Source organism: Erpetoichthys calabaricus, chromosome 1 (genome assembly GCF_900747795.2).
Source record: "Erpetoichthys calabaricus chromosome 1, fErpCal1.3, whole genome shotgun sequence".
NCBI lineage: Eukaryota > Metazoa > Chordata > Cladistia > Polypteriformes > Polypteridae > Erpetoichthys > Erpetoichthys calabaricus.
Window position 1 is genome coordinate 55,054,146 of NC_041394.2, and position 202,325 is coordinate 55,256,470.

The 202,325-nt window shown below is 37.9% G+C and overlaps 1 protein-coding gene across 3 annotated transcripts; it reads left to right on the forward strand.

The window, feature by feature from the left end:
- The first annotated feature begins 27,174 nt into the window (after positions 1 to 27,174).
- grk5l (G protein-coupled receptor kinase 5 like) lies at positions 27,175 to 186,234 on the forward strand. 3 transcript variants are annotated; one of them, XM_028799776.2, is made up of 16 exons: positions 27,175 to 28,121; positions 119,964 to 120,059; positions 123,083 to 123,195; positions 135,791 to 135,868; positions 136,205 to 136,305; positions 144,810 to 144,902; positions 148,366 to 148,429; positions 149,019 to 149,159; positions 149,456 to 149,646; positions 151,830 to 151,867; positions 159,058 to 159,147; positions 160,258 to 160,466; positions 164,272 to 164,409; positions 165,552 to 165,689; positions 170,542 to 170,673; positions 185,270 to 186,234. In XM_028799776.2, the coding sequence occupies exons 1-16, from the start codon at positions 28,070 to 28,072 to the stop codon at positions 185,372 to 185,374; spliced, it is 1,779 nt and encodes a 592-aa protein (XP_028655609.2). In that variant the 5' UTR covers positions 27,175 to 28,069; the 3' UTR covers positions 185,375 to 186,234. The 3 variants fall into 3 exon arrangements, with proteins under 3 accessions (XP_028655609.2, XP_028655625.2, XP_028655617.2); XM_028799792.2 differs by lacking the exons at positions 27,175 to 28,121; positions 119,964 to 120,059; positions 123,083 to 123,195 and adding an exon at positions 134,021 to 134,101; XM_028799784.2 differs by lacking the exons at positions 27,175 to 28,121; positions 119,964 to 120,059; positions 123,083 to 123,195 and adding an exon at positions 135,407 to 135,671.
- The last annotated feature ends 16,091 nt before the right edge of the window (positions 186,235 to 202,325 follow it).

Here is a 202,325-nt window from a genome sequence, read left to right on the forward strand (position 1 = left end):
TGCGTTGTTAATGCTCAGGTAGTACTTTTCAATTGCTGTGTTGAATTTCTGCCTCACCCTTCTGTATTTTTTTTATTTCCATACTTTGAACATTTGTGAGGTGATGCTATGTGTTAATTTCCCATGCAACTGATCATGCACGTTTGTAAATTATCTTGCATTGCACGTCGACTTGGTATTTTGAACTGTAGTCTTGTCGTCTTTGTATAATTCAACTGTGAGATTTGCTACACTGTACCTGTAAAATGTAAAAACTCCATGAGACACGTGCAATTTTATATTCTGAGGGACTGAGTGTGTCCGAGACCCTCTCTCCTATCATGACTGAAATGAACCTCCAGGAGCTTTCAGTTTTCACGTATATTGTAGAATTGGTACATTTAGCGGGAAGAATGTGATGAAGGATCCTTCAAGTGACTACTGTCTCGCTTGTTTCCTTCAGTTGAGGTGTGAGGTCGAGTGTGAGAGACATGTATATAAATGTGTTTAACACATGGGTGTCGAACCACAGTGGCTGCAGGTTTTCATTCTAACCAGCTTCTTCATTAGTGAGCTGTTTTTGCTGCTAATTAACTTCTTTTGCCTGAATTTTAATTAACTTGACTCAGGCCTCTTTGTTGTTTCTTTTTCCTTCATTAGCAGCCAAACAATAACGAGACACAAAACAAGCCACCACATGACCAGCTCACCTGAAAATGAAGAAAAGTGAAGGTCTCAGTACGGTTGATCTCTCTGGTCACAAAAACATTTTGACATTGGTGTTGTGAGGAAAAAAACAGAAAAATCAACAGTTTTGAAAATGTCTGCTGTGGCAGAATGAGGGCAGCAGCAAGTCATGATATTCAATAACGGCTTTAATTAACATCAAGAATTAGCTTCTCATTAAGAAACTGGTGAAACTGGCTTGAGTTTGACCTTCCAATTTAGCTGGTCGTCTGTCTGCTCATTTCACATCTCATTTCTGTTTGGCTGCCATTTAAAGAAGAAAAGAATCAATTCAAGAGGACTGAATCCTTAAAAACAGGGCTATTAAAATGAAGGAAAAGGAGTTAACTAGCAGTGATTAAGAAAAAGGTTAGAGTGAAAACCTGCAGCCACTGCGGCCCACCAGGCCTGGAGTTCAAAACCCCTGATTTAATGTGATAACAGTGTAGTTCCTAGTGGCTCCTCTGCAAATTTCCAATGAATTTTCTTTCACTTCCTATATTTTATTGTTGGTAAATGATTACAATTTAAAAAAAAGAGAAATTGATACTTCTGACATCAGTTTGTATTTCCCGTCTCCAAACATAACCTTTTCAAACCCAATTCAAGATCACGGGTGTAAGGCCATCAGAGAGCCTGCTCACGCCCACACCTTCTATTCTTTTCCTATATTTTGATTATTATTATTTTTATTTCTCTGCTTACGTTATGCCATATGTTACCAGAGAAAATCAAACAGGCCACTAAATCTTTGTGTTCACCAAAAAGTGAAATTAATGTTGACACTAGAGGGCAGCAGCAGTCCTGTAGACCGAGAGTGGACGTTGTGCGTGAGATGTGTGAAGTCGCTAAGAGCATATGAGGTGCAGACGCTGACATAAAGGGATGTGATTGAGTTGTTGTGAACAGTTAACAGTTTCAGTTTTAGTTTTGATTTTTATCATCAGCGTTGCACAAAATTAATAAAAAACAAATGTTGCACTTTTCTGTGGTATGCCTTCAGAGAGGATTTAGAACGTGAGAACAATCTAGATAAGAATAGGCCATTCAGGCCAACAAAGCTCACCAGGCCTACCAACGTATTTCTTCTAAAAGACATCAAGTCGAATTTTCAAAGTCCCAATTCAGACCCCTTCACTTTTTACACGTTACACTGCAGCCTCATTTTAAATAATTTAAACTTATTTCTGCCTCCATCAAACAACACAATACCCCAGAATGACAAAGCAAAAAAAATATTTTAGGAATTTGTGCAAATTTATGAAAAATAAAACACTTAAATCTCACATTGACACAAGTATTCAGATCTTTTGCTGTGACATTTGAAGTTTCACTCAAGTGCATTCCATTCTACTGATCATCACTGAGATGTTTGCAGTCCACCTGTAATTAGGACGTGATTAGGAAAGACACACACGTATCTATGGAAGGTCCCAAGTCACAAGGTCGAAGGACCTACCTGCAGAGCGTAGACACATAGGGAAGGTTACAAGATAGATAGATAGATACTTTATTAATCCCAAGGGGAAATTCACATACTCCAGCAGCACTGATACTGATACTGATAAAGAACAATATTAAATTAAAGAGTGATAACAATGCAGGTATACAGACAGACAATAACTTTGTATAATGTTAACGTTTACCCCCCGGTGGTATTGAAGAGTGTGGGGGAGGAACGATCTCCTCAGTCTGTCAGTGGAGCAGGACATTGACAGCAGTCCGTCGCTGAAGCTGCTCCTCTGTCTGGAGATGATCCTGTTTAGTGGATGCAGTGGATTCTCCATAATTGACAGGAGCCTGCTCAGCGCCCGTCACTCTGCCACAGATGTCAAACTGTCCAGCTCTATGCCAACAATAGAGCCTGCCTTCCTCACCAGTTTGTCCAGGTGTGAGGCGTCCTTCTTCTTTATGCTGCCTCCCCAGCACACCACCACGTAGAAGAGGGTGCTCGCCACAACCGTCTGATAGAACATCTGCAGCATCTTATTGCAGATGTTGAAGGACGCCAGTCTTCTAAGGAAGTATAACCGGCTCTGTCCTCTCTTGCACAGAGAATCAGTATTGGCAGTCCAGTCCAATTTATCATCCAGCTGCACTCCCAGGTATTTATAGGTCTGCACCATCTGCACACAGTCACCTCTGACGATCACGGGGTCCATGAGTGTTCTGGGCCTCCTAAAATTCACCACCAGCTCCTTGGTTTTGCTGGTGTTCAGTTGTAGGTGGTTTGAGTCGCACCATTTAACAAAGCCCTTGATGAGGTTTCTATACTCCTCCTCCTGCCCACTCCTGATACAGCCCACGATAGCAGTGTCATCAGCGAACTTTTGCACGTGGCAGGACTCCGAGTTGTATTGGAAGTCTATAGGCTGAACAGGACCGGAGAAAGTACAGTCCCCTGCGGCTCTCCTGTGTTGCTGACCACAATGTCAGACCTGCAGTTCCCGAGACGCACATACTGAGGTCTGTCTGTAGGATAGTCCACGATCCATGCCACTACGTATGAATCTACTCCCATCTCTGTCAGCTTGTCCCTAAGGAGCAGAGGTTGGATGGTGTTGAAGGCGCTAGAGAAGTCTAGAACCATAAGTCTTACAGTACCACTGCCTCTGTCCAAGTGGGAGAGTGATCGGTGTAGCATATAGATGATGGCATCCTCCGCTCCCACCTTCTCCTGGTATGCGAACTGCAGAGGTAAAGGTTCTGCAGCAGTGAAGGTTCCCGAGAGCAACGGAGGACTCCATAATTCTTAATTGGAAGACGCTTAGAACAACCAAGACTCTTCCTAGAGCTGGTCATCTAGTTAAATTTAGCAATTGGGGGCAAAGGGCTTTGTCAAGAGACCTGACCGAGAACCTGATGGTCACTATGGCTGAGCTCCAGAGAACTTGTGTGCACGTGAGAGAACCTAATCTGGGCTTAATGGCACAGTAGCCAGACGACACATGAAAAGCCCACATGAAGTTTGCAAAAAAAAAATCCCTTAAGGAATTCATTGAGAAAAACAAGACTTCTCTGCTCTGATGAAACTAGAATTGAACTGTTTGTTGCCAAATTCTAAGCATGATTTCTGGAGGACACCAGGCCCTGCTTTTTACCTGTGCAGTACTGTTCCAATGGTGAAGCACGATGGTGGCCTCCTCATGTTGTGGGGTTTTTTTCCAGTGGCACAGACTGGATGACAAATCGGGGTTGAGGGAAGGCTGAATAGAGATTAAAATGCAGAGATATGCTTAAAGAAGACTGGGACCTCAGACTGGGCCGAAGGTTCACCTTCCAACAGGACAATAAGCCTAACCACAAAGGAAAGGCAACACATGAGTGGCTTAGGGACAACTTGGGGGGAAATGTCTTTGAGGTGCTCAGCCAGAGCCCAGACTTGAACTCAACTGAACACAGCTGTCCACCGATGGTCTCCATCAAATGTGACAGAGCTTGAGAGGATCTTCAGAGAAGAATGGCAGAAAATCCCTTAATCCAGATGGGTGAGGTGTGTCGTGTCAGACCCAAGAAGACTCCACGCTGGAATCGCTGCCAGAGGGGCTTCAAATAAGCACTCAGCAAAGGGTCTTAATATTTGTGTCAATTCCATATTTAATATATTTGCAAGAATTCCTAAAATCCTGTTTTTGCTTTGTCCTTGTGGGGTATCGAGTGTTGTTTAATAAATGAGAAAACAAAGTTAAAAGATTTCAACTCAAGGCTCCAACATAATAAAAATGTGAAAAAGTGAAGGGTCTGAATACTTTTGAAAGGCACTTTGTAGAATTACATGATGTCCTAAACTCTAACTATAAGCTATTTATTTAGTTATTATTTATTATTTGTACATGATGTCTTATTGTAAACTCTGTAGCTTTATGCAATTTATTTAGTTATTATTTATTACTAGCTGAAATACCCGGCATTGCCTGGGAGGAAAATAAAGTTTTTTTTATAATATTTTGAGAAAAATATAATTAAAAAAACACAACTTGACAGTTTAATTTTTGTTTTGTGGTGTAGTAAGACATTTTTACATGAAAAATTTTTGACAAAGAAAAAAATATCAATTAACTACAACATTGTTACAATAAGAATAATGCAAGATGAAAATATACTAAACAAAAACAAATATTAAACGACAAATACTACGGATTTTTTATGATAAAACTGTCGGTTAGTTTTACAGAGCACACCAGAAACGTTCAGACCGTAAACTGGATTGTTACAGTCTGCTTTATATATAGATAGATTTCTACATGATGTCCTATTGTAAACTCTCTAATTATAAGCTATTTATTTAGTTAGTAGCTGTCCCCCATGGCTCTGCCCACATATTAGTGAAACAGGACAGTGAGGAGTGCCCCGCACAGCTCCCCACTCCTGACATCACTCTACACTCTCCATTCAGCCCGATGCGTCTCTCTCTGATTCGCGTGAATATATTGCTCCTGCAAGCAAACTATAATACTTAGCGCGATGAGAAAGCCACAAAATCAACGGAATGTTCAAGCAAATTATAGAAAAAAAACCCCAATCTAAATCTGTTAAGTAGTTCTCTTGTGAAAAGCAGACAGACATACAAACGGGTCTACAAAACTATAAGAAATATCACGCTTGAACCACATTCCAAATTTCAAGTCCCAAATCCTTGTGGTTCGGGAGATTTCGTGATGAGTGAGTCGGTGGTATTTGGCTTTTATATATATAGATTATTTATTATTTCTACATGATGTGCTATTGTAAACTCTTAACATTAAATTATTTCTCCATCCATCCATCCATTGTCTCCCGTTTATCCGAGGTCGGGTCGCGGGGGCAGCAGCTTGAGCAGAGATGCCCAGACTTCCCTCTCCCCGGCCACTTCTTCTAGCTCTTCCGGGAGAATCCCAAGGCGTTCCCAGGCCAGTCGAGAGACATAGTCCCTCCAACGTGTCTTGGGTCTTCCCCAGGGCCTCCTCCTGGTTAGACGTGCCCGGAACACCTCACCAGGGAGGCGTCCAGGAGGCATCCTGATCAGATGCCCGAGCCACCTCATCTGACTCCTCTCGATGCGGAGGAGCAGCGGCTCTACTCTGAGCCCCTCCCGGATGACTGAGCTTCTCACCCTGTCTTTAAGGGAAAGCCCAGACACCCTGCGGAGGAAACTCATTTCAGCCGCTTGTATTCGCGATCTCGTTCTTTCGGTCACTACCCATAGCTCATGACCATAGGTGAGGGTAGGAACGTAGATCGACTGGTAAATTGAGAGCTTCGCCTTGCGGCTCAGCTCCTTTTTCACCACGACAGACCGATGCAGCGCCCACATTACTGCAGATGCCGCACCGATCTGCCTGTCGATCTCACGCTCCATTCTTCTCTCACTCGTGAACAAGACCCCGAGATACTTGAACTCCTCCACTTGGGGCAGGATCTCGCTCCCAACCCTGAGAGGGCACTCCACCCTTTTCTGGCTGAGGACCATGGTCTCGGATTTGGAGGTGCTGATTCTCATCCCAGCCGCTTCACACTCGGCTGCGAACCGATCCAGAGAGAGTTGAAGATCACGGCCTGATGAAGCAAACAGGACAACATCATCTGCAAAAAGCAGTGAACCAATCCTGAGCCCACCAAACCGGATCCCCTCAACGCCCTGGCTGCGCCTAGAAATTCTGTCCATAAAAGTTATGAACAGAATTGGTGACAAAGGGCAGCCCTGGCGGAGTCCAACTCTCACTGGAAACGGGTTCGACTTACTGCCGGCAATGCGGACCAGGCTCTGGCAACGATTGTACAGGGATCAAACAGCCCTTATCAGGGGGGCCGGTACCCCATACTCTCGGAGTACCCCCCACAGGATTCCCCGAGGGACACGGTCGAATGCCTTTTCCAAGTCCACAAAACACATGTAGACTGGTTGGGCAAACTCCCATGCACCCTCCAGGACCCTGCTAAGGGTATAGAGCTGGTCCACTGTTCCACGACCAGGACAAAAACCACACTGTTCCTCCTGAATCCGAGGCTCGACTATCCGACGGACCCTCCTCTCCAGAACCCCTGAATAGACTTTTCCAGGGAGGCTGAGGAGTGTGATCCCTCTGTAGTTGGAACACACCCTCCGATCTAAATTATTTGTTTAGTTATTATTAATCACATACTGTACATCTTTATATATAATATGCTACTATGGTTGTTCGTTTGTCCAGGATTTTAAATCACCTGCAGCTCACAAACCGTTTGAGCTATTGACCTGAAATTTGGTACACATATACTACGTGACCTTTACTATCCACTTTCGGGGTGATGATTGACCTCCATGGTTATTCCTGTTTTTATTTTTATTTTATTGTAGAATCAACTCTCGGCAGCGGCCAGCCGTGTGGCACATGTGTACAGGCGCCATTCTCATCCCTACCACCTTCGCCGTCACTTCCTCTACCTCTTCATATCTTAAATCATTCTTGAGGCAGATTGAAGACTTAAGTGGCAGCTTAAATGAAAACATAAAGAAAACGTACTAAGTAATTGCAACACAAACACTGACTTAAATCAGTTTTAACGTGAAAAGATGCCGACGAAAGAAGAGAAGAAGCGGGCCGCCAGGGTAGAGAAAAGAAGAGCTGCTCAGGAAGCAGCAAGCGCATTAACCTCTGAGCAAACGAATGCTAAACGTACAGAGAAAGAGCATGAAAACTAGGAACGCTCAAGTCAAGTGTATTCACTGCACGTTATCGTGCAGCGCACCATTACTGGTTATTTATAATTCTGTTAATGATTTTTAAATATTTTTAAAGTCATGTGTTATTGGTGTTCTCCCTTTATATTCTTTTTAATTTCAGAGGCATTGAGTTGAGTGACTAAGCATTTCATTACATTTTATATTGTGTGTATAATTTGTAGATGACAATAACATTTGATTTGATTTGCATATACAAGGTTGATGGCTAAAAGGAAAACTGATCAAGGTATGGAGTTTTACATTTTTTAACTATTTATGATTGAAGCTCTGCGGTGGGCTGGCGCCCTGCCTGGGATTTGCTCCTGCCTTGTGCCCTGTGTTGGCTGGGATTGGCTCCAGCAGACCCCTGTGACCCTGTGTTCGGATATAGCAGATTGAATACTGGATGGACGGATGATTAAAGCTGCATCGATTGAGCTTGTCAGAATATAAAAGGTTCGTGGGAACGCGGAAGTCCCCTTTTTAGTAAGCCCTTTGCCTTCTCAGAGTTTGGTGGCCACGTCTACTCGGCAGAAGGGCCCGAGTAGATGTCGGTTTCATTCTGTGTGTTCTGTTCATTTTCTAAGTCATAGGAACAAAAACTGAGATACTTGACATTAAAACAGGAAGTGCAAATTTCAGTAGTTATGCCAAAAATTCTGTAGAAATTAATAACACTGCATATGCAGTTTGAGCAAATAACAGAAAATAAAATTAGAAAGCAAATGCTGCCTTAGAAATACCAGCCCATTTACATTTATATAATTCAGGATGGATACATGTGTACTGTATATCTGCTTTTCAATTTTTATTTTATTTTTGATGTCATCACATTGCCAACCAAAACCTAACCAAAGGTAAAAGTGGACTGGACGGTGGTACAGTTTTTGGCTCTAGCTAGCGCCCTGGGCTCAAATCCCAGAGTTTGTATGTTCTCCTCTTGTCTGTGGAGGTCTTTTCTGTTCACTCCACTTTTCATACCACATCCCAAAAACAGGCCTGTGAGGTTAACGGGCAACACTAAAATGCATACGAGTGTGACGTGAGACAGACTGGCGCACTGTTGGTTCCTGCCTTGCACCTCCAGTTAACTGGAACGGCGGTGGCCCTTGCAGCCCTGAGCCCATTTAAGCAGCTTCTTTGATGGATAGATGGAAGGGCTCCTCAGTGAACAAATTGTGCTCTTATGAATTATTTAGTATGCAGTATTCAGTGTGAAACAATAATGAACTCTTGACGCCACCTTCACGAGCAGTAACTACATGCAGACATTAGGAGTAGTCATACCGTAGATGCATATCTCACAACACAGTCGTTACTGTGTGTCTGGATTGTATTGGGTGGGGCGCATCTCAATAGTTGCGTGTTCAAACTGTTATTGCATGCTGGTCAGACATGTAAGTGATAATTTCACTGTAGTCTGGACACATGGCAGCACTACTGACCATTATTATCCCAGTTACTGGGCTGAATTCACTAGAGGAGCAAGGACTGTCTCACACCACGTGATACACATGTGCCCACCTCATACACCACACAAATGGGAGAAGTTGTAAAGGTTGTAAATATTTTTTCCCCAGCTTGGTCTCATCTATGTGTTCTACCACAAGCCACAAAGCCACTGGGAACAATATGAGGACAAATCATTTTAATTTGAGTATATGAGAGACCTGTTCCACACACACGCATATATATATATATATATATATATATATATATATATATATATATATATATATATATATATATATAAATATATAGTGACCACCAGGGGGTGATGCGGCACCCCAAACACTAACACAACGACACGGACACAAGTTCCAGAGTGTTTCAAAGCTTTTAATTCTCTTCCCACCATGTACAAAGTCTTCAAAATACACAATTCAACCATGCAGCAATCCTTTCTTCTCTCCTCCGCTCGTCCGGGTAAGTTTTGTCTTCCTCCTCCCGACTCTAACTCCCTGTACTGAAGCAGGTTGCTCTTTTATAGCGCTTTGAGTACTGAGAAAAGCGCTATATAAATGTAATGAATTATTATTATTATTTTATATAAATCCCAGGAGCACTTCCGGTGTCCCAAGACTATGACTTGGAAGTCTTTCTGGGTACACCTGAAGCCACACAAAGCAGCACTCATTGATCCCATCAGCGCCCCCTAGCGGCACCGAATGGAACCCAACAGGGCTGACCCTAAATTCCCATTATACCCTGTGGAATTCCGTAGTGATACCTTAACCCAGGGGAGCTGCCATCTAGTGTGTTGGGGGAGACAAGGACCTGAATACATTGTCTTCCCCTGCCCTTCCGTCACACTGGCCCCCAAGCTGGGTAAGGATCCCAGTTCAGCTGTGACTGCAATGCCAGTTGCTCACAATATATATATTGTAACCTGTAGGGGGCGCCACTGTGCCCAAAATCCAAGACACAGTAATACCCTGCACACTTTCGAGTTAAAAATAAAGAATATTTATTCCCACAAAGCACTGTTTTACAATCATCTCTCCAGAAATCAGCCAAAATACACAATAATTACACGATTCTTCCTCCTGTCTCCTCTAGTTGGGTGTCGCCCGCTGCCTCCTAACTCTGACTGATCCATATAAGACAGCAGACTCTCTTTTATGCCGGACCCACGAATGCTTCTGGTGCCACACCATGTGTCCCAGGGAGCAGTTCCAGGCCATAAGGAAACTAGGGTGGTCCTCCCCTGACAGTGCCCCCCTATTGGTATGAAAGGGCTGCATTTCCAGACTCCATATCCCAAGCACCCCTGTTGGTTTCCCAACTGAGTTCCTTTGTGAGGACCGCTGCCACCTAGCATATGGGGGATGGAATTGCTCCCAATTCCCAGCTATCACTGCTCCTTCCATTATTTGATGCCAGCCAGACACAAAGTTATTTGTTTGTTCCACCGACCAATCCATCTGTTGTTCCTTTCTGTCCTCCTTCTACAATATACAGTGGTGTGAAAAACTATTTGCCCCCTTCCTGATTTCTTATTCTTTTGCATGTTTGTCACACAAAATGTTTCTGATCATCAAACACATTTAACCATAAGTCAAATATAACACAAGTAAACACAAAATGCAGTTTGTAAATGGTGGTTTTTATTATTTAGGAAGAAAAAAAAATCCAAACCTACATGGCCCTGTGTGAAAAAGTAATTGCCCCCCTGAACCTAATAACTGGTTGGGCCACCCTTAGCAGCAATAACTGCAATCAAGCGTTTGCGATAACTCGCAATGAGTCTATTACAGCGCTCTGGAGGAATTTTGGCCCACTCATCTTTGCAAAATTGTTGTAATTCAGCTTTATTTGAGGGTTTTCTAGCATGAACCGCCTTTTTAAGGTCATGCCATAGCATCTCAATTGGATTCAGGTCAGGACTTTGACTAGGCCACTCCAAAGTCTTCATTTTGTTTTTCTTCAGCCATTCAGAGGTGGATTTGCTGGTGTGTTTTGGGTCATTGTCCTGTTGCAGCACCCAAGATCGCTTCAGCTTGAGTTGACGAACAGATGGCCGGACATTCTCCTTCAGGATTTTTTGGTAGACAGTAGAATTCATGGTTCCATCTATCACAGCAAGTCTTCCAGGTCCTGAAGCAGCAAAACAACCCCAGACCATCACACTACCACCACCATATTTTACTGTTGGTATGATGTTCTTTTTCTGGAATGCTGTGTTCCTTTTACGCCAGATGTAACGGGACATTTGCCTTCCAAAAAGTTCAACTTTTGACTCATCAGTCCACAAGGTATTTTCCCAAAAGTCTTGGCAATCATTGAGATGTTTCTTAGCAAAATTGAGATGAGCCCTAATGTTCTTTTTGCTTAACAGTGGTTTGCGTCTTGGAAATCTGCCATGCAGGCCGTTTTTGCCCAGTCTCTTTCTTATGGTGGAGTCGTGAACACTGACCTTAATTGAGGCAAGTGAGGCCTGCAGTTCTTTAGACGTTGTCCTGGGGTCTTTTGTGACCTCTCGGATGAGTCGTCTCTGCGCTCTTGGGGTAATTTTGGTCGGCCGGCCACTCCTGGGAAGGTTCACCACTGTTCCATGTTTTTGCCATTTGTGGATAATGGCTCTCACTGTGGTTCGCTGGAGTCCCAAAGCTTTAGAAATGGCTTTATAACCTTTACCAGACTGATAGATCTCAATTACTTCTGTTCTCATTTGTTCCTGAATTTCTTTGGATCTTGGCATGATGTCTAGCTTTTGAGGTGCTTTTGGTCTACTTCTCTGTGTCAGGCAGCTCCTATTTAAGTGATTTCTTGATTGAAACAGGTGTGGCAGTAATCAGGCCTGGGGGTGGCTACGGAAATTGAACTCAGGTGTGATACACCACAGTTAGGTTATTTTTTAACAAGGGGGCAATTACTTTTTCACACAGGGCCATGTAGGTTTGGATTTTTTTTCTCCCTAAATAATAAACACCATCATTTAAAAACTGCATTTTGTGTTTACTTGTGCTATATTTGACTAATGGTTAAATGTGTTTGATGATCAGAAACATTTTGTGTGACAAACATGCAAAAAAATAAATCAGGAAGGGGGCAAATAGTTTTTCACACCACTGTACACATATATAATTATCTATTTAAAAATAGTAAATGTATCTTGGCACCTGCAAATGCATGACACTCATGGGAAAGTCCCACTGTGTACACTATCCATTTTCTCAACCTGTTTCCTCCATTGCATTGTTGGAGTGATTTTAAATCATTCTAAATATAGACGGGCTAATCTCCATGACCTACCGCCCTACAATTAACTGATCGAGAACTGCAACCTGTGGCTGACAGAGATTTTTACAACTTGTGGCATTTCGTGCCATCTCTCGCTTGGTTGCTTTACTATGTCAACAGCCTTCTGCATTGTTTCAGGCCACCTTCAGGTGTCTCATCTGTCCCTGTTCATTTTTAGATCTACAGCAGGTTTGATGAGGTTTTTTGATTATTTTTTTACCCTTTCTGTTCTAAAATGTTTTGTCGCTTTCATAACACCATATTCTTTTTTTCTTGTCTTGTTTCATGTTAACTATATACACTGTAAAAAATAACACGTTAAAAGTACTTAAAAAAAATAAGGCAACAAATTACAAGCAATATTTTTGAGTAGATTTAATATACTGCACTACAGTATTGAGTAAACTTAATTTATTAATTTACTCAAATTTACCTAAAAGAAATGAGTTTGATTAAATATAAGTAGTGGCAAAAATGGTTTATTTTACTCCGATTTTCATTTGAATTACAGTACTAAAAAAAAAAGAGTAATAATGCAACGCTGGACAGTAACGACTGTATAACAAATACATGCTAAAATTCCATATATCTTTATTTATTTGAACATACACAGACAGTCACAACAACGGAGTTGTATTTTCAAAGGAAAATTAAATCAAATGTCTGAGGATAATTTTTACTGAATTACTGACATTCAAATGTCAATGAAAATTTTCTTTTCTTTATTTAAACTTTCTTCAAAAAGTATATCTCAATCAAATAATGTCCCAGGAATGAGTGCTAAACGGGAAGGAAACGTAGAGAGTGAAATCCTGACGCAGATGGCGCTCTTCAAACATGTCCTGCTTTTACGCCAACATATCCGCTTAAATCAATGGCCGCCTTTTCCACTGCTTCTCAGTATCCTGAAATAAAATAGGACGTAGGAAATCAAACATCGCTAAATAAATCACAGTATTAAAAATTAACCAGTAAATACGTTACCTATGTAGAACACTAATTAAATAAGAAGTCAAATAATACCGTGACGGTTAGGCAAACGTCTTTTTATGTTGTTTACAGGTCGTACTTTAGGACAAACGCCATAGCGTTCTCAAACTTATCTCAAAGTGTCATTTTCTTTTTCTGTGTAAAATAAAATTTTAAACGATAAAAAAAAAAAATGAACATATGTAACTATCCGAGAAATGTGCCTGCTTTTTAAAGCAAACCAACGAGGTAGGTTGTTAGAAAGACGCTACCTTGCCCGCCATGTTTCCCACATGAAGGGAAAGGTTTCGTGAAAATAACAAATGCTTACATCTGTAACTATACGAAATGAAATACTAGTTATTCATTACGGAATTAATATGCTTTATACTTACACATTCGTAGTAAAATAACTCTTATTATGGATAAGCGTTACAGCGGAATGTGTTGTAAAGACCAAGAAACCGATGTGAGAGGAAGTGCCGTATCATTAAATTTAACTTAACTTAAATGTGTTCAATTCACAGTATAGTTTTTTTACTTAGAATAAGTTATAAAAAATGTTTACATTTTAAGAAAAATAATAAGTTAACATTATTCATAATTTTTTTATTGAATTAGAATTAAATAATCAATAAAAAGGGTAAAACCCATTTTTATTAATTAAAGTAATGATTATTTTGCGTATAGTTAGCTATTTTTTATTATTATTTTTCACACATGCAAGATTTATTTTTTACAGTGTAGGAGTCCAGAAGGTTTCTGACACTGAAAAACGCAGTTGAGGAGCACATCGAGTAAGCGGATCTATGGCACTGGAGAGCGGTGACGAGTTGCACGATGGTTGGACTTACATATGTGACGACACTTTGGCTGCTATTACTACGACTCAGTAAGTTCCTTCTAACTGTTGTGTGTTAAGTGTCACACATACGCGCTTAGGAGGCAGTCAACCAGCCCGGAGGTGAGTGAAATATCGTGAGACAAGGGGTTGATATGCGGTACTAACGCCTCTCTCTCTCTCTCTCTCTCTCATCAGACAAAAAAAAGAAATGTAAAGTACCTTTCTTACTTCCGGGTTCCCAAGATTGCGTCCAACCGTCACTTCCTCCTCTGACTCCCAAGGACCATGTCACTTCTGGTGCCTTCGACATGACGTCACTTCTGGTTCTTTCCTGATGACCTCACTTCTGGCTTCCAAAGATGACGTCACGTCCGTCTGACAGCAATGACGTCATGTCCTGCCAACTCACTTCCGTCCACCATTTTGACTCTGTATAAAAATGCCATTTTTTCTGATGCATGTTGTTGAATGACTGTAATGAAGTCATTTAACCACATTTTTGGCTTTTTTTGCATTCATTTTACTTTGGACATTGTACGGGGACGGTCCCCAACTCTTTTTTTGTTGTTGTGAAGTACTATTTTTTTATCACATAAGCAAATATACTAGACATGGACGAATTTTCAAATTGTCATTCATACGCACACTGAGCAAATTCTTAGGACCACTAGACCAACACAGCTTAGGGCCTCCTTTTGCTCTCAAAACAGCCTCAGTTCCTCATGGCACAGATTCCACAAGATGTTATTCCTTCTGGTCCATGTATCTTTTTTTTATTTTTTATTGATAAAAGAGCTGCTGTCTTGCAGTAAGTAGATCATGGGTTCACATCCCGGGTCCTTCCTGCATGGAGAGTGCTTTGAGTAGTGAGGAGAGCGCTATATAAATGTAAAGAATTATTATTATTACTAAAATCCAAAAGGAGTACAGTAAAAGGAAACCATTCTGGTTCATGCTGACATGATTGCACCTCGCAGTGTGTCAGCTGGACATTCATGCTGCTGCGAGTCTCCCTTTCTACCACATGCCAGAGGTGTTCTGTTGGAGTCGGCTCTGGGGAAAGGGAAGGCCCCTGAAGAACATTGAACTCCTTGTCATGTTCACAAAATCAGTTTGAGGTGACTTATGCTTTGAGCTTTGTGACATGGTACATTATCATGCTGGAAGTAGCCATTAGAAGATGGGGAGATTGTGGACATGAAGGATACACATGGTCAGCATCAATACTCAGAAAGGCCACGGCATTGATTAATATGAACAGGGCCAAAGTCTGGGCGTTGTTTGGGTGCTTGGATTCGTGCTGTTGACTCCACATTTAAACCCCACCATTTGTGTGCCTCAGCAGAATTTCACACTCATCAGACGTCAGGCTACGTGTTTCAGTCTCGGTGAGCCTGTGCCCACTGCAGCCTCCGTGTTCTTTTCTTGGCTGACAGGAGTGGAAGCTGACGTGGTCTTCTGCTGTTTTAGCCCATCCGCCTCAAGGTTTGACATGTTGTGTATTCCGAGATGCTTTTCCACTCACCACAGTTGTTATCTGAATTACTGCGGCCTTTCTGTCAGCTCATACCAGTCTGGCCATTCTCTTCTGACCTCTTTCATCAAAAAGGCATTCCTGTCCACAGAACTGATGCTCACTGGCTCTTTTTTTGTTTCTTGTCCCATTCTGAGTAAACTCTAGAGAAATCTCAGGAGATCAGGAGTTACTGAAATATTCAAACCAGCCCATCTGGTACCGATAATCACACCATGGTCGAAATCACTGAGCCCTTGACTCTATCTGCAGGATTTTATGCAATGCACTGCTGCCACATGATTGGATGACTAGAGAATTGCATGGATAAGCAAGATGTGTCCGGCCGATCCTAATGATTTGATCATTGAGTGTATATCATGTAGCATGGGGTAGATAGCCCCCTTATCACCTCTGAGTATTTGAGATCCACAGAATGCCAGTCAGTCTGTTACTCCATGTTGTGTGTTTTAGCATTTGCATATTTTTGTGTGACCTGTGATGGTCTGACATGGCGTCTTGTGCCAGTTTCTTGTCGGTTCTCCTTTCTTTTAAGCATCAAAATGGGTGTGAAAGTAAACAGCGGGGTCTGCTGGTTTACATACAGTGAACAATGGATGTGTGAATCACACTTGCAGTAACTCCACTGTCCACTACATGTCAAATGACAAACACACTTTTTCACACTCTCTACTCTGAATCAAGGTGAAGACTTAGAAAATGTAAGAAAATACACAAAACTCGAAACTTCAAAAATATAATACAGCCAAAGTATTTACAGTAAACGCGACAGTGCCGAGGAGCACATGAATGCAGTTTATCAGGTACGCGCTCTCGCTCACACATTTTTTACATGCTCCTTAACATTTCCCACTCCACAGTCTAAAAATTGTCCTGCCAACCCACCGGTCTGGTAATACCAGTCTAAAAATAACCAGGATGTTTTCTTTTCTTCTGCGTTGTTCTGTTCTTCACTTGCTTTGACCTCAGCCTGTCAAACCTGAACTTTGACTTTCTAAAGCTTTCATATACAGTACAATAAAATAAATCGGGAAGGAAAAGCTCTGTGTGTGGTAACTTGGTTGAGATTTTTCACTAAGTGATCCAGCCTAGAGTATGTAATTTGCATATTACTACTTTGTAATATTTTTATTCTTAAAATAGAACAGTGCACAGGCCTAGGGTGATATCCCAGATGTCCCAAAGTCCTTTGATTAACACCTCCTTGCCAGAGCAAACAAATAAAACAAATTCGGCTTTTACATCGCTGGAAAAACCTCGCTGTTTCCTTTTGTGGTAACACTCAAACTTGACATTTAGCTGCTGTTTGTGTTTGTGGTGGGCAGCACAGCTGCACAGGGGTTAGTGCTGCTGCCTTCCAGCTCCTGAAGTCTTGGTTTGAACCCTGGCCTAGTCATTCTACTTTATGTGTAGATTTGTCTAGATTTTGCATGCTACCCGTGTCTATATGTGTTTTCCCCTTCACATTATAAATAATTGAAATAAAGATATTGAAACTCAGTGAGGTGTTAAACTACAGCAATATGTACAGAAATAAAATCCCTAAATACAAACAGCATTGATTGCTTAGATTCCACTGCTTTACTGGCGAGACATGGCAGTAAGAATCTCACTGTACTCTGTACATGCGACAGTCACATTATAGCTACTACAATGTGGGTAGCGGCTGATAACTTTAATAGGTCCCTGTGAGGGTGTGTGCCCCTCATTTTAGTTACTGATGTGTGCCTGATGTTGCTGGATAGGTGACGCTAATATTGGATTAACTAAGTTAGGGAAAAGAATTACAAACTACCCATCCAAGGGAGTTGATTGTTTTCATTCATTTTATTAATCTGACACATTTTTTGGATTAAACGCTGGCACATATGTCAAAATCAGTTTTGAGGTCCCCTCCAATCACATCACAAATAAAGAATGTAATAATTTGTACATTATGACAACACATTTAAGATGCATGATTACAATAAGGCATTACGTTACAGAATCACAATTGAATGAGAATCACATGACTCATTCATGGGTAATGTTTTTTGTTCATGAATCAAATGAACGAAAAATCGTGCAACTTGTTTTTGGGTAATGATTTGTTAATGAATCAAATGAACATGAATAATGCAACTTGTTCTCATGTAATGTTTTGTTCATGAACCAAATGAATTAGAATCGTGCGTCTCGTTCTCAGGTAATGCTTCATTCATGAATGAAATGAACAAAAATTATGGATCTCAAATTCAGGTAATGATTCCTTCATGAATCAAATGAATGCAAATTGTGCAACTTGATCTTGCGTATTTCTTAATGAATCAAATGAAAGAGAATCATGTGACTCATTCTCAGGTAATGATTTGTTCATGAATCAAATAAATGATATTTTCTGCAGCTTGTTCTTGGGTAATGTCTCCCTCATGAATCAAATGAATGAAAATGTACAACTCATTCTCCGGTAACGATTTGTTTGTGAATCAAATGAATGAAAATCATGCAACTTGTTCTTGGGTAATGCTTTGTTTGTAAATTAAAAGAACGAGAATCATGTGTCTCATTCTCAGGATCACATATTTGGGTAATGATTTGTTCGTGAATCAAATGAACGCATATCGTGCAATTCATTCTTGCATTAGGATTTGTTAATGAATCAAATGAATGATAATCATGTGACTCATTCTCGAATAATGATTCAGTTATGAATTAAATGGATGGAAACGTGCAACTCATTCTTGGGTAATGATTCACTCATGAATGAAATGAATGAGAATTATGTGTCTCGTTCTCAAGTAATGATTCATTCATGAATGAAATGAACAGTAGTCGTGCAACTCGTTCTCAGGTAATGATTTTCTCATGCATCAAATGAACAAGAACTGTACAATTCATTCTTGGGCAATGATTCACTTTGAACTCAAAAGAATCAGTAAATGATACATGCACAGTGCAGTCAATGAACTGTAATAAAGTGTGCCCCTAAAGCTGAAAGTAATTAATTGTTAGAAATGGGTTATTTTTAGGGAAATAAATGCATAAATAGTTTCAATATTGTTTATATATTCAGTTTAAAACAATACCAATAATGACTTGTACAAAATAAAACAATTAAAACATTCTGATAAAAATATGTTGTTACTGTCTTGTACTTGTATGAGGAATGAGAGAATGAATCCAGTTTTCATTCATACTTGGTATTCAAAAGAATTATAAGTTAAGTGACTCACTACGACAGTTCTTGTGCATGTGCTTTAAACATCTGTCAGCAACAGAGAAATAAAAGACATAATGTAGGATACACATGCACTTTAGCACCCTGTCGAGCTTCAATGAATCAATTTGTTCATGCTCTCGTCCGAGCTCACTTGATTTACTTGATTTGAAATAGTCCTTCAAAAAGAACACCCAAAACTAATAAATATTTTCTAGGTTTGTGTATGGTTTTGAATATGCAGTTCATACAGGGAACTGAACCTTCAGCCAGCCTTTAAGCCTATCGTGTCATGGCGATTACCAAGGTCATGACCTTTGAAGGCAATTTCCTGACAAAGTGGGGTGTTTGTCCTAACGACAGATTCACAAAATGGCAGTAGATGTAATGAACCAAAATGGGGGACAAAATGGTACAAAACTTATACAACCTGCCAACTTTTTGGACTGTTTTCACTGCCATTTTGATTATTTTTGGGCCACACTATTTTGTGTATCTCATTTTAAGGACAGTGAAATATGTTGTAAGGGGCATGTCCTAAGAGTTAATAACCTCCCGGTAAAGATACAACTGGCTAAAAGGTAATCTTTAAGATATCATTATCATCTAAATTTGCAGATAACAAAACAGCTTTTTGAAAATCCTTTTGATAACTTTAAAACTCCTCTTTGTTAGTTGTTTCTGCTTAGTTTTCGACTACGATTTTTTGTCTTTCATGTTGGTATTGTTTGCGCTGTTTATTGATCTCCCAGTTTACACTTTTTGGCTATGTGGCTTATTTCTTGGTCACCATCTTAAAATATTCCTTGCTACTGTGCGTAACATAACACCAGGGAATTGACTGATCAAAAACAAGTGCACAATTGACTATAATGGTGAAAATTAAAACATGAGGGCTAAATGTGTGATAACGTATTAAAACACAACAACTAAAACTTCTATTAAAGCATTATGCATGGGCCATGGATCATTCCTTTGGGGTTGTCCTTGCTGCTTCAGTGGTTGTCCTGATAGCTTTTCTCTTGACTACATCTATGATATCGTGGAGAGCATAAGATTTGCAGAGAGACTGAAATGCCAGACCTATGCAGCACACACTATACTTATTACCCATTTCTTAAATGGTTTTCTTCAAATCCACCATTCTTCATTCCAGGTGACCATCAGCTCCATCATGATCAGTTGTTTTGTCTCAGATACCAGCAGTGTGTCTAGCCTAAGGGTTGTCACTACTGTGAACTTGAAATATCTACCTAGGGTAACCTTCAACTGCCACTGTCACACTCATCTGAGGAGTCCTCTTGATATTCTTGGAAAAGGATAGAACTTCACCACTCTGATAAATACAGTATCCTGTCTTCTTGGATGAAATTGCTTACTTTAATTCATAGCATTACCAAATGGCTCCCACTTATATCTTCAATACTGGTCATTTATGGTGTCAATAATAGTGTGTCTCCAGCACATATTTGGAGCAAGACCGAAGGATGTGCTCAAGCTTTATTCAATGAAGGTATAGGTGGCACAGCGGTTTGTCAGCCTTACCCCAACAAAAATAGTTTGCTGGAATGGAAGGGTACCATAGATATTCTTGAGTTGAAATACAATGATGTTCAGCCTGCAGGGGTTCAGACAATGAAATATTGTGGTCCTCCCACTCTTCCATCTTATCCCCATCATCTAGGTAGCATATTCTTGATGCAACATCCCTCACAATTCATGGCGGTGGTCCTTTATGTAGCTTGAGACCAGTTTTCTCGCTGCACAAAAACCACATTGTGTTACCTATGTTGAATGTACGTATATATTTATGGATATCTCCACTGAGGTCTTTTTTTGAGGCTCCACCAACTGTAATAAATCATGGCCAACAGCCCACTTCTTCACTCCTGTAGTGTACAACTGTTCTCTTTTTGTGATGTCTCTGAAATAAGTTCTTAAGATATGGTTTCTCTTTTAATTTGTTTACAGTTTTGCATTGTTAATGGCATGCCTGGTGCCGTCCTCAGGAGGAGTCCTCATGGTTCTCCATGTTGTAGCTATAATATATTTATCCATGAGGATGTACTTTGTTATGGGCACTGTGTTAAATAAATATTAACTAATTAATATGCAGATGGCATTTCTGTTTTATAATATGTCAAGATACCCACAGACAAGCTTTTGGTAACTTTCTGTAGTGACTGAAGTGCTGCTTGTGGGCCTGTCGGCTCAACTCAAAAAGCTTGACTGCTTCTCACTGAATCATGGGTCATCTGTCAGTGGCCTTGGAGTCACATATCTCCACTGCAGTCAAAACTGCACCCTGAATTCTCTAATGCAGAAATGCTCTGTGACATCTTCATTACTTTACAGTCGGACTGCTGCAATTCTAGTGACTGTCTTGATCAAAGAAATATAACAGATTCAAGCTGCTGCCCCTTGAGCCCTTGAACTGAACAAAGTGCAATAAAAACACATCATCTTCCCACTGGTTTTTCTACACTTAATTTATCTATTACACAGAATGATCATCAACACATGTACTCTTACTACTTAAACATATCTTCAAAATAACTTCATAAGGCACACATTATAAATCAGTACTGTGCTACAATAATAGAACTTTGTCTAACAATTATGTTCAGTTTTCTTTACCCTTACACATCAAAAATGATGATAAGCATTAATACGAGGTAACTGTTCACAAGTACTGACATAACCAGAGTTCTTTGCTTCAGCATGTTCGGTTAGTCAAGTATCCATTGATAAAGGCTCAACACATTCAAACAAAATTTGATTTGTTCCTCTAAAGTGATGTTAATTTTTCTAATTTTAAGTAAAACAGGATTTTCATTTCTCATTGCATTATGTTAGGTGGGTTAGGATTCTTACAACTCAGCAAGATGAGAAAGAACGCTAGCAACGTAGTACAAGATATCACAATGGATTAAGCAATAATGTCCCATTAGGTGTCACCCTAAATAAAGCTTTTAACGCATTAGGGTTACTTGTGATTGTTGGACTGTCAGGTAGATAGACAAAGATTTTATTCAAACAGGTTTAAGCACCACATATCCCCACAACATGTCCTGAGGAAGCAGGTGTTTGCCGACATCACTCGCGAGTTGGATCTTGTTGAGAGTTGAGAAAGATGTGCATGGCGTACGATTATTAGATGAACTAGACCTTGTTTTGTACATATTGAGTAGGTGTGTATTTTATTTAAAGTCAACTTCCATTCATTACCTGGAAGTCTTGTCTCATACTGTCTAAGGGTGCATTATTTTTGCAAGCTAACTGTAGTTCTGAGACACAACATTTTCTGTGGCTTTATTACAGATAAAGATTAAAACCTCTTTAATACTGAATTTCTGTGAACTCACACCACAAAGCATCTTAATTCACAAATATGCACTGTGGTGTACTGTTGATGCTCAGACACGAAACTCCAACATTCGTCTGAGAAACAAACTCCTTGGAGCATGAGCTAACAGGAGAACTCTGTTAGTCAGCCGTGAGGGTCCGCTTTTGAACACTGACCGGCGCGCTTCCTGGTTACATCAGCTGATCTCTCTCTGTGTCAGCCCTCACTTTTTCTGTGCAGCGTCACCACTACACTTCACCCATCCACAGTGCAAATCCCATCCTCATTGCCAAGGGAATTGCCATGGACTCGCAGAATGAAGCATCTCAGTTTGAAAACTTGCATTGTGGTGTACTGTCAGTGGTCAGCTGTGAACCTGCAACATCTGGCTCAGAAGCGAAGTCCTTGCAGCATGAGATAACAGGAGAACTCCATTAGTCAGCCATGCTGAGAATGCTTTAGAACATTGACCAGAGTGTGTCCTGGTGGCATCAACCTGTCTCTCTTTTTGTGTCAGCCCTCACTTTTTCTGTGCAGCGTCACCACTACACTTCACCCATCCACAGTGCAAATCCCATCCTCATCACCAAGGGAATTGCCATGGACATGCACAATGAAGCATCGCAGTTTGAAAACTTGTATATAATTGAAAATATATTTTTAATCAAATATATTTCAGGGAAATTTGTTGCAAGGATGTAAATATATTATCAATAGGCACGTCTCTGAAGCTCTTGATGCCTACTGTATTTTAAATATTACATACTTTAGGAAAGGCAGAAATACAGTATATGATTATCTTTTATGAATGTGATTGACTGTAACATCTCAGCCTTAAAGTGTCTCCTGCTCTGGATTTCTACTTAGTTTATAGCAGTTATTTGTTGAACAAAGTTGTGTTTGCCGTTAGATTTTCTCTTCTTAGATAACCAACAAGTACAAGTGTGTTGCTATCTGATTCCTTTCGTAAATTATGTATATTGGAAAAGCAGAAGCAGCATTGATACTTAGATAATAACATGCATCCCTGAGATTTAGAGCTCTGTAGAGATACTTTTTTTTTTAACTAATTTTCTTTCTAATTGAAATAAATAAGATTAAACTGAATTCATTTAATTAAAAGGACTGGAAAAGGAGAAATTGGAATGTGTCAGGGTTTAGGAAGCGGTGAAGTTATTTTTATTGTTTTTCTTTTGTATCGGTTACATTATGGCCCTGTGCTGATTGCAACGATACTGTGTGGATGGCTGTTAAAGACTGAGCCGCATGTTAAAGAGAGCTAGAAAAAACTAAATACTCAGATTAAACGATCTCAAAAAGTTCAACATGTCTTTACATAATTATTTTCAGGTTTTCACTAAACTCTCTTTATTATTTTTGAGTTTGCTTTGTACTTTGAACAAGTCTAGTGTTTTCGAGCCTTGCTTAGTCTAACTACTCTTTTTTGTTTGTCCTCAAATCTTTGATGCTCAGATTCCACAACCATCTCAATCACTCATTTCAAGAATGCACTGGAAAAGATACAAAAATTTGGTAGAATATTCTAAGCGTCACCTCCCAAGCTGCCAGACTCCCAGTCATCATTGCTTGTTTAACCCCACCTTCCTGATACCAGAAATAATTTGATGTTTAAACATAAAAAATAATTTGATTGAAACAGGCCATTTAGTGGATTTAGAGGATTGCTGGCTATTCACTATTTACTTAGCAGTTCCAAAATAACACCGTGTTGAGATTTGAAGGTCCTCAGGCAATATATCACTTGGTCACTTGTTGCATGTATCAACAGTTCCCTATTTGAAGAAAATAATGCTTCCTAACATTCATACATCATGTACTTTTATCAGTCTTCATCCATTGCTCTGTGTTCCCTTTACACAGTTGATTTGAAAGTGACAGCTAATATCCTAACTACTTACTTATTGCAAAATTTTAAACACTTGTATAGTCTTACCTCTTACTCTCCATTTTCTTAAGATACACATATTCAGCTCCTTCTCTCTTGCTTTCTGCTCAGTCTCTGCAGTATGGTAACTTCTTCTAAGTTTGTTTTCTAAAGTTGTTATCAGACCGCTGCTAAAAAAATTTAGACCTAGACCCAAATATCCATCCATCCATTATCCAACCCGCTATATCCTAACTAAAGGGTCACGGGGGGTCTGCTGGAGCCAATCCCAGTCAACACAGGGTGCAAGGCAGGAAACATACCCCAGGCAGGGCGCCAGCCCACCACAGGGCGCACACACACACACACTAGGGACAATTTAGAATCGCCAATGCACCTAACCTGCATGTCTTTGGACTGTGGGAGGCAACCAGAGTACCCGGAGGAAATCCACACAGACACGAGGAGAACATGCAAACTCCATGCAGGGAGGACCTGGGAATCGAACCCGGGTCTCCTAACTGTGAGGCAGCAGCGCTACCCACTGCGCCACCGTGCCGCCCAGACCCAAATATGCTTAAAAAATTACCATATGCAAGTAAAAATTCTGCAATTCTATTTCTGGTTGGAAACAAAGAATATTGAATGGGCTTGGAGAAAGTAGATGCCGAGAACAGTTCATTCTCCCAAACATGGCAGATGTCAGTGTTCTTCTTGGCTGAACTCAGTTAGGACATCCACAGGATGGCATGGGAATTGGTGTGTAGAAGTGCAGCCCAGTCAGGGTCCTTGGGTGCCACCAGAGGGTGCTGCCTGGGGGGAACTGTCCTTGTTTTCACACAACCCAGAAGTTCTCTGCGTGACCAATGCTTTGACACCAGAAGTAGTCCTGGGCCCAGTTTAAAGAAGCCAGCAGCCTCGCCTTGGGGAGTCAGGTGGCAAAACTAACTAGGAGGGCAGAAGGGGAGGAAGGAGCCTTTGATTTATAATTGTGTATATTGTTGGCTGTGTTAACTGAAGAAGTTATTGGTGACAAATAAAACTTCTTTATTTGAACCTGGAGTTCAAATGCTGGGTGACAGGTTTTCACTCTAACCCTTTTCTTAATTAGTGACCAGATTTTGCTGCTAATTAACTCTTTGCCTTAATTTTAATTGATGCACAACTTAAGACTCAGGCCTCTTAATTATTTCTTTAATTAGCAACCAAACAATATTAAGACACAAAATGAACCAACACATAAACAACAACCTGCATCCATCACACAATAACTGAAAACAAAGAAAGGTGAAAGCCTCAATAACATTGATCTGCTCAGGTCCACAAAACATTTTGACAGTGCTCTTAAAAAAGAAAATCAACAGTTTTCAAAATGTCTGACATGGCAGAATGAGCGCCATGGAATTAAATAACGGGTTTAATTAGCAATGAGAATTGGCTTCAAGTTAAGAAACAATGAAGGTTGGAGTTTGAGGCCCCAACTTAGTTGGTCATCTGTTGGCTCACTTCACATCAAATTAATGTTTAGGTGCCATTTAAGGAAAAAATAATTCAGCGGTCAGAGTCTCAAGAAAAGTCAATTAAAATAAAGGGAAATAGTTAATTAGCAGCAAAAACTGGTCACTAATTAAGAAAAGAGAATGAAAACTTGCAGCCACAGTAGCTCTCCAGGACTGGAGTTGGAGACCCCTGGCCTAGATCTTCTATACCAGGGGTGTCGAACTCTGGGCATGGAGGGCCACAGTGGCTGCAGATCTTCATTCTGACCCTTATCCTAATCAGTTACCAGTTTTCAATGCTAATTAACTTCTTTTCCCTTCATTTTAATTGCCCGGTTTTTAAGGATTAAGTCCCCTGAATTTATTCCTTTCTTCATTAAATGGCAGCCAAACAGAAATGAGATGTGAAACGAGCCAACAGATGACCAGTTAAACTGAGGCTTCAAACTCCAACCAATTTCACTCCAATCACTTTCTTAATGAGAAGCCGATCCTTGCTGTAAATTAAACTCGTTATTTAATTCCATGGCTTGTTGCTGCTCTCATTCTGCCACAGCAGACATTTCCAAAACTGTTGATTTTCTGTTATATTCTAAGAACACCGGCAAGATGTTTTGGTGACCTGAGAGATCACCCTTACCAAGACCATCACCTTTCTTTATTTTCAGATATTGTGTGATGGGCACAGGTGAGCTGGTCATGTGGCGGCTCATTTTGTGTCTCATTATTGTTTGGCTGCTAATTAAGGAAGAAGAGACCAACAAGGGACCTGAATCAAGTTAATTAAAACTAAGGCAAAAAGAAGATAATTAACAGCAAAAACTGGTCACTAATAAAGATGATAGCTAGAATGAAAACCTGCAGCCACTGCGGCCCTCCAGGACTGGAGTTCGACATCCGTGTTCTATACTGTGACTAACATTGTCTATGATTGATAACTGCCCATGGACCCTTTGCCTAGAGTCCTTTTATTCCTCTTCTCCATTGTCAAACAGCTATATCACAAAAATAATACACATACATTGGATTCAGAAAGTATTCAGGCTGCTTCACACTCTGCATACTTTATTGTGCTGTAGAATTAATTTTAAATGAATAAGTTTTCCATTTTTGCCTATCTACACTGAACAACCCATAATGAAGTGAAAACACGTTCGCTGAAAGGTTGGCTCAAATCTCTCATTCCTATAAGCATTCAGACCCTTACTTTAAGGCAAATTAATCCATATAAGTTGAAATCTGCAGCACTGTAAAAAGAGTCTGAAAACTTTCTGAATCGACTGTACAGTATGTAAAAAAAAACGTGCGAATGAGATTACGTTACTGCATTACCTTTAAATTTGTTGTGGCTGATACACTTTGCATTTGTGTTTCTCAATCACTGGTTGGTTACGCGATATTTTCTCCCATTTCTAACTGCATTCGTTATACGAGTGGGTCCCCCACTCTTCCAATCCCACTCGTTTGACTAAGACCCCCCGATCGTCGCACCAAGGTGGAACTTAAAAAAGAAGAGACCATAAAGGTTAAGAAACATTGTGTCATACATCCATCCATTATTTTTCAAGACTCGAGTACCAAGTTCGGGGTCGCGTAGGTTTACCTCACATGCTCTGCATTTTAAGTCGTTGACGTTGTAACAGATTATTAATATGAATCAGTCCAATCGAACCCTGTCAGAAATGGACGGACTGCGTTGAAGTGCTGAAGTTCCCCACAAGACGCAGATAAAGCTGGGCTGTGAACTCGGCTCTACTTGGCAGGGTGGAAAAGGACGAAGTGCATACGCGCGTAAAGTGCTGTTTGTGAAGAAAAAAGCGCCAAGCTTAGCTCTTGACGAAGCCAGACGAGGTGAACGTCTCACCTTCCAAGGCGTATAATGAAGTGAAGAGGGCAGGCTTTGTCACGCACTGAAAAGAACCATAAACACACGCAAATAAGAGAGGATATCAGATATCTCTGACAGCCGGGAATGTCTCTCGGCGTCTGTGCGTCAGGAGGACAGAGGGGTACGCCTCTTCCGACTCTGTTCGTTCCGCTGCAACTTTGCGTGCTCGTCTGGCTTTTAGCAGCCGAGGGCAGGGGCGCTGTTTTGCATCCAGCTGCCGGAAAGAACGACGTCTAATCCCCTCGGTTTCCAAAGAAATTTGGCACCCGGACGCGGCGGAGAGAGTTGCTAAAACTCAACGGAGAGGACAAGCGTTGACGCCAAGCTGGGAGCACAGGATGACAGCCGAGTTCTTTTAGACGCCAAATAGGTGACAAGGCACCACCTGGCGAGGGAGCAGAAGAAGGCACGGCTCTAAAGTTCAAACTTTTATCCTTCTTCCATGTGTTCATTTTGCGGGATGGAGTGAAGCTACACCCGATGTGATTCGTCTTTTTTTTTTCCACTTAAAACACCAGACTACTGGGCCGGGGTAGAAGGAGGTCTGGTACTGCGAGATTCCCGAGCCCGGATCTCAACTCATTCACTCCAGTCTATATTACGACCTGCATGGAACCAATGATGTTTGCGTAACTTGTTCCCTTTTTTCATTTGAATCGGGTGTAAAATCCTCATTTTTTGTACAGACTCCACTGAACTTGGATTTAATAACCAAAGTGACACCTTTTAGCAATTCGGGCAGTTCTCCGGAGCTGCTTTAGTTAAGACTGAGTTGCCAATGGAACTCGAAAATATCGTAGCTAACACAGTGCTGCTGAAAGCCCGAGAAGGTAAGTCGCTGTACTTTGGTTCCCTGTAGATTATTTTTGCGCCGCTTCTAAAGTGATATCGCTTTGTCAGTGTCCTTGGGTGCAAGATTCCCGTTTGGGGAGGGTATGCTGCTCAGCCAGTGTGCGATAGGCAAAGATTCAAGGTAGCCGGCTGCAAGCGCTCTTTTAAAATGCCACCCGGCACACAGCTTGTCTGGTACATTCGGTGTTTCAGGTTTGCCAACAAATTTATTTACACTGAAAAAAAATGTTCTGCAAACAAGCCACATCCGCATGTGGGCTGCCGTTCTTTCACGTTCAACGGGAAATGATTTTCTTTCACGAGTGAAGAACTCGAGGGCTGGAGCTCCTCCAGTGGACATACCGGCAACACTGGAGGTAGCGCGCCTCAACTCCGTAACTCGACAAATGTGTAAGGCAGGGTGGGTGGCTGACCCCACTTCTGCTTAAGGGTTTGTCAGCACGATCTGTCTCCTTTCGTTTTAGATTTAGTTCACTTTGTTACAGTACTAGTACACTTAGCAAAACTGGTTATTTAATTCCGCCATTTCTTGTATTAACATGAACATTTAATTCAATTGGCTGTTTGCCATTTATTCGCACCACTTCATTTTAAAAGGTTCCTGCAGAACAGCACATTTAGGTTAGGATAAATTAACGTGATGCTTTCTTTCTTTCTGTCTCTGTCTTTCTTGCTGTCTTTGTATCTCTCTATTAAATGAAACAGGATTGTTATGTGGTCTGGTAAAGGCCAGAGTTTATCCTGATCATAAATTGGAAAAGTTTTTTTTTTTTTAATCACATTTTACCATCAGGAATGAGTGTATTTATTTGGTTTATTTGTATAGTCACTAAGAAGGAGCATGGTTTTTAATGTACATTTCTGTTTTAGTGTTAGAATTGTCCTTTATTTATAAATATTTGGACTTATCGTTTTTTGTTTGATTGTTATGTTTTGAATGTAAGTTATAATGAGTCTACCTTATATTTCTCAATTTTACTCCCTTTTGAATTGGACATCATCTGAGTAAAAAAAAAACAAAAAACTCCTGTACAGAACTGTACACTTCTGATTTGACGTCATTGTGAAAGATTGCTTTTTCTTTCTCCCTTCTTTTATGGTGAGATTTCTTTAGAAAATTAATTCTGACGCTGAATGCACTTTCCGCAGCCCCTCATGATGCTTGGAGAGACACAGATAAGAGTGGCCTGTTAGCCAGATACACACAATTAGCCGCATGATAAGATAGCAGAGAGCATCACATAGTGTTTATGCCTTGCTCTTGGGTGATGAATTCCTTTCTTCATGTAGTGTGCAGTACTTTGTAGTTTGTGGGAGTGAGCCAGACCTCTAGAGACTATCAAACAGTTCTTTGGATAAGTACATGTTTAGATAACCTAATAAACGTGAATTAAGGCGCAGTGATCCCACACACTAGAATTCCAGCAGTTTGTATATACGACTTCCGTCTTTTTTTTTCCTTTTAATGCACCATTTCCAGTCACACTTGCAACTAAATGAGTTTTACGTATTCTTCACATTGGCTGCAAATGTCCTGTTTACTTTTTCCCAGTAACAGAGTAACCAGATGTTAAACTTTTCCAGTTACGCCTTAAGTAAACTGTGTACAGGTTCCTTAACAACATTATCTTCTTTCCGAGAATAGTCAATACCATGTATACATATGATGTCCCCGTAAGGTGGTACAAGGTAGAATGCACATCATATTCTTTTAATTTATACTTGCAGAGTAACTGAATTATTAAAGAAAACATTGCACACAATGGAGTGCTAGGTGGTCACATTGGTCAGCAGCTCAGTTTTGTCATATTTTGGATAGAACTTTAGACCATGATTGAGGTCCCCAATGGGATAATTTCTGTATATAGTCTGAGCTCTGGTTTCCTTCAGCAGTCCATGGACATACTCTTAGGTTGACTTAAGAGTTTGATTTGACCCAGTGTCAGTAAATGTGACTACAGCTATGTGAGTGGACCTACAATAGAAACTAAATAACTTGATGTTTGGCCGGATGCTGTTTTATTTCATGAAACTGAAATAAAGTTGAATTGTAAATAATGTTTAGATTAAAAATCCCTGAATTTCAGATCCTGAAAAGCAGCGTCTTAGGCCAAAGAACCCCGGCATACTAACTTCAGTCTCACTCAACACCAGTTTAGATTTGAAATGCATTTATGATGCAAGATGTAAATATATTCCTGGCATCTGTTTACATCTGATCACTTATTTGTAAGAGGGCATGTTTTTTCTGATGCAAAATGCCTGAATAAACTTATCAGGAAACGCGTGCTCCATTCACAAAGCAAACCCTGGACACACTGGAAGCTGTTGTGGAGAACAAGATGGTGGCAAAATTGGATGCCATCATGAAAAAATCCCTTCCAGGAGGTGCTATCTTGGACCACTTCAATCACAGGCTCATTCCAGCACTGTGTGCTAAGAAACATTTCAAGGGATCTTTTCTGCCCACTGCTAACAGGTAATTCAGTGCTTCTTACCAACATACTCATCAAGTTCATTTCGAACTTTCTGCACAATATATATTATTCATTTATGTATTTATTTATTGATTAATTGATTGGCTGTATTATTTGTCTTCCAAGTGTTTTTTTATGTTTCTTTTGCTGTTTGCATCTGAATTTCCCCTTGGGATTAATACATTTTTTCTAATCAAATTATACTCCAGTTGTTGGCGACAAGTATTATTCCACATTTTATTACTTATGCAGAGATACACCACCATCCAAAACTCACTGAATTTCAAGAATATTTTAAATAGTAATCTTGAGTAAAACTAAAGAGTGCAGAAAGACAAAGTTATGTCAGTGTTTTCCAAAAAGACAAAAATTGAAGAAAATGGGATACTTAAGAAAGAGTTCTGTTAAATAAGGAAATTGGTTTCAGGTATAATGTAGGGCTTGATTGTGAAATTAGCTGGAATGTAAACTCTACTTGCATCAGTTGTACTGTATTTGAGTGTGTGGTAAATAATGTATTCAATGGAAACAAAGCTCTATGAAGAAGAACACTAGTGTTAGGAAAAATGGTGTTCATGAACAGTGAAGTGACCAATATAATTCACTGACCATTATAACTGTAGTACAGTTATAGACAGGTGACATGAAGGGTGCTGCAGTCTGTTCCATAATAGGCATAGAGCTAATGGAGCACACACTCATAACGATGTTCAGACTCCTCCACAACATACTTCGTTTACAGTCTCCAATTAACCTGACGGCATGCCTTTTAACTCCATGAAGGAAATGAAGATCCAGGATGACACTTGTTTGAACATGGGTATGTGCAAATGTCACACAGGGAGCATCTATTTAGTATATGCAGCTATATTCTCACTGTTTATCCTCATTTTATTTGCTGTTTTGAGTAGTGAATCTGTTTTCACCAGTGAAACTAGTAGATATGTAAGAAACCACTTTTTATGAAATTCAAAAATGTCTGAAAAATGCATAAATAAAAAGATATATGGTTCATGATTTATTGTCCATGCTGTTGGTATTTAATGGATAAAGCCATTTTAGAATATGAGTACTATGATACACTACAGTATATTAATTGGAAGCCCTGAAAGAAATAGTAGAATTTACTAATATTTTGTGATCACATATGTCATCCCTTATCTCCTGGTAACTTAAGACTTTCACACGAGCAGATGACTAATATTTCTTTGCCTAACTGCATTCTGTGGAGGGTTTAACTTTGGTGAAGAGGAGCAATAATTGGTGGAGGTGTGTTTTTTTTTTTTTTTTTTAAGGATTCACTAGCAGTGACTGTCAGAAAGGGGTACTGGGGATAAAATAATGAGAGAGGCAAACATTTGTTCAGTTTCCTCTGTTGCAGTGCTACATGCTGAATTGAAAGCAGTTCATTCTAGTGAGTGTTTTCCAATTATTTGTGAGTTTAGGCTGTTCAAAATGTTTTTCAACATTGACACTCTTACTACAGTTCCACTACTTTTTTAGATTGAGTTAACATTTTAATCAATTTACATTGTACATTACATTAGTCTGGATGTTATTCAGCATTAAATCTTTTTCCCTCATACAGATTAATGAAGTTATAGCTGCCCTCCAGGCATTTATAGCTACTACCATTGTTTTTTTTCACTTCCGCCAGTAAGTACCGGGCTGAACTGTAATGATGATTTTCTTTCAGCTCGATGAGAAAGACACTAACTTTTTGGGAAGAGTTACCACATAGTATAACAAGATCTGTTAAATATATTTTAATACATTCATTGGACCGAACACTTTAGAATTCCTTTTAGGTTAAAAATGAGTGGTGGCTTAATTTAATAAATTTATTTGTTGCTATAGTAGGTTTATCCTGGTATTGATGAAATGAAAATTTGTTTCATTGAATAAAGTTATTGTAATTCCCCTTATAGCTGGAGCAGCTGTGTCTGCTTCAGTCTTTAGCTGTTTTTAAAAATCAGCCTGCAAAGACTGAAGGTTTGACATGGCACATTTTACAATGACAATAAGACCAAACTGTCACTGTACAAAAATAATAAGCAAGCACAAGCCAAAGAAGGGCGGCACGGTGGCACAGTGGTAGCGCTGCTGCCTCGCAGTTAGGAGACCTGGGTTCGCTTCCCGGGTCCTCCCTGCGTGGAGTTTGCATGTTCTCCCCGTGTCTGCGTGGGTTTCCTCCGGGCGCTCCGGTTTCCTCCCACAGTCCAAAGACATGCAGGTTAGGTGGATTGGCAATTCTAAATTGGCCCTAGTGTTTGCTTGGTGTGTGGGTGTGTTTGTGTGTGTCCTGCGGTGGGTTGGCACCCTGCCCAGGATTGGTTCCCTGCCTTGTGCCCTGTGTTGGCTGGGATTGGCTCCAGCAGACCCCCCGTGACCCTGTGTTCGGATTCAGCGGGTTGGAAAATGGATGGATGTATGGATGGAAGCCAAAGAATGAGGTTAAAGGATAGGGCTGGAAACCACAAGATTGCAGGTTCAAATCCCACCACTGGTTTACAGTGTGATAAACACACATACTGGGATGAAGTATGATCTCTGATGCACCCTACTTTACATATGCATTGCTTTATGGTATTCATAATGATAAAAAGATTTGTTGTGGGCTTTTGGTTGTATTTAGAATATGCAGAAAATTTGTAGACACTGGGACCAAAGGCCAATAGGAGTACTTTCTGTCTTCAATTTTCTAGGTTGAAGAATATTACGGAGTTTGTTCCAAAGGCAAATTTGTTGTCTTTAGGAGTACAAAGTGACTATAAAAGTCATATAATTAGAACCAGCTCAGTCAGAATCACTATATCTTTGTGTTAAAGAAGCCTATTCTTTGCTGTTAACATCAAAATATTAACTTCAAATAGACTTTGGGTTACTGCCATGAGCTGGCACCCTGCCTGGGGTTTGTTTCCTGCCTTGCGCCTTGTGTTGGCTGGGATTGGCTCCAGCAGACCCCCCATGACCCTGTAGTTAGGATACAGCGGGTTGGATGATGGATGGATGGATAGACTTTGGGTTATATTTTTATTCTGTCTGTCTAGGCGTAACCCACATTTTCTTATTATTGGGTTAAAGGAGGAGGTTGCTGTCCTGGTAATGCGACGTTAGTAGCCCACACACATGTGATTCTAACGCAGTCACACAGCCAGACTTCCTCTTGGTGTACTAGTTTAGAATGGCCAGTTTGTGTGGCATGCACATTTTTGGAATCTGGTAGGATAATGAAATTCCCAGAAATAATAAACTGTCTTTGGTGTAAATTCTATACAGGTAATGATTAGGCAATTAAAGAGAGCCAGGCCCCTTTAATGCTAATCCTATAGCGAGTTATGGGTGAACATTAAACCAAGATTCTAGTGGTTTGCAAGCTCATTATTTATTAATCAACAGAAAATCTTTTCATTTACAGTGCATACTAGTGTGACATATTAAAAGGAAAGTGGTATACAGCAGGGGTAGGCAACGTCGGTCCTGGAGTGCCACAGTATGTGCAGGTTTTTGTTCCAACCCAGTTCCTTAACGAGAACTCAATTATTGCTGATGAAGCACATATTGCTTAAGTGACATTTTAATGCTTCATTTTAGTGGTCTCGCTTGTTAAGGTTCTCCAACCTTAATTGCTTATTTCAATCTTAAACTGCTGCATTCAGTGTTTTAATTGCTCCTTATTAGCAATAAGATGTAAAAGACAAAGCAGCCAGTAGTTCTCCAGCTAGCTTTTTTCCAATTACATCTGTGTGTGTTCATCATGCACGGTTTGATTTAATAAAACACTTAATAGAAAAATGTGACAGACTGAAAATGATCTGTTTTAGGCTTCAAATCATTTGGATGATATCCTTGGAAAGGAAAAAAATCTACGATATAAAAGCCTTACATTGCACGGACTAACAAGCCATAAAATTAAATAAGGTCTGAGATTGGCAATGATTGGTTTCTAATTAAGCAATTGGGTTGAATGAAAACCTGTAGCCACTGCGGCTCACCAGGACCGACATTGCCTACCCCTGTTTTACATCTTATTGCTAATAAGGAGCAATTAAAACACTGAATGCAGCCGTTTAAGATTGAAATAAGCAATTAAGGTTGGAGAACCTTAACAAGCGAGACCACTAAAATGAAGCATTAAAATGTCACTTAAGCAATATGTGCTTCATCAGCAATAATTGAGTTCTCGTTAAGGAACTGGGTTGGAACAAAAACCTGCACATACTGTGGCACTCCAGGACCGACGTTGCCTACCCCTGGTATACAGTATACCTGTTGAAGCAATGCACGAAGGGTTAACAGGCCTGCCGCCATGTTCATTTAGAGTAATATCAGAGTTACTTGACCCTATGTGTGTTTAGCTTGTTTGCTTTGCTCTTCACCATCCTCTTGGTCATTTTCCTGCATTGTATTCTTAGTGTATATTCAACCTTCCCCAAGAGAGAGTGTGAGAAGCTGGCTGACTTATGTCTATAGGACATTTGTCTTTACGTAAAACCTATGCACATACAATTTTTTGTTTTTAATAATTAAAGCTAGAATTTTTGTTTTGAATTTTGATATGATTTTCTGTCTTTCTGTAAAAAATGTATAACTTTATAAGTTGCATTTGTCATGCTTTTCGAATTTGTGTTGAAATTTCTGTAAGAATTGACAGGTTTTGGTGTTGCCGCTCAAAACTATGAGTCGTATAATAAAATGAAAACCAAAGTAAAATATACATTTGTGTTGTGCTGCGGCTTTGCCGACAGCGGTTCCTGGCTGTGTTATCAGTACTATATTTACAGTAGCTGTTGTGTTAATTGTTTTATACTGAAGATTAAAATTATGCTCTATTTGGAGTTCATTTTGTGTAGTGAAGATTGACTGGTAGTCTACTTATGTGTTAGTCATTGCTGGTTTTCTCCACAATCCTTGGATGTTGAAGAAAAATGAATATGGTAGGGTTTCTTTAATTTTGTATGTTTTTAAGTATTTGCAGTCTGTATGTGGTCTGGTATTTTCCCTCTTTTATAACAGAAAATAGAAATAATTCTTATAAAATGAATAAATATTTCAAGCATTTTATATAGCAAATTTTTGCACCATCGTAATCATTATTTATGTGCAGACATTTACATTTTGTTATAAATGTATGTCAGTTGTTAATTTTTATAAAAGTACAGTCATATGTTTGTGCGCAAGTTTCAATTAGTAAATGCTAATTTATGTATTTCACTTTAGTTTTCTGACATTAGAGAGGAACGATTGTTGTTTATTCTGTGGCTTGTAAGTGCTGTGGCATTTAGGAGCAGTTATGAGCAGAACCCCAAATCCAGAAAGAAGTCAGGGAGGTCAAAGAATAAAAAAAATAAAGTAATTTATTATAAACATAAAGAATAAGCAGATGGGTAAAGGTTTATGGAGATACAATACAACTGAAAACAACAAACGTACAGCCTCCCAGGGCATGATTATCACACTTATTTACAAGATTTTCTTGCTAACTCCGTAATCCCTTTCCCTTTTTTTTTTCTTTGGCCCTCACTCTGCAGGCCAGCCATACATCATCCAACCCTAATACTCTTGTTTCTAAGTATGTTGGGCTGAGGACTGGAAGGAGATCTTAAACATTAGCTAGGTATTACTTCACAGGCAGTCTCTGTGACCGTTTCTGGCATCTGAGGTCAGAAGTAACACTGGGAACTCCTGGCGCCATCCTCCCTAAAGTTCCTCTAGTAGCTAAGTTACCTGTCTATACTGAGATGTAGCAGAGCTATATGTATAAGGTGTTGGGTCTTATAAATGCCACCTGGTATCATTATTTGTATTGGTGCCCAAGAAGTAACACTCTCTGTGGTTCCATTCATAAGGCTTAGGATCCACCTATTGGTGGTGTCCGATGTTTACCTTCAGTGTTACAGTTACCGCGGCATGTGCTACTTGGATGTTTTATGGGCTGAGTCATGTCCTGTATTATGAATTTTGTTTTTGCATATTTGCAGTAATGGTCCTTGCTGTGCTTTCTTTCATAATAAATGTATCGTAGATCATAGTTTAATATAATATACTGTATACAGTAAGAGCGTAAAAAAACTTGATGACAAGAGATCACTCAGCCAAGCATAGGCTGTTGTCTACTAGTATGAGACAACTCAGTGTTGGAAGGCAGAAAGTGGTGGCATGTTTTCATTCCAGCCAATCTGACAACTGGAACATAAATTACATGTGATTTTGCCACTCGATTAACTGAATTTATTGTGAAGATACTGTTAAGGTTTGGCCTATTTTTCTGACTAATGCCGTGACAGATATGTCTCGTTTTTTACATCATTTGTTGACTTTTATTTTGTCTTTTAAATTTTGTGTTGGAGCACTTCCTTCTAAAACATTTTAATAAAGTAGTGAATATCTGATGAAAAGACCATAGTGTAAATGATAAAAAGTGAGTTAGTGCCTGTTATTCATATCAGAATTTGCTTATCAGGAGGCATCTGACTTTAAGCAATGGAGTGATGTGACTAGAATTTTCATCCCCAAAGTTCATGCAAATTTGTGCTGATAGGCCATGTGCTGTTTTCACTAGACTAGGTAATGCTTCACTGTAAAGGAATACACAGTGAATCAAGAACACCTAAAGCCTATGTCACATTAGGCAATTTTTCTTGCAGTTTTTAGTCAAGGCCTAATGTGATATAGTCCGCGACTGACACCAACTAGTCTGCAACTTGTTCCAATAAAATCAAACCGCTTTTTTCTTTAGTCATAGGGGTAGGCTGTGTGTAAATAAGAAATGAAAACCAATGAAAGCTCATTTGGAAGAACAATGCATAGACTGTAGTGATGAGGAATAAGGAACGCTTATTTTTTGATCCTTGAAAACAAAAGAGAGGCTAGCTTTTCTGATGTCTCTTGTTCTACATACGAAAATAGAATGGGGGGAAAAAATGGATAGAGGTTGTGTTTGAACTCGTCATACATGTTAACTTTTTGTACTTCATTGGCTGTCTAAAAAAGGGGTGAGCAAGGCTGTGCTGGAAAGTCAACACTCAGATGGTGAAGTAGACAAACAGTGATTTTCAGTCTTTCAAACTGACCTTGCCAGAAATCAGCAGCTGCAGATGGCAAATCTGACATACCCCACAACTAGAAGTCATGTAGTGTGACATTGGCTAAAGCCAAAAATTTGTGGACAAACACATAAAACATTTTGAAGAAGCATAGAAAGAAAAGCATGCTATCCCCGGATGAATTCACCTTGAGCCCAAAACTTATATGATAGTAACACTTAATTTAATTAAAAAGTGGACCAGTAACAGACATCTGCTCAGTCTATAGCTGATTCTTACCTTGTGCTGAGTGCTGCTGGGATGTTTTGTACTACAATGTGTGCTACCCTGACTTGAATTCAAAGGAGTTGAGAATACAATGTATGTTTATGAAGCACCATTTAAGTAGTGTATACATGCAAAAAAGAGAAACATTAGTTCAGTGCCTCTAATGCCTAGAACAATATGCACAAATATTTTAGTTTGTATCGGTGCTAGATTTCAGCTTTATGCACATACTACGTATATATAACCAGCCAAGGGCCATTGACTTTTCTTTTAAAGTAATTTTATTGCAGATATTTTTTGAGTTTTCTGTTTTTCTCATAAAATGTAAAACTAGAGTATGCCTATATGAAAAGCATAAAATCACACATTGAATAATAAAGTCAATTTAATATGAAAACTGACGTACAAGAAAAATGCCATATATGCTTGTAAAATTTGAAATTCATTTTTTTAAATATATAAACTTAGTTATGGATTTTATTTTGCTGCATAAAGATTTATTCTTTGAAAACATTTTGACTATTTTGAATATGTCGATTGTGAGTGTTTATTCTTACACTAACTGTTGATCCTCTCTAAACCTTCCCAACTTGTGTGTCTATTTTCACATATGTACAGCAGCATAAGTCTTACATGTGCCAATGAAAGGGGAAAAGAAACACTGTAATATTAAAAGCCATTTACTATCGGCTTTTATTTCACAGCTTAGTTGTAAAATGTTAGATTAATATATCGGATTTTAAACAATTACTTGCTTGTCTTTCTTTGTAATGGTGGTCAGTGTGGTAAACCAAAATATACATTATAGAGATTGTGAATTAGGCAGTGGCAGGGGCAATCCTTTTGATACAGGAGAAAAAATGTTTTGTCTACATAATACTTTTGTTTAGTACTCGTGTTACATTAATTTTTCTTTCATTGTGTGTAATTTTATCAAAAATGCTTGTTTTTGTTTTTTTGTTTAAGTATACAGTATGTGCCTTTACAATGTGAGAGGAATCATGGCTGGTTCAACCCATGATCAGAAACCAGCCATTATACAACTCTTATTAACCATTCTGAGGAAATTGTTGTCTATTATCTTCAGACCTTGGGACATCTTCTAGGGTCAGGAATAATTTTCATTTCATTTTTGTTTATTTTATTTATAAAGAGCTTTTCAAGTGAAATGCATAAAGTGCTTTCCAATGACAAAACAAAAAGCCATAAAAAAGAATAGCAAAAATACAGTAAAATAACCATTGCAATATTTACTGTAAAATTGTATAAAAAATAACAAGCCATCACACCTAAATGCAAATAAATAGATACATAATAGAGAGATATAAAAACAAGAAATAAATATTTGTCTAAAATATTGTTTTTAATAGAGTTTTAATTGTTGTTACAGAAATAGATGCTCTAATATCAAGGTGAAGGTAATTCTAGAGTTTGGGGGCCATAACAGAGAATGCTCTTTGTGTTGTTTTTAATCTAGTGCGTAGAATAACAAGTAAGCACTGGTTAGACGATCTAAGAGGTCTACCTGGATGATAAAAGTTCAGCATGTCTTTAACATATACTGAAGCCAGACCATTTCAGAGCCATATAGGTTAGAAGCAGGATCTAAAACTGTATCCTATCACTAACTGGTAGCCAATGTAATGCGGCTAAAATAGGGGTGATATGTGCAGAGGACTTTGACCTGGTGAGACGCCTTGCAGTAGCATTTTGCACCATTTATAGCCTAATCATACTGGTTTTGCTAATAGTTGAGAGCAAGGAGTTACAATAATCCAGCTGAGAGATAATAAAAGCATGAATTAATTTCTCATTGTCCCAGACATTCAAAATGGGTCTGATTTTAGCAATAATCCTTAAATGATAAAAAACGAGCCTGAGCTAGTTTTTTGACATGAAACTCAAAAGTTTAACCTTGAGTTGAATAGAACACTTAAGTTTTTGGCCACAGTTTTTAAAGTTAAGAGCTAGGTTTTCCAAGGAAACTTTAACTAGATTTGCATTTTTGTCGATCACCTATAATTAGCACTTCTGTTCTATCTGAATTTAGTTGAAGAAAATGAAAAGTCATCCAGTTATACAGTTGTGAAGCATTGTAAAACCACTTTAATTATTATGATCCAAAACTAAATAAAGCTGTAGATCTAAATGAATATCATGCTTTCTAATAATAAAGCCTAAGTGTAGCATATACCTGTAAACTGAAAATAAAGGACCTAGGATAGAACCTTGTGGTACACCATAATTTATGATGGTAGTGGAAGATGAAGTGTTGCCACAGCCAACTTTACATTTTGTATTGGACAAATAAGAAGAAAACAATTTTAATGCTGTTTCAGATAAACCAACCCACTGATTCAGTCTGTATACCATAGCGTTATAGATTGATCAGTGGTCTTAAAGGGTGCACTTAGATTGAAGAGAACTAAAACTGAGGTCTTACTTGAGTCCTCTTTTTTAAGAAGGTCATTAGTGACACTAAAGAGTAGTGCTGGGCAGTATATCGGTTCATATCAAAAATGGTTTCTTTTTGTTATAATATGGATTTTTCTTATACTGCAACACGGGTTTAAATATCCTAAACAACGTTCGGATCGTGGTGGAGCGGGAAACTGTTTAAGGGGGGATCTTTTTCACTGCTTCACAGCTAAACAGGCATGCAACGGAGTACATGCATTATTGGAGGTATTGAACGGTGAAAATGCACAGAGAACATTCTGAAACTGAAGCTGCAGCAGATGATAAAGTTGAACATGATGACACAGAAGAACGTTTTCTGAAAAAAGGAGCCGTGTCTGTTGTCTAGAGATACTTTGGTTTTAAAAGGTCAGATGTGGACCATTATGTTCAAATGTGTGAATACTGTTTCTATACTACTGGATAATACTGCAAGCCAAGTTGTACTTGTTTTTTTTTTTTCCAATACTGTGTAATGTACCTGGGTACTGTGTAATAGTGTGACAACATGTTGAATTTATTCTCGACATTTCCACTTTAATCTTGACGTTTATGACAAGAATAAAGTCGACATGTTGACTTTATTCTCGTAATTTGTCATTAAAGTAGAACATTGTAAACTACATCTTAAAATTAAATATTTCATTTACTGTATTTTCTCAAACCCCGTCATAAGTTATGTAGCACATTAAATGCTTTGTGTTAAGTGTTCCCCAAGCCATGTTAATCGTTATGTGCTTCTTAAACTGACTTCCTTTTGCATTAAGAGGAGACGCAGGTAGCGATCACCACACAGAATACATTAATTTCATGATATTCCTGCTCCCTGAATATTTAGAATACTAAGATAAATACTTGATATCATTTTCATGATGAAATGCATTAAAGCATGTATTAATCATGTGGGGGCACAGTGGCGTGGAGGGTGCACTGCTGTGTCCAGAGTGTTCCCTGACTTGAATTTGCATGTTTTTCTGGTGGGTTTACTTGGCGTGTTTCAGTTTTTTTCAAAGTCATGTAGAATGTGGGGTTTTGTTATGCTATATTGACCCTGCTAGTGTATGTATTGTTCATATTCACCCTGCGATGTGCTGGTGCCCTGTTCAGGATTTGCTCCTGCCTCGCACACCATGCCTCCTGGGATGGGTGCAACCCTGAATGGATGGCATAATTAAACATGTATAACGAAGGTTTTTTTAAAGTTCTGAACACTCTGTGGTCTAAGTTTATAACTAGTTTTAATTTCACAAAGACATTTATCGTGTGGTGATTGGTTATGTGGAGAAAGAAAAAGTCGGCCCGATCTGATGACTTCCTTGAGAAATTTTGTTGGAAGACTGGTCTGTCTGGTTCTAAAATGGGCTTAAATGAAGCTAAAAGATTTAAACTGGGACCTGGCATCTCAACATAAGAGACAAGGTGAGTGATAGAGGCCCTTAGCGTGTTAATTTTATCAGTAAAAAAAGGTTAAAAATTGTGGTTCAACACAACATGGTCTGCCTTCTTTGATGTTGGGTTGACAAGAACATATAAAGTTTCAAATGGGAAGCTAGAATTATAACGGTTTACGTAAATGAAGTTAGAAAAGTAAGATGTTCTAGCTGGTTTTAAAGGATTATTACATGTAGACATTGATTCTTTCAAGTGTTCAAAGTGCACATTTAGCTGGGAGTCTTTCTGTGCTCTTTCAGCTTTTCTACTTTTTTTTCCTCATTGCCTGTATATCATCAGTGAGCCACAGAGTAACAGTAAGTTTTCACCTAGCTGTAAATTCTACTGGGGCAACAGAATCCAAAGTGGACTGACATATGTTATTAAAATCATCTAGAAGATTATTTGGCTTGTTTAAATTAAGTAGATGAGAGCATGATCTTGGCACATTGAAGAGAATTTCACAGCAGCCTCATTATTAAACAAATGGGTCAGATAGCCCTGTTTACCCGACATAGGAGTATATTGTATAACAGACATTAAAATGTATACATTTATGATCAGACATCACAAAGTCCATTGATGTAACATTAAAAGGGAATTTACCAACTGTAAAAACTAAATGTAGGGTGTTCTAATGATGTTAGAATAATCAACATTTCTAGCATTTGCTCTCCTGTGAATTCTTTTATTAATAACATGAGGAATTAATGTATAGTTCACATAGTGTACTTTGCAGGAAGCATAACAAACTTTAGTACAACCATTAACATTAATTACCTTGCTTGCTAGTCAAAAGTCATTCAAAACATAATTAAGATTTTCTTGTAGCATGACTAAACCAGTTTCGCTTCGATGCATACCGTCTTTGGCGTAGAATTACTGTTTTTCCCAGAACAAATCCCAGTTTTGCACAAAAGCGCTATTCTGGACCTCACGTAATGATGGCAGAGCCAAAAGTCTGCTAAAGATTTCAGAGCCTCTTGTAAAGGTCGGAACAAGGCCAGACATGATTATCCTTGACTCGGATGCAAAGCATTGAACAGTTTTGACCAGCTCTGATATGTCCTTTTTTTAGAATTTCAGAGTTCCAACAGAAAGTGTTATTTAACCCAACATGGAGTACCACAGACCCTTTGTTGCCAGATTTACAAAGAATGCTCGGTATTTTCTGTGTGATATCAGAAACACAAGCTTTTGGGAAGCACCTTTTATGTGCTTTGCAATGTCTTGTTGCAACTTTCACATTTTTTTATCGTAAAGTCCCCCAATAATTAAGATGTCTTTATTGTTAATAACAGAATACGTTGATGATGGCGAGGAGGAAGTACAATCCACTGTCTGGGTGAGCTTATCACACCGATTACAGGTTTTAAAATTAGGCTGGGGATGGGAGACTTTGATTGATATTTACTGATCGAAATTGTCAAGGACATTCAATGGCCCATGTCTGGTGCTGGAGTAAAAAATACCTCCGCTGGCCTCCTATGAGTGGCAAGCTACTCTGGAAATGGGCTTTTACTCCTCAACAAATTGAGGGCAACGCTGACTCTCAAATTCAATGTTTCATTCAGTAATGGCATGTCTGAGTGCTGTTTTGATTCTAAAAGCTCAGTTTTTCTTTCAAGAAGTGACTCAATTTTCTTTTCGAGTTCCACTAATTCAGCATTTACCAGTTCTCACTCGGTCAGATGTATTACCACTTTAGTTGCTTGTTCATGTTTCGGCAGTGGTAGTTCTGTCAGCACCATAATATTAACAGAAACTTCTTGGACCATTCTATTTGAACTCCTTGTAGTTGCAGGGGAAAAGAATATCCCAGGTAACCAACTATCTATACTGAGATGTAGCAGGAACCCAAATGTAATGTGTTGAACATTACACTATGACACTTTAAAGTATACTAGTTATCCAAACTATTTTTTTGCTTGTGGTCCATCTGTGTAGAATTAATTGTAGTGCTTTGTAAAAGATGCATATGAAAATGGTAACTTCAAATGAATGTGGCACTTGAAAATGTATCCCTTAATAAAAACAGGGCTCACGGTAACTGCAAAGTAAAATGATGAAAGAGAAAGTGGAATATAGCACACTTTTGATTGACTCTTTGTAATGGTAATAAAAAGAAACTCTTACAAAATCCATTGTGATTGTTCTAACACATTAAATAGTCATTAATCAAATTTTCCCTTTTTTCAGCCATTCCAATTATTTTTTTTTTTTTTTTTTTTTGTGACAAGTTCTCAGATAAAATGCAAATAATGCCCCAATTTTACAAATTACTGGTTACATAATGAGGACACATAAAGTCACAGATTTGTTCACACAGAACAATAAAGTAGTTTGAAACTGATTAACATAAATAGAAACCAACAATATCTGTCCATTAATTAGTTATTGAACTATGGCCAGTTGACAGTAGAGGAAAGGAAAGCAAAACTCCAGTCAGCATCATCTCTGAAAAATAAAACTCTTGGGGGTACAAAGTCAAAGTCAGACACAGTGACAATCATAGAGACCTTGGTCAGTTAGTTTCCCAGACATTTTGGATATTCTATAGTAGGATTTTTGCTTGGCTGCCCAATCTGATGTCGGAATGTTTCCATCCAATGACTTGAAGGCTCCGGATGACTTTTCCATGGGTAGGAGAACAGATTGGCAGTAGAGCAGCACCACAGCAAAATACTGAAAAGAGAAAGAGAACAGAGGAGGTTTAATAACCATTTATAATATTGTATTACTTTGTATCTTTGTTTGTTGGGTATTTGTACAAAACTATGTGCACAGCCGATCAGCAGCTCTATACAAGGTAGGATGGAATAATTAATTATGCCTTCTTTGATAGACTAATCATGGAAAGTAACAATTACTGAATTCCGTTTAATTTTTTCATTCTCTCTGAGATCAAGCTTTCCAAGTTACAGACTGAGCTAAAAAAAAATGAGTGTTATAATCACAGACACATTTACTAAGTGCAAGTGCACTGGCAAATTAGAGGTACTCACACCATAGGACTAACTGGGTGTCATATAAAAAACATATTTAGAAGTATGATCCCAAACAACATGTTTTAGAAAGTGTGAATGTATTTCTTTGCTGCAACTTTCAGAAAAATTGAAAAGTATAAGTAATGTTAAACTCCAAAATCAGCCCTTGGAAGTAGGCTAAGCACTGTCCAAAATAAAGAGAATTGCCTGCAAATTAGAAATATTTTGTTTTCAAATTTATGCAGTGCAAACTGTTAAACCACTTTACACAAATGTTTATACAGTGTGACCAGGTGAACACACAGAGGGAAGCCAAAAGGAATGCTGTGGTACTGGGCTGCCCCGTTTAATTGGTATAAAATAAATAAAAAAATAAAGGTAATGCACTTGGCATAAACAAGGCTGACTTTAGATAGCCAGGCAAAAACTTTTGGAATAGTGTTCCAACAGTGGGAGTTCTGTCCTCAATGTAGGCAAGGTCAAAATGGGATGCCAAATCTGGGTTCCATGGATGGGGCTAGGCACCCTCCTTGGCTGTCTTCTTGGAACTACAGGGGAAAGAGAAAGTACTGTTAGCACTAGCGCCCTGCCCCTCTTGTCCTAGAGTGGTATTGCTTACCTTACCAGTAGCTGGAATTTGGTCATTAGACACACATGCATTGCAATATCCTTTAAAATTCAACTACATAGTCCAGTATGAAGAGTGCTTAGCATGCAAACCACATGATGTCCCAGTAACATTAACTCAGTGGTGTAGATAACCATTAACCGTTGTGACAGATAGGGGGCGCTGTCGTCCCCTTGAACCCTCAGACCACTCATCAGACACCAGATAAAAGTCCAAAATATTATTTATTATAATAATAAAGTGCACAAAGCACACTCCACTTCCCAATACTCTATAAACAATCAACAATCAATAATCAATCACAATACACTATCCTCCACTCCCAGCAGCTCAGTCACCCTCCCTCCAAACTCGGCCCAGTCTGCTGGGGTTTCCCAAAGTCCTTTTATAGTCCCTGACCCGGAAGTGCTTCTGCCCTTCACTTCCGGGTCAGATGAAATTCTCTTCTTTTCTTCAACCTGGAAGTACGTCATTTCCTCTGTCCTTGTGACTGGGAGTACTTCCGGGTTATACTGAAAACATAAGTCCCTGAGCCTCCCTGCAGCGTCCCCTGGCGGCCCCCATGGTATCCAGCAGGGCTGTGAATTAAAACTCCAAGGTCCATGATGCCCTGCTGGAATTCAGGGCACCTCCATGTTGCAGGGAGGGCTCCATCTGGCAGCGTGGGGGTATTGGCCGGGATAAACTGCCGGCCCTATACCACAGTTCTTCCCCCTCAGCGAAGCCTAGTGGGGTGAAGCGTCCAGTCCCGCGAGGGTCGTCTTCCTCCAGGAGGAGCCTCTGGCTGTGGTCGGTCCATGGCTTTGTCCTAGAAAATAATCCTGGGAGAACCTAGAACAGTTCCGCCATATGTGGCCCGGTAGGCGACATTCATAACATCGCCGCCTTCCTCCTGCTTGTCTCTCCCTGCGAGACTGAAAGCATCTTGGGAATTCTGGCTCTGCCCCTTTATCCATTGACGAGGGTTCCACAGCCGCACCTGAGCTCTCAGCTTCCTTCTCTACTTCATCAGGAGACCCCCGTTTCTCTCTTGGGATCTCCTTTTTAATCTGGGGCTTGTCCACAGTCTGAGTCTCTCTATGTGCCAGAGAGAGACCCTTTACTGTCTGAACCCCTTTTGATTTTTTAATGACCGGTGTTGGTGTCTTCCGGGTCGCATCGCTGTGGCAGGCAGCACTAATCAGCTGCTCCGGCTCGATTGATCCTTCCACCAAGCACTCGGTCAACGTTCCCATCTCCCTTGTAGGGCTCGCAGCTACTTGGCACTTGCTATTTATTAATCGCGGGGTCGTATCGTTCTGCGTCCCTCTATTGCAGGGCTACTCAAATATAAATTTGAAAGGTCCACTTACTAAATTTCCATTCAGTCTGAGGTCCGGAAAAGTGACGGTCAAATTCCAAATAGAGAACTCCAAAAAAAGGCAATCCCCAAACTTTAGAACTATACACAAAAAAATGAAATGGTAGGCCTTTTAGTGAGAAAGGTGACACCTTCTTTGTGCCACCAGTTGTTTGAACTTGGGCATAAAAGGTGTGAGGGCAAGGCGGAGGCACTGATGTAAATGTTCATTGGTGAGGGTGTTGCGGTATGTGTTTTTCACCATGTTCATAGTGGAAAAGGCAGATTCACAGCAGTACGTTGAGGGAAACATTGTAAGAATTTGAAGGGCCATCTTCTGCAGGAGAGGAACACCTGCCTCAGTAACCATCTTTGTCCAGAAGGTGACAAGGTCACAGTGAGATTCCTGCAGTGCTAGGTTTTCTTGTAGCTCAATTAACTCTGTTTGCAGAGAAGCAGCACTGGCCCATTGGAAGACTTTTGTGGCTTCATTTGAGAATTCTGCAATATTTTTGACAAGAAATGGATTTTCGATGCACAGCAAGACTTGTTTTCCCAAAGGGAAATCTTCAAAGCGAGTTTGGAAATTTTTAATCAGCTTGTCCAGGAATTCAGCATAATTGTGATGGTGATGTTTTCCTGCAGTCTGATCCAAAAGTCTTGGGAAGTGAAGCAGGTCCTGCTGTAAGTCACATTTGAACACCTCCAGCTTCCTCTGGAAAGCACGGACAGCTAACATGAGGTCACACACTGTGCTGTTTTTGCCTTGGAGCTTCATATTAAGGTCATTAAGATGGGAAGTAATGTCCGTTAGAAAAGCAACAATTTCCATTTTCTCATCATTCTTCATGAAATCCACAAACGGTTTGGCTTTTGCACTCTTCTGATCCAACAGAAATGTCTCCAGTTCTTTCCGCAGTGCCCAAAAACGCTCCAGTACCTTGCCTTTACTAAGCCACCGGACATTGTTGTGAAGGAGCAAATCATCAAATGTTGCATTCACCTCTATTAGAAATGAGCGCAGTAAACGATGTTGCAAAGCAGAGGATGCTCTCAGATAATTGACTAGTTTCATGACTGTTGTCATGACTTCTGAGTACCTTTCTCCAAGGCTGGCACACAAAACCATCTGGTGAATTATGCAGTGGTATGCCATGAGGTCAGGGTGGTGAGTTCTCAAGCGTGACACTAATCCCCTCTCTTTCCCAATCATACATGGTGCGCCATCAGTAGCAATGGAAACAACATGCTTCAGGTCTATCACTCTGTCTCTAAGCATGTGTGTCAATGCTTCATAGATATCATCCCCCCTTGTGTGTCCATGGAGGTTTGTGAGACCCAAAACATCTTCATGAAATTCTCCCTTTTCTTCATCAAAAAATCTGACAAAGACCATGAGTTGTGCATTGTCCGTGATATCTGTGGATTCATCCACAGCCAATGAAATGAATTTGGCTTTTTTTTTATAGCAGAACTAAGTTGTTCAAGCAAATCATCAGCGAGTATTTCAGCTCGTCTTGCAGCAGTGGAATCAGAACAGGGTATTTGGTTTATTTTCTGGATTATTTCATCCTTTTGAGTCCCTTCAAACAGAGCAGTCACCACTTCACTCATACACTCTTTGACTACTTCAGCATCAGAGAAGGGTTTCTTGTTTTTTCCCAGGACCCATGCTACTCTAAGTGAGGATTCTGTTGCCCGCTCCTGTTGTGTGGCTGATCTAACTATTACACTGCTTGTAGCTTCATATGATGATTTCAGCTGGTTTATTTTTATGGTCCTTACCTCTGAGTTCTGAGGGTAATTTTGTTCGAAATGTGCATGCTTGGTTTCATAATGGCGTTTCACATTACCACTTTTGATTATTGTTACCGTCTCGTTGCAGATTAAACACATTGGTTTTCTGCTTCCCATGGGGAGCACGAACGCATATTTTTCTGTCCACTCACTCTTAAATTCGCGGTTTTCAAAATCAACTTTTCTTTTCTTATCAATGTACTGTCTTGAGCCAGCCATCTTCACTTCCAGTCAGCAAAAAAAATTCAGTTATCGAAATTTGCACTGCCTGCGAGTGATGATACTGCCTGTTCACCGGCCTGACCCAGAGCACGTGACCGGTACATAAATCTGGCTGCCGTGAATGAGCGAGCGAGCGAGCGAGTATTGGGGGGGGAGGCGGGGAGTAGTGGGAACGATACTGTTACAACTGCTGTGATTGGACATAGATGAAGCAACCAAACCGAGTAGAAACCTCAAAGATATATCGCGCGGAATCACAATTGCGCACTTCATTGAGAACTCATTTGGATTATGATTAAATTTGCATGTTTGTTTTGGCATCGGTCCAGATTTAACCGTATTTGGGTCCGGATGCGGACCGGAGTCCGCCTATTGAGTACCCCGGCTCTATTGTGTATGGTACCGGTAACTCTTACCTGTACCACCGAATCAATCATTATGGGAGGCTCTTGACCAAATCACCGCAGGTACTCGTTCAGCCTTTTAAGAGGCGCTTCGGCCGCTGTTCCCAGCTTTCCGACAATCTTCTGTATTGTCATCGCAATCTGTAAGAAACTATGTACGGGCTCTGTTAATTTCTCTAGCTTCCGCATGTTTACATGTCCGAATCTTTTAGGCTATCGGTAGTTAACTGGAATAATAGTAATTAATTTTATTCTCAAAAGACAATACTCAGATAAAAATCTTATGCAACAAAGGTTTTAAAATCCAATCAAAACTCAAAGCAAGTGAAGTCCTTCACTTTACAATTATTCTTCCAAAGTCATGTTGCCTTTAAGTTATTCCAGATGTCAACCAAAAATAAAAATGGATCTGCAACTAGTAGTGCTTTATGCAACTACAACCAATTTGTGGTTGAGTAGGACTATGAAACATGCCTGAACATAATCATTCATTATACTGATTAGGAATATATTATGAAAAGTAGATGCTTGCAGTGCCACTTCTTTAAATGAGTATGCCTTTCCCACTTTCCTCAAGAATGGGGATTGCACTGCTCAAGGTAGCAGCATGGAACAATGTTTTGTAATCTAAATATTTCTTGAGCTTGCAATATATTCATTTTGTTAGATTTAATGTGTGTTCATACATGTACAACTGAACTCAGGTTGTGGTTACATTAACATCTTAATAAAATCTTAATTGACATTAAGGCAAGATTATCAGTTATGATTTTGTTTTCTTAATGCAGTAGAAGCCTAATTTAACATTTCCATGTTAAACATTTTTTAACATTTTTTGATTAGCAGTTGTACCACTGCTGACTAGTTTTTCAGAAGTAACACTTGTTTTGGGGGGAAAAAAGATGTTTGTGCTATAATTAAGTTTTATTTTATAAATATTTAGATATTAGCAGTTTACTGTATTTACTGTATTAAATAGTGACACCATTTTTTAATGTGTGCTGTATTTTATATTGTAAAAAATAAAAAAAATCACTGCATTTTAAAATTTTTAACTAATCCAGCATTTAACAATTTCATATTAAAAATTTTCTAAGTGGTTTCCTGCAAAAATGGGGGGGCTCTACTATCCCATGTGTATATATAAAAGATATTATATACCGTTAACCTGACAAATTACACATTTCATTCTACTGTTAAATGAAATTAATAACCAGAATTAAAATATCAAAAACAATAATTTTCAATTAGTTATTTAGTCATAAACGTGCACTTCTAGTTCAAGGTATGTTAGGCTAAAATAGTGAGTCTTCAGTCTGGATTTTAAAAGCTGTGACTGAAGTGGCATCTCTTTTGTAAGCAGGCAGACTATTCTGGCTTTGGGGTATTGTAACTGAAAATTTGAGTGACTATCACGAAATTACTAAGCTAATACTACAGAATAACATTTTTAAAGTAAAGTATAAGATGCATAACCTTTAGTTACAAGGGAAAAATAGCTTTTAAAAAAACACACATGGCTGGTATACAACAGAGTGTACACAACCTGAATTTATTATTATTATTTTTTTTTTTTCAAAGGATGTCAAAGTAACATATAGGACTAAACTAAACTCATTCTGTCTTTTTTTTTTTCCCCTTTACAGTAGTAACATAAATGTAACACAGGTTACCTGAGTAATTATTTTCATTACATCTTATTACTTTAGGCAATGTGTGGTTACACAGTAACCAATGGAATGGGTTTACCATCAGGGTGTTCTTGTTGCATGCCCAGGGTCCTGTGATGTCAAGATGCCTTTTCACCTAAATGGAACACCACTTGACAAAACAATTGAGTCTTTGTGCCCGGAACTGACTAAAGGGAACACCCCTTCCCCAAGTGAAATAACCAGCGGGAACCCTCCCAACTTGGTGAAATTATCAAGTCCCTGCATGGCCAATGAAAGAGAGGGAAATACCACACTGCATTAAGCCACAGGTTGTCTGCACGCTGCATTATTAAAAGTATGATCATCTCTCTCTTAAGTTGTTAAGACAACCAGGGGCCTGTAGGTGTCTTAATCCAGTCTTGGCAGACAACTAAGATGTAAGCTGGTGGTAAAACTGCGAGTTGGCTAAGATATATAACGAAAAGGAGCATTGCTGATGTTGAAATGGCGCTTCAAAAATGTGTTTTGTTGCAATAACAACCGGAAAGTAAGCAATCTGTTTTCTGTTTTCCATTGTCTTTAGTTAAAAATGGATCACAGGTTTGGCTTTGATTTAGAAGACAAAAAATAGTTAAACAAAAATTGCTTGTGTATAGTCAAAAAGTTTCAATCAACTATAGTGAAAATACACCTTATCTGGAAGGTACAATTTGTGACATCCTGAAGCTGACTGCAAGAAACCTGACAAGATTTGTTTGCAAGCAAGAAAATGACCTTAAGCATAAAGCCAAAGCTTCTCAGGAATAGCTTAAAATCAAGAATGTAATGTCTAGGAGTATCTCAGTCAAAGTTCAGATCTCAAACCAACTGAGAATTTGTGGTAAGACTTGAAAATGTCTGTTCACTTATGATCCCCATGCATCCTGACATAGCTTGAGCAGTGTTGCAAAGACTAATGGGGAAAATTAAAATGTCCGTGTCCATGAATGTCAGTCAGAGATACCTGTCCACACAGACTCTAGGCTGGAATTGCTGCCAAAGGACCATTTAATAAATATTGACTTGATGGGGTGAATACTTGTGTAATCAAGTATTTTGTGTTGATTTGTAATTAATTTAAACCTCTTTGAAGAGATCCGTTTTTACTTTTTTGACATTAAATGGTCTTACTCCGTTAATCATTGTCAAAAAAGACATTAAATAAACTGTTATTCAATGTTGTATAATAAAATGTGAAAACTTCAAAGGGGGGGTTGAATACTTTTTATACCACTGTTTTCAAAAATACTAGCAGTTAAATTCTGTAAGTGTTGTGAAAAACAGATCTTTCAAGTACTGCAGTACTGTATAATGCTTGTGGAGTGATACGTATAACCAATGTTAGTTTGTGCCTTTTGAGTAGGATTTTTTGTAATAAATTAGAATTGTATTCGAATAGTAATATTGATCTGACAGGCCTAATCTATATATGATTAAATTATTATAAGCTTTGGTAAGGAAAATAAAAATATCACTTGCAAAAAAAATAATTGATTTGATTATTAACTAACTTTGCATCAATGCAGAATCATGATGTGTATGTGGATGAAATATTATGCTTTCTTAAACTTTGCATTTATTTACATTAAACTTGATTTTTCTCACACCATAAATTAAATCTGAAAAGTGGATACTGCTTACGCTAATAAGTATGATAATTTATTTTAGCATCATCTACCAGTTGGACCAATCTGTTGTCAGTAAAGTTTTTGTCTGCTAAACTTCTAATATAAGGTGCTTCACTAAGGACCAGATAAATCTTAATACCTTGTGTCCTGAAAGTCTTCAGGCTGTGAAGATTAAAGTCAGTCACCCTTTAATGCAACACTTTTCACTGCAAAGTACTATGAAAAGGTGCTTATACAAAGAAATAAAAAATGTACTGTACAATAGAAATCTTTAAGTGCACCACATACTATAATAATAAAGGTGGACAAAGTTATTACAGCACAAAATCAAAAGTGCTATGGTAACACGGTTGAGGGTAGGTGAACAACGTGTGCCAAGTCAAATGTAAAAATGTATTTTTAGAACACAATAGATTTGTTTAGCTTGGATATATGGCATACATTTAGCTTGACGTATATTTAACAAAGCTTTCTTTTCTTTTTGAATTTTAGTTATGAAAGTCTAAAGTGTTTTTGTTCAGGTAATTGTTGCTTGTATCTGATGCCTGGGGATCAGTACAGCTGCTAGTTTTCAGTCCAGCTGATTTCTTAATCAAGGGCCAGTTCCTTCCTTTATTTAAAATCCTTCCTTAATTAAACATGTTTTTATATTGTTCTAGTTTCTAAAGCAATAAGCAGCATTGTACCTGATTATTTTAAGACATTCTGGCCCCATGTCTGCCAAGCTAGAATGCTTCTGAAAGAGAGGGACTTAGTTTGTATTCCAACTGCTAAACAGACCCTGTTTAGAATAATTTATATATAGTATTGCTTTATGTGTATGTGGGTTTGTGTATGTTTGTTTTGAAGACCTCACTCACAGGATGCATTTCCCTCTGGGTACAATTGAATCAATTTTAAATGGGTTATGTGTGAAGTATGAACACTTTTTAGTTGCATTATGTCATGTTTTGCACTTCTTGGACTAGAATATATTTTAATAATGGCTGGATTCTACACTTTATTTCTCTTAATTCACTTTTTAGTTTATTTTCCAGCATGCTGGAGAGTATTAGTATGTGAGAGGATCTATTCTTGGCTCAACTTCCACTCGAAAATTCTTCTCTGGAATAATTTTTTATGACACAATTAAGGCAAGTTCTTCATGGATAAAAAATGAGCCCCACACCATAACACTTGAACTACCATATTTGATGGTGAAAGTGTGCTTTGTTTGTCTATAGTCAGTGTTGTGTTCTTCCAAACATGGTGTTTTTTTATTTTTCAAAAAAACTTCTTTTTTTTTTTTTTTTACTTACCTGGTCAGAGAACATTCTTCCAGATGGCCTTTTCAAAACTTAGTATGAGCTAAAGTGTTGTTGTTTTTGTCAGCGGCATGAAAGTACTCTGTGATTAGACCCTTGTAACCCAAGTGTTCTTTAGGCCCTTTAAAATCCTTTTCTTTTTTTCCTCCCACATTGTATTTTGTTTTTCTCCATTTTTAGTTTTCTTTTTTCTTAATTTTTTTTAATACTAAAAGTATGTGTAATCAACAATAATTAAATAACACAAGTAAAATGGCACTTTGCAATTTCAATAATAAATATTGGACAATTTCACTGATGGCATGTTTACATATTCAGTAACATCTAGATATTTAGGGCACAAATAAACCTTAATGAACAAATAAAGTTCAGAACATAATTGAAAATGTATCTAAAGTTGCAAAAAGCACATATACTGTATTAACCCATCTGAATTCACCAAACTAAAAGTTAAAAAAACAAAAACAAAAAAAATAGAGCGTCAGTCTTGCTTTGTTTTTATTTTATTGTGTTTGGTAGGACTGAACCACCGTTTATTATGCTGACCTAAATATTTTGAAAACACCCTTTTTCATTTATTTATTTTTTTAAATAATAAAAATAAGAATGCAAAGTCAGAATATTTATAATGCAAAAGTATAAAAAAGTCAATTACTGGTGCAATGGCAAATGCCGCTACCTTTCTTGGGTCCTTGTTTCAAATCACTGCTTGTATGTAGTTTGCACATTTTCCCTCTGTCTAGTGGGTTTTCCATCCGTGTACCAAAGACATGCATGTCTCGTCAGCTGACAACTCTAATTATCCTGGTGAAAAAGAGTGTGGATATGTGCATGAGTGTGCCATATAATGGATTGGCAGACCATTCAAAGTTAACTTGTGGTCCTGGGATAGGACTCTGTGACTTTTTGGATAAGCAGGCTTCAGAAGAAATGAATGAACGTATGTGTGGTTCTAGCTGCAGTGTGCTCACACGCACTCTTGATTAGATATAGTGATATGAATATTTAAAAAAACAGGAAAATATGCAATTACATTAAAATATGATTTTACTTTTAAAATATTCACATAAGATAACAAAATGGCTTATACTGGGTATACCAGTTGTCAGTCTTAATACAAGCACCAAGAATGGGTGCTATGAACTGAGCCTTCTGTCTTGTGGATGTAGCTTTATCAGTATTTTTGCATAGCCAAGACACCATGATAAAACGTGGAAGTCAATCATATTTGATAGTGCAATTGCTGACCAGTGGAACAAGGCAAGAAAGTTTTAACTGTGTTTATATTACCAGGTCTTGATGTCTGAATCAGAATTGGTGAAGAAATTCGATTGAGTGCTGTTTGTATTACCTGATATATAATGGCCTGTGTAATATACGTGCATGTGTTGTAATGTACAACATAGGTAAGGCATAAAAAATTGGATCCCCACTTTTATTTTCTGTTGATGTTCCTCAGTTTTTATGTTTTTCTAACCACAGGTCATTTTCTAAATGTGGAGTGTCAGTGCAGAAGGGCTATAACATTTGTATTCCTTCACATTTTCTGCTGTGATTTCCTCTGTTACCATCAAGAGATGAAATTTGTATATGTAGCATGAGTCAAAAGTGGTGGGAGTGTATTGCTACCTGCTTTGTTGACTTCTTATGGCTTGACAGCTTTTGAATGGAACACACAGTATTCAGATATTTGTGCAATAATCCTCACTACACCCCGACTGTTTGGTTTGTCCTCTGTGATTGCTTTATGACATAATCAATGCATTTCCTTGAGCAAGAATCCTATCTGTTTAAACTCGGATTGGATATGAGTAAATGGAATTGAAATGGAATTCAGTTCCACATATCACATATGATAGCAGCTTTTATCACAAAAAATGGGCATCTTGTGGTTCTTGAGTGTTTACACCAAAATTCAATCTGTATCAGATATGTGAAGAAATTAGAATTGGGTAACATCCAAAGGACAAATGTAAATGTGGCCTGTGTCAGCTGACTGTTAACCAACCAGATGTAAGAAAATAAGAAAGAAATGTGGATTGTAAAACAGTTAAATTTTCTGATCTGAAAGGATCAAATGGACTTAAATGGTAGCCACAAAAATTAAAAAAAAAATAAAAAATAAAAATAATCATCCTTCTAGGATAAGGACTATGGAACTTGGACAAAATCATGAAATAAGAAAATTTGTTATACTAAAAGAGAGAATTAATGCAAGAAGAAGAGAGTTACCAATTTCTATATTAAATCAATTTCAGTTTTACAATGGAGTTGTGTATAGCCAAGCTGAATACATTGGTGTCATCACATCAAAAGAAAGAATTCTGTGAAATTATCCAGTTCTTGTAGAAGGTGAAAATTAAAACGTAACACGATCAGTAACAATGCAGCAGCTGTGTTCTGTAACTTTTTAATGCCACAGTTGCACCTTGGTGTATTTTAATATATGACATACATTGCAGACACACTGCTGTAATAATGCAAATAAGTCAGGCCTTTAATTGCACAGTCTACTGTATTTTGCTTTCACATCCTTTACAATGGCTTCATTGTGAAGCTGAGTACCAATATTTTGACAGGGCCCCATTCTTTGTTTGTTCATGGTTGCATGTATTTGAATAAACCCTGATGATCTGACTTATTTTTCATTTAAAACAAAAAATACTTTTGTATTATGCATGTAAGGTTATGCTCACTTTACTGTGCAGTCTAGTTGTCAAAAGTTGTAGTGTGATATAAAGAAATCTTTGCAAAAAGAATAAACAAAATCCAGTGCTTTTCTCTGAATTGCCTGCCTTTCACCCAACCATCACATTCATACTTAACCTGCTTTATCCTTTCCAGGCTTATGTGGAGCCTGGGCCTGTAGTATATTGTGTTAGGTTCTAAATTAGTTACCTACAGTACACATTGCACTTGTATTTTTATTGTATTTCATTGCTGTCCGCATCTCAGCACTGTCTGCATGGTGTATATTGAGGTTTATAGCTGAAGTCGATTACCAGTTTATCATCAATTTTAGCTGACTTTTTCCAGGCTTACCCAAGTTAACCAGTTGCCTAACAAATCCCGCAATCTTGGGCATCCTTTAGTGTGAGTCCCATTCTTTTCATATCAAGATTTGTTTAAACTCTAGACAAGAAATAGCTGAAGTTTTTATTTTACATATGCTGTTATACCAAATACTGTGGGTAACTCATTAGTTAATACTTTATATAAGGTAAAGGTAATACTTAAATTGTATTAAGAAGTTATAATAAAGTGTTCTGGTCATCAGTTACTGTTCAGTGAATGAGCAAAAAGTCTTAACTGAAACTATAATTTTTAATATTTAAAAAAAAATGCATTAGTGTTTAAAAAGTATAGATATATTTACATATTGTGTCTTCATTTTCTTCAGTATATTTTATTGGTTGTTATTTTGTGTTTGCAATTAACAATACTGCATTTGTAATTAAGGTCTGTCCTGTGTGATTTCCACCTTGCTTCCAATGATGGAAATATAAACTTCAGTCCCCTGTGATGTTGAATTTGAATTTAAAAGTGTTAAAATTGATTAATTGATCTGTAAAACTTTATACAGCTACTATTTATGTAATTCATAATAAAAATTATGTTGTCCTTTAAATATAAAAAACATGTTTTAAATTTTCAAGGAAAGTACAGCAGATTTTATATTTTTATTGTAAAGAATTGTCAGTATTCAAATTGTTTTATCATAGATTGAATGAGCTGTTTTTCTCACATTTTTTTTCTGTCCATCTACGTAAGCAGATACAACTTGAACATGGGACTTAATTAAGTATGGAAAGTTAGAATTGAAAGCATCAGTGGTTATTGCATATAGACATGAAGTTTATTTGTTGTGTAACTGCTTAGCAGTAAATATGTTGTGGCATCAAACATTAAGCTCGTACAATGTTACAAAGATTTACTTTTTACCTGTTGTAACCCATTCTCTGCTGTGCTGCAGCTTGTAATTCATATACAATAGAACAGAGCGATAGAAACTTGCATCTCCGTCCTTGTCCTTGTTTCATACTTGGTGATAACTGTAAAATAAATCACTTAGCATCAAACAAGCACTCCTGCAAGTAATGTGAATGTAACAAATATGAAAACAATCAAGTAGTTAATAAATCAGCTTAAAGGAGGTAAATTATTTTTAAGCTAGCAATGGATATTTTATCACATTCATATGTGGAGTTATGGTTGTGTGACATTTAGCAATAACTCTTGTGTTAAAACAAGAACCCTTGCTTTGTTTGGTTATGTTTTGTTTGGTGTAGGTTTGAGAAAAAGCAGCACTGGAACACCTCCGCCGCAGCAGATTTCTCTGCAAATTTGATGTTAGGAAACTAGATTACTCCTGTCAGTCTTTACTGTCCCTAATTGAACTGTTTGTTCTTTTGAGTGAATTTTCTTGTTGTTTTGGCCTTTAACCCAATATTTTAAATAGATCTGAATGTTTGTTGATATTGGCATGAAAGCAATCTACCACGAGTTGTGATGTTGCAGATGCTTGAGGACGTGGAAATCAGTGTGTGATGTAAAGGCAAATAAAATAATGCCACATGAGTTTGTTGTCTCTACTTAACTGGTTCAAAAGAAAGATCCTCTTCATGCAGAAATAGAAAAGAAAATCAGTTTCCAGTCCTACTTTGTCTTTCACTGTAAGATAGTCTGTTATAATTGACCAAGATCACCCCAAACCCAGCCAATGTTTGTTTATATAGGAATGTTCTTAATTGGAATTTTTGTTTTCTTCACCACCATAGTCAGCTGATCTTATCTTAATTGTAATGTTAATGTGCTTTGTAATTTTTATGACTTGTTTAAGATTTTGTTAAGTTTTGAAATTGTCCTATATTACTTTTCTATATAGAGTACAAGTTACAGATTGTTAGTAAAGCACAATTAAGTTGAAATACAATGAATGCAAAATAGAAAACACTATTTTTCAAGGCACCAAAAAAAAATTCCCTGAAACTGAATACTCAACCCTCTCATCTACCCAGCTCGAACAGACATAAGAGAGACCAATTTTAAATGGGTTCTCATATGCAGTTATTAATTGTGTCTATTTATGAATGTAAATGTTGTAATGTTTACAATTTTCTGTTATTATATTACAGTTTTAGTCTATACTTATGTGAAAAGAATACTACAAAATAAATTAAATTAAATAGTGCATTGATAAGATTTATCTGAAATATTTTTGTCCCTGTCTACAATTAATTTTGCCTGTTTAGTAATGATTTACAGTAGCATAGTGTTTTTAGGTTTAGAAGTACTTGTCTGTAAATATAATTTTGGAAAGTGTTTTTAATATCTCCAGTGTTCAAGTTAAATAATTTTGGATTTAGTGATTGTTAAACTACTCTTCTTGAGTCATATAAAATACTGACAGTGCCCCTTAGCCTTTTGAGATAATTTAAAACAAAATAAACTTACATACTTTCTGATTTTTCATTTTGTTTTACAGCAATTTTGAGATATAGATAGATAGATATAGATATATATTGATATATGGCCGGCAGTGTATCCCGACCAATACCCCCACATCATTAGATGGAGCTCTCCCTGCAACATGGACATTGGAGTTCTTATTCACAGCCCTGCTGGATACTGTGGTGGCCGCCAGGGGACGCTGCAGGGAGGCCCAACGACTTGTACTTTCCGTATAGCCCGGAAGTACTTCCCAGTCACGGGAACGGAAGAAATGCTATATTTCCGGGCTGAAGAAAAGCGGGAGTTTTCACCGGACCCGGAAGTGCTAGGAAATCACATGGACTGAGGGACAGCAGCACTTCTGGGTCAAGGAGTTTAAAAGGACTGTGGGAGATCCCACCAGGGAGCTGAGTTGGGAGGAAGGGTGACTGAGCTGCTGGGAGTGGAGGATTAGTGTATTGTGTTATTGATTATTGAGTTATTATTGAGTATTGTGGAGTGGAGGTGCTTTATGCACATTGTTATTATAATAAATAATATTGGACTTTTACCTGGTGTCAGAACATGTTGTCGGAGGGTTCAAGGGGACGACAGCGCCCCCTATCTGTTACAATAAATATATATAATATATATAAATAGCTCAAAAAAATTAAAGGAACACTTTTTAATCAGAGTATAGCATCAAGTCAGTGAAACTTCTGGGATATTGATCTGGTCAGTTAAGTAGCAGAAGGGGTTGTTAATCAGTTTCAGCTACTATGGTGTTAATGAAATTAACAACAGGTGCACTAGAGGGGCAACAATTAGATGACCCCCAAAACAGGAATGGTTTAACACGTGGAGGCCACTGACATTTTCCCTCCTCATCTTTTCTGACTGTTTTTTCACTAGTTTTGCATTTGACTACGGTCAGTGTCACTACTGGTAGCATGAGGCAAGTGATACCTGGATCCTACAGAAGTTGCATAGGTAGTCCAACTTCTCCAGGATGGCACATCAGTATATGCCATTGGCAGAAGGTTTGCCGTGTCTCCCAGCACAGTAAGGGCATGGAGGAGATTCTAGGCAGTTACTCTAGGAGAGCTGGACAGGACTGTAGAAGGTACTTAACCCATCAGCAGGACCGGAATCTGCTTCTTTGGGCAAGGAGGAACAGGATGAGCACTGCCACTGTTGTGAATGTCTCTGACCATACAATCAGAAACAGACTTCATGAGGGTGGCCTGAGGGCTCGACGACCTCTAGTGTGCTCTGTGCTCACTGCCCGGCACCGTGGAGCTCGATTGGCATTTGCCATAGAATACCAGAGTTGGCAGGTCCACCACTGGCACCCTGTGCTTTTCACAGATGAGAGCAGGTTCACCCTGAGCACATGTGACAGATGTCAAAGGGTCTCGAGAAGCCCTGGAGAACGTTATTCTGCTTGTAACATCGTTTAGCATGACCAGTTTGGTGGTAGGTCAGTGATGATCTGGAAAGCATGTCCATGGAGTGACGCATAGACCTCTACAGGCTAGACAACAGCACCTTGACTGCCATTAGGTATCGGGATGAAATCCTTGGACTCATTGTCAGACCCTATGCTGGTGCTGTGGGTCCTTGGTTCCTCCTGGTGCACATCAATGCCCGGCCTCATGTGGCGAGAGTATACAGGCATCTCCTGGAGGATGAAGGAATTGATACCATTGACTGGTCCACTCACTCTCCCATCCTAAATCCAATAGAACACCTCTGGGACATTTATGTTTCGGTCCATCCGACACCGCCAGGTTGCACCTCAGACTGTCCAGGAGCTCAGTGATGTCCTGGTCCAGATCTGGGAGGAGATCCTAACAGGACACTATCCGTTGTCTCATTAGCAGCATGTCCCAACGTAGTCAGGCATGCATACAAGCACGTGGGGGCCATACAAACTACTGAGTATCATTTTAAGTTGCTGAAAACTAAAAACAAATAAAATAAGTTAACATAATCATTCAGAACTTTTGTTTTACATATAACACACAGAAATGAATATCTTGTTCACTTTTCAGTGAGGTGTTTGTTAACTGTAATATGTCGCCATTTTCCTTTCCCTTTCCCAGCAGAAAGCTACTCAAGTAATTATGCAAACAAAAAATGCACCTGATAACTTTGTCAAAATAAAGGTCACGAAAACCCTGTGATTCGAGCCCTCCCATCAAATCATTACAGATTTAAATACAGGTAAAATTCCATTACAATGAACTGCCAGGGATCTAAAAAAATATTTCGTTGTAATGAAATTTCGTAGTAATGAGATTCTATATTTGTTGCTATAGTGCTTTCTTTACCTTGCGTCCAGGCATTAGCAATCATTTCAATAGCTTCTTTCGTGTTAATTTTCATCTCCTCCTGTCTCCAAGTTATGCTGATGAGAATTTTTCTGAGCATTTCCTTGCGATGATACACTTTCTGGGTGTGAATGATGCACAAATCCAATGGCTGAAGCACTGCCGTGCAATAGGGTGGGAGGAATTCAACGCGAATATTATCTAAATGTGGAAGCACAGTTATCAATCAGAAGCCAAATCATCCTTTTCTTCCATATTCATATTGTGAGGTTTCTGAACTCTTTTGGGACTCAGCGGGATGACACGCTGAAGTGCGTCCCGAAGCGCGATTGCCGTATCTGTGGAAGATTGTTTGCCCGTTGCCGGGGCAGGGCAACAGCAGGCTCACAGCGCTGCAGTGAACCACCACAGAAGCAAATCCTAAAAGATCAGGGTCACGCTATAAGTCCCTGTCTTGCACCCCAAAACACGAGGCGAAGTTTCAGTGCTTTAGCAAAACCAGCTTTATTCAGCTTGAAACAGGAACAGCAGGGTTATTTATTGGAGCGTGATCTGCCACTCACTTATACACAGACACAGCAGTCAGGCAGGGTCGTGGCCAGGTTAGTGGCCAAGTAATACTGTACCCTGCATTTACAATGTTCCTTGCATCACCCATCGAGATCTCTGCTTTGGTGGCGAGCCGCGGATAAATAGACTTCAACAGACGCAGTAATCGCACTTCGGTGTGCAATCCAGTTGGGGGAGGTCCCAAGAGAGTTTAGAAACCTCACATTTTCTTGAATGAGTGCCACATTAATTGGAATGTTTCTTGAACGAGCATCACTGAACCACATAAAAACTGCTTTTTGACATCTTAAAATGCAACAGTTCGCATATGTTTGCAACACGAGAATTTTCTTCTTTTTTTGATTGGTCTTTCAAGAACGTTGACCGTATCAATGGCAAAATTCCGAAATTCACTGGCAACGTCTTTCTTCTTTTTCCCGGAATCGAAAGCTGTAAAAATGTATAAAGTTTTTTTTTTTCCTAATGTGAACTGTTGTCATTTTTTCGTGTCTGCCATTTCTGTAGGAGGGTGACAATGAGTTAAATTCCAATGGATGTTTTTCAAATGTTGACAAGCAATAAGCAAAAGGTATCATTGAAAACCACAGAAAACAAAAACAGCAAAAAAAAAAAACAGTATGAGGAAAGTTCGAAGAAAGAAAAAAAAATTGACAATGTTTCTGTTTGGGGATCGTTGTGCACAACTGAGCTGCAACCACAGAACTAACTGCTCTGTGGATGATTTATTCAGGCATTTCAAGGTCTTTTGGGCACTTCGTTGTAATGAAAGTATCTGCTGAATGTATTTTGTAATAACGAGATTTCTATAGACTCGTGTCATATGGGGAAACTGTCGGGACCATAAAAATACTTCATTGTATTGAAAATTTCATTGTAAAGATATTCGTTGTAACTGAATTTTACCTGTATAATGATTTCTCTGACAGACATGATTATTTATAAACTAAACAACAAGCTCAATGAAATAACAAACTAATTGAAGAGATGAGGGACAAATTGTATAAAGAGTTTGGAAGCATATCTTAGCCACTGTCCAGCAACACGACCAGCTTCTGAATAAGACATTCAGCTACTGATGGTTTGATGAGCAGTTCACTTTTCTTACCTAGGTTCTAGTCATCAAGGTGGATTTTGACACCATTCGGCTCTAGACAAATCATCTTATTTTATTATTACTGTGTTCCCTATTTGCAGATTTCGTCTTGGTATGTGCCTGCATTGTTTGAAAGGAATGTTTCAGAAATACTCCTTCCGCCATCAGTTCCAGAATTGCTCTGCAACATATGGAACATGTCCCCACCCTTTTCTTGCGTGTCCTCTTTAACAAACTTTCCTGGAGGAGGCAAGGCAGCAGTAGATTTTAGAGTGAATGAATGGTTCGGGGTAAGTGCTTCAAGACTATTCGGGTCATTAAGATTGTCAGTGGTAAGTGGATGGCTGTGTACAATTGCCATTGCCTGATATAAAAAAGTTCATAGAGAGGAGTCCTCTAATCTTCCAAAAGAAAGTGTTAAGTACATCTTTTACTGTCCTGATCTGACATTCCCAAATGCCCCCAACTTGGCTCGAGTATGATGCATTCGTGTTAAAATCACACTGTCTCTAAGCAAGAACAGCTATTACTCATACACTGTCAACTTCTTAATGGGCTTCTTTTAGCTCATATTTTGCTCTCAGAAAGTTGTTTCCTTGGTTAGACCTTATTTGGCAAAGAGAGCTTTATCGGATTACATGCAATCACTGCTTCTTTTGAAAGAAAAGCTATGAATTCTTTAAAACCAGGAAACTCTTGAGTGTCCTTCAGGGTTAGTGTAACCTGATGATTTCACCTAGATGCTACCCAGTCAGGTAGGTTTTATACAAATTTCTGATTTTATTCATAACCATTCAATAACTGAAGACCCTTAACAATAGGTATTGCATCCTGGCATGCATTTAAAAAAAGTTGAATAATCCCCAAGTCCAATTGTATCTTTTGACTGGATCTTTGGCCAGATTGCGAGTTTTTCTGTAAATGCTCTCTGAATGACAAATGGCTGTTCATAACAATGGTTTAGCTTCATCATCACTTCTGTAAAATGTCCTATCTATTATCTTATGAGCTGGACCAGCTATATATTTCTAGAGAATAGTAAAGTTTATGAGTTGAAGAAATGTTCTTTTCCATCAATAAGTGACACAAAGGTGGCCTTCCACTCAGCAAAATGAAGTGGGTCTCCACTGAAAACAATTGTCTCTGATACTGGAAGCTTATTCAAAGTTATGTTGTTTTGTAAGGCCAGCACAAACTAATTTATGTTTTCATGAGGAGATGTTAATTCATTAGAGGACTGACAGATGACTGATGCAGGAATGTGTCTTTGTTCTGTTGCGCTGTAGTCAATTGGCAGGATACTAGCCTCTATTTCAGCCTCTTGGTTGTAAAACTTCCAGCCTAGCACATGCTGCTCTCAAACTTTGTTCTACTTGCAATTATTCCATTTCACATTTGTGAGTCTCTAGCTCTCTTCTTCGTTGTTCTATTTGCTGTGTTTTCTCTCGCTGTCTCTTTTCTTCCAGCATAACTGCAGATTCAGCTTCCTTTGCTGCTAACTCCTGTTTTACTTCCATGCATGAGATTACGGAAATGTTGCTGGATCTTTTACTTACTCTTGAGACTGTAGAACCACAAATGGATCTAGCATATTTGTGATGCGTTAAACTCTCCAGTTATGCCAGCTATCTTCTCATGCAATTTTGGTAATGTCAGCCGTCATTGCTTCACATGCATCTACTCTTCATCTCAAATCTGATTATGATGTGATGTTATTTTGAATTGCTACATAAATGGCTATGACATAATCTTTCCATTTTTGAAGGGTATCAATCAATACAGATAGCTTGTTTTGCATGCATCTTCCACTGATCGTACAAATAGTTTAGCCCAGGGGTGGGCAAATTCATTCCTGGAGGGCCGCAGTGGCTGCAGGTTTTTGTTCCAACCCAATTGCTTAATAAGAAGCACTTATTGCTCTAGAAACACTTCTGCTTCATTTTAGTTATCTCCCTCGTTAAGATTATGAACCCTTATTGCTTATTTAAGTCTTAAACAGCTGCATTCTTGGTTTTTAATTGCTCCTTATTAGCAATAAGATGCAAATGAGAAAAGAAACCAGCAGTTATCCATTTTGCTTGTTACCCTTTACACCTGTGTGTATTTATCGTGCACTATTTGGTTTAATTAAATACTTGGAAGGAAAGAGAAGAGAAAAAAGTGAAGGATTGAGAATTACCCATCCGTTTTACACTTCAAAGTATTTGGATGATATCCTTAGAATGGAAAAAAAAATCTAGGATATGAGAATGACTTGACATAGCAGAGTTAAAGCACTAACAAGCCATGAAATGTAATTATTGGCAAGGATTGTTTTCTAATTAAGCAACTGGGTTGGAACAAAAACCCGCAGCCACTGCGGCCCTCCAGGAATGAATTTGCCCACCCCTGGTTTAGCCTTTTTTCCTTCCTTTCACCCTCTTGTCTTGGAAATTTAACCACTTTTTCTGTGGGCTTTTATTCATGACCAAAGAAACGAAGACCAGTCCTTTGAAGGTTTTGCTGAATACTAGCCTGCATCTTTTCACTAATTTGAATCTCTTCTTCTAGGCAATCTCAGTGTGCACCCTCTTCTTCATTTTGATACAAACTAACTGGCTTTAAAACTTTTAACTGGAGAATATCAGTCTGCTCCTGCAAAGCTCCTACACTTGAAAGAATAAGATCTGGCTCTGTTGTCTTACACTCAATTTGAAAAATAAAATTAAGCAAACACTTATATTAACTAATAAACCTAATACAATAAAAGAGATATCAATATCTCTTCGTTACACAGTTAAAGAATTCTGTGAATTTTAAAGATTTGAATTAACTATGAAATTGTCCAAAAAACTGGAAATGAACAATAATCAGTCAGATATTGTACAGTACACTTGTAACAGCAAACATTATCTTTAACAGCTCTTACAGAATTGTCCTTAAAGCAAACTACCATCAAAGCGTCAGGATCAATCCCTCTTTATGCATATACACACATATATAAATTGTTTGTATTTCAGTGATGTTATAATCGTTTATGCGTACTTTTGACCATTGCACCAAATCCATACATCAGCTGCGGCTAATATTTAAAAATTCCATGCTGAAGTCCTCATATTGAAATTCGTAAAGAGTGCTTTACTTTCCCTTTTCAAGTTGAAGAATGAACGTCACCGCTTCGGCTTTAAACTTCGTTGCCATTGTGACGAAACTCCATCACTTGACCTTTAACTACAATGGAGCCTAATTACCAGTGCTTCACCTGTGTGGGAGATGGCCGGCTGCTCATCCCGGCCAATACCCCCAGGTCGCTAGATGGAGCCCTCCCTGTAGCATGGGAGTGCCCCGAAGACCAGGAGGGAATCATGGATAATGGAGTTTTTATTCCCGACCCTGCTGGACACCGTGGGGCCCACCAGAGGACGCTGCAGGGAGGCTCAAAGACTTATATGTGCCCTATAACCCAGAAGTGCATCTTAATAACCGCGACAAGGGAAACGACGTACTTCCAGGGTGAAGAAGAAGAGTTTTTATATGACCCGGGGGTGTTCCAAGTCCCATGGACAGAAGGGCGAAACACTTCCAGGTCATGGACTATAAAGGACTGTGGGAAACCCAGATGAGTGAGCTGAGCTGGGAGGAAGGGTGGCAACGCGTCTGGGAAAGGAGGATTGGTTATTGTATTGATTATTGATTATATGAGTAGTGTGGAGTGGAGGGTGCTTTGTGCACGTAATTATTATAAAAATAAAAAGTCTTGGACTTTTACCTGGTGTTTGGCGTGGTACCTGAGGGTTCAAGGGAGCACTAGCGCCCCCTACTGTTACACCTGCAACTTCAATTCAGCAGGACGACAGGACAAGATGAGTGGTCAAGCTCTAACTGTAGTGACCCCGGCTGAGTCATGGTCAACTCTCAGACATATGGTTTATGAATGTTAATTATTATGAATAACTTAACATAAACATTTGCAGCTTTTGTTTTACATATAACACACAGAAATAAATACCTTGTTCACTTTTCAGTAAGGTGCTTGTTTGTTAATTCCAATATGTTTCCATATTCCATTCCCTGCCCTGGCGAAAAGCTGCTCAAGTAATTATGCAAAAAAAAAAAAAAAAAGGGACCCAATAACTTTGTCAAAATAACAGGCATGCAAGTGTAATTTACAATTAGACATGCTAAATTGGCTTAATGTGAGAAAATGTGTCCTACATTATGCTGGCATCTCATCCAAGGCTGCCTTCTTCCTAGCATTTGTTGCTGTCAGGATAGAAACCAACTTTACAGATGTCTAATGGTAAAAATGGATTAATAAAATGTATAAATGGATGAATGAATTCATGAAGTACACCAACGCACATATTCTTCTCTGCCCAATACTGCATTGACTTAAACTTCAATCTAAGACCTTTATCTTGGGCTTAGAATATACAGTAGGTGTATTTTGTTACTCTTCTTCAAACTAGCAGAAGTGTTACTGTGTCTTTATTTGACTTTGATAACATATTTAATGCATGTGTATGTATTGGGGCAGTATCACACCATAGTACTATGAGAGATCATGATTAAGATAAAACTAGGCCAAGGAAAATATGAACCTAGGTGCACCGTACATCTTTTTTATTTTGGCTATGATGTTCTTAGTACAACACTGAAACTCCGTTCTCCAAGTTTACAAGGTTGAAGCCAACTCTTTTAACCTACCTGCTTGGATCTCTTATTGTTATAATCTTCTACTTTCTTATATACAGACTACAATCCCCACTCTTTCATACACTCTTTAGAGCACTAGTATTTGCTTCACAAACGGGTGCTCTTGCCTAATAAATATTCTTTAGAGTTCCAGTGACACAAGACCCTCAGTTTGGTGTGAGCAAATACTTTAAGTCACATTAACCTGTGTGCATTACTTAGTATTATGTAATTTGACTGCCTTTTCAGATGTAGTCATTTTCATACAATAGTAAACACTTAAAATGTATTTTTTAAGTGGCATATTTAAACTATTTAAGTACATACAAATAATGAATTCATGAAGGTGAACAGAAATGCAATATGGCGCTTATGACCAGAAGTTTGAAAAATTGCGTGCCTAACGTGAATGTGTACCTTTTTAAAAATAGTGCATTATGTATTCTAAGTTGATGTAGAAATTGCAAATCACAACTCCATAATGGCATCACAGTCTAAAAGAAGAGTGTGTTACTTTATAACATTCTGAACTTGCAAAAATGACTACTAGCTAGAAACATATTTTGTTTTTTATTTTTGTGAATTAAAAAAAAAAGAAGAAAATAGGAGAAAAGGAAATGAATACACTGCATAACCAATAATTGTAATCATTTGTCTCGATAGTATTGGTGCACATACAAGGACAACACAGAATACAAAAGTTAAATATAAGAAAATAAAATCAAATTTTAAAATCTGATGCAGTTTACAAGGGTAATACAAAAAAAATAGATACAGTAGGATTAAAATGTCCAAGCAGTCTAATGTGCAGGTATATATAAATATTGAGTAGAAACTCAGACCTGATTAGTAAGAATAAATACATGTGGAATAAACTGTTTAGGTGATGTGTTGTTTTAGCTTTCACTGCACAAAGATGCTTGCCGGAGGGAAGTCTTTGAATCATGTGATGCCTTGGATGAATCAGATCAGCAATGATCTTTGAGGCCCTTACCCTGGACTTATATAGGACTCCAATGTCTGGTACGTTACAGCCTATGATGCTTTACGTTACAGCCTATGATGCTTTACAGATTGGCCTTGGCATGAACAGAGGCAGCACCAAACTAGACAGTTATATATGAGGTCAGAATGGACTCTGACGACTGTGTAGAATTGGACCAATATTACTTTAGGGAGACAGAATTTCCTCAGCTGATACATAAAGAACATTCTCTGATGGGTTTTCTTAAAAATGCGTGTGATGTTATTGACACTCTTATGGTTTTGTGGCGGCACAGTGCCCAGAAATTTTAATGTTTTTGTCATCCTAATGACTGAGCCATTTATGGCAACTTAAAGATGAGCAGCTGAGTGTTTTCTGAAATCTATGATCATCTTCTGAGTTTTTTGAATGTTCAGTTCTAAATTATTATGGCTGTACCACAATGTCAGATTTTCCACCTCTTTTCTGTATATGGACTCGTCATTGTTTGAAATGAGGCCTATTAGTGTTACGTCATCTGCAAATTTAAGAAGTTTGACTGACAAAGCACCAGAGGTACAGTAGTTTGCATAAAGTGAGAAGATTAGTGGGGAAAGGACACATCAACCCTGTGGTATTCCAGGCAGTGGTTGCCGTAGTCTTCACTTCCTGAATTGAACCAGGGCACTAGTTCGCCTGCCTCTAGTCCTCTGCCTTCGGTCTACTTGTTTAGCCATATGAGCCCCAGTGATCAACAAATTGTAACATCCACAGATGTTATAATATCTGGAGTCACATCAGGTGGCACACTGTGACGAATATTCAGAATCTCTTCCCGTGTACTGTATATGTTATGACTTTGCATGGTGGCAACAAATTTAACACAAAAAGACAGACAAGGACGCAGCACCAAAGTACCATGGGTGTAATGAAGAGTAAAACTTAAGTCACCTATATTAGATTTTTTTGCTATATCTTCAAAGAAGGAATTAAAGAAAATGTTTGGTATATCCCCTCATGTTGTTTATTGATCCTCTGCCCCTGCCTACAGCATTCAACTAACATCGCACAGTCCACTGACTGCATTTTATTTAAATAAAATAAATAAATAAATAAGAAGAACTGAATCATAGCTGTGTTTAATAATTGAGCATTGCCAGGGGTTTTCTGTTTTTGGCATGTGAAGTACAGGGAGATAGTTTGAACTATGCCCCATTGTGCTTTCCATTTGATTTCATCACTTTGTGCACCCAGCAAACCTTGTTTTTATGAAGGGGTGTATTTGCAAGTGTCACATTTCTTTGAAAGCTGCAGCTTTTTTTTGAGAATTTTTCACTAATTATGTGAACTTCACAGCTTCCAGATACACTGTGAGCAACATGTAAAAATGTTAATAACAAATAAAAAAGAAAAACACATATGGTGCTAATTTGTATGTGGCACCTAAAATATTTAGCTTATGTTTGAACACATTTGAATATATACTTATTTTTAATAGAAGTAGTTTTGGCTAATTTGACAGGCTTCTAAGTGAAGAATAATGTGTGTGAGGAGTGGGCATAAGATGAATTAAAAGGGTCACTTTAGTGTCATTTTTGCAAGAAAACTGCCTACAACCCCTTAGTATATCAAGGTGTTTTCCAATTTCCAATGGGTGGCATGGTGGGTTTTTCTATTATTCTCCCTCTCACTCTGTTTCTCTGGTCTTATGTGAGCTCAGTGCCACTCTTGGCCTTAGTCTCCATCATGCTCTTACAGTTCATATTATGTAATACAACATAGCATCCTTTATTGTTTGTTTGTGTTAGTGATGTAGAACACAAAATATTGATCTACCCTCTTTCCCCCAGTTTAATTTCAGATATGGTGCTTTCTTGCCAAGTCTACCTATGACACATACTAATAAATTAACTCCTGTGCATGTTTGAGGGGACCCAGCTTCCAGTGCTAAGTAGGCTTGTATTGTGTATTTATTGTTGCCCAGATAGGGTTCTCTGCAATTCCAGTGCACCCCTGCTTTATTTTACCATTTACAGATTGTCTTCTCCTTGCAACATTAAGATGACTATGGGGGGTGCTTACAAAAGTTTACTTAAAAGAAAAAAATGTGTTTTCAGAGAGGTTAATTGATTTAAAGTTCAAGTAGACACTTGTCCATTACCCACATTTTACAGGAAGTGTTTTAGTTTATTTTTTTAATATCCCACATAGTCTTGTATGGCAGTAAAAGGGACAATCAGTCTTCACTTGGCAATGCTTTGCCACTTTACATCTCTAAGTCTAGAATAGCTGCCACTGTGTTAGACTTTATTCATCTACCCTCTCCAATATTATATTTCAATTTTAAGGCATCACAAGAAAGGTGGCAAGGTCTAAAAATTTCCTTCAGGCTTGAAATGGGTGCCTGCCCCTTCTCATGAATTTTTATGCACCCTTGTGTGAATGCGTTAATCTCCGTCCCAAGAGGAAAGGCAGTAGGAGCCAAAAACTGTTTTTTTTTTTTTTTTTTTTTTTAAACCCTCTGTTGGCATCTGGGTTTACAAGCGTAAAGCTTATCAGCTGACAAAGTACACAAAGACTGCAGTACTCTAGGTGCAAAAGGGTCTCTTGTGCCAGTTTTTGTAGGATTGGCTTCTTACAGCAAAACCATGTCCATGCACCACCTAATTCAAGAGGATTGGAGGAATGTGGTGGTTTTTTTGGAGTTGAATTTACTGTGAGAAAAAGAAAAAACTGGCTGACCTTACAGAGTGCCTGAGAGGTCGATGACAGTAAACTGAGATCTCAAGGGGATTCCGTTAGAAACAAGCGGCAAAATCACTAATTGATCATTTTTTTCTCTTACTTTTAAACAAGTAAATACTATTCATGTCATTGTGGGGAATAGAAAGCCAAAGTCTAGACCTGACATGTGCTGCACCCAAGATGCAAAAATCCCAATTGCAGCTTTTCTGGTTTTTCTAGTTGAATGTTAAACTTTTTTCCTTTCTTTCGTGGTGATTCTGATAGTAGTCAGGTTTTCTGGAATTGCTGTGCAGTATGTGGCATCCTTGTGAAAGGAGTTCCATCCTGGAGCAGTGCATTTACAAGATTTCGATAATGAAAGTTTATAAATAGGAAAGATTTCTTTATATAATGTAACATTTAGAAAATGTATTAAAACACGGAATATAAGATGAATGTGTTAGGGTTTTTACAGTGTGGGTTTTACAGGGCCTAATTTCTTAAGGAGTGAGAGATTCAATGTTGTCATTCTCGTGGCGCACTTTAAAAAGACAATTTGTAATTTGGCAGAGTTTGGGAGAGACAGCCTCCAGGGTGGCAGGCAAAGGAAATTGAGAGCAGCTGGACAGGAAAGACTGTGACTCTCCAGTGGTCTGGTGCTGACTTTAACCCTTTTGCTGGTTACACAGTGTTTCCCTGCAGTTTCTTTATTAGATTTCCTATTTTTTATTAAAATGACATATTACTTTCATCTAATAAATACACATGCTGTCAATGAGGGGAAGGGTAAAGGATTCATATTCTAGAATTGTGTTAGATAGAAGCTACATTTCAGAAACCACTATGTAGGGGCAAAGAAATATGTTAACTCTTTTGTCTTGTGAGTACATTCTGGTAGAATTTTAATGGTACTGGTAATATGTCACTGAGTAAAGTGAGCTTAGCAAAGTGTTTGTTAGCTTTAATGCAGTGTACCCTGGTTTGCCAAAAAATCTCTTACAATCATTTTGTAGCAGAAACTGCACCTTGTACTGGCTAATATTGTCACCTGTGCATATATTCCTTTGACGAATCTGTCAGTAGTGAAACAAAGAATATCACATTAAGAGTTGTTACATTGTTCCTTTCACATTCCTCAGAAATGTGCAATTAAATGTCAAAGTTTTTTCCCTCATTACTCATTTTCAGTAGCTGCCATCCTTTCACAAGCCATAGGTCATCAATAATCTAATCAGGCTAATAGCAGGAACAAATTATGAATTATGCTGTGGGACTTACTAGATTCTGGACTTGAAACCATAGTTCTGTCCCTGACAGTGACTAATGGAAAATTACTTAACCTTCCATTGTGGCAGTTTTAGAAGAAATATGAAAATGGTAATAATATTGGCACCTTTTATTTGCCTTTGCTAAAAGAGACAGTACAGAAGGCATATATAATAAACTATATAATATATAATATACCTAAATCTGGTGTACACTCTTTTAACAAAAGGTTATTTAATAACTTGTTGCCTCTGAATGACTTAAAAATTATCTTAGTATGAACCTTTATTAATATAGTGCCATTGCTCTTCTTGTCCCCTTGGGTTCAGTTCCGAGTCGGAGATGGATCAAATGACCTTTGAAATCTGATGGTTTTAAACTTCAAATATTAAAGCCAGAGACCCATGTGATTTGCCAAGTTCAGGTTACAGGGCCTCAGGAAAATATTGTCCAACCCTCTCTGGAGGAGGTTATGTGCTTAGTGAAGAATTTCAATTGTTTGAGTGGTGTAGACTGCTATATTATGTAGTTTATTTCACCTTTATAATATTCTGTTGTAACTAATATGACAAGGCAGTTTTTGCATTGATTAAAGGGCACTGTTTTGTGGTATGACTGCATTCTCTGATGTGACAAACCTGCAGGTCACTAAGACTAATCGGGTCTTTTTCCAGTGCTAGCTGTGCATCCGTCTAACATGTGATAGAATCAGCCTGCACTTTGAGACACTGCTGATTCCTGTGATGTAGTAGGAACACATCGTATAATGAAAGATGACTAAGTATTTAAGACTGTTAGAGAAAAAAAGGCAGGTCTCTTGCATCTAATGGGATAGGCATCTGTAATTTGACAAAATCACCCCTACACTGTAATGAAGATACCATCCTCATTAAAGACTGATTTAGCATTTAAAACTCCCAGTAGTTTTGCATTCCACTTTTTGTCAGCCATGACTTCAACCATATGTTTAATTTTGCTACAAGCTTTTAAAGTCTCAGAGAATATGTATTTTTAAATGCTCAAAGTTATTAATCTTCGAGAAGTAAACTTAGAGTCAAATACCATGGCCTCTTGAGATACTGTATGACAAGACCAGACTTAACAAGGTGAAGCTGTAGAATGACACTCTGCATCAAGTAGTGAATCTTAGGTCATTCGTGATCTAAGTGAATTAATACATCAGAAGATTAAAGCTTTAGGCCACTGCGGTCTAACAGAATTGGGCTCTTCGTGATGAACCCTCATTAAATATGAAAGAACTCATGTTTCAAGATCCTTATGTCTGAAATAAGCATTTATAGAACTTGTACATTTGTACAGATGCCAGAAAAGGAGGTCATTTTAATTTCAGCTATATCATCTCTGCCAAAATGGGGGTTGGATTTTCTCCTGACTAGTCAGTGCTTCTCCAGTGACCCCTGGGTCTTTTATAAAGAGGTTTTATTTTTTATATATTGTAAATAATTTAGCAGGAAATGTGGATTATGTAGGTTGCAGCTCTTTAAAGAGACATGAGGGTATGTGTTGGTAACGTCATTCCATGTAAGGAATGTTTTTTATGTCAGAGTTGGGTGACTTTACTGATTTTTTTTTTTAAGAAAAAAAAAAGAAGTGGGTAGCTGATTCTTGAAGAATATAAATAAAGATTTTTAATTAATAAATTAAAATTAATATGTACTGTATTTCTGTTTAGGTTAAATAACTTTTAATTCTTTCTTCACTCTATAAAGGTATAGACAGTGTAATGTAATAAGTAAAACCACCAGTTCTTCACTGTGTGATCCTGAGCAAAGAGTTTAATCTGCTTTGATTCCAAATGTAGTAATATGTGTTTTTGTTAAGAATGTTGTTGTAACCGATTATATTATATACAGTGACATAGAAGGAATTTTGGTGATCAGAACACTGTTCTCAATTTTTATTACTGCACTGTTTGTAAGTAATTACTTGTGGATCTAGCAGTTATTTTACACTGCAAATGAATTATCATCTCAAACTTTTTTCATTGATTCATAAATGATAATAACTGATTCCACTTCTAATCTCCTACATATTACTGTCATCGAGCTACCGGAAAGAGGATTTTTGCAAGTTTGGTAACTTTTAGCTGCAGCAGCATTTTTTATCATATAAAGAATGATGTGATGTTTTTGAGTAGAATAGAAATTTATGATCATTGAACATAACTGTTGATCTGCATGGCAGCTTGTAAGGGGCAGCAGAATACAGCCTTATGAATACCTGTATTGAGAAGCAGCAGAATGTTATCACTAAAATTAAAGGTCAGCATAAAGAATCCCATGATCATTTAAACTCCTGTGTAATGTATTGTGAACTCTGAGTGCAGCAAAACTATATTCCCTTGGCAGTTTTGACATCACAGTAGTTTTTGCTATGAATGTTTAATGTAGCAGAAAAGTAACTTTTTGAATATCGGAAGCATCAAAACAGTATCCTTGCTTTACTGGAGGGAAGTTGAAAGTCTCAGTTGCAGCCCTGCAAAAGAAGGAAATCAGTCCTAATCCTGTGGAGCAGGAGCAGAGGAACGGAGAGTTACACTGGTCTACCAGTTCTGTTTTGGGAATAGTAAAAAAGAGGAGGACCAGTGGCATTTGTATCCCATCAGAGGAGTAGCAAAAGAAAGAGAAGCTGAATAGTAACCTGTGGCTACTTTTGTATTAGTTGCATCCTTCCTTCAAATTACATACTTGATATTGTTTGTGTGGAGTTTGCACATTCTCCCTGGGCTTGTGTGTGTGTGTTTTCTTTCCTCACTGTACAATATTTTTTTCCTACATCCCCAAAATCCTGTATGTTATGTTAATTGCTCATTCCACATTGGTCCCTAGGTGAGAGTGTGTGTGTCTATATTAAGCTAACATTTTTTTTTTCTGACATTGCCACTGGTCCTAGTCTATGCTCATAGACTGTTTGTATATATGTCTGTTCATCCACAGCCAGTTTTTAAGCATTTCATTACACTGTAGCATATTCTTAATAATGCTATAAACAGCTTTATTTTGCCATTTGCAAAATATTACTTATTTTTCCTGTATCACAGTTTGGATTCTTATTTAACTGTGTGATGTACTTCTATTTTAAAACATTCTTGGTTCATTGGGATGGCAGGTGATCAAGTTCACTAATTCGTTGTACATAACAAGCAGGTAATGAAATATAAATTAAACTAAAAATACTTAGTTGCAGTACTAAGGCAAAAGTAGATCTTACTGAGTGAAGGAAGGTGATTACTGTAGAAAGCACATTCAGCCTTGCAGTATGTTTGTTTATTTTCATTGTAAAAGTCACTATAAAACACAGTTTGAGTGGATATGTTTATCATTGCTCAGTCAATAAGAATTATAATAATAATAATAACCACTTGAGTTCAGATATTGTCAAATTTGAGGTATGTTGTAACAACTGGCTGTACCTACTATTTTATTTTATTGACAACAGTAATAAAATTATATATACAGTATAAATAGTGAAACTTTGCATATCCTGTTCCGAGTAATCTGCTGAAGAATGTCTTTGGATCTTGATGACCTAAGGAATTGTGATGGCAGAAGGTATTGTGCAATCCCATAGGCCTTTCCTTTTGGATTTTATAACTTCTTGACAGCCTGGGGATTCTGTACTCCATAGACAGCTGTAAGATCAGTTACACAACTTCACTTTCATGGAGGGAAAATTAAGTGCTGGCTGGCCTTTGCTTGTGTTTACTCTGGAAACGTAATGGCAGCTCAAACACAGCTATCAGAAGAATAAACATGCCATGTGAATTGCATTTGACCCAAGCTATTGTTCTGGAATTGGCCGACTGACAGTGCAGCCCGGAGATCGAGAAGTATGCTTCTGTTCAGAGGTTGCCAATGCGTTCCATTCATGTTTGGTTTGCTGTTTCTGTTCCACTAAGGTTTCTATCATTTTATTTATTTTTATTTTTTTGCTAGAAAATGTTGTTTAAAGAGAAGATGGGTGGAGAAAATTTGTGTCTGTGACTCCTGAACTTTAAAGTAGTGAACAGTGGTTGCTTTCTAGGTCTGGCTAGTGTAAATCCTCATTGCCCTGAAGGCTGAAAGCAGCTTAAGCTAAAAATAGTTTGCAACTGGTAATATAATACCGGAGACCAGAAAACAAGAAGAAAAAAAAAACAATGGCAGTCTCTCTTTGTTCAGAGTTGTAAAAGGCGCAACATCTGCCAATGAGTTCTCTCTGCCTGTGAGAATTTTGAGTGCATTGCTGTTTTTTTCCATTTCATATTAGAACTGTTTTTATTTTTTATAGTTTAACGTATGTTATTGAGATGCTTATACACATTTTTCAAGTTGTGTAATACATTGGGGTTGCTCCAGAGATTCTGTGTTTTTTGTAACAGTGTTTGTAGTCTCGAGGATAGCAGCCAGAAGGCATTGGAAAAAGAAGAAATGCCTGAGATGGGTGGGGATGGCAGGAAGGTTGAAAGAAGGCAAATATATCTTTACTGTAGTAATCATAAAAAAGTAGGTTATGCTTGAGCAACTAATCTGTTTGTGCCTAGCCTTACTTCTGCAGAGGAATTTCTTGAGTTAGATCTTCATGGATTACAACTCAGGGCAACAAGGGACATGAAACTTTTAACATTGCCACGTCTTGGTTGTAAAGAGCCATTTTTTCATTATAAATTAATCATTTTTCATATTTATTATAATTGTCATATTATTTCATAAAAATGTGTTTTGAATTTAGGAATATTGCACCCATGCAATAGATTTATCAATCCAAATCAAGTGCAAAGTCTTCAGGAAAACAGAATGCTTTTTTCTTTTCTTCAAAGATATGACAGTTACATGCAGTTGTATCTTGGATAGACTGATGTTTAATATATGACAGTAGGTTGGTGCAATGTCTGCAGCAGTTCTGTTTCCTTCTAGACTGAAGTTTTTGTCCTACACCTTGCCAGGTCTGCTGTAAGTGAAGTGAAAAAACAAGTAATTAATGTTGTACCAAATAAGTGCTTTACAATAAATAAACCATTTTAAGTATCTTTTTGCTCCTTGTCTCTTTGAACCTGAAATAATGTGACCAAATGAACACCATCTTCTATAACGCATGTCAGGGCTACTATCCCTTAAGGCACCTGCCTTTCTCTGCGGCCATGCTGACTTGCACTTTCTCTTTCTGTGAATGCCAGTGAGCCTCTTTTTGTGGAGTTTGAATTCTGAAACTGCTTTTGCCCACTGCCTCTTTAGTCATGTCCTCGTTTCAAGCAATTTTTTGGCAGTTAAGCACTCCTTTACAATTACATATAAAAGTGTATAGATACATATTATACTCACATCTCGAGATCAAACACGACACTGGCACTAAGAGAGAAGGTGATAAAGGTGGTACCCTGGCAAAAATCCATTGTCTTACTTTTGCTTCCACTGTTGGAAAATTTGAACTTCTAGTAGTGGTGGAGCAGAAATTACTAACAAATTTATACACAACACGCACAGACTAAAGTGTGAAGTCTAGGGTCTAAATAACATTTGGCTCTTTAAAATTCATCTACTCATGTACAAGTCGAGTATGGAAAAAAATTCAATATTACATAATATGTTACTCTTACTGAGTGCAAAGGGGGGTCCTCTTGGCTTTCTCTTTTTTTGTTGTCACCAATGGTCTGAAAAAAAAAAAATCAAGTCTTCCTGTAAACTTTCTCATGTTACCAAAACTCTTGACATCTTCAACCCTTAGTTCTAAGGGGAAGATATCCACTTCCTTTCTATTTGTTGGGAGAATAGTCAGAGTTTTGCTATATGGACCCATACCATTAAACTGGATTATTTGAAATAAAGACTGATGGTTTTTTGAAAAAGAAGCACTTTTTTCAAGACAATCTATCTAGTCTGACTGTTTTCATCTTGTATTTGTGCATTCATGTCTATTACTTTTTATGTGGTCTTCATTGATACCAGTCTTGGTTTTATAAATGTGCATGTTATTGCATTTTTGTTACAATTTTAATATATGCATGCATTAGAAATACATATGTATACATTCATTTATGTAAAGGTAGATGTATGTTTTCATCTTCACCCCTAGCATTGACAAACTGATTGAATAAATATAATGCTGACATAGGCATCCAAACGGTGGTTCTTGTGCTCACTTTATGCAACAGGATGAGGAACGAGCAATCTTGGAAAATGCAGGGTATAACTGCTGCTCCTTTTGGACTGAGATCTAGTAGAGTTGCCCTCTGGGTTCATCCCACAGATGATGAAGCAACTATGGCTTACATATTAGACCATATGCCCCTCCCATGGCACTATATAGGAAACACCTTATTTGTCAGCTGACCTGATAATTTGCAGGTTAAGTGGGATACTTATCCTGGGATATAGCAGGGCTGGTCTGATTTGTTCAGCCAAAGTTGACTATCATGTTCCTTAACAGGGGAAGGTAAACCGAAAGTAAAAGTTTTTTGGTCAGTCTGATTTTAGTTTTTCCATAGGTAGAAAGTAAATTTAAGTAACATAAAATATGTCCCTTTGGCTATGAAGGAATGGAAAACAAACTACTTTACAAAATAAACTTCTGGGGTCTCACAGTTCTTTAGAATACCGTAATTATTCTTTGATCCAGCACATTCTTCTCTATTATGGTACAATTGAATCTTCCATTGGTCTGACACCGTCTGTCACTGTTAATGCCATTGGCTGTTAACCAGTTTAATGCCTCATTAGTAACTTTGTTGCACCACAGCAAAATATAAAAAAGAGTAGAACAAGAAAGGGTTGAAAGACAGGTGTCCATTATGAATGGCACAAATTACTAATAATTTGAATGACTCATAGACATTTATACAGTATATTTCAAACTGATGTACAAACTCTCTAGTCTAAAGGGTATTCTATGCTAAAATGATGGGTCTTCTGCTTTTACTTAAATGCTAAGAGCAATGTTGATGTATAACTGAAAGATGTTCCCCATATATGAGTGTTATATAATCTTTGAATTGTAATGATAAAATAGATGAATAGGTAAAGGGTGACCAGATGTCCTATTTTTTGATATCTTGGCTGTGTGCTTAGGGTCGTTGTCCTGCTGAAAGATGTACCGTTGCCCCGGTCTGAGGTCAAGAGCACTCTGGAGCAGGTTTTCATCCAAGATGTGTCTGTACATTGCTGCTATCATCTTTCCGTTTATCCTGACTAGTCTCCCAGTTCCTGCCGCTGAAAAACATCCCCACAGCATGATGCTGCCACCACCATGCTTCACTGTAGGGATGGTGCCAGGTTTCCTCCAAACGTGACGCCTGGCATTCACACCAAAGAGTTCAATCTTTGTCTCATCAGACCAGAGAATTTCGAGTGGCTTCCGTCTGGCCACTCTACCATACAGGCCTGATTGGTGGATTGCTGCAGAGATGGTTGTCCTTCTGGAAGGTTCTCCTCTCTCCACAGAGGACCTCTGGAGCTCTGACAGAGTGACCATCGGGTTCTTGGCCACCTCTCTGACAAAGGCCCTTCTCCCCCGATCGCTCTGTTTAGATGGCCAGCCAGATCTAAGAAGAGTCCTGGTGGTTTCGAACTTCTTCTACTTACGGATGATGGAGGCCACTGTGCTCATTGGGACCTTCAAAGCAGCAGAAATTTTTCTGTAACCTTCTCTAGATATGTGCCTCGAGACAATCCTGTCTCGGAGGTCTACAGACAATTCCTTTGACTTCATGCTTGGTTTATGCTCTGACATGAACTGTCAACTGTGGGACCTTATATAGACAGGTGTGTGCCTTTCCAAATCATGTCCAGTCAACTGAATTTACCACAGGTGGACTCCAATTAAGCTGCAGAAACATCTCAAGGATGATCAGGGGAAACAGGATGCACCTGAGCTCAATTTCGAGCTTCATGGCAAAGGCTGTGAATACTTATGTACATGTGCTTTCTCAATTTTTTTATTTTTAAAAAACTTGCAAAAATCTCAAGTAAACTTTTTTCACGTTGTCATTATGGGGTGTTGTGTGTAGAATTCTGAGGAAAAAAATGAACTGAATCCATTTTGGAATAAGGCTGTAACATAACAAAATGTGGAAAAAGTGATGCGCTGTGAATACTTTCCGGATGCACTGTAGGTTTTGTTTAAAGAAATAGCACACACACATGGCAGTTTAATTCAGGTGATAGCTAACAGGACTGGGCAGAACCATGTATTTAGTATTCAATATCAACTTATAAGAACAAAAGGTCCCCAGACAAATGGATATGTACATGTACATACAAATAAAATGAAGAAAAAAATGTATATAACATGCATGTTTTTAACCATGATGTAATGTTTAGAAAGCTGAGTGTACAATTGGGAGAACTGGCATGAGCAACATAAAGCTCATCTTCATTTTGAAAAGCACAAAACCTTTAAAAAAGATGAGAGCTCATCGGTAGAAGTATTAGACTATTTGTTGGGGCTACTGTAGATTCATTATGTTTTAAAATGGTGTATTCATTTTTAAAAGCAATGAAGACAATTCCTAAGTTATGATGCATGTACTGTAGCTATCTTCACTTCTACTTCAGATGTTAAGACAACTTATGTGCTAAAAAATTATATTAAAATAATGTATTTTTGTTTTGTTCTTGTTTTTGCTATTATGGAAGATAAATAGCAACACTGCTACTTAGTAGTTGAATATACACTGATACATGTAAAATGGTTGATGTGATTGAGTAGAAAAATTAATAAAGAACCATTGTTATATGAAGGTATGTGCCAAGTTTCAATTATATGACTCCCCATAAGTTGTTTATTTGGGGGGAAAAAAAACCAAAATGTTGTTACACTAATATATAGAAGGATAGGCCCACTTTGGTATGTGTGTTGCTAAGGCTAGCATTTAAAACATATACTAACTCTAAGGCCGGGTTTATACTTAACGCGACACGACACATGCTGCAGCGGACGCTCCTGCTATGCAAGCGTTGTACTGTTTATACTTACTGTACATGCGTACTTTACATAATCCACCAGGTGGCAGTGCGAGATATTATCACGGTGAGAAGAGGTTCGGCTTCGCTGTGTTGTGAATTGCTTGGAACACCCATTAAATTCCGATGACACATTACCGCAGTATCTCTGAAAAGGATGTTTAATGATTTAAATTCATCAATACAGGGATGTGTACATTCCAGTTAGCATTGGGCACGAGGCAGAAACAATCCCTGGACGAGGCATCAGCTCATCGCAAGGTGAATACAAGCACTCACATACACTAGCGTCATTTTAGTGTCACCAAATCTGCATATCTTTGGAAGCAAACCAGAGCACACTGTGGAAACCCAGCAGGAAAACATGTAAACTCCAGGCAGAGAATACCAGCGACGTGACTCTCTGCGAGACAGCAGTGCTACCGCTCTGCCGCCGTGTCACCCCCATGTGTGTAATTATTAATAGCGTTCATTATTTAAATGAAATTAACGATTTATCTGTAAAATGTAACATACATACTTTAATGCATTTCATCATGAAAATGATATCAAGTATAAATCTAAGGATTCTAAATGTGCAGAGAGTTGGAATATCATACATTTAATGTGTTCTGTGTGGCTATCTGTTGCTGTTTGCCGCTGCTGTCAGGTCCGGAGGAAGCCACAGAAAAAAAAGACGGCACATAAGACGGTATATGAGACTTTTAAAATGTATTGTGTCATAACGATCGGGAATATGCGACGCTTGAATATAAAATCACCATGAATACATTTGTATGTCTGCATTTTGCTTCACCACAGCGAACCATTCATCAAACATTGAAGCGCTCACATCGATCTCGTAGGATCTGCAAAGCGGCTTTCTGTCACATGTAGATAGTAAACAGATACTCTGACGTCATATTCCAACTTTTAGCACGCTGATCCCCCTGATTTTTTGCTGATACTGCAACTCGTGCACGTGTCGCGTTAATTTCTGAGGACCTGCTCAGAGGACACGTCAAATGAACGCTGGGAACGCGTGGCAGCCATGATGCATGCGTGTACGTATTCTGAGCATGAAGTATAAACAAGCCCTAATGAACATGCTGCTAACTGTGGGGTTGTGGGGAATGGTACTCCAACAAGTAATCATCTGTCTTACAAGCTACTATGCTTTTGCGCCTCAATGTTTTAAAAGATTCATTTCACATGCACATGCGGTCTTTTCTGTTCTGACTGTATGCTCTATAATATTAAAACTGTATTGATTATACCATTAATTATATGTTTAATAGTTAAATAACGTATATAGTAATTTTTTCAAGAATTTTCTCAGAGGTTCAACTTTGCTTGGACACACCTGATCATGACCACAGAAATAAAGTGTACTTGCCTACGTCTGATCTCTGTTTTAAGACAGCTGAGTTTGCAAATTTGCTAATTCTTTTCAATTAAAGATTTTGAAATTTCTATGTTTTGTGCAGTGTGTTCTATTTGAGATGTCTTAATGGAAATGTAACTTTCCCAAGAAATATTCTTTAAGAATAAGGGTGGGAAATTCCAACAAAATCAGTCCACTGGAAGCCAAGTTTTTCATGCTGACATAGACATGGCAACTTCAATAGGTGCTTTTAACATGACATGCGAATACATTTAAAAAAGTAAATCATACTGCAGTAATGTTGGGATTACAGATCAGGTCCAAAAATAACTAAATTCCAAGTTTGTGAAAAATAAATATTTAGGTTTTCTTTCATGTTTTTGTAAACTCCAAATCGGTATTTGAAAAGAGATTTTCAGAGACTTATCAACTTCTAATGCAATTTTGGGTAAGTTTTAAAATGCATTTTTGTTTGAGGACTGTGGGTGTACATACAGTACTTCATGTTCCTAACATGATTACCAAGATATATTTTTTGAATATTGATACAGCCACAAAATGAAAACAGTAAGCAAGACATAAAAAATATAAATACAATAATTTCAAACTTATGTTATGCATTGCATATTAATCAATGGTTTGTCAAATCTAGACATCCTTTGATGTTATATGTTAGTTGTTAATACCTTATTTCTGTATTGAGAAATTCCACCCAGTAGTAGGACTTCAACATTATTTAAGTTTAACTGAAAGTAACTACTATTTTTTTAATTCATTAAAAAGGTTTAATGGTGAAGTTCACTGTTTCATGTGTGGATCAATGTATTGTAACATTTATTAGCTGTTGAGTCAATACTTGAAATTGTTTTTATATCTGTTGCATGGATTTTTAACTTTGAAACAACACATTAATCGACATACAGTAATCCCTCGCTATATCGCGCTTCGACTTTTGCGGCTTCACTCTATCGCGGATTTTATATGTAAGCATATTTAAATATATATCGCATATTTTTTGCTGGTTCGCGGATTTCTGCGGACAATGGGACTTTTAATTTCTGGTACATGCTTCCTCAGTTGGTTTTCCCAGTTCATTCCATACAAGGGACGCTATTGGCAGATGGCTGAGAAGCTACCCAACCAGAGCACGTATTACGTATTAAATAAAACTTCTCAAATATATTGTGAGCATGGGGGCTGTTTGCACCCCTAGAGGATATGGCCGCTCCTCAAAAAACGCTGAAAGATTACCTTCACATTGCTCTCTTCCTTGCTGGGCTTACATATGGCTGCTTTGTCAAGCGATATGCTTCCCGCACTGTGCTTCGCATACTTAAAAGATCAAACAGCACGTATTGATTTTTGATTGTTTGCTTTTTTCTCTGTTTCTTGCTCTGACATTCTCTGCTCCTGACGGAGGGGGTGTGAGCAGGGGGGCTGTTCGCACCCCTAGACGCTACCAACGCTCGTCTAAAAATGCTGAAAGATTACCTTCATGTTGCTCCCTTCTATGCAGCTGCTTTATCAAGTGACATGCTTCCCGCACGGTGCTTTGCATACTTAAAAGCTTGAAGGGCACGTATTGATTTTTGATTGTTTGTTTTCTCTCTCTCTCTCTCTCTCTCTCTCTCTCTCTCTCTCTCTGACATTCTCTGCTCCTGACGGAGGGGGTGTGAGCAGAGGGGCTGTTTGCACACTAGCCTAGAGGATACGGGCGCTCCTCTAAAAAATGCTGAAAGACTACCTTTACATTGTACATCCTTGCAGCTGCTTTGTCCGGCGGTGCTTCGCATACTTAAAAGCCAAACAGCCCTATTGATTTTTGTTTGCTTTTTTCTCTCTCTCTCTGACCATCTCAACTCCTGACACGCACTCCTTTGAAGAGGAAGATATGTTTGCATTCTTTTAATTGTGAGACTGAACTGTCATCTCTGTCTTGTCATGGAGCACAGTTTAAACTTTTGAAAAAGAGACAAATGACAAATGACCCAAGCATGACAATATAAAAATAACCATATAAACATATGGTTTCTACTTCGCGGATGTTCACCTTTTGCGGGGGGGGGGGGGGGGGGGTCTGAAACGCAACCCCCGCGATAGAGGAGGGATTACTGTACTCTTCTTAATTTTTGTATGAAATGTTAGCATCACAAGTAATATAGAGTATATGTTGGTGGTTAAAAAGACCTGCCTGTTACAAGCATAATTCAATCATATCTTCTTTTGGCCATTTTCTTTTATATTAGTTGAAGATGGGAGGAAACAAGGTCCTTTTTTATTAGCCTTGAATATGGTTAAAAAAAAAATTGGACTCACAGTACATATATTTTTACTTACTTTACATTAAAAATATCACTTTATAAATGATGGTGAACTAATAGAGAAAAGTATGGAATTGTTAATTTCACTAGAACACAGAGGACTAAGAATAAATACCAGAAAGACATCTATTTTGGTGTGCAGTAAAGGAGGGGATGATAGAAATCAGAGCTCAGACAAGTAGTTAGGCTTGGTGTTCAAGGCAAAAGGTGTCGTGAAACAGCAGTAAAGAGGGATTTTGAGCAGGATGGATAAAAGGAAGTAGGAGGAGTTGCAATTTGATTAAAGATTGCTAAGAAAGCTTAAGTTGTACAGTATAAGACAGTATTCCAACAAGTGCTGCTCAATGGGTGTGAAACTTGATCCATCAGCTTATCATATCAGAAATGTGTATGCTGAGATAGCTGCTGGGGATGTGTTTAAGAGAAAGAAAAACTAATGATAAAGTTTACAGAATGCCAATGGTGATGTGTATAATGAAGAAAGTAATTGGAAGTAGGGCGAGATGGTTTGGGCATGTTGTATGCAGTACAGAGATGACCTAAGTGGAACGTCATGGTGAATGCTTGTGGGTGGAATAAGAGGTCTGAGGGCAGAGGATATTGCACATAGGGATAAAGTAAAACAGGATCTGTGTTGCCAACCTTCAGTTTCAAGTAAAACAAGAAGAGAAATGATTACAGCAGTCAGATTTGAGAAAAAATGGTACTGATACTCAAAATACAATGTTTCTGTCATTCAGTGGTTTTCTTTGGGAAGCAGGAGGCAATGTCGGGCTTGCTGAAATTTTTTCTTCAAGTATTTTTGGGTTCTATGTAATTGTTTCAGCCAAATTTTCAATGTAAAATAATTTAAAAATTGAAAATCATTGTATAAGATCAAGAATCTTTTAAAAGCTTTAGAGTTATGTGTATGTTTTAATGTACTAGTGTGGGTAAGTAGTGTTTTCAACATAGCAACTTAGCCCTGGATCAAACCCATTTTATAACAGCCTAAGGGAGAAAAGCCTTAAATTCTCTAAATAAGCATTATTTCAATAAAATTCATTAAGGAATTAAAGATTTAGAAAAAAATGGATGTGTTACTTCTGAAGTGTACTGTATGTAATTACCTTCACTTACTTCCTGATTTTATCTGTTATTGCAAGCTTTTGACACTAAATATTTTCAGTTTTTTTCCCCCTAATAACCAATTAACATATAAACATAATTAAGGATAAGTTAAGGTAATTTAACTTTAGGGCACTGATGGAGTTGCTGCTGAAAATGTGGCTTTGTATAGTTGGCACTATACAAAGAACAATACATGCATAGAGAAATCTTTGAACAAATATGTTTTATTGATACTTGTTGATCTTAAGATAGGATTAATAAAGAAATTTTGTTGTAGTTTGTTCATAGTAAATTAATCCCAGACAAAAAACATACTTTCAAATTGATGTGAGAATGTGATGCATCTTCCCCTGGAATAACTTGGAATTTCATGACTTGTAATTTAACACAAAGGAAAATGGGTGGCAAATTTAGATTAAAAGTAATTCTTCATTTCTTGTTATTAAATTATTATACAGTATAATGTGCATGAGCATTAATAAAGAGAGGACATTTAAAATAGAGAGGAAAAAGAAATGTTCATTGCTTGGTTTCAGCCAGTTATCCACCAATTTTCTTAGCCTGTTTATTTCATCATTCAGTCATTGATTGACTATATTCAGTTAAGTTGAAAATGTAATTTGTCAGATTGCATTGCTTAAGACTGATCAGAACATCACATTAAAAATAGACAATAACTTATTCATCATAAAATTATATCTTTGTACCAGGAATTAACTTGTAAATAACACAATATCATATCATAGTTACAACCAATGTTCCCTCTGAGCTGAGTGTATTAGCAATCGCTAATACTTTTTAGGACCGTCGCGCTCTCTGAAAGACTTTCAAAGAAATTTTTCAAAGAAAATTATACTCTAAAAATGAAAAATTCATTTAAATGATTTTCCTGAAAAATTGTGTTTTGTAAGGCAGTCATGTTTTTGTCTCTGTCACTTCCATCGCATCTAAGTGAAAAGCTGAAGGGAGTTCAACTCTTAGAAATGATGTTGGTTGTTAAAATAGAATGGTTGACACTGGAAAATTTTGTTAAAATGGACATATCGCATAGCGCTGGGCAGCACATGCTTTTAGGAAACTTTTTTTTAACTACTAAGACAGAGGGTGTAATTTGCAAAATATGTCTGAAGGCAGGATCTTTTAACAAATTTAACTCGTGGAAAGCACAGAGCAACAGGAAAATAGACCATGTCACTTTGAACCAGAAATCTCATATCGATTCAGTCACAAAACTTGGAAAATAAATTGAAAGGTTTGGTGAAAATGATTAAAACAGAAAAGAACTTGTGTCACTTGTTTTCACTGCATCTGAGGAGGTAAAAAGTTTTAATAGATAACATTTTGCTGGCTGTGAAAATAAATTCTTCTGTGTTGGTGGACCAGGATATTCAAGATCATGTTGGCAAATATGTGAAAATATCAAATAAGTAAGAATGTGCATACATTTATCAATCAAAATCGTGTTAAATTAGAAAATCAGCTTACCACATTTTGATAGTAGATGAATCAACTGACAAATTAGTTTAAAAATGATTAATTCTATGTTTGTGGGCATAATAACATTAACACCATGTGACAGTTAATCTATTCTTGGGGCTATTCAACAGTTTAATATGGAAAACAAAGTTAAATTAAACCAGATGGTCATGCTTACCTCAGACAGGGCATCAGTCCTGGTGCAGCTACTCTTTGCGGCAGTCCATTCCACGGTTATTACAGCAACATCGTGAGGACCTGGGTACAGATGATGCTTGGAAGAGCATTTTCCTGATGAGTGACTTTGAGATGTTGGTAAGGTCTGTTTACACAATTTTCTGAAGCTTATCTGTTAGGAATTTAAACCACTAAATGAGGTTCAAGATACTGTTTAAGGAAAAATTAGAAACTGGACCTATAAAAACATGTTCAAATATGGTTACATTTACTAAATAATAGGATCACTTCCAGGAGTTGATATTTTTATATTTTTGATATTTAACGTATAAAATGCAATACAGTAATAATGATATGTGTGATGGATTTTTTTTGTGCTGTTAACAGAAATACACTGTTAGCACTGCTGCTCAAAAATAGTGTTTTTTTTTTTTGCTTTTTTTTTTTTTTAAAGTTGTTACTGACATTGGCAAAAAAAAGTTGCATGCCCCAGGCTATTCCTTAGAAGGAATGTTCATTAAAACGTTTAAAAATTAATCTAATATTTAGATTCAAATAATGATTACCAAGAATGATAATTATTGTAATGAAAATGCATTGCTGTTAAAGTAAGCTTTACAGTTAGGCCAATGAAATAATACAGTATTTGATCTTGTTTTTTTTCCTTTACAACTTGAACCACTAGCCAGATGGAAGTAGCTGCAATTCAAATTGTAAAGAGTGAGTTTTGTTTCAACCACAGTATTTAGTCAATATACTGCTTATTAGGTAGCTTTGTGAGATTTGGCAGTTGGTAACTTCTTGCTTTGTTGTTCTGTTTGACAAGAAGATTAATCCTATTTTTGATATCTTACGTGACAAATCGGATGACAAAAGGATGAGGAAGAAACTTAAAATGTACTGAATGAATATTTGTCTAACTGAATGCCATAGTGGAGTACCAAATCTTTTATCAGGTTAGTTTTATGCATAAAGGCTCTTTGATTACACTCAGCCACTTGGTAATACAGTACATAATACTGCCAAACTGAAGTTTTAGATTATCTTAGCATTTTACATTTATGGCCTTCCCTATACAAGAAACACTATGTTGGCCGTAAACACACAATAATATTCCAACTAAATTTCTGCTAAAGCATTTATTTTTTATTAACTGCTTAACTGATTATGAACTTGCAGAGGTTAATTTACTGCAGTAATACTCGTGACTGACCATTTGTTTTCCTCAGCAACATTGTCAACTGGCCATATCTTAGCTGTAATGTTAGTGGACTTTTATATTGTCATGCTCTGTTGCACCATATATTTAATTTACTTTGTGTACTGTTAATGTATGTAAAATTTGTTTAGTTCAGCAATTTTCTGTTAAAGTATTTTGGTTTTGGATTTAAGAGTGCAAAGCATAAATTAATTGAATTGAGTAATCCATTGCCACATCACAATCTGAATTTACATTTTAATCAGTGAAGAATTTATATTATGAAGAATATTTATTTTTGGAGAAAGCACTTAAATATTGTGGAAATCTGTAAAAATGTAAATCACTTTCTGATGGTAATTATTTAAATGAACAAATAGATGAATACTAATTCGATACTGTTTCTTTATAAATAAGATTGTGTGCTCTCAAGTTATTTGAGGTTTCTCAACACATGATAACTTTTGGGCAAATGTGTTTGTAGTCGATATTGCTTCCAGAGTTGTGTTGGTAAACCGGGATGGACAACAAAACCTGCTGATATCTGCATTATACTGTATACAGATTAAAATGATTTAACAAATCTCCCCATACTATGGGGATTGCATTGAGAAAGAAAAATATTAAACTATTGCATTGATAACCATGTTATAATAATATAGGTTCCTAATATTAATAAAATGTTGAAACATTTAGAAGGCTGTCTCAGTTTGGCATATCTTAAAATCAGCAAAATCAAGGAACTGGCTGTTGACTTTCGCTGCACTTTCTGGACTGGTTTCTGAACACGGAGAACTAAACTACTCAAAGAAAATTAAAGGAACACTTTGAAAATGCATCAGATCTCAATGGGAAAAAAAGTCATGCTGGATATCTATACTGATATGGACTGAGTAAAGGGTTAGGAATGAAAGGATGCCACATCATTTGATGGAAATGAAAATTATCATCCTACAGAGGGCTGAATTCAAAGACACCCCGAAAATCAAAGTGAAAAAATGATGCGGCAGGCTAGTCGATTTTGCCGAAATTTCATTGCAGCAACTCAGAATTGTACTCAGTATATTGTATGGCCCCCACGTGCTTGTATGCATGCCTGACAACATCAGGGCATGCTCATATGAGATGACGGATAGTGTCCTAGGGGATCTCCTCCAGATCTGGACCAGGGTATCCCTGACTTCCTGGATAGTCTGAGGTGCAACCTGGCAGCTTTGGATGGACTGAAACATAATGTCCCAGAGGTGTTCTATTGGATTTAGGTTAGGCGAGCGTGGAGGCCAGTCAATGGTATCAATTCCTTCATCCTCCAGGAACTGCCTGCATACTCTCGCCACATGAGGCCGGGCATTGTCGTGCACCAGGAGCAACCCAGGACCCACTGCACACAGCATAGGGTTTGACAGTGGGTCCAAGGATTTCATCCCGATACCTAATGGCAGTCAAGGTGCCTTTGTCTAGCATGTAGAGGTCTGTGTGTCCCTCCATGCATATGCCTCCCCAGACCATCACTGACCCACCACCAAATTGGTCATGCTGAACGATATTACAGGCAGCATAACATTCTCCACGGCTTCTTCAGACCCTTTGACATCTGTCACATGTGCTCAGGGTGAACCTGCTCTCATCTGTGAAAAGCACAGGGCACCAGTGGTGGACCTGCCAATTCTGGTATTCTGTGGCAAATGCCAATTGAGCGCCTCGGTGCTGGGCAGTGAACACAGGGCCCACTAGAGGATATTGGGCCCTTAGGCCACCCTCATGAAGTCTGTTTCTGCTCTAATAGAGTAACTGCCTGTCTCCTGGAATCTCCTCCGTGCCCTTGAGACTGTGCCGGGAGACAAAGCAAACCTTTTTGCAATGGCATGTATTGATGTGTCATCCTGGAGAAGTTGGACTACCTGTGCAACCTCTGTAGGGTCCAGGTATCGCCTCAGGCTACCAGTAGTGACACTGACCATTGCCAAATGCAAAACTAGTGAATAAACAGTCAGAAAAGATGAGGAGGGAAAAATGTCAGTGGGCTCCACCTGTTAAACCATTCCTATTTTGGGGATCATCTCATTGTAGCCCCTCTAGTGCACCTATTGTTAATTTCATTAACGCCACAGTAGCTGAAACTGATTAACAACCCCTTCTGCTACTTAACTGACCAGATCAATATCCCAGAAGTTTCATTGACTTGATGCTATACTCTGATTAAAAAGTGTTCCTTTAATTTGTTTTGTGCAGTATATATAAGAAAGGCAGAGCAGGCTTTTATCCCTTAGGAGATAAAAGGCTGGTTACATCACTTCAAGAGAGGCCCACTGAATCAACAAACTATTAAAAAAAGGCAAGCTCAGTTATAGGATGTACTGTGGATCACATAGAAATAGTAGCGAAGGAGAGAATGAAAGCAAAACTGAGTACCATTAGGAACAATGCTGCACATCCTCTCTCTGATATACTAAAACTGAGTACTTTCATCCAATGAATTATTCAGCAGAAGTGTGTCAAACGCTTCTGAGGCTCCTTTATACCAACAGCAATACATCTGCATAATGTCTCACTGTGACTATAACAGCCTACTTTTCGTTCTGTTAAATTTTCTTGCTTTATCATCATTTCATTGTGTGTTCAGACCACATGTGTGTGTATATCTATTTATATATTTACATACTTATCTATCTGTTTAAGTATTTATTTAAAGAGTTTCTGTTAAAAGCCAATTTCCCCCTGGAGACAAATAAAATTCTGTCTATCTGTCTGTAACATAAAAATGGAGACACTTAGTAGACTTACTAATATTATGGGTGACCTTGTCGTAGGTATTTAGCAAAGAGTAGTGCTTTCTATCAGAATCATTAGAATTTTGAAAAAAAGCAATGCCTTATTGGAACATTATCAAAGTAGAAGTATTAGTATTAATAAAATGAAGATGAAAAATGAAAAAAGAGAAGAGCGACTTATGGTCTCTCAAACCATTTTTGATTTTTTTTTTTTTTTAATTTTACAAAATCAATTTATTTTTCCAGAACACTAATATTAAAAACGTGGTTATCAAAAAAAATGTAATGTCAGAATTCTGCATGTGTTTAAATCTCAAAATCAAAGGCATACGATTTAGAAACTTTATGGAAAAGTTAGTGTCATTAATTAACAGGGTTGGAGTAAATCACAGCACAGACTGCTTCTGTTGCATGATTATAGTGTGTATATTATAGGAGGGGTAGTGATAGCACACTTTATACTTTTGGGTGGTACGTTATGATAACTTTCACAGTGTTTGAGTGGGATGTAGAAAGAGTGGAGGGGTTGGTCAGCACTCACTTTGATATTAACCTTGCATTGAAAAAAATGAAAGTAAGACTTTTCTGTTTTCTAGTGTAGACTTGATTGTTAAGTTCTGATTTTTCAGTACATGAAACATTAAACTGAAGGAATTCTTTTTTTAATGACCTGTTATAAAAATTGAACTAATCTACGCCAAACTGAAGTCAGAAGACAACTCATATGATGTGAAATGGATACCAATGTCTGTGGCATTTGCCAAAGATGTCTCCTAGCGGTCAGAAAGAGATTCCAGTAATAATCCAGTGTGGGTTTCACCTTAGGCAGCATTCAATATAGGTCATGAACCACAATGGTGAAACCTAGATGATGTTGAATTCCATGGAGCTCCTGAGTCCCCACAGATATTTAATTGCAGGAGCTCCTCAGGCCCAGCTGGCTTAGTTAAAGGCACCAAAGAGCCTCTGTCCGGTAACTATTCAGGGAGTGTATGCAAAAGTGGCCCACTCCTACAAGTACTTAGGGGTATATATAAATGAAGGGCTGGACTGTTCTCATAACACAGAGGAACTACAGTATATATGAAAGGGCAGCTCAGGCTCTTTTTTTAGTTAGGGGGCTCTGTTCCTTTAATGTGAGTAATGGGATCCTTCACATATTCTACAACTCTGTGATGGCCAGTGTGATTTTCTAGGCTGTGGTGTGCTGGGCTGGTAACATCACCTCAAGACAGGCCCACTGAATCAACAAACTAATTAAAAGGACAGGCTCAATTGTGGGATGCACGCTGGAACCCCTGGGAGTAATAGTGAAGGAGACAGTTAAAACAAAACTGAGTGCCATTATGAACACTACTACTAACACTGAAGACTTTCAGGAAACACTACTGGGGTTCCTTCATACCAACAGCAGTATGTCAGCAAAATGCCTCATTTTGACTGTCCCTGCCAAGTTTTTCTTTCTTTCTTGTTTTAATTTCTTTTTTTGTCATTCTAGTGTGTGCAATTTCTATTTGTTCACTAAATAAATAAAAATTTTGTAAAAAGGCAAGCAATATAGCCTTTCTCAAGGGTTTTTAATGCACTTGTCTATCCCAGGACACCACACCTGCTCTTTGAGGCGATGCTTAAACTGTAAAATACCCAAATGCCCTCATGAACCATGTTCAGGATATGTTTTTGAAGGCAATTGGGAACAACTCTGTAGTTTTCATTGACAATACACAATTCATTCCAGCACAAGAACTATGCCCTCACATGGTAATTCTCAAGACCAGGGCAAGTCTCTTCAATTTAAAACATGTACTTAAGGGAGAACATGGTTGTTTTCAAAGGCCTGTTGCAGCGTCTGAAGGGAAACAGGCATTAATTGGGGAATGAAGCATCTAAATATGTCCAGTTTCAGTGTGCAATGACTAAGGCTGTCAGCAGAGCTGTCGGTACCTGGTGTTCGATCTGCAGTGTGAATGAATGCTCATGAAGATGCACATGGAATTGTTCAAAGGAAAATCACTAAACTGCAGGATATTTTTATTCTGTTAGACTAAGTTTGTTTATATTTAAGAGAACACAGCATTCAATTCTGTACTGGAAGCATTCTAAATAAAGTGTGATTTGAAGGGTCAAAGTGCGCCACTGCAGGTGGTGAATTAATGGGGTCCTTCTAAAGTCTAATAACCACAGAGCAGGCAGATGTCCAGGACCAAGTAGCATCCTTATTGAACATCTGACATGGTAGAACCCTGATAGCAGAGTAAAAAACTTGGAGATATTAGCGCCATTCCAAGGAATGATATCACTGGTGAGGTTGTGCAATGCCTTCACATTAGATTGAAGTGGTAGGAGACTGTCAGCAGTTTGGCAAACTCCCATAGAGAGGAGAACATTGGGGAAACCTGAGGTTGTGGCTCATTAAAACCTTAAACACCCTTTGAAGCCACTCATCATTTGTTGCTGCTGTTGGACTCTTTGTTACAGTGTAGTCACGATAAAGGACCATCCTGGGAATCACAGAAAAAAAAAGAAGAACTAGGGGGGGTGGTGCCAAGACCAACTGGGACTCTGGTATACCCGAACACACTGACATGGGTGATAAAGCTGTAAGGTCTTGGCTATCAGTTTGTACAGGAATTTGTAAATAGCCATGGTGAAGGCCTAACCTATAAAATAAACTGGAGCCATATAACCGGGCAGTGATATCCTCATTAGTGGGCAGGGGGTTATTTTTGATAACTGCCATTGCAACTTTTGGGTCATTGCATAGGTAGATATCACCTGTTTTCTTTTTTGCCAGTCACCAGGTTGGAGTCACACAGTGATGCATCAACTGTTTCAATGGTGCCAGCGTCTGACAAGTTATGTAGGTCTAAACACTCCCTTTCGAAGGTCCAGATGTTGAAATGCATCCAAGATCTGTGAAAAGATATGGCCACTCCTGGAACCACAGAAAGTTTACATTGATGATAACAGACCCACTGGGGTCCAGCAGAGGAAAACCCAAGTAGGAAAGTAAGCCAAGACCAAACAAGATTGCATAATGTCTGGATGAATTATAGGTGAATTTCTGGAACTAGTGTACAGACAGAGCTTGAGCTCACTGTGTCAACTGTAAAGTTGCCATAACCAAACAGAACATCAGAGGGAGCAGTAAGGGTTTATGTTCTACCTGAACCCGTTTAGTATAGACTCTCTGGTATCCTAAAAGTTTAGAAGCAGATTTTGATAATGGATGGCTGGATAAAAGGATGGAAATAATTGAATAATTATTAGCAAGAAAGACATCCCAACTATGTTAAATACAGTATTATTTTATCAGAGAGCTATGTACATAATAATACAGAACATTGGGTGACAAGTGATAATTCTGCCTAACTGCACCTGTCGCACAGATCTAAATATAGGCATGGTTTTCTTATTTCTTTGTATGTATCAAAGTTTTTCATCAGTTAAGTGTGTCCTCCTTCCACATTAAAAATGATGTTCTGCGCTCTTAGGTATTTTGTTGACACTTGTAATGATGCACCCATGCATATACTTACGATATATATGGTTTGAGAGACAATTCAACTACATGCAGAGAAATAAAGTATCAATATAACAGCACTTAACTAGAGAACTTGAAGAGCTGGAAACCATTATTTTACTAGTGATAACAGTGATAGCTATAGGACCAGGTGGACTGTGCAAAGCTTGTTGGCTCTTCATTACATGTGACACATTAGCTGACCCTGTAGCAGTTTTTCTAGGTAAGGGTGACCTAACCAATTCGTTTTGTATATAAATTATGTAGAAATTAGAAACATGTTATAAATGAAGTTAGCCACTTAATAATATTTAATATGAAGGTTATTTACAATACATCCAATTATAGTCAATTGTTTAAGATTACCCATTGCCTCTGAACTGAGGAGCAGGCAAATGAAACAACTAATGTTAAAAACTTTGGGAATATTTAACATTGGTGCACCTTAATTGTTAGGATAGAGTAAGCTGTCACTTTAAACATATTGCAAGCAATAATTAGATGTTGTTGCTGTAGTATCAATTAGGCACACAACCTGTAAGTTTGTCAAAACATTATTTCATTCAGTCCTTAGATAATGTTGCAGGTGTGAAGCTTGGCAAAATATTGTTAATAGAGCTAAAGATATGCTCAACACTGAGTTTGGTAAAAGAGGGGTGAAAGCCTGGACATCATACTCCCATGAAAGTTGCCTTTTACAAGTAATACAGCAGAGGAGACCTCAATGGCACCAGGTTCTAAGACAGGGGTGGGTATCTATTTTTAGGGAGGGGTACATGAGAAAACCAGCTTGCTGACGCTGAACACATTCTGTCAACTACGGTAAACATAAGCATAAACATCAACATGTTATTTCTTTTTTTCACCATAATAAAATTAATATAGACCATGTTATTGAACGATAGATCATGTTCACAGTATAGCATGCTTTCTGAAACAACCAGTACAGTACAAGGGGGCTCAGCCCCCTGCTCGCTTCGCTCGCCTACCCCCAGCGTTTTGAACCCGTGCCCGCTGGGCAGCCACGTGTGAGGATGACGCACGTTTAATACGGAGCGTTCGCCCGTGTCACTCTGGGGCCCCCCACTGTTAATACGGAGCTCCGTCCGTACTATAATGCGGTGCATTGTGGACTACTGCGGACCCCGTAGTGTTTCCCGTTTCAGTTTGTATCTCGGTCAGTCAAGCTTTTGTATTCCAGTCTTCATTATCTGTAACCTGCTGTCCATGTGTTTGGCCCCCTCGTTTGACCTGTTTATGACGTTTTACTTTGCTTTCTACTCTCTTTCATTTCTGATCTCGCTTTATTCTGCTTTTGTTTCAATGACACCTGGTCCGTGGTGAATATATTTTCCCTTTTTCGAGTAATAATTTTCATTTGTTTGCGATACTGTGATGTTTATCGTATTGTTAATAATGCATCACTGTAATGTGATTCAGCTACGCTGTATAGTTTGGACGTGTGAGGATGACGTATGTCGCCCGTGTCACTCTGGGTCTCCCCTCTGTTACTACGAAGATCTTTCCGAACTATTATGCGGTGCATTGTGGAGCACTGCGGACTCTGTAGTGTTTCCCGTTTCACTTCGTATCTCGTTTAGTCGAGCTCTTTCTTTTTGGAGCAGTGCCTGCCTGGTCTGCGGCATTTCAGACGCACGTTGTAGGCGCCTGCGTTCATTAATTATATCCAGGCAGGCGCGTGTTTGTATCTCGGTCACTCGAGCTGTGTCGTGTTGAATCTGTGCCTGGTTTGCCTACGCAGTTTGAGACGTGCGTTGTAGGCGTCCACGTTCATTAGATCTGTCCACGCGGGCTCGGTGTCGAAGCTGTGTTAGTTGTTGAGCTGGTTGGTTTTGGAGCCGAGACAGTTTTGCTTCCGCGGTTTCAGACACGCGTTCGTACCATCTTGGGTTTGATGTATGAACCTTTGTGGACTCCGTAGTGTGTCCACGCATTAGTGCCATTCACAATATGGCGGCGACGCTTGCGCCTTCCGTATTATGTTGGTTTTTATAATGCTGTGTAGGCACCTTTGCCTTTTGTACTTTATCGCGCCTTCCGACGCACGATGTAGGCGCCTGTACCTTCCAGGTCCGCCTCCGCTGTGTGGTGTGGACGTTTAACTGTCGTTGTTTCTGCCTTTATATTCTGTATCTCGGTGTGCATGTGTTTCGTACCTAGGTTTTTTTGAAGCTGTTGCATTCCAGTTTTCATCATCTGTAACCATCATCTGTAACTTCGCTTTATCCTGCTTGCGGGATGTCAGACAGTTCGTAGTCTCTCTCGTTTTACTCTGGGGAGGGGGGCTTTGTTCTGTAACCTGCTCTGCATGTGTTTGTCCCTGTTCTTTAACCTCTTTATGACGTTTTACTTTGTTTCCTACTCTGACGGTTCGTAGTCTCTCCCGTTTTGCTCTGGTGTGGGGGGGGGGGGGGCTTTGTGTGGCGCCAGCATGCGCACGTGCGTAGTCTGTCCCGTTTCACTCTGGGGGGGGGGGGGGCTTTTGTGCGTCCACGGGCAGGTCCCTGCGTCCATATCCGGTTTACCATTCTTGTTTAGTAATATGGATCTACAAATCTTGATTTGTGTAAAACAAAATAAGAAATACATTTTACTGCATTACTAACTGGTAAAGTATTTTACTGTCTCTGTATCTTTGTCAACTTAATGGGAAGAATTAAGTCTTTGATGAGCTTCAACTAGTGCAAGTCAGGTGTAATTCCTGATGTTGCTGTTCATAGTAGAGCAGACAAATGGTCATCACTGAGACTACCTGTTCTGCTCCTAATGCATCAGAGTGAAAGTTCAAGTTGTACCTCACTGGGGCATAGTTTCAGTTTCCACTGCTTTTAAGACTTCAGATAGCCCGGAATACTCACCATGCAGTGCCCAGAACATGGCTGCATGTCTGTTAAGCTGATCAGAAGATAGATTCCTCCCTCTCAGTGTGGGAAAGTGTGTCAGTGTGTTCCTCTCTAGTTGTTGAGAGAGAAGCAGCAGCTTCTTCATGAAGGCCTTGACTAGGCTGTGCATGTTGTGTGCAAAAAGACCTTTGCCTTGCAATGTTGTATTCATTTCATTCATAAGTGCAATCCCATCAACAGCAAATGCTAAATCTGATAGCCATTCAGTGCTGCTTAGTTCAGGGATGGATTTTCCTTTCATTTGACAAAACTCCTAAATCTGATTTCAGATCCCAGACTTGTTTAAGCACTTTGCCCAAGTTTAGCCACCTGGGAGTTGTGTGGCAGCCCAGAGTAGTGTCTCATGCTCCTCCAACGGTGTAACAAACTGTGATTTAATGCCCTATCCATCCATCCATCCATTATCCAACCTGCTATAGCCCTGATAAAATTTACAGTATTTATTACAACTTCAACCACATGATTAATCTTATATATATATATATAAGATTAATCTAGTATATAGCACTTCTTGGTGAATAATACAATGTAAAAATGAGTTTTTTGGGCTGGATTAATTTCAGCCACTTTTTCCTACATCCTTTTTAAAAGTCCAACATTTTTACCTGTCAGATTAGGAGACCCATCAGTTGTCACACCAACTAACTTTTGCATGCACATACTGACTTAAGTAAACAAATCCGTACCGGTTGTCGTCCCTTTCACTGACTGTATAGAAGCCAGTTCATCTGTTGTTTCAAAGTCTTTTATTATTCCTTTCACTAAAATCAGCAGCTGCGCTGTGTCATGAACATCACAGCTTTCATCCAAGGCCAAGGAGAAGAAGTCAACATTTTCCAATGTGCATTTCAGCTGTAGCACTAGATTCTCCGCAGTTTCCTCAATCCGTCTTGCAACCATTCATTGTGAAAGGGACAGATGTTCAAATGCATCCTTATCCTCTATGCAGAGGATTACATCTGACTCCAGTAAGCACTCCTTAACAAATTCTCTATCGGACTGGAACAGAAAATTTCTCTATATGCAGATGATATGGTTTTATATATATCAGACCCAGAAAACACTGTGCCTGCAGTTTTAACAGCGCTTACAGAATTTTAAAAGATCTCTGGTCTCAGAATTAATTTGAATAAAAGTATACTCTTTCCAGTGAATTCACAAGCTTATAATATTAGATTGGACACCCTACCTTTTACCATAGCAGATCAGTTTAAATACCATGGGGTAAACATCACAAGTAAACAAAGCTCATTATCAACAAAATTTCGCCGTCTGTATGGAAAAAAATTAAGCAAGACTTGCATAGATGGTCAACCCTTCATCTCACTGTGGCTGGAAGAATTAACGTTGTTAAGATGAATATCCTTCCTAAGCTTCTTTTTTTATTTCAAAACATTCCAATATATATCAATAAATCATTTTTTAAGCAATTAGATTCAACCATAACCTCATTTATTTGGAACACAAAACATTCACGTATCCGAAGAGCGACCCTACAAAGACCTCAGGCAGAAGGTGGCATGGCTCTACCTAATTTTCAGTTTTATTACTGGGTAGCAGACATACAAGCCATAAAAACCTGGACACAAATAAATTAACATACACAGGTTTGGTCAACAATAGAAGTGAAATCCTGCACTACTTCTTTATATTCCCTGCTCTGCGCTCCAATAAATGCAAGTTATAGCAAATATACTAATAACCCAATTGTGCTTCACTCACTCAGAACATGGAACCAATTTAGAAAGCAATTTAAGATGGAAAATCTTTTATCTGTGGCATCTCTGCAGGAGAACCACCTCTTTCAACCCTCGCAAACATATCTAGTTTTTAATATCTGGAAAAGATTTGGGATTAAATTGCTCAGAGATCTTTATATAGACAACATATTTGCATCCTTTGAACAATTACATTCCAAATTTAATCTTCCAGCTACACATTTCCTTCACTATCTTAAAATTAGAAACTTTGTTAAACAGAACCTGCCCGAATTTTCCTCCTCTCGTACCCTCCACCATGCTGGAAAAAATACTGCTCAATCTCGAGGACTTAGACACCATTTCTGCAATATATAAAATTTTATTAGAGTCCCTTCCTTTCAAAGATCCAAGAGGACAATGGGAAAAAGATCTCTTAATTAATATATCAGAAAAGGAGTGGAAGGTAGCAATGCAGAGAATTCACTTGAGCTCCATATGCGCAAAACATAGAATTATTCAACTCAAAATTATATATCGAGCTCATCTGTCTCGCTTAAAACTGTCCAAAATGTTTCCAGGGCAAGATCCAACCTGCGAACGCTGCAACCAAGCTCCTGCATCACTGGGTCACATGTTTTGGGCATGCACTAAGATAACATCAATATGGACCAAAATTTTTAAGTGCCTTTCAGACAGCCTTGGTGTCACAATCCCTCCTAACCCATTAATAGTTGTGTTTGGTGTTCTTCCAGATGGATTTGAAGTGGAGAAGGACAAGGAAACTGTGATTGCGTTAACTACACTTTTGGCATGCAGGCTGATTTTGTTAAATTGGAAGAATCTTAACTCTCCTCTAATAAGTCAATGGGAAACCGATGTTTTATATTATTTGAAATTGGAAAAAATCAAATTCTCAGTTAGAGGATCTGTACAGAATTTTTTCAAAACCTGGCAGGATCTAATCAATAATATTTTAGAATAAGAAGAAATAATTATTTCTGCATTTCTTTTCCTTCTCCATTTATCTTTTTTGCGCTATTAAACTCAACAATTTAGGCATGTTTACAAGCCTTAAGTATTACTCCTTTGGCCATGCTCTCCTTCTCAGGTGTGGGGTTTGATTTGTTTTCAATCCTATTTTTTGTAAAAATTTATCTATTTGTATGGAACGAATACAATAAAATTAATTTTAAAAATATATATATATATATTCTCTATCAGAAAACAGTTTGCTTCTTTTGGTAATTTTGTGAGCTAGTATATAGCTGTTTTTTTATTTATTTTTTATTTTTTATTTTTTTTACTCTTCCTTTCTTTGCTGTATGAAGCCTTGTTTAAAAAAAAAAAAAAACCTGCTGTTTTTGTAGATTACCTAACAATTCCTCTGCAGTCCTCCCCTTCTCCTCTTCAGATAAATCTATGTATTTTTCAGCATGCTTGGTCTCCAAGTGACAGCTCAAGTTGTAGTCTTTAAATGCATGCTATTTACATACCAAATAAATTGCTTTACCACTAACCTCTATGAAAAAATACTAAGGAGTCCAGAATTTGTTAAATGATCTGTTTTCTGTATCAAGTTTTTGTTTTTTACTGCTCACGTTTGTTGTGTCTTTGCACAAAATGCAGACAGGATACAGATTAACAACAGGTGTTGTCTTACTTCATTCAATATAAATTGAACAATCTCTGCATCACCTCTTTCTTTGATGCATTGTCCCACAGTTTCCCTTTTTTATATCCCATCCTTTCTGGTGCAATCTCCTGCAATTTCCCATACACATATAAATTTTGATCTACATCTGCACGGTCACATCTAGTTGTAATGCAGACTGACACACCCAGGCAAGAACGTTCAGTCCGCACCTTCCAAGGACCAGACAGAACCAGACCATGGGCTGCATTCGGCCCACAAGGGGATACAGTGCCCAGGTCTGTTCTAAGACATCCACAGAAATGTGTTCACTATGTATGAATATAAGTTTTATAATTTTGAGATGTGAGTATATTATTTTTCACTCTTGGATGCTGAATTACACTTTTGTAGCTAACTGCAAGTTGCGTTATTAAGTTTAATATAAAAGACACCTCCGTATTGAGTCTTTCATATTTGTGTATATTTCAGTCTTAGTATTGTGAATGTTGCTCACTCTTTGATAAAATTAAGCACACTCTCTCTGCCCCCCTCCAGTAACCATTGCTTGTGGTTGAGTTGAATTTTCTACCCTTCGTTTCTTAAGCTATTATTTGTTTTGGTTACAACTACCGGTACTATGCACTGTATTCCATTGCCACATAATTGATGTTTCTTCTCCAACTTTCTCATAATGGAGTTGATCACACTTTCTGTTAAGTTCTGTTTGATAAGACAATGAGAAATGAAACTTAGAAAAATGTTTATAGTGCTTGGCTGGGAAAGTAGCTAAGGCCTAAGGATATGGATCTTCAGGATTTAAATCATATCTTTGGCTTGCTAGGATAACCTGAACACATTTTTTATTCCACTATTTATGCCTCTGTGCATTGTATTGTATATTTAAATATTCTTATATATTGTTTACAATAATATGTACTGTGTACAATTGAAGAATGATTTTTGTTGAGCTGTGAAAATTTGACTAGCCATTTAATATTCGCGAGTTGCCAATTCTATATGAATGTACAGTAAATTGGCTGGTGATAATTAGGATAACTTGAGGGAAAACAAAAAAAAAATTTTGACATTGTGTTCTATGTTAAAGAATTCTGTCTTTCAGAACTTCAGACCTAAATATAAAAACACATGCCATTAATAAATGAATAAAGATAAATGGAGTAAAAGAGGGGAGAAAACCTGCTTCCTCAATTTAAATGCTTATTCTAAAATGTTATTGATTAGATTCTGCCAGGTTTTGAAAAAGTTTCGTACAGATCCTCTAAGTACAAATTAGATTTTTTCCAGTTTCGAATAGTATTTAACATCAGTTACCCACTGACTTAGAATAGGAGAGTTAGGATTCTTCCATTTGACCAAGATAAATCTATGTGCCAATAGTGTAGTAAAGGCAATTGCAATTTGTTTGTTCTTCTCCACTTTAAACCCATCTTGGAGTACCGCAAACACAGCTGTTAGTGGATTAGGAGGGATTGTGATGCAAAGGCTGTCTGAAACGCATTTAAAGATTTTGGTCCAGAATGATGTTAATTTGGTGCAAGCCCAAAACATGTGGCCCAATGAGGTCAGAACTTGATTGCAACGTTCGCATGTTGGATCTTGCCCTGGAAACATTTTGGACAATTTTAAACGAGAGAGATGCGCTCAATATACAATTTTGAGTTGAATATTTCTATGCTTTCCGGATATGGAGCTCAAGTGAATTCTGTGCATTGCTACTTTCCACTCCTTTTCTGATGTGTTGAGTGAGAGATCCTTTTCCCATTGTACTCTTGGATCTTTGAAAGGGAGGGACTGTAAAATGGTTTTATATATTACGGAAATGCTGCCTGAGTCCTAAAGACTGATCAGTATTTTTCCGGCATACAGGTAGGTGGGAGGTGAGGAAAATTGGGCAGGTTCTGTTTAACAAAGTTTCTAATTTGAAGGCAGTGAAAGAAATGTGTTGCTGGAAAGTTAAATTTGGAGTGTAATTGTTCATAGGATGCAAAGACATTGTCTATGCACAGATCTCAAAGTGATTCAATCCCGAATGTTTTCCAGACATTAAAAACTGCATACGTTTGAGAGGGTGGAAAAAGGTGGTTCTTGTGCAGAAGTGCCACAAATAAAAGCTTCTCCATCTTAAAATACTTCCTACATTGCTTCCATATTCTGAGTGAGTGAAGCACAATTGGGTTGTTAGTATTTTGGTGATAACTTGTATTTATTGGGGTGCAAAGTAAGGGACATAAAGAAGTACTGCAGGATTTTATTTCTATTGTGGACCAAGCCTGTGTATGTTCATCTATTTGTGTCCATGTCCAGGTTGGTAGTGTATATTTGCTGCCCAGTAATAAAATTGAAAGTTGGGTAGAGCCATGCCACCTTCCACCTTAGGCCTTTGTAGGGTCACCCTTTGGATACGTGGATGCTTTGCATTCCAAATAAATGAGGTTATGGTTGAATCTAATATCTTATAAAAGATCTATTGATGTATATTAGAATGTTTTGAAATAAAAAGAGAAGCTTAGGAAGGATATTCATCTTAACAATGTTAATTCTTCCAGCTAAAGTGAGATGAATGGTTGACCATCTATACAAGTCTTGCTTAATTTTTTCCATCCAGACGGCAAAATTTTGTTGATAAAGAATTTTATGTTTATTTGTAATGTTTACCCCATGGTATTTAAACTGATCTGTGATGATAAAAGGGAAGGTGTCCAATTTAATATTGTATGCTTGAAAATTTACTGGGAAGAGCACGATTTTATTCAAATTGATTCTGAGACCAGAAATCATTTGAAATTCTATTAGTGCTGTTAAGATTGCAGGCACAGTATTTTGTGGATCTGAGATATACAGTACCATATTCTCTGCATATAGAGAAACTTTCTGTTCCAGTTCTTCTATGATAATCCCCTTAATCTCACAAGCATTTAGACAGTGAATTGCCAGTGGCTCAATGGCAATTGCAAAAATCAGTGGTGACAAATGGCATCCTTGTCTGGTAACACATTCTAGTTTAAAGCATTCTGAATTAATGGCGTTAATACAAACTGAAGCTTCTGAATTGGTATACAGAAGATTGATCCATGCACAAATGTTCGGGCCAAACCCAAATTTCTCCAATGTAGTGAAAATGTAGTTCCATTCGACCATATGAAATGCTTTTTCTTCACTTTTGCACTATAGAGAGCATCTTAGCTAACTGCATGATGGCCTGGTGCAACAGCTGCACCAAGGCTGCTAAAGAAGCCCTGCAGCGGGTAGTAAAAACAGCAGAGGCAATTACTGGGACTGAACTGCCATCACTCAAAGTCTTGTATAAGACTCCTTGTGTGAGAACGGCCAGAAACATTCTAAATGACAAAACCCATCCTGAAAATTCTTTGTTTAAGCTCCTCCCGTCAGGAAGATGCTTTAGGTCAATCCGTATACGCACTAACAGACTAAAAAAATAGCTTTTTCCCATCTGCCATAAACTTTCTGAACTCTGAATCTCCTCAGTCTGAGATCATTTTTAATTGAACATGTGCAATATTGGTAATGTGCAATATACTAATGTAATACAATATAGAATATGTAATGTACTATTCATTAACAGGTGCAGTAACAATTTATGCTGCTGTACTTTGAGCAATAATAATTTGCTCTGGTTACTTGATCACTTAACACTGTATACAACATATTTGGAATTATTTGACTTTTCTTTAAATGCACATTGGTGGTGTCACAAAAAGTAATTTTGTTGTGTTACACAATGACAATGAAGTGCTTGAACTTTAATAAACTCACTTTGGTCTTGTAATATTACCAAAGGCAGCATTTTCTCAATCTTTCTAGTTAGAACTTTGGAGAGTATCTTAACATCGTTATTCAGAAGTGAAATTGGTCTGTATGATACACATTGTAATAAGTCCTTATTTTGTTTAGGAAAGACGGTAATTAATACTTGGCAAAAAGTTTGAGGTAGAATTTTATTTTCTCTAGCTTCTGTAAATGTTGCTAATAGAAGGGGAGTTAGCTGAGTTGAGAATTTTTTATAAAATTCGGCAGGGTAGCCATCAGGGCCTGCTGCTTTCCTGCTCAAGTGAGTTTATTGCATCTAGTAATTCTAATAGTGCCAGAGGTTTATCCAATTCCTCTGCACTGATAGTATCTGTTTGTGGTATCTGTAATGCATCCAGAAATGCATTAGATTGTGTCTTGTCTTCTTTAAACTGAGTAGAATATAAGGATTTATAGTAGTCTCTAAATGTGTGCATTATATTTTTATGGTCAATGATTTTCTCTGTGTTGGTGATTGCTGGGATTGTATTGTGAACTTCCTGCTTGTGGATTTGTTGAGCTAAGATCTTATTAGCTTTCTCTCCATGTTCATAATGATGTCTTTATTTAAATATGAGTTGTTCAGTTTCTTTAGTTGTTAAGAGGTTGAATTCTGAATGCAGAGCATGCCTTTTCCTATGAAGTGCCTCACTTGGACACCTGGCATGTTATTGATCTATTCTAGTAATTTTGCTGATTAGCTTTGATACTTTCTTGGTTTCCAATTTATTTCTGTGGGAAAGATATTGGATAATCTGCCCTCTTAAGAAGGCCTTCAGGGTTTCCCAGAGTATTCCTGCAGAAACCTCTGAAGATGTATTTGTCTCTAAAAATATTGATTTGCTTGGATATAAATTCTGTACAGTTCTTTGTCTGTTAATAAAAGTGGATTAAGGTGCCATCTGTGAGATGAGTACGTGGGGCATAATGATTTTAGCTCCAAAATAAAAGGGGCATGGTCGGAAATAACAATAGCATTGTACTTACAAGATTTAATCATAGGCAAGAAATTGTTATCTACAAAGAAATAATCAATTCTTGAGTAGCAGTGATGCACTGGTGAGTAGAAGGAATGTGCTCTTGAGTTTGGGTTTAGAAATTTCAAGGGGTCTGATAAGTTGTGATCAGCTACAAACTGTGTAATTGTCTTTGCGGTGTTGGATGTCATCATCCCTGTTTCAGGAGACCTATCTAGATCTGGATTTAAAACACAAAGTCCCTAGCATTATAATTTTATGAGTGTTCACATTGGGAATGGATGCAGTCATCAACTTTGGGTGCATAAATATTTATCAAATTCTACAGGTGAGGGGACGCTGGCGCACGCATGTTGTTGCCGCTCCTCCCTGTAAACAACACTTTTCGCAAAATTCGCCTAATTCTACACTTTCTTACGTTTGTTTTATTTCTTTTATTGTACGTATAGTTCGTGGATACAGCTGACTCGAATTGTATGGATTTGGCTTATATTTACAGATTTTATGGACTCTACTTTGACTGGGAACAGCTGAGTCTGTGGATCACGGGATGAGAACCTACAAGCATTTCTTTGTGCCTGGCAATCTAGGACCTCGGGATGATCTGTCTCCGTGATTATATTAAATTCGTTTTGCTGTATCTGCTCCCGTTTCATCTTACAGTACTCTACGACTGGGAACTGATCTGATGTTCATACTAATCTGGCTTTTGGCTCCGGGGCGATCACGCCTGAAATTACCAAGCGTTACTGTTTGTGGCTGTGTATTGGAACCTCCAACTCCTGCTACCTCCTCCTGCTATGCTTTCTGCAGCTTTGCTATCTCCGCTCAACTACTCTACCACACCCGCCTGTCCTACCGGTTCCGCTGTGCTGTGCTGCTTCTCCACTGCTATTCAGATAAGTATTGCCCAGTATCATGCTAAAATACTCTCATGACAAACTCCTTCTTATTAAACAGTTTGTCCAGAACAAATGGTCTGACTGCAACATCCTAAAGGACGCCGGTATTTTGCAGCGCCCGAAATATACACATCGCGGATCAGGTCGCCGCCACCGCCGGGCTGCGAATGAAAAGACCACCGGCAGCATTTGCTCAGGAATACGCCGTCCTTCTCATGACCCTGGAAATAGAATTGTTGGTGTGCCAAATTTGCATTATGTGGAAATAAACCGTGATTGCGGCTCTGTGCAGAAAGAAGCCTCATTATGTAATGTTGCACTGTTTAACTCGAGGTCTCTTAATGGCAAAGCATTGGTGCTGTCAGAACTCATCACTGACACCAAACTTGATATTCTGTGTTTAACGGAGACTTGGCCACAATCAAACGAATTTGCGTCTCTCACAGAGGCGACTCCAATTGGTTCTCACTTTCCACTCAGAGCCTCGCAGCTCAAGACAAGGCGGTGGGGCTGGCAGTAATTATCAGAGAAGACTTAAACATTAAAAGAATTCCAATTGACTGTCCATTGTCTTTTGAGTGCCTGGCTCTTAAACTAATAACGGAATCAGGTCCTGTCTCACTCATTGTTCTCTATCGTCCCCCAAAATACAGTGCATCCTTCTTATCCGATCTGATTGAACTTTTGACCCACCTAAGCCCTTACTCTCAGAGAATTATGCTTCTTGGTGATTTCAACATCCATATTGACACCCCCACATCTAAACTGAGAAATGAATTCCTGTCCTTACTGGACTGCTTTGACTTGACACAACATGTTGATTTTCCAACCCATTCTGGCGGTCATATATTGGACCTGATCTGCACTTCTGGACTATCTGTTGCCAACATTTACAGCACTGATTTGGGACTCTCAGACCATAAAGCAGTATTTTTCACTGTCTCATTACCTCTCCCACCTCTTACCTGTAAACGACAAATTTCTTACAGAAACCTTAAAAATATCTGTCCCTCTATCCTTTCTGGATCCATTTCTGATCTTTTACTGTCTGCACCTATTCCACCAACACTAGATAGTTTTGTTGACCACTATAACACAGCCCTTCACTCAGCATTAGATAAAACAGCTCCTTTAAAACATAAGGAGGTTTCCTTTAAACGCTCAGCTCCTTGGTATAACTCAGAATTGCGATCTATGAAAGCAGCTGGCCGACGCCTTGAGAGAATGTCACGTAAGACTGGCCTCACCGTGCACATCCAGGCTTTCTCTGACCACCAAAGAGCTTACAGAGAAGCACTAACTTCTGCCAAGAACACCCATTATGGCAGAATAATAGAAAGTGGCCATGATAACCCAAGGGTTTTGTTCTCTGTAGTTAATAAACTACTCGAACCCGCATCTGGTCCAACTACCTCTTCTACTGAAGTCTGTGAGGAATTCCTCCACTTTTTCCGTAACAAAATTAAAGATCTAAATAATTCAACTAACATAAATATATCATCTGTTTATATCTCTCCCTGTTTTCCCACTCCATCCAGCTCCTTCTCTAAGTTCTCACCAGTCACTTCTGCGTTTGTTAATAACCTGCTTTGTAAGATGAGGCCGACTACTTGTGTACTGGACCCCATCCCCACCACACTACTTAAATCCTGCCTTCATGCCATAATCCCGACTGTTACAACAATAATAAACTCATCCCTTGACACTGGCTCCGTGCCACTCACTTTTAAAATTGCTTCTGTAACCCCAATGTTAAAAAAGTCTGGCCTTGATGCTGACAATCTTAACAATTTCCGGCCTATTTCCCACTTACCTTTCCTGTCAAAAGTTCTTGAGCGTGTTGTAGCTTCCCAACTCACCAATTACCTAACCTCTAATAATTTGATGGAACCCTTTCAGTCTGGTTTCAGGGCGTGGCACAGCTGTGAAACTGCTCTGCTACGGGTAACCAATGATTTGCTTATGGCAGCAGACTCTGGACAAGCTAGCATATTAATTCTGTTAGACCTCAGTGCAGCATTTGACACAGTCAGACATGACATCCTACTGTCCAAAATGGAGAACATGCTGGGTATCTCTGGCACTGCCCTCCAGTGGTTCAAGTCTTATCTGACTGATAGGCAAGAGTTTATTAGTCTTGGCAACAGCAGATCCAACTCCGTGCCAGTCACACAAGGAGTCCCTCAGGGCTCTGTCCTTGGTCCTCTGCTTTTCTGTATTTATATGCTTCCCCTTGGCCATATTATCCGTAGTTATGGATTGGGTTATCATTTTTATGCAGATGATACCCAGCTCTACTTCAATGTTAAAAGTGGAACTTCATCAGAGCTTTCTCAGCTCACAACCTGCCTTAGTGAAATTAAAACCTGGATGGAGCAGAACTCTTTAAAATTAAATTGCAATAAAACTGAACTCCTGCAAATTGGGACTAAAATGCAACTTAATAAAATGAGCTCCTTCCCAGTCCATCTTGGCAGTGATCTCATCAGACCTGCCTCTACTGTAAAAATCTTGGTGTCATTTTTGATTCCTCCCTCACTTATTCCACCCACATAAATCACATTAAGAAACTTTCTTACTTTCACCTCCGTAACATATCACGTGTTCGCTCCTTCCTCTCCTTCTCTAATGCTGAGAAACTTGTCCATGCTTTTATCACATTCTGCATCGATTATTGTAATTCTCTACTGGCAGGTGCCCCTTCTAATCTTATATCACAGCTCCAGCTTATTCAAAACTCAGCTGCAAGAGTCCTTACTCGAACCAGCAGCAGCGAGCACATCACACCCATCCTGCTCCGTCTTCACTGGCTCCCTGTGTCCTACAGAATCGAATATAAAATCCTACTAATAACCTACAAAGCTTTAAATAACCTTGCACCAAACTACATCAGTGACCTCCTCCATCACTATGTGCCTGCCCGCCCACTAAGGTCCTCTGATTCTGGTAATCTTGTTGTGCCCCTCACTAATCTACACTCTATGGGTGACAGGGCCTTCAGCTGTATAGCGCCCAGACTCTGGAATGACCTACCAAAATTAATCAGGTCAGCTGACACCATGAATTCTTTTAAAAAACAACTCAAAACTCATCTGTTCAGGAAGGCTTTTAGCTCTACTTGACTTTATTACCTTTCTCTCAGTTTACTTCTCTGTCAAGATGCCAATGTAACCTGTATGTGTGTGCTAGACCATCAATTATGTTGTCTGTTTTTTTTTTTTCAGAATTTACTGTCTTAATCTTCTTTATTTATCTGGTTTGTACAATGCTATATACTGTATATTCTGCCGTTCTTTATTATATTCTGTAAGTGCCTTGAGCATGGGAAAGGCGCTATATAAATAAAATGTATTATTATTATTATTATTACAGTTAAATAAATTACCTATGACAATCACATATCTCCCTTCAGGATCAGATACTACATCTGATGAGACTGTTCTATGTATAAGAATTCCCACACCTCTAGGTTTCTTTGTAAAGCTTGAATGGAAACTGATCCTAGCTTAATAAATGGGTCTCCTGTAAATATACTATTTCAGCATTTAGACTTGTTAGGTGAGAGAATACTTTCTTTCTCTTCAATTCGTGATTCAGGCCTTTAACATTCCAGCTCACAAAATTAACTGTCTGGTCTTGGAGACATTGCTTCTGAACTTTTGATGTCATTTTGTAGTATTAACTGAAAATAAGACAGCTTTACCTTAATTTCCAATATTCCTAGGAGTTATTGCAAATTAAGTTAAACATACTGTACAGTAAAATAGGTTAATCTCCATGATTCATAAATTATCAAAATATTAAGTCCTTTTAGTATAATAATTTATATATACCCAGTTAACAATAGAGTAGATAAGACAAAAACTGCAGCTAACAGTATTTCTGGAGAAACAAAAAACACTGTTGGGCTCACGGTTAATTTATAATAAACAAAGTCATAGTTCTAATGAACTAGGCCATCTAGGAACCCTCCCTTTCCTGGGTATCCATGAAATATCATAAGTACATACCAAAATATGTAACTATATAATCAGATCAGTGCCGTGCAACCTGTTTTCTTCTGCACGTCATATCAAGAATTATGTAAAGCTTCATTCTACATAGACATTGCAGTGAGATTAGAACTAAGTTGCACCAAAGTGGGTAATAAAAATTGTCTTACACCAAGAACATTTTCATAGAATTTTCCAGAGAATTTAAAAAACAGATTTTTGTAGTTTGTGTTTTCTGTAATATGCTTCATACCTGCATATGATCTTTATAACACCTCTATCAATAAGCTGTGATTCCTGTTGCCTTGCAAAAGTAATTTTGGAGCACTCTTCTAGAGGACATTTTGCAACCTGGAACATATTTAAACAGGCTCTTTTGATTAACTTTGCTGAAGTGTCAGTATTCTTGATTTTCTGTTTTCCTTAGATTTCTTATGCTCCTTGTGTTAAAATAGTTTAGACTGCGGTTTTTGCTTTGCCTTGTTTTTTTGTTTTTTTTTTTTTTGATAGCTCTGTGTTTCAACCTGGGCCAGTTTGAAGAATACTAAAGTGGATCATCTTGCAAACCAGACCTAGTTCTTTCGCCATCAAGCAATTGTGCAGTGCCTGATACTCAATACATCTTAGCTCATGTCAATGTCTTGCAGATGCATTAATCTCCTTTCATGTCTATTCTGTCCTCAAGCTGTTTTTAGCAGTCCAAATAAGTCGTACTGTACAAATCTTTGTGAATCATACTGGCTTTGCTGCAGTTGATCAGGTGCTCTTCTCAACTTTCGTTCAAGTAGAACGTTTTGAATATTAATGAGATAGGAATGTTTGTAAATCAAATCTTGAGTATGCTATCTCATGTTGCTTTTCTGACTACAGTACTGTAGATAGATATAGCATGCTCAAGTTAAGTCATTTTTTTAAACTGGTAAAAAATTATTTGTAATTTCCTCTTTTATTAAAGCATTTTGAAGCTCTTGTGATTATTTCTATTACAATTTTTATGTTGATTTTTTGGCACTGCTGTTTGATAGATCTATTTATAAATAGTGGCCAGCCACAATGTGTGTCTACCCACTAAATTCCCTTGTCTTGATACAGTGTAACCTTCTGCAAAATGCATGCCTCATTCGTGCTTCTTAAACCATATTGTTCACTTTAAAATGAAAAACGTATGCAGTGTCTGCCACTTAGTCAATGGTATATGTAGTTCCCTTTTACAAGAATTTTGACACGAGATGGTCATTGCTGCCCACAAACCATGGCATGACAATATGCTTTGTGCTCAAGGCACACTTGTAGCAAGTCAGCAAATCTGAACTTTGTATTATGTCTTTTTATCATAGTATTGCTTAATTGTGTTTGTCTGTTTAATTCCAGTCTCCTCTATTAATCCTGTATTTCTCTATAGAAGATAAGCATCCATAGAGTAATGCAGTTTTTATTATGTTGAATATCTGTTTTCAGTGGTAGTGCCTACTTTTCATCACCTTTAGTCTTAAAGACTTGGTCCATGTCTCCTTTTGATTTTTAATTTTTTTAACTCAGTGTCATAAAAGTGAAGCTAAAAAATCAGTATGCTGTGTGACCATTATGGGCACTCTTGAGCCATCTCATAAGCCAAATAATGTCATGGAAGCTATAATAACAAAATTGGAAGGTTTTTATAATAATAATAATAATAATAATACATAGAAGGAAACAGGTTGTGGGAGGCAAAATGTACAAATTTAAAAGAAACAAACAACCCTATATACTTCCTAATACACGTTTTTGCCCTTTTTATTATGGTGGTGTTGCTGATCTACTTTCCTGTGTAAGTGTACATTGTTTGGTGCTCTACATGCAAACCTCCTTTCTTATGACTCTTCTTCTTCTTCTTACTAGTTAAACTCTTAATCATTTTTTCTCCTGCCCATGTCCAAGGTAAACAAGGGAATAACTAGAAGGGGCACTTAAAATTCTGTATTTTTCAAGTCAAATTTATTTCTTCATAAACATGGTATAAATGCATTTGCCACATGAATTTGTTTTAAATTTAAACATTTTCTTTAAAAAAAAAAAAAAAACTACTCAAAAAATTAAGGGAATGCTAAATCATCACAATATAACACCAAGTCAGTTAAGCTTCATGGATATCCATCTGTCCAGTTAGGAAGCATAAGCGATTGTGAATCAAATTCACCTGCTTCAGTGCAAATGAAAGTGACAAAGGGTGCACTGGAGAACCCCCAAAAAGAGAATGGTTTTGCAGGTGGTAGCCACAGACAATTGCTCTCTCCTTACCCTTCCTGACTGATTCTTCTTTAGTTTTGCATTCTGCTAGTATCCTTGTCATTACTGGTAGCGCGAGGCAGTACCTGCAGCTGATTCAGGTTGAACAGGTAGCCCAGCTCCTCCAGGATGGCACATCCGCACATGATCCACACATTTTCACAAGAAGGTTTGTTGTGTCTCCCAGTACAGTCTGAAGAATATAGAGGAAATACCAGTAAACTTTTAGTGTCACGTGGTTGGTTTTATTTTGATTCCCTTCTGTATTTATGTGAAATCTCACACAAATGATTAGAAAATGTATGCTTACCATAAGAAAAATAGTACCAGGAATATACAGTAAAATGATTATTTCTGGATCAAGTTTGTTGTCAAAGACGTACGTCAGAAACATGGGAGGCATGTTTTCTTATATTGAAATTTTGCTTCTTCATTGTTAAGTTTCTAGTATTGTATGTTCCAGTGGTGCCTTATGCCTCATTAGACTCCATTGTAAAGCAGCATTGTGGGCAAAATTTTGTTTTAAATTTATAGGAAACGCTTAAGTTTAGAACACAATTTCATGTGGCAAATGCATATATACCTTGTTTGTGAAGAGATTCATCCTGGAACTACTTGCACCTGTACTTAACAGTGTTTATTTTCAGGTGTTTCCAGGTGTTTATTTGATTACATCTTGCCTGAAGAAGAGGCCTGAGTTGCCTCGAAAGCTTGCATATTGTAATCTTTTTATTTAGCCAATAAAAGGTGTCATTTTGCTTGACTTGTATCTGTTAGCCATTATGAATGTAGATATAACACCCTAGTACTACAGGGTTAGGAATGGAATTGTGAAACCCTGGAGCTATTCTCCCTGTGCTCCATCTAGTAACCCAGTTGATGACCCCAGCTTTAAATTAAAAGACCAGTTGTTCCAAAACAGTTGTCCACTTCGGTAAGTAGTAGGGAGTTCTGCCTGCTGCAGTTACCAGACAATGTAACTTCTGCCAGTCGACATGTAGTAGCTTACTGTCCTCTTTCCCTGTCCCTTTTTGAGCATTATATTCAATTATAGATTTAAACACACTGTTTTGATAATTGTGTGTATTGCTAGAAACAGCATAATCTTTCAGGGCATCTTACAGCCCCACCTTTCACCTATACTATATTCATACAGTTGATTCCTTCTTCACCACAGTTATGCAAGTCTTTTTCATATTCAGGTTAGACAGAAGCTGATATTTGCTTCTTATTTTATGTTGTAGAGTATGTATTAATTGGGCAGGGATAAACCTGTCAACAGTCACTGCCCTCTATTGGGTGCCCACAATATGGTTTGTGTAAGGCCCATTTTAGAAACATTAATATTTAATTTGAATTTTAATTTGAAAATACATATTGTCCTCTTAACTTAAAAAGGGAAAAGTTTAGTCATGCTCAGAGGAATTTTTGTTTACATTTGTATTTGTGGTTTTATTTCATGAGAGAAAAAGGAAGTTGTCAAAACTTGGCATTGGTTTGTCTTTTATTGCCTTTCAAGGTTCCAGTTTCTGTAAAATCTCTCTTCCTGCCATCACTACTAAAATAGAAAAGGAAAGGCCAGTTAGTTACCATGACTTTCCATTTATATCTCTTGCTCCATGCATCTCTATCTGTGATTCATATAATTTGTATATTTTCATATTCCTTTTGTGCTCATGCTGCATCAGCATGTTTACAAAGACCCCAGTATGGCAGTATTCCTGTGCATTTCTAATTATATGTAAAGTAAATGTGACACTGAAATGTGAAGGTGAAAATGGAAGTACAGTAAAGTACAGTAAATGTATGTCAGCTTTGAAGCAATTTGTGTTCTTGTTGATTTAGACAATTCAAGTCAGGGTATCATAGAAGAAACCCTGACACAAATGGACAATTTTGGGCTTAAAAGCACAAGGAACCATCCAGTCTCGGTTCAACAAAGACATTTGTAGTTAAAGCTCATAATTTATTTAATCCACGGCATTTTAAATATTATCTATTTCAGCAGTTAGAATATCAAGACCACTTTGAAGTTCGTTTTTTCTTAAACTAAAGAGAACAAAACACAAACAGAAAGCACAGTTCAGTCAAAGATTAAATCAATAATGCACTTAGCAGAGACATAGTATCAATGAATTTTCTTGTAGAGAAAATTTTATTAGTATAAAACATCACTTTTCCTTTGAAAATAAAGGAGGTTGGTTGCAATTCTGAGTAAAAAAATAAGTTTGAGTTTTTTTTGTTTGCTGGAGTGCGGTTGATGAGAAGGTGTTAAATTATTTAAAAGGGGCAAAAAGGGACATAAGCAGTCACATCCTGCTTATCCACATGCTGTAATCAATTGTGTTAGGATTACAATATATATTATATCACAACAATGTTAATAGGAGAATATATGTGTTGAAGGGGAGCAGTAGGTATATCGTGTGTGTGTATGTGCGTGTATATATATATATATTAGTCACAAACTCGACACAGAGTCATAGAAAGGTTTGGGGCAGCCACCCGTGTAATTGATTTCTTGGCTGCAAAAGTAGTTTTTTAAATGAATACTGCACTGATGTGCACACAAACGAGTCCAAGACAGAACTGAGGGAATAGGGAAAAGGTGCAGGTTTTTAAAGGAGAAGACAGGAAGTGAGATCATAGGGATTAGGCTCATGATCTTCAGCCATTGGTTCGAGCCCGGGCGTGACATCACAGGGGCCGGAGCTGGCAAGGTCTTCTTCCATAGGCTCGGTCCCGGAAGTGACGTCAAGAGAGCCAGGTGGGATCTCCCGTGAATGGTCTACAGGAAAGGGAGAAAAAGTGTCAGTGCACTCTGCCACATCCCGGCATGCCTCGGAACTACCCTTACTCAAGCCCTTTAGCTGCCTCCCATGCGCATGTGTGTGACAATATATAAAATCTCTATTCCGGGTGTGGTGGACGTGCTGCATGCCCATACTCCGGAACTGTCCAGGAAGCCCTTGGTGGTGGCCACAGACTCCCGCTGGGTTGAGCTTCTAAGTTCCAATTCCGTGACCCTGATGTAAACCAAGGGGGAGCCCTCTCGTGTCCCAGGGGAGGTACTGCTGGTAGTATGTCCATTCCCACGGTCTTCTCTTCAAAAGGGTGTCCCGTCCGGACAAGATCCCAGGCCGTCCATCACAATATCAATATATATAATATTATATATATATATATATATATATATATATATATATATATATATATATATAGGGGTACCGCCACCCTAACCCAGACACAAACAGGCAGGAGACAGGTTTTGCCACACGTTTATTTACAATTTTACCAGTCCACAATACCAGTAAACACAACGCAACACTTCAGCACCATTCAGTCCCGTCTTGCCACCAGTCCTTCTCCCTCCACTCCTCTTCAGGCTTTTTCCTCATATATATAATACCCATATACATATAATACTGTATACTGTATGTGTATATGTATAATATATGTTCATATGTAATATATATGTGTGTGTGTCTGTGTGTGTGTGTGTATGAATATGTATATGTAGTACTAAGGAAATCAAAAGTAAGTGTAATTTCAGTCTCCACAATCCTTTAGGGCTATTAGTGCTCTGTGCACCATGTATCATGGTATATGCAATGCATGTTACTTGCCAATAGGGGGGAGGAGAGGGCCTAATTTCATTTAGTTATTCTGAAATATAAAACAGTTTAGTGGGATGAAAGACCAATGTGACAATCCAGCATTAACCACCTTTTGGTAAAAAGATGAAAATTCTGTGGATAAGAAGGGTACTCTTAAGCTATGCTTGTCAGACTTGTATTATCAGTGTAATTTTGACTTTTGATTCATTAACAAAAATACATATATAGTAATCTCGGTGACATAATACTTTGCAACATAAAATGTTACACCCATTATTACTGAAACTGTGTAGTCCTATTAGCAGTTTAAAGTCAGACAAGTTCAATGTCACTCAGTCAGTCATTACCCAACCTGCTATATCCTAACACAGGGTCACGGGGTCCAATTAATGTGATTTTTTTTAACTTTATTTATAGTTAAACAGAATAAGTAAAAGTAGTTGTATAATATTCAAGCACATCTTAACCAGTCTGGCCTCTTTAATTCAACACAACTGTCCTTTTACATATTTCTCCCTTTCTCCCCTCTTCTCCACCATTTGTATTAATATACTATATTACATCCATTTCACCAGACTGATCTCTGAAAGTCTAATTGTCTCTACTCCTGATGCCTCTAAGAAAACAAAGTTGAGATTAACCACACTAAACATGCATGCAGTGGAGTGTATAGAAATAAAGCAGACTTTGGCTTTAACAGGCCAGTACTGCATAGATAATGGGAATTCTTTTTGCGTATATCACAACTGGCAGTTTATTTGGAAAGGTTTCATTTTACTAATTATTTTCACACCTACAGTCAACAATCTTGACTATGTGGAAGACGAAGGAGGTACATTTTTAGCAGGTGCTTTCACCATCAGGTTTTAGGGAGTTTTTATGTCCTGAAAAAAATGCCCAAAACTTGTACCTTAATTGCCAACATTTGCTTTAAAAATTTCAATACCTGTTTATTACAATGCAACTCAATAATATGGCACTTTAGGGAGATTTGACATAAGTCTTAGGCACAGTGGGGGAACTTTACAGAGTCACTTTGTAATGCAGTTGTCATGGAATGAGAAAAGAGAATGGTCTCAGCCCTTCCTGTTACATATTTAATCATTTTGATGTAAATCCACCTCCTGTGTTTCATTTTGACATGCAACTGATATCATAGTAATTTCCTACAAAATAATTCTGTGTAGCATAATGATCACAAACCTTAAAAATGAAAAGAATCATAGCAATGAAAAATACCTGCAAATTTCAATTATCACCTCCCAAGGACTTTGTATAATAAATAAGGATCTATAAGTTATTTTGGTCTTAGTTACTTAATTTAGATTTGGGCTATTTTTTTTAGTGAGCAGCTGTATTCTGTAATCAATTCTGAACGGGTAATGTTCATGTGGACATAGTTGAAAACTGAAGTTCGCAAGTAAATATTTATCAAAATATTCCAGATCTGAAAAAGCTGCTTGTTTCTGCATTGTCTTTGCAAAATGGGCAGGTTAATTTTTGTGTTTGTTTCTGTGTTTGTAAGTAATCCCTGACAATACAGATGTTCATGCTTTTGTGTTTCCTGGGCTGTCACTCAAAATACCTTTTTTTATTATTAATATTTGAAACTAGAGGCAATGAGACCATTCACATACTTCCTCACTCCCTACTACATGCAGCAACATCTCTGGGCCCTTAGATTTTGGCATTCATATCTGGGTCGCAGCACCAGTTCAAAAGAGGAATTAATAGTGCATGGTTGTCTTATGATTTTGCGGCATTCACTTTTAACTTCCAGGTTCCCTTGTACTTGTATGTACTATACCATCACTTTCCCTAAATACAAATCACCTCACTCATTTATTTTTCCATGCATCTAGAAAGCAAATACACTGTTTAATACCACAGGCTGGGCATATAACTTAATGACAGGTTATTTGTAGGATATTATGACTAAAGTTGCATTTTATGTATAATTTAGTGTGGACAAAGGCATCAACCAAAAACTATATGCAAATGACAGCAATTGATCAATAGGATACTGCCTCATATCTTGTATCCAAAGCCACATACTAAAAACTGTAATGTGCAAACTATACATATTCCATGAGTGAAGAAAGTGTTCCAGTGCTTTTTAACACTTACAAATAAACCTTATCATGATTAAAAATGACCAAAAATAGATTAATTCATAGTTTTTACATTTCAGTGTCTGCACAAAGTTAAGTGGAACAAAAAGAACTTTACAATAAATATTATAAGTCAAAATGCTGTTTCTGTGGGATGCCATCATGTCTGGTCCTGTACTGTGGATTCTAAGCTGATACACAAATGTGATTTTTACTTTTTATTCTCTCCTTATATTTTCACAGGTGGGGGAGGCAAGCGGAAGGGACGCAGTAAAAAATGGCGTGAGATCCTAAAATTTCCTCACATTAGTCAGTGTGGGGAGCTTCGCAACAGCATAGGTATGTCTTTGCTATTGACCAGAAACACAAATGAAAAAAACTTTTAAACTGAATAGAGCTTCAAGGTCATAAGGCAGACCTTTTGAAAAGTGTACTTTACTTATTAATTCAGTGTTGTCATCAATATATGCCATGTGTGAGACTACTTGGGAAAACTACCAGGCTATAATGATATACTGATAATTAGGGAATTTTTTAAATGTAATACTGGGCAAGTGAACGTAAGAAATAGTACAGGTCTTAGCATATAGTTCCTATCTATGCTGTGACCACCTTCAAGTATAGTCAATTCCTTTTAAAAATTAGATGTTTCTTGGTCCCTAAATATAATTTAATCTTCTTGATCATTATACATTCTTGAAGGCAGGGAAATCTGACACCTAGGCCTGCTAGAAGGCTAGTCTGGTCTTTCAGTGTTATTTTGAAAAACATGAAATATCAAGAAAATATTCTTGCCCATTTAAACTGCAACAATCAAATGCTTTAGAAAACAACATTTAGTGCTCTTTAGCATCAGCAAATACATATTTTAAAACTGATATAAAAATAATGAATTATTTTAATATGATATAAAAGGTATGTATTGTGTCCATGTCCATGTGAGTATAAAGACTTCCATGCAAATACTTTGCACTTTGCGAAGGGTGGTGTCAATGTGCATCTGCCCAATAAACAATAGGTAAAAGCTACTCTGAAGTTGGAGAAAAATGCACTGTTCACACCAATACAGCTGTTTTGTTTCTATTTAGTAGAAACTGTTAATCCTAATGCTAATTTTGTATTTGTTGAAAACTCAAATGTCATTTCTGTCTTCTTTTCAAAGTCCACAGACTAGAGAATCCTGGGGACCTTGTTGTTCCTGCATAAAACTGTCTTGCTGTTGTTTTTTTTTTTGTTTTTTTATTAACACTCTGCCATTCCTATGGATCATTAAACAAAATTTCTTCATTTTACAGATTGAACCTTTTTTTTCCTTAATTCACCTTTAATCTCCTTCCTTTCACATACTAATTTATGATAACTCCTTGTCCTTGGGTCACTGCACAAAGCAGAGCCTCTTTCATGTGCTTCTGTTGCACTGAATAACCAACTAACCATTTAACTTTTCCTCTAATTTCCACTAATGGCTGCTTTTTGTACCTTCTCTGGTGTTTCACTCATTTCATCTCCCCTGATATTGATCAACTTTATATGTATATATAACTTCTTTTTTCCTTTTAAGTGATACACCCAATGACTACAAAGCTAAAAAATATTTCTGGTTTTATTTTCTTTGGTATTACAATGGGTGTGATTGTAATACCAAGTGGACTACTCCAACTGTTCACATCAAACGACTACCCAAAGACATTCATCAGACAATACCAGAGACCCCTGCAAACAATCGAACTCCCACCTAGCACAAACTTCCTTATCATAACTGGTATCGGAAGGTACAGCATGTATCCTGTCCAGATCAGGCATCAAAGTAGCGCACAAGCCTAAAAAGCAGGAAATCAATAGCAGAGATACGGAATGCGGTTTACAGCATACCATGTGATTCATGTCCAGCTGTATACGTGGGACAAACATCAAAAACACTTGCCACACATACACAGGAACATGAAAATGCAGTCAGAAGAAAGGACCCACGGTCCCTGATTTACACACATACAAGTTCGACCGGACACAAATTTAAATGGGACTCAGTGCAAGTGAAATTCAAAGCTAATATTAAAAGTGCCAGAGAACTGGCAGAAACGTGGCTATTTAATGAAAACGCCATTAGCAGACATTTGGATGTGAATCCAGCATATGCAGGTGTGAAAAGAATACATATATATTAAAAATAAATGACAAGTATAAACAGTTTTACAATGTCAGATCAATACTTGACAACAGTCATGAACAAATCTAGTAAGTTTTTAATCTTTCATTTTTCTGATGATGCCCCATTAGAATCTGCTATAAAATGTCAGTGAAGGCAAGATATTATTAAAAATGTATAGAAAACACTTAACTGTAGAACACGATTTTGCACGTCAAATCCACAGAAAAAAACTTTGACTAACAATAATAATTCATAATTCTTTACATTTATATGTCGCTTTTCTTAGTGATTGGGGAGCCACTTCAGCCACCACTAATGTGTAGCATCCACCAGAATGATGTAACGGCAGCCATTTTTGCACCAGTATGCTTACTACTCATGAGCTATTCATTGGTGAAGTAATGAGCCAATTAGAGCCAGGGGGTGATTAGGGAGCCATGGTGACTTGGCAAAGGTGGACAATTTAGCCAAGACATTGGAATATACCTTGCTCTTTATAAAGGATGTGCAAGAAGAGTCAGGACCTCAGTTTTACATCTCTTCTAAAGGACAGTGGATCCACATTTAGACATCTGGGTAAACATCCCCTTCTGGCCTCACCAAATACTCCTTTCAGCAGCAACTCGAGCTTTTTCCCAGATGGTCTCCCATCCAAGTACTGGCTGGGTTCGAACATGCTTCCCTTCAGGTGGATGACCTCTTTTGAAGTGCATGTGATATGGCTGCCGACTATACTGAATACTGAACTTATCCTTTTAAGCATCTTTATGCCAAAAAATAGTAGTTTTATTAGTTTATGGGCAAATGTGTGTTTTCTTTTTCTTGCTCTGCCTGTTATCACCTACTGTGCTTTTGGTTGCCTGTGTATAGGGTTGCAGTCAAAACCTGACCTTTGAACTGCTGTTAGTATCCTGGTCGGGGTGGGGGAATAATTAAATAAAGTTGGTAGGAGACCACTGCATAAACATTGTATGGCTGTTCAGCGTGAAAGAGTAAAACAAAGACAGATATATAAGTAGGAATACTATTTTACATAAAGCCTTTTGGAGTGATTTTTGTTAAAAATTCTTCTAAAATCTTGTTTTGCATTTTTTGTATTTGTTGTTCTTTGCATTGAAACTGGTAGATTATTCAGCTTGCTGAGACCGTTTCGTAGTATGCAAAGAAAATGATGAGAATCTAAACATGATTTCACACATCTTAATTTTTTTAGACAACGATTACAACAATCTCTGTAACAAACAACCCATTGGCCGTCTCCTTTTTCGTCAGTACTGTGAGAAACGTAAGGAACTGCTGCGCTGTATCCGCTTCCTGGATGCTGTGGTAAGATAATATGCCCTTCTCCAAACTTTTCCTTTTTGAGGCCATATGGTGAAGTGACATGTATTAGAATGGAAGGAGGGACTTATATTTTATTTAATAAATTTGTATCTTTTTAGACTGAGAACATCTATTCCAGGTAAAAGTATGCAGGCATCATCTGCAGCTGAATGTTTCTGTCAAAAAGTTAATGTAATTCTTAACTGTGACTACACACTGCCAGAAGACTGTACAGTGAATCAATTCACTGTAATTTACAGAGTCTCAGAATAGTCAGCCCATTTCACAAGGTATAGAATAATAATTTTTTTTTTTTTTTTTTTTTTTTTTTTTTTTACAACTGGCAGAATTGAGTGATAGTTTGATGTTTCTTGCTACACTTTAAAGACATATGGTTAGCTGATTACTAGAGATGGATAGCAAAAGGGTGACCTACCCCTTCTCTGGATGTTGTGAAGAATGGCTGTTGTAGCCGACTAGTGAGACTTGGTGAGATATAGCGCTCCCCCTTATTAAGTACTGTATATTTATAAATTGTTCATGTGTCCTTTCTTTTGATGGATGGCATTTCTCTTCCATTAATAACAGTACGATGTTTGAGAAGGGATTAAGGCATTAAAGCTTGAACATTTTGTCTTTTTTTCTGATTCATGGTGGGCTGATGAGTTGCGTTTGGCTTTATTTCTGTGCTCGGCTGCAAAATGTTACTTCACAAAATAGAGGCACCAGAGGCCTTTGCATTGCCGAAGCCAGAGGGAGAGATAATGATGGAAAGAATTTGCGAGGGGGTGGTGCAGAGTTGCTGCAGAGCTCAATGACGTCAATGCTATTTGGCCATGCTGAGATCCATATGCCAGAGCATGTTGTTTCCTGTCAAGATTCAATTATCACTCGGGAATTACTTTTTTTTTGATTTGTGTGACTTTACTCTCTGTTCGTGGTCTGTCACACTCTGAAGATCAGTGCAAAAAGCAAAACCTTTATCCGTGTATACTTCCACAGCTTACTTCCATAAGTTTGAAAGGACCCTTCTGCCCTTTTTATGGAGTGTGAATGAAAAATGCTATATGGAGGAAACTGTTCCTTTAAAAGCCTCAAAGGCCCCACAACAGGCAAACAAATTTCTCATGCAAGTGAGATTTATTTTTTTATTTTTCAATTTATTGGCAACACTAATTGATATGTAAGAGTCGAGCCTAACTCTGCTCAGAAACAAATCCTCCCAAACAGTTTCAAAACTAAAATTAATATTTAGGAAATCTGAACTAAATGTGAATACATGAAAGCCGTTACAGATAGTCTACTCATCCTTATTTTCTTCCACTTTCTGAGAATGAGTTAGAAAATACATAATGGTATAAATTACAATGCTGTTATATAGCACCTACTGTATAATCACAAGTTTCCTCATATATACAGTTTACAAATATCTGCATAAGGACAGAACTGTTATAATTTACATACTCTTCTTGTTAATAATTTATAGTATTTCAAACCAAAATTGGATTAGTTTCCTAAGAAGGCTGTGGAATGAATTACAGTCCCATTTAGCTAATACTGTTGTGTAGGGTGACTGTTGGGTTGGCAAAAGCAAAACTGAATGATGTTATAAAAAATAAAACCTATTGCAATACTAATCGTAATTTACAGAGGAAACTCCATGTGTTTGGGCCAGCCTGCTGCCCTCTAGCATTCTGTATGCTTCTACCCAGGATGCCACAATTTCTCAAGTTACAGAATAAACTGGTTAGCTTGGAGTTAATCCACTAAGTCTATATTCAGTTACAAAACACAGCCCAAGGGGAAGACATAGTAGTGACTTCACTTGCATGAGCAGTTACTGAACCACATGGTGGATGTTTTTTTTTTTCCATTATATTTGCTCTGCTGCTGGTTGGACCCCAGCAGGTGACTGAACTAATTTTGTAATTATTTGTTGTTATTTTCATTCATTTGGACAGAATATAGTCTGAAATACCAGAAATTATAGTTTAGTACCAACAGAGTTGCATCTTGGCAAAGAACCATATCTGTGTGAAGATATGCAACTATGATAATACACTTTAGCAATGCTGCTGAGAAACGAACTTGACCATCTGTGGTTATCCCAATTGTGGATAAGGTAACTTTAGGCATCTGTCGTGGGATCTAGAGTATTTCTTTTTTATTCATTTTACATTGTTCCTGTCTTAGTTGTGATAACAAAATGAAAAGTGGAATTAAAAAATATTCCTGAAATGAAAAAGCTGGTTAGCAATGGCCATCAACTAATGGAAAACTTTGAAGTAATAATCATTGAGACTTTTAAAGTATTATGAGTCCATTTTAAACCCTTTGGTTGTCAAACTTGGGATTACAGTCAGTGTGGTTTATTGTAGTCTACTTGCATCTATTACAAACAGACAGCTAAACACAATATCACAGAACAGCTTCTTGAATGTTTGATTCTGGTAAAATTGTTTCTTTTTTAAAACAATAATCGCCAATTTCATCCAATATATTGTCCAATTTATTTTGTATACAATACCTATTGAATTAGACCAACACTAGTTTGAGTTTTTAAGCTTGCCAGAGGCATCAATTGACTGGGGCCACTCTGAATCTTTACATCTGGTAAAATCATTTCATTTTTAAAACAATAGTCACCCATTTCATTCAATAATGCTATGTCAAATTTATTTTGTGGACAATACATACTGTGCAAAACATAAGGTCAGGTGTCTCACAGGATAGACCTGGATGGGTGACAGTTTAGCCATCTGAAAGATGGCAGATGTTTGTGCTTTACTGGCACATTTAATATATAAACTGGGCAGGCTTGCTAACAAGGGCCGGGAAAGGGAAACCTTGTTATTGGATCTAGAAATTTCTAGCTTACCAGTGGCATCAGGTGACTGGGGCCACTGTGAATCTTTTCAACTTGACAGAAGCCTTGCCAAGCAGAGTTTAGTACAGTATGCACCTGCTTTGTAGATGCTGTGACAGTAAGGCTGTAAATGTAGTTGGTACCTGCACCATCATCATACCTCTCCTACATTTTCTCCAGTATAAAAGATAGTATTTGTTCTTTTCTAATATTGATATTTTATTAGTAGCTCACTCATTTCACATGCCAACATGAATTAGGATATTAAGGTTGGGAAAAGGAGTGGGCCAGAGAATTTTAATTTGATTGTACCTTTTCTAATGCCAAATTTTAATCACTTTGCATAAAAGAGGGTGCTAAAGGATTACAATGAATAATGAGATTCCTTGACCTTGGAACAGCTGAGGAACGTGCTGAGAAGCATATTATTTTTAATGTTATATTTTTGAGTCCAAGTGCTGGAATAGCAGATTGCTTTATTGATATTTTGTTCATTATTTGACAGTACTCAGATCTGACTTATGCCCCCACCTACCCACCAGCATTCTGCACTCTTCACATTTGAATTTCATCCAGCAGCCCCCAGTGGAAAGTGTCTATGGAATGTTCTGCACATCCCAATCTTTCATTGCAATGTGTGTCATATTCCAATGTGATCCTTCACAAATACGTCAAAGTAGTTATAGTGGTTTGAAAAAGCTGCTGAAAGTGTACCTTAGAGACTCATTGTCTGTTACATAACACACTAGTGAACATTTCTAATGATCCTTATATATTTGAAAGTTTTATTATTGTTGATCAAAAGTTTTAGGTCAACGTGTTTTACTTTCTTGCAGATTTATTACTAGCAAGTAGACAGAATAGTTATTTGGGGTTGAACCTGGTTAATGAAAGGACATAGGAAGGTAGTCTTTTTCTTTACTTGCTTGGTCAGGATGGCTGAGAAAACAAATTAATTGCAAGCAAGATATGAGTTTAATATTTAGTCAGCTTTGTCAGTACTACATTAGTCATGGATTCATAAAGAGTTATGGTTAAAAATAGTGGCCATAGTCATAGTTTTCCTTTCTGAATTGTTTTTTATATTTTTATACATTTTAATTAGAAACAGATAACATACCATACAGTCAAGACAAATTTAACAAATCAAAGCAAAATTCCATCCCCACCCAAGAGAAAGAGAGAGCAGCTAGCAGCTGAAGGTACTCTATAAAAGGAGCAAGAAAAGAAGGGTATCGTTTTTTCCTGGAATGGAAGCTCATTCTAAAATGTTATTGATTAGATCCTGACATATTTTTAAAAAGTTTTGAACAGATCCTCTAAGTGAGAATTTGATTTTTCCCAATTTCAAGTAGTATGAAACATTGGTTACCCACTGAATTAAGAGTGGTGGTGTGGGATTCTTTCAGTTGAAGACAGGTCTATGTGCTAGTAATAGAGTAAAGGAAATTATAGTTTGTTTGTCCTTCTCCACTTTAAGGCCGTGTGGAAGTACACCAAAATCAGATGTTAATGGGTTAGGTATGATTGTGACACCAAGGCTGCCTTATAGGCATGCAAATATTTTTGTCCAAAATGTTGCTAATTTGGTGCACGCCCAGAACATATGGCCCATTGAGGCTGGAGGTAGATTACAATATTCACAGGTTGAATCTTGCCCTGGAAACATTTTGGACAATTTATACGAGATAAATGTGCTCGATAAAAAATTTTAAGTTGAATGACTTTGCACACACAGAGTTCGAGTGTATTCTGTGAATGGCTGCCTTAAACTCCTTTTGTGAAGTATTGAGTGACAGATCCTTTTCCCAGTGAACTTTGGGGTCTTTGAAAGGAACAGACTTTCAGATATTTTTAGAAATTGTAGAGATGCTATCTGAGTTTTCAAGACTGATCAAGAATTCTTCTGAACAAGGCAGAAGGTGAGGAAAATTGGGCAGGTTCTGTTTAGCAAAATTTCTAGGTTGACAGTAGTGGAGGAATTGTGTTGATGAGAAGTTGTGTTTGAAGCATAATTGTAGGATGCAAAGACATTATCTATGTACAAGTCTCTAAGTGGTTTTATCCCAGACATTTTCCAGACATTGAATAGTGTATATATTTGAGAGGAAAGAAAAAGCTGGTTGTTATGTAGAAGTGGAACTGATGAGAGCTTTCTGTCTTCCTACATTGGTTCCATATTCTGAGAGAATGAAGGGTAATTGGATTTTTAGTGTAATGACGTTTGTTTATATTAACTGGGGCACAGAGCAAGGAATATAAAGAAGTAATGCAAGATTTTATTTCTATTTCAGACCAGGCTTGTGGATAGTCATCAATCTGTGTCAGTGTCCAGATAACTTGTATATTTTCCGCCCAGTAGTAAAATTGAAAGTTGGGTAGTTCCATGTCCCCTTCTGCTTTAGGTTGCCCTTTGAATGTGTGAATGTTTAGAATTCCAAATAAATTATGATTTAAGAAATGAAAAAATGATTTGTTAATGTATATGGGGATGTTTTGTAATAGGTGTAGCAGCTTGGGAAGGATGGTCATCTTAACAATGTTGATTCTCCCTGCTAACATTAGGTGGAGATTAGACCATCTAGTCATGTCTTGTTTAAATTTTTCCATGCAGACAGCAAAATTTTGTATCCCTAATGTGAACACTCACAATATCATAATGGCCAGAGACTTTAATTTTGTTTAAAATCCAGATGTAAATAGATCCTCAGATACAATTGTGATAACATTACACAGTTTGTAATGGATCATAGCTTATCTGACACATGGAGGTTCTTAATTCCTAACCTAAGAGCATACCCCTTCTTCTCACCCATACATCATTGTGAATCAAGAATTCATTATTTCTTTATAGACAATAATTTTTTTGCCCACTATCAAATCTTGTAAGTACGACGCTATTGTTATCTCTGACCATTCCCCGCTGATCCTGGAGCAATTCTACCTCAAACGTTTCGGCAAGCATTAATATCCACCTTAAATGTGCATCATACAGACCAGTCTTTCTTCTGAATAACAATGTTAAAATACTCTCCAGAGTTCTAGCCAGAAGGATTGAGAAAGTGCTTCCTTCTGTAATATCACGAGACCAAACAGGATTTATTAAAGCCAGACGCTTAACTTCTAACCTTCGATGTTTATTTAATATAATATATTCACCCATTATATCTAACACCCTAGAGATACCTTTATCTTTAGATGCAGAAAAAGCATTTGATATGATTGAATGGGACTATGTTATTCACCACAAATATGAGTTTGGCCTAAACATATATGCATAGATCAAACTACTTTATAGTAGTCCAGAAGCCTCAGTTCGTATTAACAACAATATTTCAGATAACTTCAAACTAGAACATGGTACAACACCAAGGATGCCCCTTATCACCTTTTCTCCTTGAAATCACCGTTGAACTGTTGGCTGTATACTTTCGAAACTCATCAGAGATAAAGGAGATTTTCAGTGAAGGACTTGAACAGAAAATATTACTATATGCAGATGATATGGTACTGTATATATTGCACTAACAAAATTCTGTACCAGCAGTCCTGAAACCATTAGCAGATTTTTCAGAAGATATCTGGACTTAAAATCAATTTAAATAAAAGCTTGCTTTTTCTAGTGAATTCTCTAACATGTAATATCTGATTGGACACCTTCCATTTATCTTTTCAGATTAATTTAAATATCTAGGGGTAAATATTACAAGTAAATATAAAGCTCCTTTTCCTTTCTGAAATGTTAAGTATAATATTTGGAAAATTTGAGTGTACAGTTCATAAGTAATAAAAGATACAGTAGGTCTGCTAATTAATTTTAGTAATAAAGGGGCTAACATCTATAGCACCGCAATTATGAATGAGGAGCAGATTCTGTTGCATCTTAACAAAGGCTATTTTTAGGAAGGTAACTGATGAACTTCTGCTTCTGGAGACAACCTTCCATCATTCTTCTTAATTTACTATATACATTACAAGGGTCAGGGCCAGAACCAGAATCTGTCCAGGAAGCACTGGGTACAAGATGGGAGCTAAAGTTGGATTTAATTTAAGCTTCTACAGAACATATAGAATTAAGTATCCATCAATTATCAAACCCATGGATTGAACTAATAGCATGGCATTTTAAACAAATATACTAATTAAGGCGAAAAAATGGAATTACCTGTGCCATTATAATTTAGTCCATCTTAAAGTAATTTTACAGTTCAAGCTTTTCTTTTATTGACTTGTTCTGTTTAAAGAAATGTCAAATGTGTGATCTGATACACAAGACTTTATTTGTAAGAGACTAGTGCTTCAAGTCCAGCAAGTTCCCAGCAAACATTCATTCTTTTCCCACCTTGCTTATTTCAGTACTGGAAACTTATCCTGGCAGCATCAGGTGCCAGTCAGGAACCAACCATGGGCAGAGTGCCACTTCCCATTAAGGCATGTTTACACATACACCCACTTATTCATGCAAGGTTAATTAGAGTTACCAGTCATCCAGGCAGTGAACCCATAATTACTGAGCCTTTGACTGTAGTACTAATCACTGTGTGTCCATGCTACTACTGTTAATGACACTCTCAGTAAAATAATAGGTCTGAAGTTATACTTGCTTTGAAACGATGCAGTAATAATTAAGGATATACTAAACAGAGGAACTGACGAGGAAAAGATGTGCAGAAGGTTAGGATGATAAAGGATATAAGATGGAAACGTACTCGCAAATGAGGAGAGTGTGCTGAGCAGTTGGAAAGAGTATTTGGGAAGCTGATGAATGAAGAGAATGAGCGAGAGAGAAGGTTGGATGATGTGAAAAAAGTGAATCAAGAAGTACAGCGGATTAGCAAGGAGGAAGTAAAGACAGCTATGAAGAGATTAAAGAATGGAAAGGCTGTTGGTCCAGGTGACATACCTGTGGAAGCATGGAGGAGTTTAAGAGAAATGGCAGTGGAGTTTTTAACCAGATTGTTTAATGCAATCTTGGAAAAGTGAGAGGATGCCTGAGGAGTGGATAATATACTGTGTAGTAGAATATATTAATTTATTCAAAGAAGCCTGTTTTTTCTTTATTTGCGTCTTTGCAATACAGTGGTCTTAGTGTGTGCCCCTTTATTAACACATTTCCTTTACTATATGCTAGTTTGTGACGTTGTTAAAATAAACTTGTCCAAGTTTCCAAACTTCTCCTCTAACTGTTGTAGACATTTTGTTTCCTAGCTGTGCTTAACATACAGGAAGATTTTCCAAACTAGACCATTGCTTATAATGGTACACCTATAAACAATATGTCATTGCATCTGGGATAATGTATTTCATTATGACTAGGATTTCATAAAACAATCATTCATCAACAATGTCTTTGAAACATGATCTAATCCATCTCAAAACTTTACACCGCTCACATCTTTCTCAACTCATTTAGAGACAAAAAAGATGAAATTAGATGAAAACCAATTTTTGTAAATTCACAATACAACTGATAGCTATATGTTGACTGTTTATGTTCCACATTTGTTTTTTCATTTTTGTGGCAGTGGTATATTAGTTGCTGATTTCAAAATTCTAAAGAATTTATACTGTGTTAATTACTTTCAGGAATTAATAAATGTATTTTACTTAAGTATTTTTTGATTTTGGACCTGCCTAATGGAGTACTAAATTGCCATATAAGGCACATAAGAATAACAAGAGTAGTTCTTCAGTTACTAGTCCATGTTTATCAGGAGAGGGCTGACTATTTTAATATTTAACATGCTTAGTAGTAGGGCTGCACAATATATCATTTATGCATCATGATTGAGATGTGTGCATGCATAATAGTCGCATCGCAGGATGTACAATGTTAGTGGATTAGATATAGGAAAAGTAATGAAACGAATAAAAAGTAAGCCACACACAGCTTACTGCAGAAAAAACTGCAGAAAGAATGATTTGGTTACAAAAAGAAATGTAACATCAGTCATATGGAATTATTCTGGCTACAGAAAGGATTATGTACTGTAGACCAAAAACAGGTACTTTGTCAATGGTGCCTTGCAATTTTGTTGCCACAACAAGAGGCAACACAATTAATTTGTTTGATCATTTAAATCGGCACCACAAAACTCTGTAGGATGAGTATAAAGCCAGATCTGAAAACTGTCCAAAGCAAAAAAATATTTTGTACACGTTTGCCAGTGTTACACCATATGAGAGGATTTCCAAACGGCAGAGAGATATCACTGATGCAATAACATTTCACCTCACGAAAGACAGGGTACCAATTAGCACAGTTAACCGAGAGTTTTAAAAAGATGATCCATGTAATACCATCATGCAACTATTTTTCTAATGTCGCCATCCCATAGTTGTATGAGAAGTGCAAGGCACAAGTTCAATCAAAGCTATTAAAAGTGGAATATTTTGCAGCAACAATGGATTTATAGTCCAGCCAGACAACTGAGCCCTACTTAAGTCTGACCATGCACTTTATTAATAAGGACTTCCAACTAAAAGGTTGCTGTTTGCAAGCGGCATTTTCCCCACAGGATCATATAAGCGATAACATCACAAGAGGTTTGAGAGAAGTATTGGCTGCTTGGTGTCAAGAAGAGAGACGTCTAATCTGTATAAGAACAGACAACACAGCGAACATGGTGAAAGTTGCCTCTCTTAGCAAGTGGACCAGGATGCAGTGCTTTGACAGCCTGCATCTCATAGTTGGTAAGTTTGCTATATTTACTAAGCTGTTTTACTAAACAAATTGTCCTAAAATTAAAGTAAACAATATTGTTGTATCAGATTCATACCACTATTGCTATAATGTTTATATAGGTACAGTATTATACCTCTACTACTGCTAATTACACATTTTCTTAGCCATATTGTAACAAAATAATACTTTTTCACAATGACACTGAAAATTTTGGAATCTTGAATTGAATTTTAAAATGTTAGTTTCATAAACAATTAATTTTTAAAGACGCATCATATTGAAACTTGAGGGCATGCCACTAACGTAAAACTCGTAAGACAGATCAGTAAGATCAGTTTTCATAGATTTTTAAAACATGTGAAGAAAGCAGGTAGAAACTATATATTTCATCTTTAAATAACATGTATTCAGTTGCAGAAACATAGTTATTTGTATGTATAAGCAGTTTATTGTTTAAATGTAAATTTTTACACTATATAATGTGTACTTTTTTTACATTTTTTTTTTTATTTTTTTTTTTTTTTTTTACCCCCTTAGAAAATGCATTGAAAAAGGATGAACACATCATCTCTGTAACAGGGGTCTGCAAGAAGCTGGTCGGTCACTTGTATCACAGCTGGAATGCTAGAAGTTCTTTGGAAAAGCTTAGAAGGAGCTCAATCTACCATTACATTTCCTCATATTAGAATGCCAAACAAGATGGTGTTCCAGATAGATAATGATCAGCAGGATACTAAAGGAGCTGGAAGCTTTAACTCCTTTCCTGTCTGCAAAGAAAAAGGTGTGACATCTAATGCCAACGTGGCAAGAAGTAGATGTCTTGGAGGCTATCAACAAGTCACTAGGTCCACTGCTGGACTTCACAGATGCACTTTCAGGAGAAGGCTATGTTAGTGTTACCAATATGAAGCCAGTTCTTCACCTCTTTAACAATTCAATGTTACTAATGCAAGAGGAAGACACAGACCTGACCCAGAAGTTGTAGAGTGAGATGCTGGGCTACCTTAATGAGAAATATAACGATGAAGCTATTCAGGAGCTGCTAGATATGACATCTTGTATGGACACCCGGTTCAAAATGGACTTCATCAGTGCAGACAGCAAGATCAAAGTCAAGGACAGAGTGACATCATAGATGACTGAATTCCAAGAGACCTAAAGCTGCAGCGCTGAAGTTAAGCCCACAGTTGCTGACATGTCCCAGGCAAAGAAAGCCAAAACGTCCTTGGGAGGTTTCTTAAAAAAAGTGTGATTCCTATCTGACCCTTAGGGAAGCTGTGGAAGTTGAATTAAACAAGTACTTGCTAACACCATCCACAGACAAAGAAGATCCACTTTCATGGTGGAAATCACACAAGGTGAACTTTCCACTACTTGCCAAGCTTGTCTTCAAGTATCTGTGTTTTCCAACTACAAGCTCCCCATCAGATGGGATTTTCAGTGCAATTGGCAACATTATCACTTGTCAACGTTCTTTCCTTAAGCCAGCAATAGTATATAGACTGGTATTCTTGGCTAGAAACCTTTTAAACTAAGTAATCTGTTAAGAAAGAAACCAGATGTTATACAATTGAGAAGTTTCATTTTATCTTGCTTAGCCATGTTGACCAACACTTTGGTTTATTTTGGCAATGTTCCTAAGAGAAGTTTAAAAACAGTTTGTATGACAAAATGGTTATGTGTTGCTGTTTGTTATTTAGTGCAAAATGATGATTATTATTTATTTATCCAGTTTAACATTTTGAAAGTTATTTGTTTTATAAATAATACTTATATTAAGTTGTATTTTTGAAAAACACTCAGGGGACTGGTGTATAGCTGCTATTATATTTTTATAATTTTGTTTAAAATATGTTTACTGTTTTGCTGTTTGCCAGAAAAGAGGTTTAATTTTGAAGTAAAATGTTAAATGGTATATTTTATAACTCATGTTAATTCGCTATGTGAAAATAGTGCCTCCTTACTCCTACTTTTACTGTTCTCTTTTAACCAGGAGTACAGATATGTAGTCTCCTGTAATCTTCTTTATCCCTTCTAAACAACATCCTACTTCACTGAGAGATGTGTAGTGATGGGCAAAAGAAGTTTCATTAAGATTCCACTAAATATAGAGATAAAATTCAAAGTTTTAAGAGTCATTTTTGCATTTTTTAAATTCTTTTTATTTTCTGTACAGCAGATGCACTCACCTTCCAAGATCACCCCAAATATTCTAAAATGATTTATTCTTTGAAAATGGAGTTATTCGGGTTATCTGGTGAAAAATCATGGATTTTTTTTTAATATCGCAATATATCTTGCAGTAAAAAAAATATTGCAATGTCAGTGTTTTTCCGAATATTGTACCGCCCTACTTGGCAGGTAGTGTATCCTGTTAACCTTAGGGCTGCCAGTTTAGTCTCTGACTCTTTGTGTTCCAGTTTTAAAATTTACTTATAAACAATTCTTATAAAGTTCTATTTTTGTAAAGCACTTTTTAGATTTCACAATAGAAAGATCCAATAAAAATAAACTCCTCTGTAATACCATATTCTTGCTTGATATTAAAAAAAAATGCAGCAACTCTTAGTGCTAGTTAAAAATCTGTGACAACTGGCTTTGCGCATTAATTTTCTGTTTAATTCTTGGCTCATTTCTCTAAAGGGCATTAGAAACGGAACACAACGGAAACTGTATTATTCGAATAACCCAGGAATTTTCCCTGAAATATCTCTAGAATGTCGTAAAACAGCAACAAAAAACAGTAGGGGCTTTTTGGGCCTAATTGATTATCTTAAACATCACAAAGCTCAATGTATTCAATAATTTAAAAATATTCATTCTGATTACTATTTATTTGTGCCAGTTTTGTGTGTAATGGGAATGGAATGACCTGAACAAGAGTCCTTCAGTATGAAAAGGTTGAAAATTACTTTTGACATTCACAAGGTGGAAAATGTGGAAAGGCATTGTATGTGTCCAACATTAAAGGAGAAATTATTGTGGCAAAAGATTGAAATTCCACATATCTGAAAAGTCATTAGTATTTTGTGCCTATTTATTTTCAGGCAGATTATGAAGTAACTCCAGATGAACAACTGAAGGCAAAAGGAGAGGAAATTGTTCTGAAGTTTTTTACAAATGAGGTAAAATGTAATCATAATGAAAGTGGATCTGTAGTGTTAAAATATCACTGCTTCATCATTATAGAGCTGATAGTCTGCATTGAAATATACCAGTATAGAGGGGTCGTAAAGAAGAATAACATGCCAGTGTCTTGAGTGCCACCTTATGAAGTCCATACAAAACCTCTTCCTTGTATTAATTTTTTCCTGAAAGGTCTGACTCTCCTTCTCCAATCCTTAGTTAAACCTGTTGCCCTGTCTGATGCCTTCATTTGACTTCCTTTCCTACAGAAGGACTTACAGTATGTCTTTTCATATCTTGACATAACTCTCTTTTTCTTCTTTGATTCCCAACAGTCTGCAGATTTTGTTCCAGAAGTGCAGGAAGAATTAGTTAAACAATGTCAAGATAGTCTGGAGAGCAGTCCTAGCAAAGAACTCTTCAGTGAAAGTGTCCGGTAGGTACAGTCATAACTTATGTCCACACCACTGTGGTTGATGGTTGTGCATAATTTGACAAGGGCTAGGACAATGTTTTGGCTACTTTTGATATCATAACCTGTTGTGATTGCATAAAACTAAATTGACAGAAAGGGATGCAGGGCAGGCCTCAAAATGACAAAAAAAACAGACTGAGATCTCAATTATAAAGCATGAGTACACGTAGAAAGGGCTCAAAATGTACATTCGCTACTTCCCATGCAAATATTAGGGTTTTATAAAAGAAAACTTGATGGGGGGAAAATGTATATATTTGCAGAAGCCCTGTGATTCCACTGAGGGCCCTCAAAAATGGTGAATATGATGAACAGACTTTAGTTTAGTTCCATGGTTAAAGGGGCAATGCTGTGTATTTATCCTGGAGGACTTTTTTGCTTTTGAGTCAGTATATATTGGCTTCCTGTTGTCACTTCTCAGAGGACTGGCCATCAAGTCAACAATATCTCAACCAAGTATCATTCCATTATTGCTGGTGTGGGTGTACATACAGAAAAAGCATGTTTTTGCCAACATTTTGCAGCAGTGTCCAGTTCTCTTAACATAATTGGAGCACTTTACTGCACAAATGTTACAATAAGGGCACCTAGCGAGAAGGAGGCTGCTTTTTGTTAAGCGTAAGCAGTTACATTCCATTAACGCATAAGTCATTCAAGATGTGACTGGCAAACATTTCTCTTTGCCCTGGGTCAACTTGTGATTTTTTTATTTTGAGGCAAAGTAGCTTTGACATACAGTATGTAGAGGGTTGCTTATTGAAAAGGTAACTGTCCGAAACGTCTGTGTTTTCTTTGGCCTGTACTATTCACTGTAACAGCAATCCCATCATTACATGAGTCAGGTGATAGTGTCTACATGCTCTGACAATGGTGCCTTTCACCCTTCCTGGTGCACTAGAGGACAAAGGAGAGGCACTATGATTCCACGCATGATTTTGCACTGTCAATTGTGGAGCAAAACCAGATACTCTTGAATGAAGGTGGCGGGGTCTTGACACGTTAAGGGGGAGCTCTGTATCCAGTGAAGTTCTGCAGCATCATGACTGCAAATGTATGAAACTGATTAACATGTTCTGTATATGGATGTATCAGGGTGACATTCACGGCACATTCATGTGTGCATATTTACAGGGTTATTGTGATATATAATCAGTAAATTATGTAGAAATGTGCATATGCCAGGTTCTATAAATAATATATGCTCTATACAATATATAAATACTAAATAATATTTAAGCAAAATAGTAACAGAATTTGCAAAATGACAAAAGACACATGAAATATAGTTCAAAAACAACAAAATTACAAAAAAAGGAATACATACTTAAGCCAGGGATCAAACCTTGGCTAAAACTTAAGAATTCCAGTTATTGACAATTTAACATTAGATTTTTATCACAGTCATAGTACATGAAAAGTTTACTTATAGCTGCAACACATCAATATTTGATAAAATATTTTTTGCAGGTCCTCAAAAATCCATGAGGTCATGTTTTCTAGCCAATGTGAACACTTTTCAGATAACATTTTAATCAGAAAATGACATCATGTTCTGTCCTGTGTATCAAGTATACATGTAATATGGACTCTCAAAACTCCAGGAATACTAATGCATATCCCCCAAACCCCACCCACTGCATAGGTTTAATATTAGTAAATGTGGATGCACAAAACACTGAGGGGGTCCATGCTCTCTGATTTAATGTTAGTAAATCTTGATGCTTGAAACTCCATGGGGAACTTGCTCTCTGAGCTAATGTTAGTTAATCTGGCCAGCAGAGTCTCCACTTTATTAAAAAGTAACAGCACTTGTGTATTTCCACTTCAGGTACTAGTTTGACAGATTATGATACAGAATAAATAAGATTATTATATTATCCACCTACATGATCAGCAGAGATTTTCTGTCTTGTGCTCATCCACAAGCCAAAAACTTTGAAAACCATTGAACAACACAACAAATCAGTTATACAGTATGTGCTTTTTGCACAATGGCATTAAGAAAAACAAAAGTGACTTGTTTACTTATTAATTGTGATGATTAAAACTTGAAATAGGTTTTTGATTGTGAATAAGATAATTCTGTTATTAACACTCTGTCTTACTTACCCCTGATTACTTTGTTGCCATGGATTTTTGCATGGTGTATGTTTGGTTTTATAAGTCTATTTCTTTTATTTTGTGTGTGTATGTGTTGGTGCATGTGTACCATTTGAGCGTAAGCAAAATTTAATATGGAATCTAAGCAAAGATTTATACACGAGGCCCCTTAAGCCTTGAAGGTAATTTGCCAGATTCTGCGCATTTACTTTGGGGAGGTCATCCTCAACAATATTTTAAGTGAAAATGATTATTTTAAGAAAATTTTAAAATAAATCACTACCTTAGTTGCATATGTATGCACAGTCTTTAAAATGAAGTATCGCTGTTCAGTTTGGCTAAGAGTGAACTTTTATTATTACAAAGAACAGTAAAATATATGTTGAAGTAGAAAATACTTCCACAGAGTATTAGTTGAAAGGTTGTGGACACGTTTGAAACCAAGATGATTTTTATTATTTTTTCTAAAAGATGAATTTGTTTTTCACTTATTGTTGGTTACATGATCTTTTCAGATATTATAACATTTAATATTATTCCTCTTGATTTCAGTCTTTACATTGAAATAAGCTTAAGTTCAGTTAGGTTCTGTAAACTTTTAATATTTTGGGGAATTTCAAAAATTATCTAAGAATCATTCCATAAGGGGGAGCTATTTTCAAAGAATTAAAACAGCGCTTTAAGCCTGTGTCTCATATGAGCAGATGCAGGCAAGGTTACATGACTAGTCTTTTAAAAAAAAAAAAAAAAAAAAAAAAAAAAAAATTAAAGCGCACTTGGTGGGTGAAGACAGCTGCAAGCAAAGAGAGTGCACAGCAGTGGTCAAATAGCAGAGCCGCAGCAAAGCAGAAATAGGGGAGAGATTACACCTCTAATTGAGAAACATATATGAAATCCAGGTTAGACTTAGAGTGATTAATGAATAGGGAAATAAGAGAAAGTCTTAGCCAGTGGATTAAGTAAAAGAAATTAGCCAATCAGATTCAGGTTTGAAGTAGATTTACATTCTGTAGATATCAACTTAAGTTGGGCACACATTGGTGAAATTCGACTGTCAAGTAAGGGTTTAAGTACATGTTAGAGTCTATTCCCAGTGTAATCTTCCATCCATCCATTATCCAACCCGCTATATCCTAACTACAGGGTCACGGGGGTCTGCTGGAGCCAATCCCAGCCAACACAGGGCACAAGGCAGGAAACAAACCCAGGGCAGGGCACCAGCTCACCGCAGGGAACACACACACTAGGGACAATTTAGAATCGCCAATGCACCTAACCTGCATGTCTTTGGACTGTGGGAGGAAACCCGAGCACCCGGAGGAAACCCATGCAGACACTGGGAGAACATGCAAACTCCACGTAGGGAGGACCCGGGAAGTGAACCCAGGTCTCCTAACTGCGAGGCAGCAGCGCTACCACTGCACCACCGTGCCACCCCCAGTGTAATCTTAAAATTGTTTTTTATGGAAATAACCCAGGGATTAAACATGAGAGAAATAGCTGGACGTAATCTACACATCTCCACCAACGGCAGCTAATTCCTAAAGGATCCCAACCCCAAAGCTGACATGCCACCCATTAACTCTAAGCTGCTCAGTCTGCATATAAAAAAATACTAAAAAACTGTCTGGGAGTATACAGAGAAAACATATTCAGATTTGGCACACCTCCCACCTCTACCCACACTGCCCTGCTGCCCCACTGCACTACATGAGAGCCACAAGAAGACAACCTACAGAGAAATGTTCAATAAAAAAGTTTAAGCAACAGCTGCTGAAGTAATTAGAAACAGTAAAGACCATCCAGAAATAAATCCATCACAGAAGAGGGAATAGAGCCGCACTACACTTGGCACCCAGAAGCGATTTGTCAAGGAAGGGTGGAAACTACCATCTATGTCCCCAGAACTGAAAAATCTGGAAAACTAAGATATCTCTCATATTAACCAAGGATGCCCAGTTAAACAAGAACATACAAATGACTACCAACATATTTCCTGTGTTCATGAAGCTAGGAATAATTAGTCAGATGTACTACACTACATCGCCTAAGTAAAGCAAATACTGTATATTCATAATCAAAGAAATGCATCCTAGAAGACACTAATTTGGATAATTAAGTAGTTTTGAGAATACTACGTTGTCTACAGTAGGAATGGGCAGTATAGTGACAAATGAATTTCATGATATAATTAAAAAGTTTGATGGTGTTGGTAGGTACCAGTATAATGTATTTGTATATGCTTTTCAAATGTGCTTGTAAAATGTTTTTTTAAACAAATGCACTTAATTGTGCACACAGTTGAGCCTCTTATCCATTGAAATGCCTGCGAATGAAAGCAGTACTCATTATTTCAGTAGTAGGTGTTTTCCTTCTCTTGCACTCACTCCCTCATTCACACCACCACTCCCAATGACAAGCAAACATTGATAGGACATCCTGTTTGCATCAACTAACAAATCAGGATGAACTGCACAGCACTCTGGGTAACCTTATTAAAGGACTGGGTTCTCTAACTGCACACAGTTTACATACCAGTCTATACATACCCACTCATACATCAGAGATATAAAGTTGACTGTCTAATATTGTCATGGAAATTGCAGTGTCAGTTATGGGCATTCACCTGTTTATACCCTAACTGACTTACTATTATGATACTTTTTTAGGAACTGAATGAACTTTGAGTTATTGTTATAAAAAGGGCACTTACAGATTGCAATAGCAGTGTGAATTTTTCACACTTGCACTATGCCCATTTCCCAGTCAGAGATTCTTACAAGTCAGGGAGGAGCAAAACAGCATGTGTGATTTGAGGTGTAATTGAGACAGGCAGAGGTTTTCCTTAGTCTGTGGAATATGTGAGACTGCAGTGCATCGAGACTTACCCAAATGTCTCCCTCTAAATAAAGAGTGCTACTCCTTAAATCTCAAGATTGACTTTTGAGAAGTGCAGAAAATTGTTTTGAGATGACTTGTCAAGTTCAATGAAATGCCTTTTGTGATTATCTGGTTTCTTGTTACTGAGCCACCCACTTCACCTTTCTCTAAGTTATGTTATTTCCAGCTTGATTTTTTTGCCTTTTACTTTTTATTTATTGTTTGCACAGTCATCCTTTCTTTGCATATTGATCTTTTTTTTGTGTTTTTCAATTGTTTGTGTTTTCATTTTCTTGTTTGCACTTTGCCTTTTGAATACACCATACCTCATATTTCCTAGCACTTCAGTTTTACTCCCAGGCCTGTCAATGTTTCTGTCAATTTTAAAGGTGTTCCCATTGGCTGGATGGATTATTTTCTGGGTTCTTGTGATTTTTTTAATTTGACCTAAGACGAATAAGCTTGGCTGTATGTGGTAGTGTTCTGGATGAGGATGTCATCCAGGTGTGAGTCCTGATGTTTTTTTGTTGCTGATAAAGCAGTTTTGAATGATCTTGTAATAAAAAATGTTTGTATTTACACCCTAGCTGTCATTCATTAGTATATTTTTAGAAAGCTGGTTGTTTACAGCATTTAAGAAGTGACATCTCAAACATATGGCTAAAATTACTATTTTAGTGTTTTCAGTAACTTAGCTTTCCACTTTTTATACTCTTTACTGTTGAGTGAGTGCAGCTGTCTACAAATCTGCTTTTGGAAGGGTGCATTATTAAATTCCTTTCTGAATCAGGAACCATGTTAATACTGTTTTCACTAATTTTATAGTCACACTACTCATCCACTATAAAGAGAATTTACTGCCCACTAAAGAGACACTTTTATGTTATCGGTGGAGCCAGGGAAAGCAAACAAACAACAGCAACACTGGGACTCGGATATGAAAACGTTCAAAAGAGTAATGGTCATTTGCAGCTGTGTAGAGAGGACGCAGATTTGATTTACAAAATTTAGTTTGCTTTATAATACTATTGCCTGTTTTCCCATTCATTTTTAAAAATTCTTTTCTTTTTGGCAAATTTCATAGTTATCACAAGCAGTATGATCACATGCCTTGACGCAACTACTTCCTGAAATGCACTGAATGGAGAGAATTAGTGAGCAAAATCTACAGCAAGTCGTGTGGTTTAGTGGCTGATGAACAGTAATTTTAAACTCCTAAATTGCAGTGTTTGATCCTGCTTTCAGTTCAGACTTGGTCCTTCTGAAAGATGTGTACAAGTACAGTACAAAGTGAAGACTAATTGTGTACAGAGTTGTATATGCATGATTTCCCTGACAGGTGGCAGCAAATACTATTTGCATTCTAGATAATATATGTTTGAGTAAACATGGCCCTGTTGTAATTTAGAAAGTTTTAAACTGCATTGTATGATGGACATCATGGATGGAACGGCGTCCCGAACAGGATGGATGGAATTCGCTTACCCGGTCATTACTGATGGACAGATTGGGTGGATGTTCATCCTTGCTAGGATTGGTTCTGTTCCTTTTTAAAGTCAGAGGCTTGACATAATGAATGAATGGGAAATGATTACCTTCAAGTATCACATTTCCCCAGTCCACTTGGTTGCAACATCTGTCTGGCTTAGCTCTCACTTGAACACTTGCAATATTGCATGGGAGTTGTAGTTCTGGAGGAATGCCCTTGTAGGGATCTTGTGGGCTGTTAGAGGATGCTGTTGGAAGGAGACTCCACTGTTAGGTGGAAATCCTGCCTGACCCAGAAGTGCTTCATGGGTGCTATATGGTGGCACCAGATGTCCTCCCAAGTCCAGCATAAAGGATGCTGCTCCACCTCACCCAGGTGAGTTAGGGTCGGGAGTGGAGAATGTTGAAGCTTGTCTGGAGAGGTGTGCAGAAGGAAGAAAAGAGAAAGGAAAAAGAATTGTAGAGTGGATTGTCCTGGAGAATTAGCCAATCTGAAGTTGTATCTGGGGTTTGGGATTCTAAGGCACCCCCTTGTGGTCGCAACTAACAGGAGCCTTCAACTTATTTAGTTAATGATACTTTGCACTTGCAGAGAAATTCCAAAATTGATTCCAATGGCAAATTTTAAACCTTTTCCTTTTAGCCAGTGCAGTCTAGGTTGACATTTACCCATTGTTCTTATTGTCGAAGATTCAAATTATTATGCGAATGAGTTTAGCTCATTGTTCATAAAAAATGGTGATCCTATAGCTAATATAAAGCTTCTCACTTGTTTTATACATTTGTTTCCTTTTTAACAAAAATATTACTTACAGGAAGTGTTTATATTTTGCAATTCCCTTCATTGTATTGAATCTTTCATTTTTCTCCTGCTCTTGTTCACACTATAAAGAACTAGAGAAGTGTTATATATATATGAAATATATTGTTGCAAGTTGCATTATAGGACTTTTTTTGCCATATTTTACTTTCTGAGAAGATATTTTTGTTTTTTTCTCATAAAAGAAAACCATAAAATCCCATTTTCCTTCTATTCTTCAATAAACTTGACATTTAATGGGAAACCGACAGTTACTTCATGACTGACTGACATGTCAAGTAGAGTACTATAACTTTAATTTCCAAAAGTGTCTTAAATTTTGTAAAACAGAGACTAAGCATACTATACCTGAATGGACGAAGTAACACTTGTTTCGTTTTTGTGTTTTACTTTAATAACATTACTGACACAACCATTTTTTGTTACCTGCTTTTAACAGGGATGACTCATCCCATTGATAAAAAGGTATTCTCCAAGAAAAAATATTATCAAAAAATACAACTTCTTGTACAATAAATAGAAAAGTACTAAGTTGTCATTTTTCATGTACCCAGTGTAGCTGCATTCTTTCCAGGTTCCCAAAAATCGAGCAGCTATTGAGTTGGCAAGGTAGGATCTTTAACATTTCATGTTAAATTTCAGTTACATTCTGTACTTCAGTTATGTTACTTTTCTGTTGTGAACTTACATAAGCTTCACTTCAGTACGTTACATTTGGTTTGAAACTGTTTGCCTTCTGCACCTTACCAACTGCAAGACAGAACTAGTGTCTAGTCAGAACGACAAGAAGTAATTAGAACATTCCATTTACAAGTTAGCTTGCATGGGTTATAATATAACCTTCCATTAACTGTGTACTATTACACAGATAAACATTTTAACATAACTAAGAAAATTCTTATATCAATTTAACATAACCTAACTAACCAACAAATGTACACTGAGGTTTGTTTAACTAGTTTGCTGCCTTCGTTGGGCAGTGATGTTCCCCATTAAGTTGGTCATGTAAGCTTATCTAGAATTGAAAGCTACAGAGACTCCATCTGCCAGGATTACTATTGAATATTTAATTTATTAAGATTTTCCAACTTAATTTGTTTTGATTAAAATTGCATGTTTTTATTGTTTGCACAATTTTTATTACTATCTCTTTTTTCCCTTGAATGTCTGGGAGTAGAGCTCTTCATGATTTTCTAAGTGGGTCACCTTTCACCAGTTACCAAGATTCCATGTACTACGATCGTTTTCTGCAATGGAAGGTCTTAGAACGGTAAGTGCTTCTCCTTATGGTTCTGTTAAACCATATGGCCTTATTTTCTTATTTCATTTTTCATTTTAATGCTTGTTTTAATGGAATATGGTCTTTAATATTTCACTTATACAGACTGTTCTCTAGTAACTTGCCAGTGCATCTTTAGTGTATATAGCCTCTTTAAAATTTGATTCAATATAAACAGAAGTATAGATCTCTTTAAGACGCATTATTTATATTATTTCTTGCTGCAGTTATGCATGGTTACTTATTTGCTATATATTTCAACCAAGAACATCTGTGTCTACATTTGATTTTATGTCTCTGATTGAAGGAATGTTTGTTAAACTGTTCTAAATATGATTTTATATTTTTTTTTGTCTGACTGAATGGAAGTTATGCTGTTGTATTTGCACAACAAACTAATAAAATTATATAATGTTGAGGCAAAATGACCACTTTAATCCAATTAGAAAAAGTATTCTTTTATTGATCAGGAAAACTGATATTTGAATGTTCAGTGAAATAATAATTAGTGCTGTCTATATGGAATTTACAGAACTTTGTTTTTCTTGTGAGTGCTCAACATACAGTGTGTGTTTTTTCTGGTGGACACAGTCATACCCTGCATGCATTGTACCTACCTGGTATCAAGTGCTTTGCATTTAGTCTTCTTACTCCCAGTGTCCCAAGAATGTCTCAAACATTGATGAAGGGATATAAATTAAATATAAATATATTAACTGTTTACAAAGAAGAACATGTAAAATATAAAACAAATTGTTTTTATTCTTGCATTATACCCTTTGCTGGTGAGGTGATAGGTGACTCCTCATGGCCCTATCATAGATAAAGGAGGTTCAGTAAATAAATGTCATTCTGAATCAGTAACTTTAATGTTTAGTGCATCAACAAAAACATGAGACAAAAGAGTGCTGGTAAGTGTGACTGAATTACGCATAGTGACAAATTAATACAGATTGTGGAATTTAATTTAATGGATGCTTAAAAAATGATGAAGTGGTTCTCCTTCATGGTAAAATGTTATTACCTTTAACTTGCATGCCATGTAATTAAGATGATGTACCTACTGCTTTTTAAAAGCTTGGAGATTATGTGACTCTATGTTCTCGCTCCTCAATTATAGATATCAAAATTAGGATTTGTCCATCTTAATCACTGCCTGCCATAGGTAATAACAACATATGGACAGGTGCCACTTTTAGACCTTTTTCCAAGGGATTATGTGGAGCTAGAAATTGCACAGTACAGTTACCCTTTTATTCACATGGTTTTGTGCTTTCTCTTCATTTGAGTATGTTTGTCACATTTCATTTATATTATTTTCATAAAAAAACAAATTCCTGACTACAGAAAACTTAAAGTATGACTCCAGCTGAGACTCCAGCACTAACGCAGGCAAAAATTGGCGGTCAACATTGAGTAATGCAGGATGTTAAATTGCATACAATGTGCCATAAAACTTCAGTAAAAATGGCATTGATTTGACTATAAACAAAATCCATTACATTAGAAAACAATTTGCTTACATATTAAAAATCTGATCATAAAACTGTTATTTTTATGTTATTTCCAAACACCAGTTATTCCAAGATGTGCAAAGGGCAGTCATGACAAGTACAGTATCTCATAGTTTAAAAAAGAAGAAAATGAAAGGACAGGGAACTTGGATATTTGGATTAGGCTTTCATTCACTACTTTTAGATTTGAGCTATGTTTAATGTTCCTCAGCCAGGCAAAATTGTGCTTCATAGAGAAGCAAGATGTATTCGCTCTTAGTATTAAAGTAGCGAATTGTGTTAAATTTGTGCATTAAGATACTTGTCCTTGTGATTTTGTGGCTGCTAAAGGCGTTGTACAGCTTTGGAATACAGCTGATTTGTTATCTGTGTTTGAATAATACTTTTAAATGCAATACACAACATGGCATATTCAGTTATCATGTTGTTTTTTCTCATTAATGATAATTTCCAGCAGAACCAAAATACATTTTTGATGTATCTATGTTTATCAATATAGTTTTACAGCATGGGATGCAGTTCCCATATCGAGCAAAAAGTAAATAAAAGTGAAACTTATTATTTGAAGCCAAATGAGCACCTTCAGTAAACGAAAATCATGTTCATATCAAAATTGCATGACTGAATGAAAAATTTTTGTTTTCCAATGGAAACCTTTTTTTTTTTTTTCAATGTTAACCTCAGTTAACAGAATTTAAATTATTGTGCAGTGGACAGGAGCAGTCAGAAAATCTGTGGGAGACATGATTAAAAAACAGTCTGGTCCACAGCTCTAATGACCTATGCATACGCTACAGCTACACTGGCAATTTCTCGCTCTGTGGCTTCATTTAGATGTCTAGTTTGTCACATTTTATCAATGTTTTAGACACTAAAAAGCTGACAGATGGCAAGCTGTAGTTCTAATAATGCTTATTAAAGAACCCAAGACTCGTCACTGCTAAAAAAGGCCACTGCTCTGCTAGGCCCTTGAGCAAGGCCCTTAACCTGTAATTGCTCCAGGGGCGCTGTACAATGGCTGACCCTGCGCTCTGACCCCAAGGGGTATGCGAAAACTACCAAATTCCTAATACAAGAAATTGTATAAGGCGAAATAAAGAACAAAAAAAAAAAAAAAAAGTGGTTTGGGGAGATGGTGATGATTTATTAGGAGCAAGCACATATCTGAAGATGAGCTCTTTTGGCCTCATTTCTCAGTGTACACTTTTTTTGGTGTAGTTTCGTTTTGCATACTAAGTCTTTCCACCTCGATGTTCAGTATTTTTGTAAGTGACAGTACTGAAAATAGACAAGCAATTTTTTCATTGGAAATGTGGCAGTAGGAGGGTTTTTTTTGCATTGAAAATACTAATAATAATTTTTGGCAATTATTAATTTAAATGTATTTTTTCTTTAGCTAAATTATTTTATTAATCCCCTCTATTAATGTTTATCAAATATTTCTATTAACACCTTAATTACATTTGTTAGAAATCAATTGGAAACCTAATTGAAGTCCACATTTACTCACAGCAGAGAGGTGTATAGGCATAGAGAAGCTACTATTACTAGAGGGTTTTGTTTTACCCTTATTGTTTTTGTTTGACATCATTTTTTTGTTATTGACATTAAATTTTTGAGAGATTTTTTGATTGCCTTATGACAGTGCAAAAATACCTAGACATTTGGTTAGAACTGATCCATCTGAGAACTGACCCTAGTTACTAAAAAACACGTATTTACAGGGCAAGTGTAATACACATGTAAATGTCCAGAACTAATTCTTCAACCATCACAAAATTGAGAGATGACATAAGAAGTAATTACAAATGAAATAAGAAATTGAGTTAAATTTGATGGAGAACAAATACTATGATAGCATTCTTTCTTGATGGTTTCTAATTTCTCACTTGGCCTGTTTTTTTTTGTTTTTGTTTTTTTTTTTCAAACCCATTTTACAGGCAACCTGTTACAAAGGACACATTTAGACAGTACAGAGTACTGGGAAAAGGAGGATTTGGAGAGGTAACACCCTGCTACTATGCTTCTGAGTGTTTGTTTGAGTCCTTATTTTCTGCAGTTGACCCTTTTGATGCACTCCTTACCAAGCATAGAGAAACCCTCTAAGTTTCCACTAATTTGTTTGCATGTTGGGATACATGTTGCTGAGGTTGCCAAGAAAGCAAATTGTCAGTTAGTCAAAGAAAATCTGTTTGACTATACGAGTATTATCTCTTTAAAATGGATAGAATGGAGATTTAGGGTTTACCCTTTTCAAGCTTTTATGAGTTTTACAGTGTCTGTTGATTTTTTTTTTTTTTGGGTTATAATGAAAGTGCCAACTCTGGTTCATAGCTTTCAATAAATACAGAGCTGTAGATGGATTTCTCATTTTTCCATGCTCTTATTTGATCAAAGAAATAAGTTTTTATCTTGTAGACAAGTTATCTGAGAACAGCCTTTAAAACTTTTTTATATTTAAACTGTGATATTTTATCAATATCCTTTAAGAAAAGTTTGCATTACAGCTTTTCGGTGTAAGAGAAACCTTGGGGGCCTTAGACTTGCTCCCAGTTTCATTGCTATTTTGTAACTGGCCTTTCCTGTCCCAAAGGTATGTGCTTGTCAAGTTAGAGCTACTGGGAAAATGTATGCCTGCAAGAAACTTGAAAAGAAGAGAATCAAAAAAAGAAAAGGGGAAGCAATGGCTTTAAATGAAAAGCAGATCTTAGAAAAAGTGAATAGCAGATTTGTAGTAAGTATATTGGTTTCCACAGGGTTTGATTTCTTATTCACTCAGGTTCAACAAATAACTGCCCTCTCACACTCCCTGTCTGTTGATTTATGACTTGTATATCATGGAATAATCAGAACACCCAACATTTCCTTTGCTTTGTGGGTAAATTGGAAATGCAAAGAATTTGTACACATAAGAAAAAACTGTGTTTTTTAATTAAGAAACTCAGACTATTGAAGACCTAGGTTTCCTTAAGCACAGGGTCTGTTGTTTTATTATATGGTATAAATTAAATGCATGTTTCATTTGTACAGGTTAGTTTAGCTTATGCTTATGAAACCAAAGATGCACTGTGTTTAGTTCTGACAATCATGAATGGTGGAGACCTCAAGTTTCACATCTATAACATTGGATCTCCTGGCTTTGAGGAGGAGAGGGTGCGTTTCTATGCTGCGGAAATCTGCTGTGGTTTAGAACATCTTCACAGCGAAGGCATCGTGTACAGGTCAGGGCACATGTTTTCTCTGTCTAATGTGTTCTGGTGTTTGTTTTTATTAAATTTCAGCATGGTGTGTTTTTGTTTTTTTTTTTGTTTTTTTTTTATAATTCGTTCCAGTAATGAGTACCACCCCTTATTATATGGATGTACAGTTACAATAAAATATATAAATTGTGATTAAAAATTGTGTGTTAAAAAAGAGGATAATAGTATTAATTGTATGTGAAAATTAAAAGAATCTGAGGATTAGTACACTGAAAGGAAGAAAAATCAAGAGCAAAATAACTTTAATAAAATTTGCCAAATATTACAGCATTTGACTTCAGGTTATGGGTATTAATGAATGGTCAGGTTCAAGGCAGAAACTTCATTTGAAGTCTTAACATCATCATAATAAATTACTTAATTCCCTGAATAAACTGTGTAACTTACTTTTGTTGATCTCAGATTAGAAATATTAATTATTCCAGTTTTGTCTTGCAAATTATATAATTGTAGTCACTTGGATAAAAGGTATGAAATGATAGATAATCTGCTTTATTATTATCTTATCATAAATTGGTTCATGTCTCTGTCAGTGAGCATACAAGTGATAGTCTTTACAAAACACTCTTAAATGAGAAATTAAAAAAAGCAAAAAAACTATAGGTTTTGGGTGCTGAAGCAGTGGTATATGCTAATAAATTAGAAAGGGTAAATGTTTAAGAAACAAGAAAGCTAAATGTGCTGTTTTGAGCTTATTAAGTTAAAACAAATGTTGTAGTGGAAGTAATTAGTGGTGGCTATCAACAACAACATTTATTTGTATAGTTCATACAAAGGATGTAGCTCAGAGTGCATTACAAGATGTAAAATAAATTGTTACAAAATATGCAAATATACAAAAATAAAAAATATATACTTACATAGGATAGGTATATAATTAAGATAAGTATAGTCCTTAAATATAGAATTGTTTTTGAGTATCCAAATTGACAGGTAGGCAGAAAAAAAAAAAACTCCAGGTAAACTGGAGAAGAAGCAAAATCTTGTAGGGGTTCCAAGCCAAAAGACTGCCCAGAGATCCAGGATAATATCTTAACATCCTGAAGTGAGAAATGTTTTTTTTAGAAAGTAAAGGAGGAAATAAATATAAAATTAAAAGCCACTTATTCTACTGAAAAGATGTGATCATTTTGCAGAGTAAAAGTTCAGTTGTTTCTTCTACCTAATTTATCCCTAATGCCACACACTAATGGCCAAACGAGGCAACAAAAGATTTATTTTTTTTACTTGTATCATGAGATAAAACCATCAACCAAGTTCCAGTCTGCAGAACATTACAAAATTGTTCAGCAATTTTTGCCAGATATGTACTGTATCATTTTTGACATAAAAAAGAAATACAGCTGTCTGAGCTAAACATCTTTTGAAATCAAGACTTTCAAAGTCTACGCCTGTTGTTTTTTTTTTTATATATAAATGTTGCATTAAAATGAACAGAGGCCGGTACTAAAAAAGCTTCAGGGAATGACAGACTCCACAGAGTCGCACATTATTTAGAATATTTTGGGAGATCCAATATAGAATACCTGTAATGTGAACATATATGTAAAAAGTGATTTCAAAATGTAGTAAGATTTGCCAAAAGAAATCAAAAATATGAATTATGTAATGAAATTAAACTTTTAAATAAATTAATTCATAAAAGAAAGGTTAAGCCAAAACAATACATCTTGCTGATGAACCAGCAGAGAATGATTCTCAAAATTGTCACATAGGTTCTAAAGCAGAACCGAGTAAAAAATAAAAACACTTCAGTAACAATACTATTAATTTTGACTTACTAATTTACATTTCTGAAATTTCACCTGTTAAAACTCTACACATTAAAAAGGTTGCCATAAAGTTAAGGAGATATGCATAATGAGTCAACTTTCAGAAAATTGTGTTGACTATTCCCAAGATCAGATGGTGAATGTTTCAGAAATGAGAGGAGATGCGTTTTTTTTTATCTTTTAAACAAAGACTGTATCAGATACTGCCTATGTTAATAAGAGGAATCAAGTGAACTGTTATCAGTTATTTTTAATTTTTGTAATGGATGTTGTTTTCCAGAGTGAGATAAGGGTAAAGCCACATTGATGAAAAAGAGGGAGAGGTTGAAATTCTATGTATTTTTCCTAATTACTTTTTCTTCCTCTCCACAGGGATTTAAAGCCAGAGAATATTCTGCTAGATGACAATGGTACGTATTATATTTGGATAAGGCTCCAGACATGTAAATTGAATGATGTGTTTATAGTTTACAGTACATTATTACAGTATATGTCAGATAGACGGAGTGGTGGCTCTGAGGCTAGGGATCTACACTGGCAATTGGAAGGTTGCCGGTTCAAATCCCGTAAAATGCCAAAAGGGACTTGAGCAAGGCCCTTAACCTGCAATTGCTAAGTGCTTTGAGTAGTGAGAAAAATGCTAAATAAATGCAAAAAAATTTTTTAAATTTATTAAAATTAAAAAATAAAATAGGATGAAACATTTTTTATAAACATACAGAAAATAATTAGTAAAAATATAAAAATAATCATGTTCTTTTAAAAAAAAAAAAAAAAATGCCAGTACTGTTAAACACTTTTTTCTGATAAATTTTAAAAACTTTGCATGTCTCAGTAGAGTGATTTGTCTTTGATTACATAATATTCTATTTACATAATCTTAGATTTATCATAATTATCAGGTTATGTACTAAACAACCATCCCATTGGTCTTTTTGAAATGTACTTTATTCTCAAGAGTTTAAGTTTCTGACATTAATTATTTACAAGATAATATATCTAGTGGCTCATTATTAAGTTCAGGGTTATTATCATGTGTGCAGCAATACACCATTTCATGGAAATCAAACCTCACTGCTAATATAGACACAAAAGGCAGCTACTTGGAGAAAAGAAACATAAGATCACAAAAAAAAATCTTTTAATAACTCGGATAACTCCATGTGGGATTTACCAGTATAGCTGATCATCACTTACCTATAATGATCAGAAATCAAATCAATATAATAACTCATCTCACATAAAATAGATATTTTACCAAATACGAGAGAATGTGAAAAATAAACAAAATTAATTTACAGATGATTCTGGAACATTTCTAAGCCAGTAAGATTTTTTTGTGATCCTATTTTTTTTGGATCATTATCTTTATCATGTGTAAACAGTACAATGTAATTGTTACTTGGCTGTCTCTTTCAGACTAGTGACAGAAATACAATATACTCATTGTCCTTTTTATTTGGTTTGCTGATAATAATATACAGAAAATGCAACCTACATATATGTATATGTACAATGGATTTAGAAAGTAGTCAGACCCCTTCATTTTCTACACACTTTATTAAATTAGATTGTAGATTTAATTTTAAATTGATGCATATTAATAATAGTCAAACTAATAAATCTGCAAACCGTTCTGAAAGCATGGTTTCATTTTGTCATTATGGATTATTGAGTGTAGTTTGATTGGAAAAATTACACATTTATCAATTTAAAATTAAATTTACAACACAATAAAAGTTTGCAGAAAGTAAATGCCTCTGATACAGTGGTGTGCAGAAGTATTCAATCCCCTTGAAAGTCATCATAATATTCTGCATGACTAAAGATTTGTACACATATTTATCCATTCAATGTTTTTAACGTAAACTCTTAATGCTGTAACAATTCCAAAGTCAAAATAAACCATTGTATGTAAATATTTATCTGAAGAAGAAAACCTTAAAAGTTAGTACTTGCATAAGTATTCAAGCCCTACACATACTTTGTTGAGAACCCTTTTGCTGCAATAACAGCCCAAATTCTTTTGGGGTAAATATATACCAGTTTTACAATATGTTCAGGAGTGATTCTTCCCCATTCTTCTTGGCAGAATTTATAGAGATCATCTAGTTTGGTGGGATAGTGCCACATATTCTAAATAAGGTTAAGTGCCACATATTCTAAATAGGGTTACGATCAGGGCTTTGTTTCTTGAGCTGTTCCAGTGTTGATTTGGCCTTATGCTTAGGGTTACTCCACTGTGTGACCCTGAGGAAGTCACTTCACCTGCCTGTGCTGCAAAAAACAAAAGTAATGTAACAAATTGTACCTCAGATGTTGCAAGTTGCTGGAATAAAGGCATAAGTCAAATAGATAAATATGTATTATACACATAGGAACTATTCATTTATTTTCAGTTAAGTCATCTGCAGCAAACCTTTATAAATGAGGGTTTCTCCTTTTTAGATAGTGCAAACTGATTCTTCTTCATTGAGGTTTTCTCTTGGAGAGCTTTTTTCATTTCATTGAAAATTAAAGCAGCAGCTGCCAAAATATGTAGCTTTCTTATTAATTTTTCAACATTGTGTAAAATAACTTTATAAAGTAACATAAAAGGTTTAAATACTGGTTATCCTTTTACACTAAAATATTACTAAAGAGATACAAAAAAAGTAAAATGCATATGTTGTTTTTCTTTAAGGAGATTAAATATTACTGAAGAAAGAAAAAAAAAAACAAACTAAAACAGCCAAATGGGGCTATGCATACGAACTTAAAAGGTTTAAATAAAACAGAAATATATACCTTTATTTTTACTTCCTTAACTTGTGGAGGGTGTATCCTGTAGCAAAGCCCTAACTTTTTTCGTGAAAGCCCGTTTCAGTCAGTAAGTCTTAAAAACAGGTGTAAAGATATTGACAATAAGCTACGCAAACCCACCAAGACATGGAATCGTTTAAATCAAGGCGCGAGTCGAAAAACAGCATTCCATACTATTAGTTAACGATTAACACATTTCTATATGTATTGTAAGCATGCAATATAACTGATAATATGTTGCGCTTATTTATCTGGTGTACCGACATTTTTGCGCGTTTAACGGCTGAAATCCAACGTGGTTTGTGCCCTTCAGAATGAAAACAGTTTGCATTTACCTTTTTAATAAAAGGCGAACTTTTAAGCCTGAGAAATCACCCCGTAAATGCACACGTTTAATTGCACATGTGTTAATATGTATGCTTACACACTGTTTCTTCTTCATTGAGGTTTTCTCTAGCATGTAGATCGGGGTAATTACATTCACGGCATTCGTAGTCTGAATCACAATCTGATTGTATGGGTGGTTACCTACCAGGTAACGCTTATGGTTGGCCAGCAAGTCAGCTAACATCAGCCACGGTGCCTTCAGTTGTGAGAAGCAGATCATAGAATGGTTGAAAATAGTTTACTGTCAAATAATGCAAAGAGTATGCGACACGTGTTTCGCCCTAATTCTTGGCTCATCAGGCGTACACACTCACTGCACTCGCTTACGGGAATCGAACCTCGGACGTCAGCGCTAGAGGGGCTTCGCAGCGGTGAAGTATTGCTTTTAAATTTTAATTAAGAAGAAAAGAAAACCTTTTTAAATTGAGGGAAATATACCAATAACAATTTGTTAAGGATCTGTTTTTTTGTGAAGCTGCCTTTACACAGCCTGTCCGCTGTTTTATAAACGAACGCCATATAAGGCCGTCCTTTCTCCTTCACAGTCAGTTCACATGATTACGTGGGAGGCGTGATGATGCTATACGCAACCCCCGCAACCCCGCCTCCCACGGCCAGCGAGCTGCAGTCCATTACTGTATATGGACAAAAAAGAGGTTCCAGTTATGACCGTTATGCTTTGAATTTCGAAATGAAACCTGCCTAACTTTTGTAAGTAAGCTGTAAGGAATGAGCCTGCCAAATTTCAGCCTTCCACCTACACGGGAAGTTGGAGAGTGAGTGAGTGAGTGAGGGCTTTGCCTTTTATTAGTATAGATCAGATCTTTTTATAGTGTTTGCCATTAAATGCTCCATTTCGTTCTTAAGCAGAAAAAGGGACTACTAAGGAAGCCAACTACAGTATATTTCAGTTTGTACAGTATAAAAAACCTTGGCTCCCGTTCCAGTAATTCTTTTTTCTAATTAACTGTCAGGGTGACGTCACTTTTAGCTTGTTACTTGTCAGAAATGTTCAGACAAAGATCTGTTATACTTCTTGCATTTGTTATGGGTGGGGCATTTTTTCAGACACAGACAGATGATGGGGTGCACAGAAATGATGGCAAAAGCAAAACACAACAGTGGTACTGGCACATAAATTAATTTGTTAGCAATGTCTATTGCCACTGCAGTGGGTGTCTCTCATGCAGATGAATATGGTTAGCTGCTTGAAACCATGGATTAGACCAGAATGGGGGCCAGAGAGAGAGAGAGTGTAGTTGGATCCATGGAGTCAAAGCCAATGTTAATTTTGACAAGACATTTTGATTTAATTTTAGTCTTAATCTTGTCACTAAATTGTATTTTAGTTTTAGTCACATTTTAGTCATTTCATTATTGTTAGTTTTAGTCGAAAAAAAGTAAATCAGTTTTAGTCTACTAAAAGTAAAGGTAAATTAGTCAAACAGTCAAAATCAGATGACTGTCTTGTTTAATGTATATGTGCAGAATATACTGTACCTCTAAACTATTATATTAACATGTACACTAATAAGCCAAACCCTATCAGTAGTGATTACTGAACATAAAATGAAGAGGAGATGTAGAAAGAATTTACACCAAAAGATTTTGGTCAGATAATGGGAGCTCTGGTCTGTCATCACATTTTTCTGGCCTTCAACATGCCTTAGTTGTGCTGCTGTAAGATTCTACCAAAAAAAAGCTGGACCAAGCAGCACACATTTAATCTTTTTCATGTAAAAAGACAAGGTCTTTCAACAAAAAAAAAAAAACTTCCAGCAAATATGATTTAACTATTTTTAATGTAGAAAATGAATCTTTCATACAGCAAAAAACTATGGCAGTAAATGCTTTTTCTCTTTCAAAAACTATGACAGTGAGAGCACACCAGTTTTGAAAACTAAAGATAACAGCAGCTTTAAAACGGTATATTCATCAAGTAGTTACCCAACTGTCCTTTAAGTAAACATTCATTGGCATTCATAAATATCAAAATATCAATGCAGCACTTGAATTTTATGTGTGATAAGTCATATACTGTAGATCCTCCTAGTATAGCAATAAATATGGTCATGTTATAATCTTGGGAGGCATTTCATCATAGGGTTCATAAATAATGGGATTATCATGGACTATCTAATTTATCTGACCATGTGCAAATTTTAAATTTATTTTCTGACGTTTTTTTCTCCAGCAACTGAAAAATGCTGCTTATAATACTAAAAATAAATCTTCAAACCTTATTACATCTGTAGTGTTGAACAGAGAATTCCAAAATAATTTAGGATACTTAAATTAAACCCTTAAAAGCTGTTTTTGTAACAAAATACTTTTAAAATGATTGTTATGTTTGCAATATTTGCTATTGTAAGATTTATATTTACGTCATTAGCTTGTTAAAAAAAAAAAAACTCACTAAAGAGTAACATTTGACAGACGAGTCAAATTTTATACATTAATCCAATATTTCACAACTCTTGTGTGTATATATATATATATATATATATATATATATATATATAAAAAAGCCTTTGCTGACTTGCTGTGCTGTTGCCAAAGTGTCTCACATAGGTTATCATACTTTATTATTGTTTAGCGTATGTGCAAATCCAGCATTACAAATGTAAAAGTTACCTGTAGTAAATTAATCGTAACTTTTTCCGTACTGTACATGTACATATTGTATTGATTGGGAGATGCGCTTTAAGCACTGAAAACTTAAATAAATTTTATGTTAGTATTAACAAATGGAGAAGCTCATTTCATCGATGATGTGGACAAGCCAAATAATCACTTCGTTTGAAACTTTCCTCGATTTGTTTTATTGCTACAACTGTTGTTGTCACAATGTTCCTGTAAGTAGATGCATGTGTGATGGTTTCGCCCACAAACCTGAACTCTCTTAACCAGTTAGAAAATGGATCGATGCGCGATCAAACATGTGTAGATGTGCTTATTACAATCAAAGAAAGAATGCAAAGCTTACATTCCTTTATTGTGACTGTGTAGGACACTGTATTAAAAGCAATTAATAGCCCCGTCATTTCATCTGCTGTAACAAATATGTGACACTACAAGCTGAACAGTTACAACTCACATCTGAGGCCGAGCGCTCTCAAAGCTGCACAAATCTGTTTCTTAAGTAACTCGTAAAGGAATAAAACTGGCAATAACAAAATTCGGTTTCTGTGTGTTGCAATTTTTTTTTTTCTTCAATTAATAAGCACATTTTCCCCAATCACACGCTGAAATTCTCGAACACACAGCATTGAAGTATCGGTTCTTGTGACGTCACTACTAGTAGCACACCTAAAATAAACCAACAAACTTGACACACTAGTATTAGGTGAATGAGAGCCAGAGGTAACGGTTCTGGTGTCTGGAAAGATGCCATCTAGATAACGTTGCATACATTGGCATGAATCTCAGGATGGCGCGCTTCTAGATGCATCTTCAGGTTTTTGGTGTTCTTTCCTGTGAGCTCTATTCCACATTGCTTACACTGGGTGTTATTTTCCTATAAAGTTGGTCCATATTTCTGACCACTTTTTTTCGCCAACATTGCAGAGCAGTGTGGAGCAGGATTCTGGCTGACGTGATGATTTCCTGATGGTATCCAAACTTATTGTTATCTAATTACAAGCGTGCATGCAACTTTTTAAAATTGCACTACTACATTTATGCTCACTGTTTGTTGGTGGACCATATCATGTGTAATAGAGATAGGCAAAGAGCATCACATCGCTCATTGTTAAGTTGTCTGTTTGTAACATTTTCATTTTCTTTAGTTTTTGTCAACAATAATTTTAAAAGCACTCGTCTTGGCAATCATCATTAAAGGTACATTTTATTTAGTTTTCGTTCCATTTTCGTCACAGAAAAAATGTTGTTGACAAGTATTTTTTGTCTTAGTTTTTATCAACACAATGAACACTGGTCAAAGTTAGCTCCCCATTTACCATAATAACAAGCTATGAATTACTCTCAAACTAAATGTTATCAGTTTAGCAGTTCATGATCTAGATGAAATTGATTTTTAATTAAATACAAAAATTAGCATAATTGTTTTTCATGACTTTAATAACATGAAGATTATTATTAAACATAATGTAACATGCCGTAAATTGCCATTTAGATAGCATTTTCTTAGGATCTAATTGGTAGAATATCAACTTTCTAGCTGAAACACAACAGTAAAAAATACTGTATCTAAAGAATATCAGTAGATTGAAGGGCATTTTTGTGTCAGTTTGTATCAGTATAATAAAAATATGGTAATGTGTTTGCTGCATAATGATAAGAAAATTGTCCTAAATAAACAAAAAATGCATTTTTGGTTACAGAGTAAGTAATTGGAGTAAATATGGTTGAAAGATATTCTTTATTTAGATGTCTTCATTTGTTTTCTTAGGCCACATTCGGATATCTGACCTGGGTCTCGCAGTTAAGGTTCCTCCAGGAGAAACTATCAGAGGAAGAGTGGGAACAGTTGGCTACATGGGTATGTGAGGAGCTACCACACTCTACCACCTTCAAATCCAGGCCATACACTGGGGTTTTACTTTCACTGACCTGAGTATGCTACTGTAATGCAACATGGTCTGTTGAAGCTACTGTTTTAAAACAAATAGCATTAATCTTTTATCGTGTTAGTCAGGACTCTGAACAAGAAATGCACACAAGATAATATGCAACATAAATAAAATAATTATACTTTCTGCACATTGGGCCGATAGTACTTTAGGGGAATTGGAACCTTTTTGAAATTTTAGAACAAAACAAGCATGAATGTGTGTTTATTATGAATGGGAAATGACCTTCTACCATTTTTTTCCAAGAGGAGAGTTATAATGTGGAAAAAAGGTATCACCACTTCTGAAGGAATACAAGAGATTTATTTTATGGGTGGTTTTGAACTAAGGGAATGCTCCACGCAAAAATAATGTGTTTTATATGTTACTTACCCCATGTAGTTTTTTATTCTTGTGTTTTCATTTAAAACATTTATAATATAATAGGAGTCAGTGGTGGCAAATGACGTGAAAAACATCCATAACATTGCATAATCCACATGTCTGTTATCCAATCATTTGCTCAAAATGTGCAAACCAAATCTTTTTTGTTAAAATATTGTTAAAACGTACAATTCTTTTGGGAGAAACCACTGCACATCATAAACAGGAAGTGCAAGTCACATGGGACTTTTTCATTGGTTAGGAGACTTGTATTCAATTCAAAAGATCAGTCCCATTTTATCTTTTTTGTTTTTTCCATGGAGGTTTTTTAAATCATTGGCTTGTATTACTGTATAATGTAAATACTTTATCTACATTCTGCATGAAAACATAGGATTGAATTTTTTTCTCAATTGTCATTTTTGTATATACTACATGGGGTAAGTAACATAAAAAAAAACATTTTTTGGTGGAGTATTTCTTTAATTTTTGAAATCCCACTGAACCAATAAATCATTGTATTGCCTCTAAATCTGCTATGCTTTTGCGTTACAACTATGCAGCCTTTAAGAAAAAACAGATACTAACAGCTTGTTCTTGAAGTGTGGAAATATCAGTTACTTTTAAACTTTTTCCTGTTAACCTTCCCATTGTAGCTCCTGAGGTGATTAACAATGAACGGTACACAATGAGCCCAGACTGGTGGGGCTTGGGTTGCCTGATTTTTGAGATGACAGCTGGCCATTCACCTTTCCGTGCACGCAAGGAGCGCGTGAAGAGGGAGGAAGTAGAAAAGCGAGTACAGGAAGAAGAAGCAGAATACAGCAAAAAGTTCACAGAGGATACCAAATCTATCTGCAAAAAAGTAAGTGAAGTCTTGTCAAGTTTTGATCTTATTTTCTAACTGGTTAAAAATTACATTGTTATTTAACCAAAATGTTTTTCACTGTTTGGTTTTTTATTAATGTATAAACTGACAGAAGTACATGGTATCTGCATAAGAAAAACTATACTTTTGTTGCGTGCCCTGGAATCAGCCTATGAAGCAAAAATCAGTACGTATTCCTGAACATACGGTGCTTTATCTTCAACAGTCTCATCTAAAGGAGTTCTGTAGCATCTATCCCCATGTTTTCCTTACCTATATGAGACTCTTGGACTACATTGTATATATGAGGTGAGACACAAAAATAACTGGACTGGGCTTGGGACTTTAATGGAAAACCGTCTGGATGTCAGCCAAACATGAATCATAGAACTATATCCCCTACTACACGCCCTCTCAAACCACCGACTGGCTAGGTATATCCTGTGAATAGTCCAGTCAGTATTTGCACAACAATCGCTACACGAGTTGGCGCTATAATGTCGGATGAAAAAAATCAAACAGCAAGTCAACATCAAATTTCACGCGAAATTGAACAAAACGGCCACAGAAACTTATGAAATGATAAAAACAATGTACGGTGATAACAGTTTGTCTCACACACAAGTTTTTGAGTGGCACAAACGTTTCAAGGAAGGACAAGAAAATGTGGAAGACGTTCAACACCTAGGTCGAGAGTGGGGGTGGGTGCTTCACCAAAACAATGCTTCTGCGCACAATGCTTTTTCTGTAAAGCAGTTTTTGACTGACAAAAACATTCTTGTCCTTGATCATCCTCCCTATTCGCCCAATTTTGCTCCCTGTGATTTTCACTTGTTCCCGAAAATCAAAAGTGACCTGAAAAGAACACATTTTTCTTCAATGGATGAAATGAAGACAGAAACTGCAAGCCTGTGTTAAGAGCCTCAAGCAAGAAAACTTCCAGCACTGTTTCAATCAATGGAAGATACATATGGAGTGGTGTAGAGATCGGGAGGGGGAGCATATAGAAGGTGACAATGTTTAGAATGCTGCAATTCATCAATAAATATATATTTTTTTTTTTTTACCAATCCAGGTTATTTTTGTGTTTCACCTCGTATATATTACACCTCGCACAGATGTGTACTCAGTCTGGATCCTACAGAATCAATGTAAAAATTCACAATTGGGTTTATTCACTTTACTGTATATGAGTCTAACAGGTATGATGACTATGATTATTTGATGTATTCTCAAATATATTGGTTATTTAAGCCAACAAAGCTAAGCCAACAATTACACAAATACAAATGGCATTGACCTACTATTTTCTTTGCAGCATTAATTTGATATGCACTTTGTCAATTGTTGGAATTTTGATCCAATTAATAATTACTACTTCTAATTAAACCTTTTGTTTGAAAACTGTTTTGTCATTTTTGCATACTTTTTCTAACTCTCCAGTATTTGTATCAGGAATGTTAATATTTGTAACTTTTCATTTTCATCATTACAATTCACTTTTTTTCTGTAGAGGTTTCTCTTTTTTTATCGTGTTCCAACATTATCCGTTAACAAACAGAAGATACAGCTCCAACTGACAAACACTAAAAAGAAGTATTAATTTCAGTGTCAACTTCAAATCAATCAATCCAATCTGATCATTATCTAGTAAGTGCTTAACTAACCAAGGTGTTTCATTTACTTCATTACTTCAGGACACACAACTTAATAATTTTAAATAAGATGAAATCCTTAATCAGAAGTTAACTAGAAAGGAATAAATAATTTAATAGATTACAGAAACAATGCAAAAACTTAAAAGCGTGCATTTTATTTCTGTTCATGAGCCTGTGAGCTATATGAGTAAAGTTTGATTCACTGATTGATACGTGCATGAGTAAACCTTTTGCTGGACTGGCACCTCATCTACGTGTTTCATGAAACATACTGACAGGATAAGCACAGATGACGTGCTGAATAATGACAGCCCAGAAAATGAATTAGGATAAGGTTGGCATTGTAAAGTCACAGTCATGGTATACAGTTTGTAAAAAGTAATGACTGTCACCCAGACACCCGTTAGCTACATTATAAAACACGAGAGCAGGCCAGTTATTTATTAAAATATATAAAACTGATTTTACTTTAGAATGTAATTTCATGTGGCAAATTACTATGTATGACCATTTTGAAGAAAGAACTTAAGCTTGAAAATACTAAGCGTATCCTTTCAACTGTAATAGGGAGAGATATTGACAATAACTTGCATGACATTGTAAAATTAAAAGTACACAAAATGTTGTGATGCAAGAAAATGTCAGGAATATTCTTCTTAGAATGTTCTTTTTAATTTAGTGCTAAATTGAGAACAGGTTCTTATATTTTAGGTACCTAGATGAGTCACTGTGAACAGCTCCAAGTATCTAATTGTAATTATTTTTTTGTTTCTTGTTTTTTTTATTTATTTCATAGTTTTGTATGTTTGATAATTTATTATTATTGCTTTCTTTTTATTTTAATATTTCCTTAATTTTGCTTATAATCTTAGCCTTCATTTTGTTTATCGTGGCTATTGGCATCTTGTAGATTTTTCTTTTTTGGTTTTACTGACCATTTTATTTATAGCAATGGATAGATAGATTGTATTACATGACACCAGGCTGTTGTATGTTATCACGCAATTTCCAGGATGTATATAAAGTGATGTCACGCCCCTCATGGTGTAAAAAATTCAGGATTCTCAAAACAAGCCGGCATTTGTCAGTAGGTAGTGTTACTAAGGAGTATTCAAGACATAAGCCTTTTTTGTTTTCTTCTGCTTTGACTGTTGATTTATGTATTGATCTTAGTTCACCTTCAGTTTGGTTTTGTTATTAGTTTTACCTTTATTTTACCTCACCATGTCGTGGTCCTTCTGATTTTTTTATTTTTTTCTATTTAATACTGAATTCTAAATAAGAAGTACGCTAATCCATGTAAAAAACATAAAAATAAAGTGCCACTGTAAAGTAATACATGTACATAAAAAGGTGTACCCCACAAATGTTTTGAATAGTTCTTCAGTTATGTCTGTGATACTGTGTGTCATATTAATCTGTGAGGCAATTTTTCTTTCAACCTTACAATGTGAAGCATTGCAGTGGCTATCCTGTTTCATTTTAACTTAAGTCAGGGCCAAATAATAAATAAGTGTCCAAAAATGGGTAGAACTGTCACTTTTACAACTCCGTAAACCTGTGTTCATATCCCCCCCCTTTTTATATATATATATATATATATATATATATAATTGCAAACATATAGTATGCTGCCCATGATTACTGAGTGTTACTACAGAAATTTCTTTTGGCCAAAAATAACTTTATTATAGAAAGCAGGAGTGAGAACATCTTACCTAAGACATGGTATGAAGAGTACTTAAGGTTATATGTGCTGAAAGCTAAATATCCAGGGTTCTATTATTCTCATTAGTCCTGTTGACTATATGTATTCTCCTCTAGGTAATTCGGTTTCCTTCTACATCCCATAGACATGCTTGTTAAGTTAACTGGCAGTTCTTACTTGCTCTGTGTAAATGTAGGAAAGGGCCCAGTGATGGACTAGTGTATTGTCTGGGTTGGGTCCTGCCTGTAGTCTGGTGCTGCTGAAATAGGCTCTAACCCCTTGAGACTCTTTTCTTTTTTTTTTTTTTTTAGTATTAGGTAAAAAATAATGAGTACTTTTCTTTACATAGTCACTATTAACATGTTTTTATTCCTGAAAGTAGTCCCATTTTACCTAATTTCTGTAGAATTACTGTTTATATTGTTGAAATCCACAGCTGCTGACAAAAGATTACACACAACGACTAGGATGCAGTATGGAGGGAGCTGCAGAAGTGAAAGCCCATCCATTCTTTAAGACCATTAACTTCAAGAGGCTAGAAGCTAGCATGTTGGAGCCATCCTTTGTTCCTGATGTAAGCATGTCATTGCATGTTTGAGATTGCGCAGTTTTGCATATGCATGCAGGATACCTGTGTAATTCTGTTAATTTTATTTGTCTTTGTGATTAATATGTCACTTTTGCATTAACATTTATTTTCTCAATTCAACATTCTTGCATATTTCAGGTTTTCTTGTTTTTAGACCATTTTCTTTAAAGACTCTGGTGCTTATTTCCACATTAATTGAAGGGGTAAAGGAAAGTCTCTGAGATAGTCTTAATCTTGGGCCAGGTGAAAGTAATTTATGATGCCCAAGAATAACAGCAGTACAAGCACGCAGAACTTATACATTGGCATTGTCAATGCAGAACATGACGCACAGGACTCGGACTAATTGAGTCCAAGGATATATTGAGATAAGACTATGCTTTCACTAGGACTACCAAAATTAGATCCTGATCATTCTATGACAAGTACAACAAACTTCAGGCCCTTCATATAACCATGGCTGTTTGTTTCCTTGCATTGTCCCTTTCTGTTCAATATTACTGAAAGGTGATTTGATTTTAAATGTACTTCAAAGATATGGAATCTGCATGCAATTTCAAAGTAAAGGTGTCTCCAGCCATAGGTTAAATAAATCGCATCCCACAGGAAGACTCCTAAGTGTTTGTCTTGTACTGATTGTTGTCCTATCTCACTGTCATAAATTGTGACCCAAGACTTGTAAAAAGTACTTGCACCATTGGAGCTTGGTTTTAATGCTTACACTTCCTTTTTGCTGCCACATGCATTTTTCAAAATATACTGTAAAGTACTTTGGTCAGTTTAGATCAGGTGGTAGTGTTTTAGAATGTTACACTCCCTATCTTATGGTGCACCTTTTGTGCCCTTATCATACAGTGACAGTCCATTTCTGAGTGGATAAGTAAAAGAACTGAGAACTGTTGTTTAAAGCAAGAATGAGTGTATAAATAGAGGAGACTTGGGTTTCTGCATGAGCATCTTGACTTTGACACATCATTTTCTTAGTATTGACACACAGAAATTGGTTGCATTAGAAATGTAAATACTATAAATATTGAAACTACATTCTGATGTAATATATTTGAATTTTGACATATATATATATATATTATAAATGCCTAACTATAAACTATCTGTCTCCTTCTCAGCCAAGGGCTGTCTACTGCAAAGACGTGCTGGACATTGAACAGTTCTCCACTGTTAAAGGAGTCAATCTGGACCAAACAGACAATGATTTCTATGTCAAATTTGCTACAGGAAGTGTTTCTATCCCATGGCAGAATGAGGTATTTTTTTTTATAAAGTCATTTTTCAACATTTAGGTTTTTACAACTTTAAATCACAAGTCTGACATAGTTGATTTGATTTTTTGTTGCTAAAAGAGACCCAGGGATGAATAGTAATCCACTGTCTTCTTTCTAGGATATACAGCTGAGTCTTTTTAGCTGTCAAGAAAATATGAATGAAAATATGAATGTCATTCATAAAGTAGGGATTAGAAGTGGTTACTTTGAACAGAAAGTAGAGTTGCTTATGTGTTGTCAATGTTTCCTTTAAACTTCTTGAGGTATTCAAGTAAATGTCTTAAATCAGCAATCAGCCCAGGTTGCCTTTTACCGATTCGCCCTTGAACTGAGCAGTAAAATGTCCTGTACCTTAATGCTACACAGAGAACTTTCCAAGTAACCATTAATAAACTACACATTTGCAATAATATGAAAAAACTACATCTACATTTTAAATACAGTGATCCCTCGCTATATCGCGCTTCGCCTTTCGCGGCTTCACTCTATCGCGGATTTTATATGTAAGCATATTTAAATATATATCGCGGATTTTTTGCTGGTTCGCGGATTTCTGAGGACAATGGGTCTTTTAATTTCTGGTACATGCTTCCTCAGTTGGTTTGCCCAGTTGATTTCATACAAGGGATGCTATTGGCAGATGGCTGAGAAGCTACCCAGCATTACTTTCTCTCTCTCTTGCGCTGACTTTCTCTGATCCTGATGTAGGGGGTGTGAGCAGGGGGGCTGTTCGCACACCTAGACTATACGGACGCTCGTCTAAAAATGCTGAAAGATTATCTTCACGTTGCTATCTTTTGTGCAGCTGCTTCCTGAAACGACATGCTGCACGGTGCTTCGCATACTTAAAAGCTCAAAGTGCACGTATTGATTTTTGACTTTGTTTTTCTCTGTCTCTCTCTCTCTCTCTCTCTCTCTCTCTCTCTCTCCCTGCTCCTGACGGAGGGGGTGTGAGCTGCCGCCTTCAACAGCTTTGTACTGGCGGTGCTTCGCATACTTAAAAGCCAAACAGCCCTATTGATTTGTTTGTCTTTCTGACGAGCACTCCTTTGAAGAGGAAGATATGTTTGCATTCTTTTAATTGTGAGACAGAACTGTCATCTCTGTTTTGTCATGGAGCACAGTTTAAACTTTTGAAAAAGAGACAAATGTTTGTTTGCAGTGTTTGAATAACGTTCCTGTCTCTCTACAACCTCCTGTGTTTCTGCGCAAATCTGTGACCCAAGCATGACAATATAAAAAAACCATATAAACATATGGTTTCTACTACGCGGATTTTCTTATTTCGCGGGTGGCTCTGGAACGCAACCCCCGCGATGGAGGAGGGATTACTGTATATATATTCCAAAGATTCACTTTAAAAATGTAACATTAGATTCTACAGTTTGCAAACACTTCACTGAACCCCAAAAATGTAAAGTTGAATTCATATATTTAAAGATAAAGTGAGAGAAAAAAAAATGTTCTAGACACAATAAAAATGTACAGTAGTATAATTTTATAACACCATAACATAACTACCCAATTTATGTCTTATTATTTAACTGAAAGCTATTCTCAAAGAATATAAAATAAACATACGTAAACAAGTATAACTGAGGACTCTGTGTTTTAACCTAAGACTCAATCTTTAATGAATATAAAATAAAGCAAAATATAAAGAAATGAGAGCAATATTATAGTAAATAATTTGACTGTTGTCACCCCGAACAGTTAAATGGGAGTATTTCTGGAGCTTGCCTTGTCTAAGCCAAAAATATATATAAATAATACTTAAAATAATTTGTATCATATAGTAAATAAACAGTAGTGTTATGTAATATTCTTTAGTGTAAATGCACATTGTATTGTTGATATTAAAAGTTATTTTTGATAAAAAAAATAGAACTGTGGAATCTACGGCAGCTGCCTTTTGCTTTCACTGCTTCCATAGTTATTCAGCAGATTCGGACATTCCTCCAAGCTGGTTCATACTGCATGGCCTTGATCACTCGTGCTCTTGCTCTCTTTCTCTCTAACTTGCCTCTACCGGAAGCCCATGTAGAGCTCTAGGTATCCTTTTCTGCTCTCACCTTTCTCAAGCTCACGCTCACTCACTTACTTTTAAATTTCCTTTCTCACAATTTATTTTGCTCCTTCCTTACCTGCACCTCTCCTTTTTATCTATGTGGCCAACCCTAACTGAAGCCATGCACTTGCCATGCTGAGAAATGACAATCAAGTCATTAAGGCGAGTGCACATGCGTCAGTGCAGGTTAACTGGCAAAGTATGAAGAAGAAGAAAAAAAACTAAACTAAAAGCAATTAATAAATTGAACCACAAAAACTATCCCTCTGTGAAATACCCCACCACAGTTAGATGGGCCCAGATATTATTTACAAATTTTCAGATTAGCAGGGGTGTTCAGTCCCTAACCCTTGTGAATTTTAAAGAGTGGTTGTAGTTTATTTTTCAGTATTCACAGACAGCACTATCAAAGGGCACTTGGTAAGCAGCATCTTTCAAAATATCTGTCCAAAGAATAGTTAGCACTATAGGTTGAGTATATCTAATCCGAAATTCCAAAACCCAAAACTTTTTGAACACTGACAAGATGTCTCATCTCACTTACGCTTGTGAGACTCCGACTAATGTGCCTTTTTTTTTTTAATATAAATACTGATGAGTGGTTATGAATAACACATGAGCTGGTACTCACTGTATACAGCTGACTTCTTGAATCCCTGCTTGAATATTGAGCAGCACAAAATCCAGTACTCAAGTAATGGGATGTTCCCAGTGAAGTATTAAGAACCATGTAGCACCAACAAATGATGATCAGGGCAGTCCACTGGAGATTCTGGAGCATAAACAAAGGATGAAAGAGGCAATAACAGATGTGTGGCACATCCAAACTGCAGCACAGTTTGTTATCAACCACCATCACTGCAAGATCTACATGTATTACTCACTGAGTTTTTTGCTTTTTCTCTGTATACAGTAAACTTTTAATCTAAACACAGCATCGTAGGTGGAGACTGAAAGCCTGCCATTGTTTCTTGTTTCTGTTGTTTAACAGCTTGCTGTGGGTAACCTGCTGATGTTACCGTGCATAAATTTTGTTTCATGCAAAAAATTGTTAAACATATTGTACCTTCAGGCTATATGCATAAGGTGTATAAAAAACATACATTTTGTGTTTAGACTTGGATATCTCATTATGTATATACAAATGTTCCAAAATATGAAAGTATCTGAAATCCAAAATACTTCCCTTCCCAGGTATTTTGGATTAGGGATACATAACCTGTGTTACAATATTATACAGTGCTCACTAAGCATATGATTTTTTTTATTACTCATCATTCCAAAATTCTGCATAGAAAATCTAAAGAAATAACATGGTCTTGAAGCATTACCAAGAAACATTGTAAAGATTTAAGGAAAATATTAAAGTTAAAGCATTATAATCATTATTATGTACGACTCCTCTCTTAGTGAGAACTATTGTACAATATTTTAGATACATTCAAAAAAAGGCACCTCTGAACAAAATACATTTTAAAATCAGTATCTCTTAGACAACAAAATGTATTAGTTTGCTCTCTGTTAAGCAGAAGACAATAGTCCTTTAAATGTCTGGTTCTGCAAAAGTTAAAAAACAAATCCAGTCAATGTCCAAAAGCCAAACAGCCATCAGATTAACTGAAGGGAAGAAAGTAAAGAAAATCAAGGTATATGAATTATCCCCATTCCGTAGGGATACATATATGGAGGAGAGTATAAAGAACACTGCAAAAGTAGATGTGCAGTACATCAGATGCACAGTAGTGTATTGATTAGTGCTGCTGGCTTGCAGCTTCAACAACCTTGGTGTGAACCCTGACTTAGTAATGGTCTGAGGTGAGTTTACACTTCTGCCCATGCTTAGATTCTCTCATCTTAAATGTGCATGCATGTTGGACTGTCAATTGTGAACTAGCCGACTACAGAGTGTGTGTGTGAGTGCCCTGTAATGGACTGGTATCACATCCTGAGTTGTGCCTAATCCTTTGAATTGATTCAGTTCTGTAATGGTATAAGTGGGTTTGGAAAGGGAGTGGATGACCATGTGGTACTATATCTCATATACACATTGTTTGAGTGTAGAGATCTTCTGATATGCTATGAAACTGTATGTTGGTAGTTAGCGTGCTATGTAGCGTCATTGAGAAGAAGGAATTACAGAGAGCAATTTAAACACACAACTTTTGTGAAGATTCCTTTTAAGGTTTTAACAGCTTAACAATCATTTTGATTAATTGTGAAGTCTGAAGGAAATAACTAAAATGTTATGATTTTGTGTTAAAGTGAATAGGAGGAAAAAGTGAAAATAGATTAGAAAAAAAAGCTATAAAATGGTCATTGCACTGTGTGATTTACTAAAAATTTCAACAAATACTAATAACTGTTACTTCAAGTAGCAAGTCATAAGAATACTGAATAAATCTGAAGTCACCTGAATAATCTGCAATAAGCTCATTGCATTATTCATTTTATTAGTTTATAAAAGCTTATTGTCATTTTTTGAAAAATATGTTTTATTACCAATGCATAACCTCAACTGGGATAGTTTGACCACCTCTAGCACAATGTCATTCTGGCCCATAATTGAATTAAACTGTTTGACAAATGAGGCCAGCATTAAACTTTAAATGAATAAATAGTATAATGAAAATCTGGCATTACTGCTTAAACAATTGAACAGCATATTGCAAATTAGTGTTTTAATTTGTGTTATAAATAAGGGTGACATTGCATAGTTAGGTCAGTATTGTCGCAAAAGGATTCATTTTGGTTGTGTTCTATTGACAGATGATAGAAACAGAGTGTTTCAAGGATTTGAATGTTTTTGGACCAAATGAGACTAGGTCACTGGATCTAGACTGGAATCTGCCTCCTGATCCTCCAAAACGCAGCTTCTTCGACAGACTTTTCAGAAGACAAGTAAGAAAAATATTTATATTTTAAACCAGTGTTCCAGGCATGTTTGTTTACTGCTCAGCATGGTTGCTGGCTGCAATATTCCAGTCACTGATCATACCTCTGCTCAGGGCAAATACATGCACAACACACTGTGTGTGTATAACAACAAAACATGAACTGAGTGGCCATAGTTAAATTTATTGACAAATGGAATTTCACCCTAAACACACTATGAGTGCAGTTGAATTGTATTGTTAGACAGAAGGAGCAATATCAGTGGATTCTATCCATTTTCTGCTAATTCAGTAGTAAATGATGCGACTCCGACTTGTCCTAGGGCAGAAGTTGAATGCCAACTCCTATCAGTAAATAAAGCTGCTGCGGAATTTGATAACTGCAGGAGCTATAGAACAATTATTAGCATGCACTAACTGAAACCGGTTATAGCAGCCTTGAAATTAAAACAGTGCCAGTTTGGCATTGCCAAGTTCCTTTGGGCAACTTTCAATCACAACATCTGCTGTTTTGCAGAAAAAGAAGATTCCAAGGTTGGATCTGAACATCAAGGGAGTGATAGATACAAATTTAAGAATAATCAAAAAACCTTAATTTCAGATTAAGGCTTTTATCATAAACTAAAATATACAAACAACACAATGCACAAAAAATATCAAAACTGTTTAAAATTTAGGCTTTATGAAATGCATTCCTTCTACAATAAGGTCAGTAACTCCGAAAGACAGTGGGCCCTGTAGGTCTACCTTTTTCTTTTGGTCTTAGTTATTCTTGCAGAAAGCCTGTTTAGCACAATCACAGTATATGAAAAAGTGGTTAAAGACTTTATTTTTTATGTTAGAAGAAGAATTTTGAAATTGACATTAAATGTAAATGGAATTTAATATGGATACAACTGTAGTCTTGTGGTTATTTCTCCATCATTTTGAAGTAACTGCAAACTGAAAAGAATGACTTGAAAGAAATTTTAGAAAAAAAAGTAATCCGTGCAGTCCTATATACTACATAGTGAGAAACTGCTCTACTTTTTATTTTTATTGTTTTAACCAGAAAAACAGGTCTTCAATAGTTCAGTAATTTGAGTACTAAAGATTATCACTAAGCTGATATTCCGAGCCCTGAACATAAAATCAAGTGCTTGTTTACAGGATTTCCACCCTCTAATATAATTTTATGTTTTTCCCAAGTTGAATGTTAAAAATAATTAAAGCAGTTGATAAGTGTGACTGAGTGATGAACTTGTACAAGTAAAAGTGAACATTGTGATTTCAAACAATACATCCTAATGAGAGGATTTATAGAGAAAAATACCAGTCTGAGCATTAAAGAATGTTGTGTGTAATTTCAGGCAGGAATGATAAAGAGCTATGATAGCAGTTTTGTATATAATGAAAATGATGTGATAAGTAGGACAAATTATTCACCAGCGGGTCTCAGCTTTAATTGTTATGCAGATGACTAGGCCTTGGTAAAAATACAGATTCTTTTTCCAATTAATCATTATTTTTCATTGAAATGATTCAATATTGATTCTTAAAGTCTCAAGTTCGATCTTGTGAATCTCCATCCTGCTCAATTACGTTATGTAGATTTTTGCTTATCTTCGTTTTTCGTGTCTGATGCAGTAGATGTCATGCTTTCTATGGAAAAAAAAGCACTTTACTAATAGTAGCTCTTGCTCCCGGGATGCAGGATAGGGTGGAAACAGAGCTCACGAGGGCAGAGTTGGACATTCTACTATGCAAACTCAGATAACGTTACATGGGTGAGTCTGGAAGACCATCCCTCTGAGCACTGCACCCTGACTCCTCAACACCCCGAGCTACAGCAGCTCTAACTTGTAACAGCTGAACAACCAGGGCAGCAGATTCCGACTAGACAATCACATCTCACTAAATAAAAAATGACTGGGCACCACCTGTGGTGGATCTGTTACAGACAAGTGCGTTGCATGCCAGTCACACCAGGAACCAAACTTGCTGCATATATGGTATGCAGAGCTGCTGAGATGGCTGTTCCAAAAACCTTTCTAGCTTTTTCAATGCACTGATCCATCGCCCGAGTGCATCAGTCACCAGTTTGTGTGTTGGCAAGTCCAAAAAACATTGGTTCTCTTTAAGCACGTGGCTTGCTGTACTGCTGTGGTGAAAAAAGTTTCCAACCGGCCAGCATGCGATACCAAAGTGAACATGTATGTAATGCAGTCAATTAGAAGTAACTACATACGCTGTACCATACAGATCATATTAGCGGCATTATCAGTCATGATGGTTGATTCTTAAATTTACATTAAATTAATCCAATGCCGCTGTCAACAAGCATCATCTCAAGATCTTCATTTTAGTCTGAGGAGGAACTCTGAAGAAGCATCTTCAAGACTGATTAATGTCACTGCTACATGTGAGCAACCGAAGATGTGTGTAATTTGTAGAGTTATAGAAAGACAAGTCTTTCCGCTGTATCTTTAATTTTGACTAATTCAAAGTTATTTTAAAGGTCCAATAGGGAAATAAATTTGGCTAACACTTTAGTCGAAGAGTGTCTTCATAGAGATTCATAGCATATGAATAGGTTATTGAATAACATTTATTATTTAAGATACTGTATTTGATAATTTTATAATAATATTATTCGCAAGATGATATAGATGTTTTATAAAGTAAATGCCATTGTATTGTATTGAAACAAGGAGCTCCCCCGTATTTTTTGTGGCAATACATGTTAGTTAAATGATGGTGAATTTTGAATGAGTGCAGTGCTGGGAATTTTTTTTTTTTTTTTTTTTTTGAAGAGCAACAATATTTTGTTGCACATCTTCCAAATATCCTAACACAGGGTCACGGGGGTCTGCAGGAGCCAATCCCGCCAACACAGAGCGCAAGGCAGGAACAAATCCGGGGCAGGGTGCCAGCCCACCGCAGGGCACACACACTAAGGACAATTTAGGATCACCAATGCACCTAACCTGCACCGATGTTAACTTTTCATTACTAATCCAGTATTTCTTCTTAAATGTTACTCCATGCTTATGCATATGTTATGAAGTTACTATGTAGACACCCTTCAAATAAAGTTCCAGAAATTTGTCACATTATATTACTGTTCTCTATGAATGGCTAAGTAATCTCAAAAAAAAAAAAGCCATCTCAAATATATTGCTGCACGCTAATTCAGCCAAAATAAAATCGATATTGAATCGATTCGGGACATCAGTGCCAATATCCGGCCCTATAGATGAATCTCAGATCTGTCTTAATACCAGGTCTACCACTGACCTGCTATCCCACACTGTCTGCTTGAGTCATTTCTGATTTAAATATTTGGCTTGATACTTTTTTAAACTGAATGCTGATAAAACTGAAATGTTATTAGTTGCCCCCAAATCAAGTCTCGCTAAGATTTCAGGCTTTACTATTAACATTGATGGTGTTTGGATTCAGCCTTCACAACTTGTGTGTATTTTAGGTATCCTTTTTGACTCATTGCTTACTTTTGAGTCTCATAAGCTCATTTAGCAAAAATGCTTTTTATGTTCCTCACAGTATCGTTGTCTTTGCCCGTTACTAAATAGGAGAGACTCTCAAATACCTGTACGTGCTTTCATTCTCTCCTTGACTGTTATAACCCCCTGTCTGTTGGCTTTCTTCTTATAACACTGTCAAGACTGGAATATACCTGTATCCAGAACTGAGCTGATTGAGTCCTCAAACACAGCAAACAAACAGAGCTCGCTCATCTCTCCTGCCCTTTACCATTTGCACTGGCTGCCTGTTTCTTCATCTATTAAATATAAAATGGCACTCATTACTTTTAAGCTTTGCATAATCTAGTCCCTGTGTATCTTGCCCACCTCCTTCACTGATACGATTCTCCTCGTGCTCTTGGGCCCTCTGGTATGAGGCTCCTAATGGCCCAACAGACCAAACATTCTTCCTGGGGTGACGGATCATTCAGTGTCATGGCCCTCTGCATCTGGAACTCCTTACCTCAGCATTTGCATGACTGCTTTTCACTTCCTTTTTTTTAAAAATAAATTGAATTTTTTTTGTTTATTGCATATTTACTTCAGTCTTAGATTTTAACCCTTGTAGAATGTAACTATATTATGACTATAGTGCTTGTTCTGTTTTGGCATTATTTGTTTCTGGTTTCTTATGTTTTTAAATATTTCATAACGTGTCCTTGGTTTTGAGCAGGGTACTATTTAAATAAAAATGATTTATTTTTAATTGGAACTAATGTATGTGTGGTTTTATATTTTAGCAGTACACCTAAATACACAGTAGAAATCAGGGATTTGTTTATAAAGTGGAGCTGTTTTCCCTTCTTCTTTTTATGGTTGCAAAATCAGAAAAGACTTCTTCTAGTACATTTACGGCTTACTTTATCCAAGGCAACTTACAACATTTATGGTACAATTGGTTACATTTTCTTTTGGTTTACAATTGGAGCACAGGCAGGTCAAGTGACTTGCTCACAGTCATACAGTGTCAGTAGTGGGATCTGAACCCTCAAAATGAGGGCTAGAAATCTAAAACCTTAACTACCACACCAAACTGCCTGCCTGAATTGTAAACTAAACAGGGTAGTCTCTTTACAGGGCTAATCTATACATATTAATAAAAGGCAAAGCCCTCACTGACTCACTGACTGATTGACTGACTGACTGACTGACTGACTGACTCACTCACTCATCACTAATTCTCGAACTTCCCGTGTAGGTGGAAGGCTGAAATTTGGCAGGCTCATTCCTTACAGCTTACTTACAAAAGTTAGGCAGGTTTCATTTCGAAATTCTACGCGTAATGGTCATAACTGGAACATATTTTTTGTCCATATACTGTAATGGAGGAGGCGGAGTCACGTGTCACGTCATCACGCCTCCTACGTAATCACGTGAACTAAAAACAAGGAAGAGATTTACAGCACGAGTCAAACGCGGGAACGAAGGTAAATGACGTTAATTTTTGACTGTCTTTTAATACTGTGTAAGCATACATATTAACACATGTGCAATTAAACCTGTGCATTTACGGGGTGATTTCTCAGGCTTAAAAGCTCGCCTTTTATCAAACGCGGGAACAAAGGTAACTGACGTTGTTCACTGTCTTTTAATACTGTGTAACCATACATATTAACACATGTGCAATTAAACGTGTGCATTTACGGGGTGATTTCTTAGGCTTAAAAGCTCACCTTTTACTAAAAAGGTAAATGCAAAACTATTTTCAATCAGTTTATTGAAACGCTCCCGTTAAGGATTGCAATAACATATTCGCGAGATAAAAGAACGAAGTAGGGGGAAATGAAGGAAGAGCGGCAAACAGCGAAGAGCAAAAAATTCATTAAACAATTGAGAAGGGAGCGAGTGAAGCATACAAGCATGTTCATAAGGGAAACAAAGCACGGTGTAAAACGTAAGTTTAAAATAAGTTTATAGAAACGCTCCCGCTGCAGATTGCAATAACATATTCGCGAGATAAAAGTTTAATGAGAAGACACGAGGTATAAACGAACCACACGCCGTGGCGCAACGTTAGGGGCAACAGTTTCAACCATTCTATGATCTGCTTCTCGCAACTGAAAGACGGCACATGGCGGATGTTAGCCGACTTGCTGACCGCAACGTTAGGGGCTTCAACTCTGGCGCTGACGATAGAGATTCGATTCTCGAGAGGGGATGCAGTGAGTGTGTATGCCTGATGAGCCCAGAATTAGGGAGAAACACGTGTCGCATACTCTTTGCATTATTTGAAAGTAAACTATTAAAACCATTCTATGATCAGCTTCTGGAAACAGAAAGAGGGCACGTGGCGGATGTAAGGCGACTTCCTGACCAACCACAAGCGTTACCTGGCAGGTAACCACCCATACAGTCAGATTGTGATTCAGAAAACGAATGCCATGAATGTAATTACCACGATCTACATACTGTCAAATAAACGAAACACACGCCGTAGCGCGACAGCTGTGAAAAGCGAGGTTCAGAAAAAACAGATCCTTAACAAATTGTTATTGGTATATTTTCGATCCGTTTAAAAAGGTTTTCTTTTCTTATTAAAAAATTAAAAGCAGTACTTCGCCGCAACGAACCGCGAGAATTTGGCTATATATATCTGCTTCTCGCAATTAAAAGAGGGCACGTGGCGGATTTTAGACGACTTCATGACCAAACTTAAGTGTTACCTGCCAGGTAGGGTTACCACTTTTAATACAAAAAAATAAGGGACGCATACTGCAGCGGGTGCCACATCCCAGTGCCAACACTTTGCAGACTGTACTTAAAAGACCCGCCCTCCTCACTGGACAGTTAAAAAGACCAATCAAACTAACGATGACATCAAGTATTACCCAATCAAAAGTAGGAAAGGAGGCATCTTCATAAAATGCGTGTGGGATGATTTGCATGAGACGCTGCTTTAAAAAAAATGCTAAAAAAATACGGGACAAATCCCGTCCCGTATTGATTCAAAACGGGATGCGCAATTTCATTCTCAAATGCGGCACGATTCCGTATTTTAAAGGACGGGTGGCAACCCTACAGTGCCAGGTAACCACCCATACAATCAGATTGTGATTCAGACTAGGAATGCAATGAATGTAATTACCCCGATCTACATACAAGGCGAAAGTCTTGCAACATTCAAAGATGATGGTTTGGGATAAGTACACCATAGAACATAAAAGAGCTTATGAAGCCTTGAACCGAAAAAAGCAAGATCTCAGAGATCGTAAAAAAAAAAAATAGGAGGTAATGTCGTTTTACTCGCTGTAGATTTTAGTCAAACATTACCAGTTATTCCACGAGGGAGACCAGCAGATGAACTCAACGCGTGTTTAAAATCCATGCTTCTCCCACGCTCGGTTATATGTCGTGTGTTCTCGGGTAGGTACACCAAAAAATGTATACATTTAAGCATGTAATGGGCAAACAAAAAATGAGGTATACCCGAAGGCACTGCAGTAGTACTTAATGTAACTTTACTTCTTAAATGTTAATGTTTTACTGTTTAATAATTTATACGCTTCTTATATGTTGTTCAAATTCTTTTATCAAAATACCAGTGACAGCGCAATGCACGATAACATGGAGTGAATACACCATACGCATCCGCCCACGGCCGCCCTGGTGTGCGCAGATAGGAGTTGATTCTACAATAAAATAAAATAAAGATAAAGAGTAATACAATCATCACCCATAAAGCGGATAGTAGACGTGACGTACTATATGTGTACCAGATTTCAAGTCAATAGGTGAAACGGTTTGCGAGCTACAGGTGATTTAAAATCCTGGACAGACACACAAATTGCCACGGTAGCAAATTACAGAAGAAGATTTTACTGTTTAATAATTTATATTTATATGAAATGTGCTTCTTATATATTACTTCATATTCTCATATGATAATGATGTTAATGTTTATATTGATTTCTATGTTATTGAAACTGCATGTATGTGTGTATATGTATGTGTATATATATATATATATATATATATATATATATATATATACAGTACTAGCAAAATACCCGCGCTTCGCAGCGGAGAAGTAGTGTGTTAAAGAGGTTATGAAAAAAAAAAAGAAACATTTTAAAAATAACGTAACATGATTGTCAGTGTAATTGTGTTGTCATTGTTATAAGTGTTGCTGTCTTATATATATATATATATATATATATATATATATATATATATATATATATATATATATATATTTTATATATATATATATATATATATATTATATATATATATAATATACACACACACATAAACATTTATATACATATCTACATATACACATATCTACATATATATACACACATACATAAACACACACACAAGACTTATTGACTGAAACGGGCTTTCACGAAAAAAGTTAGGGCTTTGCTACAGGATACACCCTCCACAAGTTAAGCAAGTAAAAATAAAATATATATTTCTGTTTTATTTAAAACTTTTAAGTTCATATGCATAGCCCCATTTGGCTGTTTAATTTTTTTTTTCTTTCTTCAGTAATATTTAATCTCCTTAAAGAAAAAGAACATATCCATTTTACTTTTTTTGTATCTCTTTAGTAATATTTTACTGTAAAAGGATAACCAGTATTTAAACCCTTTATGTTACTTTATACATTTATTTTACACAATGTTGAAAAATTAATAGCAAAGCTACATATTTTGGCAGCTGCTGCTTTCATTTTCAATGAAATGAAAAAAGCTCTCCAAGAGAAAATGTCAATGAAGAAGAAACAGTTTGCACTATCTAAAAATCAGAAACCCATTTATAAAAGTTTGCTGCAGATGACTTAACTGAAAATAAATGAATAGTTCCTATGTGTATAATACATATTTATCTATTTTACTTATGCCTTTATTCCACCAACTTACAACATCTGAGGTACAATTTGTTACATTACTTTTGTTTTTTGCAGCACAGGCAGGTGAAGTGACTTCCTCAGGGTCACACAGTGGTGTCAGTACCAGGATTTGAACTGACAAGCTCCGGGTTTACTGAAATATTACTGAAGAAAGAAAAAAAAACGAAAACGGGCAAATGGGGCTATGCATACAAATGTCCATCCATCCATTATCCAACCTGCCATATCCTAAATACAGGAGCCAATAAGTAGATATGTATATATACAGTATATATATATATAATGTGAATGTATGTATGTATATATGTATGTCTATATATATATATATATATATATATAATATATATATATATATATATATATATGTAGATATGTAAATTTGTATATGTATATATATGTTTATGTGGATGTGTATATACATATGTATATGTAGATATGTGTATATGTAGATATATATATATATATATATGTATATGTATATATATGTTTATGTGTGTGTGTGTGTGTGTATATTATATATATAAAAGGCAGCAACACTCATAACAATGACAACACAATTACATTGACAATCATGTTACGTTATTTTTAAAATGTTTCCTTTTCTTTTTCATAACCTCTTTAACACACTACTTCTCCGCTGCGAAGCGCGGGTATTTTGCTATTTATCTATATATATAAAGGAGAGTTGGGATCCGAGAGACTGTGTTTGTGTGTTTGTGGAGGGATGGAGAGTCAAGGCGGGTGTTGGAGTCACGTGATCATCTCCCCTCCCATTCACCTCATTTCATTCACTTCATTTCGCTCCGAGCTCAGCTCCGCAGCTGGCGCGGTCTTGCTGTTCTTGATTTGCTTTTCACATGGCCAAGTATACGTTGCATGCTCAAGAGTAAGCTCAGCGCACAACTTGGTCATATTACAACCGGAGGGGCGAACTGACAACATGGTATACAAAGAGATCCTTAACAAATAATTATTGGTATAATTTCCCTCAGTTTATTATTTAAAATTTTAAAGCAGTACTTCGCCGCTGCGAAGCGCGGGTATTTTGCTATTTTATATATATATATATATATATATGTGAATGTATGTGTGTATATATATATATATGTGAATGTATGTGTGTATATATGTAGATATGTAAATTTGTATATGTAGATATGTGTATATGTAGATATGTATATATATGTATATATGTTTATGTATATATATGGTTACATAACCTCTTTAACACACTACTTCTCCGCTGCAAAGCGCGGGTATTTTGCTATATGTATATATATATGTGTCTGTATGTGTATATATATATATATATATATATATATATATATATTTATATATATATATATATATGTGTGTATGTATGTATGTGTGTATATGTATGTGTATATATATGTTGATATATGTATATATATGTGGATGTCTATATGTAGATATATATATATATGTAGATATGTATATATGTAGATATGTATATAAGTATATATGTTTATGTATTGTAGCAGTTAAGCGTGTTGTCCACCTCTCGAACCCTCAGGTACCACTCCTCAGACCAGGTGAAAATATAACAACTATTTTGTTGTCGTACAGTGCACAAAGCACTCCTTCCACCACACTCATAAACACAATAAACTATTCACTAATACAATACTCTCTCCTCCTCGCCCAGACACTTGCCACCCTACCTCCCAGCTCAGCTCTGACTGGAGGGAGGCGGCCCCTTTTATATGCCCCGGATGGGCTCCAGGTGCATCATTAGGGCCTCCGTGGCCACACCCCTGTGTGGCGGAAGCTCCCAAGGTGTTTCCGGAAGTCCACCAGGTGCTTTCAGGTTTCTTCCCCCCAGCACTTCCCGGTGTGGCAGAAGTACTGAGGGCCAACACTCCCAAGGCATTGGGGCGCCATTGTGGAGATTGGCTCGGACACAGACAGGCAGACACGTTCATGTCACCCAACACACGTTTATTATACATAATATTTACAATTATCTTGCACAATCCAGTGCCAAAGCACCAATCACCCCTTTTAAAGTCCTGGCCACAACACAATGCCTTTCTCTTTCTCTGGTCCGCCTCCACTCCTCTCCAATATGCTTCGTCTTCTTCCTCCCAACTCTCGCCCTGACTGGAGGGAGGCGGCCCCTTTTATATGCCCCGGATGGGCTCCAGGTGCATCATTAGGGCCTCCGTGGCCACACCCCTGTGTGGTGGAAGCTCCCAAGGTGTTTCCGGAAGTCCACCAGGTGCTTTCAGGTTTCTTCCCCCCAGCACTTCCCGGTGTGGCGGAAGTACTGAGGGCCAACACTCCCAAGGCATTGGGGCGCCCCCTGGCGGTGACCACGGGCCCCTACAGGGCTGAGCTTCCAAGCTCCGTACCCGTGGTCCCCAAAGCCACCAGGGAGGATGCCCCCTCGTGTCCTGGAGGAGGCACAAGCCCTCCTCCACTCCTGCTAGGCGTCCCGGCCGGGCATGGATGCCCGCCGGGCACCACAGTATATATATGTTTACATAACCTCTTTAACACACTACTTCTCCGCTGCGAAGCGCGGGTATTTTGCTAGTTAATGTATAAATCAGAAGTAGATAGTGTAGACTTCATGAGATCAAGTCCTGTGTTGTTCTTTCTCTTACTGTATACAGTGCATCTGGAAAGTATTCACAGCGCATCACTTTTTCCACATTTTGTTATGTTACAACCTTATTCCAAAATGGATTAAATTCATTTTTTTCCTCAGAATTCTACACACAACACCCCATAATGACAACGTGAAAAAAGGTTACTTGAGAGTTTTGCAAATTTATTAAAAATAAAAAAATTGAGAAAGCACATGTACATAAGTATTCACAGCCTTTGCCCTGAAGCTCAAAATTGAGCTCAGGTGCATCCTGTTTCCCCTGATCATCCTTGAGATGTTTCTGTAGCTTAATTGGAGTCCACCTGTGGTAAATTCAGTTGATTGGACATGATTTGGAAAGGCACACACCTGTCTATATGAGGTCCCACAGTTGACAGTTCATGTCAGAGCACAAACCAAGCATGAAGTCAAAGGAATTGTCTGTAGACCTCCGAGACAGGATTGTCTCGAGGCGCAAATCTGGGGAAGGTTACAAAAAAATTTCTGCTGCTTTGAAGGTCCCAATGAGCACAGTGGCCTCCATCATCCGTAAGTAGAAGAAGTTGGAAACCACCAGGACTCTTCCTAGAGCTGGCCAGCCATCTAAACTGAGCGATCGGGGGAGAATGGCCTTAGTCAGGGAGGTGACCAAGAACCCGATGGTCACTCTGTCAGAGCTCCAGAGGTCCTCTATGGAGAGAGGAGAACCTTCCAGAAGGACAACCATCTCTGCAGCAATCCACCAATCAGGCCTGTATGGTAGAGTGGCCAGACGGAAGCCACTCCTTAGTAAAAGGCACATGGCAGCCCACCTGTAGTTTGTCAAAAGGCACCTGAAGTACTCTCAGACCATGAGAAAGAAAATTCTCTGGTCTGATGAGACAAAGATTGAACTCTTTGGTGTGAATGCCAGGCGTCACATTTGGAGGAAACCAGGCACTGCTCATCACCAGGCCAATACCATCCCTACAGTGAAGCATGGTGGTGGCAGCATCATGCTGTGGGGATGTTTTTCAGTGGCAGGGACTGGGAGACTAGTCAGGATAAAGGGAAAGATGACTGCAGCAATGTACAGAGACATCCTGGATGAAAACCTGCTCCAGAGCGCTCTTGACCTCAGACTGGGGCGACGGTTCATCTTTCACCAGGACAACGACTCTAAGCACACAGCCAAGATATCAAAGGAGTGGCTTCATGACAACTTTGTGAATGTCCTTGAGTGGCCCAGCCAGAGCCCAGACTTGAATCCAATTGAACATCTCTGGAGAGAACTTTAAATAGCTGTGCACCGACGCTTCCCATCCAACCTGATGGAGCTTGAGAGGTGCTGCAAAGAGGAATGGGCGAAACTGGCCAAGGATAGGTGTGCCAAGCTTGTGGCATCATATTCAAAAAGACTTGAGGCTGTAATTGCTACCAAAGGTGCATCAACAAAGTATTGAGCAAAGGCTGTGAATACTTATGTACATGTGATTTCTCAGTTTTTTTATTTTTAATAAATTTGCAAAAACCTCAAGTAAACTTTTTTCACGTTGTCATTATGGGGTGTTGTGTGTAGAATTCTGAGGAAAAAAATGAATTTAATCCATTTTGGAATAAGGCTGTAACATAAAATGTGGAAAAAGTGATGCGCTGTGAATACTTTCCGGATGCACTGTATGTGACTTTACTAAATAGAACAAAGGAGAAGTCAAGCAAAGTGACACCTTTTATTGGCTAACTGAATACTGTAATCTTTTTAGTTAGCCAATAAATGGTGTCATTTTTCTTGACTTCTCATTACATGCATAATGGCTAACATGGTACAAGTCCCTAGTACTACTAAATAGAAGAAGAAACACAACTTCTGAAGAAGCAAGTAACACTGTGCTTCACAATCTCTGTGTCAATGACTGTCTAAAGTCTGTTGCTATAGAAGAACAAGCTATAAAATTAGCCAAAGGTCTTCAAGCCTTGAGTGTCAAAGGAGGAGATTTCACCTTACCAAAAGGGTAACAGCAGAACAGCCTTACTGTCTGTACCTGAAGAAGATAGAGCTATTGAACAAAATGACTTAGACATAAACCATTATTTGTTATCAACTGAGAGAGCCCTAGGCATTCAAGGTGCACACAAACTGACAGTTTCAAGTTCCAGATGAAGTTACAAGATAAGCCTGCTACAAGTCGTGGTATTCTGTCAGTTGTCAGTTCAGTATACGAGGGGGGACCCAAAAATAACCGGAATTTTGTTGTTGTTAGGTTGGTACTTGTAGTACGTGGTTGGGCCGCTAGGGCGATCTAGTTACACTCCTCACAAGTCAGTCTGCCAAGTGCCATCAGTCTGGTAGGTTGTGCTTGTGTTCAGTTAATTTTTTTGTAAAAGTAGTTTTGTGCAAGCGTTGTTTTTTTACGATGGCCGATTATCGTGAGCAAAGCGCGGCAGTGAAATTTTGTTTTCTTCTTGAAAAAAGTGTTGCAGAAACTATTGTTAGAAATGGTATGACAACCCTGAACCACCCACCCTACTCACCGGATTTAGCTCCGTGTGATTTCTTTTTGTTCCCTCGGATGAAAAAAGACTTGAAAGGAAGGCGTTTTGCTGACGTCGAAGAGGTAAAACAAGAAACGACCAGAGCGTTAATGGGCATTACTTCAGACAAATTTAAAAAATGTTTCGAACAATGGAACAAACCGTTAGATAAGTGTATTTCCGCCAATGGAGAGTACTTTGAAGGAGACTAATTGTAGTTTGTACAGAAAATTAAATTAAACACGTTTTAAAAATATTTCCGGTTAATTTTGGGTCCCCCCTCGTATGACCCATTTGGATTTTTAGCACCAGTTATATTGCCTGCTAAAAGGACTTGTGTGAGAAGAAGTATGGATGGGATGAAGAAGTGGAAGTTAAGCATGTCCAGCAATGGAGAAAATGGATGGATGATTTGCAGCTACTTGTGGATTACAATATAAGCAGTTTCATCGAACCAACAGGGTTTGGACACACACAGGCTGTACAAACGCATAATTTTTCATCAATCTCCAATGTCAGACATACATGAGGGATATGCCTCTAGACACTGCATATCATGGAAAACCATGTTTAGGGTAACATCCTTATACATTTTACCCATTAATGTGTACAGCATATGCATAAATCAACCTCAAAATCAAATTCATGACAGCCATTTGAAAATCGTCCTAAATCACCTTGGTAGAAATACAATGATAATCTGGAATTTTTACTGTTAGAATGGAGCAAAATACCGTGTCTAATGGAACAATGAGATGAGGCACAAAGACTGCCAAAGCCTTAGGGGTGAGGAGTCAGTGCAGGGTGGCTATAGGCAGAGAGGTAATGTGATTCTTAATTAAGGGGGTGCGTAAACTTCGGCAATAGGCAGTGGCAGTAAAAACACTCCAGAAGGTATTCATTAGTGTAGTTGCTTAAGTCTGTTTTGCTTAAGTGAAAAAAGTGATTTTTAAAAAAAATAAATAAATAAAAAAGCACACAGTGTGCCGACACTATTCCCCATTCATTTGCTAGGAAAGTGTTCTTCATTGTAAGAGAGAAAGGAAATCATGTAAGCATTTGTGTAATTTTAATTTGAAATGTCTATCTTATTTTTCAGCCTCAGAATTCTGTCAAAATCCGTGACAATGCAAATCACTCCATGAATGTAAACTCCGCATCCCCTAGTGCACACACTGGATCAGAAGGAAATGAAGACTCGTGACAATGTGCCTTCCATCAAGATTCTCTGGACTGTGTGTTGTTGTTTTATTTTTTTAAACACCATAAATGAAACAATGCAAGTCTCCTCATGACCTCTCAGGATGTACAAAAACAATGATGCAAAAGTCTGTAGCGTCACATTTCATTTTTCATGAAATGTACACAGCGCACTTTCTGATTTTTTTTTTTATTTTTTATTGTCATTTTTTAACTGTCTGAAAAGAGATTCTCAGGCTGAAGTTTTTAATTTTTTTTTTACAGTGGATGGCTTCGGAAGACTGCTGATTAAATTTATAGAGACAAATCTAGGAATAAAAACGGCTTCAGTTCTTCAGTGAAAAAATCTGCTGTCTCAATTGAAATACAACAGTGATGAGCAGAGACATCTTGAGGGATTCCTTGGGTCATAACCCAATTCACGAGACATGGACTTAGCAAGCTCACCTCCTTAGGGAAACGAAAGGCCATTATCTGTCTTACTGGTGCCTGGGCATTAAATGGGATTCATACAACACATCCAGCAGTTCCCCTCCCCTTGCTTTCAGCTACCTGAGGTTCTGAGCCAGTAGCCATGAGGATCATTACACTTCAGTCCTAATTCAAGCCTGCTTCCACTGCCCCCTCTGCCACAGACAACATCCTACAGATTATCAGTTTTTATTATTATTTTTATTTTAATCAATAGAGTTCTATATTTTGGGAATTTCTGGTATTCATGCCATAGAATAAACTGTGGTGCTTTCCTTGATTCAGTTCTTGATATGGGGGTTTTCTATTACATAGTTTTTCAGGTAAAGAAAAATGCAAGTTATGTTTTTCTTTCTGGGGAAATAAAGGGGAAATTGCTTATGGTTTATTAAAACCTGTTGAGTGAATACTTGTGTTAAACGATGCTGGCTTACCCTTTCCTTGTAGGAGGAGGGTCTGATGGGATATTCATTAATCAAATTGTCACAGTCTTTTGAAGATAATGCATATAAATGTGTTTTATGGCACATTACAGTAAAATGCTGTCTTTCATAAAAATACAACACAAAACAAGGCAAATGCAGTGAACTCTTGATCATGTGAAGCATTAAGAAAGGAAAAAGAAAGACAACTCCAATAGAGAAAAATAAACTTAGTTCTCCTCTCACACATGAAATACATGTTTCGCCATTTGTTGTCCAAGTCGGTGTTTCACTAGTCCACTCTTTGCGACTCAATTAGTGAACTGATCTTTCTTTCCAACTTGGTCTTTGTTGAAAATAATAACAGTTGAAATAACCCTTTGTTTCAGTAGCACTTTTAATTTGGTTTTAATAAACCACATGTGTGAAACATCAAGTGACATGGCAGTCTGCTTTTCAGCTGAAAGGATATGTGGCATCCGTCTTTAGAGCACTGCCTTAAAGCTTCTGATGCTGTGCTGCGAGTCTTCTCTTGTCAGCATGAAGACTGCGCTGGATGTGTGCAACACCAGCACTCGTCACTAAAGAGGTGAGTCTAAAACAGTTGGCGTTGAAGGAGCGATTAACTGAAACATAGACATCTGACAGACCAGCAAACAGATTTTTAATCAGCGGTGCTGCATGGTGCAGATTTAAGAAGCTGCCATTCCCCCCTCTTCTTCCCTCGTCATGCACCAAAACTCGGCTAATGTCTAGTTCTAGGATGGGCCTACTCCGCCCTGGGTAGCCAATTGTAGCCAACATTTTCTATTTGATAATTCTTACCTGATTTCTGTCAATGTCTTACAGTAGCTGCTTGTATTTAATAGAATCGCCTTCAGGCTGATCAGTTTATGTTTTTGTTTGTCTTTAATCAAGTAAGCAATGTAACCATGACAAGGCTCCTTAGCTTTTTTGAATGGAGTATCCCTTTAAGTTATTTTTTATATGCTAACCCAGGTAGTTTGTAGTGCTGGCTGAGAAAAAAATATGAATTATATATATATATATATATATAATATATAAAAATAATAAATGTTTTTGAAGAGAAAGGACATAAATATTCTGATTGAACAGACCCCAATGGTAACCAAAGCTGGGCAATGGTGAACACTGTCAAAAATATCCCTGAAAAAAAATCTAACATTACTTGTATCATGTAATCAACACATATAGTCAAGTTATCTGGTCATATGCTCACAAGGTGCAATATGTGTGTATTTTTGTTAAAATATTGTTAAATAAATAACTCCAGAAAATGAATGTAGCTCACAAACAGGAAGCCCCTTCACACAAAGTCGCGCTTTTGAATTGAATATAGGACGTTTGACCAGTGAATGAGGGGGCATGGAGGGCTTCAATTCAAAAGTGCAGCCCCAGTGTTGGTCACCATTGGGTTCTGTTCTATCAGAAACCTTTTCATCTCCATCCTCCATGAAAACTACAAACTACATGAAGTAAGTAACACCATTTCTGGGTAGAGCATCACTTTAGCATACAATTTTAGCCTTAAACTGAACAGAACAAGTTCAAAATGGGTAAAGAGCAATGTGCAGCCCATCCAGAATTCCTGGTGTCGATCCCTGAGGTCCACTACACATTTACAGCCACACTGACCTGCACGGGTGAAATGCGACCGCAGTACATGCTGACTGGTGTCCAGCACCATTGCTGTTTTAATCAAACTCGTACTGTGATTTGACAACTTCATGTGTTTAGTCGCAAGACCGAAGGCACCACTAGCCAGTGTTTGAAATATATGCACCGCCGTTGCCCTTGTAAAAATTGCTTGACATACTCTTGCAAGAGAGCTGTACAGTATGTGTTACGAGTTCTACGGGAAAGTGACAACTTACTGCATGTTGGAGTGCCACTGCACTTTGTATACAAGACCGAACATTCACCTTAATTTGACCGGTTTAAATATCAGTCAAAACAAGGATTTATGGGGATTTTTCAAGTTAAACTTGTTTCTTCACAATCCTGGTATATCAATTTGTCACATTTATATATATATATATAATTCTCTAAGCCGCCGCCAGAGCGGGCAAGACACCCATGAAAGCACGCAGGAAGGAGCCACACCCACCAATCTCTAAGACCATTGGATACGACGAAAACTCAGAGCCACGCCCACCAACTCGGACGCGACACCTCAGAAAACACGGCGTCATTTCTGTTTGTCTCTGCTACAGTCCACATGCAGCTCTGAGCCACGTTGACTTTTCGGTTACAACGCACAACCGCGTGCAACATCGCAAACTGTTTTACACACTACATACAGCAATTCGCATCCGCGACAAACATGCGTCTTCTTAGACGGTCCTGCAGGAACACGGAAAACATTTCCCCACCCATCAACACTCCTTATTCCCTGACCTGCGTCTAAAACAGTTTGCGAGGGGTATCCCATGGGATCCTTAAAACAATCCTTTAAAACAGGTTAAAACACAATGAAGGAAGCAGTCTTTAAAAACCAATAAGCCCTGTGCCTCTGTTTCATTAGCGTCTCACCTGCTTCACCGATGCAGGCCCTGCAACAGTCGAGACGCTCTCTCAGCAGCTGACCTTCTCTGTGCCTGACTCCACTATAGGCTGCAACAAAATTATGAAAGTACGGGCACATTTGTTTCACACAAGCTGTGTGGGTGGGTGTTAGTTAGTTAATTAGTTACTCGAAGGATTTCAAGATTTAATATGCACAAGCGGTAACCTCTGCAAAAGCAGCCCAAACCAGAAAAGACGGCTGGCAAAAAGTGGCCGACAAATTAAACGCATGTGCATTGTACTTAACTGAAAGCAGCGTTTCGGATTTTGCAAATGTTAATTTTTTTCCCTCTGCTTAAAAAACATTTAAAAAGCAGCATGATAATACGGCGTATACTATGCCGCGGGTTGGTATGCAGTGTGTAAAACAGTTTGTCGCGAATAATTTCCCTTTTACTATTACACGATAACAATTTCCTGTTAATACTTCATTACATTGATATACCAGTGTTCTCAGTATTCAAAGCGCTATCCACACAGGGAGGAACCGGGAAGCGAAACCACAATCTTCCAGAGTCTCCTTACTGCAAAGCAGCAGCACTACTACAGCGCCACAAGGCAGTTAAAGAATACACTGGGCTCGATTTTGTTTTCACTTCTGTTTACAGAGATCGGGTCGTAGATAGCATTATTACAATGTTACTTTTCTTGGTGGCTTATTACATTACGGATGTTTCACATGTTCATTTTTTCCCCTGTGCTTAAAAGACATTAAAAAAGTGTTTCTCAACTGTGACTCCGGAACATCTCAGTACACAAGCAATATTAAGTGTCAACAACGAAGACTCGCTACACCTTAATCTAAAAATACTGACACATCCCTACCGACGAAGTAACTTTCACCAGCGTGGCCTTCTTCATCACAGACGATCTCGGTTTCAGTCACGGACAATTATATGTTGCTCTCTTCAGAGGTCCATCTTTTCATTCACTCACAGTGGTATCCACAAACCCACGCCATCTGGACAACTGTGTCATTCAGGAAGTGTTCACCCATCAATACATAATTATGCGGCGTATGCTATGCCGTGGGTGGCTAGTTAAATTATATTCTAAACTAATGCATTTTTTTAAATTAAAAATAAAAGTGATGGGGCCAAACATAAAATCAAAAATGCCCTAAAACTTCCCAAATATGCCGGAGGATCATCAGATATTGATGCGTGTCATGAGTTGGCACACGTATTGCAAAACGGCCTATTGGTGCTGATGTAGAAAGAGAAAAAAGCTAAATATTTTTGTGAAATTCAGCCATTTTAAAAGGAGACTGGCTGTGTGCTTCACCCTGATGCTCATCTACCTCCACGGGAGCCTATCAGCCCAAAAGTCATTTCCAGGGACTGTTCTCGACATTTTTTGAATATTGATGGCCAGATGTGAATTGCTGTCTCTGTTCTGTCGAGAACTCTACAATAAAAAAAGTGTCACATGAACACAAGTATACAGATAGATGAAATTGTGAAGCTCAGGGTCCACAGTGTAACAACATGAAGTGCAAATAATAAATTAAAAATAGAATTAAAATTTACAATTAAAACACATACAAGCCACTGTGCAAAGACAAGACAAAGAAGTAGCAGCAATATTAACATGTAGTAAGCAATATGAACATTGATGCAATGTATGGTATTGTGCAATCTACTGTAGATACATATAGTCAATAGATATGCAATATAATAAACTAATAAATAACAGACAGAGATAATTCTCAGTGTATGATAACAGTTGTGTAAACAATGTCAGGTCAGAATGTTTCACTGCAGAAGGATATCAAGAGTGTCAAAATACTTAAAGGTCAGTAGGAGATTTTCAGTTCTTCTCTACCTGCTCACTCGTGGCTCGCATGTATAAAAGTTCAGTTTTTAGAGGTGGTTGAGGCCGTGTGGAAGATCTCAGCCTGGTGTTAAGGAGTCTAACAGCTTGGGGGTAAAAACTCTCCTGCAGCCTGGCAGATCTGGCTCTGATGCTGCAGTATCTTCTTTTGGATGGCAGAAGTGTGAGGGGTGTAAGGGGTCCTGCACAATGAAGATATAAATAGTTATAGAGATATAAAAAGTTACATGGGGGGGGGGGGGACCAAAAGTTATTTTGCAGACACTGCGTTTGTAAAATGTGTCCTGTAGTGAAGGTAGAGGCACCCCATTAATGTTCTCTGCTGTCTTCACTATCCTTTGCGGTCAGATATGTTGTAGTTGCCATAGCAGATGGTGATGCAGCTGGCCAGAACACACTCAATGGTGTGCATTTGGTTTAGGGAGACACTGCAGATGGTACATATTCAATGGTTTATGGGCTACTCCTTCATGTCGACCCATTGAGATGAAGCAGAAACCTTGACAAGCATCAAGATGAATCTGGATGAGATATTAGGACACCTAAGCTGTGAGCTAAACACAGGAGCTCGACGGGCTGAATGGTCTCCTCTCGTTTGTCAAACTGCTTATGTTCTTCAGAGCGACTGAACTAGTTTGGGGCGCCTCAGTCTGTTTCATTGCGCCTTAGCTCTATTGCATTGTCTGCTTTTTACTTTGTTTTTTTATTGGGCACCGACTCGACACATCAGAGAAAGGTGGTAATGCTGAGTGTTGATTGGCACAGAGAACGTAAGCGTTGGTGTGCAGGTGGTCTCACTAAATTTTAAAAATGCAATGAACCAGTGATGTGCGTGCTTCACCAATATGCACCGCCACTCGGCATGAACCTCATGCCACAGAATGTGTGAAATAACACCACAGAATGGAGTAGGAGAAAATGGGTCGTATGAAGGAGTAGCCCTTAAACCATGGAGTAGGTACCATCTGCAGTGTCTCCCTAAACCAAATCAAAGGGAGGGTCTCTTGGTTTGAGTACCAGTTTCGGAAATGTGCATTTTGCAGAGACACTGGCAATAGGATGTTGTTCCATGAATCCCTCACACACCAGCTGGAAGGAGCTGACATGAGCGTACGCCACCACAAGTGACACGCTTTGTTCACTGAGTACAGCGTGTGTCCTGTCCTGTGCACACAAAGATAACTAAAAGGAACAAAATGTGAAGGGGGTCTCCTGCTGGCTTCGGTGGTCTCCTTCCCACGGCTGGGGCTAGTGCCCTATATATGGATATAGAGATATAAAAAGTTACATGGGGGAAAGCAAAGGTTATTCTCCTTACAGGGTACTCGTCTTCTAAAGCCACTTCTGTCGGCGTTGCTTCCTAAGACACTTAATGTATCCGACTGTCGTGTGGGTCAGTGAGCTTCAGCCAAAAGGTCACTTGAATATTTCTTCTCAGTGAGGGGCCAGTTGTGCCGTTTCATGTCATTAACACGTCTACTTGATTATATAAGTCCCCAGGAGTTTATGTGACTGTTAATATTCTAATTTGACTGCCGCCTACGATGCTTTGCGCTGGTGCCAGCACAGGCAGGTGAGCGACTTGCTCGTGGTCCTCGTGCCAGTAGTGGGATTTGAACCCACAAGCCTTCACCCCTGGGCCACAGTAACTACAGCGTTAGTGTTCTAAACTCTATTTAATCTCCTTAACATTAAATTTGCCCCGAAAAAATGAGACAAAAGTTTTCAACAAGAAAAAATGTTATTACCTCTAAATGGAAATGTGTAAGTATGAAAACATCGGCCTAAATAAAGTAGAAAAGGCCTACTGAGTGTCCACTGCTGTATGGAGGCAGATGAAGAACACGTCCCCCGTGTGACGGTCACCGATGCCCGCTGTCTCAGTCTGTTTATTCAAACAGTTTTTCCTTTTTTTTCTGTTTCTAGAGCAGATCAAATGTATTACTGCAGACTTCCATGTTTCCCCTGACAGCTGCCACATTGTAAACGGTGCTTAAGGGGCTAACGTCTCGCTTGTCCTTGCACTTCATTGCAGTTCTTTTGCTTTTTGGTCACCACAGTGAAGCTTCATGTGACTAAATTAATCGCTCCTATCGCAGCAGTTCAGTTGTACTTTGCCATATTGTGCTTCAGGTTTCACTTTACGCGTCGACATCTGTTGTCCTATTTGCTGTGTCATCATCACGATCACTTGATTCAAGCAATGCTTCAGTTTCAGTTCGTTCCCAAACTGCCTTTACGGCTTTTCGTTTGCCGTTGTGTTTTTCTTTGGAGGCTCCATCCCATCCATCCATCCATCCATCCATTTTCCAACCCGCTGAATCCGAGCACAGGGTCACGGGGGTCTGCTGGAGCCAATCCCAGCCAACACAGGGCGCAAGGCAGGAACCAATCTCGGGCAGGGTGCCAACCCACCGCAGGACACACACACCAAGCACGCACTAGGGCCAATTTAGAATCGCCAATCTGCCTAAACTACATGTCTTTGGACTGTGGGAGGAAACCCACACAGACACGGGGAGAACATGCAAACTCCACGCAGGGAGGACCCGGGAAGTGAACCCAGGTCTCCCAACTGCGAGGCAGCAGCGCTACCACTGCGTCACGCGTGAGTACTCGTGAGTTACCTTAGATTGGCAAAATTCATTGAAAAATTCTTTTTTTTGGCAGCATGATATTTTTTTCAGCCACTAGATGGCAGCAGAACACTATGCAGAGAGTCACTTGGGCTCAACACTACAAGGCATATCGTCACGCGTCCCCCCAAGCCTGGCTCGAGTTTATCCGTAATTGTATAGAATTCTGAGCCCGAGTCACACTTGGGGGTTAATACCATGGACATAGATCATGCGCTTAGATCATTATCCTGTATGATTATCAGTCCAGTACAGTTGTGGTGGCTCTGAGGCTAGGGATCTGCACTGGCAATCGGATGGTTGCTGGTTCGAATCCCGTAAATGCCAATAGGGACTCTGCTCTGTTGGGCCCTTGAGCAAGACCCTTAACCTGCAATCGCTGAGCGCTTTGAGAAGTGAGAAAAGCGCTATATAAGTGCAAAGAATTATTTTTATTATTACAGTTAGTGGTGAAAGGACTGATGGTTTGACACCACAAGTTGACTTGAACTCAGATTGTTCCAGAAGAATCCATCTTCATCAGTGTCTGAATAGGCTGAGCTCGGCTGAAGGAGTCTGCCTCACTGAAGGGTCTTTAGCCACTGCAGTGGCTGTTAGTCACATTCCTGTCACAAATGCATCCAGAACGCTCCTGGCACTTTGGGAAGAAGTTCTGGAAGTTTTCTTGCCAGAGTGGCTTTAGTTGGACTGTCGTGGCTGCCTGGATGTCCTCAGTGGATTGAAATCGTTTGCCTTTCATAGTCATTTTCAATTTAGGGAAGTCGCACGGTACCAGATCCGTTGAATAAGATGGATGCGGACACAGCGTAATGTTTTTATTCAACAGAAATTGTCGTACTAGAATGGATGTGTGACAAGGAGCATTGTCATGATGAAGAATGAAACCATTTCAACATTTTCCTCGGTTACTGATGTTGAAGGACGTCCTGATCTTTTCTCGTCTTCAACCGAGCCGGATCCATTACAAAATCGATCAAATCACTTGTAAACAGACTTAATTGTCAATGCAGTGTCACCATAAACCGATTTTAACATCTGATGGGTTTTCCCGAGCTTAAAATTTCATGTTAATGCGTTGCTCGAGATCCATTATTGACGACAAACTTGAAAAACACACTTGAACTCAACAGTGGCTCACAAACGACTGACAGCATCAAACTCGGCTCGAGGACGGACATGTCAGAACCGGCACTGAATTGTTTTGCGTTGCTCCTGGATGGTGCTCTGCAGCAACATTCACCGTCCTTTTTGATCGCACCTCGTCTAAGGTGCTGTTCCTACTGTGATGGCTTCAGAAGTAACAGAGTGCTGAAACACACACAAGTAAAGGATGTGAGCAGAGCACAAGGAGGAAACCAAGAAGCGAAAAGAACATCAAAAGAAGGTGTCGGGCAACACCAAAAAGAATGGGATGAGCCGACATTGTAAATGACTACTCGTGGCCGGCCTTTGTGACATCACACACACACACATAGGACTGAGCCGCCCCGAGTCACATGACCGTGATGAACATGCACTGTCATTGCATTGAGAACATCTGGGAGCCAATGAAGCTCTGTGAGGCTACCAGCCCGGCCGGGTGTCCAGTGGCTTGAGTGTCGACAGTTGAAGTTTGGACCACCTCGACCTGAGTGACAAATGCAGAAATGGGAGGAGTTTCACACTTCTTCTGTCACTCAGTATTTCTACTGCTTTATTTTTCTAAAGTAACCAAGTCCTTTCATTTGTACAAGTCATGGCCCCAGAATGTGGCAGTGGGCTCAGTAAAGACCCCTCATGTTTTTTGGTGACCGCTCCTTGCAGTTAAGGCCACTCACTAAATTTAGATGTGCCACGTGGACCGTGAAGGCTGCTCTGCTGCCTTGTTTTCCATTCCCAGCTGGACGCTGCAGTGTGATTTATTCCTCGTCCCCCAGGGTTAAGTCACAGCAGTGGATTTATGATGAACTTCTAAGGAGACTTTTTTTTTATTTCTAGAATCGCGGAGGGCGAACGAGTTCATTTGTTTCCCCCCCCCAAGGCTGTTTATGACAACGATAAACTCCTGAAATAACAGAAAGTGACGTCCTCCAGTCCGGCTTGAACTGGTCCTGTTTGAGTAAGCCACTTCTGAACCTGCCCAGTGCAGCACGTTAGCAAGACGTGGCCCCCTCCAGAAGAGAGCATCACGACTCTGAATGAAGGCAAAAGTGGCTGCTTTGTGTCGTTATGGGGATCTTTAATGTCCTGGAGGGTTGCAGATATCTATGGTGGCTCAGAACGGAGTTACTTGTGCTATCGTGTCTCACTAAGACTGGACTCAAACAAATAAGAGAAGGCCATGCAGCCGTCGGGCCGATCAAAGGTGATGATGGCGGATGGTTCAGTCGGACTGTTAAAACACAAGAGCCGACTGCATTTTAACATCGGGCCACTTGTCAGTCATCTTGATACTGAGTGTGAAACGAATTGTCACTGAGACGTGAATGAAAAGACCACCGCAAACAATGCTTATGACAAAATGGTGCATCCTAAACTGAGCAACCACCTCAACTACCAGTAGGACATGCTAGATGGGGCAAAAGTTTGGAGAAGACCAAAAAAACTAAATTGTGACAACATTCAACATTGTGGTCAGCAACACAGGAGCGCCGCAGGGGGCTGTACTCTCTCTGGTCCTTTTCAGCCGATATACACCAGACTTCCAATACAACTCGGAGTCCTGCCACGTGCAAAAGTTTGCTGACGACATCAGGAGTGGTCAGGAGGAGGAGTATAGGAACCTAATCAAAGACTTTGTTAAATGGTGCACCAGCAAAACCAAAGAGCTGGTGGTGGATTTTAGGAGGACCAGACCCCTCATAGACCCCGTGATCATCAGAGGTGACTGTGTGCAGATGGTGCAGACCTATAAATACCTGGGAGTGCAGCTGGATGATAAATTAGACTGGACTGCCAATACTGATTCTCTGTGCAAGAAAGGACAGAGCCGGTTATACTTCCCTAGAAGGCTGGCGTCCTTCAACATCTGCAATAAGATGCTGCAGATGTTCTATCAGATGGTTGTGGCGAGCGCCCTCTTCTATGCCGTGGTGTGCTGGGGAGGCAGCATTAAAAAGAAGGACGCCTCACGCCTGGACAAATTGGTGAGGAAGGCATCTCTATTGTAGGCACGGAGCTGGACAGTTTGACATCTGTGGCAGAGCGACCAGCGCTGAGTAGACTCCTGTCAATCATGGAGAATCCACTAAACAGTGTCATCTCCAGACAGAGGAGCAGCTTCAGCGACAGACTGCTGTCACTGTCCTGCTCCACTGACAGACTGAGGAGATCGTTCCTCCACCAAACTATGCGACTCTTCAATTCCACCCAGGGGGGTAAACGTTAACATTATATAAAGTTACTGTCTGTCTGTATACCTGCATTGTTATCACTCTTTAATTTAATATTGTTCTTTATTAGTATGCTGATGCTGGAGTATGTGAATTTCCCCTTGGGGATTAATAAAGTATCTATCTATCTATCTATCTATCAGTGAGTTTATGACAAAAATTAATACGAGCGATCCCTCCTAGTGTGTAAAAATGCAAATGACGGGTACCCACGTTCTCTTTCGAGTTAAATGAAGTTTGCTGTTGTAGCCTTTCTGGGAACTTCAGATGGGTTCTGCTCCTCTGACCAGGCCTGGGACATGAGCCCCTTGACCATCGACTGCCTGTCAACTCCAATTCTTGAAGTTCGGCCCTCAAGTCAGCCCCATATTTCACCGCACATTGAGAGCGGTGGTCCGATGGCACAGATGTGACCGAGTGCTCATAGCAGCAGGCCAGTCCACTCACACAGACCTGATTAACTTCACCCGCAAGTCGTCCAAGGTAAGTGTTGAACATCAGTGAAGAAGAAGATGATGCTGGCAGTGTCCAGATGTTGACCAGGCCTGCGTTTGAACCCAACATCCACCGCCCACCCTCATCAAAATGAAGACCTCTGCCTGGCTTTACACCAATAACTGCCAGGGCATCTTCAGCTTCCCTCGTCCTAAAACGTTATAAAGTAGGATGGATGTTGAAAATGAAAGATGAATGGTTCTGTGTTTGTATGGCGCCATTTGTATTCACAGACCCCTAGGATAGGTGAGTTGCTTTGGACAAACACTTCATGACACAAAATGGCAGCATTTACATCGTCACAAAAACTGGCCAAACAGTTCAAAAAGCACCCAAATTCAAAAAGGGCTGAAAATTAGGGAATCTCACAACACAAAATGGCAGAAAAGTACGCAAGCCTAGAGCGGCCCGCCCAACACTTAGCAGGAGCTGAACTGAAGGCCCATTAAACTATGTGGCCGGGGAAAAAGGGAACGAGACAGTGGGGCCAGATGGTGACAAACACACACAAAGGGTTCAGTAGGCAACACGAGAGGACAACAATGGAAATCATCAAATGAGACCCTGAAGCCTCAGTGCCGCTCCACCGCTCTACTGACCGTCCTTCAGTTTCTGAGTTTGCACATTCATCCTTCCATTTTCTGTGCTGCTAGACTCTCTGAATTACTCCTTGGAACTGCACCATAAGTCGGACTTGGAGAAGAATTTGTCCTACCAAAGAGCTGGACATGAACAGTACTACGGAGTATTGAGTGTACGATTTTACAGCTCGCCCGGCCACAAATGGAATTCATGAAAGTGTTTTGTAGTTTCCTTGGAAATCACGATGACACTTTGTAGTTTTCTGATACAAACACTAAAGCTACACCACAACGAGAACAGCAACATCTAGTGGAACATGTGGACCTCCGGTCCTTAAATAAAAGGGAAATGAAAGGAGTGGGGAGCCGTCCACCAATGCAGTGAAAAACCTGGACCCTTGTTTATGTCAGAATTGAAAAGTCGTACTGCAATGAGAACCTCAGAGTGTTTACATCGCTCCAAAGTCCCAGCGTCGATTCACATCTGAGAATGAAGGACGGCACTCCAAACACTGAGGGTCTACCACGGAGATGATGATAAGAATAATCAAAGTAGAAGAAGGAGGAAAACATCATAAGGTGGGAGATGCGCTAAGCTGCATGCCATTGTTATCTGTTAGCAACATCATGAATGACATTATAAAGAACACCTGAGACAGAAAGGCCGCGACACACACACACACACACACGCACAGGCGCCTTTAACACACTTTGAGAAGAGTCACCTTCCCACCATGCAGGCCACAGGAAGCGCCTCATAAAGCCACAGGTAGATTGAAAATGTCGCATTCACTCATCAGACTTGCGGGCCGTGCCCCTCTCGGTGGTCTCCCCCTTATTCTCTGTGAGGTTCCGCCTGCCTGCCTACTTGAACCTTCAGGATTTCATGGAGGCTGGAGCTCGGCGTACCTGTGTGACATCTCACAGTCATCACCCACCCAGCCCCATCAATTTGCCCACCACTGTGCTGAGAGTGTGATCCACCACACGTGGGGCACTGAACTTGATGTGCCCACCACCAATCCCCAACAAGTCCAAGAAGACCGGTGAGTGGCGTGAATGCAGCTCGCTTTAGCGTTACCTCACAGGACGTGCAATTCCCGATTCTGCAGTCAGCAGGGTGGTCACAAGCTGGGATGTCAACACACTTCGACCACTGAAAAGGCTCAGCCGCGGTTGTACTAAAGAAATGAAACATTTCAGAGCCAACCCCGGCCTGATTGACGGTGTCATCCCATTCTCCATTGCTGTCTGGTTTGGTTCAGCAACGGGCCACTCAAAAAGTTCAGTAGGTGACGGCGGGTTGTGGGGTCTGCTGAGAAAAGAACTGGCTGTGCGCTTCCGTCTGTGGCAGCCCTGTGTGCGTCTCGTGTCACTACCCGTGACAAAAGGGTCACCACACACCCGGCTCATCACTTGTTCCAGAGACCCCCCACTGGTCAATGACAGACACCTCACTGGTTTCTTTCCCAGAGCCACGGCCTCGGCCGTCTTCTTTGTATATTCGTGTGTCCTGCCATCTACTGTATGAAGGCGTGTGTACACAGATCTGCCCGTACACACACTCACTTGCACATCTCCTCTAATATCGCACTTTTCCGCAACTTTGTTTATAAAGTTTTTCATTTTTAACTTGTTGCGAGTGTTAGAAGCTGCTCCAGATCTAGCAGGTCAAATTCCTGTGCGGTAAGTCCTGGCGAATAAAAAGGATTCCGATTGCCTCACGCATTGTAATCCTTGGTTGTAACGTCCCCAACTCCTTGCCATTACAAAGCTGCAGCTTCCCTGTGACCAAAATGTGAAACGTTACCAAGACTTTCATTTTGCCTGATAGCACCTTGATGGGACGTTCACATGATGTATGAGATTTCTCATCATCTTTTTATTTATTACTATTATCTTTTACATGTTCATTGGTTTGCACCGTTTCGGAAACATTTGTCTTTTCCTGGGATGGGTGTGCCGATCTTCACCTGAATGCCATCTTCTGGCAGCTCCTGAGTTCTTCTAAAGCCTGGTGAAGTTTCCTAAATCACTCCTACGCCTAAACTAGCCAGTTCAGACTGTTCTCCTTCTCGGAGCCGCTTGATAACTATGGCCACTGGTCCTGCTCATCTCCCTTCTGTGGTCCCAGAGATACCAGGTCACCCCTGGAGGTAATGCTAGTCTGTCAAAGGATGAAAAAGCGCCCATGAAGTCACCGGTTAACCCAACCTTGACACTTTTGAGTAGCCAGAGACATAGAGATGGAGCGTGTGAGCTCCACAATGAAACTGGCAGGCTGTGTCCAAGGTGGGCTGTGCTGCCCTTGTCCAACACTAATATATCATCCTGGCCTGGCAGTGTGGCCCTTAAGGATGAAGCTCAAGCTGCAGAGGCTGTCGTTGTCCACACTGTTTGTTTTTAAGACGGCCACTTTCTTATCAAAGAGACATTTTGTTCTCGGAAGAACTTGACAGACAATCCTGTGACAGGCAGGCTGCACTGCTGCGTGACATGAGGCTTAGTCATCGTTTGTTTGTTTGTTAGTTTGGCTTTCTGCTAAATCGCTTGCAAGGATGTGGCTGATAAAACATGCAGCTGGGAAATGAAAAGATGCCAAAGAGCTGAGCATCCAGAGCAACGTTACTGGTCAATCGCCGTCCTCAAACGAATCCGCAGCAGGATCAAGAACTTAACGACCTGAAGGTCATCACACTGCTAACTGCTAACCTGCAGCCCACTGTGGGAACAAACAGCTGAGAATATTTGGGTCATCGAGCTGGGGAAGAACAGGCCATTCGGACCACATGGCACAAAACACGGGCTCTTTGTAATGGTGGACATGGCCAGCAGGAGCAGAACCCACTCACCATAACCTCTGTTGTCCATCAAGTTTGCTCTGACAGTGAATCATGGGGTGGGCCGAGGGTGCACAGATTGTGAAGGTGACGCCAGGCCATCACAGAGCCACTTCTGCCATCTCACCACTTAGTATTTCCTTGTTTAGGCTGCATCTTCAGTGACTCTTCGTACCTCACAACGCACAGTCTGGGAATGGGTCGAGACCCCCCGACGAATATAGAGACCGAAACAGCACACGATACACGGAGTGAAGCCACACAAGTGCCTTGCTGGATTACCTGTGTGGTGTCCTGACTGGATGTGGACCGCGGTGGGTCCACTTTAACTCCCAAGTCTTTGTCATAAAGTGTGCTTCAAGCGTCACAACCCCCCCCTCCCCCCCCAAAAAACTGTAACGACATTGTGCGCTGAGCTCTAACACGTAACCTTAATTTACAACAAACCCAGCTCAACTTATTTTTGCTTTGGACTCTTCATGGAGATTGATACAAATACACACTTGACTAGCGGGTACACAAAGACAGTCGGGAAAAGGAAAGTGATGGAGCCCACCACCGTCAGGCCATTAATTCGTGGCTCAGCTACGGCCAAAGAGTCAACAAAACCTCCAGCCTGCCGCATTGCCTGGCACACGTTTGCCCAGGTCAGTGTGTAATGACGTTACCGGTCTCTGGGGGGGGGGGGGGGGGGCACTTTAGATGCGGTCAGCTACTGTATAAAACTAGTGGCACTTCTTTAGTGAAAAACTAATGAGACAAGAAGTGGGCGCATAATCAACCAGTCTTATTTGGTACAATGCCCACTAACGGAATGTGCTTTATAAAACGATGAACAACGTTGGCAGTCAAAAATATTTTAGAAATAAAGTAACCAGTCTGGTAATATAAATCCCCAGCCAAATCCTGTCCCCACAACTCGACGACATGACACACGCACAGGACAGACAGGTGGCTCCATCAGAATAGCCACGAGTTACATGACCTGACTGAGGGACGATTGTTTGGCATTAGAGGCCATGGGCTGTGCAAAGAAGGGCAACATGAAGACAAGCCCATCCGGCCAGGCCACTGCAGCTTTGTAGTAAATATTAGTATTGAGCTCATGCCTTTGTCCAATTGTCAGTTACCCTCAACCTTGAGGCCTGAAGTCCAACCACCACGCCATACTGCCTGCGTAAACAAAAAGACCTTTTGTATTGTTATAGTTTGTTGCTGATCATGGCACCAGAGAATGTTGATGGGCTGCACGTTGGTAGGACGTGTAAGTTTACTCCATCTGCTGTATATTGAGACACACTCACAAACCCACCATCCACACAAACAGCAGCAGGCTCAGAGCTGTCGGGTGTGCTGCCAGTCACAAAGGACCTCACACTGCCATCTTTGTGGATTTGGCACCCTTGGGCACTCTGCTCAGTCGCCACAACTCTGAATGTGCCAAGGCCTCTGCCAGTCAGGCCACAGTTGCAGGACGAGCTCCTTGTGTGATCCTGAGGGGTCAACTAACTGGCCTGTACTCCAATACCTGAGCTTGTAAGGTCCCTTAGATGGAGGTGTCGGCCAACATATTTAATCACCACCACCATCACAGTACTACTAATAATAACTTTAGTCTCATCTTGCAGGTTTGCTCTTCAGTGTCCTGGTGCTTGTGAAATGTTAACCGCCTGCAGTTTTCTTGTCTTGTCCAAGATGAACATCCACACTGCTGGGCTCT

What these genes read in the sequence shown, in the direction of transcription:
- grk5l (XM_028799776.2), top strand. Translation starts at nt 28,070, where the DNA reads ATGGAACTCGAAAATATCGTAGCTAACACAGTGCTGCTGAAAGCCCGA. An exon ending in AAGTGAATAGCAGATTTGTA is followed by an intron (nt 149,160 to 149,455) that starts GTAAGTATATTG and finishes TCATTTGTACAG; the next exon opens with GTTAGTTTAGCTTATGCTTA. An exon ending in AGCCATCCTTTGTTCCTGAT is followed by an intron (nt 164,410 to 165,551) that starts GTAAGCATGTCA and finishes TCTCCTTCTCAG; the next exon opens with CCAAGGGCTGTCTACTGCAA.